This window comes from Mobula birostris, chromosome 21, assembly GCF_030028105.1.
Source record: "Mobula birostris isolate sMobBir1 chromosome 21, sMobBir1.hap1, whole genome shotgun sequence".
Classification (NCBI taxonomy): domain Eukaryota; kingdom Metazoa; phylum Chordata; class Chondrichthyes; order Myliobatiformes; family Myliobatidae; genus Mobula; species Mobula birostris.
The window spans coordinates 59,189,306-59,405,992 of NC_092390.1; the positions used below are offsets into that span (position 1 = coordinate 59,189,306).

General features: G+C 40.8%; 3 protein-coding genes and 1 long non-coding RNA gene across 11 annotated transcripts; 3 read left to right on the plus strand and 1 right to left on the minus strand.

Annotated features, from left to right (window-relative positions):
* Positions 1-8,074: 8,074 nt before the first annotated feature.
* Positions 8,075-41,958, plus strand: adrb1 (adrenoceptor beta 1). Of its 4 annotated transcripts, none has more exons than XM_072239582.1 (3): positions 8,075-10,201; positions 33,917-34,045; positions 39,743-41,958. In XM_072239582.1, exon 1 carries the CDS (start codon positions 8,262-8,264, stop codon positions 9,495-9,497), a length of 1,236 nt encoding a protein of 411 aa, XP_072095683.1. In that variant the 5' UTR covers positions 8,075-8,261; the 3' UTR covers positions 9,498-10,201; positions 33,917-34,045; positions 39,743-41,958. The 4 variants fall into 4 exon arrangements, with proteins under 4 accessions (XP_072095683.1, XP_072095685.1, XP_072095682.1 ...); XM_072239584.1 differs by having other exon boundaries at positions 40,996-41,958; XM_072239581.1 differs by having other exon boundaries at positions 33,917-41,958.
* On the minus strand, positions 14,943-127,860 carry ccdc186 (coiled-coil domain-containing protein 186). Of its 5 annotated transcripts, XM_072239577.1 has the most exons (18): positions 127,555-127,860; positions 116,359-116,593; positions 110,183-110,939; positions 92,722-92,848; positions 86,584-86,712; positions 82,245-82,457; positions 80,925-81,044; positions 64,555-64,659; positions 63,482-63,580; positions 60,831-60,917; positions 58,262-58,404; positions 56,206-56,461; positions 53,899-54,088; positions 53,522-53,605; positions 50,574-50,612; positions 43,364-43,574; positions 28,109-28,328; positions 14,943-17,565 (listed from the first exon to the last, which is right to left on the minus strand). In XM_072239577.1, the coding sequence occupies exons 3-18, from the start codon at positions 110,914-110,916 to the stop codon at positions 17,485-17,487; spliced, it is 2,838 nt and encodes a 945-aa protein (XP_072095678.1). In that variant the 5' UTR covers positions 110,917-110,939; positions 116,359-116,593; positions 127,555-127,860; the 3' UTR covers positions 14,943-17,484. The 5 variants fall into 5 exon arrangements, with proteins under 5 accessions (XP_072095678.1, XP_072095677.1, XP_072095680.1 ...); XM_072239576.1 differs by lacking the exon at positions 116,359-116,593; XM_072239579.1 differs by lacking the exons at positions 50,574-50,612; positions 116,359-116,593.
* Positions 127,861-127,958: 98 nt separating this feature from the next.
* LOC140185828 (uncharacterized) lies at positions 127,959-140,389 on the plus strand. The gene is made up of 3 exons (XR_011882736.1): positions 127,959-128,002; positions 130,000-130,108; positions 140,137-140,389. It is a non-coding gene; the product is annotated as an uncharacterized lncRNA (long non-coding RNA).
* Positions 140,390-161,658: 21,269 nt separating this feature from the next.
* On the plus strand, positions 161,659-215,605 carry tdrd1 (tudor domain containing 1). Its single transcript, XM_072239666.1, has 13 exons — positions 161,659-161,707; positions 164,486-164,542; positions 173,838-173,931; positions 179,578-179,680; positions 180,922-180,976; positions 188,803-188,904; positions 197,812-197,994; positions 203,850-203,993; positions 208,253-208,415; positions 208,531-208,596; positions 211,951-212,112; positions 214,632-214,739; positions 215,595-215,605. Exons 3-13 carry the CDS (start codon positions 173,874-173,876, stop codon positions 215,603-215,605), a joined length of 1,155 nt encoding a protein of 384 aa, XP_072095767.1. The 5' UTR covers positions 161,659-161,707; positions 164,486-164,542; positions 173,838-173,873.
* Positions 215,606-216,687: the final 1,082 nt, after the last annotated feature.

Sequence of the window (216,687 nt, forward strand, 5' to 3'; positions counted from 1 at the left end):
GGTAGAAGGGAAACCACGATCCTTAAAGAAAGAGGACATTTGAGATGTCCTGGAACGGAAAGCCTCATCCTGGGAGCAGATGCAGCGGAGACAGAGGAACTGAGAATAGAGAATGGCATTTTTGCATGTGGCAGGGTGGGAAGAGGTATAGTCGAGGTAGTTATGAAGTCAGTGCGCTTGTAGAAGATGTCAGTGGACCATCTGTCTCCACAGATGGAGACCGAGAGATCGAGAAAGGGGAGAGAAGCGTCTGAGATAGAGCAAGTGAATTCGAGGGCTGTGTGGAAGTTTGAAGTAAAGTCGATGAAATTGACGAGCTCAGCATGGGTACAGGAAGCAGCACCAATGTAGTCGACAATGTAGCAAAGGAAAAGTTGGGGAGCAGTACCAGAATAGGTTTGGAGCACAGACTGTTCCACATAACCAAAAAAGACGCGGGCATAGTTAGGGCCCATGCGAGTTCCCATAGCTACACCCTTGTTCTGAAGAAAGTAGGAAGAGCCTAAATAGAAGTTATTAAGAAGTTATAGGTGGGGAGGGACTGAACTATGGGTGACAAAATGGAGTCCAGGTAGGCAGATACAAGTTCGGTGGGACAGGAGCAGGCACAGTATGGGTCTACCGGAGCAGTCAGGTTTGTGGATCTTGGGGAGGAGGTAAAACCGAGCGGTACGGGGTGTGGGAATAATGAGTTTAGCCGCTGAGGATGGAAGGTCTCCGGAGTTGATCAGGGCGGTGATGGTACGGGAGACAATGGTTTGATGTTTTTTGGTGTGGTCCTGTTCCGGGGTTGAGTAAGAGGAGGTGTCAGAGAGCTGCCGTTTGGCCTCAGTGAGGTAGAGGTCCGTCCGCCAGACTACTACGACACCACCTTCGTCAGCAGGTTTGATGGTGAGGTTGGGATTAGTGCGGAGGGAGTGGAGGGCAGTGTGTTCAGAGGGAGTGAGGTTGAAACAGGAGAGAGGAGTGGTGAAGTTGAGACGGTTGATGTCTCGGCGACAGTTGGAGATGAAAAGATCGAGTGCAGGTATAAGGCCCGGGCGGGGTGTCTAGGAGGAGGAGGAGGGTTGAAGACAGGAGAAGGGGTCATCAGTAGGGGGAGGGGAATCCTTACCAAAGAAGTAGGCTCAGAGACGTAGGCGACGGAAGAAGAGTTCAGCATCATGGCAGGCACGGAACTCACTGAGGTGTGGACAGAGGGGGACAAAAGTGAGGACCTTGCTAAGGACAGAACGTTCTGCCTCAGAGAGCGGAAGGTCAGAGAGGATGGTGAAGACACGGCAAGGGTTAGGACTGGGGTCGGAGGAGGGTGAAGGGTGGGAGGTCTCAGGAGAGAGAGGGGGGTTAGGATGTTCAGGAAGAGCGGGGTTAGGGGTGGATGAGGGATCAGAGGAATGGAGGGGTGATGAGGGGTAGAGGGAAGGTTGGGAGTTGCAGGGAGGATAGAGGGTAGTGGGGGAATCAGACGGGTGGTAGGACCCAGCGGCAGTAAGAGCGGTCCCGGTCCGGAGAGGGTCGGGACCTCGGTCCGAGCTGGATCTGGAGCTGGGGGTGGCGGAGCCTGTGGCCTGCAGGGCCCCAGAGCTGAGGTCGGAGTCGGAGGCGAGTGAGTCTATGGCCCGCCGGGGGCTGGTGCCCATGTCCGGGAGGCCGTGGTTCCAGTCAGGGTCAGAGTCAGAGGCGGATGGGTCCTCGGCCTCAGAAGTCGAGGTCCAAGGGGTCGGGGTCCGGGCTGGAGCCGGTTGTCGTCGTGGGCTCCAGGCGGGCGAGCTTGTGGTCCTTCTTGGACGCGAGGAAGGAGAAGAAACGGCGGTTGGAGGCGTGAATCCGGCGGAGAATGATGTGTAGGAGAGGTCCGTGGCAGACGGTGGAGAGCGAGGCCCGGAGTGGTGGCAGAGAGAGGGACAGGGCCCGTAGGTATCTCCACATGGCAGCGAGCATGGCGCGGAGAATCTGGCGGGAGCAGCGGTCAGTGAAATGCAGGTACCTGGGATCCTCGCTGGGAGGCCTGGAACCGGAGCTGGAATCCCTGTGGTAACAGACGGCAGCGGAGACACGTTCCCAGGAAGGAGACATGGCTGTGGTAGCGGGTCTGGGTGAGGATCTCCCGAGTTGAAGAGTCGTTGATCACAGAGGGGGAGAAGTGAGAGAGGGTCTCACTGAACTCCCATCGACTGATCGTTTCCACAGATGCTGCCCAACCTGCTGAGTTCCTCCAGCGTGTTGTGAGTGTTGCTTTGACCCCAGCATCTGTAGACTACTTTATGTTTAATGTTACATACCTGGAGTGCAGTTTTATTCCATTCCCATCAGATCAGCGACACCCCATGTGTCTTATTTGTAATAGAATTCTGTCTAATGAAGGCGTGAAACCATCAAGATTGCAGAAACACTTCCGTAAAAGACACCCTGAAGAGTCTACTTATGGTCGTAAACACGAGGAATTCTGCAGATGCTGGAAATTCAAGCAACAAACATCAACGTTGCTGGTGAATGCAGCAGGCCAGGCAGCATCTCTAGGAAGAGGTACAGTCGAAGGGTCTCGGCCCGAAACGTCGACTGTACCTCTTCCTAGAGATGCTGCCTGGCCTGCTGCGTTCACCAGCAACTTTGATGTGTGTTGTTAGTCTACTTATGGTATTACTCTGTTCCAAAAGATGAAAGAAGCATTTGAAAAGCATTGCACACTCAAGTCATTTGCCAAAAAAGCTAAAAATGACCTTGATAGTGGTCGCACTGCTTCTTATAACATTTCCAAAATGATAGCAAACTGTAGAAAATCTCATACAATTGCTGAAATATTAATAATGCCTGCTCTATCAGAAGTGCTCACCAGTTCTCAAAATGAGTATCAGTATTTTAAAATCGATTCTTCTATAGCTCACCGTATTGACAAAATGAGTGATGACATTGAGTAACAACTATGCACAGAGCTACAAAAATAAACACAATTTGGGATACAATGGGATGAGTCTACTGTTTCTACACTATGGGGGTTGCCGGAAAGTATATTGTGCCTAAAAGGGGCGTTGGCAAGCATGAAGATGCTTTAGTGGGCCTTTGGGCTAAAAAAGGTTGGCAAACACTGATTTAAACCATCTATCAATCAATCAATCAATCAGTTCTTTAAGGCTGTCATAGCTGGGGGAAGTAGTGGGAATAATACCCACTACCCATTAAATGCTCCCAGCGGCATGCATCTGGCAACTAAGTCCAGCTGCTGGCCTTTATGTGTGACTAAGCTACTAAGCCTAGTAGAACCATTTCTATCAACAGGAGAAGGGGCAAAAGCAGGAGACTGGCAACTTAAAACCAGTTGCTTTGGACAGATGGGGTTCGTCAGCCATGGCCGGCAGCTCATCTAGAAGGAGAACTCTGATCTCAAACATCTGCTGCCTTGAGGCTCACATGGAAGGCTTTGGGAGTAAGCCCCATGGAAAAATCTGGAGCTGGAGTCCCTAAGGCAGTTCTATGTTGTGTTCAACACTGACTGGCCAGTCCGACACAGCTGATGCCAAACTGTATCGGTCTCTGCCATTCCTTTGAATTCATCAGCTACATGCAGAGGGGGAGACTGTTATATGGGCAACAGCTTGCTCTCCATATTGTATTAGCCAGGCTTGCAAATCATGCAGGCAGCAGAATCACAATATCCACGGTTGACCCTGACCAATGGGGGGCCTCAGAAGATCTCTGATGTCTAGCAAATGTGATGTCTCCAATACCCAATCAAGTTGAAGGATCTTCAGAGAGTCAACCCGCAAGAAAAACATCATCTGTTTTCAAATGAATTAAATGAAGATTAGGCTATAGACATAGCATTAAGGTAAAAGTTAAAATATCTTTAATTTTGAACCCATTTTGATTTTATTCTAAACCTTGGCATTGTGAAAATCAACCCTCTGAGTTTGCACTGTACACCTCCTTTGGTAGAGACGTATCTCCACCCCGCCACCCAATCATCACCCCAGCTAAATGTGCAAACTCCACAGAAATGTTAAATAGGGATTGGAATTGAGCAGAAATTGTTCAGTGGATGGTGATATATAGTGTGGTTGAAACTGAGAGAGAAGATTTATGGAAATCTTTGCTGCTGTTGACCATGTGTCTAGATCATTGAACTTGTTCTGGCAGTTTTGTTGTCCTGGAGGTGGCACTTCAGGTACTGTCCCTCCTTGTTCCCTGAAGTAGGTAGATGGCTTCTCCAGCCCTATTTTCATAGATGAATGGGCAGCACTGTAGTGTAGCAGTTAGCGTAATGCTTTCCAGCGTTAGCAATCAGAAGCTCGGGGATCAATTCCCACCTTTCTAAGGAGTTTGTGTGCTCTCCCTGTGACTGTATATGTTTTTTCCCCACAGTCCATAATTACACCTACAATGAGTAAGTGGTAAAGTCAGATAGGAGTTGTCAGAAATGTAGGGAGAAGAGGATACAGGGAAAATTAGTGGAGGAATGAAATTGATCCAGGAGCTAGCATACACTTGCAGGGCCAAGTGGTCTAGTTCTGTCTTACAAAGAAATACAAAAATCAAAACTGAAGTCAAACTTGGTATTCCTAACTAGACATTGTGTTAAATTGCTGCCAAACCTCTTGACAACATGCAAGGTAAAGATGAATAAATATTTAAAGAGAGTTGAGGTCATTACTGAGCAGAGTGTCATTTCAAGAACAAAGAGGACAAGAGTAATCTGCAGGATTTCAGACCAGGGTTTAATAATATTGTAAGGAATAATGTTAGTCACTAAAGGCTTGCCAGTTAAAATATGTTTTTCTTGTTATTCTTTGACCAAAGTTTTACTTGACAAGCTCTTAGGGAAGATAAATGGACAGTAAATTAATTGCAAAGCAGCAATCAGAAAATTGGCTCCGTGTTAGGACAAGTTTAATGATAGATGGACTAATCTTGATTGAGACACAGTAACTAGGAAGTAATGATCTTAAGGTCTGAAGTTGAGGAGCCCAACATTAGGAAAAATAGTAAAAGGCCAAAGGCATCTGGTCAAAGGCTTTAACTTGAGAAGTTCAAAAACTTTTTCAATAATCACAGTGTTAGTTGCAGAAGAAGCTATCATGTGACAAATATCTGAAAAAGTAGTCTTCATTTTTAGAGTATTATCCACTATTTCAGATTTGCTTCTTTTCATCATCCATTCCCAAAGAAAATTTGTCACAAAAATAGGTCTCTGCAGAAATGCCAAGTGGATAGTCGCATTCCTTCACATCACAAAATTCTGGTACAAGTCTTGCAGGCCGTTTTGACAATTAAGGACGAGTTTCCAAAAAAGTTACTCTATAAAAGTAGACTATTGAGTACCTGTGTTAGTATTTTTCTCTTTATGATACACCTGAATTAATCACATTCTTCACCTGGTTCTGTATATCACTAATATTCAAGCAACTTGATGACGAGGACAGTGTCTACATCCAATACCGCACTGATGGCAGGCCAGTTCAACCTGAGGCAACTACAGTCCCACACCAAGACATTGGAGCAACTCATCCGAGAGCTACTCTTCGCCGACGATGCTGCCCTTGTTGCTCAGACAGAGACAGCCCTGCAGTGTATAACATCCTGCCTCGCAGAGGCTGCCGAGCTCTTCAGAATGGAAGTCAGCTTGAAGAAGGCAGCAGTTCTCCATCAGCCCACGCCTCAAGAAGATTACCACCCTCCCCACATCACCATCGGTGAGGTAGAGCTGAAGGCAGTCCACCAGTTCAGCTACCTGCGGTGCATCATCTCGCCAGATGCCAAGATCAACAAAGAGATTGACAAGAGATTGGCAAAGGCAAACAGCGCATTCGGCAGCCTATACAAAAGAGTCTGGAACAACAAGCATTTGAAGAAAGGCACAAAGATCAGCGTGTACAGAGCCATTGTACTGATCACCCTCCTGTACGGCTCCGAGTCGTCGGTCACCTACCGTCACCACCTAAGACTCCTTGAGCGTTTCCACCAGCACTGCCTCCGCACCATCCTCAACATCCACTGGAGTGACTTCGTCACCAACATCGAAGTCCTCGGACAGGCGGAGGTCACCAGCATCGAGGCCATGCTGTTGAAGACCCAGCTGCGCTGGGCAGGGCACGTCTCCAGGATGGAGGATCATCGCCTGCCTGAGATTGTGCTGTATGGTGAACTCTCTGCTGGCCACCGTGACAGAGGGGCACCGAAGAGGTACAAGGACTCTCTGAAGAAATCCTTTGGTGCTTGTCACATTGACCATGGCCAGTGGTCTAATCTAGCCTCCAACCGCAAGGTCTCCTTCGAGGACGCACACAGGGCTGGCATTGAGGACAAAAGGAGAAGGAGGAAGAACCGTGACACAGCAGCACCAAACCCAGAACAGAATTTCCCTTGCAGCCGCTGTGGCCAGGCCTGCCTGTGCCGTATTGGTCTCGTCAGCCACCAACGAGCCTGCAGCAGACGTGGGCAGCCCCCTTCCTAAATCTTTGTTCGTGAAGCCAAGCCATGAATGAATGACTCCCTTCTGAAATATTTCAAAATATGAACATATCTACAACTTATACAAAGAGTTCTCATTTCAGCTGTTTTCCAATCTGATTTTTAATCTTTCATAAAAGGCCATAAATTTATTTGCCCACAATATGCAGACACCATCAACAAAATCTCATGACTTTGATTAACATGTGATAATACAGGAGAGTTTTGGAAAAGAAAAGATAGATGCACTGTTTAAAAAATACAAACTCTCCTGTATTCAAGTGCATCCCCAAAAATATTTGTTAACAATTAAAATGTTTTATATTTAACTATTTCATTTTGTCACTGCTACAAGTGTGGCATAATGATTCTAAGAGGGTAGGAATAAATTGAAATTAGTCATGTAAGCAAAAGCAGTTTTTTTCCTGGGAACTGAAATACTTTAGCGATAAGGGAAGATTTACATAATTAAAGTTTCAAAGGATGTCTATTTTTCCTGTCAAAAGGACTGAAAGCCCAGATTTAAATGAATTGTTTAGCACAAAATTAGAATATGATATTTGCATAGTCTAGGGTAAACGGGGGAGAAGAGACAGAGGACAGTTTCCAGTCTAGAAAAATGTGTATGTAATTTATCTACCAAAAATATTACATCCAAATATTGGATGTCTCATTAAAGATCCGAGAAAAGAAATTTATCGTGTTAAAAACTAATCGATACATTAAAAAATCTTGCCCACAGTCTCTTGTCTCCTGTGTCGTACGATTCAAAAATATTCTAGATCAGTATCAAGTGCAATTGGAATCTGTGATTACTGTGGACTAGCAGAGATCGCATTTAGTACCCAACTTTTCACTCTGATGTTCAATGTTCGTAATTGTGCAATACACACTGTTTCCCCCTCAATCTTTCTTTATGCAATGCAGAAGACTACCGTATATAGACTTAAACGAATTGGATTGATAGACTTAAAGTATACTTATTATGTCTAAATTGCTTTCATTATTGAAATCTTCGCTTTAACAGCTCAAGATCTGAAACGCATCTCGTGGTTTGCATGCAGACGCACAAGGAGAAAACGCCACCGACATGGTTCGACAAGCTGCAAAGAGCTTGATTTTTTTTGCATCTGTGGCTGCCACTTTAATTGCATTACGAGTTTCAGACGAATACTGTACAATCGCTACACAGCAAATAATCTCTCGGACAGTTCTGCTAAGAAAAAGGGTGGGACGTATTCAGCGGCAGCAGAAGTTAAAACGAGTTGTACATGCAATCTGCGGCTGGCTCAAGGACACATAATAGGAGACTTACCATCACTGTGTGAATAGATCTATCAGGTTAATTCCATGGGATTGCTAATTGAGAATTATAAACTGGGATGTAGAACAGGTGTCATGTGTTAACGGCTACGACGCTCCTTAGTAATTTAGGAGATTTTTTTTACCCTTTAACCTTTCTGCAAAGTCCGGAGATTTTTTACCATTTTCACAATTTGGAAAGATCCTTAAAGAAAATTTGCAAAGCATCCAGAGGCAATGGTTTCAAAAGTTTGCTTGGTGCTACTGAGTGTCCGGGATCCGCACCAGGCTGTTGGACTGGGAGAAGGGGCTGGCAGAGGGAGGGAGAGAGCAGGGTAACAGCTCATTGGATTATCCGCCTGGCAACGTAAGGGGGCGGGCGGGCCGCTTATCTGAAGCAAGCCGCCTGTTGCTGGCGGCAAAGGAATAGAATGCTGGAAGAAAGCAACATCAGCGAGGAGACGGGCAAATGAGACTCCAGCCTCTTTTCGGCTCCTCCACAAGCGGCATCCACAATGGGGGACGGACTCTCCTCTATGGATTGTCATAATAATAAGACAACTGCCATAATATTTGTCAATTCTGCAAACGGGGTAAGTCCAAACCTACCTCATCAGCAAGACTTCTCTGAACAGTGGGTGATAGGCATGGGCACAGTCATGGCAGTCATCGTCCTGATCATTGTGCTGGGTAACCTGCTGGTGGTGTATGCCATCGCTAAGAACCAGCGGCTCCAGACCCTAACCAATGTTTTCATTGTATCTCTGGCCTGTGCAGATCTGATTATGGGTCTCCTAGTGGTCCCACTCGGCGCGACAATTGTGGTGCGAGGTAAATGGCTGTACGGCTCAGTTTTCTGCGAGATGTGGACTTCTGTTGACGTGCTGTGTGTGACAGCCAGCATTGGGACACTGTGCGTGATCGCCATAGACCGTTACATCGCCATAATCTCGCCCTTCCGTTACCAGAGTTTGCTCACCAAAACCAGGGCGCGAGTGATCGTGTGCGTGGTCTGGGCCATTTCTGCTCTCATCTCCTTGCTCCCCATCATGATGCAGTGGTGGCGAGATGACGGCCCCGATGCCATTCGCTGTTACAATGACCCATGCTGCTGCGACTTCGTAACCAATAAAGCCTACGCGGTTGCCTCGTCCATTGTTTCTTTCTACTTGCCCCTGCTGATCATGATCTTCGTCTATGCTCGCGTCTTTCAAGAAGCCAAGAAGCAGATGAAGAAGATCGACAAGTGCGAGGGAAGATTTTACACCAACCACTTCATCCCAAACGGCAGGGCAGGCCGAAGGAGACCTTCCAGGATTATAGCCATCAGGGACCACAAGGCTTTAAAGACCTTGGGGATTATTATGGGGACGTTTACCCTTTGCTGGTTGCCATTCTTTGTGGCAAATGTGGTGAAGGCCTTCCGCCCTGACATAATCCCTGGCAAACTCTTTCTGTTTCTTAACTGGCTCGGCTACGTCAACTCGGCTTTCAATCCCATCATTTACTGCAAGAGTCCCGACTTCAGAGCGGCCTTTAAAAGGTTACTTTTCTGCCCCAGCGCCGCGGACAGCAGACTGTATTCGGGCTCTGGGGAACTGTCCCGCTGCTCGGGAATGTTTGGCAGTACGCTGGATCCCAGCACTCTAGAGAATTGGACAGAGTGGAGCAGGACACGGGAAAGCAACGGGGCCGATGGCAGCTCTCTGAAGGACAACCTCCGTCAGGAAGATGAAGAGTCACAGTTCTAGTAGCCCCAACCGAAAATGCGCACCAAATGCCGTCTGTGAGGTTAAAGCAGGTTCGAAGGACTGGAAGCCACGTGGCTGGAGAGGTGTCATCTGCTGTGTATTTCTGTACGCGTCAAATCATTGTAAAAACCACCGAGCTTTCGCGGCAAGATTTCTCCATAAGCTTTCGCCTCTAGCAATATGGGAGAAGACTACTTCATATCAACACTAAGATTTGGACCTGGGTAGGGAATACAGCATTCTCAGGCGGGGCAGGCACTGGTGATGAATGGGATAATCGGGGCAGTAAAGGAACGAACTGTGAGGCTGAGTTAGTTTGCAGTTGAAATGGTTTTGCTCTGTTTACATTGCATTCCACAAGTGAAGAGATTTCAGATAACGCAGAACGTGGGGCCCCTGGATTTTCACTTCGATTGCCTTAATATAGATGGTCGTGGCACTTTGGCGAGGAACAACAATACTGTACTTTTATCGTGATATTGTTACTGAACACTTTATAATATGTGTAACGGAGCAACCATGATCTTTGGGGGAAAAACACTTGACCACAGTGGCTATACTTTCTAAACAGACTTAAAGATTTTTTAAAAGAACCATTCATTATCTTGCAGTACTCTATGATTCCCCCCAACTTCACCTTTACTATCGTGCTGTGTGAGCTTTGGAATTATCGATGTTCAAGAATGTATGCTACCAAATTCATGGTAAGAGTGTATGTTGATTGAGACTACCTCCGACTGTACAGCTTGTGTACAGGTGTATTTATGTTAGGCATTGTTTATATTAAACAAGTCGCATTTTGTATATTTAAAACTAGGTGAACTAACCTGCAGTCTCAGTGGACAGTGCTGCCTGCAAGAAGACGAATCTCAAAATTGTACATATACTTTGATAATAAATGTACTTTGAACTTTTAACAGTGCTCAAGATGGATGAAGATGTGACTGTTACTTATTTAATACAAGTTAAGTTCCACGGAGGACCAACTTAACCTACATACAGGCCCGGGGAGTTGGTATTTTTCGAATATGGACACTATCTATATAAGTTAATTAATATACTAACGTTAGTACAGTTATGGTAAAAATCTCCCGCTAGATTTTCGGAAACGAGGTATAGGTTTCGGTGAGGAAAACAGGGAAAATCGTAGAGTTTTATTTTGTACTGTAGCATTTGCCAAGTTATCAAATTCACGTGCCGTCGTGTATAACATACTTGTCACAGCGTCTGCTTTTTTCGCAAATATTTATATGTAGTACCTTTTAAATGTGTGGCTATTTGGTATACGTGCAATAAACGTAATGAAACATTTCACGTTAATGTTTATATAATCTTGCAATAAATGAACGCCGAGTCCGCCGTGGCTCCATTATCGCCCACAGTCAATACATGAGGCACTGGAGGATGATAAGGCTTGTTGATGCAAAGTTCTTTTTTTTAAAAAAACTGACGTCGTTTTGTTGTAGGTTTCAATGTGCAATATCTGTAATGTTTACTGTATGTCCATGCCAATGAGCACGTAAGGATAACATTTTGTATCGCTGCTTAATTCTGGCCGAGAGAACACGCATTGCGAATGTCGGGAATTTAACTCATGAAATTTAAAACCAACAATTCTTACCGCTTAGCGGTTTGATGTTTTTGTTTCTGCTGAGGTGACATTGTTAAGATTGATGCAGTTTACGCAAGCGAAAAATGGAGTTCGATCGCACAAAAAGAATCTTGGGCTTGTAGAATGTATAATTCATTGGGATGTACTCAAAGGCTCTCTTCGGACTGATATTGAAGGCCCAATGCGAAGATGTTTAACGCCTAGCGGCGACGGCTAAATTTATTGTTTGTTTGGCAGCTCTAATATTCCTCGCTGATTAATGACGGACGGTATAAAACAAACTCGGGTAAGCTTAAACTCGCAGAAGTCGCCTTGCCGTCTTCCCGTCAATATACAAGGAGAAAACTTAAGTAACACACATCAAAGTTGCTGGTGAACGCAGCAGGCCAGGCAGCATCTCTAGGAAGAGGTACAGTCGACGTGTTTGTGGAGAAAACTTAAGCCTATTTCTCGCGAGTTAACTTAAAATACAGTATTCAAAGTCAGCTCGGTCATATGTAAACCGATTATACTCTGTCTTACCTGCCAGTCAAAAGCTGGCGGTAGGTTTACATATTACCCGTCAGTAAAAATACACAACTTAAATAGATGGTACACAATTTAAACTTTAAAAATGCAGCACTAGTTTAAGTGTTTCCGCTGTAATTTAAACAATGTGTACATTTTAGTTCCGAATTGCATTATAGAACGTCAGAAATTGGACCAGATTTAGACATAAAGGGAATCGAGATGGGAGGAATAAAATTCCAGTGGAAAGCCGGCCGCTGGGCCGCTCGCACCGCCAAGAAGCCGCTATCTCGGCCTCCAGGTACCTCCGGAGCACCTGTCCGAAGCTCTTGTCATGGTTATTTGCATATAGTATCGCTTACTGAATGTTTTTTTTACACAAGTATTCCCACTTGGAACCTCTTTCTGAAAACCTGTTGGCTTCTGCTATCTCCCGTCTTTTCCCCAAACACGCGGAGGCAACTTAAACCCTGCCGCTCCCCTCCCCCTCCCCCTCCCCACCCCCTCATCTTTCCCCTTACTGGTTTTTCACCTGGAACCTACCAGCTTTCTCCTTCCCATCCTTCACCCCACCTTCTTTATAGGGCCTCTGCCCCTTCCCTCTTCAGTCCTGACGAAGGGTTCCGGCCCGAAACGTTGACTCATCGTTTCCACGGATGCTGCCCAACCTGCTGAGTTCCTCCAGCGTGCTGTGAGTGGAACTTAAACACTTGCTGGTCTGGCGTCGTTTTCCCCCATTGGTTGTCAGCACACAATTTGCCCTCGACTGCTGAAAGGCTCAAAGTTATGTCAAAATGTTGCATAACCAAGCCCATTGTGTCTTTAGGGCACAGCAGTTGCTGCAAAATCAAATATCTCAACCTTGCAAGATGATAGAAACTGGTAATGCAGGAGTTGTACTTGGGTTGTCACCTCCAAATGGTGACTGAGGTCCAAACTGCGGCCTGGTAAACAACCATACCGCTTTTACCCTCAACCGTCCCACCCTCAGAACCGAACATGTCCGGTTAGAACAGATAAGGAATTTCTTTCATCATAGGGTCGATAATCTGTGGAATTCACTGCCACAGATAACAGTGGGGGCCAAGTCACTGGGTAAATTTAAGGCAGGGATTAGTAAGGGGATGGAAGAAAGGAGGAGAAAGCAGGAGAATGGAGTTGAGAGGGATAATAAATTGGCCATGATAGAATGGCAGAGCAGACTCAATGGCCCGAATGGTCTAATTTGCTTATGGACTAACGGTTCATGTAATGTTGCTCTTTGGCAATATTCACAGCAGTTAAGGAGCAGCATCTGATAAAAATCCTTAATATTAAGGCAAGCAAATTCATGTTCCAAATAACTTTGTCCCATGGTAACATCTGAACTTCAGGATCCTAATGAAGGGAAATACCATACTTTTCTACCTGCTCATTCTGTTTGCAAGCTGTCAGACCATATTTTACATGATTGCTGTGAGGATGATTCCAAAATAAATGAACTAACCTTTAAAAAAGACACATAACTGAACAGCCCATTATAAATTGTTCAAATGTTTACCATTTGGAGTATCCTGCAATGTGTTTGGGCAGCTGCAATGTCAACAGCAGGATCATTTCAAAGCCAATTCTGGTTTATGGAAAACAAACTGTCCACCTAAAGATGGCTGGATAATACACCTTAAAAGTTAGACACTATAATCACATCAATCTGACATAAGAGGGGGTCAGAAATAGCATATCCAAACTGCAAAATGAGTTCAAATACAATCTATGCTAATACGTTAGTGCAATACTGAAAGTCTGTTGCATTGCCAGATTGGCGTTGTTTAGGGCTACTAAAACGGTTTTATGGTTCAATGCAATATGACTCCTGATGTTTGAAAGGTAGCGATCTTCTTGGGTCCATTTTATTCATCAAATCTGCAACTCAAAAGCAGTAAGTTTGCATGTACTTACAGCTCTAAAAAAAAAACCTGTATAGATGCTTTAAAAATAATGAAATGCAAAGCTTCTAAATATCAAAAAAAATATAAAAAGCAGTAAACAAACTAAATCAAATCAGTATTTGGTGTAACCACAGTTTGCCTTTAAAACTGAATCAGTTCTCTTAGGTACACTTGTGCAGCTCTAAAAGAAAATAGCTGGTAGGTTGTTCCAAGCGTCTTGGATAACTTGCCATAGTTCTTCTGCAGTCCTCACAACACGCTGGAGGAACTCAGCAGGTCGGGCAGCATCCGTGGAAAAGATCAGTCGACGTTTCGGACAAAGGGTTCCGGCCCGAAACGTTGACCGATCTTTTCCACGGATGCTACCCGACCTGCTGCGTTCCTCCAGCGTGTTGTGAGTTTTGCTTTGACCCCAGCATCTGCAGGTTATTTTGTGTTTTTGTTCTTCTGCAGACCTTGGCTGTCTCGCTAGCTTCTGTCTCTCCAGGTAATCCCGGACAGTCTCCTTGATGTTTAGATCAGGGCTTTGAAGAGGGCATACCATCTGAAACCATAAAAATCTAAGGTGCCTATGACTAGTACTGTATGCCATAAGATCTTGTCTTTGTTTTGTCAACCCATAAGGATGTACTATGACATAAGAAACAAAGAATTGGCCATAGGGCTTATTGAGCCTACTCCACCATTCAGTAGGATCTCCACTTTACTGTCCGTCCCCCTTAGCTCTGCTATAGATCAAAAGTTTATTTTAGATTTTAATATACTAAATGACATACTTGCAAAGCTCTCCAAGGTGCAAAATTCAAAATGGCCATGACTTTTTGATAAAACAAGCTCTTCCTTATCCATTGAAATGCTGGGCCCCTTACTAAAACATTCCTCCACAAATCCAGATTCTTCTCAAGGAGTAAGATCTCAGAATTCGAAACCTTCTCAGAATCTTCTGTTTCAAACAGATCAGTTCTTATTCTTCTGAATGCCAATGACTAAAGCCCCAACTTATCCATCTGTTCCTCAAAACAGGTATCTTCTTCTCTCCTGGGCCTAAGCACTAATAGGTATTAAAAAACTTCCTGTCCTCAAGATATAAAGATCATAATGCAGAATGCACCATCAACAAACAGAGGCACTGCCTTCAGTACACCATCCTGTCCAGATTTAAGCATTACAGATGGGCAGCAATGAAGAAATAAGAGACTGATGGCAGTCTTTTATTTAAGCAAGAGACAGATGCTCTTAAACCACGTCAAATCATTCCTCCCCCTCCCTTCTAACTTTCACCACAAATGCCTAAAGAGGTAAATGGGGTTTAAAACAGCTCTTTACTAATGGAAGGAAAATAAGCATTTAAAAAAACTCAGTTTACAAGTAATTACTTTCAGATGATTACGTTTACTATCATGCTGCAGCAGGGTTACAGAGACTGGGAGGAAGAGCATGGAAAATGCCAGTTTACACTTAAAATAAGAAAAATAATCACGGATGTTTAACAGAATGTTTATGGCATGAAGTTCCTATTTCAAATGTTATACATAATAAAGTTGGTCACCTATATCTCACATTCTAAGGGAAAACAAAAAAAAAACAACCCTGGGGTATTTGTAAAACCGTAGGAATTTTACTATGTCTAAAACAATGAAGTAATAAATTCACAATTCAGTATTTGCATGAGATAATCAATTGCTTGCAAAATTCATCTGGTATAGTTAAGCTGAAATGATTCTTTCTAAATAGAGGCTTTAAACAGAATTTCATCTCCGATACACTCCTCTCACCCTTACTGCCCCCAAGGCTCGTTCTCAAAGCTCTTTATACTGGATCCACTGGTCCAGCACACTAGATTCTCTTGCATACAGTTATCTGAATGTCTCAAATTCAATCACCCATCTGCTCCAAGTAACACCAACTTCTTTTCAGAAACAGATACCAAACAGAAATGGAAGTTTGTGTTTGCTACAGTGGCAATTTTTCTTCCCAAAATCAGAGAATACATTGCCAAAGATTTTGGATAGAACATTTAACAGCTCTCTCGGGCAGTCATAAAAACACTCCCAGTTTTACTCAAAATAAAATCACAGGGACACTGCCAGGAGCTATACTTTACAAACATTTAATCTATTTGTTGGTCTGTGGGATCTTGCTGTGCATACATTAGTAACTGCTTTCTCTACCGTAACACAGTGATTACACTTCTAATGGTAATTGTTGACTGCAAAGCACAACAGGACATTGAGGCCTGGAAAACAAATTTCCTTTGCTCTTCTCCTTGGGTAAAATTAATTAATTCAAATTGGAATTGCTACTTAATTTATTGATTCTCCTTTCATTATAAAATCATGGGATAGATGTCAAACAAGTACAAGCTATGGAGGCTTATGGGCCCAGTGCAGGTGGATGGGAGAAGGCAGTTTAAACAGTTTGGCATGGACTAGATGGGCTGAAAGGCCTGTTTCTGTGCTGTACTTTTCTATGACTCTAAGGAACCATGCTTCATGCTTTGAAGGAACATGTGCTGTTTCCATTACAACAGGGCAATACACACGTTATAGACAAGCCAAATAAATTTCGTAGAATTTACTTCCCTTTAAAATTGAGGTTAATCATCTGATAATCTAACATAGCAGCAAAATAAGACACAAAATGTAATTTATTCATCCAGTATGCCATATATACATATAATAGATTAAAACTTTAAAAACTCCTCTTTATACAGAAATGTATCTACAACTTAATTTTACAAATGAATTTCCAAAATAAACTACATTACTGTTGCAACAGATAGTGAATGAATTGGAAGAAAATTATTTGAAATATTGAAAACAGAAAATTGTACTACAATAACAGACATTAACTGTGCAATTTGGAAGGCAACAATTTGAATTTAAAGTGCATTTCCATTAGATTTTACAGAAGAAAAAAAACTGCTTTCTTTTTAAAAAGAAGTCGATTCTTATCCAAGGGCAACATCAGAATGCTATCCTCCAACTGAGGGATTTGAAAATGACACATTGATCAATAGATTATTTGTATCAATTTGAGAAATTAGTTTTGATCACTGACCTTTGTGTGGTTACCATCATCTTTTCCTTCTCAACAAATTGAAATTTCCCTTACTATTTCCCCCCAAAAAATCTAAACCATTTTTCATTATCAGCTTTGCTAACATTCTACTATAACAAGTGACCATACACTTACATGAAATATAACTCAATCAATAGCCAAATATCCTGACCTCATTAGATTTCAGGTGCAATTTGGTTAATTGGATTATGAATCCATTAATTTAACCTAACAGACATAATAATTCATATTACATATACAATTCAGAGAAATAAAATTATTCAAGTCCTGAAAAGTTGTACTTGAAGTACTGTCAGTATTAAAGTAAGAATGTGAAATTTGTCATACATTTGGATGGATATGCACTTCATTGCCTCAGCTCTATTTGAATTTTGAAATCAAATGAATACTAAAATAAAAACTTAGGTTGTTAGCTGAAAACTTCCAGTGTTGCATTGTATGATTGCACTATAGTCCCAAAACCTTCATGATTAAACATTCTCATCTAGGGAGACATGGTATTCATTGCTTTTTTAAGAACAACAAAGAGCATAGAAGAATGATCAACATCCAATAGTTGTTACTCTGAGCTGATTGTAGCAGTCTTCATTCATTACTTTTGTAGCAGATTACAGTTACATGATTGGTATCTTGGAGTGTTAACATAAAACTTGCTTCAGAAAGTAATGTTTCACAGAAGTCAGTTCAATGCAGCATAATGAATATTCCAAACCTGTGTTTTAGTAGAAGCAACATTATCTTTTGTGAAGGCAAATAATATATACTTGTCCGAGTCATGAGTGACGTACGACTTCGGCCTGTCCAACACCTGTTCCCTTGAATTCACAATGGAGTTGCTTAAACAGAGAACTGTGCCAATTCAGTTCTTTAGTTGCTGTTTCAATTCACGCTGGCACCTGATCAGACGTTCTATTTCTGTACCCAGGGTCTGCAAGTTTTCCTGTAATTAAAGATCACATTGTGAAGTTTGTCCTTTACTGTTTAGTTGTTACATTATTGATAGTAACCATTGAAGAATTTATATTGCAGCCTCGACACCATGACTTTTTTCTAGATGCCTTGTATACAATTGCAGATATCATAGTACAATTTCAGCAGATCTTTTTAATATACTCTAATACTGTAGCACCACCTTGTGCTAAATGTGCAAAGTCCATTTCTGAAATGAATGAGTCCCAAGCTAATCCTGCCATGGTGCTTCTTTCCAAATGACCACTGACATTAAAAATAAAAAAAAACAGATCTGATACATGGATGACATGGAAGAAATCACAAGAATAAGAAATATTCTTATGAATGTGTTCATAAGAAATATTCTTTGATGTGTTTTACCATCAAAGCAATTTGCTGGAGATTTGATCTCAACTCTGCAACAACACTTCTACAGATTCTCAATATTGAAACTGCTAAATTTGAAATATTAGTGGAATTTTGTGAATCAAATGGAACTGCCACAACTGATTTCATCTAAGAACCAGAATACTCTGCAAATATTTCTAACAACACTACAATGTATAAATATTTTACTACCTTTTTGATACAAATATAAAATCCACATGAAAAATTAATAGTTGGGAAGAGTGACAGACTCAACATGGTGGAAAACACCAGTGATGCCATTTGGAGAGCACTTGTTACTTCTATGGAATTCTACTTCCAGAATTACCTAACTGATTAAAACCACACAACAAAAATAGCAATTAAAATCAGCAAAATTCACCCACGTAACTGAAAAGAATCTAACACAAATCTGCAGTTTGCTTCAAATAATAACTTTATTTATATAGCACCTTTAATACATGATGATGCAGGTTCAAAGTGCTTTACATGGATTGTAATAGTAAATCAATGTAGTCATAAAAAGACAAAATTAAAAATTAAAAGACAAGCATTATATAGAATAAAATTAAATTGAATATAGCAAATTATATAATCAACATCAACAGGTATCAAGAACTCTTGTAAGTAGGCCAAGTTAAAAAAGTAGCTTTTTAGAAGGGTTTTGAAACATTCAACAGTACTAGTTTGGTGTATTTCAGTTGGTAGAGTATTTCAGATTTTTAGTGCATAGCAGCATCACCAATTCTTACGTGCTTGGCTAAAGTTTTTTCTTGGAACAGCTTCCATGTTTTTTTTGTTTCATGGCTGTCTGGAGAAGATGAATCTCAAGAGTTGTATACTGCATAAATACTTTGATAATAAATGTACCCTGAACCTCAAACTCCCAAGGAGCCGCCGCTGTTGGCTGCAAACACTCATCCGTGAGTGCTCTCCAGCTCTTCTATGGACAAACTGCCTCCTGTTAGGAGGTAGAAATTTCAAATTTTGACCCGACTGTCCAAGCGTTTGCTGCCATTGCTCAGTATCCCAGTCCTAGTGTTTTTTGTGTGTGTAGGTGTATCTCTTGGCTTTGTTTTCACTTCAGGGGAATGGTGTTTTGGCTGCAACTCTTCCACAAAGACCACTTCTAACAAGACTTCTCTGTAGAGGGGTGTACTTGGTGGTTTCTGTGAGTTCAGAGCTGATAGCAGCTGGACGACTTCCAATTTGGAAGAGCTGTAAGTTTGATGTATCTCTTGTATGCCGCACTCAGTTTCTATGGCTGACCGCTGCATTTCTGGTCATTGAATTTGCCCGTTTCTTTATGCTGCTTCAGAAGAGCTTGGACAGCACATCTTGAAACAAATGGCTGTCACGAAATTTCAGCTTGGGAGAGACCTTGCTGATACAGAATGACCACCATGCTGCTACACTCACTCTTGCCATGGTGTAAGAATTGATGATTTGAAGGTTAAACTTGTCACACCTGCCACACAATCAACTTCTGGTTTGGTTGTCCTTCACCCAGTTTGATTCCTTCTACACCCGTTTCTGTTTCAGTTAATCAGTTTAGCTCATTCAACTCATTATGTCACTGAACACTAACATTCTGTTTGTTAGCTTTGTTTAACCAAGCACAGGGCTACATACCTACAAAGTAATTGTTTTATTTGAAAAATGGTCTATTACTTAATATGTTACTCTAACAAAATACAAAAATTTACCTGTAATATTTAATACTTTGGAAAATGAATGTCTGGAAATCTAAAATTTGCTCTTTTCTCTTGTCACACTAATGCAGGAGACAAAAAATAAACATCTAAAACAAAATTTATATTAAAAATCTAGGGTGCCTAAGACTTTTGCACAGTACTGTATACTGTATCATTTAGAAAATTCAATGGTAGCATAAATAAATACAATGGTTCATTGGCATAAATTATGTACTATAGTAGTCAGCAGCCATTGATCCCAGGGGATCATGGGTTTGCACCTTTGGTGGACTCTGTCCTCTCCAGGGTGCAAGCCTGGGCGGGAAGATTTGAAGAACCTGCTGGTGCCCATGCAGCAGGTTCCCCCTCTCCACGTCACTGATGTAGTCCAAGCGAAGGGCAAGCACTGATACAGCTTGGCACCAGTGTCGTCGCAGAGGTTGCCAGAGTGAAGTTGTAACACAACACCAAACTGCCTTAGGGACCCCAGCTCCAGATTTCTTCCTTGGGGTTTACTCCTGAAGCCTTCCTTGGGTGGGTATGCCCGCAAAACAGTGGAGGTTTAAAATCAGAGTTTTCCTTCTCCTAGGCTGGCTGCTGTCCAAGGCTGATGAGCCCTACCTGCTCAAAGTAACTGGTTTGAGGTGCCAGTGGTCCGCCTTTGCCCCTTCTCTGTCAGTAGAAACAGTTCCGCTGGGCCTAGTAGCTAAGCCACACGTGAAGGCCAAGAGTTGGACTTGGTTGTCAGAGGCTGTTGAAGATGCCCACCATTTGGACCACTTTATAGGTAGTGGGAGCATATCCCCACCACCACCCCCGCCTATGACAACCTTAGGAACCTATATACTCTATAGGTAGCATAATGGTAGCATAAACAACCAAATACAATGGTTTGATTTTGAAGTAATTACAGCCAATATGGAACAGGAACTACACATAATTTTTCATGCATAAACTGTTCTTAAATAAAAGCACTTCTTTTTCTCCAATGATAACCTGGGCTTGGTTCTCTAAGGGTAGTAAGACCACATCAGAAGTTTCATGTGAACTAGTGACCCTATTATACTGTGCTTAGACTTGAATGGGCTGAATGGCCTAATTCTGATCCAATTCTTATGTTCTTAAAAACATAACAACTGATAACATCAGAAATGCTCTAAGGCATCTTTGAAAATAGCTCCAAGAAAAGCAAACAGCAAACTAGCCAGGGAAGATTAGGAAAGCTGTCCAAATAACACATTTAGTTAATAAAGATTTCAGAAAGAAGAGACCAATATTGCAAATCTTGAGGAGCAAGACTGAAGTAGCTGAAGACTTTTCTGCTGTTGGTGGGACTATGAGACTATACATAAAATTAGTCAGAAAATGGAGACTTAAAAATGTAATTATAAAGCATCTTTTATATTTATTTCAGAACATTCCAGTCATTAGCATAATTTTGAAGTCACTATTGTAATTTAGGAAATAGTGACAATCGTACCCATAAGATCTATATTAATACTTGGGGGGACAAATATTGTTTGGATTAAAGTGGACCACTCTTTTGTTCTTCAAAATTGTTGCATGGGATCCCATTATATTCAACTGGGAGAGTTGAAAGAGTGCCAGATTAACAAGTCACTTTCTTTAGCGCAGTTTGCCCTCAGTACCATATTGTAGAGTCAGCCAAGATGTTGTTGCTCAAGTTTCAAGAGTGGGACTTGAAACTGGAAACATCTGAATCAAATGCATGAATGCTCAACTAAACTATCTCTGAGAAAGATCATGGAATAAAATATCTACGTAGGCTAGCAAGAGCACATTTAACAGGAGTGGATACAGGAGAGAACAGCAGTTCTTGAAAACGGAAAGAATGAAGATAATTGAGACACACAAGGTTTACAACAGTTTGATTTTACATTTCGTCAAAACATTAGCTAATATTGCAATTCAATGATATGACATGGGTTACTTAAAAAAAGAAACATTAATTTAGAAAAAGAATTTAGTAATGCAATTGAAACCAAACTTTTGTTTTTACTTTACATCTCAGTATTAGATCCCAGATGTTTAGCCATGGACAAAAAAATTCTGTACAGTAATTTCTCCATGCAAATAATAATTTTAATTATTCTCTGTAGATGCTTTCCATAAATTATAAAGAGAAGTTTAAAGGGGAAAAATTATAAAAATGCCATTTATTTTGTGAACCCTTTTCTTTCAATAAAATAAGACTGAGGGCATATCATTTAGTTTTGACAGTAGTGCATTATTACATTCTGAGATAAATTTATTAGTATGGCCCTATCTGAAAATACATTCATTGGAAAACTGAAACCAACTGTATAATTAATATTATATCAGTTTCTTCATTGACTATATCAATCTTCCGTCCGTGGACTCACTTTACACCGCATGCTTTCGGAGCAGTGCTGCCAGGATAATCAAGGACACGACCCACCCAGCCAACACACTTTTTGTCCCTCTTCCCTCTGAGAGAAAGTTCAGGAGCTTGAAGACTCATACAGCCAGATCTGGGAACAGCTTCTTTCCAACTGTGATAAGACTGCTGAACGGATCCTGACCTGGATCTGGGCCATACCCTCCAAATATCCAAACCTGCCTCTCGTTTTTTTTTTGCACTACCTTACTTTCAATTTTCTATTTATGATCTATAATTTAAATTTTTAATATTTACTAATTTTAGCTATTTTTAATATTTTTAAATATTTAATATTTGTAATCCAGGGAGTGTGAAGCGCAGAATCAAATATCGCTGTGATGATTGTATGTTCTAGTACCAATTGTTTGGTGACAATAAAGTATAAAGTATATTTTGAAAAAAATATATTCATGCAATGTAGAACATTAGAAGTAAGCATATTACTACTTTAGTAAACAACATCCTAAATTACAGAAATTAAAATGAATTCTTTGTATAAATATTGTAATAAGATTACCCATATTGATTGCAGTGTTTTCCAGTTATACTGTATGTGCAATTTGAAGAAGGGTGATGTCCTGCTTCCCATAAACTTTACAGACAAGAAAAATGCAACAGAAAAGAAATGAATTCAGACTGGAAGGAGAGAAGACTTCCACAGAGAGATCTAGGAATGCAGATCCATAATTCCTTGAAAGTGGCATCATAAAAAATCAACGTATTAAGTACAGGATGTTATGTTGAAGTTGTAAAGGATGCTGGTGAGGCCGACTTTGGAGTATTCTGTGTAGTTCATCTACCTATTGGAAAGGTATCAATAAGATTGAAAGAGTGCAGAGAAAATATACAAGGATGTTGCTGGAACTCAAGGACCTGAATTATAGGGATAGGTTGAATAGGTTAGGAATTTATCCTCTGAGGTGTAGGAGAATGAGCGGAAATTGGGTGGAGATGTACACATTGGAGGGGTACACATAGGCTTAATGCAAGCAGGCTTTTTCACTGATATTGGGTGATACTAGAACTAGAGGTAATGTTAGGAGTAAAAGGTGAAATGTTTAAGAGGAACCTCAGGGAAAGCTCCTACACACAGAGGGTGGTGTGAACGAGGAATGGGCTGCCAGCAGATTCTGTGTTTTACAACTCTACTGGGAAAATGACTCAATTTCATAGGAGTAACAAAATTAGAAGAAACTTGCATATCAGTCAAAGCTGAACCACATTTTATAATAAGATAGCTCTATTTCATTGTTATCAGTAAGTAGAGATCGCTCATTTACTACTGGCCCAGCTCTAGGTGCTAATTTAAATGTTGATAAGTTAACAATTTAACTCTTAAATTGGAAAACCATTTCTATATATTTACTGAAAAAGAATCAGAATGAAAAAGACATAGATTCTGATCATCTGATTTTAATACGACAAAACTAAAGCAAATATCCTGAATAAAACATAGTTGGCAATTTTAATGCACATCTGAATTAAAGACAAATAATGGTCAGGCATGCAGCAATGCCTCCTGCTCCTCACACTTGTCATCTGAAGCTCTGTTTAATCCCATGCCTTCACCTTTCTTGCCTTTATGCTTTTCTTACCCAGTTCTCTACTCTAGTTTTACTGTAGTACTGATTTATTATTCCTTTTTAAAAAAAAACAATCTTTGTATTTCAACCATTTTGAGGAGGGATACAGATTAGAAAAAAGTGAGTTTATGATTAGTGAGGCTTTATTTTAAACAATCAACAATTTAGAGATACTGACATGGCAGAATTTACCTTTCATTTTGTTTTAATGCCTGAAAACACAATAATTCTTCCAGTGTCAGTGCTTAAGCAAAGTACTGGTCCTCTGAATGCTTAGACAGAATATCCATCTTAGGTCATAAAATTAAGATGAATGCATTAAGGGACTAGTATTTTATAAAAGTCCCATCTATTTTCCTTGCTTAAGTACTCGGAATCAATTAAGCTAAGAATCCCTTTCACTTGTTAACAGCTTTCTCATTTTGTCATGTCACCTTCAGAAGATTTGTATGATTACAAAACACAATTCTCTACCTGGTTAAATTTATATTCTTCAGTTTTATGATTTTTCCTCATTCTTCCAATTAATATGTTTCACTTCTCTACTAAATTTCTTCTACTGTGTACTATTGTCCACTAATCTGTCATCTTGTTCCTCATTATTTATACTATTTCTATATTTTACATAATCTGCAAATATTGAAATACTGAAGTTCATCTCATGAGTGTAGATCAAGCAGCAAAACGATCATAGTGGGGAATACTACTGCATCGTTCCCAACCCCCACCCAAATTTTAAGAATAACTGGTTACATAACCCTTTTCTGTCCCTTGATCATATTTTTTAATTTAACCCGTCAGTCTGTCAATTATCGATGCTTTTATTTTACTTCTAAGTTTATTTTTATGTACTGTTGAATGCTTTTGGAAGTTATTAAGTACGTGCATCATATAAACTTCATTTGTACCCGCTGTTACATCAAAAAAAGTTCAAGTTTAATTAACAAACATAACTTTTCCATAATGCCCTTAATTTACTAGTTTATTTTACAATTAATAATTTTTTCCTTAAATTTTTATCCTTAAAACATTCATCATCATATTAAGCTAAGCAATTTGTAATTCCTTAGTTTATTTTTGTTTTCCACCAAGGGTGTAACAAATGTTCCTCCAGTCCCCTTGTACAGCCTTAGGATCCCAGAACTACTGGCAATTTGCAGGTACAGCCTCTATAATTCTATAAGACACTTACTAATTTAGAATGCACCTTATTTAGGCTGGGAGACTGAAAAATGCCAAACTTTTAATTGATCCTGTTCGTTCGATTTTATCTAATCTAGTAAGCAGTTTTGCTTTAATAATAAAATATAGCAGAATTCTTTTCAATAGCAAAGCTAGCCACTCGGCCTCGTAAAAATAAAGGGTCGAGTCAGGAACGTTCATATTGTGACCCGGTTAATCCGAAAGGAGACCAATCCAGCCACCACGCGCCAGACAAGAATGGCGGACCGTCTGGTGCAACACGCTAAAAAAAACTTGACTTTTTTTTATTCAATATTGTTACTGTTCTAAATCTGATAGTATCTCTGCATCACTGCCTGGTATGGAAACACCAATGCCCTTGAACTGAAAATCCTACAAAAAGTAGTGGATACGGCCCAGTCCATCACAGGCAAAGCCCTTCTAACCACTGAGCACATCTACATGAAACACTGTCTCAGGAAAAGCAGCATCCATCATCAGGGACCCCACCACTTAAGACAAGCTCTTTTCTCACTGCTACCATCAGGAAGAAGGTATAAGAGCATCAGGACTCGCATCATCAGGTTCAGGAACAGAATGCCCTCAAACATTAGGCTCTTGAACCAAAGGGGATAACTTCACTCAACATCACTTTCCCCATCATCTAAATATCCCACAACCAATGAACTCACTTTCAAGGACCTGAAGCGAGCAGTTTATGCAAGGAAGCTCATCAACATCCAAAAATTGAAGCATTTTTGTAAGGAGGAATGGCCTAAAATTCCTCCAAGCAGGTATGCAGATCTGGTCAACAGTTACTGGAAACACTTGGTTGAAGCTATTGCTCTACGGGGGTGGGGGCACACCAGTTACTGCAAACAAAGTTTCACATACTTTTTCCAACAAACGTATGTAATATTGGATCATTTTGCTCAATAAATAAATTAACAAGTATAATGTGTTTTGCGTTATTTATTAAATGGGGTTCTCTTTATCTAGTTTTAGGACTAAAGTGAAGATCTGATCACACTTTAGGTCATACTTATGCAGAAATAGAGAAAATTCTACAGGGTTCACAAACCTTCTAGCACCACCGTAATAGAATTAATGAAAAATTGCACCAACTTGGGCATTCAACCATTGTGCAAAAGACAACAAACTGTGTAAATACAAAAAGAAAGAAACAATAATAATAAATTAATAAACAATATGTATTGAGAACATGAGGCATAAAGTCCTTGAAAGTGAGTCCATTGGTTGTGGGAACATTTCAATGATGGGGCAAGTGAGGTTAACTGAAGTTAGTTCTTTGGTTCAAGAGCTTGATGGTTGAGGGGTAATAACTATTCCTGAAGTTGGTTGTGTGAGTCCTGATGGCAGCAGCGAGAAGAGAGCTTGACCTGGGTGGTGAGGGGTCCCTGATTGATGGATGGTGCTTTCCTGTAACAACACTCCATGTAGATATGCTCAATGGTAGGGAGGGCTTTACCCATGATGGACTAAGCTGTTTCCACTATTTTCTGATGTATTTTCCATTCATGGGCATTGGTGTTTCTATACCAGGCTGTCGTGCAACCTGTCAATATACTCTTCATCATTATTTTATTGCTTTGCTCATGTATGTTATTGTCATAGAGTCACTGAGTGATGCAGCAAGATCTTCTACCCAAAAGGTCCATTGTAACCAATAAAGTCTTATGTTTACACTCATTCTACATTCTCCCTCCAGATTCTACCATTCATCTACACACCAGGGACCTGTACATTTTGGAAGAAACTAGTGTACCTGTATGAAACCCATCTATGCACACTCCACATAGATAGCAATAAAGGTCAGGACTGAGCTATGAAGCAGCTCTATTTGTCAGCATCTAGTTTTCTGTATTATTCAAAAAGAATGTCATAGATTTCCATCGCCCAATTGCCTACAACTCCTCAATGATTCTGATTCTGAAATAAAACCCCGTCCTGTAAGCTATTTTCAATCCCTCACCTCCCAGCATCAGTGCTTTTCCCTGGATTTCTTCTAACCCAATATAATTTCAAAGTGACAGCCTCCCAAGCATTGAACAAAATGGCAATTCTACATGTGTAAATGCACATAATAGAGAATATTATTTCACCAAAGACACTCACAAATGTCTACAGATGTACCATGGAGAGCATTCTAATCAGCTGCATTGCTATTTAGTATGCGGGGCCACTGCACAAGATTGGAAAAAGCTGTAAACTCAGCCAGCTCCATCATGGGCACTGGCCTCCCCGGCATCCAGGACACCTTCAAAAGGTGAAGCCTCGAAAAGGGTGGCATCCATCATTAAGGACCCCCATCACCCAGGACCTGCCCTCTTCTCACTGCTACCATCAAGGAGGTGGTATTGGAGCCTCAAGACACAAACTAATGTTTCAGGAACCGCTTCTTCCCCTCCTCCATCATATTTCTGAATGTAGAGTGAACCCATGAACATTTCCTCAGTACTTTCCCTTCTCTTTTAGCATTATTTATTTTTATATCTACTTTTCATTGTAACTTATAGCTTTTATTATTATGTATACTGCTGTCACATAACAACAAATTTCCTGAAATAGCCGGTGATGTTAAACCGGATTCTGATCTACATCACTGGAAGAAGTCATCGCTCTGCAGTCAATCCATATTGTGTTTTGTAGTTCACTAACTAGTATACCAGTAACAAACCTAGAGGTCCTCGAAAGGGCAGGGACCATGGGTGTTTAAGCCATGATTGTAAAAGCACAGCCTCGGTGGGCAGGGCACATCATACGCATGAAGGGCTACCGAATTCTCAAGCAGCTACTATATAGTGAGCTTTCCCTGGGCAAGAAGATTTGAAGCAGGCCCCATAAAAGGTTCAAAGACAGTGTGAAAGCTAATTGCCCATGCTGGGCATGTACCAAGACGGCTGGCACAGAGTGCGTAAGACTGGAGTGGCTGGCAAGTCTTGGTTAGAACTGTTCACAACAACCTGGAGCAGAGTTGCTGAGCAGTACTAATTGCTGCCTGACAAAGAAGGAAGGGAATAGCAGCAGCTCCACTTCCAGATCCAGCACAGTTTTTATTTTCTTATTGTGGCCGACTATGTCGCTCACAACTTAAGACTCAGCAGCCATCTATAAACACACAACAGAACTGCACAAATCTGTCATTGTCAGAAACAACAGACAACCAATAATATCTAGTGTAGATTAAATAGTTCATCATTTTGTAGCAAGATTTCTGCATGTATCAAGCAGCCCGAGACTTACCTTAAGTGTTATATTCTTTAACAGCGTGTCTTCCAGTACAGCTTGCAACTTCCTGTTTATTTCCAAAGAGAGCTCCAATGTTAGACCACTGTCTGCTGGATGTGAAGTGTAAAGTGAAGCCATGATTCCTCCACGTCTGCTCAGTTGGGCTTTATTGAAATCAGATGCTTCTGAGGACAATGCACCAGATTCTTCCCTCAGAATATAACTCTGAATGATTCTGCATCAGAGAAAATATTTCAGTAAACCTCACAAATGTGTTGTTACTATTGTTATGGTAAAATTCACTTTAAAAAGCTTACAGCAAATTATTTTTCCAGCATGAACTTCCAAACACGTCTATTTACTAATTCTTCTATATTAATGGAAATTATCACCCTCTGCCTAATTTTCAGAATAAGCACACTCTAACAAGTATCAAACACAATCTCCACAACCATTTCAATGGAAAATTATCTAGATGTTTTTTCTAACTACCCAAGGTAAACCTGTATCAAACATTTCTGACGGGTGTTTGAACCACACAGCCACGTTCCCATGAGGTAAGTGTGCCTTAACACTCGAATTTGATTGAGGTGGAAAAATTCCTAGCCCCACCCGCATGGTATGTTATTTATCTTAAATTATTTTAAGATCAGTCTTCCTTTTGGATGGTGGGGTGGAGATACATCTCTACCAAAGGAGGTGCAAGGCGCTCCTTCCCTCCGCTACCCTGTAGCTCACCCTTGGGCAAGGTGCCCACCTATTTAGCAGCCCCGCCCCCCCCCCCCCCCCCCAGATTCGGGTCATGTGAAGCCATGGGAGCAGGTGGTGGATGGTCATATGAGCAGTTGGTGCATATATATCACAAGTCCTGGTTATGTGACCACTGAAGCTGGGCAATCTCTGAAGAGTATTCATAATGGCTGGGAGCACCTGTCTTGTAAAGACACTGCCCAGAAGAAGGCAACGGCAAGCCATTTCTGTAGAAAGATTTGCCTCGAACAATCATAGTCATGGAAAGACCATGATCGTCCATGTCATACAACACATGGCACATAACAATGATGATGACTCTACCTTTATGTGATATATTTCAAAACAACAAAGTTGTTTAACCATTTGCTGGCAAGTTATTCTATTAACACAAGGCCATATTTTTGTTTATTTCTTTAAAAATAAGTTTCAGTAGGTCAAGTATTTGTAACAATGTCCCTTCCATGCTAGTGATTTCAAAAATTATTAATATTGAGACAGCATTTGAATGTAAGAAAGCCAAATATTAGTAGCTGGTAGAGCAGTGCCAGAGACAGGGGTGGAGGGCACGATGTGAGTCTACAGAGGTGGAGTTCAGAGGTTTTGCTGGCTGCTTGTTGTGCAGAACTTACTCCTTGGCATTATGAGGGCTGGATAGAAAAGAGCTATCAGGAAGGGGCTGTTGAACAAGTCTCCAGATGGCTACGGGTCAAGATGTATGACCCGTGGACCAATGCTGTTGGGACACAAGCTAAGGGCTGATCAACCCTGCCTGCCTTGCCTGGACGAGTGTCTGATGTTGAAAGACCCGAAACATTTGATGACCTCAGGTTACATCACTGTTGATGTGTCCCAGCATATCCTAGAATACATCTCAGCCTCATAGTATTATTCCTCCATTTCTCATAAGCTAGCCAATTCACACATTTTTCACTACTTTTTCTTAAGAGCTTTGAACCTTCACCTCCAGGAAGACCACAACCTTATTGTGGGTTTGGAGGCTTGCGTGTCTCAATGACGTGGAGAGCTATGCTGGCTAGAGTCAGGGCTTTATGCTTTGGCTCTTGGTAGTGTCAGCCAGAAAGCACGACTGTCTACAAGTCAGTGAATTCAAATAAATCGAGGACAGTGGAAGCAGACAGACAGAATAATTGTCTTTGTTCTTGCCGCGTGCTTGGGGATGGAGGCTGGCATGTTGTGAAGACACCCTGTTCTCCATTTGGTGAACTTGAAGTGCTTGGCTTGATCAATGTTTTAAAGAAGACACAATGATGCTCCAGGTAATCTGCGGTAAAAAGTTATTTGTGAGATTTTCTTTGGTTGGATATAACATGCAGGTTTGTGAATATTGGGGTTGGTGCCTGCCTGGAGTGATTTGAGCTCATTGCTGATTGAGAACAAATTAGTGACTGTTACTTGCTGGGAAGAAGGCAATAAATGATGCTGGCTTGGGGCAGAGCCAATAACAAGGTGTTAAAGGTCAGACCTTGACCTGTGGCCAATAACACTGGATTTCAATATTTTAATTGATAAGGAATGGATATAAAAGTGGATGCTTCATGTGTGCTGGTAGTTGTAACTTCAAAGAATAACTAACACGGATACAAGCATGAGCGACCCTGCATGGAACATGTGGCAAGTGAGTTGGGACTACAAGGATCGCCTAGCCAGTATAGATTCCTTTGTCCGGGTAATGCCTTTGCTATTCTTTGACTATTCAGGACAGTCAGGGATACTTAGTGGGTGTGCACACAGGGTATTTAGTGTATGAATTCACGTAAAGGTACTTGTCAGTAAATACAGATCACTCTGTGCCTCACTGATCATTGTTACAAGAGGTAATTCTTATATGGTCACCCATGCCAAACAGCTCAAAGTGTAGGGGCTAGACTACGAGTGGTCCACTGGTCCTCCAGGTTCACGGGTTGAGCCCAGGGCTAACAACCCTGACTGGTGAAACAAAACTCTTATGGAAACAAGCAATGAAGAAGATACCTTCATCGCTGCCCTAAGTGCCAGTGGTGTAATGGGCAGTTAAGTCTGAAGCTTTAGGATGTATAGACTTTGTTCCATATATTAGACCCCACTTGGAGTACTGTGTTCAGTTCTGGTCACCTCACTACAGGAAGGATGTGGAGCGACGAAGGATGAGGGATGACCTGATAGAGGTGTATAAGATGATGAGAGGCGTATAAGATCATGAGAGGCATTGATCATGTAGATAGCCAGAGGCTTTTTCCCCAGGGCTGAACAGGCTAACACTATTTTTAAGGTGCTTGGAAGTAGGTACGGGAGGATGTCAGGAGTAAGTTTTTCACAGAGAGTGTGGTGGGTGTGTGGAATGCACTGCCAGCGAAGGTGGCAGAGGCAGATACAATAGGATCCTCTAAGAGACTCTTAGATAGGTACATGGAGCTTAGAAAAATAGAGGGCTGTGCGGTAGGGAAATCCTAGGCAGTTTCTAGAGTAGGTTACACGGCTGGCGTAACATTGTGGGCCGAAGGACCTGTAATGTGCTGTAGATTTCTATGCTCTATGTTACGTTCTGTATAATTTACTAATACTCTACATGTCAATAGTCCGGGTTTGGATATTCATGGACTTTTCAACAACTGCTCCTTCTGGAAGAAAATCTTCCATTCATCAGAACTGCTCTCATCTGACGCTAAGACAGCTCTCTGCCTTCAAAGTGAATATTAAATCTTCAGTGGGTCATGGGATTTTATACAGCGTCACAGAGAGAATCACCACAAATGCTCATCAATAACATGTTCTGAACTGTTCTTCTTCACGTCCTTGTCTACCTTCTAAAAGAACCTTCCAAAATGTTAAAACTTGATAGTTATTTTAAAAATACGTATTTCCTTTTGTAACCATTTCTTCAAAGGTTTGATCACTCTCAGCAGGCTCCTAGAACTGAACATTTTCCTAGTTTTTCCATTGAGATTATCAATTTGTAAATCATGCTATTCAAATAATTTTGCCACCTTGACAAATAAAGTTATCACCTCAGAAATAACTTTTTGCATATCAGAATTGGTTACCATATTGATGGGACAAACCTGTTAAGAATTAAGAACATATTTAGATTTAAGAAGTACAAACACATTTCAGATTAAACCGTCAACACACAAAGTTGCTGGTGAACGCAGCAGGCCAGGCAGCATCTCTAGGAAGAGGTACAGTCGACGTTTCAGGCCAAGACCCTTCGTCAGGACTAACTGAAGGAAGAGCTAGTAAGAGATTTGAAAGTGGGAGGGGGAGATCCGAAATGATAGGAGAAAACAGGAGGGGGAGGGATGGAGCCAAGAGCTGGACAGGTGATTGGCAAAAGAGATATGAGAGGATCATGGGATAGGAAGTCCAGGGAGAAAGAAAAGGGGGAGGGGGGGAAAAAACCAGAGGATGAGGACAGAGCCCACCTCCCCCTTGTACCCCATCTGTTATTTATTTATATACACACATTCTTTCTCTCTCTCTCTCTCTCCTTTTTCTCCCTCTGTCCCCCTCACTATACCCCTTGCCCATCCTCTGGGTTTCCCCCCCACCCTTCCTTTCTCCCTGGGCCTCCTGTCCCATGATCCTCTCGTATCCCCTTTTGCCTATCACCTGTCCAGCTCTTGGCTCCATCCCTCCCCCTCCTGTCTTCTCCTATCATTTTGGATCTCCCCCTCCCCCTCCCACTTTCAAATCTCTTACTATCTCTTCTTTCAGTTAGTCCTGACGAAGGGTCTCGGCCCGAAATGTCGACTGTACCTCTTCCTAGAGATGCTGCGTTCACCAGCAACTTTGATGTGTGTTGCCTGAATTTCCAGCATCTGCAGAATTCCTCGTTTTTGCGTTCAGTTTAAACCTTGAAGGGATATACAGATTACGAAAGATTAGTTGGTAATACCGTAATTACCATGAGATATTGTACAAAATACTAGTTTAAAATAAAAATAAAAGGTAAAAAGACTCTCATTTAACTTTCACAGCCAATAAATGATACGCAAGTTTGAATACAGCAGCACAGGTCAACAGGAAGCAATGCAGAGAAAGAAATATAATAATAAAGCTTACAGGAGAGAACCAAAGGTGGCCACTGATTCAATTCCAAACATAATACTTTGCATTCACTTTCACAGTAGGGTAAGATGGCAAAATAAAAGTGGTTCCTGAACTACTAAGAGGATCCAGGAAGAGAATCACGAGGGCTCAAAGTAACAAAAGAGAAAATAACTTAATTTAAAAGATCAAAATTTCAGAGCATTTTGTTTTATATCTCAGAATGTTAAATTCAATGTGAGTATGTTTGCTGGAATTTTTGTAATTAAGAAGAATCAAGATTCAAGATCATTTAATGTCATTTCCCGTACAAAAATGTAAGGAGAATGAAATAATCGTTACTCCAGATCCGTTGTACACAAAAATCCCCCGCAAAAGATGAAGAACAAAATAATAATATTAATAAAAACACAAATATTTTATGTCCATAAAGTGAACTAGGCTGTACATAAGGGCCAATCATAGAGTAGTGGTGGAGTTAGTGGTGAAGGTGATGATCAGCCTTACTGCTTGGGGAAAGTCTCGTGGTTGTGGCATGGGTGCTATGTAGTGTCCTCTCCAATGGGAGTTAGCCAAACAATCCATGAGCAACACACACAAAATGCTGGAGGAACTCAGCAAGCGAGGCAGCATTGATGGAAAAGAGTACAGTTGACATTTTGGGCCGAGACCCTTCAGCCATGAGCAGGATGGGTGGGGATGTTACTGGCCCTTTTCCGGCACCTGTCTATGCATACGCCCTTGATGGCGAGTAGGCTGGTGCCAGTGATGCATTGCTCCATTGAGGGGGCGGCGGGGAGGAGAGGAGGAGAGAGAAAGCATACTGTTTCAATCTGTAGGTAAAATATGAGTTATGGGGAAGCTACTGAAATCCATCAGCAAGCTCAGGGTGAGCAATTTAATAAGTGGGAGCTGATCAAAGGTAGTCCACATGAATTGAGAATGGCAAGAATGTCTACAACCACCAAGAATGTCATTTGCACAACCTACATAATGTTAATAAATGTTGTCTTCATTGTCTTTCAGAGATCGTTGATGTAGTGGAACAATCCAGTGTCGACAAACTGGAGCACCTGGAGGAGACCCATGCAGTCACGGCAAGAACATACAAATCTTACAGAAAGCAGTGGAAGTTGAACCCAGGTCACTGGTATTGTAAGGCATTGTGCTAATCACTACTCTACCATGCCACCCCATTGTCTTTCAGAGATCATTGATGTAGTGGAACGATCCAGTGTTACCTGTTGTTGCCATGTCTTCTCAGTTTATAGCATCACGTTAAAGATTCACAACTATCTCAGTAACTTCCCCACTGAAGGGTTTTTTTTTTAAGATATACTCACCTTCTGTCTGAAGTTGGTTACAAATTACTGTTAAAGATGGCTGAAAGGTATTATATTGAGCAACTTGATTTCTCAAGTGCTTCAGTGTCAGGAATTTTAATTCTAACTTCTTATGTTAGAGTGAAGAGAGTTGTTATGAAAACATGCCAGTTGCAGGCTATCAAAAGCTCGATGGCAATAAGAAGCATGCTCAAAATAGACCCAACCCTGTGTCAGAGTTCAATGCATTATTATTATTATTAGTCAATACCAACTGATGAACTATGCCCGTTGTCTTTCCAACTGGGGAATTTAGCTTATTAATCTACAGTAGCATTGCAGTTAGCACAACACTATTACAGTCCAGGGCTTCGGAGTTCAATTCTGGCGTCATCAGTAAGCAGCCTGTATGTCCTCCTCGTGGAATGTGTGGCTTTTCTCTGAGTGCTCCAATTTACTCCCACAGTCCAAAGACGTACTGGCCAGTAGGCTAACTGGTCATAGTAAATTGTCCTGTAACTAGGCTAGGGTTAAATTGGGAGTTGCTGGGTAGCGTGGATCCAACAGCCCATTCCGCATTGTCTCTCTAAATTAAACAAACTTCACTTACTACCTAAGTAGCTGGATATGTGCTCAATTTGTAATATGTTGTCAGCTATTGGAACAATAAGACCTACAGCTTATCACTGTTTTCTTTTAAAATAGCGGAGAATAGGATATTACACATAGGACTAAGTAATTAATAAACACTACAGATTTTAAAACTATGAGATGAAATACCACTGTGTTGGACTGTAGCTAAAGAAGAATAAATGTCAGACAGCACGGGGGAGCGGGGCGGGGGGGGGGACCAGCATACACTAGCAATTATAAGGACACATAAAATTGAAGAGATTAAAATTCTTGGTAAGCTCTATAATTGTTACATCAAGATATTTTCCCTGTCATTTGCGTTTCATCTGTGTTATTTCACAAAAGCTGATTTATGGAAATTGCACTGACTTCAATAAACATATCTAACAATTACTTGCAATTTTAAAACAATGACCTATGCAAATAAATTATCTGCTATACTGAGGAGATAAATTCTCTTATCTTGTATTAGTACAACAGAATAATGTTAGCATCTACTATGTTGAGTTACCCTTTTCTCCCACCACTAGGCAATCAAAGCATTCTCTTGGTTTCTGTATATTGCTTTTTTTTTGTTCAAAGTGCCTAATTTGAAGTCAGTAAAGTGATGTCTCTATTAAAGGCCCCATACTTAGTTTGTCAATGATCTTAAGTACAGGATATTTCTACCAATGGATGCAAGAGACACAATCTAAGTTGGCTGATTTACCTTCTACTCTCTTTATTGCAAAAAACAGAGCTCTTGATCTGTATTTTCAACAAAAGCTTGTCTCTTCTCATATAAAATGATCAAAACAAAATGATTGAGTATATTTACTGAATATTCACTGGAATTTGTTTAAATTATGCTTACAATAAACATACATCTCAGGACCTGGATTCATTCTGTAATTGTATTGTTCTGTTTGAATTCAGTAACAAACTATTTCTTCAGTGTAGACTGCAAGCCTGTCTTGTTTTTCCACTAACTAAACTTTCAGCTGGTTACTGTACAGCTGTATATTTGACCTTGTATTAGTACTCAGTACACAAGAACTCAAGGTACACTTTTTTCAAGATTTACTGAAAACTGAATATAACTTCCCTGCCTTCTGTAAAGGTTTATGTTACAGAATGGTTCAGAAAATTTAGTTTGTATGTTTAGGAGGTGAAGGGGTTGAGAGCTGACATAGTTGATATGTTCGACATGGTAAACAGACTCAATAGATAGACAAACAGAAATAATTCTTCATGAAAAGAAGAATTCAGTGAAAGGATTACAAACCAAAGAGAATCTGCAGATGCTGGAAATCCAAGCAACAGGTCTCAGCCCGAAACATCAACTATACTGTTTTCCATAGGTGCTGAGTTCCTGCAGCATTGTGTGTGTGTTGCCAATAAAAGGATCAATCATTTCAGCATGAAAGATTCACAGGTACTGATGATTTAGGATGCACTGTGTCACACAAAAGACACTAGAAAAGTGAAGCTCCCCACTCAGTAAGCATTGGATGATATGTCATGTAACATTTTCAACATCGTAAATGATAGATTTATTAGGTAAGTGCATCACAAGAAACAGAAAAGACAGGCCGTTAGGTCAAGTGTGACTTGACAAAAGACAGGCCATACCCTAGGGACTGAATGGTCTAATCTTGTTTAAATTTAGATTATTTTAAAATACATGTTGGTCATTAAACATTAAAGAAAATTATAATTCTTTGATGATTCAAACGCTGGCAATGTAAAGCACCCTGGACACATTTTCATTTGAACTATTTGGATTATCTATTGAAACATGAAAGCAACTGCAAACTTCAAATTATCTTTTTGTTTCAGATGTTTCATTTATAATGCAATCTAGCAATAAGCTCCATTAGAATAGTGGCTTAATGCACGTTATTGAAATCTACTCTGTTCTGAACAAAGTTTTTTCAAACTGCCTTATACCAAATGACAGTTACCTATGAAATTAAGCAGCTGAATCATTTTTGATGAGTTTACTGTAGACACTAAAATTACGCAAGTTTAAGGTGTGCCCCCTTGTCACTCTTATTTCAACCTAAAGGATTGTAAACAATTTAACATTAGGAAAAAAAATGAAAACAGAACTAAAAACTTAAGGCTGAAATACATGAACAAAATGTTACGATTTGTTCAATTTCTACTTTAAAAAAGACGTGATTTAAAAAAATGCTGGGAAAGAAAAGCATCAGAAAAAGGATTTAGTGCTTTCCCAGCAGATATGAGGAATAAACTTCTCGGGCTTCCAGCCAGGTACAGGTATCAATAATAACCAACGTTTCGATGACAAACCTCCACCATCTTCATCAAGGATGATGCCCAGGCACGTCTCCTCCGGTGGTATTAATACCCCTGTAGCCCGTCCTCATGATTGGTTAGTTGAATTCCAGTTCTTAGAGCGAGAACTTCATCTTTGTTAAAATTACTTTCCCCTAGTTTTACTTCAATAGCATTTTTTTTTACCAGACTGTCCCAAAAGCCATTGGCACAGCACATTAGGTTTGTGCCATGGAAGTCTATCCTATGGCCACTGTGAATGCAATGTTCTGCTGCCAATTTCCTCAAGTAACCCAAACAGATATACTTCCTGTGCTTCTTAATGCGGGTTTCCACTGTGCGTCTTGTCTGGACAATATACGGGCTCCGGATTCACAGGGAATCCTGTAAACTTCAGCTGACCTGAGTCCTAGGTCATCTTTCACCTACATAAGCTGTGAATTTAGCTTTCTTACGGGTTTGTAGAAACACAGAAAACATACAGCACAATACAGGCCCTTCGGCCCACAAAGCTGTGCCCAACATGTCCCTACCTTAGAACTACCTAGGCTTTACCCATAGCCCTCTATTTTTCTAAGCTCCATGTAGCCATCCAGGAGTCTCTTTAAAGACCCCATCGTCTCCGCCTCCACCACCAGCGCAGACAGCCCATTCCACGTACTCACCACTCTCTGCATAAAAAACTTAACCCCTGACATCTCCTCTGTACCTACTTCCAAGCACCTTAAAACTATGCCCCCTCGTGCTAGCCATTTCAGCCCTGGGGAAAAGCCTCTGACTATCCACACGATCAATGCCTCTCATTATCTTGTACACTTCTATCAGGTCACCTCTCAACCTCCGTTGCTCCAAGGAGAAAAGGCCGAGTTCATTCAACCTATTCTCATAAGGCATGCTCCCGAATCCAGGCAACATCCTTGTAGATCTCCTCTGCAACCTTTCTATGGTTTTCACGTCCTTCCTATGGTGAGGCGACCAGAATTGAACACAGAACTCCAAGTGGGGACTGACCAGGGTCCTATATAGCTGCAACATTACCTCTTGGCTCTTAATCTCAATCCCACAATTGATGAAGGCCAATGCACCTTCTTAACCACAGAGTCAACCTGCGTAGCAGCTTTGAGCGTCCTATGGACTCGGACCCCAAGATCCCACTGATCCTCCACACTGCCAAGAGTCTTACCATTAATACTAAATTCTGCCATTATATTTGACCTACCAAAATGAACCACCTCACACTTATCTGGGTTGAACTCCATCTGCCACTTTCCAGCCCAATTTTGTATCCTATCAATGTTCCGTTGTAACCTCTGACAGCCCTCCACACTACCCGCAACACCCCCAACCTTTGTGCCATCAACAAATTTACTAACCCATCCCTCCACTTCCTCATCCAAGTCATTTATAAAAATCACTAAAAGTAGGGGTCCCAGAACAGATTCCTGAGACACACCACTGGCCACCAGCCTCCATGCAGAATATGACCCGTCTACAACCACTCTTTGTCTTCTGTGGGCAAGACAGTTCTGGATCCACAAAGCAATGTCCCCTTGGATCCCATACCTCTTTACTTTCTCAATAAGCCTTGCATGGGGTACCTTATCAAATACCTTGCTGAAATCCATATACGTACACTACATCTACGGCTCTACCTTCATCAATGTGCTTAGTCACATCCTCAAAAAGTTCAATCAGGCTCGTAAGGCACGACCTGCCTTTGACAAAGCCATGCTGACTATTCCTAATCATATTATACCTCTGCAAATGTTCATATATCCTTCCTCTCAGGATATTCTCCATCAACTTACCAACCACTGAAGTAAGACTCACTGGCCTATAATTTCCTGGGGTATCCCTACTCTATTTCTTGAATAAGGGAACAACATCCGCAACCCTCCAATCCACCAGAACCTCTCCCGTCCTCATTAATCATGCAAAGATCATTGCCAGAGGCTCAGCAATCTCCTCCCTCGCTTCCCACAGTAGCCTGGGGTACATCCCATCCGGTCCCGGTGACTTATCTAACTTGATGCTTTCCAAAAGCTCCTGCACATCCCCTTTCTTAATATCTACATTCTCAAGCTTTTCAGTCCACTGCAAGTCATCCCTACAATCGCCAAGATCCTTTTCCGTAGTGAATACTTAAGCAAAATATTCATTAAGTACCTCTGCTATTTCCTCCAGTTCCATACACATTTTTCTATTGTCACACTTGATTGGTCCTATTATCTCACATCTTATCCTCTTGCTCTTCGCGTACTTGTAAAATTGCCTTGGGGCTTTCCTTAATCCTGTCCACCAAGGCCTTCACATGGCCCCTTCTGGCTCTCCTAATTTTATTCTTAAACTCCTTCCTGCTAGCCTTATAATCTTGTAGATTCATATCATAACTTAGTTTTTTGAACCCTTCATAAGCTCTTCTTTTCTCCTTGACTAGCGTAAGGGTTTCTTCTTTTATGTTACTGCTAAGGTGATTAAAACGGCATCTCTGTACTATTAACTGCTGAGACAGTGGTTCTCTATAGCAGTATGTTTGGATTATAATTAGTGATAATGGGATTTGTATTCATTTGATAACCAATTGGGATAGATGTTATTCTTTCTGTCTGTGTGAAAGCTGTTAGTTGCGTGGGCTTTGGGGAGAAGGTGCGAAGAGGATGAAGAGAGAAGAGGTGGCTTGATGAGACAGTTGCTGGACTCGCTGGGCTTGGGGTCGGAGCAGAAGCCCAGCGGTCGACGATAAGCGAAGGAGGATCAACGACAGGGAATCCGTGAGCTCCAATGTTTGTGCACTGGACATGTTTATGAGATTATTGGCGCCTTTTATTTGTTTTCCTTTTTTTTTTGTTCTCTACTAACCCCACACTTAAATATAAAACCTTACTTGTTTAACCGCACATTGTGGGCTGAATGTTATTTCAGGGTACTGATGTTACACAGGGGATGGGACAGACAGCATCCACCCAAACTTCATTATTCAGTTTGGTGGGGCCGAAGGCTGCTCTCCCCAGAGGGAAGTGAGCTGAGCGAGCCTGAGGCTTACCGGGGGCTACACTAGGTTTACAAAAGCCTCTGTATACCACGGATCTTGTACCCTATCATCCTTTCCATCTCACTGGAACGTACCTACTCAGAACCCCACGCAAATATCCCCTTAACATTTGCCACATTTCTTCCATATGTTTCTCTGAGAACATCTGTTTCCAATTTATGCTTCCAAGTTCCTGCCTGACAGCCTCGTATTCCCCCTTACTTCAATTAAACGTTTCCCTAACTTGTCTGTTCCTATCCCTCTCCAACGCTATGGTAAAGGAGACAGAATTGTGATCACTATCTCCAAAATGCTCTCCCACTGACAGACCTGACACCTGACTAGGTTCATTTCCCAATATCAGATCAAGTACAGCCTCTCTTCTTGTAGGCTTATCTACATATTGTGTCAAGAAACCTTCCTGAACACACCTAACAAAGTCTACCCCATCTAAATCCCTCACTCTAGGGAGATGCCAGTCAATACCTGGGAAATTAAAATCTCCCACCACAACAACCCTGTTATTATTACTCCTTTCCAGAATCTGTCTCCCTATCTGCTCCTCGATGTCCCTGTTACTATCGGGTGGTCTATGAAAAACACCCAGTAGAGTTATTGACCCCTAGAGTTCGTGGATGGTATTAATCTAGTATTCATTCAGGATCCTAGCGATCCTTCCAAAAACCTTGGAAATATAGGGAAGACAGATGGCAGCAATGGGTTCCTCCTCATTGTTAGGTTTCCTAGTTTTCCTGTTGGCCCATTTAGGGCCCAATTGATTTCCTTCACCTTGTAGCCATTTTGTAGGAACTTAATGCATAATCCTATTATTTCCTCAGGGAGACTCTCCGGGTCCGAAATGGTCCTCACGCGGTTAATCAAAGTAGAAAGAACCGCTCTACATTGGGAAGCGTGATGGTGCCTGTTATTGTCGAGGCATACGTCTGTGTGAGTGGGTTTCCAAAAAACGTCATGTCCGAGGCTACTGTCTGGTTTCTGCCATATGAGAATGTCCAGGAACAGAAGGCAACCATTCATCTCCATCTCCATTGTAAATTGAATGTTTGCATGTATAGTGGTTGTGGAACTGTTGGAGTGCCTGGAGTCCATGAGCCCACACTACAAAGGTGTCATCGGCGTATCTGAAGTAGCATTTGAGGCCCAAAGGTGATGAACTCAGAGTCCTCTCAAAGTCCTCCATGTAGAAATTAGCAATAGCTGGCGACAAGGACGATCCCATGGCCACTCATAGTAGTTCCCCTTACAGAGGAAGTATGTCAATGTAAGGGTAAGTTCAAAGAGGTCACTGGTACCTTTATCAAACCTTGACTGCAAGAGGACCCAGCTGTCCTTAATGCGATCTCTCATGAACAGGAACACTATGTCAAATCTGGCCATTATACAACGGGTGATTGATAAGTTCGTGGCCTAAGGTAGAAGGAGTCAATTTTAGAAAACCTAGCACATTTATTTTTCAACATAGTCCCCTCCTACATTTACACACTTAGTCCAGCTGTTGTGGAGCATACGGATCTTGGACCCCCAGAAAGTGTCCATAGCAGGGGTGACTGATAAGCTCATGGCCTAATGTAGAAGGGGATGAGTTATACAGCTCTCGTTACATGCAAATGCAGTTCAACTCTTTGAGTGATTATGCAGAAAGTTTGAGGTTAATAACACATCAGTTAACTCATCAGGGATGATTGATAAGTTCGTGGCCTAAGGTATAAGGAGATGAGTTATTAACTTCAAACTTTCTGCTTGTGCCCAGTAGCAAGTACGCTTTTTGTTTTGCCAGTGGGGGGAGGGGGGATTGTTGCTCGCCGCTGCTTACGTGCGGGGGAGGGGGACTTTGGGGTTCTCACGTTTAACTGTCGTTCATTCTTTGGGGCACTTCTCTATTTTCGTGGATGTTTTGAGAAGTAAAAGCATTTCAGGATGTATATTGTACAGGTTTCTCTGATATTAAATTGAACCTTTGAGATGAAGACAGTGGAGTTTGTCATTGAAACATCAGTTATTATTCCTACCTTACCCAGCTGGAAGCCCAAGAAGAGTTAAAAAGCATCAGATTTCTAAAAACGTCAAGGATGTTCATTATCTACAGCCCCATTCAAATTTAATTGCTTTTACAGGAAACAAAATAAATAGTCATGATGTGCAAATATCAAGTTAGCTATCAACTTTGTTTCAAACTATGGATTACAGCACAGAACGCCGTTAACCTTCCTTGCAAATATATACTGAAGGAGTAAGATATTTTAGTCTAATCCCTCCTTGTTAATGCTATTGTTCATGCGAAAAAAATCTGTTTCTAATTCCAAATCTGTCCCAAGGAATAATTCTTTCTCTAATATTATTTGAATAAATGGTTACAAGTAAGTTCTTTTACAATTGTTAATTGTAAAATAAAAAATTGCTAGAAATAGAGAAACTGAGGTCATCAAACTGGGGTTGCCATGGTAACGTAGTGGTCAGTGCGACACTATTACAGTTCGAAGCGTCACAGAGTTCAATTCCGACATCATCTGTAAGGAGTCTGTATGTCCTCCCCATGTGCGCGTGGGTTTTCTCTGGGTCCTCCAGTTTCCTCCCACAGTCCAGAGACCTACTGGTTAGTCAGTTAATTGGTCATTGTAAACTGTCCCATGATTAAGCTACGGTTAAATCGGGGGTTGCTGGGTCGTGCGGCTTGAAGGGCCTATTCCGCACAGTATCTCAATGAATAAATAATTCAACATGAAACGTTAACCTTCTCTGTAATTGTAACATTGGTGCATTGTATCTCCTCAACTTGTCCACAGCATTTGATACAGTTAGCCTTTTATTCAATCATTGTTTGTACATCTCTTGGAAATTCCTCAGTGTGGAACTGTTAATTGTTAAATTGTTCCTACCCTCAATTTCAATGCAACTGAATTTGGTGAAACAGAAACTAATAATATTTCAAAAACAAAATAATTTCAAAAAAGAAAAAAGACAAGAAAAATCAGAATCTTAATTGAAACCTGACAGTCCAAGTATCTACTGATTTCCAAGGCAGTAAATAAAACAGAAGTCTTCCAAGACATAACTACTTTTCACAATCCCTTGTTTAAAATAGCCTAATGGGATAAGTCCCAAAAAGTGAAGACTCTCTTTAACCTTAACTCTGTTAAGTAAATTTGATGAAAAACAAAGACTTCTTTGATTCCATTACGAATTTACCTCGTTTTCTTTCGTATTTCATCCACCAATTGTTTGATATGATCCTCCATGAACTCAATCTTTTCATTTTTACGTGCATGAGCTTTCTGCAGTCGCACGATTCGTTCTATTAGTATAGCCTTGTCCACCTCTGGAAAGTTATCTGCCTGCACAGAACAGCCACTATTCTCTGGAGACCTTTCTTCTTTACTGCATCGGGCATCTAGAGAACCTGGAATGGAACATACAGAAAATCTGTGGAGTACAAAAGGAAGTAATTCACAAGGACACCTTTAAACAAAATGGTTGCATCTTGTAGTAATATCAGAGGTGAAATTATTTGAAGATTTCATCAATATGATCTTCATGGAATTCCTACTTTCACAGGTCAGGCTTCAACCAATTTGATTCATTATATGCAGTCACTGAGAAACAACTGAGAGGACTTGAGACAACAAAACCTTAGTGAAGCAGACGTTCCAGCTGAAGTACTAAGAGCTGCACTATACAACTAGCTGTGCCTCAAGGCAATCTATTCCAGTACAGTTACAATAGTGGCAGTTACATAAACGCTGGTGGGAGTTGTGTACAGGCTACCTAACAGTAGTAGTGAGGTCGGGGATGGTATTAAACAGGAAATTAGAAATGTGTGCAATAAAGGAACAGCAGTTATAATGGATGACTTCAATCTACATGTAGATTGGGTGAACCAAATTGGTAAAGGTGCTGAGGAAGAGGATTTCTTGGAATGTATGCGGGATGGTTTTTTGAACCAGCATGTCGAGGAACCAACTAGAGAGCAGGCTATTCTAGACTGGGTTTTGAGCAATGAGGAAGGGTTAATTAGCAATCTTGTCGTGAGAGGCCCCTTGGGTAAGAGTGACCATAATATGGTGGAATTCTTCATTAAGATGGAGAGTGACATAGTTAATTCAGAAACAAAGGTTCTGAACTTAAAGAGGGGTAACTTTGAAAGTATGAGACGTGAATTAGCTAAGATAGACTGGCAAATGACACTTAAAGGATTGACGGTGGATATGCAATGGCAAGCATTTAAAGATTGCATGGATGAACTACAATAATTGTTCATCCCAGTTTGGCAAAAGAATAAATCAAGGAAGGTAGTGCACCCGTGGCTGACAAGAGAAATTAGGGATAGTATCAATTCCAAAGAAGAAACATACAAATTAGCCAGAAAAAGTGGCTCACCTGAGGACTGGGAGAAATTCAGAGTTCAGCAGAGGAGGACAAAGGGCTTAATTAGGAAGGGGAAAAAAGATTATGAGAGAAAACTGGCAGGGAACATAAAAACTGACTGTAAAAGCTTTTATAGATATGTAAAAAGGAAAAGACTGGTAAAAACAAATGTAGGTCCCCTACAGACAGGAACAGGTGCATTGATTATGGGGAGCAAGGACATGGCAGACCAATTGAATAATTACTTTGGTTCTGTCTTCACTAAGGAGGACATAAATAATCTTCCAGAAATAGTAGGGGACAGAGGGTCAAGTGAGATGGAGGAACTGAGCGAAATACATGTTAGTAGGGAAGTGGTGTTAGGTAAATTGAAGGGATTAAAGGCAGATAAATCCCCAGGGCCAGATGGCCTGCATCCCAGAGTGCTTAAGGAAGTAGCCCAAGAAACAGTGGATGCATTAGCGATAATTTTTCAAAACTCATTAGATTCTGGACTAGTTCCTGAGTACTGGAGGGTGGCTAATGTAACCTCACTTTTTAAAAAAGGAGGGAGAGAGAAACCGGGGAATTATAGACCGGTTAGCCTAACGTCGGTGGTGGGGAAACTGCTGGAGTCAGTTATCAAAGATGTGATAACAGCACCATTTGGAAAGTGGTGAAATCATTGGACAAAGTCAGCATGGATTTGTGAAAGGAAAATCATGTCTGACGAATCTCATAGAATTTTTTGAGGATGTAACTAGTAGATAGGGGAGAACCAGTGGATGTGGTATATTTGGATTTTCAAAAGGCTTTTGATAAGGTCCCACACAGGAGATTAGTGTGCAAACTTAAAGCACACGGTATTGGGGGTAAGGTATTGATGTGGATAGAGAATTGGTTAGCAGACAGGAAGCAAAGAGTGGGAATAAACGGGACCTTTTCAGAATGGCAGGCAGTGACTAGTGGGGTACCGCAAGGCTCAGTGCTGGGACCCCACTTGTTTACAATATATATTAATGACTTGGATGAGGGAATTAAATGCAGCATCTCCATGTTTGCGGATGACACGAAGCTGGGCGGCAGTGTTAGCTGTGAGGAGGATGCTAAGAGGATGCAGGGTGACTTGGATAGGTTGGGTGAGTGGGCAAGTTCATGGCAGATGCAATTTAATGTGGATAAATGTGAAGTTATCCACTTTGGTGGCAAAAATAGGAAAACAAATTATTATCTGAATGGTGGCCGATTAGGAAAAGGGGAGGTGCAACGAGACCTGGGTGTCATTATACACCAGTCATTGAAAGTGGGCATGCAGGTACAGCAGGCGGTGAAAAAGGTGAATGGTATGCTGGCATTTATAGCAAGAGGATTCGAGTACAGGAGCAGGGAGGTACTACTGCAGTTGTACAAGGCCTTGGTGAGACCAGACCTGGAGTATTGTGTGCAGTTTTGGTCCCCTAATCTGAGGAAAGACATCCTTGCCATAGAGGGAGTACAAAGAAGGTTCACCAGATTGATTCCTGGGATGGCAGGACTTTCATATGAAGAAAGACTGGATGAACTAGGCTTGTACTCGTTGGAATTTAGAAGATTGAGGGGGGATCTGATTGAAACGTATAAAATCCTAAAGGGATTGGAAAGGCTAGATGCAGGAAGATTGTTCCCGATGTTGGGGAAGTCCAGAACGAGGGGTCACAGTTTGAGGATAAAGGCGAAGCCTTTTAGGACTGAGATTAGGAAAAACTTCTTCACACAGAGAGTGGTCAATCTGTGGAATTCTCTGCCACAGGAAACAGTTGAGGCCAGTTCATTGGCTATATTTAAGAGGGAGTTAGATATGGCCCTTGTGGCTACGGGGATCAGGGGGTATGGAGGGAAGGCTGGTGCAGGGTTCTGAGTTGGATGATCAGCCATGATCATAATAAATGGTGGTGCAGGCTCAAAGGGCCGAATGGCCTACTCCTGCACCTATTTTCTATGTTTTCTATGACAATGAGTAAATTGGGTACGTGGGTGGATGGAAGGATGGATCTATTTAGAGATACAGTGGAATAGACCCTTCCAGCCCTTCAGGCAGTGCCACTCCAGAAAGCCGACAAAGCTAATTTAACCTTAACCTAATCACGAGACAATTTACAATGACCCAGCATGCCTTTGGACTGTGGGAGGAAACCAGAGTACCCAGAGAAAACGCATGCATTCCATGTGGAGGATGTATGGAAACACCTCACAGAGGACGCCAGGATTGAAGTCTGGACTCCGATGCCCAGACCTCTAATAGCGTCACACTAACCACTATCCTACCATATTTGCAGAATGTAACACACATTCAATCTGGCTAATTACTTCCCAATCAGTCCCCTCTTATTTATTAGTAATTATCATCTCAAGAATCCTCAGCTGGGATTAATCTGTGGGTTTTTAGTAACCAGAAATACAGCTGGACAAGCCATACATAAATATCACCTCTACAAAAATAGATCTGAGCCCCAGTGTCAGCTACAAGTGAATCAACTCTTGAAGCTTCAAATCAATTTCACTATCCAAAAGGCATAAATTGGAAATACGCAATGCTCAGCTCTACCAATCATCAGGAGCTCAATATTATCCAAGTCAGAACAGCCAGCAAAATGTTCATCCTACAAACACCCTGAATGTTTATTCCACCCGCCTCCCCCACTGGCACAGTGGCTGCAAAGGATACCTTCGACAAAAATACTACACTCACTAGCCTATACTGCTCCAAAAGCATTCTCCAAACCATGACCTCTATCATCAAGAAGAACAAGTCAGAAACCTGCTTCAATGCTAGGTTTAAATGTTGGAACACCTATCTGAAAGCAGTCTGTACACCTGTCTGTGTACCTCTACCTGAAATAGATAGATACTTCATTGATCCCAAAAGAAATAGGGTGTCACAGTAGCATAAAGGTGCACAGATATACAAATATTAGAAGAGAAGTAAGAGAGAATAAAAAATAAGTTATCTCAAACAGTCTAACAGGAGGGGATCATCACTTCTCCAGCTATATGTTGACTCATTATAGAGCGTAATGGCAGAAGGTAAAAATGACCTCATATAGCAATCTTTGGAGCAGTGCAGTTGCCTTAGTCTATTACTAAAAGTCTTCCTCTGTTTAGCCAAGGTGGCAGGCAGAGTGAGAAACATTGTCCAGAATTGCCAGGATTTTCCATAGGGTCCTTTGATCTACCACAGCCTCCAGTGTGTTCTCCAAGTCCTGGCAATATTCTTGTAAATTTTCTCTGCACTTTTTCAATCTTATTGACATCTTTCCTGTAGGTAGTGACCAAAACTGCACACGAGACTCCAAATTAGACCTCACCAATATCTTATATAATACAACTTCAATCAATAGTTATGGGTATCTGAGCTGGGACTGGTCCAAGCTTTGTATAGAATTAATTTTTCACATTAAGAGTGGACTATTGAGTTATTTTAAATATGCATAAGCATATCCATTGGCATAATTAACAATGAAGATAAATAAAAGCAGAGAATGCTGGAAATGCTCAGCAGGTCAGGTAGATATTGTGGAAAGAGAAATAAAGCAAAAGATTCAGCTCAGAGCACCTTTGTCAGAACTGGGGGAAAGAGAATGCAAGTTAGCTTTAAGTTGCAGAGGGGAACAATGGAAAAGGAACATCTCGGAAAGGGTCAGGCCAGGTTTGCCATGGGGACAAGTTGCAGAACTTACCTGGCCAATGGATTAATGAGGCCAGTTAAAGAGAAAGGAAATGAACAAAATGTATGAAATAAAAGTAGGTAGAGATTGAGCATAATAAACAAAGGAACATAAAAGTTGCAAAATGCAGGGCTGTAGGAAATGGCAGCCAGTTAGGTGGGGCTGATGGAGAACAAAAAGTTAGTATCAGTAATGAGTGACATAAGACATAGGAGCAGAACTGGACCATCTAGACCACCAAGTCTGCTCCACCAGTTCATCATGGCTGATCCCGGATCCCACTCAATCCCATACACCTGCCTTCTTGCCATATACTTTGATGCCCTGACCAATCAGGAAATGATTAACTTCCGCATTAAGTATATGCACAACTTGGAAAAGAAGTGGCAAGTACTGATACAACCAGAGAAAGCCAGTTATCTGTAGTTCTACAACTATTTCCCTTTCTACAGATATTACCCAACTTCCTAAATAGTTCCAGCATCTACAATTTCTGACCTTCATCATGTTAAAGAAACTAGCTTCTAGGCTGAGTGTTCCTGTTTTAAGTATATAATGTATTTTAAGTGAGCACCTCCCACCTTTCTGCACTCACTTGCAGTAAAGTGGTTAGCTGATCTGCTCTGACAGCTAGAACAGTCACTACGGAAGTACAGAAGCATCCTGGGAGCAACAACAGAACTTTCATCTCAATTTGTAGAAACCGTGAAACCCCGTGGTGAATATTAATATCACGACAATAATTGGGGATTTAGTACTTTAATCTTCATGGGAGATAAACCACACCTGGGTGCAGAACACTGATGCTTAAATAACTGACTTACTCTCATGTATGTTTGGCACAATGCACTTGGGCAAATTCAATAATTTCTCCCAGATTATGCCCCACTATCCAGGTCAGGGGTTCCCAACCAGAGGTCCACAGACCCCTCAGTTAATGGTAGGGGTCCACGGCATATAAGAGGTTGGGGCCCCCTGATCCAGGTCAAACCTAAGGCCAGAACTGAATTCACAGTCCATTCACAAAAAAATAACACTTGCTGTCCACTCACCAACAGCTCATCTGCTTTCAAGCGTGAGCTTGTTATAATTCAGCGTTTGCACCTAGCCAAATCCTCTGTGGGACATTGTAAATAGTCAAAGGAAAAAGGCCCCTCGTCCAAGTTGAAGAACCTTCAATAAGTCATAATACAGAAATTAAACTATTAACTACAAACTGGGTATTAAATACAGTCAACACACATCAAAGTTGCTGGTGAACGCAGCAGACCAGGCAGCATCTCTAGGAAGAGGTACAGTCGATGTTTCGGGCCGAGACCTTCGTCAGGACTAACTGAAGGAAGAGTTAGTAAGAGATTTGAAAGTGTGAGGGGGAGGGGGAGATCCGAAATGATAGGAGAAGACAGGAGGGGGAGGGATGGAGCCAAGAGCTGGGCAGGTGATTGGCAAAGGGGATATGAGAGGATCATGGGACAGGAGGCCCAGGGAGAAAGACAAGGGGGGGGGGAACCCAGAGGATGGGCAAGGGGTATAGTCAGAGGGACAGAGGGAGAAAAAGGACAGTGAGAGAAAGGAAGTATGTATATAAATAACGGATGGGGTACGAGGGGGAGGTGGGGCATTAGCGAAAGTTAGAGAAGTCGATGTTCATGCCATCAGGTTGGAGGCTACCCAGACGGAATATAAGGTGTTGTTCCTCCAACCTGAGTGTGGCTTCACCTTTAGAGTAGAGGAGGCATGTCAGAATGGGAAAGGGATTATGAAATTTGCTGTAAGCAAGTCAAAGACTGAGAAAGAGAGATGGGGTTAAGGAAGAAAGTATCAGCGCACCGCATTTCCAGAAAAGCCCAATTCTTAGACTGAAGCTGAACCTGAACCTGAATATAAAGTGACTATTCTGAGTTCAATATTCTCACTGCTCACATTGAAACCCGCTCAATATTTACACCAATTTTCCTGTCATTTAAGATCTAATTGGTGTCAGGTTTATTAGCATATCTGTACTACACTTCATTCGTTATCAACTGTGTTTTCATTCTAGCAATATGGAGCATCTGCTCATGCTGATTACTTTAACTTGCTTATTTTTATTCATGGGCTATGTGTATTACAGGCACGGCTGCTTCTCATTTCTTATCTCCAATTCTCACGAAGATGGTGGTGAGTCATCTTGAATTTCTATAAATACATAACGAGGAGACTCCCACAGTGATGTTTTTGGCAAATAAGGCCAGAGGAGTAAAACTTCAATAATCTGGTATTCAACTGTTAAGATAATGGTTCAGGATTCTATACCCCGCGCTCCCTTTCAACTCACCGGACTCTGTTTCCTATGTTCTTTATAAACTCACCAGTTTCACGTGACAATTTATTATACTTCTTTGTAACATCTAAAAAAAAATGAATTCAAAGTGTGATATTAAAAGCAGTAATATCCTATGTGTAGGAACCATGCATCTGTTCTCAATCTGCATTGTATTCTGTGTTGTGCGCTTATTATGGTAACTAGTCACAGGATAGGGGGCGTGGTAAAAGTGAAGAGAATAAGTTTCGTTTTCAGGCTTTGTTCATTGCAGTTTGTAGTAGCCCACAACTGCCAGAAATTGTATCTTTTGCCGACTGCTCAATAACGCTCATTTAAGCTTAGCTTACAATTGGGTATGCTTCAGTTTCATCGCTGTAAGATTGCATGTTTGCTAATTGGTAATAAAATGATCAAATACATATCCTCAACTGTTGGAGCAATAATAATTGGAGAGAGGGTGCGACACACAAGTATATCAAATCCATAGGGTCACCAAGAGCCGCAATTATTTTGTTTTGTTTTGGTTTGACTGCTACACTATAGTAGGAGAAATTTTGCTAGTCTAACACCACCAAAGTGCTGTGGGTATCAAATGATTGGAATTTCACTATTTTAAATCATTTGGATGTAAGGCAATGTACATTCAAGTTAGTCATACAAATCTGAAAGAGTACTTCAATAAAATGGTGTTACATGATATACTTGTTCTTCTTCAGGTATCAGAAGTCAAAGTTTGGTAGATCTGAAAGAAATTTTGAGGAATTGCTGAATCGGATATGGTACAGATATCTGCCAAAATGTACTGATAGCAGTGGAAGGGAATGCTTAAGTGTTTCCTAGAGGTTGTTGAAATTGTCAGACAATCAAGTGGAGAACATCAGAATTGGAATCAGAATCAGGTTTATTATCATCAGCATGTGATAATAGCGTGAAATTTGTTAACTTAGCAGCAGCAGTTCAATGCAATACATAATCTAGCAGAGAGAGAAAAAATAATAATAATAAATAAAATAAAACATAATAATAAACAAGTAAATCAATTTGCATCATATATTGCATCAACTTGTAAATGATAGAGAGGCTTTCAGGAAATCAACAGATAAAGCCACCATAGAGTACCAAGCTGACAAAGGGTTTTAGGCCTGAAATGTTAACTCTGTTCTCTCTCCATGAATGCAGTCTGAGCTGCTAAGTGTTTCCAGCTTTTTTTGTTTTTATTATGAAACATAAAGTCTTTGACCTGCTCTGTGACTACAGTATTTGTGTGGTAGACCTCCTACTAAGTGGATAACTTATTGACACACTAATGTAGGGTGATGGCACTGTGCTCCCTACTTTACAGTAATGTTGATGAATTAGAATATATCGATAATGCAACAGCTTGCTGGATTAGCTTTGTCTTTTCTTTTATAAACAGAGCAACTCGGGGATTTTTGAGACTTTATTTACCGTGCCCATGGTTTGTCCTTCATCAAATTATGGTATTGCTTTGCACTGCTGTTATAATTATGTGGTTCTGTCAGTGTTAGTAACGCAAACAACAGGAATTCTGCAGATGCTGGAAATTCAAGCAACACACATCAAAGTTGCTGGTGAACGCAGCAGGCCAGGCAGCATCTGTAGGAAGCGGTGCAGTCGACCTTTCAGGCCGAGACCCTTCGTCCTGACGACTGCACCTCTTCCTACAGATGCTGCCTGGCCTGCTGCGTTCACCAGCAACTTTGATGTGTGTTGCTGTCAGTGTTAGTCTTTGGTTTGTCCTATTTTCTGTGATATCACTCCGGAGAAACATTGTATCATTTGTTAATGCATGCATGCATTTCTAAATGACAATAAACGAGGACTGAGTGTTCTCATAATCTGTCTGGACAATCCTTCCTTTCTATCAGCTAAGAACCTGCCCCAGGTCTATGCTACAAATGCTTAGCTTGAAGACAAGCTAGTCCCAGTGCAAAGGGATGCTTTTTGGACTTGATTTAGATATCATCCCACCCACCCCTGAACAGAAATCAGAACAAAGATGGGAACACTGCAATGGACGGGCCCAAGCCCAGCTGTGACAAGAGGAGGGTTTGGCATGGAGCTACCAACCCCACCCCATATAAACCCAGAACTACAAAAGCAGCAACAGGAGCTCTAAAGACCTCATCTCCAAGACAGAAAGAATCTTCACCTCAGAGACATACAAAGTTGTGTGGTGAAAGCAGAAACCACAGGGCTGATTACCCTTCTATCACCCAGGACCACCACCATTGGAACATGGGACGTAAAGACCACGTATGAAAGTGGAAAGACAGCGCAAGTGGCAGCTAAAATGAACAACGACAATCTCAGCCTGCTCAGCATCAGCAAGAGAGAGAACCTGGATAGAAAAGTACAAGGCTACATGTTTCACAGAAAATTTCTGTTAAACACAACCGTTTTAGAAGTTCATTACAGACGCTGAAGGAAGCCAAGAACAGAAAGTAATTTTGTAAAATATCAAAAGCATATAAACAACTGGTAATGAAGAGAGAAAAGGAAGCTCAGAATAGTCAAAGCAGCTGAAAGAAAATAAGAGCTTACTAATAGCCACTTACTCATCTTTGTTCTCTTCTACCTAAAGATATATTTCTGCATGAAATATCTGCAATACAGTGGTCGTTCTTCCTCTGAAGTAGCTAATTTTGTTCCTCAGAAGCTTAAATTCAGCATCCAAACAGTTCAAACTGTTCTTCAGCCTACTGAAATAGAAAATGGGTTCTATCCAATCATTTCATTGAGTTCTACAGTATCCAATCATTTTGTTGAGTTCCCATCCAGTGAGTTCATTGAGTTATCATCAGCCATCAGGCTAATCTAATGAAGGCAACCATATGCAATTTTGATGTCTCTCTATTTTCAGAACACAACATTACAGGTGGATGTAGAAATATTTATTATTTTACTAGTTGTGTAATTAACTCTATATTGTTCTTTAAATTGAAGTAATGTGGTATTTACTTTTTTGTTTACCTGATGAACTTGAACGACTTCCCATGCTGCTCGCCTCTTTGCTGTCACAGTTTCCATTTTCCATTTGTTCCAATCGTCGGCGTACTAGAAAACATTCACACAGGCTGTTAAAAATTACGTCTCTCGGCTTGGTCTAAAATTACACTAATATTATGGTAAGTTGATAATTTCTCTGAGTTATTTATTTATATTTAAACAATGCACTTTTTTCACCTTAGCTGAAATCAGTAAAAAAAAAATAACAATGGCATTAAATTATCTCTGAAATCTGTTTGGCAAAATGTCAAGTAGTAATTATACAAATCAACGTTATGTTTTGCAACCACTAATTTGTAGAAGTACACTTTATATTGTCAATCAGAATAATTCCTACACACCTTGCTGAAGCTGTTTCGTGAGGTCCTTAATATTCGTTGCTTTTTTTCGTTTCTGTGTGGCAAGCTCATCTTTCAGCTCCTCCACTTGTAAATTCAGCCTACTCACTTCCTTTTGTTCACTGATCACCTCGTTCTGCAGAGTTTTCACGTCTTCTTGCCGTAGTTGCTGTTCTTTCTGCAATCTGTCCATCTGTGTACAAACCAATGCACATAATGATTGATACTAAACTGCTAACAGTTGATTTGTGCAATCTCTGTTAATATTACAGTACTGTGCAAAAGTCTTAGGCACATATATAGCTAGGGAGCTTAAGCCATTTGCACAGTACTATAGTAATTTTATTTATTGCACTGTATTGCTGCCACAAAATAAAAACAAATTTCATGACATATGAGTGATGACAAACCTGATTCTGATATGGGTCTTTATTGTGACCTGAGAGTGGGAAAGGGGTAGGGAGAGGGGAATCATAGTTGGGAAAAGGGGAAATGAGAGGGTATAGAGCAGGAAGCACCAGAGAGCCATTCTGTAATGATCATTAAGCCAAATATTTGGAATCAAATGACTCTGCCTGGCAACTCAGGGCTGGGTGTGTCTGCACCCGCCCCACCCCTGCCCCTGGCACTCTTTGTCATCAATCTCACACCTGTCCCATGGTGCCCAACCCTCATCATTCCCAACATCCTTTGCTCCTAGCAGATTTACAAACTTGCTCTCTGCTCTATGTAGACAAATACAGCAGTACTGTAAAAATGTCTTAGGCACCCTAGGTATATATATGTGCCTAAGACTTTTGCATAGTACCATATACGAGTGAATAAAGCCAAGTTTCACAACATCAGCTTTTCTTTTAAAATGTTACTATTCTAAATGAAGATTTTTCTTTTGAACCCAAATGCATCAAGCACCAATAAAAATCTCACATTAGTGGAAAAGCAGAAGCAGGCTTATTTTATGTGTGGATTTCATTGTAGCAGTCATAGTGATTTTAGTCTTGAATAATTATCCATTAATTCTCTCAGGGAATTTTCAACTTGCTGTTATCTTACATTCACTTCAATAATATAATAAAAAGTTGGGATTTTATGTCCCATGAGGTAGATCTTCAAGCAAACTAAATTATAAGCAGACTCCCAACTGTTTTCTGGAAATATTTTATATTCAAGTATAACTGTCCTCAGTCTTAGCTTCTTGCCTCTAACTCACAGAATGACACAATATGGGAGCAATCCACCTGGCCCATCGGGCCAGCTAATGAAATTCAGTCACAGCTCCTTCAATAAAGGAAAGACAGCAAAGGATTACGTAGATAAATGGATGACAGGTGGAAATCTGTCATGGTCTAACAGAATGGCAGAACAGACACCAGAGGATAAAAAGCTTACCACAAGTAAAATAATCTGATTTTTTAAAATCCAGCACCAGAAATGAAAACAGAATCTAGCTCAAATTCCCACAAGGACACCCCAGTGCACATTTCCAAGCTCTTCCTCAGCAATGTGTATTGATTTCAATTGTATAAAAGCTCAGAATATTCTTCCACACTAACTACCTTCATAATCACTTTGAATAAGCTAAGATCTACTTCATTATAAAATGTATTTCTTTTTGCTATTCTTGTGGAGAGCAGAAATTATATTTTCCATAGTGGCACCATGGTAGCACAGTGGTCAGCACAATGCTATTACAGCTTGGGACATCAGAGTTCAGAGTTCAATTCCAGTGTCCTGTGTAAGTTTGTACATTCTTCCCATGAGTGCATGGAAATCATCCGGGTGCTCCGGTTTCTTTCCAGTCTGTAGACATACTGGTTAGGTAGGTAATTCGTCATTGCAAGTTGTCCTGTAATTAGGCTCGGGTTAAATAGGTGGTACAGCTCACTGGGTCAGAAGGGTTTAATCTTCTGACCCACTGTTTTATCTCTAAGTAAAAGAAATTATGCACTGTATATTTAATCAGGCACCTGAAATGGAAAAAAAAAAGAAATTTATTAACCAAGATAAATGTAACTCTTGGTCAAGAGTTACCACTAACCACCTTAAGATAATGTGGAAATTTCATATAGTAAAGAAACTCTAAAAATATTTGCTAGAAATGAATTTTTTCATCAAGTCATTAAGTTGTTATTGATCAGAAAGTGAAGACCATATAGTTGCCCTGTGTATATTTTATATACAAGAGCAAAGATACAGAAAAAAAATAAACATAGCATTACTCAGCAATACCCAAATGTAGATAGCAACCAAAGATCAAGGAAAAATCTCTATGAACTTCAACAAATGAAGGCATTTTTTTCCCAGTCTTACCAGCTCAACATTGGTCTGTTCCAACTCTTCAAGCTGCCCACTCAGTTGCCGTTCATGAATACTTAGTTTGTCAAGCTGTGTCTGCAGTGTATTGTTCTCAGACTGAAGTTGTGCATTTTTGCTTGTCAGTTTTTCTGTGAATACAAGCAACTCAGATTCTTTTCTACGACTCCCTTCAATATCCTCTTGCAAATCCGTAATGAGTGAACTCAAGTTGTCAACCTCTTCCTTCAGCGACTGAATCTCTTGTTCATTTCTGAAATGTAATCAGAACAGATTATTATTCTGTACTGGTCTGCTCTTGTAGAAAATAACTTTAAAGTTGTAAACAATCTTGCCTACTGTACTTCAGAACACAACAAGCAAATGTAATTATGATACAAGTAACAACTAAACGGCTGAAAGAACTCAGCAGGTCAAAAAGCACCGGTGGAGGCAAAGGAATTGGGTTGTTTTGGGTTGAGAACCTACATCAGGACTCAAAATCAGAATCAGGTTTGTTATCACCAATGTTCCCTCTAATAATTTTTTACAGCTGCGCAGACCAACCATTGCTCTGAGAAGGAAATTTTTACCCAGCCTGTAAACTGAGCGACACATTAAATGTTAACGTTACCATTATATAGAAGAAAATTCCAGCTGCACGGCAACAAAGGCTACGTGCGTGGGGACATTTCAGTTACTGCGCGACCACGCACCTGTGTAGCTTAGAGGGAACAGAGGTCATCACTGACATATGCAATGAAAATTGTTGCTTTGTGGTAGCAATATAGTGGACATAAAAATTACAGTAAGTTATAAAATAAATAAATAGTGCAAATGCCCAAAAATGAGGTAGTGCTCATGGGTTCATGGACTGTTCAGAAATCTGATGACAGAGGGAAGAAGCTGTTTTTAAAATGCTGAGACTGAGTAGGTGGAGGAAAAATAGTAGGTATATAGAAGTGACAGGGAACGGGTGATGTTAAAGATAGAAGATTATAAATGGAACCAGACTGATGGGGAGTTGGCGGGGGCAAGAAAACTGGGAACATAGGGATGATAGGCAGATCAAGCCAATTAGGAGAGGTAAAGGAAGGAGTGTTGAGACAAAAAGTGATAGGTAAAACAAAACATAAATGAGAAAAAAAAAACGGACCCCATGAGGGGTGAAGAAAGGAAAGTTTAGCCAAGGGAAATGAAACCCAGGTAGATAGGTATGTGGTGATGAGCAGATGGAGGAGGTGATAAGTCTGGGAAACTGGCAGGGGGGCAGTGGTGGGGGTTATGGTAGACAACGTGAATGAAAGGAAAGAGATTACCCTTTGGTGAGAACGGGGAAGTGGATTATCTGAAACTGGAAAATTCAATAATGTGGGCTACCCAAGGCTACCATGTGAGATGCTGTTCTTTTAACTTGTAAGTGGCCTCACATAACAGTGGAGAAGCTGAAGCAGACAGGTCTGTGTGTGGGAATGGGAAGAGGTGTTGAAATCAAACGCAACCAGAAGCTCAAGATGGCCGTTACAATTGTGCATGCTCTCCAGGTTCTCAAACCAAAATATTGACCATCCTTTGTCTCCGTGGATGCTCCTTGACAAACTAAGTTCTTCCAGCAGTTCACCATCTTCTGCACCAGATTCCAGGACCTACAATCTCTCATGTCTCTGTTTTAATTTTATATTGGTCTTTTCTAAAAATAATTGCTACAGAATATTACAATAAACAAAAAACAAGTTGTAATTTTTTTTAAATGACTTGTCTATATTTTAAGTCACCTAATAAGCAGCACCTTGGTGATGGCAGTACAATCTCACTGACAATATCAGCATGAAAAGAATAGCTGCTCCATCAGTTCTGCTCCAAATTAATGACAAGACATTTCTCAGTCCCTAAAAGTCGCTGCCACTAGCAGTCATTTTATCTCCCACGAAAAAGAACAAAAGGACAAAAATAGGCACAGAGAGGAGGAAATGCAAATTCTTGGCAGACATGAGTACAAGAATGGTTAATACAAAAGGAAATTATTGAAAAAGTATATATTTTATTGCAACAAAAGAAAAAGCTTGATCCTTACCCTTCAAGTTGTTCTTGCAACTGGTTTACCAACTTGACGCGCTCATGCAAAGATTGGCATTCTGCTTTTTGTCGGTTGATTATTTCTTTGTACTTTGACAGTTCATCTTCTGTCCTCAGTCGCTCATCTTCAAGACATTGCACCTACAGGAGGATGGGAGAAGCCAGAATAACAGCATTACCAGAACAAATCCACAAAACTACACCAATTTTTGTTGAATGATAATAATAAATAGCAGATGCTCGAGAGAACCTGAATCCAACCAAAGAGAAAAATATGGTCTCCAGCAGATTCCCTATGGCTTCTGTAGTTAATTCAGAAAAACATATTTTCAAAAGCATTTATTTCTTGATTTCCTCTTTTAAAGAGCAATTGCCTTTGAGAATCGCTATTGATGTACATAAACAGACGTAAAATAGAACAGAAGGTAAAAGACATAGGTGAGGCTACATTTGAAATATCATGTTCAGTTTTGGTCACTGTTAAGCTGGGCAAGGGTGCAGACAGAATTCACAAGGATGTTGCCAGGATTCAAGGAACTGAGTTATAAGGAGAGGTTGGGCAGGCTAGGACTATTTTTCCAATGAATATAAAAAATTGAGGGGTGATCTTATTGAAGTGTATAAAATCAAGAGGGGGTTTAGATAAGGTGAATGCACTCAGCCTTTTCCCCAGGGTTGGGGAATTATCAAGAGCACCAGCTTAAGGTGAAATTAGAGAGATGCAACAGGAATCCGAGGGGCAACTCTTTCACCCAGACAGTGTATAGAATGAGTTTAAAGGAAGAGGTTAAAGCAGTTACATTAAAGCAGGTACATTAGGTACAAAGGCAAAATGACACAACCATGGCTAACAAGAGAAGTCAAGGCCAATATAAAAACCAAAGAGAGGGCATATAATAGAGCAAAAATTAGTGGGAAACTTTTAAAAACCAACAAAAAAATGTAATTAAGGTAAAGCTGGAATTTGAAAGTAAACTAGCTAATAATATTAAAGAGGATACTAAAGTTTCTTCAGATACATAAGGTATAAAAAAAGGAGTAAGAGTGGATATTGGACGCTGTAAAACAATGCTGCATTTGATGTTGTGTACTTGGATTTCCAGAAGACCTCTGACAAGGTGCCACACATGAGGCTGCTTAACAAGCTACGAACCCATGGTATTCCAGGAAAGATTTTAGCATGGTTAAAGCAGTGGCTGATTGGCAGAAGGCAAAGAGTGGAATAAAGGGAGCCTTTTCTAGCTGGCTGGTGGTGACTAGAGGCGTTCCACAGGGGTCTGCTTTGGGACTGATTCTTTTTAAGTTATATGTCAATGATTTGGATGGTGGAATTCATGGTTTTGTTGCAAAGTTTACAGACAATATGAAATAAGTGGAAGGACAGGTAGTTCTGAGGAAGTAGAGAGGCTCCAGAAGGACTTGGACAGATTAGGAGAATGGGTAAAGAAATGGCAGATGGAATACAATGTTGGAAAGTGTATGGTTATGCCCTTTGGTAAAGAAATGAAAGGGTTGACTATTTTCTAAATAGAGAGAAAATACAAAAAACTGAGATGCAAAGGGACTAGGGAATCCTTAAGTAGGATTCCCTAAAGGTTAATTTGCAGGTTATGTCTGTTGTGAGGAAGGCAAATGCAATTTTACCATTCTTTTCAAAAGGACTAGAATATAAAAGCAAGTTTGTAATGTTGAGACAATAAACCACTGGAGAGCCCTCACTTGGAGTATTTGTGAGCCGGTTTGGGCCCTATATCTTAGAAAGGGTGTGCTGAAACTGGAGAAGGTTCAAACAAGGTTCACAAAAATGATTCAAGAATTGAATGGCTTGTCATATGAACAGCGTTCGATAGTTCTGGGCAGGTATTCACTAGAATTCCAAAGAATGAAGGGGTGACCTCATTGAAACATATCAAATGGTGAATGGCCTTGATAGAGTGGAGTGGAGAGGATGTTTCCTATGGTTGGAGAGTCTAAGACCAGAGGACACAGCTTCAGAATAGAGAGGCATCCTTTTAGAACAGAGATAAGGAGTTATTTCTTTAAGCCTGAAAGTGGTGAATCCATGGAAGCCCTGGAGGCAGCTGTGGAGGCCAAATCTATATGTATATTTAAGGTAGAGGTTGATAGATTCTTGATTGGTCAGGGCATGAAGGGATAGGGGGAGAAGGCAGGAGATTGGGGCTGAGAGGAAAATTAGATCAGCCATGATGAAATGGCAGAACAGACATGATAGGCCAAACAGCTTAATTCTACTTCTAAATCTTATGGTCTTATTAACAACATTTAACAGACATTTCAAGGGATATGGGTCAAACATGGGCAAATGGATTAGTTTAGATGGGAATGCTAGTGACATGGACCATTTGGGCCAGAGGGCCTGTTTCTGAGCTGTATGACTATGAGGCTGGAGAGAAGGTGTGCTGCAAAATGGATGAATATTCTTTATTCAAGTACTCTGTTGTAAAAAGGTCAACTGACTAAAATAGGCAATAAAGTTTTAAGAGTTATTTTAGAAATCCTACATGAACTTAACAAATGGCAATTGCAAAGTAAAAAAAAGTATTCACCTTTGTTCTCAAAGTATGCAACTCATCCATCCCTTCCTTAAAAGTTTTCTTCAGATCATCAAGTTCTTTTATTTGAGCAAGGTGGATCTGAGGATTTTTTAGTGAAAGAATACACAGTATTTATTTCCAAGGCATATAAATACAGCAGATTCCGATTAATTGGGACAACATCAGGAACAGTATATTTTGGTCCAATTAAGTGGTTGCCACAGTTAGCTGAAGTTTCATGGAAACAGTTAAAAACATTAAAAAAAGGCAAACTACTGTTTAACTGAGTAACAAATTACATATTTAAATGAAATACAGAATGAATTAGAACAATAGCAGTACAGCATTATACAACTATAGCCCCTAACAGTGGAATTCATCCAGTGTACGCTGCCATGTTCTTTAGATTGATTTTTTTTTGGTGTGCCATACTCCGCCAGAGCCTTGGCGACCACTCTTTTCAAGTGGTTGTCTTGGAGAAAAGATTCTGTGAGTGGTCCCCCATGTCCTTCTCACAGCGTAGTTTTTTTTTTAATGAGGCCGAGTTGCAAGTTCGACACTCAAACCGGCCCGGGAGCAGCCTGACTGGATTCGAACTCGGGAACCTTCGCTCCAGAGTCCGGCGCTGATGTCACTGCGCCACCAGCCAGCCTGATTGACTATAAATGAACAAAATCAGTGCAAACACCTAGTGCAGATAATGTAATGCCTTTAACAACGCTTACTGGTTCCAAGTCCGCATTTTCATTGTATCATTCAAGATGATTGCAGATACCTTCAAGTTCTTCGTAGTTCCTAACTTGAGGAAATAGTGAAATTGTTTCATTTTCACTCCCAGCTGTTTCAGGCCAAATTTGAATGCTGGAAGCTGCAAAACTATTCCATTATTGTCTTATTGCTTATTTCTCGCCAACTATCAGTGACAAAAATCACTGCTTTTTGAACACAAATATATGCAAATGACACTATTTAAAAATTGTTTACTCTAGGCATGGCGTAGTGTTTAACAGCTGCACAAGTGCACACAACTGATGCTAGTTAGAAACTTTGGCAACAGTCTCCTGTCCCAATTAAGTGGCATAGTGTCCCAAATAAACAAAGGGAATCCTGGCTATTTTCTCAATTAGTTTTTGCTCTTTAAGAGTTGTCCCAAATAAGCAGCTACCCCAATTAACCAATGGCCCAATTAAATGTTATCCACTTTATTTCTGAAGAAATCTACAATCACAGTTCTGCTTTGTTCTCCAGTGAGGCCAGTGATGTTGTGGGGATGGAACTGGACTCTCTGATGGTGGTGTCTGAAAGGAGGATGCTGTCCAAGTTGCATGCCATCTTGGACAATGTCTCCCATCCACTACATAATGTACTGGTTAGGCACAGGAGTACATTCAGCCAGAGACTCATCCCACCGAGATGCAACACTGAGCGTCATAGGAAGTCATTCCTGCCTGTGGCCATCAAACTTTACAACTCCTCCCTTGGAGGGTCAGACACCCTGAGCCAATAGGCTGGTCCTGAACTTATTTCCTGGCATAATTTACATATTACTATTTAACTATTTATGGTTTTATTACTATTTAATTATTTATGGTGCAACTGTAACGAAAACCAATTTCCCCCAGGATCAATAAAATATGACTATGACTATTTTCATAAGAAAATAAATTACTCAGGCTGCAAGACTTTATTGTAAAACTCTAATATTCATCATTTGACTGTTTGGAAATCCTGGAGCGAAAAAAAAAACTGCGTGAGTTACTCATTAATAAAAGAAATTCTGTAGATGCTGTAAATCTAAAGCAACACATAAAAACTGCTGGAGAAACTCAGCAAGACAGGCAGCATCCTTGGCAATGAACAAACAGTTGATGTTTTGGGCTGAGACTCCCCCTTAGGACTGCAGCATCTGTAGTGATGGGGGGGTGGAGGGTGGTGAGGACGAAGGATATATCATTGTTTTGAGACAAGGTGCTACATCAGGACTCAAGAGAGGAGGAAAACTTCTTCAAAGTTAGCTTGCTTTGAAGAGATTTCAAAAATTTTCACGTTCCAGCATCTTGTTCATTTATGTGTCTGGAACGTGAGCAAGATGCCCAGAGTGAGAGACTGGTATGCAGCCACAGCCAGAGGTCTGGACTATGGGCTGGGTGTATGACTGGAGCTCAGGTTAGGATCTGGAACATTAAAGTCTCAATGGTGCAGGATTATTGAAGTTTTATCATACGACCTTCTGGACTCATCATTGAATTCACACCTTCAAGAACTCAGTTATTTTTGTGTTCTGCTTCACTTATTATTTCATGCAGTTTCTGTGCTAATTTCAGATTTCCAGCATCTGCAGTATTTTATCTGTAGGTCCTTCCTCTCAACCCTAAATGCATCAATTACAAACTTAACAGCTCAGGTTTCTTAGCTGTAGTCTTTAGAAGTTATCAACATTTGAGGTTTAAAATCCCTCTTAACATCAATTAGTCTTGGAGAATTCTCTATATTGAATTTTGGCTCTAGAAAATATGAACATTTTTAAATCAATTCTATGAAAGTTACTTAGGTTATTTTCTGCATTAACATTCGACTCTTACTTGCATTTTGTGCACTTATATGACATCTTGTAATCTCTTTCTTCTAAATCCTCTAAGTATTTTGATGCAGGCACAGCTCACCTCCATTTCATCAGATTTTTCCTGCAAGCGTTTTTCCAGTTCTCCTTTGGTCTCTCGAAGTTTGGCATCTAACTCATTGGACCTAATTTCTTCAGATTCCTTTCAATACAGACAAGATACAGTAAAGTTAAGAAATCAACATGACGTATTGAGGCTACAAGAAACAAAGTTCATCTGGTCAAAGGATAGCTGAATGCAATTTTTATTTTTTCATAAGTCTGTAATAGTAGACACATCAATACTTTTTGTCCAGACTATAGTTTGGCTACAGACCAGTTATTACATTTTGAATCTAGAACATTCCTCACATTAGGATTGGTGAATCATTCAGTTACAGGGCAATGCTACCAAAATATTATACTTTTAATTAATTTATTTTATTTATTTAGTGATACATCACTGAGCAGACCCTTCAGGTCACGCTGCCCCAGTAACCCCCGACAAACCCAATTAACCCTTACCTAATCACAGGACAATTTACAATGACCAATTAACCTACCCAGTACGTCTTTGGACCATAGGAGGAAACCAGAGCACCCGGGGAAAACTCACGCATTCCATGGGGAGGATGTAGACTTTTTACAGAATGGTGCTGGAATTGATCTCCAAACTCCAAAACGCTAACCACTACACTATCACGGTGCACACAGATTTCATAAATAGGAAGGAGTGCACTTTGAGTAAGCTATTATATTGAACTTTTAAAACCACAATCCATCTTTCATACTTTCCTATTCTAGTACATAATGGTCCTAAAATATTTTCAGCTGCAATGAAAAATACAAACGATTTAATTTACACACTTAGTTCATAAATTTAACAGAAAGATTACTGTTAAGCATTTGTAAGAGCCATTAAGTACTTCCATTCTTCACACAATCCTGAAACACCCTGCAGTATGATGCATTCAAATTTACAGCCTGTAAAATACTCCCCGCTGGCTCTCATGCTCTGATTCCAACCAAAGATCAGCACCCATGCTCTGTGCGCCACTACAAAATAATGCTCCAGAAAATGAGAATCTAGTTTAAAATACAAAAAGCAAGTTCTTTTAGCAGCAAACTCAAACCAACCTGATAGGTTTTGATCATGTCTTGACAGTTTCTCCGAATTTGTTCTGTCTCTTCTTTAGCCTGAGTTAGCCTGACTGTTGTTTCCTTCAGTTTTTCTCTTGTTTCCTATGAAGATAGTAAATAAGGTACTGAAATTTAAAATCAATGTTTTGTTGAATGAGCAGTAAAGTTATTTCAAGTCTCCCTCTGCAGAATAAAGACAGAATATAATTACAAGTCTTATCAAAGAATCCTGCCAGTACTGAAGGAATTGAGAGTAATCGGTCATTTATCAGGGTAATCTAATTTTTTCCCAATTCCCAGGCTATTTTTCAAAGTTCTGAAGTTAAGGTTAATTATCATTCAACCATACATAAACACCCATGAATAAGTCAAATGAAACAGTGTTACTCCGGGGCCAAGGTGCAACGAACAGCCATACACAGCACAAGGCACATATTATACAGCAGTAAACATACAATCACACAAAAAATGTACATAGCACAAGTTCCTAAGCGACACGTCCTGTAAATTGATGGTGCATGGGTGTTGTCAGCAAGAGCAAGCCAAAAGTTTTCTTTTCATTCAAGTACCTATCCAGTTTCTTGCTGAAATGTACAATTAAATCTGTTCCCATCTTCCTATGTGGAAGTCTATCCTTGGACATAAGTATTTGTTGTGCAAAAAGAATTTCTCATGTTGTCTTTACTTTGTCTCAACTCCATGTCAGGAATGTCTCCATGTATAACAAAGAAATAGGCCTTAACAGCTCACATTTTCCTTAACAACCACAACGTACGCTAACCCCAGTTGTCTGCATTAAGCCAGTATTCCTCTGTGCCTTTTCTGTCTTTTACAGGATAACCATCATCTTCCATGTGAAAAACTGACTTCTCTGATTTCCTTTAAATTTCATCCTTCTCACCCTAAGCCCATGTCCTCTAATTCTATATTCCCCTGCCTCGGGAGAACTCTCCTACTATCTATGCCCAACATAATTTTGTAAACATCTAAGGTCACCTCTAAGTGAAAACAGACACAGTCTATCCAATCTCTCTTTATAGCTACTAGTTTGAATTCCAGGCAATAGCCTGGTGAATCTCTTCTGCATCTTCTCTATCGCTACCACATCCATCCTGTAGTGTGGGAACCAGAATGGTACACATATTCCAAATGTTGATTAATGTTCTATATAGCTGCAACACGACTCCCCAACCCTTACACTCAATCCTTCAGTTTAAGAAGACAAACATACCAAATGCCTTCCTCACTGCTCTACGCACCTGTGTAACCATTTTCAGTGAGCTATAGGCTTACACCCCAGAGTCCCCCTGTACATTAGTTACAGGCAGGACATATAGTGTAAGTAACAGAGATGTTAAGAGTGCTTACTTTCCAAAGCATTACCTCACATTTTCCTAGATTACATTCCGTCCATCAGCACTCCACCCAACCTTCCCACGAATCACTGACCTACTGTACCTACTGATGACTTTCTTTGCTGCCTATGAATCAACTAGCTTGTATACAATCTGCAACCTTACTAATCAGATCATCCAAGGCAATTACATTTATCATGAACCTTCCCGTAAGACGCAGTGCACTCAGTTATAGTGGATTCTACAGGTTCAGCCAAAGGGGTTATTGTTCTTTTTAAACGTATTTTAATATGATCGCAAGATCCTGCTGAACATTAAGAACTTAAATTGCTGCAGATCTTCACCATCAGCAAGATGCTTGTTGGCAGAAGCTGGACTTGATGCATGAGGGTAGTGTGAAGTCTGAACAGCAAGTGATTGTCTTAGTCAGTTTTCTTATGATTGCCTGACCCTGTTGGACATTGCTAATGTGGAATGCTGCAATTCACTTATTTCTTGGTGGACCGTAGGGAAGTTGCGTCCCATCAAACGTAATGAGGACTGGGCCTTAAGCCGTGGTGTTGCCTGTTTATAGCTGTCCAGGACAGAGGCGTTGGAGTGCTCTGCAGTATACAGGCTGGAGTAGGTGTTGCCCCCCCCCCACCCCAGTGTCTGCTAGGCAGAAGACAAGATGTATTGTGTTCGACTGCAGACTTCTGCAACACTAATAGATTCAGAGTCTTGGACTAAACTGTTTTTTGGGGGGGGGGCTGTATTTTACTGATATCTTATATGTGATATGCCTTATGCTGTGTATGACTGTTAGTACTGTGTTTAGCACCTTAGCCCTGGAGTAACACTGTTTCGTTCGGCTGCATTCATGGGTATTCATTTATGGTTGAATAACAATTAAACCTGAACTGGACTATCAAAGATTCCAATGCTGATCCCCGAGGTACACAACTTATTACAGATCCAGTCAAAAAGCATCCTTAAACCCTCTCTACTTTAGCTTCCTGACCCACATGATGTATGCATCACTGGCCTATGGCTTTCAGGCTTATCGCTACTTCCATTTCTGAACAAGGGGTTAACATTAGCTATCCTCCAGACTTCTGGCACCTCACCAGTGGCTAATGAAAATGCAAAATTCTCTGTCAGAATTCCAACAACCTCCTGCCCTGTTTGCTTAGCATCCTGGGATACGGCACAGAAACAGGCCTTCTGACATATACTATGTGCTGAACCATTAACCTACCTGATGCCATTGACCTGCACCCAGGCCTCAGACCTCCATATGCTTCCCATCCATGTAACTATCCAAATTTATCTTAAATGTTGAAATCAATCCCGCATCCACCACTTATGCTGGCATCTCGTTCCACGCTCTCACCTCCGAGTGAAGTTCCCTTTCATGTTCCCCTTAAACATTTTACCTTTTACCCTGAAACTATGACCTTAATTCTAGTCTTACACGACCCCAGTGGAAAAAGCCTGCTTGCATTTACCCTATCTACGACCCTCATAATTTTGTATACCTCCATCAAATCTCCCCTCAATCTTCTACATTCTAGGGAATAAAACCCTAACCTATACAGCCTTTCCCTATAACTCAGGTCCTCATGTCCTAGGGATTTATCCACTCTTATGTGCCTCAATATTTCTAACAGTTCCTCCTTCCAGATACAGACATGCTCTAGAGTATCAGCTTAAGGCTGATTTATACTTGTGCATCAACTCGACACCGTAACCTACGCAAGTGGCCGACGCACATTGTAAACATTTATACTTGTGCGTCGGTGTGTCTGCATCGCTCTGCAATTCGAGCATGTCGCGCATGTGCACACACCTGCCCATGCAAGGCTTCATGGGGTAAAGTTTACAGTGAGCATCTTTTTTTCGTAAAAGCGAAATGTGTCCTCCATAATTTCGGAGGTCTGCAAAGCTTTACGGAAAGCATTGCAGTCAGAGTTCCTTCCCTGCCCAATGGGAAGCTATTGCAGCGTAGGAGGAAATGCGATGCTACCAAGCAGACCAATCACAGTTGTTCGGTCTGTGTTGCCGCGACGCATAGTTACATTTTGGGAGAGGTGCGCGTCAGGCTACAGCGTAGGGTTCCACGTAGGCGCTGCGTAGGGTTCGCGGCGATGCCGAGTTGATGCAGAAGTATAAATCAGCCTTTAGTTTCTTTCAACTCTCCAGCCTCTATATTCTTCTCCCTGCTGAATACCCTTGAGACATTTGGGAACTCATTAAAATCCCCTGGCTCCACACACAGATCACATCCTTGGTCCTTGAGGGGGCTTACTCCTTCCTTGGATATCCTCTTCTTTCTAACATAGGTCTTTAATCTTTCCTACCAAAATCATTTCATGGCAGGTCTTGCCCTCCTAATTTCTTAAGCTCCCTCCTACATACTCCCTATAAACCTTAAAGGACAAATTTAAGGGCCATTTCTGAAACCTGATATACGGTATGCTTATGCTTCCTTCTTTTCCCTCATCTAACCTTCACTATCCCATGTTAACCAAGGCTCTCTTTGTATCTTACCCTTATATGGACATGCTGAATTTGAATTCTTCAAAGTTCAAAGTGCATTTATTATCAAAGTATGTCTATACAACCTTGAGATTCATTTTATTGCAGATAGCTACAAAACAAAGAAACACCATAGAACCTGTTTATCATCATGCTTTCAAATGCTTCCCATTTGTCAGATGTTCTTTTCCCCTGCTGCAGCTACCCTCAACCTATTTCCACTAGGTGCTGCCTCAAACAACTGAAATCTACATTCCCCCAGTTTAGAGCCCCAAATTGAGGACAAATCTTACCTTTTTTTTTCATGACTACCATGAAACTTACCAAACTATGGTTACTGTTCCCAAAAGATTTCTGCCCATACTTTGATTTCTTGTCCATCCTTGTTCCTTAAAGTTTAGTACAGCCCCCGCACCCACATACCCTTCAACCTCACTCAGTAAGACTCTCCAATCTGCTTCAAAAATTATTTTGGAACTATATTACAAGCTCTTATGTTCTTTGGCTCTCAACTCTTTTCGACAAGCGGAATGTTTTTCTCTCCTTACTATGATTTACTGCTTTTTGTGATGTTGAGCACCGCTGTAATATTTTTGCTGAAATTTTCCTGTCTCTTCTCCCACACCTTCTCAATATACCAAACACATCACTCCAAAAATGGACATGAGATTTTAGTTTTGGCTGGATTAGTATTTTATAAATAATACACACAATTTAATTTCTTCTACACTTTGTCTTCATTCAGTCCAGGTCCCATCTGCTCTCTTTCAAACTACTTTCTTAGTATGTCTAATGACCTTTAAAGATGTAAACCTCTTACTCCCAGTGCATTCTGCAACTTTTAAGGAATGGGTGATATACATTATCCTCATTCTTCATTCTAGTTTTATCTCTACTTACATTTCATCACAAATTTTCATCAGCTGTATGATGCCCACTTCACCTTTTGAAGTCTACAGCTATTTATTAGAGCCCTGAGATATACATCTATGAATTTCATTGTCACTCTTGTTGGATCATTTTGCTTAAAGCTTAAAATGACAACCTGTGCTAAAAACCATCAGGTATTCCAGTGATAACCTAGAGGGGAAAAATAATAAATATTTTTGTGTACTGTAGGATCTTTAAAGCCATGTTCCTGCCCCATTAATACAACTTTCCAACAGTGTATAGAATTCCATCAAAAAAAAATTAGTCTGCTGTTTCCACAACTTCACCCAGTTCTCCACATCGATTAAGTAAAATCTTCAGAGTAGGCCATAGGGCACTTGAACTGCTCTGCCTGTCATTCAACAAAATCCTGGCTGATCCTGTCACTTGTCTACTTCACAACTGCAAGACAAACAATTACAGCTTGGCATTCAACACCATTATAAGACCATAAAACATAGCAGCAGAATTTGGTTATTTAGCCTATCAAGTTGCTCCACCATTTCATCATGGCTGATTTATTATCCCTCTCAAGCTCATTCTTCTACCTTCTCAGGTTAAATTTACCCAATGACTTGGCTGGCCTCCTCTGGCCAAACAAATTCCTCCTCCACTCTGATCGAAATATAACCATACAACAATTTCAACACAGAAACAGGCCATCTCGGCCCTTCTAGTCCGTGCTGAATGCTTACTCTCACCTAGTCCCACCGACCTGCACTCAGCCCATGACCCTCCATTCCTTTCCTGTCCATATAGCTATCCAATTTTTCTTTAAATGACAATATTGAGCCTGCCTCTACCACTTCTACTGGAAGCTCGTTCCACACAGCTACCACTCTGAGTAAAGAAGTTCCCCCTCGTGTTATCCCTAAACTTTTGCCCCCTTACTCTTGTCACGAACCCCGTGACGGGAACAAAGAACCAGCAGAGACGGAAAACACCCTGGAGTCCAGCATTGCTATAAACCAATAATATTCACTAGTAACTAAATGGACGACCTTCTATTCTGAGCCTGTGGCCTCTGGTCTTAGAATCCCCTGCTGGCCACATCCACTATCTCGGCCTTTCAATGAGATTGCCCCTCATTCTTGCAAACTCCAGTGAGCACAGGCCCAAAGCCATCAAATGTTAACCATTTCATTCCAAGAATCATTCTTGTGAACCTCCTCTGGACCCTTTCCAATGCCAGCACAGCTTCTTTTTTTTTTAGGTAAGGAGCCAAAAACTGCTCACAATACTAAAAAGTACAGTCCAATCAATACCTTATAAAGCCTTGTTCTTATATTCTAGCCTCTTGAATTGAATGCCAACATTGCATTTGCCTTCCTTATCACCAACTCAACCTGCAAGTTAATCTTAATGGAATCCTGCATGAGGCCCCTCAAGACCCTTTGCACCTCTGAAAACTTCTCCCCAACTCTAAGCATAACTCTAACCAGCTCAGAAAATAGTCTAGGTCTTTATTCTGTCTACCAAAATGCATGACCGTACACTTCTCTACACTGTATTCCATCTGCTACTTCTTTGCCCATTCTCCTAATTTGTCTGTCCTTTTGCAGACTGCCGCTTAAAACTATCTGCCCCTCCACCTATCATCGTTTGTCTGCAAACATAGCCACATAGCCAACAATTCCATCATCCAAATCATTGAAATATAATGTGAAAAGAAGCAAAATCAACATCGGCACTTGCTGATCACTACTAGTCAACAGTAAAGGCCCCTTTTATTCTCACTCTTTGCCTTCTGCCAGTCAGCCAATCTTCTATACATGCGTGTATCTTTCCTGTATGACCACGGGCTCTTATCTTGTTTAGCAGCCTCATGTACGGCACCTTGTGAAAGGCCTTCTGCAAATCCAAGTAAACAACATCCAGTAACTCTGCTTTGTCTATCCTGCCTGTTATTTTCTCAAAGAATTCCAACAGATTTGTCAGGCAAGATTTCCCCCTTAAGGAAACCATGCTGACTCTGGCCTATTTTATCACATGGCTCCAAGTACCCCAAAACCTCATCCTTAATAATGGACTCCAACATCTTCCCAAACACTGAAGTCAAGCTAGTAGCCCTGTAATTTCATTTGTTTGCAGTTTTCCAGTCCTCCGGAACCTTTCCAGAATCTAGTGATTCTTGAAAGATCATTACTAATGCCTTACAATCTCTTCAGCTAGCTCTGAATTATTCCCTCAGTACTAACAACAAGCTTCAAAACATGGACCCATGAGCCTCCCTCTGCAACCAAATCCTAGCCTTCCTTATTGGGAGATCACAGTCATTGCGGATTGGTGATAATATATGTTCCTTGCTGACAATCAACACGGGCACACCTTAAGGATGTGGGATTAGCCCACTGCTCTACTCTCTCTACACTTATGACTGTGTGGCCAGCACAAACACCATCTATAAATTCTCAGATGAAACCACTGTTGTTGGTAGACTCTCAGATGGCGATAAGGAGGCATACAGGAGTGAGAGATCAGCTGGTAGAATGGTGTTGCAATAAGAATCTCACACTCAGCGTCAGCAAGACCAAATAACTTCAGGACTTCAGGAAGGGGAAGGCAGGAGAATATGCACCTGGCCTTATTGAGGGGTTAGCAGTGACCAGCTTCAAGTTCTGGGCATCAACATTTCAAAGGATTTATCCTGGGTCTAACACATTGATACAATCATGAAGGACACACTGCAGCTCCACTTTATTAGGAGCTTGAGCAGATTTGGTCTATTACCAAAGATTCCTGCAGATTTCTATAGATGTATGGTGAAGAGCATTTGGACTGGTTGAACCACAGCCTGGTATGGAGCCTCCAATGCTCAGAATCACAAGACGGTACCGAGGGTTATATACTCAGCTAGCTCCATCACAAGCACAACCCTCCATGCTCTCAAGGACATCTGCAAGATGCAGTGCCTCAAGAAGCATTTATCATTAAGAACCCTCGCCAGGACATAATCGCTTCTCATTGCTAGCATTAGAAATGAGGTACTGGAACTTGAAGACCCATAGTTCATGATTTAGGAACAGCTTCTTTCCCCCAGCCATAAGATTTCTGAATGGCTCATAAAGTGTTGAACACTCCCTCATTATTTCTTTCTGTTTTCACTATCTATTTACTTCAGTAACTTAGAAATTGTTATGCCTTTGCATTGTGTTGCTGCCACAAAGCAATAAATTTCATGTCACATGTCATAATTAATCCTTCCAACTTCCTTATGTCCAAAACTTTATCAACCTCACTTTTGAATATGTTCAATAAAAGCACAAACAATTCTTTAGAGCAGAAAATGCCAAAGGTTTAATTTTTTCCTAATTTCATTTCCAAAGGGCTAAGTCTCTTGTATTGAGTAAAAAAAACAAAACCCTTACTTCCCAGTTCTCCAGCTACAAGAAGCAGCATTATGGCTTGCAGCCTGACAATAAATCTCTCAGATCTTTAGCTGTCATTCATGTAAAAGATCTGAGATCGTTTACATACATATCAACATTAGAATGTACAGCTCAAATTTGCTTAATTCTCTTCCAATTGTCTCCATGAGCAATGTCCCAAATTCATACTGTCTTCTGGGGGAAATAATCTTGGCTTCATCTTAAATGGAGTCTCTCCAATTTTACTGCACAATCTCGTTTTGGAATTGTCATTAAAAGAAACTGTCCCGCTAAATTAAGGCACTTGATCCCTTTTGTCAAGCCCTCCAAATCATCTATCAGCCTCAAAAGAACACAAGGTAAACTTGTACAAAATGCTCCGTTGGTGATATTTCCACAATCATCATGTTGAATTTGCCCTTAACCACATTACTGCACATTCTTCCCTTGTTAACCAACTGACATTTGCTCCCATAACCTGGATTCAGGTGATAAAACATCCATCGATTTTCCCTATAAACCCTAAATGTATTAACCTTACTCATACAATCTGATTTTTTTTTTCTTTTCAAATTCCCCTAAAACTCACCTTCTGGCCTTTTATTTTCAACAAATAACTATAATAATTCTTTAATTATTTGCATGAACACTTCAACTGGTGGCTCTGAAATGCTTTTTTATAATGAACGATATATTCTGAAAGTATTCTTTATAAATAAAAGCTGCTGATGATAATATGATGCCCTGGATAAAGCAGGAGATTCACAATCTGCTGAGGGCTAGATCAACAGCATTCGACACTGATAATCACAGAATCCTACAAGAAGTCCAGGTACAACCTATAGAAGGTCAACGCCAGAGTGAAAAAAAAATTCTATGCGAAACTAGAGAGGCACAATCAGGTGCACAAAAGCTGTGGTAGGGTTTGAATGCCATTACTTCATACCAGACAAAACCTAAAAACATCAGGGGTATATGAAGCACCACTAAACCTGATATGCTGCTAGGTTTCTCCTGGTAGGAAGCTCACAACCATTTTTACACACTTTGAATGGGAAAATAACATAGCCTCAATATAAGTTCCCATTGCATTCAATAATACTACAGGTTGACCACCAATTTTCTTGAAATTGATGGTTCAGCACCTCTTTTAATTTGGATGAAATTACAAGACACAGTTTACTGGATGGCCACCAGATGGCACTGTTACAAAACTCATTTTTACAGAAGCATGCTATTTTTATTATTTACATTGCACTTCTTGGTGGTAGTCCCAATATTTTGTGCTTATTTTTGCTTATCTTATGTAAATTTAACTCCAGCTATGGCTTCTAAGATAACTGCAAGTACTATGTTGGCGTCAAAAGTAAACATCAGTCCATATCAATCCAAGAGAAGGTTGAAATGTTGAGAAGACTGGACCAAGCTATTTCTGTGCATAAGCTGTGTGACTTATATGGCATTGGTTTGTCAATTCTGTATGATATAAAGCACCAAAGAGGAAAAAAAATACAATTCTATGCAAACAGTGATTCGTTAAGGCAAATGAGCATTAGAAAAACTATGAAAGTTGGTAAGAGCACTGAGCATGATCAAGTGATCATTAAATGGTTTCACCAGTGTCAGAATGATGGAGCCGACTTGTTGGGCAGTATGATGAACCAAACTAAGTTGTTCCATAAAGAACGTAAATTAGAACATGTGAACATTAGAACACATGACTATAGGGAAGGATGGCTTCAAAGGTTTAAGATTCCTTCAGAGAATTTCCATACATAGAGTGTCTGCAAGCCATGAAGGAGCTACCGAGTACACGTTCCAATTTGCTAAACTCATAGCTGATGAAACCTTAGTCCTGAGCAGATGAAACTGCATTACACTGGTGATGCACACCTAGGAAAACATTAGCAACAGGAGACAAAGATCCCACAGGATTCAAACAATCCAAGGACAGAGTGCTCCAACACAGCAGGTACTCACAGATGTACACCACTAGTGATTGGAAAAAACAAATACCTTAGAATCTTGAAAGGGGTTAAAAACTTCCCCAGCAACATATTGCACAAATAAAAATGGCTGGATTACCACCGATATTATGTTAGAATGGTTTGAAAAATATTTCGTGCCGGAAGCCAGAGCATATTACAAATCTGTAGGGCTACATGAAGATTGCAAAATTCTTCTTATTTTTGGATAATTGTTCAGCTCACCCCAAAGTTGAACACCTGTGTAAGAATAATGTTTTACAGGGTATTTACCATCAAACTGTACATTGCTTATCCAAGCCCAAGACTGCATTCTCTAAAGGTCAAGTATCGCTCACTTTTCATGAAACGTCTATGGATGAGGTGAATGCTGGCAATTCTGTACAGATATTTATTAAAGAATTTAACATGAAGGATATGCCTTGATTCATTGCTCGAGGGTGGGAAAAGGTAGAACCTTCAACACTAAAGAATGGCTAGCATAAGTTGTGACCTGTCTTAATGTTTGATAATGTGCCTGAAGAAAAGCTTGATGATAATTTTACAAGATTTCATGTACCAAAGGAGAAAGTAGTTGTTCGTGATTTGCTTGCGTACGCAAGAAGTGTTACAGGACCTGCTTTCAAAGATATAGCAAGCAGTGTTAATGAAGAAAATCTACGTGAGTGGATGATTGTCAACAACAAAACACCCGTTGTGTGTCACCTTACGGACTCTGAAATTATAGACAGTGTTCTGAACGCTGATTAAAAACACTGCAAGTGATGAACACGGCAGCAATGATGATGAAACGGATGAAACTGAAAGATTTACTAGTGACAAAGTTAACTGAGCTGTTGGGTGATTTAATCAGAGTCAGAAAAACGTCCCTTTATGATGGAACAAGAGCCAATGAATTCTTGTTTGATGCAAGAAAAATTACAGAGAGAGAGATCAATACACATGAAACAACTTCGCCTGGATAAAATGTTTAAAAAGATAACTAAGAAGCAACACTCTTTATAACTACAGTAATTAATAAATTTACATTTTTTAAAAGTTTAATTAATGATGTTTTTAAGCTTCTACAATCCATTTTTGCCATTATTATTAGACGACTTCCTTTAATCTGGCAAAAACATTAATCCAACAAGGCTCAGGAATCAAGGGTGCCAGAAAATCAGTGGTCAATCTGTAAGATGTTTTGTCTTGGAGACTGATGTCCAAATATCCTTCAAGAGGAACCCAGCAAGATATCAGGCCTTGAGAATGTACCTTGTCGGGTACTGAAAACATGTACCAAAAAAATAGCTGGAGTGTTCAAGAACATCTCTAACCTCTCATGGCTGCAGTCTGAGGTTCTCACCTGGTTCAAAAGGGCAGCAATCATTCTGACGCCCAAGAAGGGCAAGGTGAGATGCCTCAATGACTATCACCCAGTTGCACTCACATTGAGGGATTGGTCATGACTAGGCTTAAGTCCTCCCTGAGAAAGAACCTGGACCTACTGCAATTCATCTACCATCACAACAGGTCTACAGCAGATCCAATCTTACAGGCTCGCTATTCTGCTTTGGAGCATGCAGATGACCACAGTACATCCATAAAGCTATTGTTTATCGATTAAACTTGTTGTTCAACAGCACCATTCTGTCAATACTAATAACATGCCTCAAAACCTGGGTGTCTCAAAGTTCAAAAAGTTTAAAGGTTCATTTATTATCAAAGCATATATCCGTATACAGCTCTGAAATTTGTCTTCTCCAGATAGCCACAAGAACATGAAAACCATTCAGAAAGAAACATCAAACCCATCCCCCCCCCACACAAAAAAGAACAGCATCCTGATCATCAACCCAAAATCCCCCCTGGCCCCACACAAAATGGAACAGGAACATCGACCCCCCAAAAAACAACCCCATCCTCACCCAAAAAAACTAACAGAACACAATAGAACATCAACCCCCAAACACCCTCCCCTTGCACAACAAAACAGAAAAGAAACAGGTGATTAATAACACAGGTTATAAAAACCATAAAATTGAAAATGTCCACAGTCCATAAACACAATATTCCAATGCATAAACACAGAAGCACAACACCATCCTATCATTATCACCGACATTCATCAAAAGAGAGGGGAGAGAGGCCAATCCAACTGCCACAGTGAGCCACACAATGATAGGCTGCTCACAGGTTCCTTCTCCTGCAGCGGTCAAAAGGAGGGCAGTCTGTGCTGGACTCTCGCTCGTCTTCCGCATTCACCTCAATGTCTCAATATTCCTTGATGCTTTAATCGACGATTAATGGATGCTTTAACCGGCGAAATGGAGTTAGAAATCAGTTCGCGCCCCCATCTCAAAGTACCTTTGCATCACGGCTGTGCTAGATTCCTGGAATCTTCTTGGAGACAACAAAGCGGTGGATCACTCAAACGATCTTCAAACTGTAAATTACAGGCTCTAACAGTCCCAGAAAAACATTTAAGGTGGAAAATAGACGTAAAAGAAGATAAATGATATTTTCATCAGCTATCTGGAAGATGTCAACCGAGGGAGCGTTGTACGCTGGTGTCATCTTGACCGGAAGCTATACTTTCTGTACCTTTCTTTACCACTGTTTTCTTGACTTTGTGATCAGGAGACCACAGTCAGTGTTGATTGGAAGTAACATCTCTACCTCTCTGACAACCAACACAAATGCACCTACCTCATGGATGTGTGTTTAACCCACTGCTCTACTCTTCCTACAATCATGACTGTGTGGTAGGCACAGCTCAGATGCCATCTATAAATTCACTCAGATGGTGATGAGGAGGCGTACAAGACTGAGACACATCAACTTGTTGAGCGATGCCACAACTGTAACCTTGCACTTGATGTCAGTAAGCCCAAGGAATTGATGATGGACCTCAGAAAAGGGAAATCAGGAGAACATACACCAGTCCTCATAAAGATAAGCAGTAAAAAAAAAAGATTGTGCAGCTTCAAGTTCCTGGGTGTCAACATATCAGAAATCCACCCTGGACCCAAAGTATTGATGCAATTAAGAAGAAGGAGGTGGCTATATTTCATTAGGAGCTTGAGATCTGGTATGTCACCAAAGACTCTAACAAATTTCTACAGATGTACCTTGGGAGAGTACATCTGTATTGCATTACCATCTGCATCACTGTCCACGGAGGCGCCAGTGCAGAGGATCAGAAGAGGCTGCCGAGGGTCGTGCGCCATCATGGACACAACACTTTCCACCATTAAGAACATCTTCAAGATGTGCTGCCTCACGAAGGTATGATCCTCACCACCCACGACTTGCTCCCTTCTTTTTACTATCGTCAGAGAGGAGGTACAGAAGATTGAAGACACACAGTCAATGAGTCAGGAATAGTTTCTTCCCCTTTGCCATCAGATTTCTGAACAATTCATGAACCCATGAGCACTTTCTTGTTATTCCTTTTCTTTGTACTATTTAGTTTTTGTAATTTGTAGACTGTTATGTCTTCGCACTACGTTGCTGCCACAGAAGAAGTTTCATAATCACATGCAGAGATCATAAATCAGATTCTGAGAAATTTGTCCTTAATTTAGGTGGTCAGCAAAATATTTTTGTGGATTTAATATACAATCCAGTTGGAATATGCGTAATTTGAGATGGATAGTTCCAATAAACTTTCACAAACTCTATTATGCATTATTAATAAGACAGCACACTTAATTTTCCAAGCAAGTATAATTTGATTTTCAATTTATATAATTAGCCTCTCAGTTTCTCATGCATACAAAGCCATGACTTAATTTTAATAAATGTTACTTTAATAAGGATGGAAGAGTAAAGGACAACTGGTAAATAAAAAGGTAACACAATGTGTTTTAAGGGTCAGGAATCAACTCTACAGACTCCATTAAATAACCATAATTGTTATGGATTAACATTAAAAAATACATTTTAACATTTTCCTTTCAAAATATAACCAAACTCAACTCCAACTGTTAGCAAATACAAACATTTAAAACATGTTGAAAGTAAAATTTGTACCCCCTATTATCATGAAATGATTCCCTTTTACTTTACCATATGACATTATTCCTGATGTCATTTGCAAAACATGTAATCACTCTACAAGCAAAACAATTCTGTAATGAAGCAGTCATTCGTACTTGGTGCCCAAATCCTATAGTGCCATCTGGTGGTGATGCAAAATATAGTCAGGTTAGAAAATAGTGTAAATTGAAAATGTAATGAATGATAAAAGCAGCAATGCAGAAATGCAAATTATTCAGTCCGATTTGTCAAGAAACTAAAACAGAATGAGGGGATAAAAGGGGCCCAATATATTTGACAGTTTATTCTAGCTTCTTCCCCGTTGCTTTCCAGTCCTGTGAAGGGTCTTGGACCAAAACGATGACAGATAATTTCTCTCTATAGATGCTGCCTGACCTGCTTAGTTCCTCCAGCATTGAGTGTATGTTGCTCAAGAATCCCTGGTGTGAATTTGAAAATTTATCTATTTTTAAAATGCAATATTTTTAATGCAAACTTATTCAATATTCACACTAAAAGTCTATTTTCTTTCTTGATAACTAAAGTGTTTTAAACAGTGAATCCTAAGAGTGCAGGATTTGATTTTTCTAAAATCCTATATTTTCAAATCCTCAGTGCAAAACTCTATCCCAGTAAGATATGTAATCTCCAAAATCCAGGTTTCCTCTAATTCCAGTTCAAATCCTTACATTCAGACTTCCCTGCCACAGTGACTCCAAGTCATCCAACTCAACCTTCTGCAGCAACAAGGTTAACAACATTAGCTTACACAAAGCAAAAGATTATATATTTGCATCATATGTATTAATAAAATAATTCATTTCTTTATTTAGTGATACAGTGCAGAGTAGGCCCTTCTGGCCTTTGAGTCCTGCCAATCCAGCAATTCCTAATAACCCTGATTTAACCTAAGTTAACCTAATCAAACATAATTGCATGACAATTTACAATGACCAATTAACCTACCTACTATGTCCTTGGACTGAGGGCGGAAGCCAGAGCACCAAGAGAAAACCCACCACGCATTCCATTGGGCTGGACATACAGAGACTCCTTGCAGAGGATGATGGGAATGAACTCTGAACTCTATAATAGCATTGCACTAACCACCACGCTATCGTGGTGCCTGAATCATTATTTTTTTCATATGATATTATAGAATCAAGTCATTCAACTCAACCTTCTGCAGCAACAAGGTTAACATTCGCTTCCACAAAGCAAAAGATTATATATTTGCATCATATGTATTAATAAAATAATTCATTTCTTTATTTAAATAGTTCATAGTTTATAGAGTCATCATATTTTCTCCTACATCCCAACCACCAACTCTGAGGTCCCCCAAGGAAATATCTCAGGCCTATTCTGCTTCTCATCAACATTTCTCTTTCAGCAAAATTATACAAAGACACAGAATCAAGCGCTCTCTATTCAGTGTATAGGGTCAATATGAGAAGGGATGGATTCACCAGAAAGATTTGCCCCTTGTCTGATGGGCAAGTTCTGCAAATAACTAGAAACTTAATAGGCAAAGTATCAACATTCTGTAACAAATATGGGAGTTGTTTAACCTTCATCATCATCCTGGGTGGGAAAGTCAATAAGAGAGAGGGACAGGACAGTTGGTGATTTCTACTGCAGAGACATTGACAACCACTTTCAATTGATTCTACAAATCAGAGTAAGCAACAGAACATGTGTGTTTATACCAGTGTTAAACTTAATGTTGAAAATAATAAATATTTTAAAATTATTGAGATTGAATTAATTTCAATGATTTCAACCACCTCCACAGTTCTACTCCCTAGTCCCTTCTAGTCCTACAATTCTATAAATATTTGTGCCTCATCATTTCTAGGCTTTTGATCACACCCATCCATTAGCAACCATTCTGAGAAGATACAAGAGATTCTGCAGATGCTGGAAATCCAGAGTAACACACATGCCATGCTAGAGGAACTCAGGAGATCAGGCAGCATCTATGGAAATGAATAAACAGTAAAGTATCCGTATTTAAAAGATTTTAATGTTCCTTTGACATTAACCTCTAGAGCAGTGATTCCTAACCTGGGTCCACAAACCCCTTGCTTACTGGTATTGGTCCATGGCATAAAAAAGGTTGGGAACTCCCTGGTCTAGAAGCATAAAGAGCTGAAATGATTATAAAAAAGACTTGCAAAAATTTGACAAACCTTGTGTGTATCCATTTCGCTTTTTAACTTGTTTTGGGCCCATTTCACTTTGATGATGTTGGAATTAATGTCTTCCTTCAGTTTTTCAACCTCTCTGTTGAGCCTTGTGGCTTCCCCTTCCTGCAACCATAAAACATATACAGATTTTTAAAGTACGTATGGCAAAATAACATGTTGCAGATGTTGGAAATCTGAAATAAATAAAGAAAATATTCACCCTATCAGTATTCCCAATATACTGAGCAGTTTTATTGTTTGCATATATACACTCAGACCCCGCATAACACTAACCTACATAGCGCTGATTCGTTAGTTATTCAATTTGTTTTAAATGATAAAAATTCATTCTAAACAACAGTTAAATCTCCTCAAGAGCAGCCACAATTAAGCATTCAATCAGCCAATGAAAGCGCTTTACAAACGCACTGAGCCACTCTTAACCAATCGCATATTAGTTCACGTTCTGTGTCCCATTTGTGTAAACGTTCTTGCTCCCTTGCCAATTTATTCAATTTTTTTTCCACCAATAATGTCTGCAAAATGGCTTGCAACTTCTAATGAGGGTATGCCTGTACAAGCTGGCATTTTTGCAGCATGAATTAAAGTCTCGGAGGTGCGGACGGTTGTGGCGTGGTGTGTACAGGCTTAATCAAGGTGTTGGGGCACAGGCAGGAGAGTGAGGAACAAGCTGATCTATGGCCATTGCTGGAGTGGGTTCCTTTGTTTTGTGACTGCCTGTATGGAAACAAATCTCAAGGTTCTTTATAGTATAGATACTTCGATAATAAATGTACTTCAACCTTTGATGAGTCAATAATGACTAAATGGATGCATGGAAGTGAATGAAATTGCTGTAATAAAAGGTGCAATTCAAAGCTTTAACAAATATCAGATCAACTCAGCATTCCTTAGTTTCCCAAAAAAAAAGCTGTTAAATTTTCTTTTGACTGAACACTATAGTTTTGCTACGAGCACAGCATGCTTTGGCACTAGGGTCAACCTTGCAATGTAGACCTTATGTAATAAAGTGAAAGATAACCCATGAACAGCAATCTAGGAAAAATTATCCCTTTATACAACAGGTGTATAAACCAAAGGCTCAAAGTGGGAGACAACTCCTGGGCATAAAACTGTACTCCAAGAATTTGTCATATTCTGAAGAGAAAAACCTCCTCTAAAGAAAGAAAGACTCCTTCTGGATAGATATTATGCTAGAAATCAAAAGAGGGAAAATTTCCTCTTTAATAACTGAGGTCAGCATTTCTACAATTAATTTACCGCATCTCCCTCGAGAATGAAGCTATGACTTTGACAGATTACCTTGGCCTCGTATAGCTGTTGCAATCTTGTCTTCTCTTGTGTGAGCTGCTTGGTCTTCATTGTCAGTTTCTCCAGCTCTCGGTTTGCATCACGTAACTTCTTTTCAATCCCTTCCTTCTCTTTTCGAAGATCAAGTGCCTCTTTTTCTCCACGAACGTATTTCATTACCATGGCTTCTTTTTCTTGTCGAGCCTCTTCACATTTTTTGTTAGTCTATACAGTAAGAACACAACCAATAACAAGTCTGCTTTTTAAAGACAGAAAACTGAAACAACATATTTCATTAACATTCACAAAATAAAGCAATGCAAATTAAGCTTGAATGTAAACATAATTTGGACAAAATTACTGTGTGATCCAAAAGTCTTCAGCACATACAGTATATATAGCCAGGGTGCCTTAGACTTTTGCACAGTACTGTATTTGTCAATGTGGACCGGAAAGTGAGTTTGTAAATCCACGGAGCAAAGGCTGTTGGGAATGGCGAAGGTGGAATGACGTGGAAGGGGTGTGGGACACGTGGCAGAGAAGAAGCACCAGGGATGCAGGGTGGCATGAGCGGAGACACACTCAGCCTTGAGACACCAGGCAAGGTCATTCGATTCCAAACAATTTATTTATGGATCATTACAGAATGTCTCTCTGGTGCTTCCCACTCCCTCCACTCTCCCTTCCCCACCACGATTCCCCTCTCTCTGCCCCCTTCCCACTCTCAGTTCACAATAGAGACACATATCAAAATCATGTTTATCATCACTTACATATGTCACGAATTTTTTTTTGCAGCAATACAGTGAAATACATAAAATTACTACAATTCACAAAGGTCTTGGGCTCCCTGGCTCTATCACACACACACACACACACACACACACACACCCCTAAGATTTTTGCACACTACTGTATATATTCACAATTTTCAAAATAAGAATTAGACCACTGCTAAATGAAGCATTTCTATTAATTATCCACATTATAAGCAGTTACAGACATCTGGAATAAAGACAAATCATGATCAAGGAAAACGAAACAAGCAAAATGTACCAAGACGAATTTATAATTAAAATTTTAACTAGCCCTAATGCACTCTCCAGAGTATTGCTCAGCAAATCATCATTTATTTCTCAGTTCAAAGTCTCTGCTCGCCTCAACAATGATTAAATCGATAACCCACAATCAAGCTTAACCTTTGACGTAATCTTCAAAAACAATTAAGATAACAAAATGGCTATATCAGCAGTGGAAATTAATAGTTAGCAGATACTTTTTGTAATATGAATTGTTAAGAGACAAATTTCACCAGTACATTGGGAGAATTCCTTACTTTTCTTCAAAGTACCACGGGGTAGTTAATGGTGCAGCAGATAGTGCTGTTACCTCACAGCCGCCTAATACAGGCGGCCAATAGGAGAATCAGATTGGAATTGATTGGCATGCAAGAAGGAATACGTGGAAGAAATGAGATACTACCAAGAACCGGCAGAGACTTGATGGGTCAAATCAGTGGTCCCCACCCACCAGGCCATGGACCGGTACTGAGCCGCAAAGCACATGCTACTGGGCTGCGAGGAAACTATGATTTGGCGATATGAAACCATATGAGTCAGCTGCACCTTTCCTTATTCCCTGAAAAACCCACTGTTGACTAACACCTCCCCCCGCCTCAACCCCCCGGTCCGCAAGAATATTGTCAATATTAAACCAGTCCGTGGTGCAAAAAAAATTGGGGACCCCTGGATCAAATGATCTTCCTCTATGTCATTAGTAAATTTGGAATAGACCCCTGTTGATGCTGAATAATCTTTGATGTAAATTGTCATAATACACTTCCACATTGATATATACTTTCAAAGATCTAGGAGATGTTGTTGAAGTAAGTACTGACAGTGTATTTTGTAGATGGTCCACAGCACTAATGTGGGTAATTGATTGCAGAAGAAAACTATGTTTACAAATGGTGTCATTCTCACAGGTTGCTTTATCCCGATCATATCAAGCTCTGCTCATTCAGTCAAATGGAAAGACCATAATCACACATCAGACTTGTTGATGGTGGTGATTTGAGTGTCAGGAGAATCAGGAGATGAGTATACCCAACCCTTGATAGGTGCTTATAAAAGCAACCCAAGGCAACACACACAAAGTGCTGGAAGAACTCAGCAAGTCAGGCAACATCCATGGAAATGAATAAACAGTCGACATTTCGGGCTGAGACCCTCCTTCAGGACTAAAAAGGGAAAAGACGGCAGAATAAAAAGGTGAGGAGAGGGGAAAGAGGCTAGCTGGAAAGTGATAGGTGAAGCCAGGTGGGTAGGAAACGTCAAGGGCTGGAGAGAAAGGAATCTGATAGAAGAGGAGAGTGGACCATAGGAGAAAGGGAAGGAGGAGGGGACCCAGAGGGAAGTGATAAGCAGGTGAGAAGAGGTAAAAGGTCAAAGTGGGGAATACAGGAAGAGGGGAGGGAAATTGATATTCATGCCATCAAGTTGGAGACTACCTGGATAAGATATTGCTCCTCCACCCTGAGGGTTTCCTCAATCCTGGCCCAAAAGGAAGCCAAGGATCGATATGTTGGAACGAGACTGGGAATCAGAATTAAAATGTTTGGCCAGCAGGAAGTTCTAACCTGTTCTGTTAGCTGTTTATATTAATAGTCCGATTAAGTTTCTGGTCGAGGGTGACAACCCCTCTCACCCTCAGACAATGTCATATTACTGAACATCAAGAGTGGATGTACAGATTCTTCTTTGCTGAGATGGTGATTGTCTGTGAAACTATAAGCATGCATCCCGACCTCCAAGTTTATGATGGAACGAAGGATACTGATGAAGCAGCTGAAGATGGCCAGGCCTATGATACTACCCCAAGGAATTACTGCACTTCTATCGGGGAGATGGGATAATTACTCTCCAACACTCCCAATCACCTTGTTTTGTCCAAATTATAGCAGCAACCAATGGAAGGTTTTCTTTTTGACCCCAGTTTTACAGAAGCCCTGACAACACGTAATTAAGTCAAATTTGTTGTCATTTAACTATATACCATATATACATGTTTACTAAATGAGAATTTATTTATATCAGAAGTAGCCTTGCTATCACGCTGACCTCACCCCTGGAATTCAGGTCCATGTTTGCATCAATGCTTAGTATTAACAAAACTAAAATCAACTCAACCTTATTAACTTAAATAATTCAAAATTTGCATAAGGAATGATTGTGCAATCATTATTTTTAGAAAATTCATTGCTCAACAAACATAATATCTGCCCTTCTCCTTTGTAATTAGTTAATAATCCACTTACCAAACTAACCAAAGTAACTTGATTAAATTGTGCCATGGGAAAGTGAATGTGTAACTTTAGTGTATGCTGTTAATGATACTAGCTTACCTAATTTTCAAACATGTGGAATGCAGCAGTTAAAATCAACCTCTTTAATACACTAAAGTCCCTCATTAAACAAAGGGATTACATATTGCTAATAGATACTTCAACACCTGTTAAATTTCAAGCATTAATCAAATGTGATTTGTAAGAGAGCACATTTCCCTTCGGAGTGCAAATCACTTCCAGACTTAAAATGATAGCTGAAACTGGATGATGAATTTACCAACTCCATGGATATAAACGTGAATATCAAACAAAGGCAAACCAAGAAGCTTCACCACAGTCAAGTTAAAATTATTTAAAGAATAGAAATACATTATTATTCACTTGTTAGTTATGTGCCACGTCATATGACGTGGGTGATCCTGGTCTTTCCATTACCATGACTGGTCTTGACAAATTTTCCCACAGAAGCGCTTTGCTATTGCCTTTTTCTGGGCAAGATGGGTGACCCCAGCTGTTATCGAGTCTTCAGAGATTGTCTGCCTGATGTCTCTGATCGCACAACCAGGACTTGTAATATGCATCAGTTGCTCATACGACCATCCACCACTTGCCCCATGGCTTCACGTAACCCTGATCGGGGGGTGGGAGGAGGTGGGGGTAGGGGCTAAGCAGGTGCAACACTTTGCCCAAGGGTGACTTACAGGCTAACAGAGGGAAGGAGTGACTTACACCTCCTTTGGTAGAGACGCATTTCCACCCTGCCAACTGATATTTTTATAAAATTAACAGAGCAATCCAGAGAGCAGGATATTTTACAAAATACCATGTACCCAATTGGACCCATGTGCAGACAATATTCAGAAAGAAGGCAAGAGAAGCTGGGGGAAATCAAAGCTGTGGGGCAAGATGGATAAATTTTCATCAGAGAACAAATAAATCAAAATAATTATTTTTGAACAAAAATCTACAACTTAAAAATACATCTTATATTGAAGACATTCTTACTTGTTCTATCTGAAAAGTCAGATTTCTTTGCAATTGCTGAATGGCGTTTTTGGCCGCAGCATCCTGAGAAATCAGTCTTTCCTTCGTGGTTTTTATTTCCTCCATTAGGCTTTCAACTTTGGCTTCCATCTACAAGAGATAAGTGAATCCATGGTGAGTTGCCAATTCTGTGTTTTATATGTTTGTAAGCCGATTGAAAATTTTTAATCACAAGTTAATGGGGATTAAATAATATGTTTTCATGACTGTATTACAGTTATTTCCCTTGTAGCCTGAATAACTTTAAGTACTTCTCATGTACTTAACGAAAAAGTACGAGTTCGTTAGCAATCTAATCACAAGTAAGAGAAAATCTGCAGATGCTGGAAATCCAAACAACACACACAAAATACTGGAGGATCTCAGCAGGCCAGGCAGCATCTATGGAAAGAAGTACAGTCAACCCAAGGGTCTTGGCCCAAAACATCGACTGTACTTTATTTTCCATAGATGCTGCCTGGTCTGCTGAGTTCCTCCAACATTTTGTGTGTGTCATTAGTAATCTATAGGTTTGGAATTTTTTGATGAAGTTATCATAATATGATAGATTTCCAAAAATAAATATCGGAAGGATTTGGATAAATCTCAAATTAAGTTTTAAATCTAAGCAAACTATAAAAGGATAAGGCTCGAGATGGCCATGGAAAATTTGGAAAACCATATAAATGGCTTGTTTTAAAATAATAAATAGATAGTTCGTAACTAATATATATCCTTTCAAGATTAACAAAAAACAGAAAAATTGGTCTAGTGACAGTTTGCATGAGAGATGTATCTATGAATAAATTCTGAAATTTTCTTAATCCTTGGGCTTTTCTTTTGGTAGCATTTGGTCTAATAATAGTTATAACTATTATTTTTATTATTAGATCAAATGTTTCCTAAAGAAAAGTTTGAGGATTAAGAAAAATTCAGAATTTATTCATAGATAAATTCATAGTTATATAGCAAGGAAACAAACACTTCCACCGACTTGTGCATGCCAACCAAGATACTGACTAAACCAATCCCATGGTCTGTGTTTGATCCATCTTCCTCTAGACTTGTCCTATCCATGTACATGGCCAAATGTTCCTCAAACATTATAATTGTACTTTCCTCTATAAGCAACTCTAGTAGCTTGTTCAATATACCCACCCACCTTCCCTCTCCGATTAAGACACATGCCCTCTAACTTTAGACTCCCCTTGCTAAGAAAATGAGTGACCATCTACCTGTCATAATATTATAAACTTCTAAAAGGTTACTGTTCAGCTTTTTTTCACTCTTCAGAAATATCCCAATCTCTCCTCGTGTCTCAAGCCTTCCAGTTCAGGTAACAATTTTTACTGCACTCTTTTGAGCTGAATCATGTCCTTCTTATAGCCACCAATTCAGAAAGAGCCCCATAAATAACAAGGAAAGCAAAGCAGAATTGGCAAAAATCAAAAAAAAAAATTGCAATGGACCAGCAAAAGACTTCATGGAAGACACAAGAGATTTCCCAGAAATTAATGGAGAACAGTTCTAGGTGTGAATGATAAAGTTACAGGAATCTGTGAAAAACTATTATTTGTAAAATTAATGGAACTGAAAAGCAATAAGCTCCCTGAACTAATAACCTGCATCACAAGGTTTCAGAAGAAACTGTGGATTCACTAGTTGTCATCGTCTGTATTTCCACAGAATTTTGAACAAATCACAGGCTAGAAGGTACTGAATATAACACTATTAATCAGAAAAGGAATGAAATCTGAGATTGCAGACTGGATAGCTTGACATCAATAGTAAGGAAGACATACAATCTATTACTAAGAAAGTGACAACCTTGCACTTACAATATGACTGGGCAGAATCAAAATTGATTTATGCAAGGAAAAATATCACATTTGACAAATCTGCTACTCTTTAAAGTCGTACACAGTAGAAAGGAAAAGAGAACTAGCAGTTGTGGTATGACTGAGCATTCAGAAAGTCTTCAGTAACCTTTTATGCAAGATATTACAAAACAAAGTTAGAGCACATGGTATTGGGCTGTAGACTGACATTTGAATAGAGGCAGGAATCTGCTGGAATAAAACGGACATTCTCACATTCGGAGGCTGGGACTACTGTGGCATTACTGGCATCACTGCTCTTCACGATCTCGATCAATGATTTGCATGAGGGAATCCAGCTTACATAACCATGTTTGTCCATAACATACACTGAGGTAATAATATAGACTGTGGGGAAAACACAGAGGGGCTTCAGGGAATATAGACAGGCTGTGCCAAGACAAGGTACTTCAAATATACAGTAATGTAGAAATGTGAAGGAATCCACTTTGTAGAAAAAGAACCCTGAAATGCAGAATATTTTATTAAAGTTATACTGAGCATTGATACTTAAGAGATACTGAGTAGTTGATTGAGAGGGACACATGCATCCTTGTACATGAATTACTAAGAGTTAATAAGCAGGTTACTAGACAGGCAAATGGTCTGATGACCTTTATTGCAAAAGGATTTTGCTCCAATTATGGAGCCTAGGCAATACAACAACAGAAGAGACAAATAGAGAAAGCACATGCTATGATAAGGATTATATTCACAGACTCAGGCTTTCCAGGGCTGTCATCACATAGCAATGGGGTATGCTGCAGGAAGACCTCCAGCCACGTGACTGGACAGCTTTTCCTATCGGGATCACATTGACTCTGATCTACCATGCACAGAAACCTTCCAAGTGGCTACAACAGATCCCTGCAATATTTCACAGATCACTGCTCACCACAGAGACACCACCAGGGTGCTGTATTCACATTCACATACTTAGGTATCAGTAACATATCATACACCAGCATTTGCCAGCAAATGCTGGTAGCTGTTGACCGCCCTGAAGTGCATATCAAGGACCCATAGAGTCACATGCCATAGGGATAACTTCCACAACCAAGTAGAGAAGGACTGTGAAAGCATGGGAAAACCACTGACTGCAGAAAAAAAAAGAATGGAGGTATTATTCATGGGTTCATGTCCATTCAGAAATCTGATGGCAGAGGGGAAGAAGCTTTTCCTGAAACATTGAGTGTGTTCACGCTCCTGTACCTCCTACTTGATGGTAACAATGAGAAGAGGACATGTCCTGAGGTGATGGGGGTCCTTAATGGTGAGTGCCATCTTTTGGAGTTATCACTTTTTGAAGGCTTGTTAAATCACCAATCCAAAATGGCACATTCCACACATGTTAACATCATCATGGTTCTTCAGAAATCAGAGTAATCATTTGACAGAAAACAATAATTATACATCCTCTTTCCTCGTGAAATTGCTGTGGATATTTTTATTGTAATGGTTTGTATAACTCACCCTAGAATCTCATGTGAAAACAGGAGATTTAAATGTGCTTTGCTCCAGCAAGTGGGGTTTGTCACATCTAGAGAAGACAGCTATAGCTGGCCTCTGTGCCTGTATTATAAAGCGAGATTCAATGGATCCAATTTCTCAATGTAAATGTGAGACAAAGCATGAAAACTGCCAACTCCCTGAAGTATCCCATAAGGTTCTCAGCTTGAAAGGTAAACCTTTCTCCAACTTAGTTTCTCTCATGATTTATCTGTCCAACAAGCTCAACTTGTAAAACAGCATTAACTAAAATATTTACCTGCATTTTAAATAATCAGTATATATAGAATCAGGAAAAAAATCTGCAGAACACTAAATCCAAAGCAACACACACAATATGCTGGAGCAACCCAGCAGGTCAGGCAGCATCTATGGAAATGAGTAAACAATCGAAGTTTCAGGCTAAGACGTCAACTGTTTACTCATGTAGAATACTCCTGTTTTTTCCTTAGAATATATCTGCATTTTTGCATTTCCTACTTCTATGGTCAAGTCTTTGTATATGCAACTGAGAAATTTCTTATGGAGTTGGGGCAGAGTCCAATCTATGATTAAAGGAAAGGTGAAGAAATCTGTGGTTTAAATCGGTGGAAAAATTCTAAGATTATGCAAAGGGACTTGATGGTAACTGCAGAAACAGTTCAAAGGCTATTTCTAGATTTTGTAAAACTCAGTCAGATGAAGTACAAAGTTAGTTCTCTGCCACATGTAGCTTGGCTCAAATTTGAAATTCTCACACTTTTTCACAAAACATTTGATAATTCATTAATGGCTCTTGTATGAAAACTCATTAACATTTGGCTGCCTTGCATCCTCACATTCATCCTCTCAGCTCATATGAAGAACAAGAATTGCCTATTCAGATCATTAGAGAAACGTAAAATCGATTCTCTTCACCAGGACAGAGAAAAGTGAACAGGGTTTAAAATGAATTCCAAAGTTAATTTAAAATCCTTACAACTTATTTGCAAGAATCCAACTGATTAGACCAGATTCTGGAGTCAATGCATAATGAGAACATCTGAAATAAAAATGCCATTAAAATTTAGTAGGCATATATTTTTTCTCAGTGACTTCTGCTCTGGCACCATTTATAGAATATCTGTGGCAATCAAAAATTATGAAGTCATCAAGCAGTCTCAAAAGAACGAAAATAAAGAATCCTAACAGGAAAGGAAATAGAAAGAAACATTTGTGGAATTGAAATAATAAATTAACAATTTTATTGAAAGCACAATTAAAAACTGGGTTCATACAAATAAGATTGAAATTAGAAATTTAAATATCATAAACCCATAAATTTTTAAAAAATATATTAAATGCAAAGAATAACATCCCACAGTTATGAAATAAGGTTTCCAGAGCAAGAGAGGTTATTTAAAAGAAGTTACGATTTAGCATGTCATTAAAGCTCATTCACAACATTTAACATTAAACCATGGATATTGTGTTTATCACAACTGCAGCTACATCCTGTGGAGATGAAGTAATGAACTCAAATCAGGTTCCCAGTACTATAACTTCGTTAAAGCACAAGAAAGTCTGAAAAATGCTAGAAATCTAGAGCAACACACATAAAATGCTGGAGGAATCCAACAGGTCAGGCAGCATCTGTGGAAAAGAGTAAACAGTCGACGTTCATCAGGACTGGGAAGGAAGAGACAAAAGCAAGTGTAAGAAGGTGGGGAGAGGAAGAAGTACAATCTGGCAGGTGAGAGGTGAAACTGTGATGAGGAAGGTGGGTGGGTAGATACTGCCTGACCTGCTGAGTTTCTCCAGTATTTTGTGTGTATTGCTCTGTTTTAACTTCATATATGCAGGTGATAAATGCTTTACAAGCAACAACTGCAAAAACAGAGAATTTTATCATTGTTACAACCACAAAAGCCCCATCATTGTCTCTTATACTTCAATGTTGATACAGCAAACTCCAAAAATCCAATATCTGATTGAAAAATCCTGATGTTTAGGCATCTGGCTCACTTGCTGTTCCAGAATTGGGGATAGGGCTTCAAACTGGGCATATGGCCAGGGCAACACACACAAAATGCTGGAGGACGCAAACACGAGGAAATCTGCAGATGCTGGAATTTCAAGCAACACACATAAAGGTTGCTGGTGAACGCAGCAGGCCAGGCAGCACCTATAGAAATAAAACTGTCGACATTTCAGGCCGAGACTCTTCTTCAGGACCGGAAAGGAAGCCAAAATAAGAAGGTGGTGGGGGGGATGAAGTAAGAAGCCAGGAGGTGATAAGTGGAAAAGGCAAAGGGCTGGAGAAGAAGGAATGTAATAGACCATGGAAAATGGGAAGAAGGAGGGGCACCAGTGGGAAGTGATAGGCAAGTAAGAGGCCACAGTGGGGAATTGAAGGAGAAGGAATTATTGAACAAGGTTTATTTCCTGCTTTCTTTGAATTAAACATGGGTTCGGTTTTCCTTTCCATTTAAGCTAACTAGGTTTACTAAAAAGTTTATTATACAATTGTGAAACATGTTAAACAAAAGTGAAATGATAGTGTGTTAGAGATTTAACAGGAGTGACTTCCAAATATTCAAAAAAAACAAAATTGTTTATCTGGCACCACTGCAGTGCCAGTTGCACTGGATTATCAGAGTTTTTATAAGCTAATTTTAAAATGTGCCTCACCTTTCCAGTAATCTGTACCATACCAATAATTCAAAATCAGTTCCGTTATAATAAATTTTCATTCATAGTTCCGTAAGTGCCTTACTAGTTTTATCGTGTTGATATGTTGCTTTTCTGTTTCCGAACGCTTTTTCAGTTCATCCTTCAAGTTGTCTTTTTCTGCACAAATCTCCACAATCATTTCCTGATGCTTTCTGTTTTCTTCTGTCAGTCTACAGATGACGAATAAAAACAAAAGCATAACAAACATTTAGTAAAAGCAAAACATGGAGTTCAGTGTAACACTATTCCATTTTTAAACACTGAAAATTTGGCTAGCTGTTTGTAACTGGGGAACTGGTGGCAACCTTGTAAATTTAAACTTTTGATAAAGATTGTTACAATACACTATTAAATTATTTTTGCAGCTTTATAGGAACAAGCTAATCGCCTGCCTTACCCATTACTGTACCCAATTAACATAAAAATGCTCTTCATCTTAAGTTCAACCATGACTGATTGGTGGAAGTAAATAAAGCCAAACAGAAATAACAGTTTTAACCAAAACAAGCCTATCCAATCTCGACCTAACTATTTCATCAGGCAATCTGACAGTCTTCACAAAGCATTGTTTCATGGGACACTTGCTGTGACAGGGATTGGCAGAGAATAGATTTCCAAAGTCAAAAGTAAGTCACGGATTCTTTTCCTCATGTACTACATTAACAAGCAGAAACTGTCACAATGGTGGGGCACTGGGAGCAAGGGTGGACCCAAATGCAAGACACATCTAGTAAGGTTAATTAAATTTAGTTTATTGTTTGATACCAGGAGAGCAATGCAGAAGCAGGAATAGTGAACTGGACAAGGACTCAGGACTACGACTAGGCTGGGGCTAAGGGTCTGGGCTAGGGTTCGGAATCAGATCCCAAAACTAGAGGCAACATGAAGAGGCTACGGTATGGACTCCGAGCCAGAGACTGGGCAAGGACCCAGTACCTGGGTCTTGCCCCGGGCTCGGACCCCAGAACCAGGCAAGGACATGTCATGGGCTAGGGAGAGGAAGAACATGGAAAACAGAGCCTCGGTCTCGGGAGAGCAGGTACATGGAACCTTGGACACATACACAGAACACAGAGTCGGGACCCCTCCTTGGGTACAGGACATAGGGCCTGGACTCACACACAGAACAGAGAGCCGGGACCCCTCCTTGGGTACAGGATATAGGACCGGGACTCATGACCCCCCCCCCCCCCCCGCAGGGCAACGGCAAGACAGCCTGACTTACCCCACAGAGGCGAGGACAAGACAAGACAAAACATGATCCCTCACGGGGCAATGGCAAGACGGCCTGACTTACCCCACGGAGGCGAGGACAAGACAAGACAAGACATGATTCCCCGCGGAGCAACGGCAAGACGGCCTGACTTACCCCACGGAGGCGAGGACAAAACAAGACAAGACCAACACGAAAAAACACTAGACAGTACCTATCTAGCTCCGGCGATAGAACTAGACCGAAGTGCAGGCGAGGGCTGCAGACGAGGACTAGAGGCAAGAGGGGCAGAGAAGGAGTACAGGCAGGGGGGTAGGACAGGAATCACAGACCGCCAGGGCCAGGACTTGACCCGGAACCTGGATGCCGCCAGGGCCAGGACTTGACTCAGTACGTGGATGCCACCAGGGTCACAACTTGACTTGGAGCCTCTGGGTAGTGGCAAGCTCTCGACTCGGCCCGGGAACAGTAGACAGCGGTTCTTGATTCCCTCCGGTGGGTTAACTGACGGACCCACCTCGGTGAGGAAACTTTGCAGGCTCGCTTTGGCCAGGTAACTTGACAGGGTTGCTCCGGTGATGAAAGGCGAATTACCGGCACTCGCTTCGGGCAGAGACTAGGCTTGCTCCAGCCAGATGACATTGGCACGCCGTGACTTTGTGGACTTGCAGACGCTCTCACGCCGAACAGCTGAAAGCCAGAGACTATAAACTACCGGTTCAGTCGGGAGTAAATTGCCTTCAATCACCAAGGCCGAGGGACACGGGAAAACAGGGAACCAAAGGGAAACAGGGAGTCAACGATCCGGATCGTAACATAAAGTAAATTTAAAGGGACCCCGATCCGGACCATGACAGAAACATCATGCGATGGGAAAGAGAGAGATAAAAACACAGCACCATTAGGACATATTTGCATATACTTAGGATATATTGTCGAAGTACACATGGAGATAGTTAGAAAAATAATAAAAATGTTATGCACTACAAGGAGGAGTAGTGATGAAAAGAAAGAAACATCAGATTAACAGACTCCAATCAGTTAAGTTAGACACAACCTTTCCTCCTCCACTCTCACCCTGAAGGCTCACCCTGTGTGCCTCAAGGCTGTGTGCTGAGCCCTCTTCTGTACTCCCTTTTCACCTATGACTGCGTTCTTGTACACGGTTCTAACGCCATAATCAAGTTCACAGACAACACCACGGTGGTTGGCTTGATCAGACAGGATGACGAGACGGCCTACAGGGATGAGGTCCAGCACCTGGCGGCATGGTGTGCCGACAACAACCTGGCCCTTAACACCCAGAAGGCCAAGGAGATCATTGTGGACTTCATGCATGCTAGGAGCTACACTCACGTCCCCACCTACATCAACGGACCTGTAGTGGAGCGTATATCAAGCTTCAAATTCCTTGCTGTCCACATTTCCGAGGAGCTCACCTGGTCCCTGAACCCCTCCATCCTGATCAAAAAGGCGCAAGAGCGCCTTTATTTCCTGCGAGGCATCAAGAAAGCTCACCTCTGTCCCAGGATACTGACGGTCTTTTACCATTGAGAGCATACTCACCAACTGCATCTCAGTGTGGTATGGCAACTGTCCCATATCGGACCGCAAAGCACTCCAGCGCGTTGTGAAAACTGCCCAATGGATTATCGGCACCCAATTGCCCACCATTGAGAACATCTACCATAAACACTGCCTGGGCAGGGCGAAAAGCATTATCAAGGATGCATCTCACCCTAACCATGGACTTTTTACTCTCCCCCCATCTGGTAGGTGCTACAGGAGCCTCCACTCCCGCACCAGAAGGCACAGGAAGAGCTTCTTCCCTGAGGCTGTGACCCTGCTGAACCTCACATCACAGCGCTAAGTAGTACTGCACCCATATTGTACTGTCTCAGTACTTTTATACTTGTGTGCTGTAGCACTTACTTTTTATTCACAGTTATTTTGTAAATAACACTATTCTTTGCATTTCTGGTCAGATGCTAACTGCATTTCATTGGCTTTGTATCGGTACTCAGCACAATGACAATAAAGTTGAATCTAATCTAATCTAACAATACTGTCAACCTGCGCAGCAGCTTTGAGTGTCCTATGGATATGGACCCCAAGATGTCGCTGATCCTCCACATTGCCAAGAGTCTTACCATTAGAGTGAAGGCACTGTGGAGATCTAAAGCAAGTGCTGCACCAGAGAGGATGTATTCAAACCATCATTTTGTTTTTTGTCTATTTTAAAATGATTGCTGTGAACCAAATGTTGCCTAAAAGAGTAGCATTCCAACTTTGTTGAATTGTTCCAGTCATGTTACACCACCAATTGCACTATCAACTTTATGACATAGATTCTTGTGCAGCACTCAGTGAATACTGTGTTACATCACTTGAATGAAGTGTTAAGCCAGCATCTTCCGGCTTAAGTTTTGGAGATGATGAAAGAGGGTCATTCCATGAAGCAGCACGAATTTGCACAACATATTGGTTGGTAATACTCCTTCAAAACAAAGCCGAAAACAAATTATATGGCAACACACGCTTTGGGTTTGAGAAATCTTGTGGTGCTACACTTCCGAGTACATCTGATTCTGAAGTAATGGTTTTGAACTTGTTATGATGATATAATGCATCCTTTCTGATGTCGATACAAGAAGTTTATTAAATTTTAAAATGTTTACCAACATGGCTTCTGTTTCTTATTCTCCTGATAACTTGATGAAGCGATACATTGCCAACCTTTTTATCTTTTTTTAATCAATTCTTTGTAAGTTGAAAATATTCCCTTAAAACATCTTTAATTCTTGCTGTCTTTCCTAAGTATATTTCCAACTACTCCTGCTGGTAATAGTGTCAAAATCTTTTTTTAAATTTATTATTTGTAAATTAGAAACATGGTTTCAACATCAGACCTGGGCACTCCACTCAACTATTTTCTTCCTAGTTATCTGCTCCTTCTTTCTTTCAGCCAATTCCATTTCCTGGTGACCAGGACAGAGAAGAGCTTCAAACATTTGGGCACAGCCCTATGCCCTTCTTATAGAAAGCCTTCTCAGTTTCCCTTTCCTAAATACAGATAAACAAAAAATTCCCACAGTCTTTTGCTGAAGACTACAAAATCACATACATTCAGCAGATAACAAATTTAGAGTCATGAAGTCATACAGTAATACAGCATGGATACAGGACCTAAGGCCCAACATGTCCATACTGACCACCTGCTAGTCTCAATTTCCTGCATTTGTCCCTTACCCTCCAGGACCTTCCCCTCTATGTACCTATCCAAATGCTTCTTAAATGATACCATTGTACCCAACTCGACTACTTCCTCTGGAGTTCATTCCATATAATCACCACTCTGCATGAAATAGTTTTAGATTAGATTAGATTATGAGGACACGCAGTCCTCTTTTATTGTCATTTAGTAATGAGTGCATTAAGAAATGATACAATATTCCTCCAGCGTGGTATCATAGAAACACAGGACAGACCAAGACTGAAAAACTAACAAAAACCACATAATTATAACATATAGTTACAACAGTGCAACAATACCATAACTTGATGAAGAACCGGCCATGGCACAGTAAAGAATTTCGAAGTCTCTCGAAAGTCCCACATCTCACGCAGACGGGAGAAGAAAGAAAACTCTCCCTGCCATGCCTGACCACGGTCCGACTCTGAATCATCCGAAAACTTCAAGCTCCGATCGGCTCTCCGACACCGAGTACCGAGCACCATCTCTGCTGAACGCTTCGACCCTAGCCTCGGTCGCCAGCAGCAGGCAAAGCCGGGGATTTTGGGGCCTTCCCTCCGGAGAATCTCGATCGCACAGTAGCAGCAGCAGCGAACCGGGCATTTCAGAAATTTCTCCAGATATTCCTCTGTGCCTTCTCATGTCTGTCTCCATCAAATCAGAATTGTGCACGGCATCCTACTTACAAATATGGTATCATTTCACCGGAGAGCTGCGCACGCTGCGTTATGCCGCCATCTTCTCCTTCCGCCGAGTTACCACTCGGGTCCCTCCTAAATCTTTCCTCTCTTACGCTAACCCATGTGCCCTAATTTATGACACGCCTGCCAAGGGGAAAAAGAACTGTTACCATCTACCTTATCAATGTCTCTCACAATTTAAGCATTCCTACAAGGTTGTCTCTCATTCTCCTATGTTTTAAAGAGTAAAGATCTGGCCTGGCCAACCTCTCCCTATAACTCAGGCCTTCTAGCCCTGGCAACAACCTCATCAATCTTTTCTGTGCTCTCTCCATTTAATGCCTTTTCTATACCAGGATGACCAGAACAGTATACAGTACTCCAACTGCAGCATCACCAACAACTTATGCGTCTGTATAGAGTACTCCAACTGTGGCATCACCAGCTTATACATCTGCCTGTATAGACCATAAGATATAGGAGCAGAAGTAGGCTATTCGGCCCATCAAGTTTGCTCCACCATTCAATCAGGGGTTGATCCAATTTTTCCAGTCATCCCCACTCTCCTGCTTTCACCCCATACCCTTTGATGCCCTAGCTAATCATGAACATTTCTATTTCTGCCTTAAAAGCACCCATTGACTTGGCCTCCACAGCCACTCGTGGCAACAAATTCCACAGATTTACCACCCTCTGACTAAAGTAATTTCTCCGCATCTCTGTTCTAAATGGATGTCCTTCAATCCTGTAGTCGTGCCCTCTTGTTCCAGACTCCCTTACTATGGGAAATAACTTTGCCATATCTAATCTGTTCAGGCCTTTTAACATTAGGAATGTTTCTATGAGATTCACCCTGAACTCCAAGGAAATAAGCCCAAGAGCTGCCAGACGTTCCTCATATGGTAACCCTTTCATTTCTGGAATCATTCTCATGAATCTTCTCTGAACCCTCTGAAATGTCAGTGTATCTTTTTTAAAATAAGGAGTCCAAAACTGCACAAAATTAAGTGTGGTCTCACGAGTGCCTTATAGAGCCTCAATATCACATCCCTGCTCTTATATTCTATACCCCTAGAAACGAATGCCAACATTGCATTTGCCTTCTTCACCACCGACTCCACTTGGAGGTTAACCCTTAGGGTATCTCGCACAAGGACTCCCAAGTCCCTTTGCATCTCTGCATTTTAAATTCTTTCCCCATCTAAATAATAGTCTGCCCGTTTATTTCTTCCAACAAAATGAATGACCATACACTTTCCAACATTGTATTTCATTTGTCACTTCTTTGCCCATTGCCCTAAACTATCCAAGTCTCTCTGGGCTCTTGTTTCCTCAACACTGCCCACTCCTCCACCTATCTTTGTACCATCGGCAAATATAGCCACAAATCCATTAATCCCATAGTCCAAATTATCGACATACATCATAAAAGGCAGCGTTCCCAACACCAACTCGCGGAACTGCACTGGTAACCGGCAGCCAGCCAGAATAGGATCCCTTTATTCTCACTCTCTGTTTTCTGCTGACCAGCCAATACTCCACCCATGCTAGTAACTCCCCTGTAATTCCATGGGACTTTATCTTGCTAAGCAACCTCATGGGCGGCTCCTTGTCAAAGGCCTTCTGAACACCCAAGTACACCACGTCTAGTGCATCTCCTTTGTCTACCCTGCTTGTAATTTCCTCAAAAAATTGCTGTAAGGTAGTCAGGCAGGATTTTCCTTTCAGGAAACCATGCTGGCTTTGGCCTATCTTGTCATGTGCCTCCAGGTATTCTGTAATCTCATCCCTAACAACTGACTCCAACAACTTCCCAATCACTGTTGACAGGCTAACAGGTTTCCTTTCTGCTGCCTCCCACCCATCTTAAATAGCAGAGTATATGGTACTCCAACTGTAGCATCACCAACAACTTATATAACTGCAACATAACATCCCAACTCCTATACTCAGTATCTTGACATCTGAAAGCCAGTATGCCAAATGTCCTTTACACCACCTTGTCTACCTGTAATGCTGCAACAATTTTCTTCCATAGGGACAGCAGTATTTTGAATTATTATGATGAAAATCCAATTATCTATTTGGAAGAAAATCTGATCTAGCCTCTCTGTCATTCTGGACACAAGAGCAATATTGTTAACTCTCAACTACCCTTCAACACAACCATCATCATCATCAGGTGCCATGTCCAGTTTGAGCTTTGACTGCCATGGCCCACACACTCCTGTTTCGGGTCAAGTGGATCAATTCATTAGTATTCATTTCCAGTTCTCTGGCTGCTGTCTCCATCATCATTTGTCTTTGTCTTCCTCCTGCTTTCTTCCCTTCAATCTTTCCCATAGTTACGTGCATTCTAACTCCTCTTTCCTAATCACATGTCCAATTAAGTTACGTTGACTATTTATGATCTCATACATTATTCCTCTTTTTGTACTTGCTCTGTTCATGACATCCTCATTAGATATTCGTTTCGTCCATGACATTCTTTGCATCCTCCTCAAAAACCATGCTGCTACAACTCGTTTCCTCATGTTACTAGATATTGTCCAACAATCTGAGCCATATAACATAACTGGATAAACTAACACTTCAGTACTCTGAGGCAGGTTGTCATGCCTAGTTTAGTATTGGTCAGTATATTCTTCATTCTCATAAAGGCGTCTTTTGCCATCCCTATTCTTCTTTTGATGTCCATGTCGCACCTGCCATCTGATGTCACCCAGCTTCCTAAGTAGCAAAAGTTCTGTACTTGTTTTATGTCTTCCCCGTTTATTCTCAGCCTGCAGATAGGATTCTCCTTCTTGTTTGATATCACCATACATTCTGTCTTTTTGCAATTGATAGACAGACCAATTTTTTGCAATCTCTTCAACAATTATATCAATTAATTTTTGTAGTTCTTCCTCCGTACTTGCAATTAACACAGTGTCACCTGCATATCTGAAATTATTGATGTTTTCGCCACCAACTTTGACTCCCAAGATGTCTCTTATTTTTTGTAATATTGTTTCACTGTACACATTAAATAAATCAAGGGAGAAAACAATACACAAATACTGTTGTAATGTGAGCATTATAAAAGTAAGTAATACTAATTGGGATAATAGTAATATAGCAATACTTTTGCTACTGAAAGTTGTTTGTAAAGAGAGATTGTTTCCGGGTTGCAGGGTTTTAGTTCTGTTCTTTCTGCCCAGTGCACATGTGTGTAGCTCCCCCGCCATGCACCACGTTTTCAGCGTAGTTTGTGCTACATCAAAGTGACCAATTAGATTAGACTGTCAATTAGTGCAGACTGTCGCAAACATAAATATACGGCACTCGCTCGTGATATCCTGATAGCATGGCGGAGGCTCCACAAAAGAAGGCAAAAACGTACAAATTCCATCCAGAATGGGAAGGGGAATTTCTATTTACCTTGGTGAAAGACAAGTGTGTATGTACGTTGTGCCACCAAACACAAGCACTGACTAAAAGAGGGAATCTGGAGCGGCACCACAACACCAACCACCAGAAATTTAAAGACACCTACCCCCCAAAGAGCGCAATTCCTGCCAGGAAAGTTGAGGAGCTGAAATCTGGGTTGAAGGCCCAGCAATCGTTTTTCACAAAACATGCTGCTCAAAATAAGGCTGCTACTGAAGCATCATTTCGTGTAAGTCACCTTTTGGCTAAACACGAGAAGCCTTTTACAGATGGCGATTTATTCAATGGCCATTACCGCGGAGACTGTTTTCAATGACTTTAAAAACAAAAACGGCATCACAACCGCAATACATAATATACCGCATGGCCCTGCAACAGTGACATTGTCAGAGGACGTGGATCGACAAGTGTTAAAGGACTTGTCACTCTGTGAATATTTTTCACTACAGTTCAATGAATCCCTGGATGTAATACAAACAGCTCAGCTTGTTGTATTTGTCAGAATGTCTTTCCAGGATTCTACAACAAAGGAGGATTTCCTCACTCTTTTGCAATTAAACAAAAGAACAAGAGGTGAGGATATCTACAATGAGTTTAAAAAATATGCCCATGAAAATGACATCCCCATTGATAAATTAGTGGCAATTACAACTGATGGGGCCCCAGCAATGCGCGGTGTGCACATTGGTTTTATTGCACTAAAAGTCAGTGCCTACTTTGGGTCAACTTATCTCTGTGAAATTGCATTTTCACAGATGAAAATTATTAAATCTTAGTACAAGAGCTGTCTTACTGACAAACACCTCACAGACTGTCTCAGACTGTTATTAGCCAAATTTCAGGGAACTAGCAGAAAGTATTCAGCCCCAGTCATCACACTGAGTGCAACAGTCAATTTTTATTCATTTATTTTTCGTGTTGAAATAAAATTAAATTAGAATTAAAGGTGTGAAGTATTGTAATATTCTTAAAGACAGCTATGGCCTGTTTGATATGCTAGTTACAGTGTTTTCTTGTTTGAATTAATTTGAAAGTTTGACAAACTTATTTTGTGTAATTCAAGTACAATTAGCCCAAGTAAAAGGCCTCAAATTGGACGTACAATCTGAGCTGTGTTTTCTCTAAATGATTTAGTACGTAGATCTTACCTTTCACTAAGGTCGAGGTAGGGGATCTTGGGCTTAAAAAGGTTGGTGACCACTAATCTAGAGTTTTCGGTAATATTTCAAATAACTTTTTGTGCTTCACTTTATCAAAAACTTTTAACACAATAAGACAATCAATTTAAGGAGAAATTCTGGTAGACAATAAATGCTGGTGCCAGCAAGTTCACACCTCTTTTTGCTAAATAATTCCTTAAAACCATACACTACCTCCAGAATGTACATATGCTACTTAAAGGAGGGAGGAGAAGATGGCGGCGTGATGCAGCACACGCGGCTATTCCGAATGAATATCATATGTGTTAACTAGGGGGCCGTGCACAATCCGGATTTGATGGAGACAGCCGTGAGAAGCACGGAGGAATACCTGGAGTAACTTCTGAAATGCCTGCTTCGCTGCCGCTGCTACTGTGTGATCGAGAATCTCTGGAGGGGAAGGCCCCAAATCCTCGTCTTTGCCTATTGCCTGTTGCCGGGGCCAGGGTCAAAGCACTCGGCAGAGATGGTGCTCGGTGTCGGAGAGCTGGTCGGAGGCTTGGAGTTTTCCGACGGACTCGGAGTCGGACTGTAGTCTGATGCTTCCAGGATGCTGCACCGGCAAGTTGGCGGCGCTGGAGGTTCACCGTCTGCGTGAGATGATGGGACTTCCAAGAAACTTTGAGACTTTTACCGTGCCCATGGTCTGTTCTTTATCAAATTACGGTACTGCTTTGCACTGTTGTAACTATATGTTATAATTATGTGGTTTTTGTTAGTTTTTAAGTCGATTTGTCATGTGTTTCTGTGATATCATTCTGGAAAAACATTGTATCATTTCCTAATGCATGCATTACAAAATGACAATAAAAGAGGACTGCGTGTCCTCATAATCTAATCTAAACAAAAATCTAAAAACTCACAGAAACCAAACCCAGGAATTAACCAGCTCTAACTTTTATGTGAGTTAAAAATTTCTTCAGTATACTGAAAGTAATTGGATTATATTAGACTATATCTAGAAAGGAGCCAAACAATCCAGCTGATCAGGTCAGTCTTTTGAAAGTCCATATTTCATTTTGCTCCATTCCTTGAGTTTAAAGAAATAGATTTTTAATGTATCCAAGAGTTTGAGAACATACGTGAATAAAAATTCATGATTACCAACGGAATCAAATGACTGTGATGTAAAGCAGTCATCCCTCTCAGGTAAACAGTGACCAAGTCTGCAAAGAGATTCTTCATAATGTTAATAAAAAAAAAATCACCAGGTGATATTGCCACGATTCATGCCACATATCTGCTTTATAGGATTTATAGTTCTTCTGCACAGAGGAAGCAAAATAGCTTACTATAAATTTACTCTTTCTTATTCATTATCAGAGTGTTTGTAGTGAAGGCATTGGTGATGATAATGATCATTTCTAAATAACCTGATGAGAAATTGATGGGGCTCGTGATTGCAAGGTTACCATAGAGGGGATTAAAGAATCAATCATATTTTTCAGGACTGGAAACCCACAAAGGCTAGATCAGCCTTTCTCAATCTTTTTGCCCTAGAGAAATACTTGAAATAATTTTCAGGTCTCGGGGAACCCCTGCATAAAAATTATTATATCTACAGCTCACGGTATGTTAGTGTGATCAGTAAGTTGTAGATATGATAATCCAAAAATAATTGTCAGTGTTCTTTTGAGTAGAGAATGACTTTTTAGCCAACCTTTCTTGGAAAAAAAACCAGGTAGTTAAGCTTAGCTTACCTTACCTTTCTTGAAATTAATCTCGTTCTTTCCCTTTCACAAATTTTAAAACTCAGAGCGCAACCATAATAAATTTCTGTTAAATAACTGGCTTAAGCCAAAATGGGATTTAATTTTTCTAAAGGTGGGTCGGTAGATTCAATTTAAACAAAGTTTGCAAATTGATTTTAATTAATGCTATTTACAACAGAAAAATTTATTTGCAATGTTGAAGCACTGTGTTGTGACATCAGAATTTTATTTTACAACAGAAATGAAACCTCTCATGGAGCCAAACATTGATGGGGCACCATCAGTACAGATGCCATCACAGTTCCGCCAAGACAGGTCTTTTGTTTCCAGATAGGAAGACAAAAACATTAAATATATCTTGCCCTTTGCTTGCTTCCGGCAGCTCGTTGCAACAGAAAAGGTTTTATTGAATTTCATTGTCATTAGCAAATCTTACAAATGTGACAACATGACATTTATTGCTGAAATCTGTTGACTCATCAACCTAGACAGGTCATATTCTGCATGGAGGTCGGTGACCAGTGGTGTGCCTCAGAATTCTGTTCTGGGACCCCTACTCTTCTGTGATTTTTATAAATGACCTGGATGAGGAAGTGGAGGGATGGGTTAGCAAATTTGCTGATGACACAAAGGTTGGGGGTGTTGTGGATAGTGTGGAGGGCTGTCAGAGGTTACAGCGGGACACTGATAGGATGCAAAACTGGGCTGAGAAGTGGCAAATGGAGTTCAACCCAGATAAGTATGAGGTGGTTCGTTTTGGTAGGTCAAATATGATGGCAGATATAGTGTTAATGGTAAGACTCTTGGCACTGTGGAGGATCAGTGGGATCTTGGGGTCCGAGTCCATAGGACACTCAAAGCTGCTGCGCAGGTTGACTCTGTGGTTAAGAAGGCATACGGTACATTGGCCTTCATCAACGGTGGGATTGAGTTTAAGAGCCAAGTTTGATGAGTTTATGTTGCAGCTATATAGGACCCTGGTCATACCCCATTTGGAGTACTGTGCTCAATTCTGGTCGCCTCACTACAAGAAAGATGTGGAAACCATAGAAAGGGTGCAGAGGAGATATACAAGGACGTTGCCTGGATTGGGGAGCATGCCTTATGAGAATAGGTTGAGTGAACGCAGCCTTTTCTCTTTGCAGCAATGGAGGATGAGAGGTGACCTGATAATGAGAGGCATTGATTGTGTGGGCAGTCAGAGGCTTCTTCCCAGGGCTGAAATGGCTAACACAAGAGGGCATAGTTTTAAGGTACTTGGAAATAGGTTCAGAGATGTCAGGGGTAAGTTGTTGTAGTTTATTTTTTTTTAATGCAGAGAGTGGTGAATGCATGGTGGTGGCCTCCATAAAAATGTTAAATCTCTTCTAAAACAATAGGATCTTTTAAGAGGCTCCTGGATAGGTATATGGAGCTTAGAAAAATAGAGGGCTATGGGTAAGCCTAGGTAGTTCTAAGGTAAGGACATGATCGGTACAACTTTGTGGTCCGAAGGGCCTGTATTGTGCTGTAGGTTTTCTATGTTCCATGGATAGAGAAACTGCTGTTTTTTAGTTTAATCAAACAAAGCCTCTTCAGCATCATGTGACATGTCACCAACACTTCGACTTACCGTGCTGTTTGAGTGTGCAACCTTTTCAATTTCACATACTACATCTTGTTCTAGCATTTTACTGACTGTAATTTTACATTCTGGCATTATTAGGTTCTCACCAACTGTGTGAATTTTCCTTCTATGTGTAATAATTTCTGCTACTAAATAACTTGCTTCCGGAGTCTTTTTACTGTGACATTATTAACAAAAGTTTTACTGTTTGTTTTGAGATTCCAATAACTGTTTAAAATAATCAGAACTTTTACGTGTCATACGGCTGTGATTTGTAGTTCAGTGTCTTTTCAATTTTGCAGCATTATAAGTTGTTTGCACAAACTAGGCACAATGGAATAGGACAACTTGGATCCTCAACCCATGTAAAACCCATTGATTAGATTATTAGATTATAAGTGATAAGTGCTTTCATTGTAAAGACAGACTTTTTTTTGTGTTCCCACTTGGAGTACTGTGTTCAATTCTGGTCACTTTACTACAGGAAGGATATGGATACTATAGAGAGAGTGCAGAAGAGATTTACAAGTATGTTGCCTGGATTAGAGGGCGTACCTTATGAGAATAGGTTGAGTGTACTTGGCCTTTTCTCCTCAGAGCGACGGAGGATGAAAGATGACCTGATAGAGGTATATAAGATGATGAGAGGCACTGATCATGTGGATAGCCAGAGGCTTTTTCCCAGGGCTGAAATGGTTAACATGAGCAGGTATAGTTTTAATGTATTTGGAAATAGGCACCAAGGAGATGTCAGGGGTAAGTTTTTCACACAGAGAGTGGTGGGTGCGTGGAATGCACTGCCAACAGCAGTGGTGGAAGCAAATACAATAGGGTCTTTTAAGAGCCTCTTAGATAGGTACATGGAGCTTAGAAAAATAGTGGGCTATGCAGTGAGGAAGTTCTAGGCAGTTTCTAGAGTAGGTTACATGGTCGGCACAACATTGTGGGCCAAAGGACCTGTAATGTGCTGTAAATTTCTATGTATGTTATTGCTTAATAAGAATGGCATAATAAATAATTAAACGAGAAAGTCACAAAAACTATGAAAACAACAATACAATTCACTTCTAACCTACACAATCCACTTTTTGCAATGCTTACAACAATTCCTTGTTTACAATAAAATTTCCTTCCAATTTTCTAGTATACTGGTAGTTTGTTCACTCCCATAAGTCGATTGGCGGCACGCAAGGCGAAGTTGAAAGAGGGAGAGATTAACATCACAGCCAAAGTTGGGCAAGTCCCTTCAATGCTCAGAAAATGCACTTCACGCGTCTCATTAGTCTACCGTCCTCCCTTTTGTGCAATACCACGCTCACCAATTATCAACCTACCGTCCTTCCCGCCATGAAATATAGCACTCAATTATCAGCCTACAGTCCTCCCCTCCGTGCAACACAGTACTCACCAATCATCAGCCTACCGAACTCCCCTTCATGCAATACAGTGCTCACCAATCATCAGCCTACCGAACTCCCCTTCATGCAATACAGTGCTCACCAATCATCAGCCTACCGAACTCCCCTCCGTGCAACACAGTGCTCTCCAATCATCAGCCTACAGTCCTCCCCTCCGTGCAATACAGTGCTCACCAATCATCAGCATACCATCCTCCCCTCCGTGCAATACAGTGCTCACCAATCATCAGCATACCATCCTCCCCTCCGTGCAATACAGTGCTCACCAATCATCAGCATACCATCCTCCCCTCTGTGCAATACAGTGCTCACCAATCATCAGCATACCATCCTCTCCTCCGTGCAATACAGTGCTCACCAATCATCAGCATACCATCCTCCCCTCTGTGCAATACAGTGCTCACCAATCATCAGCATACCATCCTCCCCTCTGTGCAATACAGTGCTCACCAATCATCAGCATACCATCCTCCCCTCTGTGCAATACAGTGCTCACCAATCATCAACATACCATCCTCTCCTCCGTGCAATACAGTGCTCACCAATCATCAGCATACCATCCTCCCCTCTGTGCAATACAGTGCTCACCAATCATCAACATACCATCCTCTCCTCCGTGCAATACAGTGCTCACCAATCATCAGCATACCATCCTCCCCTCCGTGCAATACAGTGCTCACCAATCATCAGCATACCATCCTCCCCTCCGTGCAATACAGTGCTCACCAATCACCAGCATACCGAACTCCCCTTCATGCAATACAGTGCTCACCAATCATCAGCATACCATCCTCCCTCCGTGCAATACAGTGCTCACCAATCATCAGCATACCATCCTCCCCTCCGTGCAATACGGTGCTCACCAATCATCAGCATACCATCCTCCTCTCCGTGCAATACAGTGCTCACCAATCATCAGCATACCATATTCCCCTCGGTGCAATACAGTGCTCACCAATCATCAGCATACCATCCTCCCCTCGGTGCAATGCAGTGCTCTCCAATCATCAGCCTACAGTCCTCCTCTCCGTGCAATACAGTGCTCACCAATCATCAGCATACCATATTCCCCTTCGTGCAATACAGTGCTCACCAATCATCAACATACCATCCTCCCCTCGGTGCAATGCAGTGCTCTCCAATCATCAGCCTACAGTCCTCCTCTCCGTGCAATACAGTGCTCACCAATCATCAGCATACCATATTCCCCTCGGTGCAATACAGTGCTCACCAATCATCAACATACCATCCTCCCCTCGGTGCAATGCAGTGCTCTCCAATCATCAGCCTACAGTCCTCCTCTCCGTGCAATATAGTGCTCACCAATCATCAGCATACCATATTCCCCTCGGTGCAATACAGTGCTCACCAATCATCAACATAACATCCTCCCCTCTGTGGAATACAGTTCTCACCAATCATCAACATACTATCCTCCCCTCCGTGCAATACAGTGCTCACCAATCATCAGCATACCATCCTCCCTTCCGTGCAATACAGTGCTCACCAATCATCAGCATACCATATTCCCCTCCGTGCAATACAGTGCTCACCAATCATCAACATACCATCCTCCCCTCGGTGCAATGCAGTGCTCTCCAATCATCAGCCTACAGTCCTCCTCTCCGTGCAATACAGTGCTCACCAATCATCAGCATACCATATTCCCCTCCGTGCAATACAGTGCTCACCAATCATCAGCATACCATCCTCCCCTCTGTGGAATACAGTGCTCACCAATCATCAGCATACCATCCTCCCCTCGGTGCAATACAGTGCTCACCAATCATCAGCATACCATCCTCCCTTCCGTGCAATACAGTGCTCACCAATCATCAACGGTCTCCCCCATATCGTTTCAAAAAGTGAGATTGGACTCAACCAAATAACCCTGGTCCGACTGCACACTGCCATATTGGACTGAGAGACCTCTCACAGGATTGCTAACGGGCTGCTCGATCACTGCCCACCACTGGTTAGTATCGTACTATGTGCGAAGTTCAAAAAACAATCTTTCTTTGATCTCTCACAGAACCCTGGTTGAGAAACCCTGGGCTACAGTGTATAGAGATGGGAAGATTTACTTTTTATTTTATTTATTTAGAGATACAGCGCTGAACAGATCCTTCCTACCCTTTGAGCCGTGCCATCTGAACCAATCCTGTTTTAACCCTAACCTAATCATGGGACAATTTACAATGACCAATTAACCTACTAACTTATACAACTTTAGAATGGGAGAGGAAACAGGAGCAGTAGGGGAAAACTCACACATTCCACAGGGGGACTTACAAACTCCTTACAGACAGTGCCGGAATTGAACTCCAATCTCCAATGCCTATAGCTGCTTTAGTGTAGCTAACCACTACGCTACTATGTTATTTCAATTTTTACACAATTCCTCAACTCTAATCATTTTTATATTTTGAAGCTTCTTAATTTCATATTTCCTGTTAGAAACAAAACTCAAGGTCAGACTTAAGCATCACAATGAGTCCAAACTCTGGATTATTAACTCATTAACATGTACACGTCTCCAATCTATTCTCAATAGCTTACCTTAAAATAAATTATTGATAAATTGTATCCAATCCTTCAGTCTGAAAATGTTTGTTTTCTACATCAAAATGACTGAGTGCTAAATTCAGCTATTTACTAAAATAATATGAATCAGTCAATGGCATGTGTTTCTCTAATAGGCTGAAATGCAATACTGATGTTCTTTTCTCCAGATCCTGGAAGATACATTTGCCTAGATATAGAGTGAGGCATGATATGTTTCACAGAAAATGATGGCATAAGCCCAAGGGTAGTGTCTGACACCAAGTCATTCAAAATTATCTGCTCATAGAACAGCTCAGGTATATCCATTGTCTATTGTTCTATATACTACAATCACACAATAGGATTTACTGATTTCTCTGTTACTAACATACTGGATTTCTATTGACAAAGATAGCAGGATTTTTAAAATCTCTTGCAATTAATACTCACTTCTTTATTTTGCTTGCTTGTTGAAGACATTTATTTTGCAGAGATTCATTGAATATGACTACAGCGTTTCGTTCTTTTGTAATTCCATTAGGTAAACTGGGAGTCACTGTTGAATCTGTTGAAAAACTACTATATTCTGATTCTAGTTCATCCAGCAAAGCATCTTGAGAAGATTCAAATTCCATCCTGGATATTAGATCCTTAGTTATCTTGGTATCAAAAGGACTTGCTGAATCAATCTTCTGTGAAGGGTGAGATATGCATTTGCGCCAATCAGTAGTCTCTGCCTGTGTCAACTTCTCTGATAGGGGATTAAATGGTTGATCACTGACCGATGTAACAAATTCTCCACAATCAATCACTTTTTCTTTACATTCCGTTCCTATTCCCATATTACTGCTGAAAGACATTAGAGCACACGGCTCTCCACTTCCGCCAGGATCTGCCAAGTTATTCATACACCGTTCAATCTTTACATTCACTTGTGTTTTGGCAGATCCATCGTTATGTTCTGAATTTGTGTCTTCTTTTAATGTTAGTGTCTTGGTTGCTGAATACATCTCTGACTCAAGACATGTACCATTTTGTGCATCAGTTTCCTCACTTGTGATGCCATTAACAACTTCATCACTTTTGCCACCATCAATCATTGACAGATTTACTTTCTCATGGTCACAATTTGACATCTGTTCATCAGCCTCTGGCGTAATCAGCTCATCTGCTTGTTGTTCCATTCTCTGTCACTCAAATATTTATCCTGTAACAATTGAAACAAAACAAAGGCATTGAAATGACAAAGATCAGACATGTATATGAACTGAATTATGTATTGAAAATAAAGGCAATTATTCATAACTGCTTTCTCATACAATGGAAACTGTTCCAAAGACAAATAGATTTTGTATTAGCTGCTCCATATGGTGACTTAATTCAAATATAGCAACTGTGACAAATAAAAACATATAAAAGCATTAATTTATATGATGCAGTCTGATTCTTACGATTTATTTAGATACAGCATGGAATAAGCCCTTTCACCCCTTCGAGCCGCACCTCCCAGCAATCCCCCCAATTTAGTCTGATCCTAATCAGGAGACAATTTACCATGACCAATTAACCTACCAACTGGTACGTCTTTGGACTGTGGGAGGAAACCGGAGCACCCGGAGGAAACCCACACAGTCACGGGGAGAACAAGCTCCTTACAGACAGCAGCAGGAACTGAACTGGGGCCGCCTGTACTGTAAAGTGTTGTGCTAACCACTACACTACCGTACGGCCCAAAAATTGGAAGCATAGCATATCACAATATTGTAAGTAATTAACTATGGAGCTACAGACCCCTTATATCTCTGAAGTGAGTTCAGTTGCTTCATCAGCATTTAAACAAGGATTTCAATCAAGCAGAAGCTTAGTTAAAATTCTTCGTTAACAATTGAAGAAGAAGCTTAAAAATAAACTATGCAGGCCTTTAACCAAGACCAACAAAAACTTACAGAATTTACATACATGCATTTTTAGCCAGAGAGTGGTGAATCTGTGGAATTCTTTGCCACAAACAGCTGTGGAGGCCGACTTTATGTACATTTAAGGCAGAGGCTGATAAGATTACAGGGATACGGGGAGAAGGCAGGAGATTGGGGCTGAGAAGAAAATTGGATCCGCTGTGATGAAATGGCAGAGCAGACTCGATGGGCCAAATGGTCTAATTCTGCTCCTATATCGAATGGTCTTATAACAACGTAAAAGTCCAAAAAACTTGAAGACAACAGAGCAGCAGGAAGTTTCTTTACTGAATCCAGACAAATGAATATTACACATATAAATGCATGATGATCACCGCTGCCACCTTGTCCAAGGCAGTGGATTTGGCCCAGTACATCATGAGTAAAGCCCTCTCAACCATGGAGCACATCTACACGAAACGCTGTCATAGGAAAGCAGCATCCAGAGATCATGCTCTCTTGCTGCTGCCGTCGGGTAGAAGATACAGGAGCCTTAGGACTCACACCACCAGGTTCAAGAACAGCTACTACCACTCAACCATCAGGCTCATGAACAAAAGGGAATAACTACAATCACTTGCCCATCTATTGAGATATTTCCATAACCAACAATCTCACTTGACGGACTCTTTTATCTCATTATCTCACATTCTCATTATTTATTGCTATTTATTTATATTTGCATTTGCACAGCTTGTTGTCTTCTGCACTCTGGTTGATCTTTCATTGATCCTGTTATAGTTACTATTCTACAGATTTGCTGGGTATGCCCACAGGAAAAAGAATCTCAGTGTTTTATATGGTGACACATATGTACTTTGATAATAAAACTTACTTTGACTTTAAATTGCTTCAAACTACGGCATCAACTTTATTAATTTTTATACAAATAGTTTCACTAATGTAATACACACAAAAAGCATTTTTAAGTAAAAATGTCATGAAATTGTTGGAGAGATGGCCATTTTTTATTGGAGAGGTATGTTTTAAGATAGGCCTTAAAATTGTAAAGAAATAAATCAGGTAGCAAAGTGAAAGTGAAAAACAGACAGGAAAATGTTTTAGTAATGTACAGTATTCAGTGACAGTAACTGAACAGACCAAAAAGTTTAAATAAATTCTCATTCATTTGATTTATTTCAGTTCCCTTAAGTTTTAAGAATGAAGCTCAGACAATGAAAGCAGTAAAATTAGTTCATGATGAGAAAAGTGAGGTCATTTGGAAGTCTGGATGATCACCGAGCTTGGCAAAACGTTTGCAGATCTTCCAGCTCCAATCGAGAAGCCATCATCAGTGCACAGTTGAGGGTGTTGACTCCTCAGAATGCCAGCATATCCTCCAGGGTCCAAATGGATATTGATTAGACATTGTGATCTGATTCAAAACAGTTTAACAGTAGAACATTCTGACTGGCTAGCTTTGAGGGAGGTCTGTTGGAAGTGCTAGCTTCGCTGTCCAGATCCTGAGATTACTGGCAATTCGTTAATTGTTGACGTTGTTGTTTTTAGTGTGCAAACTTAAAGCACACGGTATTGGGGGTAAGGTATTGATGTGGATAGAGAATTGGTTAGCAGACAGGAAGCAAAGAGTGGCAATAAACGGGACCTTTTCAGAATGGCAGGCAGTGACTAGTGGGGTACCGCAAGGCTCAGTGCTGGGACCCCAGTTGTTTACAATATATATTAATGACTTGGATGAGGGAATTAAATGCAGCATCTCCAAGTTTGCGGATGACATGAAGCTGGGTGGCAGTGTTAGCTGTGAGGAGGATGCTAAGAGGATGCAGGGTGACTTGGATAGGTTGGGTGAGTGGGCAAATTCATGGCAGATGCAATTTAATGTGGATAAATGTGAAGTTATCCACTTTGGTGGCAAAAACAGGAAAACAGATTATTATCTGAATGGCGGCCGATTAGGAAAAGGGGAGGTGCAACGAGACCTGGGTGTCATTATACACCAGTCATTGAAAGTGGGCATGCAGGTACAGCAGGCGGTGAAAAAGGCGAATGGTATGCTGGCATTTATAGCGAGAGGATTCGAGTACAGGAGCAGGGAGGTACTACTGCAGTTGTACAAGGCCTTGGTGAGACCATACCTGGAGTATTGTGTGCAGTTTTGGTCCCCTAATCTGAGGAAAGACATCCTTGCCATAGAGGGAGTACAAAGAAGGTTCAACAGATTGATTCCTGGGATGGCAGGACTTTCATATGAAGAAAGACTGGATGAACTGGGCTTGTACTCGTTGGAATTTAGAAGATTGAGGGGGGGATCTGATTGAAACGTATAAAATCCTAAAGGGATTGGAAAGGCTAGATGCAGGAAGATTGTTCCCGATGTCGGGGAAGTCCAGAACGAGGCGTCACGGTTTGAGGATAAAGGCGAATACTTTTAGGACTGAGATTAGGAAAAACTTCTTCACACAGAGAGTGGTGAATCTGTGGAATTCTCTGCCACAGGAAACAGTTGAGGCCAGTTCATTGGCTATATTTAAGAGCGAGTTAGATATGGCCCTTGTGGCTAAAGGGATCAGAGGGTATGGAGGGAAGGCTGGTGCAGGGTTCTGAGTTGGATGATCAGCCATGATCATAATAAATGGCGGTGCAGGCTCGAAGGGCCGAATGGCCTACTCCTGTACCTATTTTCTATGTTTCTATGTTTCTCTGTTTTCCCCCCCATGAGGTTCATATACCAGATCTACGCTGATATGTTTGTTGATGGACCCTACTGTAGAGGACTATGCTTCGAGAAATTCTTGTTCTTGCTGGAGTCAAGATTCTGGCTGTCATTCAGTTGAAATGGTGTCTTTCTTCATCTTCATGAGCTGATACTGGCAAGAGTGGGTTGCACCTTCTGCTCGCTTGATAATGCTCATTAGCTTGGTTGATAGTTTTCTTCCTGTATGACCAATGTAATACTTATCAGTCACTACACTAGACTTTGCAGATAACATTTGTTCTATCAGTTACATATTGTTGTACTTTGAGCTTTGATAGAATCCTCCCCAAAGTTCCAGTCCACTTGTGAGCAACTGTGATGATGTGTTGCTAAAGCAGTCTTGCTGTCATTTCTGAGATGTTCTTTATGTACAGCAATACAACTAATTTGTTCATATGGTTTGTGTACCCGGGTTTCTGTGTCAGTGGTGTTGCAATGGGACTCAATTCTCTTGAATAAGGTCTTCATGCAGCTTTGTTAATGAGTATCAGCTAGTGAGCAAAAGGCACAACCCATTCTTGCTAATACTTGCTCATGAAGACGAAGGAGGACACCATTACAACTGGATGACAGCAAATCTTGACAAGCAAGAACAAGAAAATACGAGAATTTGCCTTCTTCTGGGCAGTGTCTTTACAAGACAGGTGACCCCAGCCATTATCAATATTCTTCAGAGACTGTTTACCTGGCATCAGTGGTCGCATGTGATATGCACCAGCCACACTTACGACCATACACCACCTGCTCCCATAGTTTCACATACCCTGATCTGGGGTGGTGGGGTAAAGCAGGTACTACACCTTGCCCAAGGGTGACCTGCAGGATAGCAGGAGGAAGGAGCGCCTTACACCTCCTTTGGCAGAGACACATCTCTACTCCACCAGAGTCAGAGTCTGGTTTATTATCACCGGCATGTGTTGTGAAATTTGTTAACTTAGCAGTAGCAGTTCAATGCAATACATGATAATATAGAACTAAATAAATAAATTACATTAAGTATATATATGTGTATTAAATAGATTAAAAATAGTGCAAAAACAGAAATAGTGTTCAAGGGTTCAATGTCCATTTAGGAATCGTATGGCAGATGGGAAGACGCTGTTCCTAAATCGCTGTGCATACCTTCAGGATTCTGTACCTTCTTCCATACAGTAACAATGAGAAAAGGGCACGCCCTGGCCTGGGTGAAGGGGGTCCTCAATAATGGACATCAACTTTCTGAGGCATCACTACTTGAAAATGTCTTAGATACCATAGAGACCAGTACCCAAGATGGAGCTGACTAATTTTATAACTTTCTGTAGATTCTTTCAAGCTGTGCAGTAGCTCCCAACATACCAGACAGTGATACAGCCTGTCAGAATGCTCTCCATGGTACATCTATAAAAGCTTTGAGTGTTTTATTTGACAAACCAAATCCCTTCAAACTCATAATGAAATATAGTTGCTGTCTTGTCTTCTTTATAGCTGCATCAATATGTTGGGACCAGGTTAGATACTCAGAGATCTTGACATCTAGGAACCTGAAATTGCTCACTCTCTCCACTTCTGATCTCTCTATGAGGATTAGTTCATGTTTCCACGTCCTACCCTTCCTGAAGTCCACAATCAGCTCTTTTGTCTTAAGCCAGAGATGTATCAACATTTATGTGGAAAGGATTACCAGTGAAAATAGGAATTTTAAACCAGTTAAAGATGTGGTAAGGCAGGGGTTCCCAACCTGAGGTCAATGGACCCCTCGGTTAATGGTAGCAGTCCATGGCATAAAAAAATGTTGGGGACTCCTGTTGTAAAGGAAATTGTAAGGAACCACTTGAAAATTATTAGTAAATACCAGTTGGACATATGGGCAAGGGTGGGGTAGTTATCAAATTAGGAAATTAATTGTTAAACAAATATGCAGGATGAGAAAAACCCAAATAAAAAATATTAATTTAAATAATATGATATAGTACCATTATTGACCAGATTTCAAGTTGAGCACAACTGACAGCTGACATTCCAAACCTCGGATAAGAGAGGAAGACCTCTTGGGGGCTGATATGTGGAAAGTCTCATCAGTGGAAAATACAACAGAGACACAGGAAATGGGAGAACTGAATGGAAGCATTTTATTTCCCGATGAATGACAGTTCATTAATAGATCATTTCCATAACTGGAGGTGCTGGTTGCCAAGTAATCTTCTATGGCTGCAGAAAAATGACAGAAAATGGGTGAGTTTAGTAGAGGGTATATGTTTTACAGAATCTGAGATCAAGTTGTGTCTTCCATATGCTTCAATGAACAAATCACTGATGATTTGGAGCTCTTCAATGCGCCTGCACAGCATTTGTCAATTGAGGAAAATAATGCTTAAAGATCAAACATTCAAGCCTCAAGGTCTATTGGATAGCCATGTTCTGGAAGGATAAGCATCCTCGAGAGAGTCACCAGCATGGGGATTTAGTTGTGGGAAGAGACTGGGTAGGCTGGGTTTGCTTTCCCTGGAATAGAGGAGGATAAGGCATACAAAATTATAGGCAGTAGGTAGTCAGAATCTTCCTATGCAGGTTTTAACTGAGAGGAAGGAATTTTAAAACACACTTGAGAAAGTTTTTTTTAAACTACAATGAGTGAATGATATGGATAACTCACCACTGGAGGAGAAGGAATATACACAGGAATCTGCATAGGCAAAACACAGAGTGTGTGGACTAAGTAAAGGCAAATAGGATTAGTTAGATGGAAAAAGAGCTTGGTATGGTTACGGTGGACTGAAGGGCCTATTTCCTGTTGTGCAAATCTATGACTTTACCATTCTCAGTACTGAAGTTATAACAAAAAGCTCAATATAGCTGAGCAGGCCACTCCAGCACCAAAGTCCTAAAACAGACAGTTCATGAATATTTTCAAAGGCCCCCTGAACACAATGCAAAATATTATTTATTCTTGGATATCACAGGTTTATGACCTCTCAAAATAAGGCTTCATCTCGTCCTAGTATAATTTCTTTTGGCTAAGAAACAGAGGGCTAGGAAAACAGAATCTAACAAAGAAGATGATTCTTAGGCATCCAGATAGAGTGGCCAACTAATGAAACTTTTAGACTCAAGCGCAAGAGTTGAATGCAGGTCGGTGCAACTTCGTGGAAGATGTTCCCTTTATTCTGATGATGTTTCTGCATGATCCCCAGGATTCAGTATAAGCATTATTACTGAAGGATAGTCAGTACAATGGTTCTCCAAGTCAAATCCATGAAGGAAAGAGAAAGTCTCCATTCCGGAGTGACAAACTCTACCTTCTGTAGCAACAACACACCTCAACATCCAAATGAAATATATTTCAAAAATTGGGATTCTCAATCGTCCAACAATTAATGAAGAACATCACTCTTGATTATGATACATTTCCTGTCAACATCACTTTGAGAGCATAATTACATCCTTCCCGTAGTCTAAATCGTGGTAGCATTGTTTTCACCTTAAGGGCTGCAGTAGTTCAAGGTAGAAGCTTATCATCTTACCACCAGCTTCGTAAGGCAAAGAAGAATGGGCAGATCCAGAAAAATGATTATTTTTAAAGCATCGTAAGGATCTACAGCATTAAGTGTTGGAATGCACATTTACTATTAAGAAAATCTGTCCTAAATGCTTGATCTTAAATACTGAATTGCAAGTTATGTCTTGATATTTCATAGTGCAATTCTAAATAGATCATGAGGTGGATGATATCACCAGTGCAGTGTATAAACAAAAATAGCAAAGGATGGCGAAATAATTTCAACTGTAGAATTGTCTGCTACACAACAATCAAGCTACTTAAATAACTTCACCTTTAATATTCATTTGTTTTCTTAATAGTCAGTCAAACATTCCACAGAAATCTTTGTGAAAAATAAGAATGTGGTATAAATATGTAAATTTAAAATCTTCTAATGCACTGAGAATCACACTGTTACTTAAAAAGATGTATCTCTGAAGCTCATGTGTATAAAAAGTGCTGACAAAAAAGCTTTCACAGCCAGGTTTGTTTCTACTACTAGGGCATAGTAAGTGCAGTGTGAACGGATGAATTTACGTACATTTCAAAACCAATTTTACCCAACATTACAAACAAGAGAAAATCTGCAGATACTGGAAATCCAAGCAACACACACAAAATGCTAGAGGAACTCAGCAGGGCAGGCAGCGTCTATAGGGAAAAAGTACAGATGATGTCTCAGGCCAAGACCCTTCGCAGGACTGGAAAGAAAAAAAATGAGTAGATTTAAAAGGTGAGGGAGGAGACAGAGAAACACAAGATGATAGGTGAAACTGGGAGGGAGGGGATGAAGTAAAAAGTTGGGAAGTTGATTGGTGAAAGAGATACAGGGCTGGGGAAGGGAGAGTCCAACAGGAGAACAGAAGTCCATGGAAGAAAGAAAAGCGGGGAGCAGCACCAAAGGGAGGTGATGGGCAGGCAAGGAGATAAGGTGAGAGAGGGGAAAGGAATGGGGAATGGTGAAGGAGAGGGCGGGTGGGAAGAGGAGGATTACCAGCAGGTACCTAACATTCCTTTGTTGACATGTATCAGAAAGCAAACTGCCACACCAAAACCATTTGTTCAGCTATTAAGAGCAAGAAGGAATTCAAAAGACCCATAGAAATTGTGTATAAACAAACTGATATAAGGGATATCAGAGATTCAAAACCATCAAATCTATTCTCAAATACCTGTAGACAATGTAAGTAATTGTCCTCTACAGCTGCTGAAATCACAGCACAAACTGTTCTGGGTCTACAACACCCAGAACATGCCCTGTCTACATCAGAAAGGAGGTACATAAGCCTGAAGGCACACACTCAAACGATTCAGGAACAGCTTCTTCCCCTCTGCCATCCAATTTCTGAAGGGACATTGAACCTATGAACACTACCCCACTACTGCTTCCTGCACGCATGCCGAGCTCATTGACTTCATTAAGTTTGCCTCCAACTTTCACCCTGCCCTCAAGTTTACCTGGTCCATTTCCAACACCTCCGTCCCCTTTCTAGATCTTTCTGTCTCTATCTCTGGAGACAGCTTATCTACTGATGTCTACTATAAGCCTACGGACTCTCACAGCTATCTGGACTATTCCTCTTCTCACCCCGTCTCTTGCAAAAATGCCACCCCCTTCTCGCAATTCCTCCGTCTCCGCCGCATCTGCTCTCAGGATGAGGCTTTTCATTCCAGGATGAAGGAGGTGTCCTTTTTTAAAGAAATGGGCTTCCCTTCCTCCACCATCAACTCTGCTCTCAAACATATCTCTCCCATTTCACGCACACCTGCTCTCCCCCCATCCTCCCGCCACCCCACTAGGAATAGCGTTCCCTTTGTCCTCACCTACCACCCCACCAGCCTCCGGGTCCAACATATAATTCTCCGTAACTTCCACCACCTCCAACGGGATCCCACCACTAAACACATCTTTCCCTCACCCCCCCTCTGCTTTCCGCAGGGATCGCTCCCTACACGACTCCCTTGTCCATTCGTCCCCCCATCCCTCCCCACCAATCCCCCTCCCGGCACTTATCCTTGTAAGCGGAACAAGTGCTACACATGCCTTTACACTTCCTCCCTCACTACTATTCAAGGCGCCAGACAGAGCTCTTGGCTCCATCCCTCCCCCTCCTGTTTTCTCCTGTCATTTTGGATCTCTCCCTTCCCCTCCCACTTTCAAATCTCTCACTAGCTCTTCTTTCAGTTAGTCCTGACGAAGGGTCTCGGCCCGAAATGTCCACTGTACCTCTTCCTGGAGTTGCTGCCTGGCCTGCTGCGTTCACCAGCAAGTTTTGTGTGTTGCTCCACTACTTTTTATATCTTTATTCTTGCACCACTTACTTAATTTAAATACACTGAGCCGTAGTAGCATCAGCTTCAACACTGATATTTTGTGTTATTCGACCACTTAACATTAACACATCATCAGTTATCATTGATTTGAACACTTAAAATTAAATAACCCTTAAACAACCTGGTCAAAACAGGTCAAATGGTTACTTCATTGTACTTCTGTTTCGAGTCCATGATGTTTTATCAAATTAGTTACACTAGCTCCTATAGTATTTAACTGACTGCAAATGCTTGGGACTTCTTGATCTAATGTACTTTTTGCTTTTCAAACTTAAGACAACATATCAGAACAATAGGTTTAATTAGCCATGGGCATAAAATATAATCTGCTTGTCTATTTTAACTAAATTTATTGACAGTGAAAGCCTGTGCATCCAGCGTTTTGTGCTATGATTTCTGGAGATAAGCTTAATCACTCCTGGCCTGTTTGTTGAGATATCCAGTAGTTCTAGTGCCGCAGCTTTTGTTTTGCATTACTGTACTGTCAGCACATTCACTGCTCCCATTAGCCATATGCTTGTAATGTATCAACTTAATGTGGAATGAGACAACAGTGGAAAAGCTATTGTGCTAATCCAACAATTCTTGAGATCAAAAAAATGTTTCCACTTTTTGGACATATTAACAATTTACATCAATAAAATTCTTTCACTTGACCTGCAACAGTCATTTTCAAATGTCAACAAGATTTCCTTGCAAACAGAGGTTGCTGACATTGCAGAAAACATTTATAGTTAAAATAATGCAAAGAAAAACCTGAAAGTTCAATAATCAACAAATTCTAATAATTTGAAGACTTTGAGTCCCATGAACCCAACTGTGGTTTGGACCTTAGTTTAAAATATCCCTAAACTACACTAACATATTTTCATGTATATTTGAATAGATATATAAGCTTTTCTTTGGAACCACCAAAACTTTAAATTGAGAGCCCTCCACACCAATCATACCCTTACCAACAAACACTTAGAAAATGGCAGTGCTGCGTCAGACTGACTACTACCTTGCTGGCATCAGGCTGCAACTCTCAGACACCTCCTCTTGCCTAACTCTTGAAAAGAGCCCCACGCCGTACCATCAGAAAATTGTCTCCGACACCATCATTGACCTCATCAACTCTGAAGAACTCACATCCACTGCCACCGAACTCACTGCTATTTCCTACCCAAGATCCACAAACCTGACCATCTGGGTAGACACATTGTCCTGCCCTACTAAACTAGTGTCCACAACTTCAACTCCATTCTATCCCACTTGGTTCACTCCCTTCTCAACTATATCTGCAACACCTCACATGTTTTCGATCCCCTCAATTACTTTCAATTCCTTGGCCCTGACTGTCTCATTTTCACCATGGATGTCCAGTCCTATACAATTCTAATCCTCATCAAGAAGGCCTCAAAGCTCTCTGCTTCTTTCTCAACATAAGACCCGATCAGTTCCCTTCCACCACCACCATCCCTGTCTGGAAGAACTGGTCTTCACCTTCAACAATTTGTCTTTTGGATCCTCCCACTTTCTTCAAACTCGAAGGGTAGCCGGGGCACCCACGTGGGCCACAGCTATGCCTGTGTTTTCATTGGCTACATAGAACAGTCTTCACTGGTTATGCTCCCCAACTCTTCCTGCGCTACACTGAAGACTGCATTGGTGCTGCTTCATGCACCTATGCTGAGCTCCTCAATTTCATCAACTTTGGCTCCAACTTGCACCCCGCCCTCCCTCCCCTGTCTCGATCTGTCTCCACCTGGGTAATCTCGACTATACCTCTTCCCCTATAAAAACGCTATTCCCTTTTCTCAGTTCCTTCATCTCCACCACGTTTCCTTTCTTTAATGAACCGGTTTCCCTTCCTCCATCATTGTTGCTGCCCTCACCTGCGTCTCTTCCATTTTCTGAACATCTGCATTCACCCCATCTTCCTGCTGCCTTAACAAGGATAGTGTTCTTCTTGACCTCACCTACCACTCCATGTGCATCCACATACAAAACATTATTGTTCACAAATTGTCATCTTCAGTGGGATACTACCACCAAACACATCTTTACTCACCCCTCTCCACTTTTCACCAGGATTGCCCCCCCCGCCCCTGTAATTCCCTTGTCTGTTCGTCCCTCTCCACTAATCTCCCTCCTGGCACACACTCCTGCACGCGACTGAAATGCTATGTCTGCCCACTCACCTCTTCCCTTGCCTCCATTCAGTTTCCCAAATAGTCCTTACACGTGAGGCAACAATTTACCTGTGAATCTGTTGGGTTTGTCTATTGTATCTAGTGCTCCCAATGCAGTCTCCCTACATTGGTGAAACCCGACATAAATTGGGAGAGCACTTCCGCCTCATCTGCCGAAGCGGAATTCCCTGGTGAACAACCATTTTACTTCCTATCCCCACTCCTATTCCAACATGTCCATCCACAACCTTCTTTTGCCATGATGAGGCCACGCTCAGGGTAGAGGAGCAACACCTCATATTCCATCAGAGTAGCCTCTACCTTGAACTTCTCCTTCCGGTAATTTTATTTCTTTCCCCCTTTGTTCTTCTTCCATTCCACACTCAGGCCTCTTACCTCTTCTCCTCACCTGCCTATCGCCTCCCCCTGGTGTCCCTCCTTCTTCCCTTTCTCCTATGATCCACTCTACTCTCCTACCAGATTCCTTTCTCTCCACTCCTTTACCTTTCCCACCCATCTGGATTCACCTATCACCTTTTAGCTAATCCTCCTTCTCCTTCCCACACCTTTTTATTCTGGCATCTTCTCCCTCCCTTCCAGTCCTGAAGAAAGGTCTCAGCCCGAAACAGCCAATCTTTGTTCATTTCAGCAGACGCTGCCTGACCTGCTGAGTTCTGATAATTGCAACACCTAAAAGCAATAATTAACATTCAACCAGAATATTGAAGATAATGTGTTAAGATAATTAAGATCATAGAAAAAGGTAGATATAATGCATCCTCAATTTGATAATGGAGTTATTGACTAATTGCCTCAAACCTATAAACTAGGAAATATCCATTGCCAAAAAGCTCTCAAATCTAAACATTACAAATGCCACCTTCTCTTGAGGATGCTTTATTTGCCATATGTGTATCAAATTTCATGCATTCTGTATCCCTAAATATTATTTTCTAAATAAAACTTATCCAAAAAATAAATAGAACCAGCTTGTGATTAATTTATTTGCCAGAAGATATGGATATCACAGGTAAAGCCAAGATATATATCTTTAATAGTTCCCTGAAAGCAGTACGACATTTGAGAAAATAATTAAAAGTAAACTACATTGCTGGATTGGAATCATATTAAAGCTACACGAGGAAATAATCACAGGTTTCTTTTCTAGAAGGGCATGAATGACCCACAGCTTCCACTATCTTCAATAGGATTCTACCAGCAAACACATCTTTATTTCTTCCCCACACCCAATCTGCTATCTGCAGCAAATGCTCCCTCCATGATTCCATCCCCACTAACCTCCCTCCTGGCACTTATCCTTGCAAGCGGAAGAGTGCTACACCTGTCCATTCACCTTCTCCCTCACTTCCATTCAGGACCCCAAACAGTCTTTCCAAGTGAGGCAACACTTCACCTGCAAATGTGTTGGGGGCCGTCAAATGAGACCAGGCATAGACTGGGGGTTCGCTTTGTTGAGCACCTTCACTCCATGCAGAAAAAGCAGGATTTCCTGATGGCCGACCATTTTAATTACAATGCCCATTCCCATTCTGACATATTGGCCCATGGCCTTCTCTACCGCCACACCGAGATCACTCTGAGGTAGGAAAAGCAACACCACATATTCCGCCTGGGTAGCTCTAACCTGATGGCATGAACATCAATTTCTCTAATATTTAATAAATTTTCCCCCTCCCCCTTCCCTCTTCTTCCACTCCTCATTCTGGATCCCCTCTTGCCCCTTCTCTTCTCCTCACCTGCCTATCACCTCCCACTGGAGTGCCTTTCTCCCATGACTGACACTCCTCTCCTATCAGATTCATTCCTCTCCAGCTCTTTACCTTTCCCACCCATCACCTCACAGCTCCTTACATCGAGCCCATTCCCCACCCACCTGCTTCACCTACCACCATCCAGCTTGTACTCCTTCCCCTCCCTCACCATCTTGTTCTGGCTTCTTCCAGACCTTTTCAAAGGCCTCAGCCTGGAACATTGACTGTTTACTCATTTCCATCAATGCTCCCTGACCTGCTGAGTTTCTCCAGCACTTTGTGTGTGTTACTATAAATGAACAAAGTACATCAACATCGCTAATACTAACTTTACTGTGTATAATGAATTGTATTTTTTTACAAGCAATTAAGGGAGTGGAAGGGGTGGAGAAAACAGGTTCTGTTGCTAGTTTCTCCATTATGAAGCTGTGACACCTGCCAATGTGTTAAGAAACAGGAGGTGAAGAACAAATTTCTGTAATTTATTTATTTCTTTCCACACAGATCTCGTGAGAACAAATTTCATTCTGCAACTCTTATTTCTGAGTAATGATTTTCAAATTCTGCAGGAGTATATTTCTGTAACCAGAACAGCCTTAATGCAGGGGTTGCCTGTATTTTAAACAAATTTCACGATAATAAACTGATTCTGAAACAGAAGAATTTCAATAGTTCATAAGGCAGCAATATAGTCATACTATTTGAATTCTATACCAATCTTCTGATACACTCCAACACTGAATTTGCTCACGACTGATGAAAGGTCTCAGCCCAAAACATCAACTGCTTACTCTCTTCCATACATGCTGCCTGACCTGCTGAGTTCCTCCAGCATTTTGTGTGTTTCTCTCTGGATTTTCAGCACCTGCAGATTTTCTTGTGTTTCAATTTACTGTGTAATTGGGCGGCACAGGCTCATTGGCTCAGTGGTATGTCTCTAAATAAATAAAATTTATTTTCCATCAACATGATTCTATTTTAATTTAAGCAAACTGTTCTTCCTTGTATTTTATTTCTTTATTGTCCCATGTGGAAAATACATGGAATTTCCAACAATGAGTTTTAAGTTGAATTCCTAAATACATTCCTATCCTGTATTTTTTCAGTTTGGCAAATCAAGTAAGTTATCCAAATCCCCCACGATAAAAGGGGTTGCAGGTAACTTATACAAGGGAGATGCAGGTTCCACTGAAAACGAAACAAATGCAGAAGCTGGAAATCTGAAATAAAAACATTTCTAGAAATACGCAAATCAGGCAGTATCAAAGGATTGAGAATCAGCTAATATTTCAGTTCTGTTTCTTGCTTCGCCTTGATCTCATACCATTTTGAGTCTCCATTACAACCCCCAGTACCTCATACAGGTTAAGTACCCCTTATCCAAACTTTTAAAATCTGAAAACCTCCAAAATCCAAAATTTTGAGCACTGACATGATGTCACAAATGGGAAAATTTCACAAGGCACTGAGAAGGTGATACGCAGGTCTCTGCGCATCACAGACAGTTCTGAGAAGTGACCTCACATATGTAATGAATAGAGGTTAATGAAAAATAGCAAACCACTGCATAATGCATAAAATAAATATCTCGATGGTGTATTGAAAGAGTCGATTTGTCAGTGTTGGACTGAACATATGACGATCAATGGTATTGCAATTGTGAAATAAGCAAAGATCTATCACAACACACTGAAAATTGAAGGCAATTGTAAATACTCACAAGCTGTTTGCAGAAAATTAAAAAGCACAGCATTAAATTTTTAAAGCATCTGTTGATCACAAAGCCATATAGAAATCCATTCATTTTTTCAAGATGAAAATCCAATAACAGAACAAGTTTACAATGCTGATTGTTTTTATACCCACATAAAACCTAAAATAAAGTAAAATACAAATACAGTGTACTGTGATCTTTTAATCAAAACACTGCATCTTATGTGGAGACTGAAAGACTGCCGCTGTTTGTTGTTGTTTAACGGCTGATTCAGGTATTCTCCCGATGCTGCTGTGCTGTTTTTGTTACCCTGCACACAATATATTTTCATTATATTAGTTTGTCTGTTATGTGCCGTGTCATATGACGTGGGTGATCATGGTCTTTCTAAGAGCATGATTGTTCTTGGCAATTTTTTCTTCAGAGGTGATTTGCAATTACCTTCTTCTGGGCAGTGTCTTTACAAGACAGGTGACCCCAGCCATTATCAATACTCTTCAGAGATTGTCTGCCTGGTGTCAGTGGTTACATAACCAGGATCTTGTGATATGCACCAGCTATTCATTCGACCATCCACCAACTGCTCCCATGGCTTCATGTGATCCTGACTGGGGGGCTAAGCAGGTGCTACACCTTGCCCAAAGGTGACATGCAAGCTAGTGTAAGAAAGGAGTGCCTTACACCTCCTGTGATAGAGACTTTTCTCCGCCTCGCCACATTATGTAATAATTTTTGCTGTTAAGTACAACTATAAGAGAAAGACTGCTTACCGACAGCACATAAATTCAGTGTAGGAAACTATGCCGATCCAATATATTTCATTAAATCCAAAACACTTCTGGCCCCAAGGAGTACTCAACCTGTACTGTACAGTTAAAGAACTCATACTTTTCATTCAAAATTTTGCTCAGTTACTTTGATGCCATATTAGTAATCCTTATGGAAAATTACATATACTACAGTTTTTAAAAAATGGTTTGTTGAACTTTGCTATGTTGTGGCAACTAACTATCTGTATACTGTACTGATAAGGTATATATCCTCGTTATCAAACGCTATTGTATTTAAAATGTTTTACTAAGCACTTGGCTTCCATCAGAACGGAACCTTTAAATATTTCGTTTGTCTTTTACCATTCGGAACTGGATTTTGTTATCAAATACCATTCGTGGTGCTCTTCCAAAGATGACACAAATGTAACTAGTATATAGAAAACTGACATTCGCATCACCATATGCAAAATATTTTATTGCAACATCTACTGCAGTTTAATATGAAATCACATTAGGATTAACAATAGCATTGATCTGGTGAAATTATTAGCATGTTTTGATAATATCAGCGCAGTAGTCAAAAGGTCGCATCTGCATAACAATGACAAACATAGATGGGATTCCAGCAGAGCATGTCATACACAAAGTAACGACGCTGCGTAAATATTAAATGCATTATAGAAACAGGCACGATCAACTGGTCAAGGAGAAAGCCAGGAGAGGAGAGAGGAGAGGAGGGACGAGGTATAGCCCTCGGCCTGCATCCTGTTCCATTGCCGGGTGAAAGTGGACTTGGTGGACGGAGTGGGATGGATGGTAAATTGTGCGAAGAAAACACCTCACCAAGGAACAGCGCAACCTCACCTCATTCAGCCCGGCCCCAGCCTTCGCTCCCAGTTCCAGCTGCAGCCCGGACCAAGTCCTGGTCAGGGTTGCACCATCTCCCAGTCAGGACAGAACCGTCACAGCTTCAGCTCGAATATCAGCAGTGCAGCGCCAGCGGCTACTCGCTCTCGAAAATTTCTCAAGGTGATAAAACCACGCGGTTTAGTTTCCACCTGGAGTGCCGATGGTAAGGCAATCCGCGCCGCGGCTCCGGCCTCCGAAGCCTTCTTCCGTTACTGCCGCAGCTCCGGACTCTGACACGACAACAAATATGGCGTTCCCACACTGACAGCCTCCTGCCGAAGAGCCTGACCAATCACCAACTAATTCATCCCCCGTCATCGGCCCTGACAACACGACAGCCAATCGGAAGTTCCCACTCTTTGACGTAATGAGACACCCCCGCGGCAAACCAATCGACTGCTAGGTAATTACTGTAATAGTAACACTTTTTTTTCAGTCAGAGTAGGCAAGTCGATGCAAATGAAGTAACCACTTAGTTTCCTTATTACTAGATTTCGGAATAATATTATAAACTACTATATGTAAATGCATACTCTACAAACTCCTTTGATGCTTGATTTAAATTACAATTTGCGACATAAAGTGCAATAAAGCTCACTCATTTGATGGTAAATGAATGTTGCCGATCATAGTTCACATATTTGTAAATGTGCCGAAAAATATATCGCGTATATGTGTATAATCTCTGAATCTGAAACCCTGATGTTAAGAATAAGCCAATGTGGGACAGCATTATTATAACTCAGTAAAGCCATTGATCAATTTGCTGATGCCAGTTCATTTCCTGTAATATTTCTTTAAGGTGAAAATGAAAACAAAATATGCACTTTCTATTAAATGTCTTTGCTTTCATTCTGTAGTGCTGGGTTTTAATCACAAATACCTATTCTTTCTGTCTTATGTTTTCTTTCATTGTTGCTTTCTTGGCAAATCTTATTGGCTCTTTATCATCTGTTCAAACATAATTTCCTCCTCAATTTTTAATATACACCTATGTACTTTTTCATCTAATCTCCTACAGAATATTGTGGTGCTGGTGGTGGTGGTTGTGGGTCATGTCCAACGATGATGGGAAAACTATGCAGGAGAGTTTTTAAAAGTGGAAAAGCCATTGCACTGGGTTAGTTCCACTCTCTCAACCTTGGAAGTACGAGTCCTCTGGTATGAACAAGCATCACAAATGGAAATTGCAGGTGAACGCAGCAGGCCAGGCAGCATCTCTAGGAAGAGGTACAGTCGACGTTTCAGGGTCTCGGCCTGAAAAGTCGACTGTACCTCTTCCTAGAGCTGCTGCCTGGCCTGCTGCGTTCACCAGCAACTTTGATGTGTGTTGCTTGAATTTCCAGCATCTGCAGAATTCCTGTTGTTTGCATCACAAATGGAGTCTTCTTTGGTTGCAGTGGCTGATCCTGGTTTGTCCTGTGGCTTGCCAGGCTCTTCACTCTCCATGGAATGTTGCAGACCACCCTCCTGGCTGTTGGTTCTCAACCACGCACTCCACCGGAGCTGGCTTTGCATGCTAGGAAGGGCGTGCCCTATCTCACCAGGGCATGAGGCTGCCTACAGATTCAAAGTGAAAAAAATCCAAAGATTCAAAGTACATTTACTATCAGAGTATGTGTACAGAATACAACTCTGAGATTCGTCCTCATGCAAAAGCAAGAAACTCCATGGAATCCATTCGAAAAGACATCAAACACCCAACATGCAAGAAAAGAACAAATTGTGCAAGCAAACGAACAACACATAGAATATGAAACAACAAACCATAGACTATATATACTTTTATATATACACACACAGAATATAGAATTAAGGTTATGGTATAAAAAAAAAGATGTGCACCATTACTATTTGTTACCTTCATGATGGTATAGTTATATAATGTATGTAAATGTTTTGTAGTTAAGGTGTATCAATAATGCAACCATCATCTTTCTCAAATAAAAACAAATTGCTGTATAAACTCAGGATGTAGGGTCTCTACCTGATATGTCAACAATCCCTTTTCCCTGTGATCTGAAGTTCAGGTACACTGCAGATATTAATGTTGTTGGGATTTACCAGAACTCCTTGCAAAATCCAAGGTTCAATCAAAATACGATGCCACTAGTAACAAGTATATTCTTTGGATATACCGCAGGTGGGAAAGTCATAAGAAAGACAGAAATTATTTTTACATCTCCTGAGAACACCGCTGCATCTTGCTCATCATGGGACCCTGGTGAAACTCCCATAGCTGTGAGGTAATAGTCGTAAAATTGGCAGAAAATTGCTCTACATGTCAAAACTGCCAGATACATGCACAGGCATCAGCAGACTCACTTAAGTTCAAAGTAAATACATTATTAAAGTACATATATGTCGCCATATACAATCCTGCGATTCTTTTTCTTGCAGGAATTCACAGTAATACAAGAAAAACAATAGAACCAATGAAAGACGGCACCCAACAGGACAGAGAAACAACTGATCTGCAAAAGACAACAAATTGTGCAAACACAAAAAGGTAAATAAACAAGCAGTAAATATCGAAAACATAAGATGAAAAGTCCTTGAAAGTGAGTCCATAGGTTCTGGGAACAGTTCAGTGATGAGGTGGATGAAGTTATCCCCTCTAGTTCGAGAGCACGATGGTGAGGGGTAATAACTGATCCTGAACCTGGTGGTGTGGGCCCTGAGGCTCCTGTACCTCCGAACTGATGGCAGCAGTGAAAATAAAGCATGCCCTAAGTGGTTGCAGCCCCTGATGCTGGATGCTGGTTTCCTGCAACATCGCCACATGTAGATGTGCTTAATGGTGGGGAGTGCTGCAGTAGAATGTAAACGGTTCAAATCAATTTAAAATAAAAAAAGCCAGTGTCATCTGTGACATAATGGAAAACTGTGGTTGTAAATTGCAAGCACAATATCGACATGACTGTTGTGGTAGTGTTTTGGCAGAATAGAAAACAAAGTGCTGGCTCAAGCAGAAGCAAGCTTCATACGTAGCCTGGGGAGTTTAACAAGGCTTGTGAATCCTTCATATCCCATCCGCAAGGAAAGAATGAAGATATTTTTCCACAGTCCACGGTATTAACATGGAGGATAGTGATGAAAATGTAAAAGCATCAAATTATCCCAAACAGTGCTGCAGGAAACAATTTTATTCACAGAAATTAGCACCAAGTGAAATCACGTAGTCAGTAATTTGGCTGTTGAACAAAACCAAAGATAACTCATTTTCAGAGATATTTTTCTATTTCAACCTACAGACCTTTCATGTAACATAAATTTAAGTGCATGTTCAAATTTCAAAGTAAAGTACATATGTGTCACCATATACAAACCTGATATTTATTTTCTTGTGCACATACTCAGTAAATCTATAGAATAATACGTATAACAGAATCAATGAAAGAGCACCCAACTAGACCATTCAACCAGAGTGCAGAGGACAACAAACTGTACCTTTAAAAAAGAAATAACAATAATAAATAAGCAATAGATATCAAGCACATGAGACGAAGAAACCTTGAAAGTGAGTCCATAGGTTGTGGGAACATATCAGTGATAGGTCAAGTGATGTTGAAAGTTGTCCCTTTTAGTTCAAGAGCCTGATGGTTGAGGGGTAATAACTGTTCCTGAACCTGGTGGTGAGAGTCCTGAGGTTCCTGTACCTTCATCCTGATGGCAGCAGTGAGAAGAGAACATGACGTGGGTAGAGGGGGTCCCTGATGGTCAGTGCTGCTTTCCTGTGACCATGTTCCACGCAGATGTGCTCAGTGGTGGGGAGGGCTTTACCTGTGGGTCGTATCCAATACTTTTTGTGGGTCTTTCCATTCAAGGGCATTGGCATTTCCACACTAGGCTGTGATGCAGCCAGTCAATAAACTCTCTGCCATACAGCTATAGAAGCTTATCGAAGTTTTAGGTATCATGTCGAATCTTCACAAACTCCTAAGGAAATAGAGGTGCTGCCATGCTTCGTTTGTAATTGCACTTACCTTTTGGGCCCAGGACAGGTCCTCTGTAAAATCACACCTACGAATGAAAGTTGCTGATCCTCTCCTCCTCTGATTTTCCATGTAAATGGAGGGAAGGGGAACAGTAAGCAATTTAAATTGGTAATCTGATCAATTATTGTTTAAATATTATGGCCTACAGTCAACAAACAAACCAGCACTCTGCAGTTTGATATTTAATATTCTGTGTGTTATTCACTCATGGTTTGCTGTCTGTGCGATTTGTTTTCTTCGGATGTTGGATGCTTGAGTTTTTCTTTAAATGGGGTCCATGGTGTTTCTTTGTTTCATAGCTGCTTGTGGGAAGATGAATTTCGGGTTGTATGCTGTATACAGTACAGTGCAAAAGTCTTAAGCACATACACATAGAGATGATTTGGCTGCTTAAGGCATTTGCACAGTACTATATCTGTCAGAATGGAATGGAGAACATGTTTGTAAATCTGGGGGGAGAAAAGGATGTTGGGAATGGCGAGGGTGGAGTGCCACATTATGCGTGTGGGATAGGTGGCAGAGAAAGGAGTGCTGGGGCAGGGATTGGCATGGGTGCTGACCCAGCCCTGAGACACCAGGTGAAGTAATTTGATTCCAAAAAATGGGTTTATTGATCATTACAGAACGTCTCGCTGGTGCCTCCTGCTCCCTCCCCTTTCCATCCCCTATGTCTCAACCATGATTTCCCTCTTCCTGCCCCCTTCCCACTCTCAGTCTACAAAAGAGATCTGTTTCAGAATCAGGTTTATCATCACTCACATATGTCATGGAATTTGGGTTTTTTTGCAGCAGGAGTAGAGTGTAATACAGGACATAAAATTACCACTATTAGATCTATAGCAAAGGATTTTGCACAGTACTCTACATACCTAGATAATAAATGTACTTTGAAACTTTTGAATCTTTGATGTACAGTGAAAGTTTTTGGCTGGTTAAACATCCACAAATTCATCGAGTACAGGAAGAAATAAACATGCAGAATAAAGTGTAACAGTTACAGAGAAAGTATAGTACTGTCAGGTGCAAGGACATAAGAAGATGAGGGCAAATGTCCATCCTAATATTCTAGGCGACCATGCAATAGTCTTAATACAATAGGATAAAAGTTGTCCATGAGCCTGGGGTATAGCTTTCCACTTTGATATGTCTTTATGGTGGAAATGAGGAGAAGAGAGATTGTCTGGGTTATGTGAGTACTTAAAATATGCTGTCTACTTTATTGAGAAAGTCCGAAATGTAGCGAGAGTCCAGGGAGGGGAAGCCGGTTCCTGTACACTAATGTGCTGAGCTGTGTCAACAACTCTCTGCAGTTTTTTGCTGTCTTGAGCAAGGTAGTTGGCATACAAAGTCAGGATGCATCAGCGTAGGATATTTTCTATGTTGCATTGATAAAAATTGGTGAACGTCAAAGGGGACATGACAAATTTCTTTAGCCTCCCAAGGAAGTGTAGATGCTGTGCACTTCCTCGGCGTGGTATTTATGTGGTTGGACCAGGACAAGCTATGCTAGGAACTTGAAGCTCTCAACCCTCTTGATCTTGGTGCCATTGATGCAAATAGGAGCCTGTGCTCTGCCCCCTCCCCTTCCAGAAGTCAATGGCCATCTCTTTTGTTTTGCTGACCATACAAGTGATTATATTGTCAAGCAGAAAAACTGATCAAGACACTGCAACTTCAGCGTATTTTTATTTATGAACTTATGGATAACTTTGAGGGATGAAAGAGCTAAGTCTAAGCTGTCAAGCACAAAAATCCTCATAGTTGATTTGACTTTCATGGAGACACCAAGCAAAAATGCTCCAAAATCCACTGGCACCAAATGTAATGGCAGTGTACTCCCAAAGGAGAGATAGAACATAGAACATAGAAATTTACAGCACATTACAGGCCTTTCAGCCCACAATGTTGCGCTGACCATGTAACCTATCCTAGAAACTGCCTAGAATTTCCCTAGCGCATAGCCCTCTATTTTTCTAAGCTCCATGTACCCATCCAAGAGGCTCTTATAAGACCCTATTGTACCCGCTTCCACCACCACCGCCGGTAGTGCATTCCATGCACCCACCATTCTCTGTGTGAAAAACTAACCCCTGACATCCCCTTGGCACTCACCACTGTCTTTGTGGAAAAACTTGCCTCTGACATCCCCCTTGTACCTACTTCCAAGCACCTTAAAACTATGCCCTCTCGTGTTAGCCATTTCAGCCCTGGGACAAAGCCTCTGGCTATCCACACGATCAATGCCCCTCATCATTTTGTATACCTCTATCAGGTCACCTCTCATACTCCGTCGCTCCAAGGAAAAAAGGTCGAGTTCACTCAACCTATTCTCATAAGGCATGCTCCCCAATCCAGGCAACATCCTTGTAAATCTCCTCTGCACCCTTGCTATGGTTTCCATGTCCTTCCTGTAGTGAGGTGACCAGAATTAAGCACAGTACTCCAAGTGGGGTCTGACCAGGGTCCTATATAGCTGCAACATTATCTCTCGTCTCTTGAACTCAATCCCATGGTCAATGAATGCCAACACACCATATGCTTTCTTAACAACACTATCAACCTGTGCAGCAGCTTTGAGTGTCCTATCAACGTGGACCCCAAGATCTCCCAGATCCTCCACACTGCTAAGACTCTTACCATTTATATTATATTCTGTCCTCAAATTGGACCTACATTTATCTGGGTTGAAGTCCATCTGCCACTTCTCAGCCTAGCTCCTAAAACTCTGGTTCATAAACAGGAATAGCAAAATGAGAACATTGGTATATCTGGTCAGCTGTACTGACAATTATTTATTTATGCTCGTTTTTTCTTTTAAAGAGGTGTTCATAGTAGAAGAAAATAATATTTCAACTTCTGCAGATCACACAAATTCATATTATATTCCATATCCATGGTGTAGCGTGACACAACATGACTTTTAGGTTACTCACTGAAGGCAACTCAGTAGCGCTTCAGATTTATCCAATGCAGATTGGTCTATCATAATAATCCTTTTAAGAAGCAATTCAGATGCCTGTCCTTTACAAGAGTATAAACACCCTCAAGATCTCTCAGGAGAGTTTAAAGCCTTTCAGACAGATGTAATATATGATACACCAAAACGGGCAGAATCCAAACTTACCGATGATTGTGGAAAATAATAATGAGCATTTAGTTCCATTTGGCAAGTACTGATTTGTATGATTGCAAATCAGAGGAATCAAAAGGACATGGTCAGCATTCACACAAGTTTGAAACACCATTCTCTAAATATGTTGTCATCTTCAACAGTGTCCAAACAGGAATCAACAGATTTTAGACAAACATACCATTTAAATTTAGGCCATTTGGGCAATTCAGATGGTAGCAAGATTTAAGAATACACAAATCAGTGAGATTATTTGACAACTGCAAGGTAAATTGAAGTCATTCAGTGAATAATGCCTCCCACATCCTGTTTTGCAGGTTATGGCAGTGTCTCTGTAATGAAGATACAATTATTGCTAAAATTAAAATTGCTATAATTAGAGCAGAGGAATGTTTGTGCGCCTTTGTGCAAGTGCTGATGTAACTTCACTATAAGTATCAGAAATTTGAAAGGTTCTAAATGAATCCTTGAGCAGCCAAATGAAGTATAGTCTGAAATCAATATTAATGAAGCAATGTTACCTCGAAGGCAATAGCCAACAGACGTCTGAAAGCTTTGCTCTTTTGTGAGAATAATTTAATATTCCTTTTCTAGATTCTTGTCTGATCAAATAAATGTCAAAGTGGATGCATGATGTGGCTCGTCAATTTCAAATTTGCCTCCAACTTCCAACCTGCCTTTAAATTCACTTGGTCAATTTCTGACACCTCCCTCCCTTTTTCAATCTCTCTGTCTGTATCTCTGGAGACAAACTGTCAACCAACATCCTTTATGTTCTCCTTTTTCAAAGAACAGGGTTTACCTTCTTACACCATTGATGCTGCCCCCGCCTACATCTGTTCCATTTCCCGAACATCTGCACTCATCCCATTTTCCTGCCGCCATAACTTCGTTGCTGCCCCACCCACATCTGTTCTATTTCCTGAACATCCACACTCACCCCATTTTCCCGCTGCCGTAACCACGTTAGTGTTCCTCCTGTACTCACCTACCACCCCATGAGTCTGCATCCAACACATCATTCTCCACAACTTCCACCATCTCCAAAGGGATCCTCTTACAAATACATCTTTACCTCCCCATCTCCGCTTTCCACCGGAATTGTTCCCTTCACTCACAATGATTCCCTTGTCTCTCCAAGCACTTATCCTTGCAAGCAGCCAAAGTGCTACACCTGCCCATTCACCTCCTCCCTCACCTCCATTCAAAGTCCCGAGTAGACTTTCCAGGTGAGGCAACACTTCATCTGTGAATCTGCTGGGGGTCATCTATTGTGTCTTGTGCTCCTGATGCAGCCTCCTCTGCATTGATGAGAGCCATTGTAAATTGGGGGACTGCTTTGTTGAGCTCCTCCTCTCCATCTGCCAAAAGCGGAACTTCCCGGTGGCCAAACATTTTAATTCCAATTCCCATTTCTGTTCCAACATGTCAGTCCATAGTTTCCTCTTGTGCCATGATGAGGCCACCCTCAGGGTGGAGGAACAACATCTTATATTCTGTCCAGATAGCCTCCAACCTGATGGCATGAATATCAATTTTTTCTTCTGGTATTCTCTCCCTTTGATCCCTTCATTCTTCTCTTCTCCACTTTGGCCTCATACATCTTTTCACCTGCCTATTACCTTTCCTTGGGTCCCCTTCTCCTATGGTCAGCTCTCCTCTCCTATCAGATTCCTTCTTCTCTAGCTCTTTACCTTTCCCATCCACCTGGCTTCGCCTATCACTTTCTAGCTATCCTCCTTCCTCTACCCTCCACCTTTTTATTCTGGCATCTTCTCCCTTTCTTTCCAGTCCTGAAGAAAGGTCTCAGCCCGAGATGTCAACTGTTTCTTTATTTCCACAGGTGCTGCCTGACCTGATTGGTTCCTCCAACATTTTGGGTGTGTTGCTTTGGATTTGCAGCATTTGCAGAATTTCTCATGTTTATCATCAAAGTATATATACAAGCAGTGGCCACTTTATTACACTTTATTTGTTAATTCAAATACAAATCAGCCAATCATGTGTCCACAACATGATCACAAGGTTCAGTTGTTCTTTAGACCAAACATCATAATGAGGAAGAAATATGATCTAAGTGGCTTTGTCCATGGAATGATTATTGGTGCCAAATATGGTGGTTTGAGTGTCTCAGGAACTGCTGAACTCCTGGGATTTTCACACACAACAATCTCTAGAGTTTACAAAGGATGGTGTGAAAAACAAGCAACACCCAGTGGGTGGCAGGTCTGTGGATGTAAATGGATTGTTAATGAAAAGGTCAGACTGGTTCAAGCTGACAATAGTAACTCAAATAATCACATGTTGCAATGGTGGTGTACAGAAGAATATGTCTGAATGCATAACACATCGAACCTTAGGTGGATGGGTTACAGCAACAGAAGATCATGAGATACAAAAGTGGCCACTTTTCTATTTTTACACTTCTATTTCTGTGCAATATAATACTGAGAACATGAGTTATGGAGTCCTTGAAATTATACCTGTATGTTGTATTATCAGTTCAGAGTTGTGGTGAGTGAAGTTATCTGTGCCAATTCAGGAGCCTGACAGTTGCCGGAGAATAACTGCTCCTGAATATGTGGTGTGGGACCTAAGGCTTCTATACCTCCTGCCTAATGGAAGTAGCATGAAGAGAGCATGGCCTGGATTGTGGTGGCCCTTGATGATGGGTGCTGTTTTCTTGTGGCTCCATTCCTTTTAAATGTGCTGAATGGTGTGGGCGGCCTAGCCGGTGATGGTGTGAGCCTCATCTACCGCTTTCTGTCAGATTTTCTCTTCCTGGCCCTTGTTGCTTCCATACTATGCTGGGTGCAACCAGTCAGGATACTCTCTAATGTGTATCTGTAGAAGTTTGTCAAAGCTTTTGGTGACATGCATACTGAATTTACACAAACATCAAAGAACACAGAGGTGCTCCTGTACCTTCTTTGTGATGGTACTTACATGCTGATCCCAGGACAGATCCACTAACGTAATAATCACAAGAAACTTGAAACTACTGGCCCTCTCCACTACTGATCCCCCAGTGAGGACTGACTCAGGGACCTCCAGCTTCTTCCTCCAAGATAATCAACTCTTTGGTTTTGCTGACGTTGAGTGAGAGGCTGGTGTTGCACCATTCAACTAAACTTTCAATCTCCCCTTAATATGCTGATTCATCAGCACCATTGATTGGGCCAACAACAATGTAAATCAGCAAACTTAAATAGGACTTTGGGGCTTTACTTAGCCACACAATCATAGGCATAAAGTGAGTAAAGCAGGGGGCTAACCACACAGTCCAGTGGTGCACCTCTACTGATTGTGATTGTGGAGGAGAAGTTGTTGCCAATCCATACTGAATGGGATCTGCAAGTAAAGAAATAAAGATCCAATTGCATTGTGAGGTGTCGAAGCCCTAGTCTTGGCTGGAGCCCAGCGATGAGTTTCGAGGGGATGATATTTTTGATGCTTAATTGTAGTCAACGCAGAGCATCTTGATTCATGCATCTTCATTCTCCAGGTGTTTCTGAGCTGAGCGAAGGACAAATGAAATATCATATGCTGTTAACCTGTTTTTCTAGTAGGCAAATAGGAGCAGCTTCAGGTCACTCCAGGCCCCCTCTCTCCCTGGGGAACAGGCAGCCTGCCTAGCTGCAGCCGGGGTTCAGTGAACCCGAGCCAGGGTAAACCCACGTAGAACTGCAGGGCTGGACAGTATACCTGGTCAGGTGCCGAGGGACTCTGCAGCCCAGGTAACAGATTTCTTAATGGACACCTTTAATGTGTCTCTGAAACAGTCCACTGTCCTTGCAGGCTTAAAGGCAGCCGCCATCATTCCAGCACCCCAGGGAGCAACCATAACAGGCTGAAATTATTACTGTCCTGTGGCATGAATTCAATAATCATGAAGTGCTTTGAGTGGCTAGTAATGGATCATATAAAATCCCACCTTCCAGTTACATTGGACCATTTCCAGTTCACCTACCATTTAAACCAGACCACAGATGATGTCATAACCTCAGCCCTCTGCTTCGTCCTGTCCCATCTAGAAAATGACATCTCATATGCCAGCACAAGGAAATCTGCAGATGCTGGAATTTCAAGCAACACACATAAAAGTTGCTGGTGAACGCAGCAGGCCAGGCAGCATCTCTAGGAAGAGGTACAGTCGAAGTTTCAGGCCGAGACCCTTCATCAGGACTCATATATCTCATATGCCAGGATGTTTTTCATTAACTTCAGCTGAGATGTTGCTGCCAACTCGGACTGACTGTGGTCTTTCCATAAGATCCAGTTACAAAGAGGGGTGTTGAGTCCCATGATCATCCCTCAGAGACTGGTGAGTAAACTGTCCTCACTGGGACTCAACACCCCTCTTTGTAACTGGATCTTATGGAAAGACCACAGTCAGTCCGAGTTGGCAGCAACATCTCAAGCTCCATCACACTGAGCACCACAGTCCCCAGGGTTGTGTGCTCACTCCACTGCTATTCACAATGCCCACTCACAACCGCCCTGCCAGATTCAGCCCAAACCACATCATCAAATTTCCCGATGATACAACACTGGTTGGCTTCATTAACAACAATGAGTTGGCAAAGAGAGAGAAGGCAGAGAGAGGGTTGTAAAATGGTGCAACAATAACAACCTGAGTCTCAACATAGACAAGATAAAATAGGTGATTGTGCACTTCAGGAAGCACTCTCCATTGCACATGAAAAGCTCTGCTGTGGAAAGAGTGAAGAGCACAAAGTTCCTCGGTGTGCATAAAATAGATGATCTAACCTGGATCCATAGCACCTCCGCATCAGTCAAGAAGGCACAGCTGTACCTACACTTTCTGAGGAGATTGAGGCGTTCAAGACTCCACACCCCCATTCTAACAACTTTCCACAGTACTACTATCAAGTAATTCACACCATCATGTGTGGTAGGAAAGCTGCAAAGCATCAGACTGCAATAGAAAAGTAAAGACCACTGAGAGGATTATTGCAGTCTCCCTCACTCCCTATTTGTGATATTTACCGGGATAACTACCGACAAAGGGCCCGAAACATTGTTAAGCATCCCTACCACCCATTCAAAGATCCTTCTAATTTTTTCTTACAGCTGCATGGACCAGTCCTTGCCCTGAGCAAGGAAATTTTTACACAAGCTAAAAACTGTGTGGCACTTTCAATTTTTTTTTTGGCAATATGCATACTATATGAAAATTGTAAAATGAAAATTGAAAAACCACATATTTTGATTTTATTTATTAATTGAAGGGTATAATGAAGTAATGAATTGATCCACTTGACCCGAAACAGGAGTGTGTGGGCCATGGCAGTCAGAGCTCAAACTGGGCATGGCACCTGATGATGATGTAAAGTGCAACAAGGGAAAGCTTCCACCTTTCATAAACCTTTTCTCCTCTGTCTTTAGTCCAGCTGTGCAACAACAAACGCTACACGCACAGGAGCATTTCAGTTACTGCGCGGCTGTGCACCGCACAGCTTAGAGAGAACACTGCACGCATCCCACGATCTCTTTGGTTCACTACCTTCTGCAAGGAGCTACAGGAGTGTCAAGACCAGACTGCCAGACCGGGTAACAGCTTCTTCCCTCAGGCTGTGAGACTAGTGAATACTCTGCCACCACCAAGGTCTCATCACTAGGTCAGTGAGCTGTTTACCGTGATGTTTACCTGTGCTGCACGTTACTACATGCATTTTAAATCATATTTTATGAACATTTATACTATAAGATTTTGGTTTACTATATGTACTATGTGAGTGCACCGTGGTCTGGAGGAACACTGTTCCATTTCATTGTATATATGTGTGGACAGATGACAATAAACTTGAATTTGAACTCCTCAGGCAGTAGTTGATATGCTTCATGGTCAACCTCTAAGAGCACTTCATCACAGTGGATGTAAATGCTACTTAATGATAGTCATCGAGGTAAGTTATCATCTTCTTCTTGGGTACCGGTATGATTGAAGCCTGCTAAAAGCAGGTGTTTATCTCAGACTGTCAAAGTGAGAGGTTGAAGGTGTTCATAAGCACTCCAGCCAATTGATTCGTAAATGTCTTCAGTGCTCAGCAAGATATGGCATCTGGGCCAGATGCTTTCTGTGGATTCACCCTCCAGAAGGATGCTCTCACTCAGCCTCAGAGACTGAAATCAGAGAGTTGTCAGAGTTTCTGAAGGTGCCTCCATGTTCTGTCAGTCAAAGCAAACTTAAAAGGCACTGAACTCATCTGGGAGTGAAACCTTTTTGTTATTTATGTTGCTTGGTTTTGCTTTGTAGGAAGTGATGGCATTCAAGCCCTGCCAGTTATTGAGCCTCCTCCGTGATTCAAGTTTAGCCCGGAATTGCCACTTTGCATGAGAGATTGCTCTCTGGAGGTCATATCTGGACCACTTGTACTTTCCTGAAAAGCCAGTCCTGAATTCCACCGATCTAACCCTCAGGAGACTTCATCCAGGGCTTCTGGTTGGGGAAGAATCTGAATGGTTTTGTGGGGTACACTCAGCTGAGGCATATTCATTATACAGCTGTCTTTAGTCTGTGACTGCCATGGTGAATGCATTCAGGTCCTCTGAGTCCTTGAACAAGGCCCTGTCCACCAACTTGAAGCAGTCCGATTATAACTCCTCTGCCTTCTGTGACCACCTTTTTGTTGCCCTTATGCTGTTAGCCTCTGCCTATATTAAGGTAGGAAGAGGACAGCCAAGTGGTCAGATTTCCTGAAATGCAGTCAAGGGATGAAACATTTATCATTCTTGATATCAGTGTATTAGCGGTCGAATATGTTGGGTTTCTTGTGCCACAAGTGATGTGCTGATGGTAGTTGGGAAGAGATTTCTTCAACCTAGTCTGTTTGAAGTCTCCAGTAAGGATGTGAAAGGCATCTGGGTATTCCGTTTCTTGTTTGTTAATCATTGCACTCAATACACGGAGTGCTTGTATGACATCTGCCTTTGGCGGTATGTAAACTACGGTTAGTGTCACAGCAGTGAACTCTTTCAGTGAGTATAACTGTCTATACTTAATTATTAGATGTTCCAGGTCAGGAGACCAAGAATGTTTTCTGCTGTTTATAATTATAATTGATCTAAATTAGTACACATCCTTAAAGAGAAATTGCTAAATATTAGAGACTCATTGCAATTGCTGTTAAGATTTAGAACTTATACCCATGAGTTACAAAAACTGACAGTAGTGGACTCTAAACTAAAAACTGTTGGAACACACGCATATAATTTTATTAGTTCTTCATAGTATGACAGCAAAATACTACAAACTATCAAACAAACAAAAATTTTTTTCAGATATAAATCTTGAATGGCTAATTAGTAGTTTAAAAATTTGAGAATGCACAAGTAACTTATTAATTAGAATTGTTAAAATTGTCACTGTATGAATATATTTTCCTCTTATTTTCCTACATTGCTATTACAAAATATCTACAAGAAATCAGTGCTTCTCAGAGTAATACGCTAAGATCCAGATTTGAGTGCTGAGGTAACAAACATGCAAACAGAACTTGGTAATAGTTATTAAGACCTTGGTCAAGGCCAGAAAATATTACATATCACGTGGAAAAATTAGGTGTTACTCTTTGCTCTTTCTTCAAGTTTCATTGCTGGAGGCCGCAGAGTTGATGTTGACAGAGAGGTGAAATGGTGACTGAAAGTAGCAATTGATCAGTTTGCAAATGCAGCTCAGACAAACTGAAGAAGTTTTGCTAAAGTTTTCGACTTGACATGAAATACTAACCCTAATATCCACTTCCTCTATTGTTAGCTGATTTCCAATATTGTCTGCTGTTTCACTGCTGCCTTCTTTGACCTGCCTTCAGCTACCAAAAAATCTGGCCTTTAGGCTCTGATACACTTCCAATTCATCTATTACTAGAAATGGAAATAGCCTTGGTGCCATGAAATTGGCATGAATTGTTCTAGCATAGAGGGAGTTCAGGTATAATGTATGAGGTGGCCTCACTTGATATTTCATATTATTTTACTCTTTTCCTTGATAAATTCTCGAATAAAACCCCTTAAGGAGCTAAGTAATCTGTGCTGCTCGCTTGTTATGTTTACTACGGTAACTAGTCACATGAGTGGGGGCATTGTAAAAGTGAAGGGAATAAGTTACATATTCTTGCTCATTTTGTCAGCGGAGGTCATATCTTTGCTGACCACTTAATACTACTTCAAGATTATATGTTTGTTAATTGCTAATAAAGGTTCAAAATAAGGAATTTGACTTTTTGGAACAATCATTTCACTGGAGCTGAGGGTGTGTTATGTGGTGGTCGCAGGCTAGCGGCAATTGTTTTGTCCTGTTTGATTTTGTATTACCTTTTGCTGCTACATCCCATGTCGATAGTATGCTGGATATATATATAAGAAAAAGAAGCGTTTAGTATTTCATAACACTGGTGGCACTGTGATTCAACTATATTGGTGCTTGATCAGCACTGCAAATAGCCTGGATTTAATCGGACTTCTGTCAGAGTTGCAGAAACTAGGATTGCTCACTGCAGTTTGAGAGTAGACTGAGTCTTTTGATCTGATGGAATGGAGTAGGAGGTAAAATAAGCAAATATGTGCATTGGGCTGAATTAAAATAAAACATGATGTTTAGCTTATTGATGGATTTGTGGGCATAGAAACTCAGTAGCTCTTGCTCTTCCCCCAAGTGAAGATTAGATACTGAATATTTTATTTATGTTTTATTGAGATACTGCATGGAATAGGCCCTTCTGGCATTTCGAGCTGCATCACCCAGCAAACCCCTGATTTAATCCTAGCCTAATCACAGGACAATTTACAATAACTAATTAACCTACTAACCAGTACATCTTTGGACTGTGGGAGGAAACCGGAGCACGTGGGGGAAACCCAAGTGGCCATCGAGAGAACATAAAAACTCTTTACAGGTAGGAGCGGGAATTGAACCCGGGTCACTGGTACTGTAATTATAGAGGGCCAGGTGTGCATAGTTATCATTACACCTACTCCTACTTCCCTACTAATACAAACAGCTGCAGAATCAACAAAGATCTACTTCTGAAAGATATAAATAGGAAATTCCTATTTGATATCATTTACACCCCCCACCCCATCAAAAACTGTACTGCTAAATAGAGCTGATGCCAGGCTGCCGCTCTCAGGAAGTACTAAGCAAAGTATGCAAAATGTATTTAATATTTCAGTAATATTTGAATTAAATATATATATGTATATTCATTTAAATAATTCATTACGGGTTATATGTAAAATATGTGAATTGCATGTCATCAGGCTACATGATATGTGTGTGCACCTTGCTTAAAGTAAACATGAAGTTAGACTCACATTTTTCACTCTGTCTCTTCCTTTGAATTGGCTTAATGTTTTGAAGTTACAAAATATAACAGCCACAAGTTAGAACATACTGTTAAAGGGATAACTGGTGGCTTTGAAGTATTTGGAGTTTAATAAAAACACCCAAATGTGGAATAGGGTGCATCAGAAGAACTCCTCCATGTCCACTGCAATTCCAGAAAGAGCTGCCAGCCCTCACAATATCCCTTTACGATGCTCCTACTCATAACATCCAGCCAACTTCACCTCATCGGTCTCTCACTTTCAGTAAGACTAAAGTGATGTATTATCCCACACTGAAATCTACTCTGCTGCTTAATGTCTATCTTCATAAAATTGGGACTGAGGGCCAATATTGTGTGTGATTTAGCCCTACCAGCTCCAGCCAAGTGATGATTTCCTAAAATGACTTTGAGGATCTGTTTTCTGTCAACATTGAGAGGAATGGAAATGCATAAACATTAGGAGGATCAACTGAAGAAATTAAATGCCTCACACACAGGTGTAAAAAAGACTTAAACTTCTTATTTTTATATTAACAATTTTGCCATTTGTACTGATTGGTAAGATATTTTCCTACTGAGGCACATACTGATCAATATAGTACAGATCTGCTAACACCATTCAAAAGTTCGAAGTTCGAAGTAAACTTATTAGCTAAGTACATACTGTCACCATATATTACCCCAAGATTCCTTTTCTTGCAGACAATTCATAGTAAATAAAAAGAAACAAAATATCAATGAAAAACTGCACAAATGGACAAATAACCAGTGTGCAAAAGACAACGAAATGTGCATATACAAAGAGAAATAATAATAATTAGCAATAAATATCAAGAACATGAGATGAAGAGTCCTTAAAAGTGAGTCTATAGGCTGTGGGAAATTGAACAAATCATTCAACTTTGCATTCTGGTCTCAAAGATGTCTGCCAATATTTGAATTTCTAGAAAAATTCCTATGTACCTATTTCCCTCTCATGGATCATCTAAAATTCAAACTATCCTAAACTACTGCTATCAAAACATAAATATTTCAAAATTCTGAAAAAAGAACAGAATTTAGATGAGAAAACATTTATCTTACTATTAGCAACATACACAAAATGCTGGAGGAACCTGGCAGGTCAGACAGCATCTACGGAAATAGATAAAGAGTTGATGTTCTGGGCTGAGACCCTTCTTCAGGATAGGAAAGGAAGGGGAAGATGCCAGAATGAAAAAGGTGAGGATGAGGGGAAAGAGTACAAGCTAGAAGGTGATAGATAAAGCCAGGTGAGTTGGGGAGAGTGAAGTAGGAAGCTGGGATGTGATATAAGTGGAAAAGATAAAGGAATGGAAAAGAAGGAATCTGACAGAAGAGGAGAGTAGACTGTGGAAAAAAGGAAGGAGGAGGAACACAGGGGGGTGATAGTTTGAGGAGAGAAGAGATAAGGGGGGTGGTGTAGGGAATTGAAGATGGAGGGAGGAAAATTAGCAGAAGTCGGAGAAATCAATGTTTATGTCTTTGTGTTGGAGGCTATCCAGACAGATTAGAGGTGTTGTTCCTCAAACCTGAGAGTGGCACCATCATGGCAATAGAGGAGGCTATGAACCAACAAGTCAGAATGGGAATTGGGATTAGAATTAAAATGATTGGCCACCGGGAAATTCTGTTCTTTGGCAGATGGAGTGAAGGAGCTCCTTGATTCTTCACCAATTGATGTGTTGACTACATATAATATCATGATTCAAAACAAGACTATGCCATGATATGAGAAAAATTAATTCAAAATACAGGGTAGAAAATAATGGCTAGACATTAATCATCCTCAAAAGATTAAAAAAAAATATTCCTTCCATGAAGTGTTCCTCACAACTATCCATCTCCCCCCATGGATGGTGCTTGACCCTCTGAATTCCTTTGTGGTGTTGAATAAATCACTTTTTGCAATGATATGACAGTTCTCAAATCAATTCCGTTTTGCTCATGTCAGCTTCCAAAGTCTGGTCAGTAGCAGCAGCAGGGATCTAAAGATTGATTGGAAAGTTGCACCCAGTTATATACCTCTACAGAAAGCACACCTTTTGTAATAAGATAGGTTTCCATTCTTTTAACATACAGGGCATACAATACCTTCTGAATATTCATGTCATTCTGTGACAGCCCAAATCATTTAACAATTAGGTACATTCTACCTCTGTGGCTAACAATTTCAGTTTACAAACTCAGAGCACAGCTTTTCATTGTTTGTGTCCACTAACATTATGTCACATATTTTGCTGGTAAAGAATGACGGTTTAAAGTTTAATTGTTTTGTTTTATAACTTCATTACTCAATGGGTGTACAACATTTCAAGTATATTTATCTTGGCATGCCTTAATATTTAATAGTTTGGCTTATTGGTAACATTCTTGCCTCAGTAGGCTGTGGGCTCAAAACGGGACTTGAGTATACAATCTGGATTGAAAGAATACAACTCTGCAGCAATGTTAACCTGATACCCTCAAATAAGAATAAAGGGTCCCATACCACCGTTTCATAATAGAAATGGATAGCTTCCCAGTCTCCTATCTAGAACAGGCCTTTAATTAATATCACAGGAATAAATTATTAAATCACAGGCTGAGATTTTACAATCACAACAAGAACAAAATGTACATGCATATACAGTATCAACATGGCCCATTAAAGCCTCAGTCTATTATTCAGTCTGCCTCCAGAGCAGAGGATCCCAACCTGGGGTTTACGACCCCTTGGTTAATGATAGGGGTCCACGGCAGATAAAAACTTTGCGAACCCCTGCTCTAGAGGCTACATGCTTCTACAGTTTTTCCCAACAGAACTAGAGAAACAGAGATATTGAAAGCCTTGCAGATTTTTTTTTAATGAGTCAAGGGTTGTGGGCTTTTGAATCTTTAGTTAAACAGGGTTTCATTTTCGGCAGTGTTGAGAACAGAATTGCATATACAGGTCCACAATCCCTTATCCAAAATCCTTAGGGCCAGTTGCATTTTGGAATTCAGATTTTTTCGGATTTCAGACCCCCCCCCCCCATACCAAAAACCACGTATGCTTAAGTCCCTTATTTAACCTGCCTCAGTTCAGTGGACTTCAGGACCCAGCGGCGCACCAAACCTACGCACATCCTCCCGTATCCTTTAAATCATCTCTAGATTACATATAATACCTGATACAATGTAAATAATTGTTATACTGTATTGTTTAGGGAATAATGACAAGAAGACATTTCATTTCCGACAAAAACATTCAATAAAACATAAAAATATACAGCTTCAAACGAACCGAAACGAACACATGGTAAATGACCTATTGGAATAAATGTAGAATGTCACTGTCACTATCAGTATAAAACTTCAGTAACTTGTCTTTCTGTTTATTTAAATCATATACAGTGGTAGTTCCGACACTATTTTCTTCAGTTGCACGCCGCACCGACACACCATGATCAAGCTTCTGCCATAACTCCACTTTCTGCGTTATTGATAATGATAGATGCTTCCTTCTCTTTTTCTCATTGTTACCCATAGGGGTACCTGCATTTTCACAGTGAAATTAAACACAAAGTCAACAGTGAACACAAAATATCAGCGAACAGCAAATGCACGTGTAACCAGTACGAGCGCTGAGCCACAACTGTCGTCTGGCGGCCTCTGCTCGTGCTGCCATGTCACACCTGAGTGACGTCAGCTGTTGGCGAAGAAAACTTCGGTCTTCGGAGCTTTTTGTTTTTCAGAATTTCGGATAAAGGAATGTACACCTGTACCAGTCCTGCTCCTTGCGATACCTCTCAACTTGCACATGCAGGCTCTACCTGCCGCTCGTTCCAGACTCATCGCCTGCAGCCTATTTACCCCCCCCACCCCGTTCTCATCCACAGTCCTTGTTGGCTCATTGAACCAGCTGGCCTCAACCCATTGCTCCCAGCTTTCACTTTCCCTGCCTGAAGTTTACCTCATTGCCTGTTCTGTTTAGCTTCTGTTCTCTTTTATTTTGTGCCCCCCCTCATACTTTGTAGACTAGTATTAAAATTATCATTCACCGCCGGATCGTCTCCACTGCTCTATGCTTGGGTCAGGCCTCCTTGCATTGCCTGACAGGATGAGTGAGCCAAAGAATGGCCCAGCATACTTCAGGGAAGTCATCTGCCAACATGAGCACATGATCCAGAAGCAGCAAGAAACCATTGACTATTTGTCCTCCACTTTCATCCAACCCTCTGCCTTGGTGCGACGACTCTGTACCAGTCAACCTCCTCCATCTGAGCACCAGATTCCTATGCCTGACTGCTTCAATGGATCTCCAACCTGATGCCCCAACTTCATGTCCCAGTGCCCCTTATACTTTGAGCTCTAGCTGTCCCTGTATTCTACAGAATGGGTCAAGATCACCTTTACTCATCTCTACTGACTGGGCAAGTTCTGACCTGGACCACTGCTAACTGGGATAATAAACCCCCGTCTGCAACAAGTGTGAAGACTTCACTGCTGAGATGCACTGGGTTTTCGAACATCCAGGAAGTGGAAGGAAAGCAACTCAACTGATAGTTCGCCTGCATCATGGCTGATGCTCTGTGCTGGATTACATGGTGGAGTCCAGGACCCTCAGGGTGGAGTGCTGAAGTGCTATTAGTCTATAACCATCATGGCCTAGCGGAATACTTGACAGACAAGCTGTCTACTCAGGAGATACCCACAGACCTCAAAGGTTCATTACTCTGGCTCTTCATATTGACCAGTGTCTTATGATATGACCCTCTAGGTTATCACCAATGCCTCCAAAATGCAGGCAGTTAGGGAAAGCTTCCTTAACACCCCAGAGAGCACGAGTGTTGGTGGAAAAGCAACTCGTGTGCCTAATGTGGAGCAGTCGACCATCAATGCATCAAATGCTCACTGCATCCAGAAAAATGGCAGCTCCAGGTAGAAATAAGGTGCTTCGCATCTGGCAAGCTCTCCCCGGTCCCTTGATCCAACACTATAGCCTATCTCACTCTCTGTCCTCCTCCACACTCTGTTGGCCTAACATGCACAGTGCCATTATGGAGTAGGAGACAGGGAGGTACTCATTATTAAATGGACTTGAAGGAATGGAGACATTGGCTGTTGGGAAACATTGAGCCCTTCCTGAACTGGACTGACCAGATATCCACAAAACAGACCTGCTACCTCAACCCACATCAGGCCCGATGGGTCATCATCTTCGAACAATTCAACTTCATCTCCTATTGAACCCATTTTTCACCCCTTCAACATCATGACAGGTGACCTTTGGGGTCTGGGATGGTCAGAATGCACACACAGCCTGCGCACAAGAGCATCGGAAAGCACCGAGAGTCCATCCAATTCCTTCTGATCAACTCACCCAACACTTCTCTCATCCTGGGTTACACCTGGTTCTCCACTTGTTACCTTCATCCAGTTCACTGCTGAGCTTGGGACCCTCCTGCCAAACCACCTGCTTGCAACCTCAACATAAATCTGTGGAGACAGAGGAAATCCTTGACATCACCAAATTCCCTTCAGGACAATGTGTTGCACCGGGTTTCACAATTCTTTTCTTGCTTCTGGAAAGACGACTACTCCCTCCTCAGAGAGGTTGTCCTCTGGCTATCATCCGCAGAACAACCGGAATTTCCCTAATTCCCAGGATGGCGGGACTGTCATATGTCAAAAGATTGGAGCGACTGGGCTTGTATACTCTGGAATTTAGAAGGCTGAGAGGGGATCTTATTGAAACATATAAGATTATTAAGGGATTGGACACGCTGGAGGCAGGAAGCATGTTCCCGCTGATAGGTGAGTCCAGAACCAGAGGCCACAGTTTAAGAATAAGGGGTAGGCCATTTAGAACGGAGTTGAGGAAAAACTTTTTCACCCAGAGAGTGATGGATATGTGGAATACTCTGCCCCAGAAGGCTGTGGAGGCCAAGTCTCTGGATGCTTTCAAGAAAGAGATAGATAGAGCTCTTAAAGATAGTGGAATCAAAGGTTATGGGGATAAGGCAGAAACTGGATACTGATTGTGGATGATCAGCCATGATCACAGTGAATGGTGGTGTTGGCTCAAAGGGCCAAATGGCCTACTCCTGCAGCTATTGTCTATTGTCTATAACGTTCAGTCAAAAAGAGCCAATCAGCAATTGGAGAAGTTTCTGTGATGCTTTGCTGCCTCAAACCCTTCCACGTGGAAGAAGTATCTGCTCTGAGCCGAGCTGCCTCACAACCTACACACTATTCTGCTATAGATACCTCACCCTTTAGGGTGCTTCATGGCTACCAACCTCTGTTGTTCAAAAGTTCAAAGTAAATTTTATTATCAATGTACATGTATATTACTTCATACAACCCCGAGATTAATTTTCTTCTTGGCATACTCAATAAATCTATAATATAGTATTAATAACAGAACATATTTCATTTAGGTGTGCTCAATGGTTGGGAGGGCTTTACCTGTAATGGACTGGGCTGTATCCTCTACTCTTTGTAGGATTTTCCATTCAAGGGCATTGGTGTTTCCAGACCAGGCTGTGATGCAGCCAGTCAATATACTCTCCACTACATATCTATACAGGTTTGTCAAAGCTTTAGATGTCATGCTGAATCTCTGTAAACTCTTAAGGAAGTAGAGGCGCTGCCATGCTTTCTGTGTAATTGGACTTGTGTGTTGAGTCCAGGACAGGTCCTCCAAAATAATAACACCGAGGAATTAAAAGTTGCTAACCCTCTCCCCCTCTGATTCTCCAATAAGGACTGGCTCATGGACCTCTGGTTTCCTTCTCCTTAAGTCTATAACCATCTCCTAGCTGACATGGAGAAAGAGGTTGTTGTTATGACACCAGTCAACCCTCCTACATGCTGATTCATCACCACTTTGAATATGGCATTGGAGCTGTACTTAGCCACACAGTCATAAGTATAAAGCAAGTAGAGCAGGGGACTAAGCACACAGCCTCGTGGTGCATCTGTGCTGATGGAGATCACGAAGAAGATGTTGTTGCCAATCTGAACTGACTGTGGTGTGCAAGTGAGGAAATCCAGGATCCAACTGCACAAGGAGGTATCGAGGCCAAGGTATTGGAGATTATTGATTAGTTCTGCTGAAAGCGAGAGGTTAAAGATATCAGTGAACACTCCAGCCAGCTGATCAGCACAGGTCTTTAGTACTTAGCCATGTACGCTGTCTGGGCTGGATGCTTTTCATGGGTTCCCCCTTCTAAAAGCTGTTCATATGTTGGCTTCTGAGACTGAAATCAAGAGGATCTCGTTACTACTCATTACTATCTCGTTACTACTCTTACATTAACCCAATATGTGACAGATGTCATTGCGAGATAGCTTCTTTAACTCACATGTTTTGGTCATGTCCTTTGTTGGAAAAATACTGGAAAGATATTTTTCTCATTATTTCAACGGTTTTGAATATAGCCTTATTACCTCACCCAATTACTGCTATCTTTGGATTACCAATGATAGATCCAAGTTATCTAACCTCTTCAGCACGTAGGATGATTGCATTTCTTACTCTAATTGCTAGAAGATCTATTTTGCTGAATTGGAAAGAGATTAACCCTCCTACTATATTCCATTGGTTTTCACAAACTATGGTGTGTTTGAATTTGGAAAAAATTAGAAGTGCGGTTTATGACCCTTCCAATAAATTTGAAAAAACTTGGAGGCCATTTATTCAGCATTTTCATTTGATGTAAGTTGACCATTTCCAAACTTGTTTTATCTCTCTGTACTGCTGGTTGAGAGGAGTGGAGTCGTCGACACTAAGGTTTCCTTCTTTCCCATTTTTAAGTTGTTAGTACTGCCCAAGTCCTTAGTTTAGTTGACTAATTCTGTTTAGTTTTTTTTGGGATAGGGTTTTTTTCTTTTTCATGTTTTTTTCCAGTTTTTTTTGCTTTGTATTATTCATTCCTATTCTACACGATTGGGAGTTTTGTTAATTTATACTATTTGGTCTTATAATTATTTATTTTAACTGTAACAATGTATATCCTACTATTTGTAATATTGTTATGTTATGTTTTCATTCTATGAAATTAATAAAAAGATTGAAAAAGAAAGAAAGAGGATCATCAGGGAATGTGAGAGTTCATCATGCCTTTGCAAGCTTAAAAGGCATTGAACTCACCTGGAAGCAAAGCCATTCTGTCTCTTATGTTACTTGATTTAACTTTATAAGGCAATAGTATTTAAGCCCTGCCATAGCCTTTGTTGATTCAAGTTTGTTTTGGAATTGTTACCTTGCCCATGAGATGGTTTTCAGAAGATCATACTTGGACCTCTTGTAATTTTCTTGGTCACCTGACCTGAATGCCTCTGATTGTAAATCTCATGGTTTATCCAGGGCTTCTGATTGGGGAAGACCGAATGATTTTGTGGGGGCACATTGATCTACAGTTCTTTTAATAAAGTTACAACCATGGTGTATTCATTCAGATCCACAATCGAGTCCTTGAACATGGTCCAGTCCACCGACTTGAAGCAATCCTGTAGCCACTCCTCTGCCTCCTGTGACCACCTCTTTGTTGTCCTAATCTCTGGAGCTTTGCTCTTTAGACTCTGCCAGTATGCGGGTAGGAGAAGGGCAGCCAAGTGATCCGATTTACCGAAATGCGGTCTAAGCATGCGACAGCAGTCATTCCTTATCTTAGTACAGCAATGGTCTAGTGTGTTGGGATCTCTGATAGATACTACAGGTTATATATGCTGACGGTAATTGGGCAAGGTTTTCTTTAAATAAGCCTGGTTGAAGTCTCTGTCTGTAATTAAGAAATGCAGCAGGATGGACTGTTTCTTGTTTGGAGATGGCACCATGCAGTACTGTCAGCACTTGATTATAGTTGGATGCTGGTGGTTTGTAAACTCTGGTGAGGATCACAGGAGAATTCTATAGGTAAGTAGAATAGACAGCATTTGACCATTCAGTATTCGAGGACAGATGGACACAGTGAAGGTCCTGTCCTCCAGAGCCCTGATTCACCATTGCTGGAATGATTGGAGGAGGGTACAAAGTGCCATCGTAGCTGTCAAATGCGCCTACTGCCGTCAGGCCAACCACTAGCAGTGCTCAACCAAACTACTCCAGTCTGGAGTAGTCTGGCTGTCCACCCAAGGTCTTCTCCTACACATCGACTTCCACAACCACTCATCACAGTTCATCGATCCCTTCAAAATCACCCAACACATCAATCCAGTCACTCAACAGCTCCAGCTGTCACCATCCCTCAGGATCACACCTACCTTCCACATGTCCTGCCTCTAGCCCATTGTCCATGGACCACTTGAGACTGCACATCCAGAACCTGGGATGGTGGAAGGTGGTCCAATGTGTAGTTTGCTTGTTAATGGATTCAAGTCATCGTGGATGAGATGAGCAGAACTTGGTGCCTTTGGGAAGGGTACCACCCAGAGGAAAGGTCTTGGCTGAAGTCTTGGATCCATTGCTCAAAGAGGAGTTTTTCCAGACCCATCTGAATTGTCCTGAGGGCCAACTGTCGGTTGGAGGGTGGGTGAGCCCTACTCCCAGTGAAATCTCTGAGCTGCACATGCTAATAGGATTCACCTGCTGCTCATTCCAGATTCATCACCTGCAACCTATTTAACCCCACTTCTCATCCACTGTCCTTGTTCACTCATCGCATCAGATGGCCTCAAGTTGTTGCTCCTAGATTTCTTGCCTCTTGTCTAAAGTTTACCATGTTGTTTGCTGTGTTTGGTTTCTGTTCTCTCTTTGATGACATCTCATGGCTTGTTATTTTGCAGACGATTATCAAAGTTATCATTCACCGCCAAATCATCTCCACTGCCCTACATTTGGGTCAAGCCTCCTCTACAGCACATTGTGTAATCAGCAGTGAAGATTCCCATTTCCTACCTTCTAATGGAAGGAATACCATTGATGATGCAGATATCACAACATATTGTCAAGGCAATCTTACAGCATCTGCTAGGGTGATGAAACTTCAGCCTATATGACCTACCCATATCAATATATCCAAAGTCAAAAATCAAAGTAAATTTTATTATCAAAGTACAGGTATGGTACAACCCTAAGATTCATTTTCTTGTGGGCGTACTCAGCAAATCTATGGATTTGTAACTATAACAGGATCAAAGAAAGATCAACTAGAGTGCAGAAGACAAGAAACTGCAAATATAAATAAATAGTAATGAATAATGAGAACATGAGATTACAAGATAGAGTCATCAGAGAGAGATCGCTGGTTGTGGGAGTATCTCAATGGATGGGCAATTGAACGTAGTTATCGCCTTTGTTCATGAGCCTAATGGCTGTGTGGGTAGTAACTGTTATTGAACCTGGTGGTGCGAATCCTGAACCTCCTGTACCTTCTACCTGACGGCAGCAGTAAGAAAAGAGTGGGAGGTGGGGATCTCTAGATGCTGCTTTCCTATGACAGCATTTCATGTAGGTGTGTGCAATAGTTGGGAGGGCTCTACCCATGATGTACTGGGCCAAATCCACGACCTTTTGTAGGATTTTCCATTCAGATGCATTGGTGTTTCCATCGGTGATGCATCCAGTCAATCCACCACCACATAGCAATAGAAGTTTGTCACAGTTTTAAATGTCCCTTGTATTGACTTGCATGAAACAATTTACAGATAATGTAATACATGTGTTACTTTCAGTGAGGGGAAATAATGTCAAAGCTGCCTGGGAAAATGTATTTGAGTTACCCATACATGATTTAATCCTTTTGATTTGAATTTGATTTTTCCTACAAGAATACTTGTCTTAACCCTCTTTGTTATTTCACCTTCTGTAAATAATTTAGTATTGAATTAAATACTGAAATTTTAAGATTGCTGATTTAGACTTCATATTTCTCAATAAGTTGATTATCCAACTGGTTAAGATGACAAACTATTAATCATCCCCAGGAAAAAGTTTGAAGATCAATATAAAAGGCACTGTGTTGTTTTTCTTTTCTTATTCCAAGTTATTCCCCCAGGTTTAAGACTACTGAACTCCCTGCCACCACCCAGCTCTCATCACGCATTAAGTACCAGTAGCCTTATACTGTGTACTTTTTAAAACTTGAGTCATAAACGTACCTTATTATTTGTTAATCTATTATTAATTTTGGACCGCACTCCTGAGGTTTTAGAGTTTATTTTATGTATATATTTTTTGTCATGCTGCAAAACATTGAGCTACTAAACTGTATTTCATTGCTCCACAACAATGACAATAAAGATATTCTTCTTAATATTACTTAACACATTATCTGTGAGTTATGTCCTGTGTTGCTAGAGGAATGTTTCATTTGGCGGTATATATGTATATAGCTGAATGACAATAAACTGAACTATTGAATGTTAGTGAGCAAAAATATTAGTGAACCGGAGGAATTCTTGACATTTATATTACATACTTATGGTAATTGGTGCATGCTTTATTGTCTCTTGATTAGGGAAATGTTACATATAATCTACAGGATGTGTGGGCACGTGGCCAAATGGTTAAGGCATTGGACTAGTGACCTGAAGGTCGTGAGTTCGAGCCCCAGCTGAGGGAACGTGTTGTGTCCTTGAGCAAGGCACTTAATCACACATTGATCTGCGACGACACCGGTGCCAAGCTGTATGGGTCCTAATGCCCTTCCCTTGGACAACATTGGTGTCGTGGAGAGGGGAGACTTACAGTATGGGCAACTGCTGGTCTTCCATACAACCTTGCTCAGACCTGCGCCCTGGAGAGTGAAGACTTTCCAGGCGCAGATCCATGGTCTCGCAAGACTAACGGATGCCTTTAATCTACAGGCTGCAAAAGCTAAATTATTTAAAGGGAACCCCCTTTTGCACTCCAACACCATACTCTTCCAAATCATCGTCTTCATTTTTGCACTTTGGGAGCACTTGCAGCAGTAAACACTGGCGTCAGGCGCAGCTAGATCAAAATCAGTCTGAACTTTTCTTGCCAGACAATTAAATCCTACCGGATGGCCGAATTTGGAAGCCCATTCCCAGCAATTCATTAATCAGCAGGCGTACTGGGGTTTGGGTTAGGGCGCATGCGTAGTGGGAGGGCGGGAGGGACGGAGCACATGTTTTCAGCTTGCGGTGGCGGGCTACGGCGCAGGCGCAGTGGGAGGGCGGGTCAGGGCACGTGGGTTCCGTTTGCGGAGGCGGGCTACGGCGCAGGCGCAGTGGGAGGGCGGGTCAGGGCACGTGGGCTCAGTGTGCGGTCGGGAGTGGGTCTTGTGTGCCTAACGGTCGGAGCGCCGGGGGCGAGAAGACGGTACCTTCCTGTTAAATAGTAGTTTAAATGGGCTTCAGTTACCTGACCTCGCCCTGGGGTGGGCAAAGGTGTTGAAAATGATTAGTTCTGGTCATGGATGGTAACAGAATTACGGTTAATTTATTTAACGGGACTTTAAACAAGCGAAAGCCTGGTCTGACATGAAAACGTGGGGCTTCAGGGGTTTATTCACCAGTTCTGGGCCCTAATCCTATTTAGGAATTGCCCCATATAAAGGCCGCCCCGAAAGGCGGGAGTGGTTGCGGCAAGGAACGAGCTCCCCTCAGTCTGGCTGCCCAGCCTTGGCGTCATGGAGGCGGTTTATAACCGCAGGCACCTCGCAGCTTTTAACCGGGTCGATATGTTCTTGTTTAATTTGTTTTCCCTTTGAATGTTGTGCATCCGATATTATGTGCCCTCTAATGCTGCCACAAGCCAGTTTTTCGTTGCACCGGTGCACCCATGTACTTCTACATATGGCGTCTCGATTTTGAATTTAATTGACAATATAATGGTTAAGTTAGTAACCTGGTAACCAGGGATCTCAATCATTGGTCAAGGTGTTACAACGTGTGAGCTGCAAAATTTAAATTTTGGACATTGATGATGAGTATGAAATCAGTGGATTATTCTACTGGCTTTGTATGTGAACAAGCTCCCATAGCATTATATTCTAACATCTTTACATTCTTTACTCCCAGGAATGGCAGATAGTTTCTCCTTTACCCGCGTTTAATAATTTTCTTTTTCAGTTTCATATGCTTTTGATGGTATTTGTTACAATACTGGAGTGCCATAGTTACCATATTGTGATTATCGTATGTTTTATGATTTGGACAAAATTGACTGGTGTGGCTTAAAAACAACGCATTTTTTAAAAAAACCTAAGCATAGCTGTAATCACTCCACTGTCGACGTTTCTCTGAAATTCAACCTTGATTTTAAAAAAAATTAGTATCTGAAGCAGGATTTGAATCTCATGATTAGGGAAGTATAAAGATAGAATTCACTAAAAGTAAATCTGAAGAACGGGTGGAAAATCCCACTGAATGGAGTTTCTATCAGTGAATATTTTTAAAAAGGTTTGAGAAGGCAAACTTTCTAAAGATTGGAAAGGCAAACGAATTGAAATTAGGTGTTGTATCAACATTTATTGGAAACTACATGTGAGGATATTAAAGAAGGATTCAGTGGTGTTAAGTCATTGTAATTTTTGAAAGATTAATACATATTTTGTTCAAAGATTATCAGTTGGTGTAATTCACTTGTCCAAGGGAGAGTGAAGGGTTACAAGCTGACTATTCTTTATCTGAAATGCTTGGGTTGAATTATTTTGGATTTTGGGGTATATAATAAGATAGCTTGGGAAACCATCATTCCTGACTCTGAATTTATGTGCTACTGGTTAGCTGCATTTGTTCATCACATGTAAGTACTAAATAGTAAGAATTACATGTTGTTAATATAATGTGTGCAGGGTAACAAAAGCAGCACCAGAATACCTAAGTCAGCTGTTAAGCAACAAACAACAGGATTTCGATCTCCACCAAAGATGCTTTGTTTTGATTAATAGGTTACAGTACATTATCTATTACTTTTTAGGTTTTGTATTGAGTATAAAAACATTCAGCATTGTAGACTTGTTCTGGTGCTAGATTTTCATCAATAATGGCAAATCATTGGAGAATAAGGATGCTTATGTGAGGATGCTGTTCTTGGACTACAGTTCAGCATTCAACACCATAATTCCATTCAGGCTCGACAAGAAGCTCAGAGACCTCGGTGTTGACCCTACCTTGTGCAGCTGGATCCTGAACTTCCTGTCAGATCGCCAGCAGGTGTTAAGAGTGGTCTCCCTCACGTCCAACCCTCTGACTCTCAACACACAGCACCTCAGGGCTGTGTATTAAGCCCCCTACTTTACTCCCTGTATACCCATGACTTTGTCGCCACCCATAGCTCTAATCTAATTAAATTTGCCAATGATGCTATATTTGATTGGCTTAATCTCAAATAATAATGAGATGGCCTACAGGGAAAAAGTTATATCCCTGGCACAGTGGTGTCAAGAAAACAACCTCTCCCTCAATGTTGCAAAAACAAAGGAGCTGGTTGTGGATTACAGGAGGACTAGAGACAGGCTAACCCCTATTGACATCAGTGGATCTGGGGTTGAGAGGTTAAACAGCTTTATGTTCCTCGGCATCCACATCACCGAGGCCCTTGTGGTCTGTACACACTAGCTGTGTGGTGAACAAGGCACAACAGCGGTTCTTTTACCTCAGACGGTTGAGTAAGTTTGGTATGGGCCCCCAAATCCTATGAACTTCCTACAGGGGCACAATTGAGAGCATCCTGACTGTCTGCATTACTGCCTGGTATGGGAACTGTACCTTACTTAATCACAGGACTCCGCAGAGAGTGGTGTGGACAGGACAGCCCAGCACGTGTGGTTGTGAACTTCCCATTATTCAGGACATTTACAAAGACAGGTGTGTAAAACGGGCCCATAGGATCATTGGGGATCCAAGTCACCCCAACCACCATCTATTCCAGCTGCTACAATCTGTGAAACGGTATCGTAGCATAAAAGCTAGGACTAACTGGCTCTGGAACAGCTTCTTCCACCAGGCCATCAGACTGATTAACTCTCGCTGATTTGAGTGTGTTTCTATGTTACATTGACTGTTCTAATATAAATTACTATGATTGCACATTTAGACAGAGAGGTAACGTAAAGATTTTTACTTGGGTATGTAAAGGATGTAAGAAATAAGGTCAATTCAATTCAAATTCATCAATGAATTTCTCTGCTGCTTTCTGATCAGCTGATGCATTATCACCACAAATATTTAAAATTTGAATGCAGGGACATATCTGCCCCCAGCCTACTGGATATTCACAGTTCCCTTCAATTTTCAGTTCATTCCAATGAATTTTTTTTTGCTTCATAATCGGCATAGTTGGGTGGCAAATGTTCACTCCACTGCAAATCCTCTTTCAATATACAATTGAAATCTTTATTTTTCACTTTGTGCAGTGTTTTTCTATTTTTCATTAACAACTTTTCATTACAAATATGAGGTTATTTCTCAGAAGTGTCTGTGGTGCGCAAAGACCTTGGCATTGCCTGGGAGCCTTACTAACACTTGAATAGAATTTTCCATTTCTGATGTTACATCAGTGCTCAATAAAATTTCAGATTGCAGAGGTTTTCAGATTTTGGACTTTTTGGATAAGGAGTAGTCAACCTGGATTGGAAAACTATTGATTTCCTAATTTAGTATTCATGGTTGGAAGACTTGGGATTCATGATTCAAATAACATTAGCAAGTGCTCAGAAATACATGCATTTCTATTTGATCCTTGTCCAACTAACCAAACAAGTAAAGCAGTTATGTTATCTGTGGTGGATATGAATTTTCATAAGTCATTTCAAGAATATTCCAAATTACTTATACTCACTTTAAGGAAAACTGAGAGCAGATTGACTGAAAAACTATTCAATCTTTAACCACAGTGCCCACCAAGGGTCAGTGCATTATAGTTTTTGTAGTGTAAATTTACATCAGAGGGGCACACTATAATAAGGTGAATGCTATATTCCTATTTACCCCCCACACCCTTTCATAATTTAGCTGTTAAAACAGAAAGCTCTATGGATTTTTGTTTGTTAAACAGTAGTTTGACTAGTATCTGTATGTAACTAACTGTACTTGTGCTCAGTAAATGGGGAAAAAAGTATTTTGAGGGCAGTCAATTGTATAACTTTTTAGGATTAATTGTTTTAAATCATAGATTGCATGCAGCTGTTTAACTCTACAGATCTCATGTTGTATTTTCCACGTGATTTATTGTTTTAAATTCTCAGTGTTTACCATTTTCTTGTCTTATTTTAAGTGGGCAAGTAAGTATTCTAAAGCAATTTGGCAATTTAAAAATTCAAAATGGTTAATTAAATCTTATTTCACAATGTTGCAACTCATCGTTTTCAGGAAAACTGATTAGATGACTTTTCCAATTGTGTTCTGTATTTGTGTTATTTAAAGAATCATATAAAGATTTGATTGATTTTGTAATCTTTTTATTTCAAACCTGCAGGTCTTTTTTAAACTCTTAAGGATTACCTTCCAAAGAGATGTCAGAAGAGAAAATTGGCTTTTACTAATTTGATACTGCAAAATTTGTATAACTTAAACCATAAGATAGATTGTAAAAAGTGGCAAGATAGAGATGAAAAACACCTTGGATACAGTACCCACAGTCATTGAAAGTGAACGTTCCTGTCCTAATTTTGCAGTTAATAAATCTGCATTTGCTACCTTTCCAAAAAGGAGAAGCTTTAATATCTGTGAGCTAACCAAGCAATACTCTGCTGTTTCTACTCACCAGTCAAAATTTAGCAATGAAGGGAAATTCATTGAGAAGAATGGTGGATTATTGCAACAACTGAATGGACAAATTCAGCAAAAATTTTACATTGAAGGTAATTGCTTATGTATTGCATTTTCAAGAAATTTATTTTGATTTGATATGAGGGATGCATTACATTTGGAATCTAGGAAAGAACAAAGCTTGTATAGTGGAGTGGGAAAGGCTGTCTTATAAGGATAAACTGTCTAGCTAAATGGTGTTCTGCCAGGCTGGTGTTTAAGTTATGCAAATAACAAATGTAACGAGAATTTAGTTTGAAAATAATTGGAAAATGTATTATGTTTCAAATTTTGCATTGCAAATTCTAAATAGCTTTTTTTCCCTGAACTCTGTAGAAAATGGAAAATCGTTTCTTTGAAGGATTTGGGGGTATTATTCAATGTTTAAAGGAGCTCTGCAATTTGTTATAATTTCAGAAATGCGTATTTTTTGTACCTGATTACCAATCATGCCCCATCACTTCCACCAGTGAACTACATATAGGTGCAATTTTATGTGGTGCTTTGCAGCATTTCATCAAAGCTTTTAAGGTTTCTCAAACTTTGAATTTCCAGCCACCAAAAAAAAAGGTCACCATTAGAACACCATCTCAGTGTTCCCCTCAAATTTTCAAATCATTATCACTAGGGCATGTTGTGGATTAATGTCTTGGGGCAGTATCCTGGAATTTTAAGGATGAACAAATATTAAAAGTGTCTACTTCATAACTATACAAAAATGTTTTCTTAGATATTCCAGTAAAAATAAGTTGAAGTAAATAGTTTTAATCAGATATATAAAATTTGTAATTGCAGGCAGATATCAGGGTACAAGTGTTGGTAACCTAAACCGTAAGTTGAAAACACAAAAGCCATGTATGGGAGGCAATCACAGAAACAGTGAGCAGGCAGGGGAAGAGTGGCCATCAACTGGCCACACTGATGAGGTGAGTCTGCTCAATTCTCCCAGCTTTGCTTGTCTAGATCTAGCCCCTAATTATTTGTGGGTTGGGGAGAGATGATGCTAGAATGTGCCTCATTTTCAGCTGGTAGAAGATATCTGTAGCAGCCAACAAATTTATACCCATCCATCCCACCAACCTCTCAAGTATGTAGGGTGTCTATAATATATAGTTGGGCATTTCTAACCTAAGGAGCTCCTGTAGTTTAAATATTTGAAGAATTTGGTATTTTATTCTATTTGATCTGAGTTACTTTTCTCTTTGGTGTATGGTTCTTTGTTTACTTTGGAAGCAAATAGCTTTTACTACATAAATACTATACTATTTGTCCCTGCATTCTGATTGCTCCGGCAAGGATCAGCAACTTTATTTTCTTGACCCTCTTCATCTAGCCTTGTTGACTTTTGGTTGATGCATATTGGGATCTATTTTGTTGAGCATTCCAGGTGATTAAGGACCAGGTAGGTCCAACTGGTCACTTTTATTGGACAGATATACATGGTTGCTTAGTCTATTTTTAATTGAAGGTTCAAGGCCCTCTTCTCTGATTTCCCCCTTTAATATTTCAAAACACATTTTAATTTGCGTATGTCAGTTTTTGACATAGTGTTTAACAGTTGAGAACTTTACAGAATCACTTGTCATTCATGATAAAGGCTACTAACAGCACTTTGCTTATTGTGTTAATTCTGTTTTGATATTCTATTCAGCTGGGCATACAAGGAAATGCTTTCAATTCCGTGCCAAACCCGTGGCCTTTACCTTCCTATGAGTGCCAACAAGTTGTCAGAGGCCCAGTCATCAGTGCAATGCCGGAGTAGATATTTATCCCTGCATTGTAATTGCTCCTGTAAGGATCAGCAACTGTTGCTTCCTAACTCTCTTCATTTAGTCTTATTGACATTTGGTTGACACATTTTGGTATCTGTTTTTCAGAGCATTGAGGACTTAGTAGGTCCTTAACATTAATCTTGGAGTCCATGTGTGCAGATTCCTCAAAGTTGCTGAACAAGTTGATAGGGTGGTTAAGAAGATATATGTTGTGTTGGCATTCATTAGTTGGGACTGAATTCAAGAGCTGCAAGGTAATGTTACAGCTCGGTAAAACTAATTTAGTCAATATTTGGAACGTTCAGTTCTGGTTGCCTCATATAGGAAGGATGTTGAAGCTTTAGAGGGGTTGCAGAGGAGGTTTACCAGAATGCTACTTGGATTAGAAAATAACTTGAGGATAGGTTGAGCAAGCTAGGGCTTTTCTCTGGAAAGGAGGATGAGAAGTGACTTGATAGAGGTGAGATAAGAGGCATAGATAGTAGACAGCCAGAGTTATTTTTCCAGGGCAGAAATAGCTAACATGGGGCATAACTTTACAGTGATTGAAGTATGGGGGTGATCTCAGAGGTAAGTTTCTTTAGAGTGATGTGTGCGTGAAATGCTCTGCCAGGGTTGGTGGTAGGGGCAAATACATTAGGGACATTTAAGAGTTTCTTACGTAGATGGATGAAAGAAAAATGGAGGGCTATGTGGAAGGGAAAGGTTAAAGTAGGTCAATAGATCAGCACAACATTGTGAGCTGAAGGGCCTGTATTCTGCTATACTGTTCTATGAAAGTTTGAGATGTATACTGAATGCAGAATCTTAAATTGGCTGGTTGGACTTTGTCAGTAATTTATCTGCAACTCTGCACTAATAGATTCCACAAAAATATAGCTGGGGTGAACTTCAAACTTTCATTGCTGTTGCCTGTTCAGATTGTGCTATGAGCGTTATTTAATAAAGCATCTCTTCGTAAAGATGAACGTGCCAGCTTACTAATGTTAGTGATTCTGGGTAGAAGATCAAGCCATCAAACTATGTCCTAGAGGTTTTGTTCTGGTTTGATTTTTTTAAAAAATTGTTGAATACTTTTAATGGTTATTTTGTGGGGCATTGATTTATTAGCTCTGAAGTTGCATTTCAGCCTGGTATAGCAACTGATCTGCTTTGGAACCTGCAGCAAATGCGTCTTCACAGTATGTTGCTTTAGGAAGGCTAACTGTATTGTTCAGAGTGTTTACCACCCTGGCCATTCCCCTTTCTCTTCTGCCTTATGTGATAAGAGATTGAAAGCCCAGATGTCCAGATTTGAGAGCAGTTTCTTCCCCAGTGCTTCAGACTTCTGAACTAATTGCTTCTTTCTCACACTCTTTTTGGTGCTGCCTAGTTCTTCCTCTCTTGGTTATTGTGCTATTATCACTTCAATATTTGTTTTGCACAACTTCAGGTTACACTCTAGTCTTTGCACCATTCTGCAATTTTGTGCTCATTGTTATATTTATTATTAGCATGTGTGCTGCTGACTCTGTTTCATGATGAGCATTGAATCTCATTGCATCCTGGTGTATATGACAATAACCTGATATGTCTTTTCCTTTTAAAAGCTTTTCTCTGAAATTGGATGTTCTGGTTTGCCATAACAGAGTCTTATGTGCAAGACCTTGATGGTTTTTAGGTGCTTGACATTTAAGGTTAGGTTGGAATCTATGAAAGTTAAATCTATACTTTTTCTTTGTCTGCTAGTGATTCTGTTGGTGCCAAGTTTTTCTAACTGTCTTGGAAGGCAAGAAAAGAGGGAAAGTAGATTCTGAAGTTTAATTGTTAATATTAATACTTTTTTTTAGTGAAGCTGGCTATTTACTGTATAGCTAAATAATATTTTTGGTGATGTGGGACAGTTGATACCCCTCCAAGGCAATTTTTTTAAGCTGATGTTTTATTTTGTAGGACAGAGTTCAGCATCAAACCATTGCCCCTTCTCCATCAGAATCGACTGAAAACAATGTAAGCAATTTTTTAAAAAGTTGTGATTACAATATTGTGAAATCTGTGAAAAGACCATAAGGCAAAGGAGCAGAAGCTGGCCATTCGGCCTATCGAGTCTGCTCCACCATTTTATCATGAGCTGATCCATTCTCCCGTTTAGTCCCACTCCCCCGCCTTCTCACCATAACTTTTGATGCCCTGGCCACTCAGATACCTATCAGTCTCTGCCTTAAATACACCCAATGACTTGGCCTTCACTGCTGCCCGTGGCAACAAATTCCATAGATTCACCACCCTCTGGCTAAAAAAAATTTCTTCACATTTCTGTTCTGAATGGGTGCCCTTCAATCTGTAAGTCATGCCCCCTCGTACTAGACTCCCCCCCCCCCCCCATCATGGGAAACAACTTTGCCACATCCACTCTGTCCATGCCTTTTAACATTCGAAATGTTTCTATGAGGTCTCCCCTCATTCTTCTAAACTCCAAGGAATACAGTCCAAGAGTGGACAAACGTTCCTCATATGCTAACCCTCTCATTCCCGGAATCATTCTAGTGAATCTTTTCTGTACCCTCTCCAACGTCAGCACATCCCTTCTTAAATAAGGAGACCAAAACTGCCCACAGTACTCCAAGTGAGGTCTCACCAGCGCCTTATAGAGCCTCAACATCACATCCCTGCTCCTATACTCTATTCCTCTAGAAATGAATGCCAACATTGCATTCGCCTTCTTCACCACTGACTTAACCTGGAGGTTAACCTTAAGGGTATCCTGTATGAGGACTCCCAAGTCCTATTGCATCTCAAAACTTTGAATTCTTTCCCCATTTAAAAAATGCTTCTGAATGTTTCAGAAAAGCTTCTGAAACATGTCGCGGAACCAACTAGAGAGCAGGCCATTCTAGACTGGGTATTGAGTAATGAGGAAGGGTTAGTTAGCAATCTGGTCATGCGAGGCCCCTTGGGTAAGAGTGACCATAATATGGTGGAATTCTTCAGTAAGGTGGAGAGTGATATAGTTAATTCAGTAACAAAGGTTCTGAACTTAAAGGAGGGTAACTTTGAAGGTATGAGACGTGAATTAGCTAAGATAGACTGGCAAATGATACTTAAAGGGTTGACAGTGGATATGCAATGGCAAGCATTTAAAGATTGCATGGATTAACTACAACAATTGTTCATCCCAGTTTGGCAAAAGGATAAACCAGGGAAGGTAGTGCACCTGTGGCTGACAAGGGAAATTAGGGATAGTATCAATTCCAAAGAAGAAACATACAAATTAGCCAGAAAAAGCGGCATACTTGAGGACTGGGAAAAATTCAGAGTCCAGCAGAGGAGGACAAAGGGCTTAATTAGGAAAGGGAAAAAAGATTGAGAGAAAGCTGGCAGGGAACATAAAAACTGACTGTAAAAGCTTTTAAAGATATGGAAAAGAAGAAGATTGGTTAAGGCAAATATAGGTCCCTTACCGTCAGAAACAGTTGAATTGATCATGGGGAACAAGGACGTGGCAGACCAATTGAATAACTACTTTGGTTCTATCTTCACTAAGGAGGACATAAATAATCTTCCGGAAGTAGTAGGGGACTGGGGGTCGAGTGAGATGGAGGAACTGAGGGAAATACATGTTAGTAGGGAAGTGGTGTTAGGTAAATTGAAGGGATTAAAGGCAGATAAATCCCCAGGGCCAGATGGTCTGCATCCCAGAGTGCTTAAGGAAGTAGCCCAAGAAATAGTGGATGCATTAGTGATCATTTTTCAAAACTCTTTAGATTCTGGATTAGTTCCTGAGGATTGGAGGGTGGCTAATGTAACTCCACTTTTTAAAAAAGGAGGGTGAGAGAAACGGGGGAATTATAGACCGGTAAGCCTGACATCAGTGGTGGGGAAAATGCTGGAGTCAATTATCAAAGATGTGATAACAGCACATTTGGAAAACGGTGAAATCATCGGACAAAGTCAGCATGGATTTGTAAAAGGAAAATCATATCTGACGAACCTCATAGAATTTTTAGAGGATGTAACTAGTAGAGTGGATAGGGAAGAACCAGCGGATGTGGTATATCTGTATTTTCAAAAGGCTTTTGACAAGGTCCCACACAGGAGATTAGTGTGCAAACTTAAAGCACATGGTATCGGGGGTATGGTATTGATGTGGGTATAGAATTGGTTGGCAGACAGGGAGCAAAGAGTGGCAATAAACGGGCCCTTTTCAGAATGGCAGGCAGTGACTAGTGGGGTACCGCAAGGCTCAGTGCTGGGACCCCGGTTGTTTACAATATATATTAATGACTTAGACTAGGGAATTAAATGCAGCATCTCCAAGTTTGCGGATGACACGAAGCTGGGCGGCAGTGTTAGCTGTGAGGAGGACGCTAAGAGGATGCAGGGTGACTTGGATAGGTTAGGTGAGTGGGCAAATTCATGGCAGATTCAATTTACTGTGGATAAATGTGAGGTTATCCACTTTGGTGGCAAGAACAGGAAAACATTATTATCTGAATGGTGGCTGGTTAGGAAAAGGGGAGGTGCAATGAGACCTGGGTGTCATTGTACATCAGTCATTGAAAGTGGGCATGCAGGTACAGCAGGTGGTGAAAAAGGTGAATGGTATGCTGGCATTCATAGCAAGAGGATTCGAGTACAGGAGCGGGGAGGTACTACTGCAGTTGAACAAGGCCTTGGTGAGACCACACCTGGAGTATTGTGTGCAGTTTTGGTCCCCTAATCTGAGGAAAGACATCCTTGCCATAGAGGGAGTACAAAGAAGGTGTACAAACAGAGTGTACAAAGTACAAACAGAGTGTGGGAATAAAGGGATCCTATTCTGGCTGGCTGCCGGTTTCCAGTGGTGTTTCACAGGGGTCAGTGTTAGGACTGCTGCTTTTTATGATGTATAGTCAATGATTTGGACCATGGGATTAATGGATTTGTGGCTAAATTTGCTGATGATACAAAGATAGGTGGAGGAGAGGGTAGTGTTGGTGAAACAGCCTGCAGAGAGACTTAGATAGGTTAGGGGAATGGGCAAAGAAGTGGCAAATGAAATACAATGATGGAAAGTGTATGGTCATGCACTTTGGTGGAAGAAGTAAATGGGCAGACTATTATTTAAATAGGGAGAGAATTCAAAATGCAGAGATGCAAAGAGACTTGGGAGTCCTTGTGCAGGATAACCTAAAGGTTAACCTCCAGGTTGAGTCGGTGGTGAAGAAGGCGAATGCAATGTTGGCATTCATTTCTAGAGGTACAGAATATAAGAGCAGGGATGTAATGTTGCGGCTTTATAAAGCACTGGTGAGACCACACGTGGAGTATTGTGTGCAGTTTTGGGTTCCTTATTTTAGAAAGGATGTACTGACATTGGAGAGGGTTCAGAGAAGATTCATGAGAATGATTCCAGGAATGAAAGGGTTACTGTATGAGGAACATCTGGCAGCTCTTGGGCTGTATTCCCTGGAGTTCAGGAGAATGAGGGGGGATCTCATAGAAACATGCTAAATGTTAAAAGGCCTGAACAGATTAGATATGGCAAAGTTATTTCCCATGGCAGGGGAGTCTGGGACAAGAGGGCATGACTTCAGGATTGAAGGACGTCCATTTAGAACAGAGATGCGGAGAAATTGCTTTAGTCAGAGGGTGCTAAATCTGTGGAATTTGTTGCCATGAGTGGCCGTGAGGCCAAGTCATGGAATGTATTTAAGGCAGAGATAGATAGGGTATGGAGTGAAAGCAGGGGTGTAGGGATGACTGGAAGAATTGGATCAGCCCATGATTGAATAGCGGAACAGACTCGATGGGCCAAGTGGCCTGCTTCTGCTCCTATATTTTATGGTTTTTATGGTTCACCAGATTGATTCCTGGGATGGCAGGACTTTCATATGATGAAAGACTGGATCGGCTAGGCTTGTACTCTCTGGAATATAGAAGATTGAGGGGGGATCTTATTGAAACGTATAAAATTCTAAAGGGATTGGACAGGCTAGATGTAGGAAGATTGTTCCCGATGTTGTGGAAGTCCAGAACAAGGGGTCACAGTTTGAGGATAAAGGGGAAGCCTTTTAGGACTGAGATGAGGAAAAACTTCTTCACACAGAGTGGTGTGTCTGTGGAATTCTCTGCCACAGGAAACAGTTGAGGCCAGTTCATTGGCTATATTTAAGAGGGAGTTAGATATGGCCCTTGTGGCTAAAGGGATCGGGGGTATGGAGAGAAGGCAGGTACAGGGTTCTGAGTTGGATGATCAGCCATGATCATACTGAATGGCAGTGGAGGCTTGAAGGGCTGAATGGCCTACTCCTGCACCTATTTTCTATGTTTCTATGAAAGTAAAATTATGTCACACTTTTAAAATTGAAGCATCACTTTATTGCATTCAGTGGATTGTTTAATCATTTTGTGGCCTTCATCATTGCTGCATTTAAGAAATTATTCCTTTATTTCTTTCCATCATTATTTGAATTTCTTTTACTGTTTTGTTCCTATTTTTATCAGTTTAATTTGAAATAATTTGTTTACTTTTTTATTTCCATGTAATTCAGTAAACAGACTCTTTGATTCAAAACTAATCAGACCAAATTTTTCAATGTGTTTATCTTCAATTGAGCTGTATCTTTCATTGCTTGAATACCAAGCACCTTCTTGAAAACCTCAGAGAACTGGACTCAAAAATACAGGTCCACAATCCCTTGTCCGAAATCCTTGGGGCCAGTTGCATTTCAAAATTCAGAATTTTTCAGATTTTAGACCCCCCTGCCATACCAAAACACGTATGCTCAAGTCCCTTATTTCAGGGGTCCCCAACCTCTTTTGCACTGCGGACCGGCTGACCGGCGGGGGGGGGGGGGTGCGCCAACGGACAAGAGTAGCAGTCAAATATGTTGTTTACCCCGAGAAAGACTACAATCACCATGAAGCCTTGCGCGGGCACCAGTACGCATGCGTGAACATGCCGATTTTTTCCCTACAAGTCGTTTTTGGCGATTCTGTTTCGGGGGGGGGTGGGTGGTTGAATCATGACCGGAATATAGGTGTTAAGTGGCTAATAAACACTTTCAGAAACAAAATTGAGTGTATCTAACAAATTTAATATTAAACACACAGTGCATATTTTCCTCGTATGAATATAGTGGTAAGTCAATTATCAGGGGAGGACAGGCGAGCTTGAAGTAAGTGTGGAATGAACTTCCAGTAGAAGTGGCAGAGGCAGGTTCAATGTTATCATTCAAAGAAAAATTGGATAGATATATGGACAGGAAAGGAATGGAGGTTTGTGGGCTGAGTGCAGGTCGGTGGGACTAGGTGAGAGTAGCATTCGGCATGGACTAGAAGGGCTGAGATGGCTGTTTCTGTGCTGTAATTGTTATATGGTTACATAAGTCACTTATAAGTCAATAGCATCATAACATTTTAAGTAATGTTTGGATATTAAACACACAGCACATATTTTCCCTGTATGAACATATAAAATCATTGTAACGCACTAATATGGCCGAATCAGTGGGAGCCCTGGCCTTGTTTTCCTGCAACAAGATGGTCCTATCGAGGGGTGATGGGAGACAGCGATACTCGAAGGGGTTCCTTATGTCTAGTCTGTTACGCAATTTAGTTTTCGTTGCATTCATTGCAGAAAACCCCACTTCGCAGAGATATGTTGGAAATGGAAGCAACTTTTTCAGTGTTTCCCTGGCTATCTCAAGCTATTTAGCCTTGACTTTGATCCAGAATGCCGGCAGAGATGTTATGTCAAACATACTTTTCAGCGCGCTGTCATTTGCAAGCTCGAGGAATTGATCTTCTTCCAGCGCTGATATGGATGATGCGTGCATAATGACCGCGTGTGCGTTCAAGCTCAACAGTGGGCTTGACAGGGAATGAGGAAAGGTGCTGCTGACTCCTATCGCCAAATCATATTGTTTCCTCGCTGCCTGGTAGCACATGCTTTGTGGCCTGGTGGTTGGGGACCTCTGCTGTATTTAACCTGTCTCAGTGTGGTAGACTTTAGGACCCGGCGGCACACCAAACCTATGCACATCCTCCCGTATGCTTTAAATCATCTCTAGATTACTTATACCTAATACAATGTAAATGCCATGTAAGTAGTTACACTGTATTAGACCATAAGACAAAGGAGCAGAAGCAGGCCATTCGGCCCATCGAGTCTGTTCCGCCATTTTATCATGAGCTGATCCATTTTATCCTATTTAGTCCCACTGCCCCGCCTTCTCACCATAACCTTTGATGCCCTGGCTACTCAAATACCTATCAATCTCTGCCTTAAATACACCCAATGACTTGGCCTCCACTGCTGCCTGTGGCAACAAATTCCATAGATTCACCACCCTCTGACTAAAAAAATTTCTTCGCATTTCTGTTCTGAAAGGGCGCCCTTCAATCCTGAAGTCGTGCCCTCTTGTACTAGACTCCCCCGTCATGGGAAACAGCTTTGCCACATCCACTCTGTCCATGCCTTTTAACATTCGAAATGTTTCTGAGGTCTCCCCTCATTCTTCTAAACTCCAAGGAATACAGTCCAAGAGCAGACAAACGTTCCTCATATGTTAACCCTCTCATTCCCGGAATCATTCTAGTGAATCTTCTCTGTACCCTCTCCAACGTCAGCACATCCTTTCTTAAATAAGGAGATCAAAACTGCCCACAGTACTCCAAGTGAGGTCTCACCAGCACCTTATAGAGCCTCAACATCACATCCCTGCTCCTATACTCTATTCCTCTAGAAATGAATGCCAACATTGCATTCGCCTTCTTCACTGCTGACTCAACCTGGAGGTTAACTTTAAGGGAATCCTGTACGAGGACTCCCAAGTCCCGTTGCATCTCAGAACTTTGAATTCTTTCCCCATTTAAATAATAGTCTGCCCATTTATTTTTTCTGCCAAAGTGCATAACCATACACTTTCCAACATTGTACTTCATTTGCCACTTCTCTGCCCATTCTTCCAATATATCCAAGTCTCTCTGCAGACTCCCCGTTTCCTCAGCACTACCGGCCCCTCCACCTATCTTCGTATCGTCAGCAAACTTAGCCAGAAAGCCCTCTATTCCATAATCCAAATCGTTGATGTACAATGTAAAAAGAAGCAGCCCCAATACTGATCCCTGTGGAACACCACTGGTAACCGGCAGCCAACCAGAATAGGATCCCTTTATTCCCACTCTCTGTTTCCTGCCAATCAGTCAACGCTCTATCCACGTATGTAACTTTCCTGTAATTCCATGGGCTCTTATCTTGTTAAGTAGCCTCATGTGTGGCACCTTGTCAAAGGCCTTCTGAAAATCCAAATATACAGCATCCACTGCATCTCCCTTGTCTAGCCTACTGGTAATTTCCTCAAAAAATTGTAATAGGTTTGTCAGGCAGGATTTTCCTTTAAGGAATCCATGCTGAGTTCTGCCTATCTTGTCATATGCCTCCAGGTACTCTGTAACCTCATCCTTGACAATCGACTCCAACAACTTCCCAACCACCGACATCAAGCTAACAGGTCTATAATTTCCTTTTTGCTTCCTTGCCCCCTTCTTAAATAGTGGAGTGACATTTGCAATCTTCCAGTCTTCCGGAACCATGCCAGAATCTATTGACTTTTGAAAGATCATCGCTAATGCCTCCACAATCTCCACAGGCTACTTCCTTCAGAACACGAGGGTGCATTCCATCTGGTCCAGGAGATTTATCGACCTTTAGCCTATTCAGCTTCCTGAGTACTTTCTCTGTCGTAATTGTGACTGCGCACACTTCTCTTCCCTGCCACCCTTGAGTGTCCGGTATCCTGCTGTCTTCCTCAGTGAAGACTGATGCAAAGTACTTGTTCAGTTCCTCTGCCATCTCCTCATCTCCCATTACAATTTCTCCAGTATCATTTTCTATTGGTCCTATATCTACTCTCACCTGTCTTTTACTCTTTATATACTTGAAAAAGCTTTTAGTATCCTCTTTGATATTATTTGCTTGTTTCCTTTCATAGTTAATCTTTTCTCTCTTAATGACCTTCTTGGTTTCCTTTTGTAAGGTTTTAAAAACTTCTGTCTTCCCACTAATTTTTGCTTCCTTGTATGCTCTCTCCTTTGCTTTAACTTTGGCTTTGACTTCTCTTGTCAACCACGGTTGCATCCTTTTTCCACTCGAAAATTTCTTCTTTTTTGGAATATACCTGTCTTGCACATTCCTCATTTCTCGCATAAACTCCAGCCACTGCTGCTCTGCTGTCTTTCCCGCCAGTATTGTTTAGGGAATAATGACAAGAGAATTATTTCCAACAAAAACATTTAATAAAACATTAAAATACACAGCTTCAAACAAACCGAATCAAACACATGGTAGATGACTTATTGGAATAAATGTAGAACGTCACTGTCACAGTCACTATAAAACTTCAATAACTTGTCTTTCTGTTTATTTAAATCATATACAGTGGTAGTTCCGACACTTCTTCAGTAACACGCCGCACAGACACCCCACGATCAAGCTTCTGCTGTAACTCTACTCATTATTGATAATGATAGATGCTTCCTTTTTTTCTCATCGTTACCCATAGGGGTATCTGCAGCTCTTCACATTTTCACAGTGAAATTAAACAAAGTCAACAGTGAACACAAAAAAGAGGTGCAGTCGACATTTCAGACCGAGACCCTTCGTCAGGACTAATGCAGTCGACGTTTCAGTCCTGACGAAGGGTCTCGGCCTGAAACGTCGACTGCACCTCTTCCTAGAGATGCTGCCTGGCCTGCTGCGTTCACCAGCAACTTTTATGTGTGTTGCTTGAATTTCCAGCATCTGCAGAATTCCTGTTGTTTTAGTGAACACAAAATATCAGCGAACAGCAAATGCATGTGTAACCAGTACGAGCACTGAGCCACAACAGACATCTTGGCGGCCTCTGCTAGTGCTGCCAAGTCACACCTGAGTGACGTCAGCTGTTGGCGAAAAAAAAGCTTCGGTTTTTGAAGCTTTTTGGATTTCAGAATTTCAGATAAAGGAATGTGCACCTGTATTGGTCGCAATTCATTTTTGAGTTGTACATTGCAAACTTTTAATTTTTGATTTCTTGCTTTATCGTGTTTGGACACAATGGAGGCATAATAGATCTTAAATCTATTTTTGTATATTTTTTAGATTGCATGTTTTGCTCAGTCTTTATGATACCTTGTGCTTGTTAAATTTCATCAAACAGGAAAGCTTAATTTGAAACTATAATAAAGAATGTTAATTTTAGCACTAACTTTCAAATAGTTTAAGAAAATGCAGTCAGAATAATGTTAATTTTGTTGCTAATGACTTTGTCCACTTCCATAGCAAGATGTTTACTTACAGAACTTTAATCCCAAGAAAATGTCTGCAACATCTTCACTGACATCTTCCATGCTTTGCATTTATTGCGGACGTCAAGGTGAGATTTTTTTTGTTGTACTAAGTAACAATATTTATTGACCCTTACTTAATCTTCATAATCACAAAAATACCGCTTATCAGAATATAAGGGGTTTGATGTACAGGATTTTTGTAATGGTTGTGAAATTCAGCATATTTGTGACTTGAATTCCTAGTCTGAATTTAGCTGAGTCTGATAGTACTGCAGTAGAGCATATTATCACAGGGCTAAAGAGCAGAAACCTAATGATAGTTCTGTAACCTCCATTGAAATTCTGTATGCAGCTTTTATTGAGTAGCCTATTAAAATTCTTGAAACAGCAATCTTGAAATATTGGTAGATGTACAGGAAACATATTAGGAGATCATGGTGATGAATTCTGTGCTGTCGTATGTTTCTTGTCGTCATTCAGAACCTCTAATCCGGACCGATCCTCCAAAAAGTAACTTTGTCTTCACCTGAAAAATAAACAAAATTGGTCTTTTTCTGTAAATTGACTATCAAAAATATAATTTGGATTTATGTGGAAAATTCAGTAGCTGAGTAGTTTGTATGAGTTCTCCCAATTTAGACAGTAGTGCTGAATGTGAGGTGGTCAGTTGCTCTTATCAACCACATTCCTGTGAAATCTTTTCCTAGTAGTAGTTCAATGGTTAATATTCTGAATTTTGTATGGGATAATTTGCCCACCATGAATGACTGATTGACTTCATTCCATCTGAGATTATAGTACTGATGTTAGAGCACTGCTGTGCTGAAAATTTGAGTGGTGTTTGAGCTCGTGATTGTCTGATGGACTGAGCAAGTGCCACCACTGAACAGATACCAACATGAATATTCAACAACTGCATTTATATCATCTGACTTTCCCATTGGAACATTCCAATGAAATAGTGCTTGTGTTTACCTTTTATAATGTAGGAAATGGTGTTGCTAATTTGCTCATGAAAACAATGTGTAAATTTTAGTCATACAATGCACATTGTGTCATCTTGGCTCACAATGTCTGCTGGACATCAAGCACCTATCTAACTTAAGAACGCAAACACGAGGAAATCTGCAGATGCTGGAATTTCAAGCAACACATAAAAATTGCTGCTGAACGCAGCAGGCCAGGCAGCATCTCTAGGAAGAGGTACAGTCGACGTTTTGGGCCGAGACCCTTCGTCAGGACTAACTGAAAGAAGAGATAGTAAGAGTTTTGAAAGTGGGAGGGGGAGATCCAAAATGATAGGAGAAGACTGGGGGGGGAGTGGGGGAGGAGGGATGGAGCTAAGAGCTGAACAGTTGATTGGCAAAAGGGATATGAGAGGATCATGGGACAGGAGGCCTAGGGAGAAAGAGAGAGGGAGGGGGGAAGCCCAAAGGATGGTCAAGGAGTATAGTGAGAGGGACAGAGGGAGAAAAAGAAGAGAGAGAGAAAATAATAAAATAATAATGGATGGGGTATGAAGGGGAGGAGGGGCATTAACGGAAGTTAGAGAAGTCAATGTTCATGCCATCAGGTTGGAGGCTACCCAGACGGAATATAAGGTGTTGTTCCTCCAACCTGAGTGTGGCTTCATCTTGACAGTAGAGGAGGCTGTGGATAGACATATCAGAATGGGAATGGGACGTGGAATTAAAATGTGTGGCCACTGGGAGATCCTGCTTTCTCTGGCGGACAGAGTGTAGGTGTTCAGCGAAACGGTCTCCCAGCCTGCGTCAGGTCTCGCCAATATATAGAAGGCCACATCAGGACTGGACTCAGTATATCACCCCAGCCAATTCACAGATGAAGTGTCACCTCACCTGGAAGGACTGTCTGGGGCCCTGAATGGTGGTGAGGGAGGAAGTGTAAGGGCATGTGTAGCACTTGTTCTGCTTACAAGGGTAAGTGCCAGGAGGGAGATCGGTGGGAAGGGATGGGGGGCAACGAATGGACATGGGAGTCGCGTAGGGAACGATCTCTGTGGAAAGTGGGGGGAGGGAAAGATGTGCTTGGTGGTGGGATCCCGTTGGAGGTGGCGGACGTTACGAAGAATTATATGTTGGACCTGGAGGCTGGTGGGATGGTAGGTGAGGACAAGGGGAACCCTATTCCTAGTGGGGTGGCGGGAAGATGTGGTGAGAGCAGATGTGCGTGAAATGGGAGAGCTGCATTTGAGAACAGAGTTGATGGTGGAGGAAGGGAAGCCCCTTTCTTGGTCCTTGAGGGGGCTTACTCCTTCCTTAGTTATCCTCTTCTTTCTGACATAGGTCTTAAATCTTTCTTACCAAAATCATTTCATGGCAGGTTTTGCCCTGCTAATTTCTTAAGCTCTCTCCTACATATCCCCTATAAACCTTAAAGGAGAAATTTAAGGGCCATTTCTGAAACCTGATATACGGTATGCTTATGCTTCCTTCTTTTCCCTCATCTAACCTTCACTATCCCATGTTAACCAAGGCTCTCTTTGTCCCTTACCCTTGTATGGACATACTGAATTTGAACTCTTCAAAGTTTAAAGTGCATTTATTATCAAAGTATGTATATACAACCTTGAGAGTTGTTTTATTGCAGATAGCTACAAAACAAAGAAACACTGTAGGGTGATATACTGCCTCCAGTGCTCCCAATGTGGCCTTCTGTATATTGGTGAGACATGACACAGGCTGGGAGACCATTTCGCTGAACAGCTACGCTCTGTCTGTCAGAGAAAGCAGGATACCCAGTGCCCACACATTTTAATTCTGCGTCCCATTCCCATTCTGAAATGTCTATGCACGGCCTCCTCGACTGTCAAGATGAAGCCACACTCAGGTTGGAGGAACAACACCTTATGTTCCGTCTGGGTAGCCTCCAACCTGATGGCATGAACATTGACTTCTCTAACTTCTGTTAATGCCCCACCACCCCTTCCTACCCCATCCATTATTTATTATTAATTATTTTCCCCCCCTCTCCTTTTTCTCCCTCTGTCCCTCTCACTATACTCTTTGCCCATCCTCTGGGCTTCCCCCCCCCTCCCTTTCTTTCTCCCTAGGCCTCCCGTCCCATGATCCTCATATCCCTTTTGATAATCAACTTTCCAGCTCTTAGCGCCATCCCTCCCCCTTTCTTCCATCATTTGGGATCTCCCTCTCCTACTTTCAAATCTCTTACTATCTCTTCTTTCAGTTAGTCCTGGCGAAGGGTCTCGGCCCGAAACGTGGACTGTACCTCTTCCTATAGATGCTGCCTGGCCTGCTGCGTTTACCAGCAATTTTTATGTGTGTTGCTAAGTGAATACATTTTGGGAATGTTGTTGAATACCCTGGTGCAGGCTTACAATTGTCTGAAGGGCTCTAAAGTTAAGTAGAGTTGGGGAAATTGTCTTCATTGTAAAATAACTCCATAACTTCAGTCCTAGATAGTTGAAGCTGGAGACAGAAAGATGCAAAAGGATAGAATCAAAGTCTTGCAGATTTGTTTTTTTTTCGTTACAGAAATACAGAAGAATGAGACCAATATTGAGCTCAGAGACAGTGCCCTGAAAAAGTATTCAGCCCCCATTATTTTCACATTGCAATGTCTTGTATTTTAAACTTCAGATATTGTGATAAACACAAAACAAACCAGGCACCATGACCCAGAGAGTGAACTCAACCGGTCTCACCAGACAGGGGAGGTGACCTTCACACACCCCAGTTATAGTCAGGGTGACTCACAAATACACAAGTGAATAACTGTATAACCCAAGCTAAAATGTTACAATAAATGAACTGGAACTTCCCACCATAATCCTACAAAAGCATTTTAACACAAGAACAATAAACAGTACTGGTCGTTAGAAATGCAAGGGTGGGGTGTTGACCATGACCCTCCCCAGAGCTTCACAAGAATTTTTCAGCTGATCTCCAAAACATTATGCATCATATCAAATCAAAAGATAAATTCCAAAACTTGTCAACAGTTTAGTAAAACATAATAAGCAAAACTGAGGCTGAAAAACTCTGTAATGACTACGCTAACTTTCCTCAGGTGCAATACTGTATATTACCTTACCAACTCACCTAATTTGTTGTAGAAAATTGGAGGATTGCCTGTTTTCAATGAATTCGTAAGAATAAATACCCCACTCTCTGTATGGTCTGACAATATGATAGACTTTCAACAGAAACAAAATGAAGACTAAAGAGCATTCAGGCCAAGTCAGGGAAATGGCAATAGAGAAACACAAATCCAGGGAAGGGTACAAGATGGTCTCAAAGGCACTGAACATACCTTAGAACTCAATGCAGTCCATTGTGGCAAAAGTGGAGAAAATGAAACCATTGCCACACTGTCTAGGTCAGGCTGCCCCTTTAAACTTAGAAAAGAAAAGAATGGTACTTGTAAGAGGCCGCTGTGACTCTGAACGGTCACTCTGAGTGAATTTCAGTAGTCTGTTTCCAACTGGAGATGAAGTTCATGGCTCCACAATCTCTTAAGCCTTGCATGAAAAGGATATTAAGAGTGGCAAAGGAAAATTGTGGCTTTAAAAAAAAACACTTCCTTGACCATGAAGATTTTGCAAAGCATCACTTCGAGGATACTGTAAGCATGTAGAAGAAGGGTTTATGGTGGATGAGACTAAAGTGGAACTTTTTGGCCTCTAATTGGTACGTGTAGCATAAATCTAATACTCCATATCAGCCAAGTAACACCACCATACTGTAAAGTATGGTGGTGGTAGCATCATGCTAAGGGAATGCTTTTCAGTAGCAGATACTGGAAATCTGGTCAGGATTGATGGGAGGATGAATGCTACTAAATAGAGATCCTGGTAACCTCTGCCAGAATCCTTAAACTGGGGAGGATGTTAGACTTTCAGCAGGACAAAGACCCAAAGCACATTGGCAGAGTAACCATGGGCTTCAGATGAAGAAAATTGATGCCCTTCAGTGGCTCAGTCAGAATCCTGACCTTAACCTGATCAAGCATGTCTGGCAATACGTCATGATTGCTTTCCACTGCCTATCCCCAACTAACATAGCACAGTTTGAACAATTTTGCAACGAGGAATGGGCAAATCTTGCTTCATCAAGTTGTGCAAAGCTAACAGATTTATCCAAAAGACACTGATAGCTGTGAAAGGTGGTTCAACTAAGTACTGAGCAAAGGAGAATTAATGCTTTGGAACAGCTGACATTTCAATTTTTGAATTTTTAGTTTTTCTTGCTTACAAGTTTCCCTTTTTTTGGAGCTCTACTGAAAGGGGAAAAAAGGAGCACGTAATTCACAAATAAAAATTCTCAGATTGATCAAAATCCCTGGTTATAATACTCACGTGAACAAAGGGTTGGGGGCTGAATACTTTTTCCAAGGCATTGTAAGTGATAAGGTGATAAAGTATTTGTGATGGTTTCAAGTGTATGGCATGAGGGCAATGGTTATGAAGAGTCTTTTTAATGTTCATGTGATTGGGACTTTAGCGACAACTCAAATTTGGATTTGGGCTACCAATACTGTAATTAGAAACGCAGGTCATGGTGGGCTTTACATATCCCAGCCCTGGTGATGAAATCGAGCAATGCTAGTCTGTTTAAATATTGAATTTAATGCCATATTTTTGGATGCTAGGTTGTTCTTGTAAAATTATGCTATTAAGTGTTTAATTATATGAAATTTGTGCATTTTTCTGCTTTTGAACTTTTTTGTCTTTTTTGCTAATTCTGTTTTAGGTTCAAATCAATGTTCACGGTGTAAGCAAGCGTATTGTTCACTTAAGTGCCAGAAGACTGATTGGCCAGTCCACAGACGTCTTTGTAGACCTCCAAAGCTACTGTATGTGAAAATAGTTCAAATATGACATTGCTACGCTTGCCTGCTCTTTAGAGTTAGTCAACTAAGATGGATTTGAGCACTGTTTGTGGTCAGACAAGCTCATTTTGTATTGCAGACCAATGAATGAGATGTAATAATCTGTACAGCTGTTAGAATCTGATAAATGTTTTAAAATAGAATTATTGTGTGGAAGCAGTTGTGTATATAGTACCTGGAAGTTGGGTGGTTGTGATTAACATAGACGAGAGACAGGTGAGGAACAAATATGCAGCTGTTTATTTTGCTTGTAAGTAATCTACCTAGAATACCCTCTCATTACGTTCAGTGTGTGACACACAGGGAAGCTTAACAGCAAAGTGTAAGGGTCAAAGTACATATGAATATATATTAGTAGCAATATGTTGACACCATCTTCAGTGGATATTTTTTGAACTGATGGGATGTATATTTCTGATTTTAAAAGCTAGAGCTCATTTATTTCTCCAAAGAACAAACTAATGAGTGCTTGTAATCAATGATTTTTAGGACAAAATTTCAAGTGTTTTTTTTAAAAGATTAGACCCTTTTTATTTATATCCTACAAAGGTTGCATGTGGTGTTTACATCAAATAATGTTTAAATGATTCTGACAAACATTTGAAAATGTATTTTCTCCATACCTTGTGCAGATAAATATGCTGCATAAGGTTATTTAAAAACCTTCACTCAGAAGGTTGTGAGGGTGTGGAATGAGCTACCAACACAAGTGGTGCATGTGAGCTTGATTTTAACATTTGAGAAATTTGGTTAGGTACTTGAATGGTAGGGGTATGGAGTGCTATGGTTCTGGTGCAGTTCAATGGGAGTACGCTGTTTAAACAGTTTCAGCATGGACTAGATGGGTTGAATGGCCTGTTTCTGTGCTGCGTTTTGAGCGCTTCTGATTTTCTGTAGAAAACTAAGGGGTATGTTAAATTCTGCACAGATCTTTTATATTTGCTTTTTTTTCATCTTGATGCTTTTTGTGCCTATTAAAATTTGAAACTACCCATAGTTCCTTCACTAACATGAGAATACCTTAATTCATTGCTGTTAGGTTTTCCTTTAATTTATTCAAAGTATATTTTGATTAAATGCGCTGCATTGATGTTTGAAAGGAATATATAAAGCTCTGTTTTAGTTAAAATTATGATACTACATTTCGCAAATTAAACCTTTTTGTATATTAAATGTAAACTTAACATTTTTTTTTACTTTAATAGTAAACCTGAGGATCACCTGAAGTTACCCGAAGAAATGATGCCCCTGGACAGCAAGGTGGTATTATTTTAAATGAATACAGGATATTAATTAAGTCAATTAATTTATTTTGTTTGTTGGAATTCCTTGAAGGAGAATTGGTTGATGTTGTTTACTTGGAATATGAAGGCCTCTGACAAGGTGCCACACATGAGGCTGCTTGACAAGCTACGAGCCCATTGTATTACAGGAAAGATTTTAGCTTGGATAAAGCAATGGCTGATGGGCAGGAAGCAGAGTGGGAATAAAGGGAGCCTTTTCCAATTGGCTGCCGGTGACTAGTGTGTTCCATGGGTCTGTGTGGGATTGCTTTTTACATTGTGTCATGGACTTGGATGACAGAATGATGCCTTTTGTGGCAAGGTTTGCAGATGATTTGAAGATTGGTGGAGGGGCAAGTAGTTTTGAGGAAGTAGGTACAGAAACACTTAGATTAGGAGAATGGGCAAAATAGTAGATAGAATACAGTTTCAGGAAGTATATGGTCATGCACTTTAGAAGAAATAAAGGATAGACAGTTTACAAATTGAGAGAAAATTTAAAAAGTCTTGAGGTGCAAAAGGACTTGGGAGTCCTTGTGTAGGATTCCCTAAAGGTTAGCTTGCAGGTTGAATTGATGGCAAGGAAGGCAAATGTGATGTGAGCACTGGTTTCAAGAGGGCTAGAATATAATAGCAAGGAAATAATGTTGAGACTTTATAAGGCCCTGGTGAGGGCACATTTGGAGTATTGTGAGCAGTTTTGGGCCCATTATCAAAGAAAGGATGTGCTGTCATTGGAGAGGGTTGAAAGGAGGTTCATTTAAATGATTCCAGGATTGAAAGGTTTGTCAAATGAAAAGTGTTTGGCTCTGGGCCTGTACTCACTGAAATTCAGAAGAATGAGGGGTGACCTAATTGAAATGTATTGAGTGTTGAAAGGCCTTGAGAGTGGATGTGGAGAGGATGTTTCCTATGGTGAGGGAGTCTAAGACCAGAGGATGCCAGTAGGGTTGCTGTTTTGCTCTGGGTGTCAGATGTGGGAATCCTGGGAATCTTCCGGTCTCCCAGATACCACATCTGTGCCAGGTGCACTGAGATGCAGCTCCTGAGAGACCATATTTGGGATCTGGAGCTGCGGCTCGATGAACTACAGCTTATTAGGGAGAGTGAACAAGAGATAGAGAGGAGCTACTGGGAGTTGGTCACCCCGAGGCTGCAGGAGTTAGATAAGTGGATGACGGCAAGGGAAGAGCTCAGTAGAGAACACCCCTGTGGCCATCCCCCTCAGTAATTGTTATCTCATTTTGGATGCGGTTGAAGGGGATGATCTGACAGAGGACGACTGCAACGATCGTGTCTCTGGCACTAAGCCCGGTTCAGTGATGCAGAAGGAAAAGAGGAAGATGAGGAACAGACAGAAGGTTCTGTCAGCCTGATAGGGATACCCGCATGGTGTGTTGCCTCCCAGGTGCCAGGGTACGGGATGTCTTAGATTGGGTGCAGAGTATTCTGGAGGGAGAGGGTGAACAATCAGATATCTTGGTACACATTGGTACCAATGACATAGGTAGAAAAAGAGAGGAGGTCCTGAAGAGAGAATTCAGGGAGTTAGGTAGGAAGCTTAAAAGCAGGACCTCTCGGGTAGTAATCTCAGGATTGCTGCCTGTGCCATTTGAGCGAGTGCAAGAATAGCATGATCAGGTGAATTAATGTGTGACTGAGAGACTGGTGTAGGGGGCAGAGCTTTATATTCCTGGATCATTGGGGCATCTTCTGGGGGAGGTATGACCTGTACCCAAAGGGGTCCAATATCCTACCAGGCACATTTAATAGAGCTGTTAGGGAGGGTTTAATCTAATCTGGCAGGGGGATGGGAACAGGAGTAATAGGGTTGAGGAAGGGGAAAACAGAAATAAATCAAAGACAGCGTTCAACAGAGATTATAGAAAGAACAGGCAGGAGATGAAGCTTAATCACAGCCAGTGGTATGAGTTGCAGGGCAATAGAGGTGTGGTGCAGTTAAAACAAAAAGCAACAAATACTGGACTGAGTGTTATATTTGAATGCACACAGTTTAAGGAATAAAACGGACGATCTTGAAATTCAGCTACAGATTGACAAATATGACATTGTGGCTATCTCTGAAACTTGGCTAAAGGATGGCTGCCATTGGGAGCTGAACATCCAAGGATATACAGTGTATCGGAAAGATAGGTTAGTAGGCAGAGGGGGTGGTGTGGCTCTGTATAAGAAATATTAAATCATTAGAAAGAGATGACATAGGATCTGAAGGTATAGAGCCTCTAAGGGTTGAGTTAAGAAATGGCAAGGGTAAAAGTTGTATACAGGCCTCCAAATAGTAGCTGGGATATGGATTACAAATTACAGCAGGAGATAGAAAAGGCGTGTCAGAGAGGCAATGTCATAATTCTTGGGGATTTTAACATGAAAGTGGATTGGGAAAACCAGTCAGTACTGGACTTCGATAGAGAATTTGTAGAATATCTAAGGGATGGCTTTTAGGACAGCTTGTTGAGCCCACTAGGGGATCGGCTGTGCTGGATTGGATGTTGTGCAATGATCCGGAGGTGATGAGAGACCTTAAGGTTAAGGAACCCTTAGGGAACAGTGATCACAATGATTGAGTTCACATTGAAATATGAGAGGAAAAAAGTAAAATCCAATGTGTCAGTATTTCATTGAAATAAAGGAAATTACAATGACATGAGAAGGGAACGGGCCGAAGTTGACGGGAAAGGGACATTTGCAGGAAGGACAGCAGAGCAGCAATGGCTGGAGTTCTGCAAAAAATGAGGGAAGTGCAAGACAGAAATATTCCAAATAAGAAAAAATTTTCAAAGGGAAAATATACGGTGCATTAGCCGCCTTCAATCGTGGGATTGAGTTTGGGAACAGAGAGGTAATGTTGCAGTTATATAGGACCCTGGTCAGACCCCACTTGGAGTGCTGCACTCAGTTCTGGTCGCCTCACTACAAGAAGGATGTGGAAACCATAGAAAGGGTGCAGAGGAGATTTACGAGGATGTTGCCTGGATTGGGGAGCATGCCTTACGAGAATAGGTTGAGTGAACTCGGCCTTTTCTCCTTGGAGAGACAGAGGTTGAGAGGTGATCTGATAGAGGTGTACAAGATGATGATAGGCATTGATTGTGTGGATGGTCAGATAGTTTTTCCCAGGGCTGAAATGGCTAGCACGAGGGGGCACAGTTTTAAGGTGCTTGAAAGTAGGTCCAGAGTTGATGTCAGGGATATATCTTTTACACAGTGGTGAGTGCATGGAATGGGCTCCTGGCGATTGTGGTGGAGGTGGATACGATAGGGTCTTTTAAGAGACTCCTGGAAAGGTACATGGAGCTTAGAAAAATAGAGGGTTATGAGTAACCTTAGGTAATTTCTAAGGTAAGGACATGTTTGGTACAGCTTTATCGGCCGAAGGGCCTGTATTGTGCTGTAGGTTTTCTGCTTCTATGTAAGAAGAAGACTACCATGGCTGACAAATGAAGTCAGAGCCAAAGTAAAAGCAAAAGAGAGGGCATACAAGGAAGCCTGAGCTAGTGGCAAGATAGAGGATTGGGACGCTTTTTAAAAACTTGCGAAAGGAAACTAAGAAGTTCATTAGGAAGGAAAAGATGAATTATGAAAGGAAGCTGGCAACAAAGATCAAAGAATATACTAAAAGCTTTTTTAAGTATATAAAGAGTAAAAGAAAGGCGAGGGTAGATATAGGACCAATAGAAAATGACGCTGGAGATATTGTAATGAGAGATGCAGAGATGGCAGAGGAACTGAATGCATATTTTGCATCAGTCTTCAGAGTGGAAGACGTCTGCAGTATACCAGACATTCAAGAGTGTCAGGGAAGTGAAGTATGTACAGTGTAAGTTATGACTGAGAAGATGCTCAGGAAGCTTAATGGTCTGAAGGTGGATAAGTCTCCTGGACCTGATGGAATGCATCCTCGGATTCTGAAGGAAGTAGCTGGAGAGGTTGCGGAGGCGTTAACGATAATCTTTCAAGAATCGATAGGTTCTGACATTGTACCAGATGACTGGAAAATTGCAAATGTTACTCTGCTATTTAAGAAGGGTGGGAGGCAGCAGAAAAGAAACTATAGACCTGTTAGCCTGACATCAGTGGTTGGGAAGTTGTTGGAATCGGTTGTTATGGATGAGATTACGGAGTACCTGGAGGCGAATGACAAGATAGGCCAAAGCCAGCATGGTTTTACTGAAAGGAAAATCCTACCTGATCAACCTACTGCAATTCTTTGAGGAAATTACAAGCAGGGTAAACAAAGGAGATGCAGCAGATGTGGTGTACTTGGATTTTCAGAAGGCCTTTAACAAGGTGCCGCACATGAAGCTGCTTAGCAAGATAAGAGCCCATGAAATTACAGGGGAGCATGGGTAGAGCATCGGTCGGCAGAAAACAGTGGTAACAAAGGGATCCGATTCTGGCTGGCTGCTGGTTACCAGTGGAGTTCCACAGGGGACTGTGTTGGGACCACTGCTTTTTATGATGTATGTCGATGATTTGGACTACGGCATTAATGGATTTGTGGCTAAGTTTGCTGATGATACAAAGATAGGTGGAGGAGTGGGTAGTGTTACAGAAACAAGAGCCCAGAGAGACTTGGATAGTTTAGGGGAATAGGCAACGAAGTGACAAATGAAATATAATGTTGGAAAGTGTATGGTCATGCACTTTGGTGGAAGAAATAAACAGGCAGACTATTATTTAGATGGGGAGAGAATTCAAAATGCAGAGATGCAAAGGGACTTGGGAGTCCTTGTGCAAGATGCCCTAAAGGTTAACTTCCAGGTTGAGTCGGTTGTGAAGAAGGCGAATGCAATGTTTGCCTGCATTTCTAGAGGTATAGAATATAAGAGCAGGGATGTGATTTTGAGGCTCAATAAGGCTCTCGTGAGACCACACTTGGAGTATCGTGTGCAGTTTTGGGCTCCTTATTTTAGAAAGGATGTACTGACATTGGGGAGGGTTCAGAGAAGATTCACGAGAATGATTCCAGGAATGAAAAGGTTACCGTATGAGGAACGTCTGGCAGCTCTTGGGCTGTATTCCCTGGAGTTCAGGAGAATGGGGGGGATCTCATAGAAACATTCCAAATGTTAAAAGGCCTGAATAGGTTAGATATGACAAAGTTATTTCCCATGGTTGGGGGATTCTAGGACAAGAGGGCATGACTTCAGGATTGAAGGACATCCATTTAGAACTGAGATACGGAGAAATTACTTTAGTCAGAGGGTGGTAAATCTGTGGAATTTGTTGCCACACATGGCTGTGAAGGCCAAGTCATTGGGTGTATTTAAGGCAGAGATAGATAGGTTCTTGATTAGCCAGGGCATCAAAGGGTATGGGGTGAAGGCAGGGGAGTGGGGATGACTGGAAGAATTGGATCAGCCCATGTTTGAATGGTGGAGCAGACTCGATGGCCTATTTTTTGCTCCTATATCTTATGGTCTTATGATGCAGCCTAAGAATAGAACATAGAAAATCTAAGCATATTACAGGCCCTTTGGCCCACCATGTTGTGCCAACCATGTAACCTACTCTAGAGGCTGCCTAGAATTTTCCTACTGCATTGCCCTCTACTTTTCTAAGCTCCATGTACTTATCTAAGAGTCTCTGAAAAGACTCTATTGTATCCACCTTTGCTGGCACTGCATTCTATGCACCGACCACACTGTGGAAAAATTTATCTCTGACATCCCCTTGAACCTACTTCCAAGCGCCTTAAAACTATGCCCCCTCACAACACGCTGGAGGAACTCAGCAGGTCGGGCAGCGTCAGTGGAAAGGATCGATCGACGGTTCGGGCCGGAACCCCTCGTGTTAGCCATTTCAGCCCTGGGGAAAAGCCTCTGGCTATCCACACGGTCAATGCCTCTCATCATCATATACACCTCTATTAGGCTACCTCTCATCCTCTGTTGCTGCAAGGAGAAAAGGACAAGTTCATTCAACCTCTTCTCATAAGGCGTGCTCTCCAGTCCAGGCAACAGCTTCGTAAATCCCCTCTGTACTCTCTATAGCATCCACATCCTTCCTGTAATGAGGTGACCAGAACTGAACACAGTACACCCTATCCTCGATATACATTCCTCGAAGTCGATGCATAAGTTGGGAGGAGGCGATAGCGCACTGCGCGTGCGCAGCCCTCCAGTGAAAAATACCGTATCCGTTAAATAGAGGTCGTGGACAATTCTGATTTGATGCAGAATGGACGTGAAAGCACAGAGGAACATCTAGAAAATTTTCTGAAACGCTCATTCGCTGCTGTCATTACTGCACGGTTGGGAATCTTTTGGAGAGAAGGCCTCAAAATCCCCAGCTTTGCCTGCCGTTGGCGACCGAGATGGAGGTTGAATCGGTCGGATGGAGATGTTATCATCACCTGACGCTGCCCTGTTTATAATTTCCAACTTTGTTTCAAGTGTTAAAGCGGTTCTCTGCCGCTTGGCTGTTAGCCCAGGACTTGACATTGGGTGCTTAGGAGGCATAGTTAAATATTTCAAGCACAAAATCACTGCACCGTGGGTAAAAACAACAAAAGTTTAAGAGTGCAAGATCGCACATCCATGCTTTGCCAAAACCAATGCAAGACTGGCGGGAGTGAGACTGTGAGGCATGTGCACGTGACTTGTATTGGCGGGAAAGCGGTGCTTCTTGCCCCAACAGTGAGGCGTGCGCACATGACTTGTATTGGCGGGAAAGCAGTGCTCCTCGCATAACTGAGTTTTGGACGCATATAAGGAGAAGTTGGTAGAAATAAGTTCCCTGCATAACTGTGAATCCGCATTGTCTGACGACGCATATAACGAGGATAGGGTGTACTCCAAGTGGGGTCTATCTAAGGTCTTGTATAGCTGTAACAATAGAGCAGTGTCCTTTTTGGAACAGGTGAATTTCTTTAGCCAGAGAGGAGTGAATCTGGAATTTGTTGCTGCAGGCAGCTGCGGAGGCCATGTCATTGGGTATATTTAAGGTGGAAGTTGGTCGATTCTGGTTTAGTTAGGGCATGAAGGGATACAGGGAGAAGGCAGGAGATTTGGGTTGAGAGGGAAAATGGATCAGCCGTGATGAAATGGTGGAGCAGACTCAATGGACCAAATGGCCTAATTCTGCTCCTATATATCTTATTCCCTCACATTGAGTGGTGAGTATATGGAAGGTGCTGTCAGAAGAAGTGGGTACAATTAGGACATTTAAAAGGCATTTGGACAGTTGCATGGTTGGGAAACATTTGGACGGTTGTGGGCCAATTACAGGGAAATAGAGTGAACTTAGTGAAATTCAAACAAAGCAGGAAATGCTGCAAATTGTTTGGGTCAACTGGGAACTCTCAAACTTGGTTGGCATGGGTGAGTTGCTTTGAAGGGATGTATAGTCCTGACTCTAAACAGTGCAAGTTAAAACAGTTTTTTCTTTAGAAGTGTAACCTGAATATTTCCCAAACCTTATTTTGAAATATTTGCTTAAAGAAACCAATAGTTATACATTGAAGAACAGTTTTTTAAACCTGAAAATAATTTTGAATGGACTAATGTAAAAATTATCCTAGACATATTGAGTGATAATGAAACAATCTTATTGACAAAGAAATTATTGTGACATAACTGTTAAGAATTTTTTTTGTCATAATGAATATGCTTCAGCCAGTCAATACCTAAGGCCAGGAAGGTTTACATTTTGGCTTGAATATTATAAGATTGTCCTAAATGTAAAACTAAGTTTTATGTAATCAAAACATCAATTAGCAGGAGTTAAAGTAGTAAAAGAATGCATTGTGGTCTATCATTCAATTAACCTGTAAATTTTTAGCAGGCTAAATCTTCTCAGTGCATAAATACCGAGAAAATGGCAAAAAAAATTAAATTAAATGACCTGAGATTCAAAGAATTGCCAAGGGAATCAAAGTTGCAGGTAAACATTCTTCTTGTTTGCCAACTGTTACTATGGTTTGATTATCTTTTCCCCTGTCATTTTATATTTTCACACTTAAAACTAAAGATCTGTATTTGTATCTGTATTTTAGATTTTGTCCATTATCTGGAGAAATGGTTTCCTATGCCAAATTTAGTTTGTTTTGGAGGTAAAATTATTTTGGTCTCCGGCAAGAACATTGACTGCAATGTTATCAAATAATTATTAGAATAAGAAATAAAATTTGTATGTAGTAGAATATGATTATGTAACTGAGAATAAGGCCTGTAGTAGCCACATATTTGTTTTTTTCTGTCTGTTTTGTATGTTGTGCTGCATGTTTATTGGTAATTTGTCACATGGGTTGGGGTGTGGTAGAAGGAAATGAGTATAATTATATATTCTTTGTCTTAGTTGTTTAGTTTAGTCCAGTCCAGAGGGGATGAGCTCTGTTTTTTTTGTTGACCGTTAATTATGCTAACTTCACTTTTGCTATATTGCTAATTCTAGTTTCATTTTTTTTGTCACTATAAGATCATTTGTCTTTGCTGGTTTCCCAATAAAGGATCAAACATACTTTCCTTTTTCCATTTGGATCTTCATTATTTTGAAAGCACATCATGCAGGAACAACTCCTCTGCTCAGTTTTTCAGCAGTCTTGGTTTGCTTTCAAGTAATCGCTACAGTTTGTTTCCCAAAAAAATTTATACCAAATGAGTACCTGTCTACGGCAAAGGCTTGCCTCGGACCTGTTGGTGAAATTGAAATTGCAACACTAAGAGCCTGCGCATTGGCAACCCCAGCAGCTTGCGGTAGGATTGTCTGGGACCTTCTGTCGATACATATTGTGTATTTGTGGTTTGAAAAGAGTTTTGAATGGTAAGCACTGCTTGCCCATTTGGGACCATTACTCGATTGCATGGTGTTTGCCTGAGGATTTGACAGTTTGTTTTATTGAATTGTTGAAGTATTCCTCCAGTTGCTAACATTTGAATTGAACACTGGTGTATTTGAAGCGCTGTGGATGTGCAGACAGTTTGTTTGCTACGTTTATTGAAAAGCATGCTACCTGCACATTTTGCTGTGCAGGCAACAGTTAATTGCGAGTGGCATAATAAAGAGAAAGTAACAGGAGTGAATCAAATCATGGAACCGTCATCAGTGGTCCTCAAGTTGGAGTTTGCAAAAGAGAAACTTATTTTGAAAGATTTTTTAGATTAGATTATGAATACATGTCCTCTTTTATTATCATTTAGTAATGCATACATTAAGAAATGATACAATACTTCCTCCGGTGTGATATCACAAAACACAGGACAGACCAAGACTGAAAAAACTGACAAAACCACATAATTATAACATACAGTTACAACAGTGCAACAATACCATAACTTGATGAAGTCCATGAGCACAATAAAAGTTCAAAGTCTTTCAAATGTCCCACATCTCACGCGGACGGGAGAAGGAAAAGAAACTCTCACTGCCATGCCGACCACAGTCCGACTTTGAGTCATCCGAAAACTTTGAGGTCTAATCAGCTCTCCGACACCGAGTACTGAGCGCCATCTCTGTCCGAACGATTCAACCTCAACCTTGGTCGCCAACAGCAGGCAAAGCTGGGGATTTTGAGTCCTACCCTCCGAAAGATTCCCGACCACGCAGTAACGACTGGTAGAATGAAAATTGTCAGAAGGAGTATGAAACAAATATGAACAAAATTAAAGGGTTAATACTATCAATTAAGGATCTCCTGGGGAAGTGAGGAAAATGCCTCCAGTGCAATCTCATTTTGAGGACTTGACAAATCTCTGAAGCAGTTGCTAAACAACATCAATTTTTAATCTCATTACTTCCCAAGGTTGAGCAGGGAAAGCAGAACAAACTTTTTTTCAAACATTGAATGCCTTAGTAGTGCACTCGGAGGATGTGAAACACTGGTGAACACAAACATCTTACATTGAAGGTTGTTGCTGCAACAAGTGTTCTCATTTTCCACCAGACAATGTTTCTTAAAGTCCAAAGCATGTATTGATCACTCATATAGTAGTGGACCCACAAGATGTAAACACGGGTAGCAGTGTGTCAAATGTCAGCACTCAAAGGCTCTTCTGCAGGGTGAGCATCATCATTATTTAATAGCTCCTTTGCGCACATTGAATAGGGGCTGATTTAGCTGTATTAATCACATGTCAATAATTAAGGACAACTGTGCGCTGGAAGAGCAAGAGGAACAGCTATGGAAAAGGAAGGAGCACTAAGTTGCAGGAGGAAATTGTGGCACAGGTGGCCAAAGTTAATGTGCTAAGGGCTTCAAGTGTGGCAACTGCTAAAATTGCTCCAGCCGGACAATCCTATGGTGTGAGTTCCTACATTAGACCATAAGATACAGCAGAAGAATTAGGTCATTGGCCCATTGAGTCTGCTCCACTATTTCATCATGGTTGATCCATTTCCCTCTGAACCTCAATTTCCTACCTTCTCCCCCATATCCCTTCAGGCCCTGCCTAATCAAGAATCTACCAACCTCTCTCTCAAATATACCCAATGACTCAGCTACAAATTCCTCAGATTCACCACTGTCTGGCTAAAGAAGTTCCTCCATCTCCATTCTGAAAGAACGGTCTTCTATTCTGTGACAGTGTCCTCTGGTCTTGAACTCCTCCACCATAGGAAACACCTCCACTCTATCAAGGCCTTTCAACATTCAATAGATTTCAATGAGATTGCCATAGTGAGTGAAGACCTTTAATCTGGTTAAGATTTCAACTGCTATGCTGTGAGGTAGTTTATATGAGCAGTTTTCTGTAAAAGCAGTGCACCATGCTAGAAAATGTTTTGGCTTTGGCTAAGATAAGGTATCATGTTTTCCAACTTAGGAATCTGTATCAGCACATGGGGAGAAGCTTCCAGAGAGAGCAGGGCAGAGAGTATTTGTGGCAGAGAGTATTTGTGACAGACAGTAGTCTGGTTTGGGGTCTTTTGGCAGGAGCTGCGGAGCACAAAGGAAAGTGCCGCAGAATGCCGTTGGAAGGAGAGTCACAGTTGAAAGAAGTGCTTTGTGCAGATGAATTCTTCCAAGGAGGAAGGGCCAATACTCCTGAGAGATCCAGTTCATTCAAAATGGTCTTTGAGGGTATTTCGGAATGTGGTGGGTGTTTTCATGCAGACCGTGGGTTCAGCACGAGTACAGAGATACCACCCACCTCCCCCCACGACTATTCTAGTATGAGCTCCAACGTTATGTGCACTAGACTGGTTTAACTGTAATGGGCCCATTTTATTTTTCTTTTCTTTTTCTGCCACTGTTTGTTAAAGGTGAAATTTGGTAAATGTACTTTGTAATTTTATGCTAGTGTAAGATCTGTCATTTCTGGGCTACCGATAACTGTGTATGGGCAGTAGTTACACAGCATTCACTCAAATTGAGGTTCCTTTAATTGGAACATCATGAAGTTCCTGTTTGGTTGAACCCCAAATCATACCAAACCTTGATTATATATTGTATATGAAAGCTTGCCTTCTCACCGCTGAGTTGCATGGCTGTAGCAGAGTTAGCTAATGAGCAAAGTCTGTATACAAGTCCCAGTGAGAGGGTTATGCCTGGAATCATTTTCATGATCCTCTGAACCTTCTCCAGTTTCAGCACATCCTTTCTAAGACATGGGGCCCGAAACTGCTGACAGTACTCCAAATGAGGCCTTGCCAGTGCCTTCTAAAGCCTCACATTACATCTTTGCTTTTATATTCTAGTCCCCTCGAAATGAATGCTAACATTGCATTTGCCTTCCTCATCACTGGTTCAACCTGCAAATTAATTTTTAGGGAATCTGCAAAGTCTCTTTGCACCTCAGATTTTTGAATTTTCTCTCCACTTAGGAAATAGTCTACCTATTTATTTCTTCTACCAAAATGTGTGATCATGCACTTCCTGACACTATTCCATCTGCCACTATTTTTCCCATTCTCCTAATCTCAGTCCTTCTGTCACCTCCCTGCTTCCTCAACACTATATACCCTTCCACCTATCTTTGTATCATCTGCACACTTGGCCATAAAGCCGTCAATTCTGTCTCTAAATCATTGGTATATAATGTAAAATGATTGGTTCCAACACAGACCCTGTGCATCACTGCTAGTTACTGGCAGCCAACCAGAAAAGGGTCCCTTCATTCCCACACTTTACCCTCCTGCCAATCATCCAATGCTCTTGCCATGCTAGAATCTCTCCTGTAATACCATGGGCTCTTAACTTGTTAAGCAGCCTCATCTATGGCATCTTGTCAAAGGACTTACAACAGATTTGTGAGGTAAGATTTTCCATTAAGTAAACCATGGTGACTATGGTTTACTTTATCATGTGCCTCCAAGTACACTGAAACCACATCCTTAACAATTGACTCCTACATCTTCCCAACTACTGAAGTCGGACTAACTCGTCTATAATTTCATTTCTTCTGCCTTTCTCCCTCCTTTGACTTCTCTTGTCAGTACAGTTGTGTTATCTTGCCTTTAGAATACTGCTACTACTTTGGGATGTAGCTATCCTGTGCCTTCCAAATTGCTCCCAGAAGTTCCAGCCATTGCCGCTCAGCTGTCATCTCTGGCGTTTACTACCAATCAATCTTGGACAGTTTCCCTCTCATGCTCCTTTACTCCACTGTAGTATTGATGCATCTCACTTTAAATTCTCCTTCTCAAATTGCAGGTTGAATTCATAATTTTATGATCACTTCCCCTAGTGGGCTTAACTATGAGCTGCTCTGAAAAGCCATCTCGTAGGCATCCTACAAATTCTCCTTCTTGGGATTGAGTACCAACCTGATTTTCCCCCATCTGCCTGCATATTGAAATCCCCCTTGACTATCGTAACATTGCCCTTTTGACATGCATTTTCTTTCTCCTGTTGTAATTTGTAGACCACATCATTTCAACTGTTTGGAAGTTTGTATACAACTCCTAGCAGGGTCTTTCTACCCTTGCAGTTTCTTAGCTCTATTCACAACGATGCTACACCTTCTATGCTATGTCATTTCTTTCTAATGATTTGATTTCATTTTTTTTTTACCACTTCCTTTGCCTTCCTGCCTGTCCTTTTGATGCACGGTGTATCCTTGGATGTTATGCTCCCAGCTATAATCTTCTTTCATCCATGATTCAGTGATGCCCGTAATGTTGTGCATGCCAATCTGTAACTCTGCTACAAGTTCATCTACCTTATTCCATATACTGAGTGCATTCAAATATAACACCTTCAGTACTGTATTGTTCTTTTTGATTTTGTCCCCCTTGTACATTGCAAGTCATCCTGTCCACTGCAATTTTGCCCTATCATCAGCTTCTGTTTGCTAGCAGTCTCACTATACACTGCTGCTGTTTGTAAACCAACTACCCCATCCTCAGCACAATCACTCTGGTTTCCATCCCCCGGCCAAATTAGTTTAAACCCTCCCGAACTGCTCTAGCAAATGTTCCTGCAAGGATATTGGTCCCTCTTGGCTTCAGGTGTAACATTCCTTTTGAAAAGGCACAGGAAAACAAAAACAGTCAATTCATTTGTTTCTCAATTATCTGAAACATAGAAAACCTACAGCACAGTACAGGCCCTTTGGCCCACAAAGCTGTGCTGAACATGCCCTTACCTTAGAATTTACCTAGGTTTACCCATAGCCCTCTATTTTTCTAAGCTCCATGTACCTATCCAGGAGTCTTTTAAAAGTCCCTATTGTATCTGCCTCCATCACTTTCGCCGGCAGCCTATTCCACGCACTTACCACTTTTTTTTTAGAAATGAACTTACCTGATATCTCTTTATGTAGAGTCCACATCAGCAAGGATTAAGAAGCGCCTTTCATGCAAGGTATGCGGTGGCAAGCAACCTGCGCGTACTTCATATTCACTTTGATTTAAAAAAAAAAGCGTGCAGTCTGAAAACAAGCCATGAAAGAATCAGACGCAACAGTGAGTAGTGCCCTGATTATCTAATTTTTCAGGGGACGGCAGTCTTGATTGTGAACTTCCCATAATTCCAGTACAAGTGAAGTCCTAAGAAGGGCAACAAGACAGTGGTTACTTATGTGTTTTCCTAGATCAAGGGAGTACAGCAGCTTTCCGTACAGTGGGCCTCATGAACAAGCGCAACTTCAAGGAAAAAGGGCATGAATTCTCTTGCACACTATAGGTCAAGCAAAGGTCATGAGTAGCTACATTGTTTCAGCATTGGAAGTGGCTGTCTTTAGTGAAAACTATTATATGCACAGGAAAGTATTCTTGTCCATGGAGGAAACATTCTTCATCAGAGAGATCTCCAGGGATAGCCTCACCTGAGACATGTCCATTTGCTAGAGATTGATTCAGAAATTGAGCTGCTTTAACATTGGAGTTGTTGCAAGTGATTTGCAGTGTTAATAATGGACCTTAAGCAATTGGAACCATATTGGGTTGGATTGTGAATGGACCAATCAAAGGAGATGATGGGAAAGACTGATAGCAACAGTTCAAGGCAGACTTCCTTGAATGCAGTCAAGATGAACAACCTGGTTTGTCAAAGGAAGACCAGAAGTTCATAGAGCTGAATGCTGCAAAACTGTTGGATGTCCACTATCAGATTGGTTTACCTTTGAGAAAGGAGGTTAATCTGTCAAATAACAGGAAGATTGCAGAACAGTGTGCTCTAAATCTAAGAAAAAGATTTAAGAATTTGTCATTTCACACTGACTACAGAGCTGTCATGAAGGATGTCATAAGAGGTTATGCAGAAAGAGTGCCAGCAGAGGATCTGGAACATGGTGATTGGGAAGTTTGGTACATTCCACATTATGGTGTTTACCTCCCCAGAAAGTGAATCTTTATCTTGTATTTTACTGTGGAACCATGTTCAGGGAATATCACTTGATGCTCAGCTTTTACAGGGCCCAAATTTTACTAGCTCACTGATTGGAGTCATAACCAGATTCAGGAAAAAATAGTGATCATAGCAGATATTAAATCAATGTTTCATCAGGTTAAGGTATCAGCAGAAGATGCAGATCTGCTGGCCTGATAGTGACTTCAGTCAAGATATGGTGGACTTTAGAATGGAGATACATCTTGTTGAAGCAATTTCACCTTCGAGCTGTGCCAACTTTGCTCTTAGGAAATGCACAGAGGACAATGACAATGAAGAACAGTTCAGCTGCGAGATAGTGGATAAGGTTTTCAGTTGCTTCTGTGTTGAAGCCTCCTTTGTGTCAGTGTCCTTTGAGGAAGAAGCAGTGTCTCTATCATGACCTTGTATTCATTTGTACTAAAGGCAGCTTTCAACTCTCAAAATGGATAAGCAACAGTGTGCTGTTAGAAGAGCGAAGAGTGAAAAACGAAGGGTTTGGATCAAGGCAGTCCTTCAATGGAGAGAGTAGTGCATGCGCAATGGTGCATTCAGTCTGATGCTTTCAAGTTTAAGAATATGATCCGAAATAGACCACTCACTAGAAGGGGAATCCTCTCTATAATTAGTTCCATTTATGATCCTTTAGTAATCTTAAGTCTGGTGGTGCCAAGATTCTACAAGATCTATGTAAGAAAGAACTTGGCTGGGATGACACTATACCTACATCAGTTGTTCATGAGTGAGCAAGCTAGGTGGAAGAACTGTCAGTTGGAAGACTTGAGTTAAATGTTTGAAGTCCCTGGATGTTGGAAACTTGTTGCTGCACAGTTACACCACTTTACTGATACAAGCAAAGATGGCTATTGAGAAGTGACCTACCCATTGCACAACACACACACTCGGCTGCACGGCGCTCTTATCATGGGAACATCTAGGCTAGCTTCGTTGAAGTTGGTTTCCATCTCTCATATGGAGCTTATTGCTGCTAAGATGGCAAGCCTTATGGAAACATTGTGGAAGAAGTATTTGCACATGCAGCTTCATGACTCAGTTTTTTGGACTAAGTACTTCTGTGCTTAAATATATCAAGAATGAAACTTCCAGATTCTGAACCTTGGTTGCAAGCAATTTCAGAAAATCTTAAGGTCTCACAAACTTCTCAGTGGAGTTATGTAAACACTTCAAGCAACTGGGCAAATGTGGAGTTTGGAGGATTGAAGATGAAAACATTCCTAAGGAATGAAACATGGGTGTCAGGGCCTCAGTGTCTTCAGACTGAAAGGGAATGGCTTATGAATCGAACTGCTAATTGATCCGGAAACCAGGATGACTGTTAATGATAGCCATGCAGATTGAAGAGGTAGAGGACGCAGTAATACACATGATCCATCTGGTCTCATTCTAGAATCATTTGAGGAAGACAGTGACCTAGATTCTTGGCTTTTAAACTGCTGTTGTTTCCTAGTCAGAAGAGGAAGCAGTTGAAAATTGCTCTTACACAGTCTGACTTGGATGGAGAATATCAGGGTATTCTTTGGAAATGGAGATTGAAAAGGCTAAAGGCCAGTCTGGTTGAAGTTGTCTCTCGGTGGAAGAGCCATGGTTTGACTATCCTAGGTTTCCAACTAATGTTAAAACTGTCAATGCGGAGTCTATGGTGATATCTTTCAACAACATTGCTGGTAAATAAAAAGTTTACTAAACCATGACCTGTGTTAGAACCTATTGAAAAATTCTCGGTTTGTCCGCTAATGTAGATGTTTAAAGCTTTATGTAGTATTAGTTACAAACAACATTTTTGCCACCTTTCAGCCTTGCCCACCTGAATATGAAAGCATTTTATTCCAGCTAATTTTATTTTACTTTGCTCTAATCCTTAAGGATTCAGTGCGGTTGGGGCAATTAAAGCAATCCTGCATTTTTGCTAATATTCTTATTGAGTTGTGCTTGTGTACTGTATTTGAAACTTAACCAGAAATTGCATTTCTCATGAAGTATAGTATATTGAGATGTTGAGAGATTTTTTATTTTAATTCTTCTAGGTGGTTGTTACAGAATTCAAAGACCCAACTGAGTTTTATGTGCAAATTCTGACTCCAGAAAATTTTGAAACTTTAAGAACAATTGACTTATCACTCATGGAGGTGTTTGCCAATATGAATAACCTGGATGACTATATACCAGATGAAGGGGAAATATGTGCAGCAAAATTTTCAAGGGATCAGGTAAAAAGAACACTAATCTACAGATATAAAATAGTGCCAAAACTTTTATTAGATTCAAAACTAAGGCTCTTATTTGAAGATATGTATTTAACAACTGAGCTTGTTAATTGAAATTTGTAGGAAGTAGTGAGGGTGAAGGATGTGATGGTTGTTAATTTGGTAACATTTGGGTAATGCTTTTGTAAAATATTTGAAGTATTTTAAATTAGTGAAGTTTATGGAATTGTTTTGGACTTCTGAAGATCATAGCTTACTATTGATGGAATGTGACTATTACTGAAATTAACCTGTAAACAGGCAGATTATTTACCTATAGAACCGCCATATCCAACTGGTGCCAGTCTTGGCTGATACTTGCATTCTTGGTGCTTCTGCTAAGGATCAGTGCATTTAGTTGTTTTTATCCAGTTAAATGCAACAATTGCTTTTTTTCAAAACTGGTCAGATCTAGGTGTTTGTATATGTAAGCAGTTTTGCTTTGTGTGTTTATATATAGTGGATTCCAGTTAATTGGGACCAGTACATTTTGGCCCAATTAAGTAGCTGCTCCAATTAGCCAAAATTTCATGGAAATAGTTATAAAAAAAATTTTAAAAAATACAAACTGCACTTTAACTGAATAACAAGTTAGGTATTTAAATGAAATACTGAACAAGTTAGTACACTACCAATATTACTGCAGTACTATAAAACTCAGTATTAGTTCCTAATAGTTATTAGAAACATAGAACATAGAAACATAGAAAACCAACAGCACAATACAGGCCCTTACCTGAGAAATTACCTAGGGTTACCCATAGCCCCCTCTTTTTTTTTTCTAAGCTCCATGTACCTATGCAGGAGTCTCTTAAAAGACCCTATTGTTTCTGCCTCCACCACCGTCGCCAGCAGCCCATTCCACGCACTCACCACTCTCTGCGTCAAAAAAAAAATCAGCTTACCCCGACATCTCCTCTGTGCCTACTTCCAAGCACCTTAAAACTGTGCCTTCTTGTGCTAGCTACTTCAGCCCTGGGAAAAACCCTCTGACTATCCACACGATCAATGCCTCTCATTATCTTGTACATCTCTACCAGGTCACCTCTCATCCTCTGTTGCTCCAAGGAGAAAAAGTCGAGTTCACTCAACCCATTTTCGTAAGGTATACACCCCAAACTAGGTAACACCCTTGTAAATCTGCTCTGCACCCTTTCTATGGTTTCCACATCCTTCCTATAGTGAGACGACCAGAATTGAGCACAGTACTCAAAGTGGGGTCTGACCAGGGTCCTATTTAACTGCAACATTACTTCTTGGCTCTTAAACTCAATCCCACAATTGATGAAGGCCAATGGACTGCATGCCGCCTTAACCACAGAGTCAACCTGCGCAGCATCTTTGAGTGTCCATTGGACTCGAACCCCAAGATCCCTCTGATCCTCCACTAATTGCCAAGAGTCTTACCATTAATACTAAATTCTGCCATCATATTTGACCTACCAAAATGAACCACCTCACACTTATCTGGGTTGAACTCTATCTGCCACTTCTCAGCCCAGTTTTGCATCTTATCAATGTCCCACTGTAATCTCTGACAGCCCTCCACACTATCCACAACACCCCCAAACCTTTGTCATCAGCAAATGTACTAATCCATTCCTCCACTTCCTCATCCAAGTCATTTATAAAAATCACGAAGAGTAAGGGTCCCAGAACAGATTCCTGAGGCACACCACTGGTCACTGACCTCCATGCAGAATATGACATATCTACAACCACTCTTTGCCTTTTGTGGGCAAGCCAGTTCTGGATCCACAAAGCAATGTCCCCTTGGATTCCATGCCTCCTTACTTTCTCAATAAGCTTTGCACGGAGTATCTTATTAAATGCCTTGCTGAAATCCATATACAGTACGTCTATTGCCCTACCTTCATCAATGTGTTTAGTCACATCCCCATAAAATTCAATCAGGCTCATAAGGCATGACCTGCCTTTGACAAACCCATGCTGACTATTCCTAATCATATTATGCCTCTCCAAATTGTTCATAAATTCTGCCTCTCAGGATCTTTTCCATCAACTTAACAACCACTGAAGTAAGACTCACTGGTCTATAATTTCCTGGGCACGCTCTATGCCCTTTCTTGAATAAGGGAACAACATCCGCAACCCTCCAATCCTCCGGAACCTCTCCCGTCCCCATTGATGCAAAGATCATAGCCAGAGGCTCAACAATCTCCTCCCTCACTGCCACAGTTGCTTGGGGTACATCTTGTCCGGTCCCAGTGACTTATCCAACTTGATGCTTTCCAAAAGCTCCAGCATATCCTCTTCCTTAATATTTACATGCTCAAGTTTTTAAATCTGCAGCAAGTCATCTCTGCAATCGCCAAGATCCTTTTCCGTAGTGAATACTGAAGCAAAGTACTCATTAAGTACCTCTGCTCTCTCCTCTGGTTCCATACACACTTTCCACTGTCACACTTGATTGGTCCTATTCTCTCACATCTTATCCTCTTGCTCTTCACATACTTGTAGAATGCCTTGGGGGTTTTTCTTAATCCTGTCCGCCATGGCCTTATGGCTACTTCTGGCTTTCCTAATTTCATTCTTAAGCTCTTTCCTGCTAGCCTTATCATTTTTTAGATTTCTATCATTACCTAGTTTTTTGAACCTTTTTTAAGCTTTTCTTCTTGACTAGATTTTCAACTGCCTTTGTACACCATGGTTCCTGTACCCTACCATCCTTTTCCTGTCTCATTGGAACATACCAGTGCAGAATGCCATGCAAATATCCCCTGAACATTTGCCACATTTCTGCTGTGCATTTCCCTGAGAACATCTGTTCCCAATTTATGCTTCCAAGTTTCTGCCTTATAGCCTCATATTTCCCCTTACTCCAATTAAACGCTTTCCCAACTTGTCTGTTCCTATCCCTCTCCAATGCTATGGTAAAGGAGATGGAATTGTGATCACTGTCTCCAAAATGCTCTCCCACTGAGAGATCTGACACCTGACCAGGTTCATTTCCCAATACCAGATCAAATACCAGCCTCTCCTCTTGTAGGCTTATCTACCTATTGTGTCAAGAAATCTTCCTGAACACACCTAATAAACTACCCCATCTAAACCCCTCGCTCTAGGAAGATGCCAATCGATATTTGGGAAAATAAAATCTCCACCACAACAACCCTGTTATTATTACACCTTTCCAGAATCTGTCTCCCTATCTGCCCGTCAATGTCCCTGTTACTATTGGATGGTCTGTATATTTTTTTAAAAAACACCCAATAGAGTTATTGACCCCTTCCTGTTCCTAACATCCACCCACAATGACTCTGTGGACAATCCCTCCATAACTTCCTCCTTTTCTGCAGCCTTGACATTATCTCTGATCAACAGTGCCACGCTCCACCTCTTTCGCCTCCCTCACTGTCCTTTCTGAAACATCTAAAGCCTGGCACTCGAAGTAGCCATTCCTGCCACTGAGCCATCCAAGTCTCTGTAATGGCCACAACATCATAGCTCCAAGTACTGATCTATGCTGTAAGCTCATCCGCTTTGTTCATAATACTCTTTGCAATAAAATAGACACATCTCAAACCACCGGTCTGAGTGCGTCCCTTCTCTCTCATCTGCCTCTCCTCCCTCTCGCACTGTCTCTAAACTTTCTCTATTTGTGAGCCGACCGCCTCTTCCTTCATCACTTCAGTTCGGTTCCCATCCCCCAACAATTCTAGTTTACACCCTCCCCAAATAGCCTTTGCAAACCTCCCCACCAGGATATTGGTTCCCCCCCCCCCCCCCCCCCCGGATTCAAGTGCAACCTGTCCTTTTTGTACTGGTCACACCTGCCCCTAAAGAGATCCCAATCAATGATCCAGAAATCTGAATCCCTGCCCTCTGCTGCAATCCCTCAGCCACGCATTTATCCTCCACCTCATTCTATTCCGATACTCACTATCACGTGGCACAGGCAGTGATCCTGAGATTACTATCTTTGTGGTCCTGCTTCTCAACTTACTTCCTAACTCCTGGTAGTTTGTTTTCAGGACCTCCTCCCTTTTCCTACCTATGTTGTTGGTACCAATATGTACCATGACCTCTGGCTGTTCTCCTTCCCACTTCAGGATATTGTGGATGCAATCAAAAACATCCTGGACCCTGGCACCTGGGGGGCAAACTACCATCTGTGTTTCTTTCCTGCCTCCACAGAAACACCTGTCTGACTCCCCAACTATAGAGTCCCCTATCACTGCTGCCATCCTCTTCCTTTCCCTACCTTTCTGAGCCACTGTGCTAGAGGCGCGGCCACTGTTGCTTCCCCCAGGTCGGCAGTCTCCCCCAACAGTACTCAAACTGGAGTACTTATTGTTTAGTGGGACAGCCACTGGAGTACTTTCTTTTTTGCCCTTCTCTCTCCTGACTGTTACCCACTTATCTATCTCCCAAGGCCCAGGTGTGACTACCTGCCTATAACTCCTCTCTATCATCTCCTCACACTCCCTGACCAGATGAAGGTCATTGAGCTGCATCTCCAGTTCCCTGACCCAGTCCCTAAGGAGCTGCAGCTCGATGCACCTGGCGCAGGCTGGGAGTCTCCTGGGCTTCCCACATCTGACATGGAGCACAGAACTCTGGCTTCACACACATACTTCCTGTCTGTATTCTATACAGTTAACCTACCTGTCCTTGAACTGTTATTGTCAAAGCCTTTCTACTCTGTCTTCCTCTACTCTGTTGCCTGCTCTTCCTTCGCCCGCTTTGTAAAGCTGTCTCCTTTTAAACTCTTCTCACTGTTGTCACTGGCTGGCGCCCACGCGCTTGCACAGTCGTGCCCCGATCAAACCGTCTCCTTCTAAATTGATGGAGGAGTTCATGCAATGTATGCTGCTGTGTTCTTTTGTTTATAAATGAACAAAATCAGTGCAGACACATAGTGTAGATAATTGATTGTCTTCATACAATGCTTTTGATTGCATCCTTCAAATCTTCATTTTCATTGTATCATTCAAGATGATTGTTACCTTCAAGTTCTTCGTAGTTCCTAGCTTGTAGAAGTAGTGAAATCGTTTCATGTTTACTCCTAGCTATTTCTCGTATCTCGAAGCTTGAAATCTTGAAGCCGAGGTGAGCAAAACAGCTATAAATTGTCATGCTGCTTTTTTTCTTGCCAACTGTCAGTGACAAAAATCACTGATTTGAACACAAATGCATGGAACTGACGCTATTTTAAAAACTTCACTCAAAGCATGGTGTAGTGTCTAACAAGTGCACGTAACTGACACTAGTTAGAAACAGTTCGACAACAGTCCCAATTAAGAGGCATAGTGTCCCAAATAAATGAAGGGAATCCTGGCTATTTTCTCAATTAGTTTTTCTTCTTTAAGAATTGTTTCAAGTAAGTGTCTATCCTGTTATTAACTAACGATGTAATTATGGAATCCATTAATAAACTGCTGTGTACAGATTGGCAACAATCAGTCTTTCAGGTCTTTGAAAATGAAGAGCCAAATAATGTACTTTAATCTTGTTTAATAATGAAATTTTGATACAAGTACTGTAAGCAACAAACCTTGAAAGATGATGCCATTGCTTTGGGATCAATAGTTTAGCATTTCAACGGCGAGGCTTGAAACAACGCTTAGAAGTTGACTCGGTGGTATTCAGCCTGCTAGCCTTGAAAGGTGCAAATCAGGCTGAATTGTGTTTCAATGGCCTCTGATAAGTAGGTTTTTCTTAGATTTTGGATATTGCAAGATCTGGAAGTTGTCTAGTGTCTGCAACATAAGTAAGTTAGAAATATAGAAAGTTTGTAATACAGGCAATCTAGATTTAAATTGTATTTTTTTTTATTACCCGTTGCTCTGCTATAGAAGTGGTATAGAGCATTAGTCCAGGATGTGAATGTTGCACAGAAGATAGCCAATGTTTTGTACATTGATTATGGAAATGGAGAAATTGTTCCACTGGACAAGATTCAGCCATTGGACATTGAGATGGCTCTTTCACCACCTTGTGTAAGTTGATTGTGAATTTCATGTTCCCACCACTCACTGGGTAAAGAAGTTTCTCCTGTACATCCCATTAAATTATACCATCTCAGATTGGTACCTTACGAGTAGAAGTGAATAGTTTCTTCCAAGTGCAACCTATTAAGCCAATTCTCAGCCTTCTGTATTGAAGAGAAAATGTATCCAGCCCAATTTTTACTGACAGGTAAGCATAGTATTTATAGTACCATATTTCTACAGCTTCTGTGTCAAGTTCTCCATTCCTTTTTTAGAATACCATATTTGTATTTAGTCATTCCAAGTGTCACCTTACTGTAGTTTGATATGTCTAACATAGCTGAAAACCAAAGCAATTATTCCCTGTACGTGTTTCATGTTTCTAATCCAAGAGCCTAGTGTTTACTTTCTTCCATTTAATTTTCCAAGTGTTATGACTTAAGATTTCCTTACTAAAACTTCATGCTATATTGGTATTAATTTGTCAATTAAGTTCTCATTTGGCGCGTTTTATCATGTTTTGTAATTTATTGAGGTCTTCCCCTCAAAATCAATTCTTGATTTCATAATTTCAATCATGATCCACCAGGAACCCCAGTTTTGTTCTTTGCGAGTCTGATTTTTGGATTCTGCTTTTCAATAGGTGGCCTGCAAGCTATATTCTGCTGCTTCTCCTTTGAATAAAGTTCAAAGTAAATTTATTATCAAAATACATACAGTATATGGCATCATATACAAACCTGAGATTCATTTTCTTGTGGGCATACATAATAAATCTACAGAACACTGCATAATCTTTCCTCGTTTATTATAGAGCATAAGATGTTTAAGAGATGGGCATTCTAGTTATTACTTTATTTTTTGGAATGGGTCTTTTTATTTTAAAACAGAAAAGAGTTGCAGCTTTTGTCATGAATTCAGTTGTGAAGGTTCCTTGACACAGTATGTTTTCTATTCATCTATAGAAGGGACCATACTAGTCCTTGTATTGAGAAAGGAGCCTGTCCAGGTCGTTGGAGATTGCAAGAGACTATTTTAGGAACACTGATCATAACTCTATGTTTACAGATAGTTATAGATAAACAGGGCCTCGGTGTGGTGGGGTACTAATTCCAACAGTGTTAGAAAGGAGCTGAAGAGAGTAAATTGGGAGCAGCTGTTCTGCATTTGATATGGAAGTTGTTTAAAGGCCAGTTCATCAGAATTCAGGAGCAACCTGTTTCTGTATGGAAGAAAAGACATCAATGACAAGCTTCAGGAACTTTGGACAATGTGAGATGTTACATATTTAGTCAGAGGGGAAAAAAGTGTATGTAAGGTTTAGGAGCCTGTAATCAGACAACTTTTGAGAAATGGGGAAAGGGGTAACAAATGAATAACCAAAAGGGCTTAAAGGAGCAGCAAAATCTCCTTAGTAAGTAAGGGGAGATGTGCAAGAATTGGTCATAACATTTTATCCACCCGAACCCTTAATACTGGTGCTCCCCAGTGTTGCCTGCAAATATCCTGCTCTACTCCCTGTATACTCATGACTGGACAGATGCAGTGCTAGTTCGATCTTTTAAATTCCCTAATGACAAATTGTTTTCGGCCAGGTTAACAACAATGGTGAGATGGAATATGGGAAAGATTGTGAACCTTGTGTTATGGTGTCAGCAGAACAACCTAGCCTTTGATATTAGCAAGATGAAAAAGCTGATTGTTGACCCAAGGAAGGGGTGGTGAACGCATCCCTATCCTTGTCAGTGGACCTGCTATAGAGATGATTGATAGCTTTATTAGCCATCCGTATCACCACCAGCACCACAGTGCCATAGCACTTAGTATGTTGCTATTGCAGCTCAAGTCATTGGAGTTCAATTCTGGCACCATCTAAGGATTCTAGACATCCTCCATGTGAACGTGTGGGATTCTTCTAAGTGCTCTGGTTTCCTCTCTCATTCCAAAGATCTACTAGTTAGTATGTTAATTGGTCATTGCAAATTGTCCAGGTTAGGCTGGGATTAAATAGGGGGGTTGTGGGCTGACGCAACTTGTTGAACCGGAAGGGCCTGTTCCGTGTTGTATCTCTAAATAAATAACCTCCCCTACTCGCATCATATTGATGATATGATCAAGAAAGCACATAGTGTATGTACTTCATAGGGTACCTGAGGAAATTTTGACTTGTCCACAAGACTTTCAATTAACAGATGTACTATAGAAAATCTCCTGATGGCTTACATCTCAACCTGTTATGGCAACTACTCTGCTCTGCACTGTCAGAGCTTGCAGAGAGTGGTAAGTGCTTCAGAGTCCATCACCAGCTGGCCACCTTCCATCCAGTCAGTTTTCATTGTGTTGTTGCAGGAAGCTTAATAGGTATCAGAAAAGATGCCCACCACCCAGCCCATTCCCTTTATCGTTCTCTTTTCTGAGAGAAGATACAGGAGCTTGAAAGCTTAGACATCCAGCCTCAAGAACAGTTTCTCCACTACAGACTTCTGAACCAATTACTTTTTAGATTATGAAGACACACAGTCCTCTTTTATTATCATTTAGTAATGCATGCATTAAGAAATGATACAATATTTCCTCTGGTGTGATATCACAAAACACAGAACAGACCAAGACTGGAAAAAGCTAACAAAACCACATAATTATAACATATAGTTACAACAGTACCTTAACTTGAAGTCCATGAACTTTTTACTGTGCTCAAAGTCTCTCAAATGTCCCACATGTCACGCAGACGGGAGAAGGAAGAAAAACTCTCCCTGCCATGCCCGACCACAGTCCGACTCAGTTATCGGAAAACTTCGAGCCTCCGATCAGCTCTCCGACACCGAGTACTGAGCACCATCTCTACCCGAACGATTCGACCTCAATCTTGGTTGCCAACAGCAGGCAAAGCCAGGGATTTTGAGGCCTTCCCTCTGAAAGATTCCCGATCACGCAGTAACAACAGCAGCGAACTGGCATTTCAGAAATTTCTCCAGATGTTCCTCTGTGCTTTCACGTCCGTCTCCATCAAATCAGAATTGTCCATGGCCCCTATTTAACAGATACGATATCATTTTTCACTGGAGGGCTGCGCACGCACAGCACGCTGCTCTCTCTCCTCCCGCCAATTCATATATTACCATATATAATATACAGCATGTATATGACAAACTAATCTGAAATCTGAGCAGAAAATGTTATTCTGACTACTGTGATCAGTGGTTTTTACACAGATAAATGTTAGGAACTGCTGTGATATGACTTGGATGAATGCATAGGTGGCTAATTAAGTTGTAGATTACACGAAAATTGGCAGAGTTGTGTACAGTGGGGAAGGTTGTCAACGTTTAGTTGGAACTGTGGGTTGAGAAATGCCAGATGAAGTTAATCCTGACAAGTGTGAGATGTGGCACTTTGGGAGGCCAAATGAAGAGGAAAGTACTGTATACAGTAAATGGCAGAACCCTTTGAGCTATGATGAATAAGGGGATCATGAGATACAAGTCCATAATTCTCTGAAAGTGACAACACAAGTACTGTATATATAATGGTAAAGAAGGCATAGACCACCTTTGTTCAGAGTTTTTATCATAAAAGATGTAAAATTATGTTACAGATGTATCAAATTTTGGTTATGCCATATTCAGAGTATTGTATACTGTTTTTCTTCACTATTTGCAGGAAGGATATGGAGGCTTGTGAGAGAGTGCAGAAAAATTCACCAGGATATTGCCTGGATTAGGGTTTACTAGCTCTAAGAGTTTGGACAAATTTAGTTTGTTTTCTCTAGCATGTTGGAAGATGAGGAAATGTGTGAAATTTGAAAGGCAAAAATGCTCTGTTCTAAAGATTGAAATGTTAAATACTAGAAGCCATGATTTTAAGGTGAGTTAAACTTTCAAGGAGGTTTATGGGACAAGCTTTTTATTGCCATAATGGTAGATCCCTGGAATGAACTGCAAGGAGAAGTGGTAAAGGCAGATGTGGTTGCTGCATTTGAGAGGCATTTTGAATGGAACTTGAGCAGGAGAAGAATGGTGGGATATGAACTATACACAAGGAAAGGGGAATTTGTTTAAATTAATATTGCAGTTGACCCACATATGTGAGCTATAGAGTTGTTGCTCTGTGTGCTGAGTTGTTACATATTCACAACTAAATGACAGTTGATAGAAATTGACCTTGTGTATGTTTTGTAGTTGTCATTCTGTGAGGAATGTTTTTTGAATATTAAAATGTGGGTTTGTTGAAGTGTATAAATCTTTGAAACCTAATTTCAACCCTAGGCAATGAAATGCTGTGTTGCAAATATCCCAAAACACACCAGATGGAATGAAGAGTACCTTTCATCAATCAAGCTTCAACTTTTACAGAAACCTTGCTCCATGACTATCATTGAGAAAGTGGGTAATCTGTCCTGTACTGCTGTGGAACTCATAATGCCTTCTGGTAATTTCCTTTGCCTCTTAATGACAATTTCATCCAATGATTATCTTATTGTTAATTTTTTAAAACGTGTATCTGTGCTTGCATCCATTTATACTGGCTTAAAAATTTATTACAGGCAAGTTATTACAGAAGAGCATATTAGAATATGCCACAAATCAAGATGATAAAATCAAGATTTCAGGTAAGAACTCAAAGAAAACTTGAAATGTTTGCAATCAATGTACAATAATGCAGCTCAGAAGGATGCCCCTAACTCAGGAAGAACTTGAATATTTAGTTATTTTCCCATATGTATAAATATTTCCCCCTTAAATAATTATCCAATTCTGAGTTGAAATCTACCAGCATTTTGGGCAATACATAATGCATGGCAAATTTACAATAATTTCGCTGGGTTCACAACACAATGCTTCTAAATCTAAGCATCTGGCTACTGATCTTTCTGTCTAGAAATTTGATTTTTGCTGTCAGTTTACTATTTTGCCTAAACCTTTTTGTCTGAAGGGTTCAAAATAATCTATTTGAAGCAGAATGATTCCAGCTTTCTGCCCCAACCCTTTGTTCACAAAAATGAGTTTTACAACCAGGAATTTTGATCAATTTAACTCAGTATTTTTATTTGTAAGTCACATGCTCCTGTTTTTCAAAGTGGAGCCCAGAAACAAAAACAGAAATGTTAGCAATTCAGAAGTATTCATCACCCTTTGCTCAGGACTTAGTTGAACTAACTCAAAGTTTATTACAGCATGTAGTCTTTTTGGATAAGTCTCTATTAGTTTTGCAGAATATGATGGAGCAAGATTTGCCCATTTCTCCTTGCAAATTGCTCAAGCTGTACAAGGTTAGTTGGGGAGTGATGGTGGACAGCAATCTTGCCAGAGATGTTCGATTGGTTTAACGTCTGGATTCTCACTGGGCCACAGAAGGACTTCTCTTGATTTGAAGCCATTCCATGGTTGCTCTGACTCTGCTTTGGCTCTTTGTCCTGCTGAAAGACTAACTTCCTCCCTAGTCTAAACTTTCTGATAGAAGATAGCTGGTTTTTATCTAGGATTCATCTTACTATCAATCCTGACAGGATTTCCAATCCCTGCTGCTGAAAAGCAACCTCATAGTATGATGCTGCTACCTCTGCCATACTTTACAGCAGGAATGGTGTTACCTGACTGATGCGCAGTAGTAGATTTATGCCACATGTACCGCTTAGTGTTAAGGCCAAAAGTTCCACTTTAGTCTCATCTGACCACAAGACATTCCACATCTTTACAGTAACTTTTTAGTGACACTTTGCAAAGTCTTTATGGACAAGGGTATGCCTTTAAAAAAAAAAAAAAAAAAAAAAAAAAAAAAAAAAAAAATGCCAGGGCTGCTTATTTGCCAGTCTTCCATAAATACTCTTTTTGTACAAAGATTAGAGATTGCAGAGCCATGAACTTCATCTGCTGCTGAAGGTCACACTGGTCTTACTAGTGCCATTCTTCTCCAGCAGCTAAGTTCAGAAGGGAAGCCTGACCTAGGCAGTGTGGCTATGGTTTCATATTTTTTCACAATGGACTACACTAAACTGCAAGGTATATTCAGTGCCTTTGTAAGGTCTTGTACTCTTGCCCAGATTTGTGCTTCTCTTATTATTTTTTCCTGACTTGAATGCTCGTTTGTCTTCATTTTCGTTTGGTGTGTTGAAAATTTACCATACTGTTGGACCTTGCAAAGAGAGCTAGTATTTATTCTTAATGAATTAATTAAAAACAGGTGATCCTCCAATTTTCTACATCATCAAATTGAAGGAGTTGGTAAAGTACTAAACACCTGAGGAAAGTTAGCATACTAATTATATAGGAGAATGAATATTTTTTCAGCCTTTATTTTTTTTAATTTTTAGTAAATTGTTGACAGACTTTGGAATTTTGATTTGACATGATGCCCAATGTTCTGTAGATTAGCTTAAAAATCCTACTTCAATATTTTGAATTCAGAAATTGAGACTGTAGAAGATGATAGTTGTGGGGGCTGAATACTTTTTCAAGGCACGGTATCCATATACTGTTCTATCATCTAAAGCATTAATATAATTAGAAAAGAATGATGGTTTGATATTAACCCCTTGGAAATGATATACATGTCCCCATAGGCTTTAAAACCTCCTCTTACTCCTTGGTATATTTCCTAAAGAATCAGCTGCCTTGCTCTGAGTTCTAACTAGAGTTTTAGAAGTTCAATGTAATTTGCATTATGTCAATGATTTGGGTGACGGAATTGTTGGCTTTGTGGCCAAGTTTGCAGGCAATACGAGCGTAGGTGGAGGGGCAGGTAGTGTTGAGGAAGCAAGGAGCCTGCAGAAAGACAGGTGGATTAGGAGAATGGACGAAGAAGGGACAGATGGAATATAGTATCGGGAAGTATATCTTTATGCACTTTAGTAGAAGAAATAAAAAGCGTAGACTATTATCTAAATAGAGAAAAATCAAAAATCCAAGGTGCAAAGGCACTTGGGAGTCCTTGTGCAGGATTCCCTAAAGGTTAGTTTGCAGTTTGAGTCGTTGGTGAGGAAGGCAAATGCAATGTTAGGATTCCTTAAGAGGAGCAGAATATGAAAGCAAGGATGAACAGTTTTTGGCCCCTTATCTAAGAAAAGATGTGCTGACATTGAGGATGGTTCAGAAGAGGTTCACGAGAATGATTTCAGGAATTTAAGGGTTACCATATGAGGACCAATGATAGCTCTGGGCCTGTATTCACTGGAATTTAGAAGAATTTTTGGGGGGAGGGGTAAGAGAATTTCACTGATATCTATCAAATGTTGAAAGGCCTTGATTGTGGGCAGGATGTTTACTACTGTGTAGGAATCTTGGACTAGAGGGCAGAGCCTCAGAATTGGGGGGGGGCATCTATCTAGAATGGAGATGAGGAATTGCTTTAGCTAGAGATTGGTGAATCTGGAGTTTGTTCCTACCATCAGCTGTGGAGGACAAGTTGCTTGGATATATTTAAGGCAGATATTGATAGTTTCATGATTAGTCAGCGCATGAAGGGTTACGGGGAGAAGGCAAGAGACTGGGGATGAGAGGGAAATGGATCAGCCATTGATGAAATGATAGAGCAGACTCTGGGCCATATGGTCTAATTCTGCTCTTATACCTTTTGGTCTTGTGTTCTTGTATTTTTATTACTAGTCAGTTTCAATGATGAATATGTATGCATCACAGTTTGCTTTTTCACCCTCTTTAAAATTACCATTTATTTTTTTTCTCTAAGTAAATTAATCATATGCATGGCAAATGAAATTTAGAGCTGAGAACAGTGATAAGACGTTAGGAAGAGTGCCTTGGGTCTTCCTGAAGTTTTGGTTTTTCTCCTCATTCTCTACTAAATTTGAACAGTTCTGTCCGATTGAAATTATATTCTGAATACCCAAGTTCAGGTTATGAATGTATATCCAGTAAAATATCTGGTCCTATCTTTTGACCATGTTAGTTTGATCCTGGCCAGTGTTCTTTAAAAATTATTCATTTTATGGTGAAATGATTTTTTTTAGGACAAGAAGACCTCACAAAGCTACTTCATAAAAACAATGGAGAACATATATCTGGAGAGAGCATGTTATCTTTGTGTGTTGAAGATGTTGATGATGTTGCTGTCATTGTATCACACGTTGAAACACCAAGCAACTTCTTCTGTCAGCAGCTAGTTAATAGATGTAAGAATTACTTTTCAGCCATATGTTTATTCTTCTGAATTGAGTAATGTCAATAAAGCATTCTTAATTTTGTAGTCATAGAGCACTACAGAGAAATAGACCCTTCAGCCTGTCTAGTTCATGTCAGACTGTTATCCTGTCTAATCCAGTTGACCTGCACCTGGACCATAGTCCTTTGTAACCCCCCCCGTCAATTTTCCGGCTTTTTCTTGGAGCCTTTCTTGAACAACAGAGCAATGTTAGATATGATCCATCATTATTATCTTCCTATTTCTAGCCTCACTAGCATATGTGGTATGGGTAGCAATCTTGATATCACTAATCGGGAAGTCCTGTTCTTTAACTTAACACTTAACTGCCTGAACTTTGCAAGACCTTGGTATGTTACTATTTGTGCATCATAAAGAATTTCAGTTCCTGGTGGGCTATGTGAATAGTTCACCCGGAACCGGAAGCTACAATGGTGAGCTGGTAGCATGTGCTCAAGTTGAGAGCAGTTCACTAATAAAAATATTCTAGCATAAGTCCATCCATGTTTCTTTATTAAGAACAAACATGACCCTTGGTCCCCTTCCTGCCTATGTCATTGCTGAGATGTGGACTACAACCTCTGGCTGCTCACCCTCCCCATAAGAATTTAATGGTCTCAGTCCCTAACCCTGGCATTTCGGAAGTAACATACAATTCAGGAATCTCGTTCTCACCTGCCTCCTGTCTGTCCCTCTGACCGCACCAATGAGTCCCTATCATTTCTGCTTGCCTCTTCTTCCCTCCCCTCCCCCCCACCTCTTCTGAGTCACAGAGCCGGACTCAGTGCCAGAGACCTGACTTCTGTGGCTTTCCTTTGGTTGTTTCACACCCTAGCAGTATCCAAATCAGTATACTTGTTATTGAGGGGAGCAGCAACAAGGATACTTGTACTATAAGCCTATTCCCTTTCCAATTCCTGACAGCCACGTGTCTGCTGCAGCTTAAGTGTGAGTCTTGCAGGAGGTCTTTTTTTTTCCCTCACCTTATTCTTCGGAATGATCTGAGGGTCATCTGGCTGCAGCTCAAGTTCCCCAACACAGTCTGGAAAGAGCTCCACCCAAATTCTTTCTCTCTTGTGTCATGTGTGTCAGGCTTTGTTACAGGATGGAATAGTAGAGATCATTTTGCACTTTTTAATCACTTCTCACCATACCCAAAGAAATCTTTTACTTGATACTGTCTGGCACATAATATTTGCCTTCTGGTAGAGCAAAGATTTTGTTGAATAGATCCTCTGTCAAAAAATGAAGTTGTGTTGTACCTCCAAAGGAAAATCTGAATTGGTGTTCATGATTTGCTTTCATAATTGCTGTTAAAGTTTTTAGAAACAGAAGTCTGCAGCACATTACAGGCCCTTTGGCCCACAATGTTATGCTGACCATGTAACTTACTCTACAAACTACCTAGAATTCCCTCACCGTATAGCCTGCTATTTTTCTAAGCTCCATGTACCAATCTAAGAGTCTCTTTTAAGACCCTATTGTATCTGCCTCTACCACCATCACCAGCAGTGCATTCCACATACCCACCACTCTGTGTGGGGGGAAAAACTTGCCTCTGACATCCCCCTTGTACCTACTTCCAAGCACCTTAAAACTATGCCCCCTCATGTTAGCCATTTCAGCCCTGGGGGAGAAACCTTCTGGCTAACCATATGATCAATGCTTCTCATGCCTCTCATCAAGAACCATTCTGCTCTTGAACCGGGGGCGTAACTTCACTTGCCTCATCACTGAACTGTTCCCACAACCTATGGGCTTGCTTTCGAGGACTTTTCATCTCATTTTCTTGGTATTTATTGCTTTATTTATTATTACTATCATTATGATTTATTTTTCTTTTTGTATTTGCAGTTTTTTTTTTTTTGCACATTGGTTGCTTGTCCATCCTGCTGTGTGCATCTTTGCCCACAATGAAAAGAATCTGTGTTGTATATGGTGATACATGTGTACTTTGATAAGTTTACTTTATGTTGAACTATACATACAAATCCCTTTTGCATAATTTGGAAGCACTTTTTATTACTAGTTGTTGACTACCTAATTTTCTGCTTTTATATCCATCAGTATGTGCTAGAATAGTCTGATTGGGTGTGTGATAAGGAGTAAAGACTATGTGGTGCCAGCTGTGTAATTGAGCCCCTCTGTCTTTTTGAAAACAATTTTTAAAAGATACAAGTTTATTGTTGCAAGTTGTTAATAATGAAAGAGAATAGTTCATGAAAATAGGGGGCAGACTATTCAAGGAAAATATGGATGATGCATTGTAGACTTGCCATGTAACTAAAATGTTGGCTTGTTATTCATTTTCAAGAATTTATTAACCTCATCCTAATTGGTGAAATGCAAAGTTTTGTTCATATTAAATATTGCTATAGCTTTCATAAGTAAGCATAACATTCAGAAAAGTGAAGCATTATTATGAATAAAATGTGCATCAGGTAAGATGCTGTTTCTTCACATTGAATTCACTTCTGATTTAATTAACAGATGAGTTTCAAAGACTACAAAAAGCATTGACTGAATATTGTCATAACTTGACTCTTGTATCAAGTTATAGACCATCAGTTGAAGAAATGTGCTGTGCCCAATTCACAGGTATGGTATTAGGATCAAAAATATGTCCATCTGCCTCAAACTTTAATCCTTATTTATTTCATTCCCCAATGGATATTATGTCGTAAAACATAATTGAAGGAGACCCTTTAGAAGAAATGTTATTAATATAGAATAGGTTGTCTTCTGGAGTTATATCTGCACAAAGTAATTTTGGTGATCAATTTGTGCAACATTAATTCCACTACTTCTACAATCCAAATCCACGTAGCTCATCAGAACCCTGAGTTGCATTCTACTTTGGACCACTGACAATTTTAAATTGATATTCCTTATGATGTGGCATTAAATGATTTCACTTTCTCTTAATCTTCTGAGTTGTGTCCTGACCTCATAACTTTTGGAAATAGGCTTGTCTCAAATCTCTCCACCCATGATTTCCCATGAAATTATCCTATGAACCTACACTGAATATTGTTTGCAGATTTAATAACCTGTTGGATGTGATACCTAAAGCAATATACAGCCATTTTCCTTTGGGCTTTGTCTTTGTATGTTATGTTTCTATTTGTGTTTCAAAAATAATGTATGCTTGTTTTAATTTGTATCGGTGCATTCCAGATGCTTCTGGCCTCTCTCTGTCCCTAAACTCAGCGTTGAGTTTAGGAGTGGTTCCTAATTTCACTCATTTGATCGGCCGGAAGCACTTTATATCTGGCCCCTCAGCTTTACAAAAGTCTTACCTGGTGTACAAGCCGTGACCCTATTCACTTGCACTTATCTTCAGTAAAGAATTTTTTCCCTCTAAACTTTGTTTTAATTTTCTAAATTGAATGTCTTCTAACTTGTTTCTGATTTTATTTTTAAATTTTTAATTGTAATGTAATTACTCTTTAGTTTCTGACTAAAGGCTACCAACAGTGAACTATGCCTTCTAAAGGGATATTTTGTTAGATGATCGGGGATTTCCATGAACGTGACCTCAGTATAAGCTGCCCAAAGCCTGCTCTAACTTTCAGAATAGCTTCAGTATCTATAGCTTGCTGTTAGGAGCCACATTGTTACAAAATCTTTACTTTAGAGATTATACTGAAAGTGAATGCAAGGTGCAGATTGGTTGATCTATTGGACCAGTTTTGATAATTGGCTTTTTAAAATACTATTACTCTTTTGCTATATTCCTGTTTTATTTTCACTTTCTCTGACTTGCGCTTTGAGGGGATTATGTATTTCAAAGCTTTGTTACTATTTACTTGCATGTTCCTTGTTTCCCTGAACACGTTTCACCACGTTTTTATTTTTTATTGTCACATCTGAGGGTTAAGTTTATCCACAGAAGGTAATGGGCATATGGAACAAGATGCCAGAAGAGTTAAAAGCGGGAACAATTACATTTAAAGACATTTAGACAAATATATGGATAGGAAAGGTTTAGAGAGATGGGTGAAAGCAGGCAAGTGGAATTACTATGGACAAGCATCTGGGTCAGTATGGATGCATTGGGCATTGTTCCTATATTGTATAATTCTGAATCTGAATGGCCATTTACTGCCTCCATCCTGCCAATCTTTTTCCAATTTTTAGTTGATGTTTGCTGACGATCAACTTTTATGTGAGTAACTCTGATGGCTATCAACACAGTAAGCCATTATTAAAACATAAGGATAGTCATTAACATTGAGATGTTTTCCTGTTGAGCTATAATATTTTTAAAAATTATTAGTCTTGTTTAGTAAAGATTATTTGGGGAAAATAAAATCAAATGGTATAGCCAATAGGGCATAGTATCCCTGAAAGGGTGATAAAATATTTGAATATCCTATGGACAACTGATCCTTGGAAAATAAATACTAAGTTGAATTTATTCAGGCTATATAAAATTCTAAGGCAAACAAAATAAAAATAGTAGGTTCTGGTAAGTAATTTTAAATTGTATCAAGACTTGAAATTAAATGGATTTCATAATTGTGTAATTGAAAATGTAAACTTG

What these genes read in the sequence shown, in the direction of transcription:
- adrb1 (XM_072239581.1), top strand. Translation starts at nt 8,262, where the DNA reads ATGGGGGACGGACTCTCCTCTATGGATTGTCATAATAATAAGACAACT.
- ccdc186 (XM_072239576.1), bottom strand. Translation starts at nt 110,916, where the DNA reads ATGGAACAACAAGCAGATGAGCTGATTACGCCAGAGGCTGATGAACAG. An exon ending in CAAGCAAGCAAAATAAAGAA is followed by an intron (nt 92,849 to 110,182) that starts GTGAGTATTAAT and finishes CGTCATCTGTAG; the next exon opens with ACTGACAGAAGAAAACAGAA. An exon ending in ACATGATCAAAACCTATCAG is followed by an intron (nt 63,581 to 64,554) that starts GTTGGTTTGAGT and finishes CTGTATTGAAAG; the next exon opens with GAATCTGAAGAAATTAGGTC.
- tdrd1 (XM_072239666.1), top strand. Translation starts at nt 173,874, where the DNA reads ATGTCTGCAACATCTTCACTGACATCTTCCATGCTTTGCATTTATTGC. An exon ending in TGATAAAATCAAGATTTCAG is followed by an intron (nt 208,597 to 211,950) that starts GTAAGAACTCAA and finishes GATTTTTTTTAG; the next exon opens with GACAAGAAGACCTCACAAAG. An exon ending in TCAGCAGCTAGTTAATAGAT is followed by an intron (nt 212,113 to 214,631) that starts GTAAGAATTACT and finishes TTTAATTAACAG; the next exon opens with ATGAGTTTCAAAGACTACAA.